We start from the raw sequence: 288,358 nt of genomic DNA, 5'->3' as shown, positions 1-288,358 counted from the left end.
GTCCAACAAGAATCCTCTTGACAGCACTCATTCTGAATGATGCCAATATTTCCATTGAACAAGCAGCCAGAATTGTTGTGCCAGCATCAGGGTGAGTCTAGAGAGAAGCAGCTGAAGGGATAAAAATGGGAGCTGAAGAAACGTCAAAAAAAAAGAAGTGAAGTAAATCCACAGAGATAGGATTTCTAGGTCTGAAAATGAAACCAAACACAATAACAACCCTGCCACATCAAGGCTGTTCTGCGGAGATGCCATCGAAGAGCAACAGCCCAGATGAAAAAGTGTCAAAGGCAACTCTGTGGAGAGGCTGTGTCACTGCTACGGCAGCCATGTCAAAGCTGAGGGAAATCAGGCAAGATACAATGTGCTCCCTGTGGAAGCTTCAAGTGCTTATGTGTGAATTGGGGTGGGGTGGGGGGAATCTATCAAGCCTGGTGAAGCTTAATCAGTCATTGATGAGCAGAAAATAACATTAACCCAGCTGTAAGTAAAAATGAATTCCCTTTTTAAACTTCACTTACAAAAAGCTTTTGGGGACGGAACAGGGGTTTTTGATAGAAGATGTTTTGTTTTTCAAAACTCTTTTAGAGGGCTACCACCTGTGGCATATGATGCAAAACCACAGAGCCTAGGGCTTGCCGTTCAGAAGGTCAGTGGTTCAAATCCCTGCGACGGGGTGAGCTCCCATTGCTTGGTCCCTGCTCCTGCCAACCTAGCAGTTCGAAAGCACGTCAAAGTGCAAGTAGATAAATAGGTACCGCTCCGGCGGGAAGGTGAATGGCGTTTCCGTGCACTGCTCTGGTTCACCAGAAGCGGCTTAGTCATGCTGGCCACATGACCCAGAAGCTGTCTGCGGAGAAATGTCTGCTCCCTCAGCCTATAGAACAAGAGGAGTGCCGCAACCCCAGAGTTGTCCGCAACTGGACTTAATGGTCAGGGGTCCCTTTACCTTTTACCTTTTATAGACAGATTGGACAAAGGGTTCCCATTTTGATACTTGTTTTAAATAGAGAAAGAGAAGTGGTATCCTCTAAGTTTCCCACTGCTTTATGTTTCAGATTGGACAGCTTTTGTAGCCACATTTATGCACTGATATCATGCCAGGGGAACAGCACAGATGGGTCCATTTGGGTCCTATCCCTCCTGCATATCCCTTTTGTTGTTCTTGTGGCCACACACACACACACACACACACACTAAAGGCTGATCTATGTCTGCCATTGAGTGCCTGCTGTATTCAAATAGGCCTTTCCTGTGATTTAGAGCCCTAACAATTGCATGGGGTTTAGACAAGTGAATAGGGTTCCTGGGTTATCTCTTTCAGAGCCCTCCAAGTTCCTCCCCTCCCTACAGATGGATGTAACTATCTGTATCAGTCTGCAAAGCAATGCAAGGTCTTTTGTATGGATGGACAAATGGTCAGTTTAAGTTTTGCTCCTTCTCTTATCTTTTTCAGTCCTAAATTCAGTTCTCTACATTGCCATAGCTACATGTGAGAGCATTTTGTGAAATTATTTTTGTGAGAATTTCTCCTAAGGCACACATTTTTGCAGGCAGCTTGACTAAGATACACACCTGTGTAAGCAATTTTCCCCAATGTATTTTTGCATGTTATTTTTACCAATCTTTACATTTTCATGCACATCTTCATGGGTGCTAGTGTGTGTGTTCACACACACACACATATACACATTGTCGGAGAATTGCATCACAAAATTTGTGAAGGACAAATTTCAAATGATAATTTTGCAGGTGTTTTCTTATTAAAATGCGGACAAAATGGATTTTCTCTTCCATCAGTGTCTTGTCAGCATCAGGAATTCTTCTTCGAGAAATGAAATAGAAGGATGCTCCTTTCTCCCATCAATTTCTGTAGTTTCATACATTCCTCAAAGAAAGAAATCAGAAAAATGAATGGAGGCAGGCATTTACTTTGCTTTTCATTCATTTTAGAAAAGAATGCACACACCTTCTGTTGTCCCCAGAGTTTTCAATGAAGAAGCATAAAAATATTTCCAGGTATTTGTTTATTTATTTCCATCGATAGATTGCTTCCTATAAAACATCTTGAAGCTATTTAGCTATAAAAACATAAACAATTAAAACAACATTTAGAAACAATTCCAAACTCAATGCAGATACAAGCTGATATAAACGAGCTCTCTCAAAATTTATGGCCAATCAGACCAACTCATGTTACTGTCCTTTGGGTTTTGATTGCAAAGCATCCTCTCAGGCCAATCCACATTTAGTCTGACCTGGGGGTAAGATTCTATTGTTTCCTCCTTATGGACCAGATATGTCTTTAGGCCAGAACAAGCCAGAATTGTCAATCGAGTCGCCAAGATTTAATTATTTTTTAAGTAGAGCATTCAATGTCCCATTTTTAGTCATGATCATCTGAGCCTTCAAGGAAAATACAAAAGCCACACCCAAATTATTTATTATTTTGGAGCTGTTTTCCCACCTTTCAACAGCTTTTAGTTGTACAGTGGTACCTCGTGTTAAGTACTTAATTCATTCTGGAGGTCCGTTCTTAACCTGAAACTGTTCTTAACCTGAAGCACCACTTTAGCTAATGGGGCCTCCTGCTGCTGCCGCATCGCTGGAGCACGATTTCTGTTCTCATCCTAAAGCAAAGTTCTTAACCCGAGGTAATATTTCTGGGTTAGCGGAGTCTGTAACCTGAAGTGTATGTAACCTGAAGTGTATGTAACCCGAGGTACCACTGTATGTGGTATTTAATTGAGGCAAGCCTGGAGAGAAAGTAAGAGAGATTAACCAGATTGTAAAAATTGTCAGAAACAATAGGATTTAGGTTGATTTGACTACATATGCAATGGACCAAGCACATGCAGCCACAGGGGACTTTGATGTGGCCACCGAGGCGCAGAAGTGAAGAAAGAAATATGGGGATAGGGAATTGAATAAAGCTATGTAAAGAAGGGGATAATGACATCTGCTAAATATGCAACATTTTGATAATTTAGCATTTGGCATTTCAATTGTAACTCCCCTATTTGTGACGTGAGAAGAATCAACCAATGAATGATGTATGGAGCTTCAAACAGAACCATTGTCAGCAAACAAACAAAGCACAAAGTGAATGAGGAATGAAGTAAACAAATGTTTCATTGCTAAATTCAGAACATCTGCTTCTGGAAACTTCAAAACATTTCCAGCCCAATTTCAGTATGAAACGGATATAATACGTTCGAGCGGTGGACGTCATACTGCTTAATCCATTAAGAGTTCTTTGATAAACTAAATCCAGTTTGCTTCTAGGAAACTTTCTGCTTTAGTCACAGTATCAGATAGAATCGAGAATAATGGAATAGAAAGAACTCAAAAGTGCATCACACCTTTAATTTCTTTGTTTTGACAAACAAAGATCATGACTAATTTAGCATAAAATAAATACAGTGAGATTATCTCTCTTATGATGAGTTTACACATAGAAATCAGGCATCTAAAGAAAAAAGAAAAGAAAAAGAACTCACCCCTTTGTCCAATTCAACACAATAGAAATGAGAATAAATTCCTCTTCCAACAAGCTCAAAACTGTCCCAAAACATCTGATGCTTGAGGCAAAGGAAAGGATGGTACCCTCCCCTCCCCCAGTTCCATGTACAGAAAAATTGATTGGCATGGCAATTCAATCACTGAGAATGGAAGGGCATGAGGGGTGCATGACACAGCTTTTATCTCCAATGGAGGGCAATAACCAGGATATTCAGGAGAAATAGCCAGAAGGTTTGCTGCTGCTGCCCCCCAGCATCTGCCATTGGAGGTAGTTGCTTCACTCCAGGACTGCTGCTGCTCCAACACTGAGCTACACAATGGGAACTGGGGAAGTGCCTCTTTTTGCCTCTCTAACACAGCTGGACGCAGGTAGCGCTGTGGGTTAAACCACAGAGCCTAGGACTTGCCTTGCCGATCTGAAGGTCAGCGGTTCAAATCCCCTCGAAAGGGTGAGCTCCCGTTGCTCGGTCCCAGCTCCTGCCAACCTAGCAGCTTGAAAGCACGTCAAGGTGCAAGTAGATAAACAGGTACCAGCGGGAAGGTAAACGGCGTTTCCGTGCGCTGCTCTGGTTCGCCAGAAGTGACTTAGTCATGCTGGCCACATGACCCAGAAGCTGTACGCCGGCTCCCTCGGCCAATAAAGTGAGATGAACACCACAACCCCAGAGTCGGTCACGACTGGACCTAATGGTCAGGGTTCCATTTACTTTTTAACACAGCTAGAGGTGGAGCGATACTTTGTATACCATGGGGAAAGAACAGTGCAGAGCGCAGCAGTTTTGCAACTGCTCTCTCTCTTTCCCGCTCCATTGCAATGGTAGCTAATCTTCCAGTTGGAAAGTGGCAAATTTTATAAACATGTATCTTTATGGAAGGATTAGGTCATGCATGAAGACAATGACCATTTGTTTCTCCCTAACACCTAAAGGTTTCCCCACCCGTCATTAAGATCTGTTCCAAAAATGTTCAGTGAAAAAGCATCATGGAAGTCATTTTTGTAGGCAGTGTTTCTGTGGGGTGGGGGATTAACGTGGAAACTCAAGAATTCCCTAATGTGGAAACTCAGGAATTTAGATACCCCTCCTCACAAATCTACATACATAAAATTATTGTTCTACCACTGAGCACATTACAGCAGAAATTTTATTAGCCAGGAAACTCCAGCAGAATTCACCTTTGATTTTGCCTGCTTCTTGACAGTCTCCTTCCAAACGCTCCAGCTTTCGTGGGCCTCCTTGGTCTGTGTGAAGATGAGGCAAGGCATCAAAGCTCCTGCCACAGTTTAATTACATTTGCAAAGCATTTAGACCCATGCTGGCAACAAAGCTTTGAAGACTGGCATTTTAATTTTACCCCTAAACTTCCTATGAAACTTGGCATTTAGCATGAATATTTTGGCAGGATTCAAAGCCGATCATCTCACCAGGAGGTTCATGAGACATAATCTCTTAATTTACCCTCCTATCATGTTCTCTGGTATTAAAAAGTCTTTGCTTGGGACACAGCAGAGCATTTAAGCATGTGCTCAAGTTCCACTTGTGTCACTAAAAAAGATGCTTTGACTTTACAAATAATTTTGTCAGCGCGCTTGGTGCAAAACAATGTATTTTGCTTTCTCATTTTGAAAAGATGTCCTTTTTCTAGCATCCATCTCCAGGAACAAAGTCAGGCTGGGGACTTCTTTCGGATGTGGAAAGTGCTATGATGCAGCCATCATTGCTCCTGGTGTATACATTCATTTTCCTGCCCACTCTCATCTGACCAAAGGTGCTATGTAGATCATATGAGCGGTATTTCAAAGGGGTAGCCATTATAATATGCTGCAACAAAGCAAACTTGTGGCACCTCAGAAACAGGTTTATTGTGTCATAAGCTAGAGTGGAGGAGAGTCCATTTCATCAATGATTTGAAACAGTATCATCATCTAGATCACTCCTCCTTACAGTGCTGTTGTGAGGATTACTGAAAAGGGCTTATAAAACTTTCTGCTCTCTGAAAACTGTTGTCAGTCTCCAGTTTTATAGCAAGGCTATTGTTTAACATTGCTCTGAGCTGTTTAACAACAACATTATGTATTTTTTTTACAGATGATCCAGTTTATTAATCTGAAGGGTTCTTTCCAGGAGGAAATGGTACCGCAAGATGCATTAGGCCAGGCATCCCCCAGCTGTTTTGGGACTACAACTCCTATCATCCCTAACTAACAGGACCAGTGGCCAGGGATGGTGGGAATTGTAGTCCCAAAACAGCTGGAGAGCCAAGTTTGGCCATCACTGCATTCGGCTATTGCCACTGTGGGTAGAAGAAGGCAGTAGCACCATGGTGACCTGCTGAACTAGGATATCGGATAGCATCCTAAAGCAAGAGACTCATTGAGACTTCTTACGAATGTGTTCTCGTTTATTTTGCAGCCCAAGGAAGGCGAAGCCACAAATTTCACTGTTTCTATTTCCGGAATGCCAAGCAAGTACAGTCACATTGACAAATGCAACCTCTTTCTTATTGGCACCAATGGAACAGAATCTATCATTGTATTTGTGCTTCATGCCCTTTCACCCTAAGCAACATCAGCAAATGTGATTTTCTGCTCACCAGTTTAATAAGCGTGGCCTGCCTTGGCAATGTTGTTTCTCCCCTGCTGTGTTTCAAGTCGCATTGTTACATTGCAGTATAGACCAGACAGGGTGGGCATATCTTCATTCAATGTTCATTAGTGGATTTGTTATCCCACACCAAACCCCAGTTCACTGAAGCTGTTGTCTGTGCATGTGCTATTATCTGTGGATGTGCAAATGGCTGTCTGAAATGTGCTCACTATGGATTAAGTTTTCAATTCAGATGGAAGCTAGTTTGAGGGGAAGCACATCAGACTGGAATATTTCTCAAGAAACTGCAGGATACAGATGAAGTGTGGCATATGTGGTTTAAAACACTGGTGGTGGGAGTGTGCTAGAGCTGGAGTCAGTGGTAATGCATACACAGCCTGCTTTAAGCAGTCACCTATGGACATGAGGGCAGGCCTCAGCCTTTAAGTCTTGCTGCTACATTAAAAGGATTTTAAAGTGGTTTTATTACAGCAGCTCCAACGCTGAGCCTGCTTCTTTTCAGGCTGGCAAGAAATAAATGCCATTTCCTGGATGGCTTTTTCCCCTCCGGCAATTTATGAAACTGCAAAACTAGAGATTTTAATAAAAACACCCCAAGTGCTAAAGAAAACTCCGGGTGGCTCATATTTTTCCCCCTTGGAAATGTAGCTGCATCTGACACAGCCCCTTCGGGAGCAACTCAAATTGCAACCTCCATGCTATATTGCATTTACGCCTCTAATGGATCCTAAATGAGTATTTGCCAGCAAGCCTATTATGTGTCCATCATTCTCCAGCTTTGCCTCCTAGCATACATGCTGCTCCTCTCTTTCTTGTGACTTTCTGCCTCCCCCTGTAACTCTTCTTCCCGCCCCCCATTTCATTCACCTGGCAATCTCACACTGCATGGGAAAACAGCAGTTCTGCATGCTGATTGGGTGACTCATCCAACTTCTCTCTCAGAATGGGAAACCCTGGAGAATCAACTTCATGGGTTCTTAGTGGTTGTAGCCATAAGAGATTTCCCCACCCAGACCCAATGTGTTATTCATGGGGCTGTAGAATTGGGAGGGGGGGAGGTTTAGTATGCATGCATGGAAATAATGAATGTTGACATCAGAACAAAACTCCACACCATGATTAATCACTGGAGAGGTAGATGCAGAATAGAATATCATGAAAGCCCTGTGTAGGCATTTATCTGAGAGCATGCAGGTAAGAATGGGGAGGGGACAAGGCAGGCATGCAAGCCCCACCACACTTATCCCTTTGCACAATGCATGGAGAGGGAAGGTCTGAATGTCTGAAGGGGGGTTCTGAGCATATTCAGTGGCGTTATCAGGGTTGTGAGGAGGATTCTAACTGCACTCCCCAAACCTGATTAGATTCTCCCTTCCGGAAGGTGTGAAGTGGAACAAGCCCACACAGGGACATTGGTGGTGGGGCTTGCATGTGCCCCACTGCCCTCTCCCTACTTTTATCCCACATGCTTTCAGACAAACAACTCATGATAGGGTAGTGGACTCCCTCCTACAAAACTACTCAGGTTCTCCCTAGAGTAGCAGCTTATTTTCATCCCTGTGGGCAAATCATTTTTTACCAATATGTAGAGTTATAATGCTAATAGGATAAAAGGTTAGGTGAAAGTTAACCGTGACAGTTATGCTCTGCCTCCACGGTCAGAGGCAGAAATGATTCTGAAGACCAGTTATGGCTGTGCTCAAGTCTTGCTTATGGGTTTCCCACCAACTTCTTGTTGGCCACTGAGAACCTGATGCTGGACTAGATGGGACCAGCAGGCTCTTCTTATGCTTTTATGATAGCAATATGTCATCTAATATAGAGCTGCCTTTGAAGATGATCTAGAAACCTCAGCTGGTGCAAAATATGGCAGTGAGGATGTTAACTGGAGCACATCATGCTGATCCTTTCTTATCTGCATCAGCTTCTGATGTTTCCAGGCTCCATTCAAGAGACTAGCTTTGACCTAATAGAGAGCCTTATTCAGTTTGAAACCTTGATACTTAATGGAGCACCTCCTCCTGCGCTTGGTAAGCAAACCATAAGGTCATCTACAAAGGCCCTTCTCCATAAGCTGTCTCAATGTGAAATTCAGAGAGACATCACAGGAGAAAGCTGCTTTTTTATCGGTTGTCACCCCACTCCTCAGCTACGGAATGCTCTCCTGGGAAAATTTTCCTGGTGCCCACATTACTGTCTTTTTCAAGACCAGGTTAAGAGCTTTTCAAAACTGATTTTAGATCCCTAGAGCTTTAACATATGTATCCGATGGCAGTTTTGATTCTGTGCTGGTTGTGTTTTTATGCTGGATGTCTCTTGTTTCTTGCAGTTTTATAGTACAGGGGTGTTTTCGTTCCATTTCTATTGTCTTTTTATTTGCACAATGCCTAGAGAAATTTATTTTATAAGGCATCTCTCATAAATATGATAAATAAATAAACACATATCCCAACAACACTGATATTCTCTTTTTCCACATGTAAGAAGCCATCTTTTGTTTGATTCAGATTGCCTATATTCATGTTTGTATAGGTAAAAAAAACCAGCTGCTTTTGTTCCTCCAAAATTCAATCATGGTTTCACAAATCTGTGCCAAGATTCAAACTTGGGGAGAAATGCCCAGCTCCCTTGTTCTTGTGCCTTTTAAATGCCTACATGGAAATTTCACAGAAATAGTTTGTAATGCTGCTCTGAATAGAGCCCTGAACGATTATTAAAGTAATCCATCTTAATTAGACTGAATAACCATGACTGGCCTAACATAATAATGCTTCATTTACAATTTCCATTCCTTGAGTAAAGGCTGCATACCTCCCTTTTGCAAACCAGTCATTCTACAAAATGTGTATTCCCCCCTCCTTTCCTATCTTTCTCAACACTTTTGTGACTGTGCAGCAGTTTTCAAAATGAAAAGATGCCTTCCTGTCCTGTTTAAGGCAGTTCTAAAGGCTGTGGTTGGTCTCCTTCCCATCATGCCTCAAACTTCGTAGAAGATGGGTGAACAGAATGGGGTCAGGCAGAGAACAAGGCCCAAGCTGCAGCCATCAAACAAGAGCTAGTATGGTGTGATGTCGGACTGCAACCTAGGAGACCAATGTTCAAAACCCCACTCAGCCACAATGCCCCCTGGGTGACCTTGGACCAATCATCTCAGCCTAATATACTTCACAGGGTGGTTGTGAGACTAAAATGGAGAGGGAGGAAGAAACACGTCTGCTTTCATGTACTCCTTTGAGGAAAGGTGGAATGGCAGATGAAGAACCGATCCCCCAGCCCAGGCTGGAAAACTATTTGGAAACTCTGGTGCAGCCATAGGAAGTTTTTCAAGTCACAGATTTAATTCGTAACACTGGAATCTGTCAGGAACCATGTGCACCGTGTGTGTGTGTGTGTGTGTGTGTGTGTGTCCTAGGCAAGGAGTTGGGGCCAAGTAGGAGATTATTAACCACTTTCAGACTGACATCTACAGCTGGTTCCCAGTTTAAATATTTAAAAAATCTGCCCCCCCCCTGAAAAAAGTGTAGTCAACAGCTGCCACCACCCAAACAATTAATTCATAATTCATCCAATCCTTTCTACCCTTTAGGCATTTGAGGAAGTTTCAGTTCCCATCACATAAAACCAAACCATCAATTTACCAGCAACATTTAGTGCAGCAGAGCACTTAAGCTCACAGTTTTCAACCATAGGCACATTAATGCAATTGATAAAGATAAGCTTATTATTAGGAAATAATATCACTTGGAACTAAATGTACAAGGATAGAAGACACACAAAGTTGTTTTGTTCCATGATTTCACCCATAGTACACTTAGGTGGCTTTCAAACATTCATATTCAGAGCTGAGGCTAAATTAACTCCAACTCACCTATGTGTCTTCCTTTTACAAAAAAGCCTAACCCATCAGTTCCATTTCTCCTGGGGACATGAATCCATCAACATCATACAATATGACAAAGGCAGGGTCTGATTGGCGAAAAGCCAATCACAGAGTGTATACTAACAAGAGGTTCCATTCTTCATGCTAATAATTTGAATCTAAATGTTTAATTCTTGGGTAGAACATGAAGGAGAGAATTTATATTTCACACCTTTGACCAGGAATTTAGGAAATCACCTAGAGCAATTCAGAGTACTTAATTGGGATTAGGTGGCAGATGAAAGGGGGAAAGTGAATAGATTTTTCCATATAAGCAATGATCTTTAAAAAAGAGAGAGAACAGTCTGTCACAACTGAATTCCCAAAATGTGGGACTCATTGAAAATAGAAGTTAAGCAGGTTCATGAGATGTTCTTAAAGGATGCTTTTACAGTTATTTCTGTGGGGTCCAAGATTGGTATGTCATGGAATATGTGGGTTTAAGTGACTAGAATTCGTTCCAAAAGGGGCCATGTGTCCATCTCTGTGCACATGGAGATTTGACACTTTCGTTTTTGCTAGTAGCCCCTCACATCTAATGGAGTGTGGAGTCAGAAGATCATCCCAGTTTCACAAGCAGCTTTTCAAAAGGCAGAAAGTGTAGCTATTTGAAATCTGGCTGGGGGGAGAATACTGCATGTACAGCTATTTGAAGAGCAGGAAAGAGTCAGGGTGGATTAGCTAGGGATGAGGAAGGTGCTACAAACCAAAAGCATAACCAGTGTGGTGGTTAGAGCCACAGATGATGGCTACTCTTCACTCTACTCTTCTATGGCAGCACACACTCCCAGTCAGAATACATTCTGTATTTGTGACCTCTGATATTCTGTTAAACTCCTCTCTGTATATTGTTCTACATATTCACAAATAATTCTTAGTCTGCTATGGTTGGCATTTATTGACTTCCAAGAGGCAATCCCAAATAACAGCCATCTTGACATGTATTGCAAAACTCATATCTGGTCAATATTACACCATTGTCAATACTGATGTGAGCTGGGGGAAGGTGATTAGGCTGTATGATTCTTGAGTCCTTTCTAATTCCTGGATCCAGCAAGGGTTGAAATCTGATGAAGGATTCCATTCTTGAACTAGGCAGGCCAGAGCCATAATGACCCCTAAGCATAGTATAAGAAAGAAAATGGCATTGTACCAGAGGGCAAATGGATGTGTCCACTGCCGCACCTGGCTAGTAGTGAGAAGGTCAATAGCAGAGAGTTGTGCGAGAGCTGGGCTAGAAATAGGAAGAAGCCTGAGAGTGAGAGCCATGCTTAATTTCTGCTTGAACCCAAGGGTGTGGCTATGAAAGAAGCAATATCTTCTGGGGTGCTGATGCTGTGAGCCCCTCCATCATAGACTCAGGCTGTATATATGTGTAAATAAACCATATATCATAAGGACACCACTGTCTCCACTCTCACTCATTCCAAGGAAACGGAACCCTGGGTAGGTGCCTAGAATCCTTGGAATCTTGCACTGCTCAGAGAGAGGGATGGTGTACAAAAAATACTCTTTGAAGGCACAGATTTTTGCACTTCTGTGCTCTCATCAAGTTCCCCCTTCCCTCTGCCTTGGATTGTTCCATTAACTAACTCCGTTTGCAGGTCAACACTACTGGGTTTATGGATGGAGAGATATGCAACAATTGAAATAATTATGCCTCAATCTACGTACATTCAGAGCCTGACACAAAATCCATTGAAACTTTTGAGGATGTCCCATAGTAATAACATGCTTCATTAGAAATGGGAAAACTTTCCCTAACAAATTGTTTCGGGAAATTATTGTGAGCCAAGGAACACAATCTGACCTGAAAGTGGAATGGCTCTTACTGAATAATGAACTGGACCACTTGTGCTAATGTGGATATTCTGATTAATAGGCAATCAATTTTAATACCCTATTGAGTCTTAGTTTTTGAATTCTTGCCTCATTTATGTTCAAAAAGGCTGTGGTGAAGCCTAAACGTAGAGCAACATTTCCCAAGATTAAAGCTTAATTAAGTCAATTACTCTTCTCCTGCAGTCCCACAGAAGAAAAGGTTAAGGTAAATTTAAATAGGCCACCTTGATCTCCACATTATTCACTGAGTCATTGACATATGGAAGTTGTGGCAATCTGTGGTCTTAAATACAGCCTGGGTATTATCCTCATCTTGGCCTGACTTTTCTGAAATCAGATGAATTACTTCAGCATCAGCAAGCCTGTAATTATAGCTACCCATGTGTTTTGATCTGTAATTCAACCGGGCATGGATTTACAATAGAAATCTCAAGAACTGTACTAGTCGAGGCACAAATCAGGAGACATTTTTAATTATTAACAGAATCTATAGCACTTTTCAAGGACAAAAGCCTTTTGAGGAGGTCATAGCGCATTGGTGGAGCACATGTCTTTTTCACAGGAGGTTCCAGCATCTCCACTGAGGGGGAGCAGGCTAGTGAAGCAGTAGTAAGAGGACTGGAAAAGACCTCCACTTGAGCCATCTCCAAACAGAGAATACCGTAATGAGCTAGGCGGACCAATGGCCAGACTCAATATGAGGCAGGGAGAGAGAGAGAGGGGGGGGAGGGAGGGAGGGAGGGAGGGAGGGAGAGAGAGAGAGAGAATGAATTTTGGAGAGGGACCATAGCTCAATGGCAGAGCACATACGGAACATAAAAAGAACCCTGCTGGATTAGGCCAGTGGCCCAATGTAGCCCAGCATCCTGTTCTCACAGTGGCCAATCACTTGCCTTTTGAAAACCAGCAAACAGGACCTGAACTCAATAGCACTATTCCCACTTGTCATTCCCAGCAACTGGAAATCAGACAAATGCTGCCTCTAGCAGTGGAGGCAGAACATAGACAGCATGGCTAGCTGATAACCTTATCCTCCATGAATTTGTCTTATCCTCTTTTAAAGCCATCCCAGTTGGTGGCCACCACTGCCTTCTGTGTGAGTGACTTCCATAATTTAACTATGTGCTGTGTGGAGAAGTACTTTGCCTGTCCTGAATCTTCCAACTTCCAACTTTTTGCAAGAAGGAGAAAAATATTGTCGACCCCCATGTATTGCCTCAGGAAGCACTCCTGTCCCATTGTTCCCATTAAAGGCATGCTTTGACTTTGCTGCATACTGCCAATATATGTACACATACCCATCTTTTGAAATGTGGCCTCTGACCTCCTGAAATCTGAAGGAATGTAAACTCAGCAGAGGAAGTAGATCTGACAAACATTCTGCACCACAGCACAGAAACTACTAATGGTCCACTTGAAGGCCAAGGCTTTTGGTAGAAAAACTGACTTCTCTTCTCCCTTCCCTCAAACTTCTACTTCTAGCTTACTGTATATATAAAAAAATTGAGCTGAGAAGCAGAGTCACAGGATACTGATCATGTCTACTTTGACTTTTAGTTCATCAAAATAATCAGCATAATGATGTCTTTGGTCATAACTCATTGGTGCCCTAAGAATACAAAATCTCTTTTTCAGTTCATTTTTAGCTTAACCTTTGGTAGCTAACATTAAAACATCTGTTTCAGGATAGACTGTTTCACCCACAGCTTCTGCTTTAAGTTCAGTTGTGTGGCTGCTCCACCACAAGGGAAACAATTTGCGCACTATGCAAAGAATCCCGTATTTCAGCATTCCATTGCAAACCCATGTTTAGATCCTACCTGCTTAACAGAATGTCTTGTAATGTGGAGAACCTCAAAGCTACTTTACACAAATATGTGTGATTTGCTCCTAAGCAGTAAGAGGAATTGAGAGTGGGGGCTGGGTTAGTAAGCCAGGGATTTTTCTCTGGCTCAGATTTTAATTCATGACCTCATAGTGCTCACTTCTTTGAGGTGAGCATTATGAGCCCCTGAAGCTCATATCTGCTCCTGAGATCAGTATAATCTTTGTTGCCATTTCTCTTCATAACTAGACTGATAACATCAACGGATGACTTGCATGTATAAATGAATTACCACGTAAACTTACTGCACTGAAGTGTTGCACTTCTGATGAAGTGAGCTGAAAGGAAACTTGCCAGTGGAGTCCATGTACACATTCAGCTACCAATCATAAGGTTTAAAGATATAGTATAGGCTATTCACGTGTTCACAGACATTTTCACAGTCACGAAGACTTCTTGTGTTTGAGGAAGTAGGATTACGCCACCATAAATGTGCTGGTCTTTACACTGTCATACGATTTAATAAATCCGTTTTCAGATAATTTGTTTACTATTGAGATATTGCAAAAAAATAGTGAGTAAAACACTCCAAGTACAGGGAGATACATGAACCTCTACATGCAAATGAATGCTGTGGAAAAACAGCCTCCCGCCCCCTTCAGACTGCAGCTCCCATTGGCCATGCTGGCTGAGGCTGATGGGAGACACTGTCACCATATCCTCATTCATTCCACACACACACACCCTAACAGCCCTTGAATATCCAGGCTATGGAAGATCCACCAAAATGAGGTGGCCATAAAAATGTATCTCTCTCGTCACAAATCCCACAGTTTAAGCAGCCATTAAAACCAATGATCCATGATTTGACTACTCAGCTCTACTTCTAGAAGAATTATAGGGTGGGTGTGGAAAGGAGGGGGGAGAAATAAAAAGATATACTTTGAGAAAGCAACAAAAACCGATTTCCTGTAGCATTCTTAATGACAGGTCAAGATCTCCCAGCAATCTCCCTATCTGCCCTGCAGGGGTTGTCAGCCATCAAAGTAGTAATGAAGGCAAAAGCTTGTTTTGGAGAGAGAAATGGGAGGAGAAAGAATGAGCACATGCATTAGCAACAGCTCAGTGGCCATGTGGAAATGTGTCAGTCATTGTCAGGAGCGGGAGAGATTAAAAAGGAGTGAAAGGAATAGTTGCAAATAGGGAAGTAGGAAAACAACAATTTTTTTTTCCAAAATATTTTTATTGCATTTTCAGTTTACAGAAGAAAAAGAAGGAAAAAAAACAATACTCCAACTTCCAAAATACATTTTTAAATTATTATCTGGACTTCCCCACACCTCCCTCCCCCTGCGTTCTTTACAATAAAACATATCAGCAAATTATTACCTTGTTTCGTATCTTATTTATATCTTTCAAAGTATTTTACTTCTGAATTTAAAGTACCTTTTATCCAGTGTTTATGCCTTGAAATAAAAAATATAATAACCTTAAATTTCGACTTTTTCTTAATTATAAATTATCTTCCAATTTTCCCAATCTAGTTGCAGGAGCTACATTCCAAAACATGCAGATTCTTAACATTCATACAACTTATATTGTTTTTGCAAATAGTCCTTAAATTTTTTCCAATCTTCTTCCGTTGTCTCTTCACCCAAATCTCGGATTCTGCCAGTCATTTCAGCCAGTTCCATATAGTCCATCAACTGCGTCTGCCACTCTTCCAGCGTGGGAAGATCTTGTGTCTTCCAATATTTTGCTATAAGTATTTTTGCTGCTGTAGATGCATACATAAAAAATGTTTTATCCTTCTTTATCACCCTTTGGTCCACAATGCCCAGGAGGAAGGCCTCTGGTTTCTTGGGAAAGGTGTACCTGAACACCTTTTTTAATTCATTATAGATCATTTCCCAGAAGGCCTTCACCTTTGGACAAGTCCACCAAAGGTGAAAAAATGTCCCTTCAGCCTCCTTACATTTCCAACATTTATTATCAGACCGATGGTAAATTTTTGCAAGTTTGACTGGGGTCATGTACCACCTATATATCATTTTCATAATATTCTCTTTCAAGGCATTACATGCCGTAAATCTCATTCCGGTGGTCCATAACCTTTCCCAGTCTTCGAACATAATGTTGTACCCAATATCCTGAGCCCATTTTATCATGGCTGATTTAACTATCTCATCCTGGGTATTCCATTTAAGCAGCAAGTTATACATTCTCGAAAGTACCTTGGTCTTAGATTCTAACAGTTCTGTCTCTAGTTTCGATTTTTCCACCTGGAATCCTATTTTTTTGTCCGACTTAAAAACTTCTTGAATTTGAGCATAGTGAAACCAATCTTGCACCCTATTCTTTAATTTTTCAAAGCTCAGGAAAACAACAATTGGAGCATCATGGTAGGTGGCAAATTGCTGGACCTGAAACTTAAGATCATTCTAGGCAGATCTACATCAGGGTCACCAACATGGTCCCCTGGATTCACATATCCCTACAAAGGCCTTCCTTAGTGCCCAAAGGAATGTTACTGTTTATTTATATGCTACCTTTCAGTCAAAGGACATTGCAATAAACCCTTGCAATAAAATTATTCCTTGCAATAAACCATTCATTCATTCATTCATTCTCCCTTTTCTATCAATCTATCCTTACCATGGATTTAAAAATATATATTTATTTTAACAATTGGATGATGAATACACATTGTGTTCCTTGTAGATGCTTCACACTGGTAGAACAAATGGGAATTGTTCTCTTTGTCATAACAGCCTTACTGCTTAAAAAGTCTCTCATTTTTCCAGATATTTTCCTCCTGCAAATCCCATTACATTGTCATTTATTGATACCAGAACAGGACTGTTGATAAACTTACTAAGCTTACAGCAGCTAAAAACTGGATTTAGGCAACAGTGGCTCCCACAGTGGGGGAAATATACAACAATAGCCTCTTGGTAGTAGTGTTGTGGGGGGACGCAGGTGGCGCTGTGGGTTAAAGCCTCAGCGCCTAGGACTTGCCGATCAAAAGGTCGGCGGTTCGAATCCCTGCGGCGGGGTGCGCTCCCGCTGCTCGGTCCCAGCGCCTGCCAACCTAGCAGTTCGAAAGCACCTCCGGGTGCAAGTAGATAAATAGGGACCGCTTACCAGCGGGAAGGTAAACGGCGTTTCCGTGTGCGGCTCTGGCTCGCCAGAGCAGCGATGTCACGCTGGCCACGTGACCCGGAAGTGTCTCCGGACAGCGCTGGCCCCTGGCCTCTTAAGTGAGATGGGCGCACAACCCCAGAGTCTGTCAAGACTGGCCCGTACGGGCAGGGGTACCTTTACCTTTACCTTTAGTAGTGTTGTGGCTGCTTACCAGGAGGGGGAGGGACAAAGTGGCGGCCAGGTCGGAGCTGCTCAGGTGCTTGGGGGGGGGGTGCCAGATTGGCTTGCCAGTATTAAATTGCTGGTACTCTTTAAAAAATTCAGCAGATATTAGGGAACTCTGAAGAGATGGGATCCTGTGATCAAAACTATAAGGTCAAATTTAGGATTCAGAGAAGTGAAGCACAACATGCTATTGTGAAATGAAATCTATGCGAGTTTAGGTTTTAAATGATAAAGGTTAAGCAATCTAGAACTAAATTACATCACATTTATATCATATGCAAATTATATTCAAATTGTATTCAAGGTTATTTATGGTAGCAGAAATATGCATGCCAATTTTGTATTAGCGTTACTGGGGTGTTTTGCTTTTTTTAAAAAAAAAACTTTTTATAAAAATATGTCAAACTAAAGGCTCATACCCGTTTCCATATTTACATATTTTTTTCAAACTAGAATATCAAAGCCTGTTAAATTATTTGACTGAAAATTTCTTCAGTGTATTTTTCATTTCAAGAATTTGAACTTCATAACGTTGCTCCTACAGCATTAGCTAGGGACATATTTGCCCCTCCTTTGTGTGTTCCTTGGGGGTCAGAATAAGGGCACATCCTTTTGGGGTACATGACGGCATAGGAGGTGGAGAGTGCCTAATTTAAGATTGGGTCACCTTACTCTCACCCTCTTTGCAGTGTGATGCAAATGCACCAGCAGAGCCAATCTGGTGCTCCCACTGGTGCATTTGCACTAAGCCAACCTCTCTCCATCACAGTATGTAGCAGTGATGCAGTCAGGTGAGCACTGCTGCCCCACCCACCCTGTCATCCACTACTGCAGGTAGGGATGGGCTGCAGTGAGAATGGAACCTTTGGCTATGTTTATGCCAAGTAGATAATGAAGGGTGCAGACTGACTTTTTGCGGGGCTGTGCCTTAGGACAAGGTGGTATCCAAATCAAGACAAGAGGACTCTCTCGCTCTCCATGTCTCTTCTATGTCTTTGAATGCAGGTTCCTGCCCACATTAGTTGGATGCACGTTTAACTTGCTGCAAATTACTGTTTGCTAATAAATAAACTTGTCTGATGTCATCGCCCTGATGGTGTCAGCTCCCTGCTGACTTTACTGACTTTACTCTGCTAAGAGATTGTGTTCAGTGAGCCTTAAGTCCACTAAGGGTGCCAACCTCGGGTGGAATAGCTGGCAAGCAATTACCAATTAGAAATATACAACTAAACATAAATTGACTTTGCATATTTGATAAGAAGTCAATTGAAACAAATCTATAAGAAATATTTTTTAGGTCTACCTAAAAATCAGACTTCACATTTTTATTTTGATCCACAGCATTTTGGGTTTTCTTGCATCAATATAATTCCCTGCAACAACCTGTGAAATCTTCAGGACAATTGCTTAATCTTTGCACCCAAAAAGAGAGTGGCCACTTCTCTTCAACCAGTATCTTCATTCCTGCTTACAAGTTTTAATTTCATCCTTTTGCCTGACAAGTCAGGAATGGATTATAAGTGATGGATGGGGATGAGGGAGAGCAATGACCCCAGCAGATAGACAGCGTGAGAAATAAAAACAAGATAGCAGAGTCTGGGTGTATTGGCACGTTTTTGCTTCAAAAGCAAATAAAAGACATTTGAGCTGGACTACAGTCAGAAACTCCAACAGCTAACAGTGATTAAAAAGACAACAGGAAAGAATTTGGGGTGATCAAACTTTCTAACAAGCAGGTTACATCTTAGTTATATTCTCATTGGGTTTTGGGTGGAAACAGGAATTGCTGTCATAGGAAACACAGTCAGTCTGCCATCAAGCTCATTGGATGGCTTAAAGATTGCAGGCTCCTTTCTGTTCTTGTATTCAGTGAGCATGCATTTTATTCTAACTGCTTGCATGTGATAACAAACACAGAATTAGTCCCAGTTCATGCATTTGCCAGGGACTTGGCTAAAACAGTATAGTCAGTGATAAGTAAGCAGTACCGGTACTTCCCCGTACAGATGTATGAAGTGGTCCACAGGGGTTTGTCACACAGAAGTCTGGTCCACACTATTTCTCTCCATCAGAAAAAGAAGAGGAGGGAAGCAAATAAGAGTTATACAAACTGGGCTTCTGTATTATCAGAGTATCATGTGGAGTGGCCTCATTCACACAAAACAATATCTGTATTTAAGGAACATTCAGGTTACATTACTGTGATGCTACTGTAAACCTACTCTGAAACTTTCAGAATGCAGTACTGGGAACTGCTGCTCTGAGTAGCAAGTCTTTGACTAGTTCCTGCCCCCCCCCCCGGGCAATTAAAAGTGCTTGTTCTGACCTATGAAGTTTTAAATGGCTTGAGTCTGCTCTTATATGAACTTGCCCTTACTTTATGATAGTTTTCTGAGGTTCAGATCTGAGTGCCTCCACATTCAGACATTTGGCAGGTGGGGTGTAGAGACAGGGTCTTTTCTGTGGTGTTGCCCCTGTTATGCAGCATCCCCAACTCTCAGAGGCTGTTTTATTTTCTAAGCTTCTCGTGGAAAAGTTCTTTTGATTGCTCTAGTGCTTTTAGAATGGACTTATAAATGATCAAATGGGCCAGTAGGAATGCCAATATGGTGGCTCTTTGGCTTGTCTCAATGACTTGGTTATTAACCAACAGCATCATCTTAATGATGTCCACTCAGAAGTAAGTACTCACACTGAATTCAATGTGGGGCTTACTTCCAGGTAGGTGAAGTTAGGATTGCATGCCTCATGACAAATGCTCTGAAAATACACTGCTGCTTCCCCACCCCAGTCTTGCTGGAAATATTGACCTCCCCACACATGAAATCCTCTTGCCTCCACCTACGTTCATCTTAAATAGTACCTCTGGGCATCCATCCATATATCTCATCTCATCTAGTCCACAGGGACAGTACTTTATGCTTTTACCAAGCAACCCAATAAACTCTCTTTCCTTCCAAGTCAAAACCATCAGAGGAGAACAAAACAAAGAATCCAACCTTCTCATCAGGCTGCATGACCAGGCCACTTGAGGGTGATGATAAATAATTGACATTTGAGCACATAACAAGGAATGTCACCAGTGCCCGTCAAACCATAGACATTCCAGAAACATTTCCAAGCTGCCCTAAAGCTATAAAAATAAAACAAGGTCCTGTCTCAGCAGCTCAGAATGACAGACACACGACAGACACACACAAAGGGCTGCCTTAAAGAGTCTGGTTGCCAGGTAAGGAGTTCACCTTGGCTCACTCCTTCACAATGGGCAAAATATTTCTAGTTAAGATGTCCAAGAATGGATTCTCATGACCACCAACACTTTTAGCCCATTACACTTTGAAGATCTCAAAAGGTTTAAAATGTCAGTGTCACATGTCATTGAACACACACCAGCTTACCATATAGATTCCCACAGAAAGAATAGCAAAATATGAGTAGAGTATGAAAGAGGTATGGGTGGGTGTTATAACCAACTGACCAGAAAGGAAGTGAGAAGAAAAGGAAGTAGAATAGATTAAGGTGGCCAGATGCAAGGTGACAGGATGCCTACACATTTACTGGTTGAGCAAAATTTACTGGTTGAATTTCAGCCACTGTAGCCTGCGTTACAGGTGCTAAAGTCCTGTCATCTTTTGTATCAGGCCACCCTGAAAGAGTTTGACTTGCTGTTGCATCTTTAAGAAGCAGATTGATCTGCAAAAATCAGCAAATGAAACCTTCACAATATATGGATAACTAATGTCTGCAAATAGTGCTACTGTTCAAAGCACAGCAGCTAAGATGAAATGAAAAGCTGGCAACTCTAACTCTAAAATGCTCTCTTGCTTATCCTTTTAAGGAAATGTGACTTCTATAAACTGTTTATACCCAAGCCTCACAACCACTGTATATGGGAAACTGCTGCAGCACAACACTGAGTGCCTTTGGCCATTCTACACAACGTTTGAGGTAGGAGGGAAAGATGAGGAAGCAGTAGTGTGGCCAGATGCAAAAAAAGGGAAAGTCTCCTGCACCTTTAAGAGTTGCAGAAGAGAGGGAAATTCAGAGGTGCAGCTTATGTGACTACACCTGATAGATTTCCCTGCCCTAGACAAATGTTAAAGGTGCAGGAGCACTTTTTCACCAGGCCACAAGTGGTGTTTCATTTTCTATCACTTGTTTAAAATATCTAAACCTCCATGTGCCCTCCCATGGGAAAAAGATGTGGAGACAGCAAGCATCACATCTACATGTAGACAGGAACATGCCCTGAACTCCTGGCCTACCAGTCAGTCAGTCAGTGTGTGAAGTCCCCAGTCCAGGGTCAATCCACATGTTGAAAGTCCAAAGTCCCACAGAGATCCTGGAGTATCTAAGTTATGTCCATCAACATAAACAGCAGAGCAGACACAGCCCTTCAGCTCTGCTTCACTTTTGTACTCTGCCTGCTGATTACAGCATCTGGGCTTGAGGAGGCATGTGACCATCACCTGTTCCAATCCTACTTCAGCTGATGAACCACAGCCCTCCTCCCAGAGCTAGTGAGTCCCACCTGGCCAGCTAGGGAGCTGGGCTGTTGAACCTTGCCTGCCTCAACCTCCTGGAGTGTCCCGTCCACTCCAGGAGAGCCTCAGAGTCCGCTTTGTTCATGGAGACATGGGCCCCTGGGTGACTGGCCCTGGTGATGGGTTCTGATGCTCTGGTTCCTGTACACTGAGCCCCATCCCCTTGTCACCATCACTCTGTGAGTATTTCCTACACCAACCTCTCCTCCATCCCCAACTTGCCCCAGTGTGTCCCCTCGCCAGGATCCTCTTCCTCCTCCCTGTTGTCCTGCCAGTTCATGTCAGCACAGCTTTGAGTGTTTGACATAAGCCAGGGACATAAGGCACCATTATGGTGCTTCCTGGAGGTTGTCAGTCCACAGTTCCCATCATCCCTTCACCATTGACCATGCAGGCAGGGGCTGATGGGAGTTGTAGTCCAACATCTGCAGGGTACAATATTGTCTAGCCCTAGCATGGGCAATAGAAGAAACAGGACCCGCAGACATGCTTCCTCTGTCTCTTCTTGTTTGGAACATTCAAAAGGGATCCCCTCATGAGGAACGAATGCGCAGAGGAGGGTTTCAAGGCTGTGTGTTATAGTCACACACTGCTGTCCCAGCTCACTGATGCCACACTCCTCCAATGAATGTCCATTTGGTGTTCATCAGAAAATGTATTCTGTGCATAAAGATGTAGGTGTCCAGAGTTCCTGAAAGGAACCCTGATTATTAATGCTAATTATTATTATGGCCCTTTAGATTTTTTTATCTGGCCCAGTGGTGTTTGTCCTTGTCTACCTTAGAGGAGAGGCACAGTGCATTGGCCAGCAGTGCCCCCAATGCCACCTTGATGAGTCTCAGCAAAAACTAGCGTAGCAGGTAGTAAGCTAGGACAAAAGTCACAGCTCTGTAGTGTTTCTGTGCTCCTTGCTCTCAAGAAAAAATATTTTTGAGAGAACCTTTTAGGAGACTGAAGCATCTCTTTCCAAACACTGCACTGCCCTCTGCGGGACATTTGGTCACCATGCAGGCCACATTAGAAACTGCAAACAGATCTGGCTCCTAGAAACATAAATACTCGGCAGTGGCCTTTAACTCTTCAATGCTTAGCTGGAAACGTTTTTGTTTCAGATTTACAACAGAGCCATTCTTAATACAAAGGCTATCTCCAAGGCACTTCTTCAGATGACAGCTACCTACCCCCGCTTCTTGTTTTCCTCTCTTCTGATTTAAAGCTGTCCTCACCAGTCAAATTCAGGATCACCCTTTCCTAAGATGAGATAGAATAAGACAAGGAAGAGGGGAGAACAACAAGGCTGAGTTACGGTGTACAGGCTGCCTCCCTGCGACCCTGTGCCAAGGACACTGGATAATTACTCTGGATGGTTTTTTGGCTATGGCTGCTTGCTAGGAACATTTCGTTCACTCAAAATTGTTTGTAGTTTATCTTGTTAATTAATTTCTGGGCCAAGCAGGATCCCCTGCATTTATGCACATGTACAGGAGCTACTCTCTATATGTATTTGAGAGTCCTGGAAGTCCTACTCCCTACCTTGAAGGCCTTTGCCCACCTGTCCTGGAAGGGAGGGTTCTGACTGACTCTGACTACAAAAGCTGAGGATTTTTTCTGGGGCTGCCATGTTGTTTGAGGGGCTGTTGCTGTTGGTTTATGTATCTTTATTTTAGATTTTGTTGTGATTTATGTGGAAATTGTTCAGTTTGACTTTGTATTTTTTAATGTTTAATTTATGGTGTATGACTACTTTGGTTATGTTGTAGTTATGTATTTTTTCATGCTGTAAGCCACTCCTGCCAACCTAGCAGTTCGAAAGCACATCAAAGTGCAAGTAGATAAATAGGTACCGCTCCAGCGTGAAGGTAAACGGCATTTCCATGAGCTGCTTTGGTTTGCCAGAAGTGGCTTATTCATGCTGGCCACATGACCCGGAAGCTGTACGCCGGCTCCCTTGGCCAATAAAGCGAGATGAGCGCCGCAACCCCAGAGTCGGTCACAACTGGACCTAATGGTCAGGGGTCCCTTTACCTTTACCTTTAAGCCACCTTGAGCGTGATTTGAACTGTGGAAAGGCAGCATACAAATAAAATTATGGATGTATTTAGGTATGTCTCGGTCTTCAGTTTTATTTTCCCTATATAATCCTTGGATATACCAATACATCATCAGATCTCATTCTCAAAATATTGATCATAGTCTACATTCTACATTTAGCTGCATACAAAATCAGGATGCATAAATTAATGAATTTAGAAACCTGTCTGTCCTTGATTTCAGAAGGTTGAGTTTGGAAGGCACACGGTTACTGAGAAAATCTAATGTTTGGTACCATATACATGAAAGCTTGCTTAGTAGTTGTTGTAGTAGCAGCAGTAATAATTATTAGCTCCAGTAGTTCTTAAATACACATCCAGTTAAAGTATATGAATAGCAGACTTTGATCATTTTTGGAAGCTGGATCACTCATGGGTTTGACAAAGACAGCATGAGGCACATCAGATGGAAGCTGAAAATGCAATTCATTCTTATACCAGGTGTGGAACCTATATATGTTGTTGGACTCCAAACTCTTGTAAGCCAAGGCCATTGACCACGCTGACTGGGGCTGAGTAGGGAGCACAGTGCTACTGAAAAGTAATCTGGAAAAGATACAGGAGTTCAGACTAAATATCCTCCCCATAGTAGCTGCTGTCCAGAGAATGAGAACTTCCTCACAATAAAAAACATGAATAATGAGCCTCTGGATAACCTAAGGGGACATTTTTTTAATACTCCCCAGATCTTTCAACACACCTAATGCAAGTAAACACCCTTGTTCAGTTATGAATTAATTTTAGGAAAGTAACAATAAGGCATACTCCAGCAATTATCTTTCGCCAGTCATTGGATTAAGTTTGAATTTACATTTCCTGAAAACCATTTCACCTTTCCCCAGGTAGGATGCCTTACTTAACTGGTTGTGAGTTCTGATTGGCCAAAAGTTCCTCATGACTTCTCTGCATTTCTACAGGAGGATAACTGAATTGTGATTCCTGTTGACACCTCACTACTTTTGCCTTTTGTCACTGAATGTAATTGCCGTCAGAAAGCTCCTTTCCTCTCAACTCCCACTTTGTTCAGTCCTGTGGGTGTTGTACTTTCTGGGCAGCTCCACGCCACTCTTCTTCAAGCCTGCTCCAAGCCCACAGGTGCCTATGAGAGAAAGACAATTTCTTCACAGCTAGCTAGGTTCCTGATCTAGGTTTCCTCACTCCCTGCTGCTTAGCTCAGAATTAGTCAGGGTCCTTGTGGGAAGCACAAGCCAGTGCAATCAGAAATGGAAACATTTTCTATTTTTGTGACTTTATTAGGAAGATGCCAAGAAACCATGGATGGTGAGCAGACGTAGCTCAAGACAAGCCTACGTTCAGTTACAGCTTCATTGCTTAAGCCCAAAAAGCTGTTTTCTGGATGTTCACATGTTCAGTGTCAATGATAGCTAAGAGGCTTTCCTCACCATAGAATTCATACCCAAGCTCTGCTAGAAATTCCAGATCCTAACTTTGCTGTCTCTGAACCCTCACAGTAGACCAAAACCCAGGCATTTGGATCCAAGCTTTTCTCCCCAGTGGAAGGCAACCTCTCCACCTATCTCTGTCTCTAATAAGAACTCCTTAAGCTTGCATTCCAGGCAATATTGTTTTGGGCATAATTTGTATAATTTGCATAATTTGTAATCCCTAACCAACTTGCTATTTTATCTTTTTGTTATTGGCCCTTCAAGTAGCTAACTGGAGAGCTGATTGTACCTTTCTGCAGGGAGCTCCTGATTTCTGCTTGCTGTAGGTTGGGAAGCTGATTTTTGATCTCATGTTTATCTCATCTGGATGGCCTTGCAGTCTCTTTCAGCTATATGAATCCATAAGTGCAAGTTATTAGAAATCTTGATCCTCCCAATTCATCATATATCTCCCTCGGTGGTCATGTGAACAGAACCCTCCATAACAGCACTTATCCAAACTTTTGATTGTTTTAGCTGGCCCCTAGGCTATTTGGATAAATTTTGTTATGCTGCATATGATATTGCTCGACAATATACAATTTCTCTGTCTTCCTCCATGCATACAGATTTTGATTTATAAGGCAATCTTGTGAATGGGAGAGGCAGGGGTGGGGGATTTGAGAGGTGTTGATGTAGCAGCGGAATGTGAAATCCAGAGCACAATCACATTTTCTTTCCCTCCTTTCTTTCATTCATCTCTGCTCAAGCTCCCACAGCACAAGATATCCACTGCTCATGGGGGAGCCAGAAGGCTGGGTGTTTTGGTCCCAGCAAATCTCAGCAAAGCAGATGAGAGAATAACACTTTGCTTTGCTGCTTTATAGTCTCCATAAGGAAACACATAATTCAGCCTTCCTACCCAGTGGAGTGCTGATGAGATTTATTGGAAATGCAAGCCATCTTTATGAACACACTGGGAGCCAAATGTATGGCTGTGAATTCATTTGCTGGGGGATACTCAAAGAAGAAGAAGAAAAAGGAGATAAATATCAAACATGTTGCGAGGGGGGGGATCAGATGTCTGAAGCCACAAAATGTACATAAATAAAGCATACAGCAAAATTATTATGTCCTTCAGGTCCCTTCCAATGCTTGTCTGTGCTACAGAATCCCTACTGATAGCTTAGGATTTCAGGCATATTAGCAGCTAATCTTCGTGAAGATCAGTCATAAGGATATTTCAGAACACGCACATGCCAACAAGGTTTCCCACTGGGCACTGTGGCATCCAGCAGAGGCAAAACTCACAGTTAAATGGCAGTTTCAAAAACAAAGGAAATTTTAGGCCAGTGGTTTGTAGCTCTCCATGACTGTACCACAGACTAGGCAAATAAAAATGGGTGTTTTAATGCTGTGTAACACAGGAGTAAGTGGCCTATTCTAAATCCCCATTTACAGCAGAACTCACTTACGACATCTCTGCTTAATTTGAGCACCCTAGAAATACAGGAACAGAGAAAGCTACCTTAAACAGAGTCAAGCCATTGGTCTGTCTATCCAGCTAAGTACTGCCTATACTGACCAGTAACAGTTCTCCAGTTTCAGACAGGCATCTCTCCCAGATCTACCTAGAAATGTCATGGAAAGCAGATGCTCTACCATCGAACAATGGACCTTCTTCATACATTCTTAAACTTTTACACACAACTTCCACACACAACCAAGGTCAGTATCACTTATGTCTTCTTGTATTGAGGGGCAGCCACTCAGTAGGGATGCCTACGCATCTCTATATTGACGCTTGATGGTTCTGCAGTGTGAGATGATGCACTGAATGTTGCCCATTTAAAGAGAGGAAGAAGGAACAATATGAGGGCAGAGATGTTCCATGCCAATATGAAGACTGCCATTTGAAGGCTGCATCTTGCAAAAGAGTGCCTTGGAATGGGTGGTAACTGCTTAACAGTGTACATCCTCACCTTTGCTCCTGAAAGTCACATGGATGCAGTTTACAACAAACCCAGTGAACTCATGGATTTACCCATACTGTCAACCCAGAAGCACTGTTGCATGGCAGTCTTCTTGTGGCAATTGTACTGGTTCAAAACTGTGCAAGGAATAGATATTTCTGTTGCCTACAATAGCATACCAGTTAAAATCAGTCCATTCTGTTCTTAACAGTGATTTATTGCTGTCAGGAGGCATGGCTAAGCAATCACCTATTCTCTAACTGCTTTATTTATGTTATTAAGTAGTTGTCTCTTTTCTGCACTTCTAGGAATATTGTCTTCTTCCATGGCACCAGTAGACAAACTACTGTATCTAGGAGAAAATAACATTCTTTAAATAGTCATACATACAAACAATTACTATCCATTTAGCCATTTGCTTCTTACAGTGGGCCAATTTGTTGCATGTTAAAGGAGTGGGTTCCATTCTCTTTCCCAACTGTGTAGCTCTTTTATGAGATTTAAAGCAGTGCTTTTCTTTACGTTGCAGCAGAAATGATGCAAGTATCATGTGCCTGCTGTAAAACATCCATGCAAGAAAGCAAGCTGCCTCCAGTGTCAGGTTTATCTATTTTATGCATAGACTAATCAAAGCTGGATGACTAGCTTTGCCCTTGATGATACAGCAATGGGAACCAAAGAAATTAGGTCCTCTTCTTTGCAGCTATTTGAGAACAGAGCACATGGGGAATTGAGAATATAGTGGCTGCTCTGTTACATTTTACATACTTCCTTCAAGTGCCTGATGGTGGAAACACATAAAGTTATTTGAGTGGTGAGAAGGAGATGAATGCAAGCCCATTGGCCTTACTTCCACCACCACATCCCCATGCAGTTTAGAAACTTGGAAGATCAGGGTTTTAAATCACGTAGCAAGTCACCATGAGCGCAAGAGATTTCACACTGCAGATGTTTCCTTTCTGCTTGCTGTAGAAAGTGATAAAGCTGGCAATGGTGGCAAGAAGGAGGGGCTGGGGTCAACAGTATTATCCCTACTCTCTCCTCAAGTGGTGGTAATCGCGTCAAGGGACAAAATGACTGAAGGGGACTTACTGAAGATGGTTTGACAGAACTGACTTCACCCACAGTATATATCAGGGGTAGTCATCATGATTATCTCCCAGCTCTTATAAGCCCAAGCCAGCATGGCAAAGGTCAGGGCCAAGATGATGGGAGTTATAGTCCAACAATATCTGGAGGGTACGACATGGAATACTCCTGGTCTTATGTCCTGTTTTCATCTCTGTTCAAGTACTATAAGGAGCACTTACAAGAACAACATAGTGATGAACATGTGCACACCATGATCCAAAACAACTCTGCTTCAGTTCTCAAGAAAGTAAATTATTAATATAATATTCCCCACCCATCTGGCTGGGTTTCCCCAGCTACTCTGGATGGCTTACAGCACATATAAAAACATTAAAATGCAGTAGTCTGGATTCAGCACAGAGTAAACCCAATGAATTGTATTCTACCAATAAGTTCCACCAGTGCAAGAATTTCCACTTGCATGACAGAACTCCCCCAGCCTTTTCTCCCCCTGTTCATCCCCCAATCTGTTACATATGGTTGGGGAAAACCCTAGAACAGATTTAGGGGGTATAGGGCAGAGGAGAGGGAAAGAACAAGCAGAAATCTTAGCACTACATTGGATTCTACCTACTGACATTAATAGACATGACGGATGTAGGTCCATTAATTTCAATCAAGGAAGACTAGCATTTGATTCAATCCATTGTCTGCTTACAGCCTTAAGTCACAAAGATTACATAGCAAGGCTGTGAACATAAATGAAATATTTGGGCAGCTAGGAAAAGAACCCAGTTCCTTTTATTCTACAATGGTCAGGTATCTGTAATACCAAAGCCACCCTTCCTTATTTTTCTTGAAAATTTGAAATGCTGTAACATTTCTCAACATGTGCAGTTCCAAAGTAATTGTAGCCCTCTCGCAGGATCCTGAATACCATTAATGGAACCCTTTCCCTCCCCTCCCCTTCACCCTCCCTGTATTTTCTCCCTTACAGAAGCCAGACAATTGTCTAGCCTTGCAAACTTCTGCATTAAAACTTGTTTCCACCCCTCCTAGAAAATTTCCATTTCCATTGAAGTTCAGGATCTATTGAGGACCAATTTAGGAAGCAGCCTCATTTTGACAGTGTCAACATGTGAAGAAAAATCTCTACTTTTCCTGGAAGGGAAAAAAACCCAAACCGTTACAAGCAAAATTCATTTATCCGAGCTCTTGTTGTTTGGCTTGTCAAAAGCTGGAAATAAACATCACACTGGTGTAAAGACCATTATGCTGCTGTTTCAATAGTGCAATTTGCAGTGGTAAGGTGATACTGAAACATTGCTTAATGGATTGCTTGATGGACTGATTGATTGAAAGCTTACCTTTCCGGGTTGTCATTGGTTGGTTGGTTGGTTGGTTGGTTGGTTGGTTGGTTTGTTTGTTTGTTTGTTTGTTTGTTTGTTTTTATATTTATTTATTTATAGTGTTTTACCCTGCTCTTCAGCCAAGAAAGGCTCTCAGAGTGGCTTACATAAATTAAAACAAAGCAGTCCAGGTCCACAGGGCTGCAATCTAAAATTATATGACACACAAGGGAAAGGGGACAGGGACGGAAGAGGAATAAAGCAAACTCGGGTGCCAGTTCTGAAATAGGAGTTCTCATAATGACCAGCTGGCATAGAAACAGCTCAGTGGCCAGAGCACTTGGTGGAGTCTCTGGTCAAAGAATGGAATGTCCTTGCCTCCCATCTCTCCCACTGAGGTAACCTGATGGAATGGATTGCTCTTTCCATGGTGTGTCACATCATATTAAAAACACAAAATACCACAAATTATAGAATTATAATGTAAAATGCAACACATCTAAAAATATGATGGGTTATATCCAACTAAATCATACTCAGGGTGCCTTCAGACATGAGGGTTGTTATCGTAGTTTGTCTGCTATAGCTTCTGCCCCAATTTCTAATGTTCCATTTTTACACTGTGTTAACTGTTGTGTTATGGAATTGCGGCTTTCTGATCGATATATGACTGTGCTGCACTAAATTCAAGTCACACCAGTGGTCTTGGAGTGACATGGCAGTGAACACCATTGGATCCTTTATGCCGAAGCATGCTTCTGTTCTCTTATGATTCACCCACGAAAATGACAGCAAATAACACCAAAATTTCAACACATGGAAAGAGCCATGAAAACCAAGGGGAAATTACAACACAAAATTCCCATGATATTTGAGCTTAAATGGGATGCTTTTTGTGTGTGGAAGAAATTAGCACAGAACATCCATTAAATTCCACTAGATTTCTAGAAATAGCTTTTACGTGATGTGAAAGATCACATAAAATGCAGAAATCGTTTGGTAAGGAAACATCTGGAACATGGGGTGAAATCTGTCTGAATGCAGTCATTAGTCCTTTGAAAATAATGGACACGAGTAAGTTAACTCCATTGGTTTCAGTTGGTCTACTCTGAGTATGACTTGGGTGGACACAATCCAATAGCAACAGCTGAAAAGAATAGCAGTAGTAATAGACTTACAGAGTAACAAACCAGATAGCAGCACGCAGAGTAAAATGCACTATATCAGAATAGAAGAATGGTGATGAGTCAAACCTTTGGAAAGTGTTGAATATTTCAGGGCCAGCTGTACCACTAGTCAGAGTAAGGTGGGTGCCTCAGGCAGCTGATTGGGGTGACATGAAAGGGCAACAAACTTGAATTTATTTATAATTATTTTATTTTTACCACTGAGGGAGGGTTTTCTGCTTCAGATGCCAAAATAACTTGATATATCTTGAGTACTGTATACCTTGTCTTGGGAAGGAATACCATTTGCCGTTCTGCCTCAGGGAGAAAAATGTATTGGACTGGTGCCAAAATGTTAGGACAAAGACTTTGGGCAGGATTTGCCTAACCCGCCCCGACAGCAAAGCCTTGTGCTGCAACTTCCACTTGTGCAATGGGGATTTTTCCCCTCCCCCTGCACCCCCCCCAAAAAAAATGGCTTGCGGGATCAACAGAACCTCCAGAACAACATGGGGGGCAGAGGGGGGGGATTGTTCTATCTGGCAAGCTGCAATACTTGCACAGACAGAAGGACTGGAAGAGTGTGATGTTGAATTCCAACCTTTGAGCTAGATGCAAAAGGGAGGAAAAAATCACCCAAACACTGTAATTTCCAAAACTGACACTGCAAATGCAAATTTTAAGTCCTATGCTTCAACACATTAATACAATTCTGAAAAACAATATTTCCCGCTACATATTGCCACATACAAAAAAAAATGTTCCATTTGGAGAAATAGCAAGCTAGCTGTTAATTTCCCCAAAGAAAATAAGTTATTATGAATGTTTCAGTCTTCCTGCAGTTCCTCGCACTTGAGTTTAGAGCTGTCAAATCAGCAGACACATTCCAGAGAAGGGAGATTTAGAGAAAGAAAAGCAGGGATTTAATATCACATTAAGGAGCTATTTACCCAAACAGTGAGATGGCTTCTTAAAATTGACAGGAAGCACTCGTCACTATAAATACACAACCTGTTATGTTTGCCTGCCCTCTAAGCCTATGTGACTTTTGAGTAGGGATGGGGGAGAAATCTGGTTCAGTTTGTATTAAAGGTGATCCTGCCACTTCTGTCTAAACAATATATGAAACGAAATGCAGCCCTGCTTTGAAATCCACACACTTCCCCACATTTTGCAATATCATTCTCCAATTAATGAAATGCTACACTAGTGTATGGATATGTTTATGCACAGGTGAGCATGAAGGTGCATACATTCATGAAAATCATGCTAGTCATTTGGAGAAATGGCTGTGCAAAAGTGGATATATCTTGCAAAATTGCATACAAATATGTGTGTGTTAAGAGAAATTGTCACTATAATGTTGGTGAATTTTCACAAAGAAGTTCTTTTATGCATTTTATGTTTTTAAAATTGCAAACCAATGTGGAGAACTGAACTTAAGGCTGGGAAAAATGGGAAACGGACAGAAACAAAAATGGGTGTATTCAACCTCCTTACAGTGGTACCTCAGGTTAAGTACTTAATTCATTCTGGAGGTCCGTTCTTAACCTGACACTGTTCTTAACCTGAAGCATCACTTTAGCTAATGGGGCCTCCCACTGCTGCCGCGCTGCCAGAGCACAATTTCTGTTCTCATCCTGAAGCAAAGTTCTTAATCTGAAGCACTATTTCTGGGTTAGCGGAGTCTGTAACCTGAAGCGTATGTAACCTGAGGTACCACTGTACTTCTAAGAGCCAGAACAGAAGCGTCTGAGTTTCTCAATTATTCTTATTGTAAAGAGTCCCTGAAATGCTTCCTAAACCCAGGGAGCACAGTACTGTCAACAGTGTAAGGGAGACTGGAGTATTACTATTTGTAAGTCTGTGGCTTGGCTGAGACTGTGAACAAATGCTGCTTGGTGTTTACAAACTGATGATTACAGTCTAATTGGAAATAGATTTCTCTCTCTCAGATGCATCTTATGTTTCTTCTTTACAGCACCTGCAATAAACATGTTGTTGGCAGGTTCAGCCGATATGTCTCTTTCACCGACTCTGCAACACTTTGCTTTTTGCATGGTTTACCTTTCTCTCTTTTTTCTGTGGGGACAAACAGGATGCTGTTGTGTGCCTGCGATGCCAAATGGAATGTCTGGCAAAGGTATTCCTTTTGGAAGTGGTACTTGAGGGAAAGTCCCTTTCCCTTCCCTTCCCCGTCCCTGTTATTGGAAGTTCAGATGATCCATTACCTTCTACTGAGCAGGTAAAAGGAGTTGATAGAAGTACTATAACAGGTAAGCCAATAAATAATGTGTACATTCCTTTAGGGCACTATGAAAGCTTCACCGCTTAGAACTTCCAAATCCATCTTGTATATCTCATGCAATCTTTCAGATGAGGTGCCTCTTAAACCAAGAGCTAAGGGGCTTAGAATCCCTTAAAATAACTTCCCAGATGCCAGCTGCAGGATGCTGGCTAAAGTCCAGTTCAGCCTTCAGGTGCAAACATCTTCCTGCATCACCTTTGCTGTCGTATGTCATCCTCACCTTAACTCTGTTTAAGAGCTTGAGGCTTAGTCATGCTGGATCTCCTGGAAACACTTTAAAATCACCAAGTATATTGCAGAATAGGTCTTTTATTACACTTTGAAATGTGAAATCACTTTAAGAAAGAAAGAAAAAGACTATAAGGGCCAAAAGCAACCTTGCCTCATAAGGCAGGAGTCCAGTCTCTTGATCATTTTGGTCATTTATTTACTTACAAGTTCTACAGTGTATTTTTTGAGGTGTGGCAACCAGAATTTCACACAGTATTTCAGTAATATCAATGTTTCTTGGTATGCCTGCAAAAGCCTTTCAAAAGGCAATCTGTGTCATTAAGAACCCCCCCATAATTTGAGCACAGTATAACACAATACACATTCAATAGCATATGTTACTTCTGTTATTAGGAAGAGAGCACACCCAACTGAATCTGTGTATAGTTCTTCAGCTAAAGTGTTAAACCATGTATATATTACTTTGGGTTTGCAGCTAGAAAAAACATTCTGTCACTGCCAGCTTTTTTTCTGAGTCTAATTTATCAAATCTGGTGTTTCTTCAGCTTCTCATGTTCTGTACCTCTGTTCCTGATCCTCCACCTCCACCTCAGCACTCTCTTCCGCATCCCAGCATGTGTTTCTGTTACTACTAAACTAGTTGATTTTCAAAAGGTCCCATGATGCCGGGCTTCTTTCTCAAATGGCCATGCCAGAGCGAGGTGTATGTCCTAGCAAATCAGCAGGCGGTAAAGGAAACAGGGTAAAAATAAATATCTATTTCTGTATTTCTGATCAGCAGTCACTGTGTTGACTGCTTTCATATATATAAAGCAGGCATGCATGTGTGACAAGACTCATTATCCATAAATCACTGGTTTGACTATCATTAATTTTCCCTGGTTACAAAGCTACAACAGGCTTCTGCACCCTCATTAGCTCAGCGCTGACACAAGCTGGAAGAAATACCACCTGCTGCGCTTCAAGGGACCTGCAGCATCTTTGAATCAGAGACTTTCTTTCTTAAAGTCATGTAGAGCAATGATGCTTGTTTATATTGTGTTCTTACTCAAAAGATCAAGCTGTCATGTGTCTCACTGGGATGTATTGATTTTGCACTTTTGTAAAAAGCACAGCACCTCCTTCCTTCTAACTTTTATTTTAAGCTTTAGAATTAGGCAAATGCCAGCAATTCATGAAGAAAGTATAAGACTCTTTCATTCAAATCATACTCTTTCATTCAAATCATAAGCAACCTGCCCCATTCGCATAATCTCTAAAAGAAGTGATTTCATGTTGTCTATGTTCTCCATTTGACTTGTCTACCAGAAAACCCATGCTCATCTGCTATGGATGAGTGGTAGTGGCATGGAGAAGGGGATTGTGGATGTGTTTTAAGCAAGGGCTCATGCGGGACACCAGCCAAGAGTTGGGTCTCACCATTCTTCCTAGAAGAAACACAGAACCTCCCTGCATCTTCAAAGTGCAGAATGGAATTAATAGCATTGGGGCATCTTTTCAGGTGAATTTGTGTCATGAGCCTGTCCCATAACACAACGATAGTAAGAAATACATCTTTATTTAGGCTAATAATGGTAGAGGCTCAGCAGCAAGGTCCAGAAGTTGAGCAAAGCAAGAGAGGAAGAACTGAATAGAAGTGATAAAGATGTCCCAATGGTTGCCAAGATGAGACAGGGCAAGCTAACTTGCAATATAGTCTTACCTTATGAGATTGCCACATGTGCAAATGTGCGTTCCATCAGGCCTGATGCATCCAATTCCACCTAAGGAGGCAGTGCCTACTCCTCAGTGGCACCACAGTGTCTTTTCTCTCTGACCCCAGCTCCTCCACCAGCTCTTGCTGCTCAGCTCTTCCCATTGTCTTCCCTGCTCCCCAATAAGGCTCTGCAGAGGACTAGGAAGGGAGAGAGTTGTGTGTGCCACAGAGCCAATCCTGCACCTCCTAAACTAGTCCTCTGCCCTCAGGCATGGTGGAGAATGTTGTCCTGTTGCCAAAGGCAGATTCAACTCTCTCTCTTTTATGTAAGGTAAAGGGTAAAGGGACCCCTGACCATTAGATCCAGTCGTGACTGACTCTGGGGTTGCGGCGCTCGCTTTATGGGCCGAGGGAGCCGGTGTACAGCTTCCGGGTCATGTGGCCAGCATGACTAAGCCACTTCTGGCAAACCAGAGCAGCACACAGAAACACTGTTTACCTTCCTGCCCAAGCGGTACCTATTTATCTACTTGCACTTGGCATGCTTTCGAACTGCTAGGTGGGCAGGAACAGGGACCGAGCAACGGGAGCTCACCCCGTCGCGGGGATTCGAACCACCAACCTTCTGATTGGCAAGTCCTAGGCTCTATGGTTTAACCCACAGCACCACCCGCATCCCAATGTACTGATGTACCGATGAATTATTCTGATTATCAATGGGAGCTGACTTTTTCTTCCCCCTTCTTTTTGCAATAATAAATCAATAACACCATTGCAACACATGCACACACATGATTAAAAAGAAAATGTGGTTAACCACCCTATCATTTACAATCCAATTCATATGAAATACATCTGACTTTAAAACAGACAATTAGTTCGCAGCAACGGCTATAGCGCTGAAGGGAAATCCACTTCCCTCCTATCTTCTGCTCTTGTTCCTCCAGAAGCAGTTGCCAGATGGCGCTGTGGCACACATTTCCTAGTATTGATGATAAAATGATGGATGCTCCCTCTGCTACCTACGGAGTACATGAAGACTTATATTAGCCCAAAATGAATAGCACCATGTCAGCTGAGGGCAAGTATTTATTTCTAGTAAGTTGCCGTTACTTTCTGCCATGTTGTCATATTATCTGCAGGGCCAGCAGCTACCTGTCTAATAGGTGAATCACTGTGTCTACTGCACTCTGTGAGTTGAGTTATACCTCTTGGGCTTGGGCTCACTCCTCCTACTGTTCTTACTGATCACACTTCACATCAAATATTTCTAACACCTGGGCCTGGAGCTTTCTGTCACTTTTCATTTCACATCATCATTTGCATCTGTGAAGCACAAACGGCAGCAAAGCCCACTATGCTTTGTGGCAAAGCTGCTGGGGGCAGTGGAGAAACCTGGTATAGACAGAGATTCACCACAGCTGCCATCTTTCTGAACACTGCCAGCAGGGCTGAAAGGGGTCCCTCACACAGTCCAGTTCCTTGCCCTAACCCTGTAAGCTGCTTTCACTGCTAATACAATACAGCACATTGGAAAGCTCATACGTGAATCATGTTCCTGGGCTTGAAACAATATCCCAATGATGTACTGAATTTCTTGAAGATTTAGTTTGGTCTGTCTTTTTAAGCAAACCAGCCTGGTTCACACTTCCTAGACTAATACAGGGATCGGAATGCAGTCATCATTCAGTTTTTGTACTTCTTTGAATTTTGCAACCAAGTTCTGAGCTTAAAAATCCCTACCAAAATGCATATTAAAATGTATAATCTTCTTTGAAAGCCATCCAAGTTGGTGGTCATTACTATGGGAGCGAATTCCATAGGTTAACTGTGCACTATGTGAAGAAGTGGGGCGCAGGTGGCGCTGTGGGTTAAAGCCTCAGCGCCTAGGACTTGCCGATTGAAAGGTCGGCTGTTCGAATCCCTGCGTCGGGGTGCGGTCCCGCTGCTCGGTCCCAGCGCCTGCCAACCTAGCAGTTCGAAAGGACCTCCGGGTGCAAGTAGATAAATAGGGACCGCTTACCAGCGGGAAGGTAAACGGCGTTTCCATGTGCAGCTCTGGCTCGCCAGATGCAGCTTTGTCACGCTGGCCACGTGACCCGGAAGTGTCTCCGGACAGCACTGGCCCCTGGCCTCTTAAGTGAGATGGGCGCACAACCCCAGAGTCTGTCAAGACTGGCCTGTACGGGCAGGAGTACCTTTACCTTTACCTATGTGAAGAAGTATTAATATCCCAGCATTCAGCTTCCCTGGATGAACCTTTCCACTGATCTGGAATGGCCTTTCTTACAGTCTTAAAAGCAGAGTGTTGTTGTTTTTTTCTTTCAGAGAGGCACACATCTGAAGCAGAGAACTATTGAAGCCTTTCCCTTGCAATTCCAATTTACATTGCGGTTCCTCTCCCCCAGAACTTGCTTTGGCCCCCGCAGCATTCCAAAGTCTCTGGGTTTTCCTTTCCACTGAAGGGAAAGTTCAGTGAGCAATTTGAAGGGAGGTCCCCATACAAAATCAAATGAAGTTGAAAAGTGTCCCCGGATTCATTGAAAAAGATCTGGTAACCTTAATAAAGCAGCCCTCCCCCCACCCCACTTCTGACTCAAAATTTCCCCCTCCCAGAGTTGTTTTGCTATACAAAAAGCAGATTCAGGAAACATATTCACATGCAAAGTGCACAAGCAGCTAGCTAACATGTCGCCTTAGATAGAATAAACACTGCTGTCTGTCTGACCTTGAAACTTGAGAAATTCCCAATCTCCTCTATAGCTGACAGGAAATACAAGAAAGAAGAAGCAGGTTTCTACTTCCCTTGTCATCTTTAAAGTGACAATCCATTTGATGGGTGTCACGTTTTCGTCTCCCTAGCTAAATCTCGGTGTTTGCGGGGAGTGAACTCGGTGAGCAAAACTAGTTTGCCTAGTGTAAATAAGAAGAAAGGGGGCATCACACGAAGTGTGTGTTTTCGAACGGGAGAATACAGGATGAGGATATAAAGGAAGAAGGAGCTGAAAGCGAATTGCAATACTGGGGGAAATGGATCAGAGATTACTTCTTTCAAGGGACTCATCTAGGTAAGTGTAAAGCATGCTCCTGCACAGCGGCTTCCTGTTGTAGCAGCTCTCCTAAATAAGAGTCCTTTACAAGTGGCTGTGGGAGAATATATACACGTGACATATATGAACATAAGAACATAAGACGGGCCTTGCTGGATCACACCCAAAGTCCCAGTGGTTTAAAACTCAACAGCGGCCAAGCAAATGTCACAAACAAGCAAAGTCACAAACAAGATAGGAAGTCAGCAGTCCTCTGTTGTTTCCTCAAGCCATCGCATAGGTATACTGGTCCTAACCAAGGAGGTTCAACCTAGTTATTGTGGCAGATAAATAGAGGTTATCCTTCATCAACTTTATTGAATCGTTTTTCAAGCTGTCAAAGCTTGGTGATTCTCCCTAACCCTGGTGGTTGTGCGACACAAGAACCCATCATTAATTTCAAAAGGTCAGGGAAGATGGCCCAGGAGATGTCATTTTCTGTGGCAGATCCCCACCCATGAACCCAGAGGTGCACCTGTCATCTTCTTTATGTCATATGCTGTCTTCCATCATATGCTGGAAACACACCTCTTTGCCCTGGCCTTTGACATCATGTGGATCTACCATACCCTTATGACTGTAATTTATCTTAAACTGTTTTTACTACCATGTTTTAAATTGTTGTCACCTATCCTGATACCTTGGGACGCAGGTGGCGCTGTGGGTTAAAGCCTCAGCGCCTAGGACTTGCCGATCGAAAGGTCGGCGGTTCGAATCCCTGCGGCGGGGTGCGCTCCCGCTGCTCGGTCCCAGCGCCTGCCAACCTAGCAGTTCGAAAGCACCTCCGGGTGCAAGTAGATAAATAGGGACCGCTTACCAGCGGGAAGGTAAACGGCGTTTCCGTGTGCGGCTCTGGCTCGCCAGATGCAGCTTTGTCACGCTGGCCACGTGACCCGGAAGTGTCTCCGGACAGCGCTGGCCCCTGGCCTCTTGAGTGAGATGGGCGCACAACCCCAGAGTCTGTCAAGACTGGCCCGTACGGGCAGGGGTACCTTTACCTTTACCTTTACTATCCTGATACCTTATGGTGATAAATTGAAATCTCAGGATGTTGATTGCATGAACCATACCCTACTTAATTGTGGGAAGTATGAGCAAGCAAGGGATCAACTGATCAAAACCCTACTAGCAAATTTACCAGGAAAATCTGAAGCCTCCCATATTAAATACCTTCTGGAGGATAGGTCACGTGATATTACACTGACAACGGCAAAGTTTCTTTCAAAGGTCACAAGAAACAAGGACCATCATGCTCTAGACATAACAAAATGACTACCTCGGTCTCTTTCGCCTGCTGTTTGTTTGTCTTAACTGTATCTTGTTTTGAAAGTGTTTTGTGGGTCTATGGACCGCAATAAAGATATATACTACTTCCTGAAATTGAAATCATTGCCATCCTCTCATTAGCTCCTTGTGATGGGATAATGAGCTGCTTGTGCGTAAAAGCTTGATCCCGCTGGGGTTTGGCCGGTCATCCAAACCCAGGCACTAACGGAGCCCCCAAAAGCATGACTCCGTCAGTCGCTGGTAGAATCTGACAGTGGGCGTCTACGGAACTTACGCCAACATAAAAGCTGTTTGACGGACATGCGCTTTCGTGACTCTCTGCGTGACAGTTTCCGGCGAAGGGAGGGAATTCCTAAAGGGGGTCTAGTTACCTCTTCACTATTCTCACTAGAAGCGTCTGAGAGCCTCCCCTCCGCTGTAACTCCTGCACTCCCCCTGCTGGTTCCTGCTTCTGCTGCAGAGTCTCTCCTACTCTGCTGGAGCCTGTCCAGCACCTCTAACTCCGATGGCAGTTCCCTGACATCCACCTCCCCCCCAGGCCCCCCTTCACCCCCTCCCGCCTCCTCTCCCACTGGCGGTGAGGGCGGAAAGCCCCTGAAAGAGCAATCCTCGTCATCAGAGGATTCAAACACTTCTAGCCACGGCGTCCCGTCTCTCTCCCCGTCTTCTTCTTCTTCGTCGGAGGCAGCTTCCTCACCCACCCCTGACTCTGGGAACCCTTCAAACTCTCCCTCCTCATCGGTGGTCCCAAAGTGTTCCCTTCTAAATCGTGCCACGGGTTGCGGTTTTCTTGGGAAACGCTGATGAAATGTTTCTATTAAGATCTCGTCATTCACTACCTCTGCTGGCACCCAAGTGTTTTCCGACTCTACTTCCCCCTCCCATTCTACCAGATATTCCACCTGATTCCCCTTCCACCTGGAATCAATGATTCCTGCCACGTTCATGTCGCGCTCTCTCTCTTCTATCACGAGCGTTTGGGTGGCCTCTCTCTCACGCTCCCCCCACTCACGTCCCTCTCGGTACGGCGACAGTAATGACCTGTGAAATACTGGGTGTAATTTCATGTGACTGGGCAGTCTGAGTTTGAATGCTACTGGGTTGACCTGCTGTATGACCTCAAAGGGTCCCAATTTCTTGGGTCTCAATTTCTTACTCCCACCCTTGAACGGTAGTCCTTGGGTGGACAACCACACTCGGTCTCCCACCCTTATGATTTCACCTTCCCTCCTATTTCTGTCTGCTTGCTTCTTATATTCTTCCTTGGCTCTCTCTAAGTTAAGTTGAAGCTGACGGTGGATCGCTTCCATCTCTTCAAAAAAATGTTCCGCTGCCGGCACGCTCCACCTCTCCCCCCCCCCTCTCCTGGGAATGCCCGGGGATGGCACCCATAGTTTGCCAGGAAAGGACTCATCCCTGTGGACACATTCTCCGCGTTGTTGTAGGCAAATTCGGCCAGCGGTAGCTTATCTACCCAATCATTTTCTCTGTCCTTTACATAACACCTCAGGTATTGTTGCAAAATGCCGTTTGCCCTTTCCGCTTGCCCATTAGTTTCTGGGTGTCGGGCAGTGGAGAAATTGAGTTCTACTTGCAGTAAGCTCATAAGTTTCCTCCAGAACCTGGAAGTAAATTGTTTGCCTCTGTCACTGACCACCCTCAAGGGGGCGCCATGCAACCTGAAAATATGCTCTACAAACAACTTGGCGGTCTCCTCCGCTGTAACCGCATGTGAACAGGCTATAAAATGACACATTTTGGTTAATAGATCTACCACCACCATGACAGCTGTTTTGCCTTTGGATTTTGGCAGGTCCGTCATAAAATCTATGGATACTGCCTCCCAAGGCCTTTCTGGCGTGGGTAAGGGTTGTAATAGCCCCGCTGGCGCCACCCTCTCTCCTTTTGCTCGCTGACACCTGTCGCAACCCCTAACATATTCCCGCACGTCCTCCCTCACCTTGGGCCACCAAAACTCCCTGGTAACCAACCACATGGTTTTGTGCTGTCCAAAATGTCCCGCTGTGGGGCTGTCATGCAACTGCTTGAGTACTCTGCCCCTCAGTTCCCCATCTGGTATGTACAGTGCCCCTTTGTAATACAACGCCCCGTTCTTTTCTTCAAATCCCCCTGTGTTCTCTTCTGTCCTCCTGAGTTCTCTGAGTTTCTCTTGGGCGTATTCATCGTTCTCCGTACCTTCCATCAGTTCCCTTTGCCCCACCAATGCCGCCCCACACACCCAGCGGTCTTCGGAGATTACATGCCTTGCCTCAGGCGCTCCCTCCCCCTCTAAGTACTCAGGTTTCCTGGAAAGGGCATCCGCTCTCACGTTCTCTGAACCTGGCACGTAACGAATCTCAAAGTGGAATTTGGAGAACTCCTGGGCCCATCGCACTTGTCTCTGGTTCAGGACACGGGCTGTTCTCCAATATTCCAGATTTTTGTGGTCAGTTCGGACTTGAACCTTGTGTTGCGCCCCAATCAGCAAGTGCCGCCATTTCCGGAATGCTTCATGAATGGCGAGCAGTTCTCTGTCGTACACTGTGTAGTTCCTCTCGGATTTGTTCAATTTCCGCGAAAAGAATGCACACGGTCTCCATTCCGACGTATCCTTTCCCGGCTGGAGAAGCACGGCCCCCACTGCTCGGTCTGACGCGTCAGTCTCCACTCTCATTGGTTGTTGTAGATCCACGTGCAGAAGCTGTTCTTCCGACGCAAACGCCTGCTTTAGGCGTTCGAACGCCCGCTGCGCTTCTTCCGTCCAAACAAATTTCTTTTTGCTACTAAGACAATCTGTGATGGGCGCGGTCAAATGGGCAAAGTTTTTGATGAACTTCCTATAGAAGTTTCCGAACCCCAGGAACCTTTGCACGTCCTTCTTGGTCTTTGGTGTTTTCCATTCCAGTACCGCTTGAACCTTGCTGGGATCCATGGCCAATCCCTTGTCAGACAACCGGTACCCCAGGAATTCCACCTCCCTAGTATGAAACTGACACTTCTCCAGTTTCACCCACAGCCGGTTTTCTCGCAGTTTGCTCAGTACCTCTCTTACATCTCGCACATGCTGCTCCTCATTCTCTGAGTACACCAGGACGTCATCTAAGAACGCTACGCAGTTCTTGTAGAGCAATGGCCCCAGGACGTGATTCATGAATGATTGAAAACAGGCGGAGCCTCCTTGTAATCCGAAAGGCATAACGAGGTACTCAAACGCCCCCAAGGGGGTGAACATAGTGGTCTTCCACTCATCCCCCTTCCTCACACGTATCAAGTTATATGCCCCCCTAAGGTCCAGCTTGGTAAAAATCTTCCCTTTTCTCACCTGTGTCAGAATGTCATCAATTCTAGGCATAGGGAAAGTCACTGGTTCTGACACTGCATTCAGGGACCTGAAATCACACACAAGTCTGGGCTTGCCCGTGTTTTTTTTGTCCACAAAGAACACTGGACTGCCCCCCACCGCTCGTGACTCTCTGATGAAACCTCTCTTGAGATTCTTGTCAATGAACTCCCTTAACTCCTGCATCTCACTGTCTGACATTGCATACAGCTTCCCCACTGGCAATTGTGCTCCTGGGAGTAAGGTAATTTGACAGTCAAAGGGTCTGTGCGGGGGCAATTTATCCGCTTCCTTTTCGCTGAATACGTCAATCAAGTCAGCGTATTGTGGTGGCACCTTCCCCTTGTCCATCACTTCCACCCCTGCTAGAGTGGCCCTGCTGCCTGCCTGGGCCTCTCCCTCCTTGCAGTGTTCTAGGCAATGTGCTGATCCAAAGGAAACCACGCGCTGATGCCAGCCTACTAGCGGATCATGTAGTGCCAGCCAGCTCATTCCCAAGATAATAGGGGCTCCTCCCAGGGTGGCTACGTTAAACGCTATCAGTTCTGTGTGCCGTGCCACCCTCATTATCATTGGTACAGTCTGTTGGCTCACTTCTCCTCCCAACAGCTCCCTCCCATCAATCGTGGTAACCTGCAAAGGCTTACTTAATGGCATAGTCTGTATCTGGTGCTCAGCTGCAAACTCCTTACTCATGAAATTACATGAGCTACCTGAGTCCAATAGCGCTCTTATCTTTAGTGGGTGTCCGTTTGCCAGTTCCAGCAACACCTCTATCACAAGTGCTGGTCTTGGGGGTTCCGGCGTGGGCACGTTCACTACTCCCTGGCCTGGCTGCTGTGCCCCGATGTTGGCAACCAGGCGTTGGCTTTTACTTGCTCCTTCATTTCATCCTCCTCCTTCCCCCCAACAGTTCCTGCCATCCCTTGCCATTCCTTCCTTTGCGGACAGACTCTGGCAAAGTGACCTGGCTGTTGGCAGAGATAGCATCTCTTGCCGCTCTTTCCCTCCTTCTTCCGCCCTTCACTGGTGTTTGAAACTGTGCGCGCGCGCGCTGCTCCAAGTTCCATCGGCTCTGCTGGCGGGAAAGGCTGCTCCGGAATCTCTGGAATGCGGAAGTCCTTCCAACGTTCCCCCTTTCCTTCCCGCTTTTCCAAAGCTCTAGCCTCCTGGCGTGCTCCTATGGACAGCGCTGATTTAGTCAGCTGGTCCATAGACTCCGCCCTAGGCGCCCGGGAAAGTTCATCTTTCACTGCCGGAGAGAGACCTTCTTCAAATAGCATTTGAATAGGTTCACTAGCAAGGTTCCACCCCAGTCTATGAATCAGCATGGTGAACTCAGTCCAGTACTCACGTACAGATCGGCTCCCCTGTTTACAAGCCATCAACTCCCTGCGCACCATCCCCTGCTCAATCTCGCTGGAAAACATCAAGTCCATGGCGCGAAAAAACTTCATTGTGTCCTTTAAGATTTCATTATTGGCTGCCATCAGGGGGCGAACCCAGTCCCTCGCCCCTCCCTCTAGATGGCCAATCACGTACGCCACTCTAGAGTTCTCATCGGGGAAGTCATCAAACAGTAGATTGAGAGCATATTGCATCTCTGTTCTAAAGGCTTGATAGTTCCTGGGATTCCCCCCAAATTTCTGCACCAATCCAGGCACCCTTCTGGCAAGTGGGGTGGTTTTCCCCTTATCTGCATCTTGAGCCCTCCTCTCCTCCAGCCTCGCCGTTTGCAGTGCGAGCTGGACCTCCAACGCCCTGTACCTTTCTTCCAGGCTTGGATCTGCTCCAGCTCCAGCTGCCCCGGTTCCTGCTGGTTCACTCATGATGCCCTCTGCTTGCACAAACAGCTTTCGGAGACTGTCAGATTGCTGTGATGGGATAATGAGCTGCTTGTGCGTAAAAGCTTGATCCCGCTGGGGTTTGGCCGGTCATCCAAACCCAGGCACTAACGGAGCCCCCAAAAGCATGACTCCGTCAGTCGCTGGTAGAATCTGACAGTGGGCGTCTACGGAACTTACGCCAACATAAAAGCTGTTTGACGGACATGCGCTTTCGTGACTCTCTGCGTGACAGTTTCCGGCGAAGGGAGGGAATTCCTAAAGGGGGTCTAGTTACCTCTTCACTATTCTCACTAGAAGCGTCTGAGAGCCTCCCCTCCGCTGTAACTCCTGCACTCCCCCTGCTGGTTCCTGCTTCTGCTGCAGAGTCTCTCCTACTCTGCTGGAGCCTGTCCAGCACCTCTAACTCCGATGGCAGTTCCCTGACACTCCTATTGGACTAACAAAAATGGAGTTCAAACATTAAGTATCAATCAATTTCCTTGCCATTCGGACCTACTTTAACCTGGTGCAGGGGGAGTTTTTATCTGTTTTGCTTGTTGAAGAATGCATCCTTTCTTTAATGACATTAAGTCAAAACTATGGTAACCTTGCCAAATGTACCTTGTGTACTGCTCGTTCCACCTTGCTTGTGTCTGTTCAAAACATGTGGGATCAAGGACAACGTTCAGTTTCTCAGAAATAAACAGCTACCAACTCTTCAGATCCCTTGACCTTCAGCTTCCTTCAGTGTTCTCTTTGAGTTTTCCTCATCCTGTGAGAGAGTTTTTTATTGACAAAAAAGAAGGCAGTGCTGCCGAGTTTATCTTCTCCATTCCACAAATGGCACCTTCCGTCTCGGGCAGAGTTTCGTTGTTGGCTTAATTTCCTTCACTTGGGTTCTCATGTTTAGCATACAAAGAGGCATTATAGATTCCCTGTCAAACAACGGAACCCACTCCAGATTTGCTTTACCGTTGTGTCAATCACTTTTAAGGAGGTGGGAGGAAATCGGGAAACAAATACTCAATGTATTTGGGCCCAATAGAAATGAATGCCCCAGCCGCATTTATTTAGCAGCAGTTATTCCATGACTGCCACTGATGACTTTGAAAGTACAAAACACAATGTGCCATATCTTGTATTGATTTTGACTGCTAAATGTTTTATGACGAGAAGTTGCCCAGCATGAATTCTGAATAGGAGATCAATAGGATGCTTAAGATATCGTGCAATGTCTGCCTAATTAACATGCTTCCTGTTCCTTTTTCTCGGACTGCTAGCCAGTTTTCATGTGTATCTGATGAGTACCATCACTTGCTGACCTTCTATTATTATCTTCTAGATTATAGGTTCAAATTCTTATTTTTTCTTATTTTATAACTCTTATTATATCAGGTAAGCGGTTCCCGAAAACTTTCTGCAACTTTATTATATGGGTCTCTTTTAAAATTTGATCTGGTAGAATATGAAACTCTCAAGCGGAGAGGGGAAATGTGTTGAATATTTAGTGAAAGTATGGCCTACAACACAAAATTGTAGTGTGAAATGTTCAGTGTTCCAGCCCGCCCGCCATACTTTCACCCAGGAGAGTTCATCAGTCATCTCCCTGCAGGCACTGTTTTTGGTTTCTCCATTACATTTGTTTCTAAAGATTTCTTGCATTTCTGCAAGCCCTTGTGTTCTCCCAAACGTGATGATACTCTCTAGTTAAGGATACTCTCAAGTTAATATTTGAATGTGCAGATAGCCCATGAAACTGCAATGTGGCACCATTAAGGCAAGGCACATAATTGATTTTTTGACTGTTTGGTCTGGGGTAATTTAATGGCAGAGAGAATAATTGTATCTAGAAAAGGTCTAAACTACAGATTTTCAATCTAGCTTGAATCCTGAAAATAGGTAGAGTTTTATTTGGTGGGGGTGGGGTGGCTTCATGGCCAGGAGGACAAATGAGAATTGATCTCACTGACATAATCAAACCAACAAACACTATTACATTGAAATGTCACTTTATACTACTGGTGAGCACGGACTAATTCATCTGCTGAGCATGTGCAGAAAGGCTTTCCCTTACCATTGAGCAACTGCAACCTGTCTCAAGATGTGTAGAGCTGGTTACTGTTCTTTTTTAGAAATTTACATTGTAATCCTATGCATACTTATCCATTTAACTTAATGGGGCTTTTCTCTGAAGGTACATAAGCCAGGGTGGCTATCTAAAGAACTTTTAACTGAGTTAAGATTAAAAAAAGGATGTGTACAAAAAATGGAAAAGGGGGGAAACCACCAAAGAGGAATTCAAACAAATAGCCAGCAAGTGTAGACACAAAGTCAGAAAAGCTAAAGCACAGAATGAACTCAGGCTTGCTAGAGAGGTTAAAAGCAACAAAAAAGGCTTTTATGGGTATGTTCGTAGCAAAAGGAAGAACAAAGAAACAGTGGGGTCACTCAGAGGAGAAGATGGTGAAATGCAAACAGGGGACACAGAAAGGGCTGAACTCCTCAATGCCTTCTTTGCCTCAGTCTTCTCCAATAAAGAAACAATGCCCGACCTGAAGAATTTGGAGCAAATGATTCAGCAGAGGAAACACAGCCCAGAATAACTAAGGAGATAGTACAAGAATACTTGGCTAGTCTAGATGTATTCAAGTCTCCAGGGCCAGATGAACTGCATCCAAGAGTATTAAAAGAACTGGCAGATGTGATCTCAGAACCTCTGGCAGTCATCTTTGAGAATTCCTGGAGAACAGGCGAAGTCCCGGCAGACTGGAGGAGGGCAAATGTTGTCCCTATTTTCAAAAAGGGGGAAGGAGAGGACCCAAATAATTACCGCCCAGTCAGTCTGACATCAATACCAGGGAAGATTCTGGAGCAGATCATTAAGCAAACAGTCTGTGAGCACCTAGAAAGGAATGCTGTGATCACCAATAGTCAGCATGGATTTCTGAAAAATAAGTCATGTCAGACGAACCTGATCTCATTTTTTGACAGAATTACAAGCCTGGTAGATGAAGGGAATGCAGTGGATGTAGTCTACCTTGATTTCAGCAAGGCATTTGACAAGGTGCCCCATGATATTCTTGTAAAGAAGCTGGTAAAATGCGGTCTTGACTATGCTACCACTCAGTGGATTTGTAACTGGCTGACTGACCGAACCCAAAGGGTGCTCATCAATGGTTCCTCTTCATCCTGGAGAAGAGTGACTAGTGGGGTGCCACAGGGTTCTGTCTTGGGCCCAGTCTTATTCAATATCTTTATCAATGACTTGGATGATGGACTCAAGGGCATCCTGATCAAATTTGCAGATGACACCAAACTGGGAGGGGTGGCTAACACCCCAGAGGACAGGATCACACTTCAAAACGACCTTGACAGATTAGAGAACTGGGCCAAAACAAACAAGATGAATTTTAACAGGGAGAAATGTAAAGTATTGCACTTGGGCAAAAAAAATGAGAGGCACAAATACAAGATGGGTGACACCTGGCTTGAGAGCAGTACATGTGAAAAGGATCTAGGAGTCTTGGTTGACCACAAACTTGACATGAGCCAACAGTGTGACGCGGCAGCTAAAAAAGCCAATGCAATTCTGGGCTGCATCAATAGGAGTATAGCATCTAGATCAAGGGAAGTAATAGTGCCACTGTATTCTGCTCTGGTCAGACCTCACCTGGAGTACTGTGTCCAGCTCTGGACACCACAGTTCAAGAAGGACACTGACAAACTGGAACGTGTCAAGAGGAGGGCAACCAAAATGGTTAAAGGCCTGGAAATGATGCCTCATGAGGAACGGCTAAGGGAGCTGGGCATGTTTAGCCTGGAGAAGAGGAGGTTAAGGGGTGATATGATAGCCATGTTCAAATATATAAAAGGATGTCACATAGAGGAGGGAGAAAGGCTGTTTTCTGCTGCTCCAGAGAAGCGGACACGGAGCAATGGATCCAAACTACAAGAAAGAAGATTCCACCTAAACATTAGGAAGAACTTCCTCACAGTAAGAGCTGTTCGACAGTGGAATTTGCTGCCAAGGAGTGTGGTGGAGTCTCCTTCTTTGGAGGTCTTTAAGCAGAGGCTTGACAACCATATGTCAGGAGTGCTCTGATGGTGTTTCCTGCTTGGCAGGGGGTTGGACTCGATGGCCCTTGTGGTCTCTTACAACTCTATGATTCTATGATTCTATGATTCTATGACATCCATAGAATTGTGCTGTTAAGCAACCTACACAATTGTTGGCAGCAATTGTTGGGGTTCGGGTAGGTGTATCTCACCTTTATTTCAGCAACTCTGTTACACTGAAAGAATATATGATTCAGTGTTATTATACAGAGAGAGAACACACACACAAAAGCACACACACACACACTGCCATGCTGTGCTGAAACCCCCATGGAACACAAACAACAGAATTAAGCCTTTCTTGAGTCATCTCTCCAACTCTCCAAACAAATAAGGGTTTATGCAAAATGAAATGATACTTTTTCAACAGCAGGGAGATCTCTTGTAGCAAAAAGGCAGGAAACAACTGACTAGAGATTTAGATAATTTAATTCTCTTTCCTCTATCACTGTCTCCATGGAATCACTTCTGTCTCTCTTTTGAAACTTGAGTCTGAACATAAAAATGAAAGGTGTCTGCATGAGATATTTCCCTTCACAGCAGCTCCAAAGATCTCTGATTAGTCCTTATTAGGTTGACCACAGCAGAGGAAAGTCCCTGTGTTCAGGGCTGGCCTCCAGTTTCATAATTTTATCATGATTCTGATTATTTCAGACATTTTGCTCAGCTGCTGAAATAATGAAAATCTTGCCTGTTGAGCTGCTAGCTGTCGGAAAAAAAGGGGGGAGGGACATGCCAGCAGGACTACCTTGGTCTACTCTTTCACTGACCCAGAAACAAGATATTAATTTTAAAATCAACAACCATCACCTTTTGTGCAATTGTGAACCAATCTCATCATTAAGTCAGGAAGAGAAGTTTTTCATTTTTAATACCTAGGTTTCGAATTAGATAACATTACAAAACAGAATGACAGTATAAATTATTCTGATCATAATTCCTATGTGTAACTGTTTGTGCAGTTCAGATATAAACTCAGGGTGGATTCTCGGATAACCTTCTCTCACACACACTCTCTCAACCCCAACCAATTATTTTTTCCAGTGACTGAATGCAGATTAGGATGATCTGCTAACTTCAGGATTTTGCACAGTTTATCCAAATAATATGTCCAAGACGCTCACCTTATATTAGACTCTTCAGATGAGTCCTTTGGGTTCTTTCCCATTACTCCAGGATAGTGTCCAAGCATAATTTCTCCATGTCTGGTACCAACATTTAATAAGCACATACATACAAACACACACAAACACTATGTTTTGAAAAACTGGAGGATTTGTTATTTTCTTTTAATTCTCTTGGTTTACACTGCTTTCATTTCCAGTTGCCTAATTTGTATTTATAGCCAGACATGGCATATCAAATGCCCTTTAGCTACTTTTCTGTGTCCCCAAGAGTCTAGAGTCAGCTCTTCAATTTACTTTCATAAACAGAGGCTGAACTCTTTTGCTCACACATGTTTAGGGCCTCATAAAAACCTATCAGTATCGCTGGATCCCACTATCCCTGGAATCTGCTTCTGCCAATCAGCTACCACAACCTGTTGGCTCCTTGTGCCTATTTATTGGAAAAGCAAGATGGAACTATGGAATTCTGGGACTTGTAAATTTATTTCACATAAGGAGGCACACATCTGACACCATACTATGGACCCTACAGCTTCCTATATGTGTTTCCTTTCTCTGTGGTCTAAAAGAGAATCTGAGTCAGCACAACTTTTGACTAGGTTGGTTCAATCAATCCCCATTACATGCAGAGAGGGCAGGAAGACCATAACTCCTACTTCCAATGTCACACATCTCTACTAGTCCTGTCCCAATACTGATCTACATTGGGATCATGCCCACAGTCACTCTGAAACTTTCCCTTGGCAATGTAGGGCTCACTCAGTTCTACACTGAGTTCATCTATGTTGTAAGGACCTATTAGCTAATGCCTGTGCCATCAGTAGGAATCAGTGACAAACTTCCACACTCCATGCTCATGTACTTATGAAATCATATTTTTTTAAAAAAAAATAAAAATATCTGATTGAAAAGCTGAACACTCACTGTTGTATTACTGCTTTGGAAAGCTGCTTCTCAATTATAAATAATAATTTCTAAAACCTAGTGAGCACCCATAAAGCTACATGCCCCCTAATCTCAATATCAGTGATGTGACACTCTTTTTTCTATATGGTTTGAAGCTATGCACTTCCTTTCAGTAAAACTGGTGTTCACTTATGCTACTGTTGTTTTTAAACCCTTTGTGCCCCTTCAAATATGTCCCCTGATTTAAGCCTACATACACTCCAACATTTCTCTGATGAAAATTGAGCCTTCCCATTCCATAATGATATTTTTAGTATTTATACTCCACACATCTTACTGGTTTGCCCCAGCCACCCTGGGCAGCTTCCAGCATATGCATAAAACATAATACAGTCGTACTTTGGAAGCCGAACACCTTGCGAGTCGAACCTGGAAGTGAGTGTTCTGGTTTGCAAACATTCTTTGGAAGCCGAATGTCTGACGTGGCTTCTGTGGCTTCTGATGGCGTGCAGGAAGCTCCTGCAGCCAATCGGAAGCTGTGCCTTGGTTGTCGAACATTTTGGAAGTCGTTAGAAATGAATCCGGGTGGAGAATCAGACCATATGAAGAAATAAAAAATAAGTTGACTGGCTGGATTCAATATCACCAAATTAACTCCATGTGGATGGAAGATAAAAAGATTGGGATAAATGAGAAGAAATCTAGATTTCAGATTGAAATAATAGAAGGAAGAACAAAATTACTATCAAAAATGTATAACCAGTTACTTGAGTGGGACACCAAAGATGAGGAAGTGAAGGAGGTGATGGTGAAGTGGGCAGTGGACTTGGGTTATAATATAGAATTTGACAAATGGAAGGCTTTATGGTGTAAAGGTATGAACTTCACGGCATGTACAACACTCAAGGAGAACATGTATAAGATGATGTATAGATGGTACATGACGCCAGTAAAATTGGATAAAATTTATAATACAGGTGATAAAATGTGTTGGAAATGCAAGAGTAAGGAGGGCGACTTTATACATATGTGGTGGTCATGTGAGACACTTAAAAATTTTTGGGAATCTATCTATAATGAATTTAAAAAAGTCCTCAAATACACCTTTAGCAAAAAACCTGAAGCTTTCCTCCTGGGGATAATTGGCAAAGAAATCAAAAAGGAAGATAAAACATTTTTTCAATACGCAACAGTGGCTGCCAGAACCCTCATAGCACAGTATTGGAAAACGTCTAAAATCCCAACGATAATAGAGTGGCAATCTAAACTATTTGACTATTTAGAACTGGCAAAATTGACACAGAAAATAAGAAATCAAAAAAGTACAAAATTTAATAATGAATGGGATAAATTTAAGTTATATATGGAAATAGAAATAAAAGGAAAATAAAAATGTTGATAAAAAACAAATATATATTTGAAAAATCACAGTAGGTATGAGATAACGCTTACTACGTAAAAATTGCTTGAAAAATGAGACACTGCAGATAAAAAATATGATAACTTTATTCCGAAATCGAGATAAAGGGAAGTCAATGAGTGTTTGTCAATGTAAGTTGAGTTGTCTATGTTTTTATGTATTACATGTTTCGTTTTTCTTTTTTTCTTTTTTCTTGGCTGTGTATGTTTGTGATATGTATGATATGTATGTATGTTAAAAAGCAATAATATATATATATATATATTTTTAAAAAGAACATTTTGGAAGTCGAACAGACTTCCGGAATGGATTCCATTTGGCTTCTAAGGTGTGACTGTAAAACATTACACATTTTTTAAAAAACCTTTCCTATACAGGATTGCCTTCAGATGGCTCATGGGTCGGATAACTCCATACCCTTCAACAATTCTTCAATGAAAATAGGGACATCCTAAGGAAAAGTGGGACATTCCAGGATCAAATCAGAAACTGGGACGGCTTCTCTATATCAGAGACGATTCTGGAAAATAGGGACACTTGGAGGGTATGAGGTCCTGCACCACCACCACCACCACCCACATCAAGAAGACTCTTACATCATTGTCCTAACTCTCATTCATCTAGTTATGTTTCCTGCCAAGAGTTTCCCCATTATCTAGAAGCACCCTGAGGGTGAAAAAGTGGTGGGCGGGGGCGTACAGCAAGTGACCAGTAACTGAATCAATTCCTAGCACTATCCACTGGTGTAAATGAAAAGGAAAAATAGCTGTCAGCACAGAGAAGCGGAAGGAAGATAAGGTAGCAAAATTCAACAATCTTCCAAGGCTTTTTAGAGCAGCAGAGCACTGCAATGACATCCTGTATATTTGCGCTGCAGGAGGCTTATTTGTGATTAAAGCACCCCAGTTCCTTTGTAACAACTGCAGAATATAGTGCATGTGTCAGAGAGACAGGGAGAGGAAGCCAGCCTGCTACTATCGCCTTTCCACTGTAGGGTTCTTCCCTCAAACAACATTTGTCACCATATGGGTGTCTTCAGTTCAGCATAATTTCAGCATGATGGAGACTGGCAAGAAGACTGGAGAAAGGGATGCCGTTGCATACTGTGAGCCTAAATTCCCGCTCTTTCCTCTCTTGTATGTTAATCATCCTCAAGTGTAAGACAGAATTCCTTGCTGCTCAACGAATCGCAGGAGAAAGCTTGTAAATGCTCTCCTCTTCTTAGAAAGAAGCTCAGCTGCCACCCGCTGTGCATAATCCCAAATGGCCCACACGTCTACACTACAAAGAGCTTTGGCCATCGGTTAAATAAAATAATAAAAAACAAAAAACATGGTCTGTCTTCCCTTTCAGGAAGGGATAATGCTGCAGTCCAACATGGATCTCTCACTGTTGCTTCAAGTCCTGCTCAGTCACTGTGTTGTAAGCCTTAATATGTGCCTTAATCTCTCCTCAGGGGGCTTTCTTCAGAGCTGGCAAATGTCAAGAGGCAATGGTGCATTTGGGCTGGATTTCTAATCCTCTAGTGTACACTTAATGACACCGCATTGGGTTTGTCCAGTCCCCGTTCATTTTTGTATGGGTTGGTTCCAAATTATACAGGAGGATTCCAGAGCTGTTGCTCAACAGATTGCTCTCCCATTTATTGTTGGTGTGTCAGAAAGACAAACAGACGTTACATCATTTCAAAGCTGCTTTACTTTGCCGTGCTGAACTACATTGTATTCTTAATTGTGTAAAATCTCGTCTTAATCAGTAACTGGAAAAGCCAAATAAATGGTTTGCGGTTTCAGAATATAAAAGATGTCAAATGAATCCAGCTGAATGTGAAGTTAAAGCAGTGGTGGGGACCATGAATTTGCTTTTTAAAACACTTTAATAACATTTCCTATCTAATTTACTGCTGGTTTCATTGAGTTTAATAAGTATTACAATGTAGCAGATATCACTATGGTGCCCTGGCTTATTTAAGATTGAATAAAATAACATGAAGTCAACTTCAAAGTTATTTTTACAGGAATTGTTAATTAGTCTTATTTTGTCTGCAAAGAAAAATAAATGTCAACTAAAGCTGATTAAAACCTGCCACTCACATCTGCTGAAGTTTTTTGTTTTGTTTTTTAATAGATGAGAATTGCTTTAGTGAGCCACTGTGATATAGTGGTTAAGGGCAGTGGACTTGTAATCCGGTGAACCAGGTTCGCTTCCCTGCTCCTCCACATGCAGCTGCTGGGTGACCTTGGGCTAGTTACACTTCTCTGAAGGCTCTCAGCCTCACTCACCTCACAGAGTGTTTGTTGTGGGGGAGGAAGGGAAAGGAGATTGTTAGCCACTTTGAGACTCCTTAAAGGGAGTGACAGGCAGATCTCAAGTCCAAACTCCTCCTCCTCCTCCTCCTCCTTCTTCTTCTTCGTCTTCTTCTTCTTTATTGAATTTCTTCATCTTTTATTGCCTCACTAATGTTAATAAACTTTAGGTATGCCCAGGCAATATATAAACTTTGTGATCTAAACATGTAAAATAAAAAAGAATGGGTGGGAAATGGACACAGCATGCTATATCCTGTGGGTTGTAAAATGATGGAACCATTCTTGTGAATGCTTCGATGCACATCAACATGATGACTCAAAACATCATGAAAAGCCTTCTGAATAAAGTGTTGCACCAGGATGTGGAGAAATGCTAACTGGGCATCTGCAGACATACTAAAACCCACTGTAACTGATAATCTGGATTGATATCAATAAATAAAGGTTATGTAAATCTCCCTTCAGAATCTGATGAAACAGGCAAAACCTCTCCTCTGGGGAAAATCCCATTGATGTGTTAGCATCAATCCAATGCTCTATCTCCATGGGAACTTGGCAGTCCGTCTGTACCCATCCGTTTCAAGGCTCCCATGGAACTTGAGCTCAAACACTTCCATGAGAGTTATGACTTTGGCTTGGAAAACAGCAGCAATGCTAATTAGGCACTGATACTGATAACACACATTCCCTGACTGACAAGCTCAGTACAAGGGAACAGCACCACACACACATCTCATTAACATTCCCCTCACCCAAGAGCCATGTCATTCTCAGCTAGTAATTATTTAGGTAAAGCGCCCTCAGAAAAGTTTAGCTTGAGCACCATGTCATCATTTATGAAAGAACCAAACTTTTCCTCCCTGGAAGTCAGACATAATTTATCAGACAAGCTATTTATCTTTTAATCTAAATTCTAACCAGCCTTTCCTTTAGTTCATTTACTCCTTTTATCATTTCTTATCTGTGCTCCAAACTGAAAATTCATAAAGCCCAGGAATTCTGTTTCAACTTGCACATTGTGCCTCACTGACAAGCAGAGCTGATCAGATATTCTGCAAATTTCAAGTTTTAAATTTTGATGAGTCTTCTACAGCACTAAACCTAAGAAGGAAATTTCATGGCATCACTTTTTGTTTGTTTGTTTTATATCTTCTTTTGTGTTTATATTCCTTTTTAACCAAAACTCATCCCCCCCAAAAAACCCCTTTATATGCAAACAAAGTTTGATCATCATTATAAAGACTAACTTATATTGCAAAAAAGAAAAAGGAACGTTAAAAAGAAAGCTAGAGACAAATGGTTTGCAGCACAATGTTTTATCTTTGCCACTCAACTGCACCTCATAGATAATTCAAACTTAGGTCTAGAATAACAAGAAAGCCATCACTACCACCATTAATTGCAATCCTGTACACCAGCAAAGGGAGGGATGACCTGTGGCTATCCAGTTGTTGTACTGAAGCTCTGATCCATCCCAGCCAATGTGGTAAATGGTCAGGCAATGCTGGTCCTACCATTAGGGAGAGGGAAACAGCAGATTTTTATACTCATAAAAAGCAGCAAGTTGTGTTGTTGTTGATGTTGTTGTTGTATTTTAAGAGCCCAAGAGGGAAAGTCAGTGCTGGTGGATTTTTCTGTCCTTAATATCCATAAATAACTTGGCTGGACTTATGTATCATGACTTGATGGGGTGGGAGCACTATTTGCTGCACCATCACAGGCAGCAAAATAACTTGGGCCTCCCCTGTGATCAGGGATGATGGGAGTTGTAGCCAGTAACATATAGGGGACACAGACTCCCCACCCCTGCTATATAACCTCCTGGGAGTAGATCCCACTGAATTCAGTGGGGCTTACTTGAATGCAAGGACTGCACTGTAAAAGTCAGACACAAAATTTTGCACTTCACCTGAATTTGAAATGTCGGATTACCTTGGGAGAGGTGATTAATTCTATCTGACGGGCTCTGGCTTCCTATAACACTCTTGGTGCCTGGCTGTCAAAGAATAAAGCAGGAGGACTATAGGTCTGGAAATCCTGTTTTCCTTATCTTCAATATCCTCAAACCAATGTGGATACAAATGTCAACTTGCATTTGCAAAGCATGCAGTTTAAGATAAATGTGGTGGTTTAAAAAATAAAATAAAACACTCTTTGTCAAACTCTCCAGGTTGCTGTTCACTAGAGTAAAATGTTATTTTGTCATCTCTTGAAATAACCTTACAGAGGATAAGGAAGGAGGAGGGGGCAAGGAGATCATTTCCTTTCTTTTGCCTGATAATTTTTATTTATTTCATTTCAAAAAAAGAGTTACAAACAAAACCCCGACACCCTGAGGGTCCAGGGAAGGATATTTACATTAGATCACCACTGAGGGTGGAAATGAAAACAAGGAATCCAACTGAGAAAGCAGTTGAAAGAAAACCTATTTTAGAAAACAGGGAGATGGAAGACTATCAGGAAGGCAGTATCAGGAGGGGAGAAAGGAATAGGCCACTTGTAGCTGATTGAGAAAGCTTGAGTGGGCCAGTGGTGAAACACAAGTTGGATAGGGGAATACTTTCTTTTCCTTTTTCAAAATCATACCTGTTTTTCTGCTTCCCAACCCCAAGAACATTGCACAAGATAGGAGCCCCTCAGCTTTCATCTAGAAAGCAATGTAGGCTTTTCCCTTGGTGTTTTTAAAATCAATTCACAAAGGATAATATCTCAGCCAGGGCAATTTGTCCTACCATAATGTTGTGGAATTCTGGGTGAATGGGTGGCAAGAGCCCTTCTTCTCCAGTGGAGTTTTTTGATGCTGTTGCACAAAAACTGTACAGACCTCTAGGATCATAGCATAAGATAATCTCTTAAAATAAGAAACTGCTGGTGCCAATTACAGGATAAGTAGTTAAAGTGCAAAGATCTTAGGGATACTTAAATGTATGGGATGCTGGGATTTGGGAATGAATTTGAGACTTCTGGAAAGAAAATGGTATCCAAAGTGCAGTATGAATACCTTCCTGTATCCCAAAGCTATTGGTGATATCTGCCATAATTTTCATTCACTGCGGATATTTAAAAATGAGATTTGTTTGGGATTCATTCTAGAAGAAGAACACAATTGGATGGTAGTGAAATAAGTAGTCATGTAACTGGAGCAGGGTGTTAAACTGGAGTGGGTGTAACTTGGATGGGGACCTTGCTCTGAGTTTTAGTAGGGATAGCTAGGCAGATATATTTTTTGTGGTTTCTCACTGGTTGTGTCCTGGAAGCCAAAGTGCATTCAGATTTACTGGATGTTGTTTGTTAAAGGTAAATGGACCCCTGACTATTAGGTTCAGTCACAGATGACTCTGGGGTTACGGCACTCATCTTGCTTTATTGACCAAGGGAGCCGGCATACAGCTTCTGGGTCATGTGGCCAGCATGACTAAGCTGTTTCTGGCGAACCAGAACAGTGCACAGAAACGCCATTTACCTTCCCATCGGAGCGCTAACTATTAATCTACTTGCACTTTCATGTGCTTTTGAACTACTAGGTTGGCAGGAGTAGGGACCAAGCAATGGGAGCTCACCCTGTCACGGGGATTCGAATCGCCGACCTTCTGATCGGCAAGCCCTAGGCTCTGTGGTTTAACCCACAGCACCACCCGCGTCCCTTACAGTGCCACAGGAAAGAGAAAATGGGTTGCATGGGGTGCTGACTGGACAGCAATAGCCAGCAAAGATTTGGCTGAAGAGATGCAGTCTGACTAGTAGGAACTAGGGCTTTGAGCAACAGTATCCATAAGGGTCCACAGTCATTCTTAAACTCACACTAAATGTTACCAAACACTTCCCAAAGGCAGAGTCATCTCTATCATTGGCAGGATGAGGCAGATACCATATTTTTCCGTGTATAAGACTAGGTTTTCCCCCCCAAAAAAATGTAAAAAATTAGGAGGTGTCTTATACACAGATACATCTCCCCCATTTTCTTAAATCTGAGTCCCCCAAAATAGGGGGCATCTTATACATGGGGGCATCTTATAGATGGAAAATTAGGGTACCTCAGACAGCAGATGCTGATGGAAGAGCAGCAGGAGACATCCCATGAGATATTCCTGAACCCCCAACCATTCTTGTCTTCTGGAGAACAGCTGAGGGTGCCATGCAGCCTGTTCTGCATCCCATAAACCTGCTGCCTTCAGGACTGGCGGTGGATGCTGTCCCATTGCCAGTGCTGAAGTGAGATCAGCTGCTAGTCCAGTCAATTTCTATATATGCAAGAAGGAAGGTAGCACTATCTTGTCCTTCACCTCAGACAGCAAAACTGCTTTGGCTAGCCCTGTCCAAAAGACAGGTAATTCAACATTTAACAACACCTGTTACTTATAACTGCTAGACTTGCTCAGGAATTCTAAAAAATACAAGTGCAGTTTTGAAATCAGGGGTTAAAATCAATGCCGTATTGAAAGGCCCTGCCCTCCGTCTTGATTCAAAATGCTGAATCCAAATGTAAACAAAAACCTGCTTCTTGATCTCATGCAAAATTTGGTGCAGTATCTTAAGAGGTGTCCAAATGCACAGCAAACAGACAACTCTCCAAAATATAAAGTATATACATTCTTCACTTTTGCCATGTACATTTGAGACTGTGATCCACCTATGATCCAACCAGAAATACAAGAGGAATGGAACAGGTCACCTCAGTTCAGCTTAGGCGGCAAGAGTACCTTTTCTACAAAGCACAAGGACAGTGGCAACCTTAGCTAGCATATCTAGGAAGAGGTGTTACAGACAACTGCATTGAGGCATCCACCTTTCCATCAGGCAAGCCGTTCATTTCATCTACAGGTTAAGAGTCTTGGCAACAGTTCCAAAGAGGCTCCTGCTGCTGGTCTCTCTGTAAATAAATGGGAGACTTGTGTTTCCATGGTGACGGGGCCTTTTTCTACCTCCATAAGCAGCAACACATGCTAACAAATTAAATGCTAAAAATACCAAAGAGAATAGGAGAGCAAAAGGTTCCATTTTCATTCCCCGTCTCGGGCTAATTTAAATGCATTGACGCTACCCAAGAGGGAAGCGGGTCTTTCAAGTTCAAAGATTTCTAACTGAACTAATAAAAGAAAACACAGGGACTTCATAGCAGAATGAGGCGTGCAGGGCTTGTTGATGCAAGGTTGTGTCTGAAAGAGCTAACGAAGTACCTGGATGCATAGTAATTGTCATTCTTATTTTAAGTGCATGGCTTGGTCCCTTTTTCTCCATCAAACAGGACCCAGCCAGGGGGATGGGATTTCCAAATATAGCTGCGGCCCTGGTTCACTTTCTTCAAGTGAAGCTGTGAGTAAGCATTAGATGAGGCAAAGTTTCACATGAAAGCCTAACTGGCTCCTTCTGAGGAGTGTTCTCAGCAAGCAAAGTGATTTACAGGCCAGAAGGCTGGCACCTGAATGTGATAGCAGGTTTCCCCACAACAAACTGGCTGAGATTATAAAGCCGCATCACATTGTAATATGTCAGCCGTTGAGACCATAATCCCCCAGTTATGTCCCCCAATTCCCACAGCAGCTGGCAGTTTCAGGGAAATCCATGTACAAGGTCATTTCCCTTGTGAGGAGACAGCTTGAGAAACTTAAGATGCCTTTTGTAATAAACTGTTTATTTACAAATGTTGAGTTTGAAGAGATGCAAGAACTCATAGGCCTACTGGAGGCAGTTTCTGAAGCAGTATCCATCCTCAAAAGCAACAGCAGCTCTCACAAGCAGGCCTAGACCAAGACATCTTGCTGCCTGAGGCAGAGTAAAATGGCATCCTCCGTTCCCCAACACTCATCATGCAAAGTACACAAGGTATTTAGGCACCTGAAGTACTAAATCCCCAAAGCACCACTCTCGTTCTCTTCCTGTCAGGAACAATGCAACAGTATTAAATGGAATAACTAACACTTTTGTTGCCCTTTCATAATATCCCAGTCTGCTGCCTAATATTCTCTTTGAGTTGGAGTACACATTTATGGCACTGCGTGGAAACTGTTCGGAATGACCTCCACAGGGCATCATATTCCCATCACAGCCACATTATATCTGTCATTGTGCAACCATCACAGATAATTTCTGTATCAGTGTTGCCCCCTCCATGCCACATTCCATAGCTGTAGCAGGGCTTTGTCATCTCATGGAAGCTTTTACCAGCAGCCTATGTGACTCCGTGTTCCATTTATTTTTACCATATAAAAGCTGCCTCTTCCTCCCACAACCGCTCTCTTGTGCTCCTCACACGCATACACATCACTGGCTTCAGCCCCCAATCTGGCAGGTTGGTCTGACCTGCACTCCTAGATCGTTCTGATTTCCCCTTCATCTATGGTTAATGACAAAGCTAGTCAAGAACCAAACTACACAGTCCATGCATTTATGTGTAACTTTTAATAATAAATAAATGAGAAGACAACACAGGCAGGCTTCAATCTTGAGTGGAAGGCTGATGAGGGAAAGGATTTATTACTCTTTTCCCTCAGGCTATTATTGGCCCCAAACCACAATCATTTTCCTCACCATCTGTCCTCGTGCCCCCCACACACACACACTACGAGGAGGGGAAAGGGTAGTTTTTAGCTGATGGCAATAGCCATTTTTGAACAAGAAATTCCCAGACTGGGTGATCTGGGGAGCCCCATTCTCTCAGTCACCTGTGCTAACAATCTAACTATGTAAACTGAAACCCTGTGATACCCATAGTGTTTGTGGGACACTACAGACTTCCTGAAGGAACAACTTTCCTTCTTTAAAAAATAAACCATTCTGGGATGACAGCCACGAATGTGGTCTCTAGGTACACAAATAAAAATTGTACAGAAACAAGAATCTTGTAGTGCCTTAAAAATGACTGTATTTGTTAAGACACAAGCTTGCATCAAATGCATGAAGTGTTCACCTGAGTTACAGGTAAATACACACACAGTGAGGTGGGGTTGTAAGCAGTGAGGTCCAGTGAGGTCAGAAAGAAATGATATGCAGAAAGTACAGTGATCATTACATTATTAATATTAATCCAAACGCTAGCCCTTCTCTTTTCTCAGAGGATAGAATTTTGCCTTCTTGATAAAGAGAATGTGTTTAAATACAGCTCCTAAGGAGCCAGAAAGTATAGTTTTTAATCAATGAGAGAGTTTATGAATGGGAATTATTGCTCAGTGTATGGGGGATTTATTCAATACAGACTTTACCGTTGTCATTTCAATTACACAAAGTAATTACATAATCCCCACCTGATAGCATAAAGAGAAAGGCTTCAAATGGAAACTGACATTTCATACTTACGATAACTAATAAGGGCCATGTTTCATGGAATGGTAATCATAGCAGCTCCTGTTGCTTCTTCATGAAATGTTGTTTACTCCAGATGAAGTGGCCTGGAGATGCCTCACAATATGTGGGATATTTATCATAAGTGAATCAGCAACTGCTATCACAAACCAGCATGCATGCATGCATGCAACAAACTATGAGGATTATATCACACAGACCATCATGTACAAAATAGCTCATGGGTTTAAATAAGGCCAATCTGTGATCATGTGAAATAGTACTAAGAATCATTTGAAGACTGGGTGACAGAGGCAGCTGGTCCACAAAGTGGACTGAAACAGCTGCCTCAGGTTGTGAAATCCCATAGGGTGGTGCCCCTATGGGCACCCTACCTGCCACCACCACTGGGGTTGCACAGCGGTGACTTCCAGCGAGATCTCGCAGGATCTAGCAGAACTCCTGTGAGTGCGCTGTGAAATCTCACGAGATCTGCAATAGTTTCTGCAAGTCAAAATGTTCATTAGTATAGGACAGGTAAGTGTGTGGAAACAATGTTTTAGGAGAGCATATGCTTGAACCATATTGGGAATGTCCTTCTTTTAAACCTCATTAAATTGCTTTTTAAAAAAATAATATTTATTAAATTTTCCAATAAGAACATACAAATACAAAACAACTACAATAAAAACAAACACAAACAAAAAACAACAAGTATAATTTCAAAACTTATTTTCTCAACCTTATTTCCCCGACTTCCTCATACCTCACCGTTTTGTATTCTAGTTTCATTATCCCATCAGCAACTCCATTCCCTTATTTCCCAAAAGTTTCTTACTAATTCCATTCCTTTTCTTACTCTAATGTCTCTGAAAACCAATATTTTTAAGTCCATGTCGATCTAGCATTCTTTAATCTTATAATATTTGTTAAGATAGTCCTTAAATTTCTTCCAATCTTCTTCCACTGTCTCTTTCTCCTGGTCTCGGATTCTGCCCGTCATCTCTGCAAGTCCCATGTAGTCTGTCATCTTCATCTGCCATTCTTCCAGAGTGGGTAGATCTGATGTCTTCCAATACTTTGCGATAAGGATCCTTGCTGCTGTTGTGGCATACAAAAACAAAGTTCTGTCCTTCTTTAACACCACATGGCTGACCATACCCAGGAGAAAAGCCTCTGGTTTCTTCAGGAAAGTGTATTTAAACATCTTTTTCATTTCATTATATATCATTTCCCAGAAAGCCTTAATCCTTGGGCATGTCCACCAGAGGTGAAAGAATAAGCCTTCATTTTCTTTACACTTCCAACATTTGTTATCTGACAAGTGGTAAATTTTTGCAAGCTTGACTGGGGTCATGTACCACCTATATATCATTTTCATAATATTTTCTCTCAAGGCGTTACACGCCGTAAATTTCATGCCGGTGGTCCACAACCTTTCCCAGTCAGCAAACATAATGTTATGACCAATATCTTGCGCCCACTTAATCATAGCTGATTTAACTGTTTCATCCTGCGTATTCCATTTCAGCAGCAAGTTATACATTTTTGATAAATTTTTAGTATTGGATTCTAACAATTCTGTTTCCAATTTCGATTTCTCCACCTGGAAGCCAATTTTCTTATCCATCTTATAAACCTCCATTATTTGGTAATAGTGGAGCCAATCTCTCACTTTATCCTTTAATTTCTCAAAACTCTGCAGTTTGAAGTTACTACCCTCCTGTTCTAAAATTTCCCAATATTTCGGCCATATACACTCCATATTGAGTTTTTTCACAGCTTTTGCCTCCATTGGTGAAAGCCACCTTGGAGTTTTGCTCTCCAGTAGGTCTTTATATCTGATCCAAACATTGTACAATGCTTTCCTGACAATATGATTTTTAAAACCTTTATGAACCTTAACTTTGTCATACCACAAGTATGCATGCCACCCAGAAAAATTACTGAAACCTTCCAAATCTAAAATGTCTGTGTTCTTAAGGAGCAGCCAATCCTTCAACCAGCAGAAAGCTGCTGATTCATAGTAAAGTTTCAAATCTGGCAGGGCAAATCCCCCCCTTTCCTTTGCATCAGTTAAGATCTTAAATTTTATTCTGGGCTTTTTGCCCTGCCAGATAAATTTAGAAATATCTCGCTGCCATCCCTTAAAACACTCCATCTTATCAACAATTTGCAAATCATTAAATTGCTTTTGCGGCCAGTATTTGAGCATTTAATTGTCCTACATTGCCACAGCAGATAGAAAGTTGAAACTGACACATACATAGTCCAAGGCACTCTAATTGCTAGAAAGTCAGGAAACAGGACATGGGTAGCTTTCTTTCTCACAAGCTGAGATGCAATACTTGTCTCATAACAATGGCAGGAGCCCTGCACAGAACAACCCATTTCGCCACAGAGGTGCCTACCATCACACACCAGAATCAGCCTCAACAGAAGGGGAATTGATTTGTAGTAGCAGCTAGGACTCCTCTTCTCCCCTTTCCATAGAGAAATACTGGCAGGAGGACCTTGTGCTTGCTGCAGCTGCAGCCATGGAGCTGCCACAGTAGAGTGGCCATCTATGCATCTCCAGAAGAAGAGGAAGAGGAAGAAATGCATCACCAAAAATGAGAACAGAAGAGGACAAGTTTTGCATAAAATTTGAACATACTTATGTATCTGCACATTAGAATTTAGAAATAATTGATCTAATGTAAATAGATCACCTCACCACAGTGGGGAATACTGTGACTTGTGTCTGCTGTCCAAGTGCTAACCGTTGATAGGCAAAGTCCCTGTTCTCCCTACTTGTGGTTCTCTTTCTCTAAACTAGACTTTGATTAGACAGCCATTCAAACGAACGACTGCCCTCTTCTGCCCACTATGGAACATAGTGTAACCCAGTTCCTTAACCCAGTATGTACTGGGACTAGTACATACTGAGTAGCCTTGGCTGCTGTGAGGCTCTTCTGGACACATAAGTACTCAGAATATAACATTTTAGGCATGGGGGTTTATTCCAACTCTACACATACACATACACATATTTTTATGGGGGTTGGGAGTTTATATGGATATTAATGGTTGACTAAGAGAAGGTCACATATTAGCATCTTCTTGCATTTTAAGCATTCCCCTTCCTGACATCATGCTGAAGACCTTACTACAGGGACTTACCGTACTTGAAAGAGAAGGTTTATTTCAATTACAGTTTAAGCTGAGCTCTAATAAACCTCTTTTACTAATCTTGTCCTCCCTTTTTGTTCAAGTTCAGTATCTTCAATTAGATTTAATGAGGCCTATTCCGTACAACTTTAAAATATACTAGGATTGTTAAAAGCACATTTATTTGAGCTCTAATAGGAGACAAATCCACTTTTTCTGTAAATGTCTTAAAGTAACCCAAGCGTTAACTGTATGAATGTATATTTAATGATATTGTAACTTATTTTTACTGACATTGAAAATGCCAACATCTCTCATTCAACAGTTTTTGCCCATGGTTATCATTAGGAGAGCTGTTTGCTTTAACCTAATTGAAATCAACAATTTAACATTTATCTTCATTTAAAAGCAAGTAGAACTGCTAAGATACTTAATGTTCAACCATAAATCTCCCTTTATGTCTTCTGTCATGATCCCTTCAGGTGGAACCTGAAAGTCTATTGGCTTTTATGTGATACTGGAGGATACCAGTAGATGGCAATGTGTAAAACAATATTAATCTCTTCTGTTGAATGCTTTGGATTCCCTAAAAATCCAGGGGCAGAAAGGGGTGTATTTATACGTTTCCAGTTGTTTGTGTAGAGAGAAAGTAATAAAAAGCTGCTGCAGTAGCTCCAACTTGCAATAAAAGGGATACACAGAACAGTGATCTACTCCCATCATAGGCTGTTTACACACATGAAATGATTACCCACCCACACCTCTCTTTATTTTTTAACCGGAATATCCTTCCCTTTTTTGCTTCCCTCTCTTTATCACCATTGTCCTCTACTTTCATGAAAGTTTGGAGTTGATCTATTTCAGGTTGTTTAAAACTGACTAGAGGGAAGGTTAAACTAGTGGCGGAGAGGAAGAGGGATGACTCACAAACACACTTTAAATGTTCTCCGAAGGGATTGATTTAACTATAAAAGCAAAAGATGGGGCAGCTATTGAACCAGCTAAAGGGGCTGGGGAAGGGACAGAAACCAAAAATGTTGAACTGATGTTTGACTCCTTCAGCACTGAGACAGAGCTCACCGCCTGTAAGAAAGTGCTTTTATTCTATTTATAAAGGTGCCTGCGGTATTATTTATAATATAGAGTCAGATTAAAAATGGCTGCTCAATTTATCATCCCTGCAAGTCATTGCAGAGCAGTGCAAGACACAGATTAGAGGGAATAGCTTGATGAACAGGACCCTCCTTAGATGAAAGTGATGAAGCAAATTTAGTCTGCAAAGTAAAATATGTAAATCTGACCACCAAGAATATCAATTGATTGTTTTGTTCATTCAGTGGAGGTTAGCTGCATTCACCTTTGTCACTGCACAGTGTCTGGCTTCACTCATCGTTCCTTTTTCAATTGTGTTTTCTTTTGAGGTGTCTTGCTCATTTTGCAGGTACATTAAACTCCATTCTCTGCACCAGGTGATGCTGTTTCACTATTCTGTGCTGTAAATCACATTCTTTGACATTTCAAAATTGTGTGTGTGTGTGTGTGTGTGTGTGTGTGTGTGTTAAAGACGCAATCTGTGGCAGGTTAAGAAAAAGAGAATTACAGTATATGTGAGACAGATGAGCAAACAAATTTTTATTCCTATGGGACGGTGGTTGCTCTCAAGCCCATCTTTTGCAGCCCAAATATATAGAAAATTCAGGTAGAGGCATACACAGAGGAAAATGCAGTCTCTGAAAATAGATATATAGAATGGAAAATTAACATACCCAGTTCTAACCCTTTGGATACTTTCCCCAGATTCCTGAAGCTGGTTGGGTTTTGCTTGAGGCATAGGCAGTGGTAGCCCTTGGGTTTGGGGTATCCCTGAGCAAGAGATTTGCCTGGGGCTTCTTAAATGTATGAAAGCAAGCATAACATTTCACTTAATTCTATATATGAAGTAAATGCAATCATTAACCTTTGAATAGAAAAACAACTTGCATTCACTCCATGGATTATACCAGCCATCCAACATTTGTTACTCGATACTTACCATTGTGTAGATTTTTGTCTCTTAATGTATCTGTTTGAATCAAACAATAGCTGTCTTCTTGAGATATGTGAACTGCCTATTTTGCATGGTCTGGAGTTAACAAGGTTCTAGTACAGAGGTCGGGAAACTACGATCCACGGACCAGATCCGGCTCAATTGCCCTTTGGATCCGGCCCGCGAGCGGTTCTGCAATCACTGCTTGGACCAGCGCAATCTCAACTTTTTTTCAATTTGGGGGGGCACCTCTTTTGTGATTTTTCCCCTCCCTCCTTCCCTCACTGTGGCGGCGCCTTCTCCCTCCTTCCTCCCTCTTCCTGGCTTCTCCCCGCCCTGTGGAGGAGAGGGGCTGGGCTTTGATAGGAAGCTTCACCACCCGCGCCCACCAGCCTCTCCCCATGGCGGCGCTGTGGGCTGGAGCTTGACGTGCCTGCTTGCCCTGTGCCTGGTGCCCGGGAAAGCTGGCCCAAAAAGGAGAGGCGCTGCCACTGCCGCTGGCTCCCAAATGCAGCCAGAGTGGTGGAAGAGGTAGGCAGGGGGAGGGGAGAGGCTGGAGGAGAGAGGGGGGAGAGAGAAGCCCCATTCACCTCATGTGCATGCGCTCCTGTGTGCGCAGTCCAGCCCGCCACTAGATCTGGGAGACCTCCCAAAAAAAATTGCTGACCCCTGGTCTACCAGAAATATTGTCATGTGTGCCATCCTGGGCCTAATGAATTTCTATTTTTTTCCTCTGTTGTCCAAATAACTATCACATTGTTCTTGATTCAACTAGTCGTGTCTCCTAAATTTCATCTTTGAGGCCACATTTCCATTGAACAATTTCAGGCAGCCAAACATCTGCATGTTGTCCTTGTGAATTGGGGGCTATGGTTTCCTTTTTTGTGTAACAAAAGTGCATTTCTCTAAAGCAGCTTGCTGCTTGCCAAGTCTGATTGTCTTGCTGTGTTGGTTTTTCTCTTTGTTTCCGCTATATTCACTAAACAAGGCTTTTTTCTTTGGGCAAGTCAATAAAGTACTGTCCCGAGTCCAGCAGATCTATAGGAATAATAATCTCAATGTGAAATAGAAGTGCAACTTTCAAATATTTTATCTCATTCCTATTGTTCTACTCTCAGTCATTGCCTTCCATTAACTACCAATCAGTTTCTTTACAAATGCACCAAAATCTTCCTTTTGTTATTCAAATGGTTTGAAGGAGCAACCAAAATAGTGCTGTTTATAGCTGAACTCATGTGTATTGTATATCTCTGTATTAATGGCTCCTCATGTTCCTGGCCATTTAATCTGTCTTGCAAGATAGCTGTCCCTTCACCAATATCCTTTCATGCAGCCATGGAGAACCTGTAATAGAAGACCTGTGGGGCTGAAAGCTTTGAGCTAATGTGATTTCCCTCTCTTTCTAGGAACGTAAAATAGCTTTTTGTTTTTACTTGATTCTACACAGTGAGAACAAGAAATTGATGTACAGAAAGTGAAGTATCTCTCATATTTAACCATGTGCTTTTATGTGCATGTATCTAAAACCTGATAACATTCATGCTTCCTTTGGTTAAGTCAACATTTATTGATTATTCAATGAAGTGTCTGCCCTTGATATTACTGGTCATAGAAAAACTGTGTAATAGGACACAACATCTACTTTGTCTAGCTTGTATATTTAATGTATTAACATCAATGTGTCTCTCTGCCAGTCGGCCATTCTTGCTCTCTTTCAGCATACTGTATTCCATTTCCCTCTGCGCCCCCCCCCCCCATTTTCCATTTCACCTTCAGCGTTCTGTGTCCAGTAAGCATGCCCAATCCTCATTGGGCTGTTGGGGGAAGCAGGGATTGCTCCCAAATTATGTTTGCCCAACTTTGACATTCCCCAAACATGCTAATACCTTCATCTTTTTTCTCAGTAGTCCCAGCGGCGGAAGAAGCCGCTCGGGTGCCTGGGGTGGCACGCCCAGGATTGGGGCGAGCAGCCCATAGGGGTGGGGTGACGGAGGGGCGATGGAGGGGCCTCTGGTGTCTGCCTGCCTCCTCCCACTCAGCTGCCTTACAGCTGGGGGGGGAGGCAGCATGTGGACCATTTGGGCAGCGCGGAGCTTGCGCGCACCAAAGCCACCGCGTCTCTCCCAGGAGAGATGTGTGCCTCGGGCACACTGCAGGCCCAGTGGTGAGTGCCGCCCGAGATTTTGTCATCCCCCTCAGTGGTGACACCCGGGGTGGTCTGCGCCCAATGCACCCCTCTTCCTCCGCCCCTGAGTAGTCCTGTTTGGCCTATGTAGCCATCACAACTCAGCTCTTGAGTTCACTATTAGCACATAGTATTATGTTTTTACACCTACAAATCACTGTTCTCAACTTGCACCCTTTGACCTTCATTACAAATGCTCTGCAAGGTCTCAGACCCAATTGTTCCAAAGCAACTTATGCAGCCCCTTTTTTTCCTAGAAAACTATTTTAGAAAGAAAAATGTCCTATTTTTACAGTTTAAGTACCGTATTTTTTGCACCATAACACTCACTTTTTTCCTCCTAGAAAGTAAGGGGAAATGTCTGTGCGTGTGTCAGTGCTGCCTCTAGGTCCCAGCTCACAGAGGACCAACGCTAAATTGTTGTAATGTACAAAAGTCTTTATTAAAGTCCAATTTCCATTTCAAAGCCACAGCGTGCAGCACTACGTCTTGGACTCTAGATCGGCGTCCCGTCTGAGTCTCCTCCCCTTTGACACCAGTTTAAGATCCTAGCCCTGCTCCACCTTTTCCGCTGCTCTCTCCTCCTCTGGGTCCTCCTGCCCGCTGGGGCATTGCCCTTTCTGGACTCTTCCGACGCTGAGTCGCTTAGCTCCTCCCCCTCCCTCCGGTGGGCTTTAGGACCCGGTTCCCAATCCTCATTCTCTGCTGTCCCACGCTCCTGTACATTTGAACTTGCCTCTCGCGCCAACCCAGTGACCTTTCTCCTAACCATTACACTACTTCTGTCACTGCTTCCCTCTTCCGGGATACTGCCCGGATCTGACCTCCCCTCCGTTGTCCGACTCTCCGATGGAGGCGTGGTCAGCTCTGCCTCGTCTTCTCTCCCTGGTGGGGAATGCACTGGCCCCGATACTTGGGACTCTTCCCCCCCACTATGCTCTGGTGGGGAAGCTGGTCCTGATCTCCAACTGCTGCTCTGGGTGTCCCCGCTGGCCCCTTGCTTCTGGAGTGTCCCCCTTGGGACCCCCCTTGCCCTGGCCACCGGTGCCCCCTTCTGTGAATCTTCCGATTCGCTGGAGAGGCTCATGGAATCCCTCGGACCACTGTCACCTCCTACGCTCCCCTCGGATTCCTCCCCCTCGCTCTCCATCTCCTCTCTTCCCTGTGCCTCTGCTCCTGAACCCCTGACAGCGTGTTATGGAGCGAATGCCTGCGGGTGGCGGGGGATCTGCTGCAGTCATGAGCAGAGGATCCATGGTTCCCCTTCCTTCCCTCCTCCATGGTTACAAAGCATGGATCCACATGGATCCTCAGGATTTTTGCATTGGGCTACTCCAAACTCACTGTCAGATCACATGTCTGTGGCCACAGCATGAACCACAAAAATCATATATCCACTATTTCGTTTAGATTTTTTTTTTCTTGTTTTCCTCCTCTAAAAACTACATGCGTGTTATGGTCTGGTGCGTGTTATAGAGCGAAAAATACGGTAGTTACTTGTAAGTGCAAATAAGGATTAAACAGAGATAAATTAATCCAGATATGCGTATTCAAGACTGCCCCCCTAACCAAGACAATATTAAATATGGTTGATATCAATATCAAATTATATCAGCCATTGGTGTTGTTGTTCTGGCTATCTTTTCTGACCCTACTATACTCCATGTGACATACAATTTGCCACTGTGCCTTGGACCAGTTGATGGACCTCTCAGCAACATCCTTTATTAACAGATGGATGAAGTCATTTAGTGCTTCCCTTCACTCCCTGTTTTTGGAACTTATTAAAGAGGAAGAGAAAGCAAGTGAGTAAGGCGGGAGGAAAGAGATCACTGTCTCCCTGCAAAGAGGCCAGCAAGCCTGCAATGAAGAGTGTTAGTCACATTGTTAAGAACACTCCAGGAAACACTTTGACACTGAGTGATGCTGACAGCTGCTCAAAAGAAATTTAGACCATACATCAACTGGTGCCTTGTATGATAGGTAGGTATTGGCAAAGTCCATTTGTGAATTAATTGCAAAGCAATTGTTGAATGCAGGACATTTCTAATTTACAATGTTTTTCTTCCAGCTTGTTACATTGTAAAAAACAACAACTTTAAATTCAAGAAGGGGAACCCTGTACCTCACGGCTTTTTCCTCCCTTTCTCCAGGCCCAAGTCACACAACGATCTTTACCCCTTTTTCTGAGCATATGTAATTAACCCTTGGAGGGAGTGGGAAAAGAAAACTGGACTGATTTTAAAATAATGACATTGTGGTTACAGTGTTCTCTCCCCCAGCAATGTTGCCTCTATCAAACGCTGCCACAGAGGGCGTTGAGATGCATAACTAGGCCTCCCAATGTTTTCATTTTTATTCTAAAGCATGTGTAGCAAGTCAGCACTGGTCCATCCATGAGGCAAGGTGAGGTAACTGCCTCAGGCAGCAGGATCCATAGAGGCAGCAGATCCCGATGTAGAATTTATTCCCCCCCCCCCTTGTACCTGCTCACTGCCATGGCTCCCACCATTTTGCCTCGCCAGAATTCCCCATATGATGTATCTTGTGCCATTGAACCAATCACGCAACATTCATTCCCTACTAATAAATCTACAACACTTAAAATATAAATCTGGAGACATTAAATGAAATCTGGGGACATTCTGGGGAAGGATTTTGTCCAGGGACAAATTTGTAAATCCTGGGACTGTCCCCGGGAATTGGGGATGTCTGGTAACCATAATTTACACCCCTCCCATCTGACTGGGTTGCCCCAGTCACTCTGGGTGGCTTCCAACCTATATAAAAGCATAATAAAATATTAAACATTTAAAAACTTCCCCATACAGGGCTGCCTTCAGATGTATTCTAAAGGTTCCATAGTTACTTAGCTCACTGATTCAGGGGGAAAGCAGGACATTCCAGAATCAGATCAGAAATCGGGATGGCTTCTGTAAATCTGGGACTGTCACTGGAAAATAAGGACACTTGGAGTGTCTGTGATTCACCTCAGGTGCCAAAATGTCTTGAGTTGGCCCTGTGGCTAGTCCCAAATTTGAGCAGGGCAGCAGCTAAACAGCAGCTTTGGGGAGGGGGTTAAAACACTCTCTCCCTAAACTCTTCCACTCTGACTAGGTTCAGAGCCCTTTGTCACTGCTTTGAAATAACTCGTTTGAATTACAACTACAGGACAGCCAGTCACAGTCACAGATCTCCCACAGATGTGCTGTTTGGCCCTGAGCGATGCTTTTGCTACCATGCTGCTTCTATGAAATCCTTGGTCTTTGGGTTGGCTGTTAAATAACTGAGTGGCAGGCTGGTACTGCAGAACTGATTGAATATAAAAGTCAATGCAGAGTGACACAGGAGAAGCCTGTATATTTACTACTTGCTGATGGAGGCATTTTAATCAGTGGAACATTGTGAATAGAGGATGCTGGTACTTAAAGAAAGAGTTTCGTGCAGCCTTGAAGGACTTCCCAAAGCATAAAAGCTAAAGACTTTTTAAAAAATGGAACAAGGCTCGGTGTTAGCAAAGGAGAACATCTGGTTCTGTGCACTGATGTGATGCTCCTTTACTGTGATACGCTGGCTTATTGCTTGTTTTATTATTTATTAGATGGAAGCAGATCCTTCTGATTCTTCATCCACAACTGAAACAAAGCCAAAGGGCTTAGCTACATATTGCTTTGCTTGCTCTTCCTTCCAAATTTGAGCACAAGACTTGACATAACATACTGGACTGACCATCATTCAACCCCAATGGCCAACAGCCAATGATATCAAGTGGATATCATTCAAAATTCAGTAGAATGTTACATCATATGTGTCCTATATCGACATGTTTCAAGGAAAAGAGCAGTGGGAGCACTTTGCCTCTTACAACATCTGCTTAAGTACTAATTACATGAAAACGCACCTGTTCACTTTAGTCTTCAGTGGTGAAGCGAGGAGATTTTAGACCCTGGGTTGTATTCAACATGACACCAAGCAGATAGTTCTGTCAGTGAAAGGATTTCCCCTCAATCTATTCTAGGGGTTCCCCCAACCCTCCGGAGCATGTTTGGAAAGAGCATACAAAGTGCACATGATAAATCCTGTTGTTCAAGTGGAAATCTTTGTGCTGACAGAAGGTATTAGCTGAAGACCACTCCCTGGACTTAGTGGCCTTACAGGGGTGGGGCAGTTTAGATGGCCAAGTGTATTACTTCAGTTGTGAATAACCCAACTGAGAATAAGTTATTTTTCTAGCCATGTTTGAAAACTAGATTGCAAGTTGCCAAGAGAGAGTCCTGGATTTGGCAGTTATTATTAATAAAGCAGTTATTATTTTAGGTAATGGTTTTTATTTTGTTACTTTGTTGCTTTTGTCATTTTAAAAACATTTGTGTAGGAGTCACCAGTGCTGATTTTGTCTAGAGAAAGGTGACCCCCCAGATGCAAATTCTAACAAAATGATAACTATCAGCACACTGCTTTTCTGAGCTAGCATTAATAGTAGGAACTGAAACAAAATGTTGCAGTGTATCTTCAAGGTTTCAGCCAACTGGCCATGTCCTCTTCCAGGCTACTCCCCTACCAGTTTTCTGGTTTTCATTTTCACACCTCAACTCATCATTCTGTGACTGCTTGCCATGCTCAGTTCTCTGTATGATGTTGCCTCCTTCACTTTTCTTAAATGTACTTTTGCAAAACATGAGATTCCTCCACAAATGCTAATCCTGCCCTCTAGTTTCTCAGTGGCTTAGTTTTTGAGCTCACTATTGGAAGGAGTGATGGGTTCTATGTTTTGAGAAAATAAACCTTCTTGCTGTGGTTGTTTCTCCTGGTGGCCTACTTCTCAAGTGGAAAAGCCCTCTATGGGCATATCCTAAGGCTACCCACTTTTGCACTCCCTTGAATTGTCTCCCTCTCTATAGAAACCTATTTCACAGTTAATTTGAGAATTGTGATATAGGTGTTGTTACAGTTAATATCAATAGTTGGCACTAGTGATAATAGAGCTATATAAGATGCAGCGAGAGAGAGTAAAGTATCCTGTTAGTCAGCAATCTCAGTGTGTCTCTTCCTTCTTCCACAGCATTCACAACAGAACATTACAAGAATAATTTTTGTGTAGAGTTTAGTTCTAGAGTCCTAGCCATCTCTGCCATAGGGACCCCAATCTATTTTTCTCAAAGAAATTCAGCTCTTGAGGAGACAGAGAGAGAGAGAGAGAGGCACCTTCACTATAGATTATGAAGGTTTTATGACTTTATAAGAAGTCTTTGTTGGTTTATTTGAGTTTTCTGTATGTAATGACTCATTTCTGATTATTAATGGATCAAAGAAAAGCAAGATGTCACTTCACAAAGGAGATGGTGCTACATTGCTTGTTCGTTCAATCCAAAATGTGATCTTTTTCATTAAAAAAGAGTTTCCAATTCTACTCAAGATAGATGATGTGGTTTAAAGTAAGGTAAATCAGAGGAACAAGATCTTGTGTCACTGGCCTGTTTTAGGGCATTTAGTTCTGCTTTGATAAGAAAAGTGAATTTAAATTAGTGGCCTTCTCCAGCCCCAGTACCACCCACTATGCATTTAAATGTTATTGAAGCAAACTGTGTGCTTAGAGTTACAGTACCTAAGATGCCTCCTATGGTATAACCTCATAAGCATGTGCCTATTAATCCTATACCCTCCAAATGTCCTGATTTTCCAGGGACTGCCCCAGAATTATGAAAGCCACCCTGGCTTAAGATTTGATCCCGGAATGTCCCTATTTCCCCAGCCGGTGCTTCCACCACCAAGCTCAGGGAGGAGGATGAGCTGGCACTTATCCTGAATGGCAGCAGCAGCAGCAAGGGAGCATCCTGTTGCCTCTTCATGGCCTCTCCATGGCCGATGTTGCTGGTCTCCTCCCTTGGGCAGCTCTTAGCAGCTGCTGGAGAGCAGACAAGAAAGAGGAGGCCTAGTCCCATGTGACGTGCCAGTTCTAAGGGGCAAGCAGAGGGCAGGGCTGCCCTGGGTGGGGGGAAAGGGGGTGTGGAGCACAAGGAGTCTTGATTTTAAAAAGCTTTCATCTATGCTTGCCGCTGTCTAACATTTATTTATTGGTATGTTTTTTCTTTCTGAAAATCTACCAAAGAATAAAATAAATAAAATAAAATCAGGATTAAGGGGTCTTCTTGGGATGCTGGAGGGCATGTGTGCTGTGCCCCATTGGTGAAGTGATGGGGGCACGTGCCCTTCTTCTGATTGGAAATGTTCTGCAGAAGGGTGGGGACAAAAATGAGGTATCAAGGAGTTGGGGGGAGTTAGAAATATCCCTATTTTCATCTGAGGAATGTTGGAGGATATGTAATCCACCTACCTTAAAGAATTGTTCAGAAGGTTATTTATGTATGCCACTACTGTGGCTCGTATTTTGTTAGCCCAAAAATGGAAATTGAGCGAAGTCCCACCTAAAGAGGAATGGCAATTTAAACTGATGGAATATGCACAGCTTGCGTGCCAAACATACAGAATAAGAGATCAAGAAGAACATATGTTTAAAGAAGACTGGAAAATGTTTACTGAATATATGGAAAATTGTGTTTATTTGAAAACGTGGGCAGCATTAAGATAAATTCAACAGTGTAATAAGTTTTGATAGATGTAATAATGGGATACTGAATGGTTTAGTTTATATAAAATATGCAGGGATTTGTGTTTTGTAAAATAAACCAGGGAAAGAGAAGAATGGAAGTCTTCTAAAGAAGGGGTTATTCTAAAATGTAAAACAGAAAATTTTATTAGAAATATAGAATAATAATAAAAAAAATAATTATTCAGAGCTGGCCTAAAACAAGAGTTGCCGACATGACTGCCAAAGTTGATATAGATTTCATCCCAGAATCCTTGACAACTATGTGATAGCAGCCACCCAGACACTGTGTGCAACTGAAAGCCAAATGGGACATGACACTTGTCATGCGGTATCCTCTTGTATGCCTCTAAATGCCAGTTGTTGAAAAGCACCAGTGGGAAGAGTGTTGTTGCATTTGTGTCCTGCTTGTGAGTTTCCTACAAGGCATCTTGTTGGCTACTGTGAGAACAGGATGCTGGACTAAATGGACCACTGGGCTGATCCAGCAGGGCTCTTCTTACATTCACAGCTCCACCCCAGAACCAACGTCTTGAAGGCCCTCATCCCTGAGAAAGGGTCACTGTCTCCATCATTCCCCCACCCACCTTGCTATTCCTTTTTGAAGAGCAAGGCATTCTACAAATATGGGCCAGAACCAACAGTTTAGCTGCTTCTTCAAGATGTTAGACTTCCAATGTCAATTCCAGACAACTGGCTTTATATTTTGCTTTAAATCAGAAAATATATGGAGAATGGAGAATAATTAAGGAATATATAAAATTATATTGTACAAACGATACCATCTTAGCAGAACTGGAATGATACCTGTAAACAAAAATGAATGAAACGAATACTTTAGTGGAATACATGAAAAAGGATATAACGTAAAGCTTTGCGATAAAATCATGATTATATAAACAGTATAATGAGAACAATTGGAAGTTTTATGCATAAATTTTTATTTGATGGATATGATTCTATATAAATATTTGGTTCTTTTTCTTTTCTTTTTTATCTTCTTTTTTCTTATTCTTATGTCTTGATGGGGTTTTTTCTGTATTCAGTTCTTTTATATTTACCTTCATTGTAAACAATCTTTTGTGTCTGTATTTTAAACCAATAAAGATTTACCATGAATATATATATATATATATATATATATATGCAGGTTTTGGTGTCCTCGGGTGTCTTCCCGTGTAAAAGTTGGGGTGTCTAGGCGACGTTTCGACGAGGTCTCACTCGTCATCTTCAGGCTGGTGCTTTCGGCTTCTTGTTACTGGAACAGAGCGGGATCTCAATGTTTGAGTTCCTATAAATACTGTAGAGGGGGTGTGGTGTCTAGCCTCCAATGTTCTGGGCAGAGAGGAAGTTCCCAGGCTAGTGTGCCTTTTCTTCTTTTGTTCCTTAATATATATTGTAGCCTGCATAATGAATCGATTGGTTGGTCTCTGCTGAATTTGCAAGAGTAACAAATCTGCTTCTATACACTAGAAATAGCAGATTCATTAAGGATTAAAATAGACGATGAAAAGCATATCAGGCATTATGCAGTCTGAGCGGGATCATAATATTCAAGTCGCATTGTAAGCAAAAGATTATGCCACCGTCATACTTAAAACAATACAATACTTACAAAGGCAAGATATCACACACACACATGCCCACATGTATTGTATTGCGCCTTCTTAGGGCTGATTCACACACTCCTGAACAAGCGCCTGTGAACTTAAACAGGCGTCGGCTTGAGCTGAAAGGCTGCTTAGAAATAAGCCTCTCATTCAGTGGCGCTTGCTGCCAAGAACACATGCCTAGGATTATGCCCTTTGCGAAGGAGGAAAGAGAGCGCTTCAAGGTACAGCAGCTGTGTAAAAGGCAAATTCCACATTAGGGATCATTAGGAAAGGGATTGAAAATAAAGCTGCCAGCGCCATAATGCCATTATAGAAAACTGTGATGGCTGCACTTGGAATATGGTTCTGGTTGCCTCACCTTAAAAAAGATAATGTGGAGCTGGAATAGGGCAAACGAAATGATCACATGCCTGGCTCAACTCCCCTATGGAGAAAGGTTACATCTGAGGCCTTTTTTAGCTTACAAAGATGAGCAAGGGGAGACATGCTGGAGTGTGTAAGATTGTGCTTAGTGTGGAGAATGTGGATAGAGACACTCTTTTTCCCCTCCCTTTCTCAAAGCACTAGAAGCCAGCGAAGCTGAATTTTGGGGTACTCAGGCCAGGTAACATTAAGTTCTTCTTCACACAATCCATAAAACTATGGAGCTCACATCCATAAGTTGTACTAATGATTGGATGACTTCCAAAGCAGTTTAGACAAATTTATGGAGAATAAGTCTATGCCTACATGGCATGATGGCTAGATACTACCTGTCCTGCCAGAAACAGCGTGCCTCTGAACACTAGCTGCTAGGAATTATGAGAGGGGAGAGTGCTGTCGTGCTCATTTTCTCTGCTTGTAGGTTTTCTACGGGCATCTGATTGGCCACTATGAGAGCAGAATGCTGAACCGGATGAGCCTTTGAACTGATACAGCAGGACTCTTCTTAACATTATGGTTTGATCAAAGATTGTCTGCAGTCTTGGATCCAAAATTGCTCTTACGGTCCAGCATATGTCGATCTCTGGCTGAAATTCATCTCCACCCATACACACAGCCACAAATCATTTTTGACACTTCTTCCGTTTAGGGGACTGGCAAATTCACACAATCTAGGATTTCTGTCCACCTCCTTCCCTTCCCTTCCCTTCCCTTCCCTTCCCTTCTCATCTCTGCAACCACCTACAGAGAGGTAGAAAAATTGTAAGAGTAAAGGTCCCGAGAAGCCAGATTGAGAGTGTCAGGGCATCCAAGTCATCAGGCTTTGTCTGAACAAATGATGCCTGGACACTAAGGAACCTAGCCAGACACCCACTGACTGGCTTTCACCTGCCAGATATGTGCAAACTGACTCAGGATGGCTTCCTGCTGTGTGAAGCTCAGCAGGTAGCTCTGAGAAGTGGAAATTTGTTTATAACATGAGTAACAGAAGGTCAAATTCCAGCATTTCTTGGTTCAGCGGTTTACAGCATTTTCCAGAGGACTGCTGAGCAACTGGCTCCTGCGTTGCATGTACAGCGTGGGGGGAGGGGAGGACATTAAAAAATGTATAATTTCCCCCCCAACCTAACCCAAAACTCTTAACTGTCTGATGCTCAACATGCCTTGCTGAGAAAATCAGTAGTGCACCAAGCACAGAAATAAATCCCATTGTAGGAACGCAAAGATTGGTGTATATTTGAATGCAAGGTGCTGAAGAAGAAGAAGCAGACCTGGAGAAGGAAGGCAGTGTGTGAAAAAGAGCGTGAAAAGTGGAAGGCAAGTTTTTCATATTGCTTTTCACACAATCTCAGAAGCAGAGTTCAGCCTCAAAAATGAGCGGGGAGGGAATTCAGCACAGATCTATTTACCATAACCAGCTAGAGAAACAACTGCTACTAAATGGGACACAGCATTTTTTATACATATAGGTTTGTTATTTTTAAAAAAAGTAAGTAGTTTGAACATTAAATCACGCATTCCTTCTCCGCTCTTGTAAAATGGATGGATGCACCGACAAGTCTCCTTCCTCACCCTCTCAAATAGTTTTATCCTGCATTATGACCATTCCAATGCCCTTGAGAAATAGCATTGCTGTAACGTGCGATAATCCATTATAAACCCTGTATGTAACCACCAGAGCCCAAAGGAGATAGATTGCTCTTATTAACACAACCAAGGGTTCCATTACGCAGAAAGGACTGTAGAAAATGGGGCTTTCGGCATGTCCAGTGAGTGGAACAATTATAATGATTGTGATAAAGCAACAGGGGTAAAAAGAAAAGAAAAAGAACACGATTTCAAGACTACAGTGCTGGCTTAGCAGTAGCGCCAGGAATTTGTTTAATAGTTCCACTCATCACTGAAAGTTTCAATGAAGTTTTGAGAGCAACATTCAGTTGATAAAATTCTCTGGACAGGGTTACCCGTCAGTCAATGTTATTGGTTCAAGCACTGGCCTAAACATTGATTGAAAAAATTCCTGGCAAGTTACATTCCCATAGCAATAGTCTATTCACTGACACAGTCCATCAAGACGCTCTCCTGCCTATACATTTCCCGGGACAAGGTCCCTGAGGGTACTTGATTCAATCACTTTTGCTGAAGAAGCTATGCAAGTCTGGGTCTAGTCCATGCCTGGATGGGAGACTGCATGTGTTACACCATTTCAATTGCCAGGAATGAAAAGAGGCAGGATATATATTGTATCAACAAAACACCCTCTACTGAAGTGAATGAGTGCTGTACAAGATTGAACTGTACCCAAAGTGAGTAGCAACTTAGTTGCTGGTTGTCACTACAGCTGAAAAGCTCAACAGACATAACTTCATTCTCCCTTGATCCTAATTTTCAGGGAGCAACAGTATAAATCAGTGATGTGACAATACGTTGATGTGCTTGGTAGAAAAAAATTGCTTGTCCCCAACTTAAGTGTTTTTGCTTCCTTACTATATTTCTGTGTTACAGGTAGGAAGACGTGTAGGAAGCGGACACGGAGCAATGGATCCAAACTACAAGAAAGAAGATTCCACCTAAACATTAGGAAGAACTTCCTGACAGTAAGAGCTGTTCGACAGTGGAATTTGCTGCCAAGGAGTGTGGTGGAGTCTCCTTCTTTGGAGGTCTTTAAGCAGAGGCTTGACAACCATATGTCAGGAGTGCTCTGATGGTGTTTCCTGCTTGGCAGGGGGTTGGACTCGATGACCCTTGTGGTCTCTTCCAACTCTATGATTCTATGATTCTATGGTCTGCCATAGTCAAAACAAAATTAAAAAATTCCTTCCAGGAGCACCTTGTGTGCAAGGTATCTGAAGAAGTGTCCATGCACACGAAAGCCCATACCAATAACAAAGTTAGTTGGTCTCTAAGGTGCTACTGGAAGGAATTTTTTTATATATTTCTATGGACACTTTTCAGGTTTTGAAACCAGAAGATGCAGACAGGCTTCTTGGAGAGGGAAGGCCTGTCACATACACACCCATCGCCTGTCCCTCCTGGCTGCACAGAGCAGAAAGTGCAAGCCTAGCCCCTTGGACAGCAGTGAGTCCTAGCTTAATTAACTACCAACCCCCAAATCTGGGATGCCCTCAAAACAGGTGCCAAAGTTTTGCAATCAATTTGCAGCAAAAACTCCACATTTTGCAGCACCCCAGAAATGGAGTAATTGAGACATCAAAATGGGGTTCGTAGTTAATGCCAAAAAGCCCCAACATTGTCCGAGCAAATTGGACAATGTTTGGCTTTCGGGTGACCCCATTACCCCAGGTTTGAGTGCCTATTGCTCTGTTTGTGGAGCCCTGCAAAATACGGGGGTTTTGCTGCAAGACACTGCAATACTTATGCCAAATTTGGAGTGAATCAGACAATGTTGCATTTGGGGGCATTAACTACGAACCCGGGGTTGCTGTATCCATTACTCTCTTTGTGGGGTGCTGCAAAACACAGGTTTTTCTCTTCAAACGCTGCAAAAAACCTGCAAAACCTGGCACTGGTTTCAAGGGGATCCTAGATTTTGGGGTTCATAGTCAATGAAACCCTGATACCTAATGCCTCTCTGAGAGAGAATTCATCCCAGCCCTTATAGCTTTCTCTTTGACTTAAAAACAGCCATTCTGCCTGTCTGAAACATTCAGTTTCTGAGCAAAGTGTTTTGAATGTATCATGTGGACACTTCAGGTTTCTTGACTTTCCGCACTCGCTGCCTCTCAGAATGTTTCTTTGTGTATTATTACAAGGTGTCTGTTTGCAGAGCCCTGTCATGCACTGCCAGAAAACTGTTCACAGTCCACTCACTTATTGATTACAAGTAGGAACCCACAATGGCATGTTGCTCAGATTAATTACTTTGGTGCCCTTACACAACCTCTTTTCTCTCACACACTTTCCTGTCACTGTTGCTGGCTCCTTCACTTCCCACTGTGCCTCCTGTTTCATGTTTCTCTCCTTTCTTCCTCCTCTGTACTGTTGCTCTGCTATTTGTTGTGGTCGGTAACCCTACTGACACTCCAAAAAGTCAGCAGAGGCTTTACAGAAGGGACGGGGAAACATTTTCTGCTCAAGGGCCACATTCTCTTCTGGGCAGCCTGACAGGGGCCGCATGTCAGCGGTAGGTGGGGCTAGAGGCCCAAGTGGCCAATGAGTGTGAAGGTTATTTTTGCACAGGAGACTAGTTTCTGCACATACTTGCACACCTCCTTTTATCCTCAATTCAGGAAAGTGAGAAATGTTATCAGAATTTGAGGACACTTTCCAGCCAGGCAAAAACATCCAAGGAGCAAAGCATGATCAATAAAACGCGTGGTGCAGATAGAGGATGTGTGTCTTGGAAGGATGTGTGGCCTGGGGTGGGTTCCAAGGGCCTGATAGAGAAGGCTAGAGCAGACATAGACAAACTCTGGACCTCCAGATGTTTGGGACTACAGTTCCCATCATCCCTGACCACTGGTCCTGTTAGCTAGGGGTGATGGGATTTGAAGGACACTGACAAACTGGAACGTGTCCAGAGGAGGTTAAGGGGTGATATGATAGCCATGTTCAAATATATAAAAGGATGTCACATAGAGGAGGGAGAAAGGTTGTTTTCTGCTGCTCCAGAGAAGCGGACACAGAGCAATGGATCCAAACTACAAGAACTCTGGAGGGCCAGAGTTTGCCTGTGTTTGGGCTAGAGGGCTGCATTTGGCCCCTGGGCCTGAGGCTCCCCACCCCTGCTTTACAAAGTGGAGTTGGATGAAATCATGGACAGTATTTTCCAGATTGAGGACCTGGGATAGCTCAGTCGGTAGAGCATGAGACTCTTAATCTCAGGGTTGTGGGTTCAAGCCCCACATTGGGCAAAATATTCCTGCATTGCAGGGGGTTGGACTGGATGACCCTTGTGCCCCTTCCAACTCTACAATTCTATGGTTCTATTACGATAATTTTTAAAATTACCAGTAGGAGGCCATTTAAATGAATGCTCACTTCCTGCAAGAAGTCAGAGCCATGCACTGTGAGTACTAATAATTAAGAAGGAGAAAAATAGAACATTGTTTCCCCAGATTCATAGGGAAGCTTTATAATGCCAAACTGAGGAGGGGATGGAGGGGATGGTATCAACTGTTTGGTGTTAACTAACAAAGGACTTGATTTTCTAATAAGAAAAGGAAAGCTTCATTGAGAACGAAACAATTTTAAAATGACATTTACTCACAACCCTGCTGTATCCTGTACTGTTTGCGCTGGGTAACGTGTGTGTGTTTTCATAGTTTGCTTTTGAAAGCCTCTGCAGATCACTCCTTCCATCGTTCTTCATTACCTCACAACAAACCTGGCAGCGTGGGAACCGCTTCAGAAGTACAGAGAGGGTGATTCATATGCCGCTGCCTCTGACTGTGAGAGGAAAGGAGTTTCAGTCTGCCAGCTTCTCCAAACAAGATTGGGGGTGGGGGGAAGGTAAAAGTAGCCAGAGAAGTTTGTTTCCTTACAAGTGAACATCAAGACGCTGAGACAGATGAGAAGATGGACAGCTCAGAGACACTGGTCACATCCACACCACACATTTAAAGCACATAGGAACTTAAGGGGGGTGGGAACTGTAGCTCTGTGGAGGGTGAACTACAGTTCCCACGATTCTTTAGGGGTAGCCATGCGCTTTAAATGTACAGAGTGGCTATGACACATGAGGATGTGCCACTGCTGGCCAAACGGTCCCTCATATGTGCTACCCTGCTTTCCTCCATGCACCTTCCCTGTCACCGTTAGCGAGGATTGCGAGAGATGCTTTAGTACATTTAACAGAAAGCAGCAAGTTGATTTAAGCTGATCTCGTTGGTTTCCAGATTCATACCAGTGGGTCCTGCTGTGGCTTTTTTTCAATTAACTGCACTGAAGGAACCGTTCCAGCTAATTTGTTTTTTTTATATATATATAAATATTTATTAAGATTTTTGTAAAAGAAAAGCATAAGTAACAAACAACATTGCTTATATCATAACAAAATTTCATAACTTGCTTAGACTTCCTCACGTCTCCTGCTCCCACTTACATTGTTAAAAAGTTTTTTCAAGCAAATTATCATCTTGTTTGCAATCTTATATCCACTCGTTTAAATATAATCTAATAGTTCTCCCAAAGAGTTTGTCTTTTCCTTAATCTCACTTATCATCAAATTCCAATCTAGTTTAGTGGTGGCCAACAGTTAAAATTAGAACTGGGATGTCAGGCAACTATACTGACCCTCTGCCACTGGGGAAAGGGGTTAAACAGGGCTGTTTGTTAGCACCGTTCCTTTTTAATTTTTATATAAATGACATTGTTCAACATATGGCAAAGTATAAGTCATCAGCTCCTGCCCTGGAAGGCAAACACCTGAACATACTGCTATATGCTGATGACATGGCGGTCATGGCACTCACTCGAAGGGGCCTACTCAGCATGCTGGAGGGGCTCGCAGCTTATTGTTCTCAAAACTCTCTAAAGATAAACTATGATAAAACAAAAATTGTGGTGTTTACTAGAGCTCGACATACATTTAGATGGTCTCTAGATGAACACAAAATTGAACAATGTCTCCTCTTTAAATATCTTGGTATCACCTTCCAAGCCACATCTAGCTGGCTTGCCCACTTCAAGACTATAGCCCTTCTAACACGTAGGACAACTGGTGCTCTGCTCAGCTTTTTTTATTCGAGGGGAGGGCAACTGGTGATCCCGGCACTAAAAATTTTTGTTGGAAAAGTGATTCCACAGATGTTATACGGAGTAGAACTCTGGGGTTGGAATCAGAAGCTGTTAGAACGGCTTGAAATCTTCCAAAATTTTTATCTCAGAAGAATTCTAGGCCTCCCTCAGAGTACTCCGGCAGCTCTCCTAAGAGTGGAAGTAGGATTACCTTCTGTGTCTGCCAGGGCACACTTAAGATTCCTGCGTTTTTTTACCAACCTCATAGATGCCCCGAACACCTTATTGGCTAAACAAGCCTTTGTATCATTACAAAATAACACTACTTGGCATAAAAGTCTATCAGACATTCTATCCAGATACAACCTACCTGAGTTAAATACTCTCAAATTGTGGAGCGCTGATAAAGTTCGGGAATGGATCTTTGAAAAAGACGCCTTTATGGACTCCACCAAGATAAAGAACTCTGGGTTTTCCTACTGGCTCCCCCAAGTAAAAGCAGTCAAAATCTGTGCCAACTACTTGGTCGAGATCACTGACCCCACCCTTCGGAGAGCTTTTACTATGGCACGGTTTCAAACATTGCCAACTGCCTATCTGACCGGTAGATACACAAAAACCCCAGTAGAACATCGTCTATGTCCTTGCCTTATGAGAATTAAAGAGGACCTTACACATTATTTCCTCTATTGCCCCATTTATTCGGGCTTTAGAGATGCATTGCTGCAAATTATACCCAACTGTATAACCAGTCCTGAAGATAGAGTAAAATTTTTGTTAGTTGATGCAAACCCACGCATTACCCATGTGGTAGCAGTCTTTGTGATGAAGGCCATGAAAGCCAGGGAAAGATTTATGAACGACAATGTAAAGACCCCTCCATCGTCTGTTTGACTCGCTGCTCGTTTTCCCTCCTTTTCTATTTTGTGGGAAGAAAGTTTTGACGGCATAGTATGTAATGAATTTTAACAATTTTTAACTACTGTAGTGTTGATTTTTGTGCACAGGCATGGTCCTCACAATAAACGAATTTGTTGTTGTTGTTAGTGGTGGCCAATTATTTATGATCAAGCATCCTTCTTAACATTCAATCAAGTTACAATATTTTTGTAAATAAATTTTAAATTTCTTCCAATCTTCTTCAATCCTTTCTTCTCCCAGGTCTCGGATTCTGCCGGTCATCTCTGCCAGTTGCATATAGTCTATCAGCTGCATCTGCCATTCTTCCAGTGTGGGTAGATCTTGAGTCTTCCAGTTCTTAGCAATGAGTATCCTTGCTGCTGTTGTTGCATACATAAAAAATGTTCAGTCCTTCTTTAACACCTTCTGGCCGACAATACCCAGGAGGAAGGCCTCTGGTTTCTTAGTGAAGGTATACTTAAATACCTTTTTCAACTCATTATATATCATTTCCCAGAAGGCCTTCACTTTAGGGCAAGTCCACCAGAGGTGAAAGAATGTTCCTTCATTTTCTTTACATTTCCAGCATTTATTATCAGACGAATGGTATATTTTGGCGAGTTTAACTGGGGTCATGTACCATCTATATATCATTTTCATTACATTTTCCTTCAAAGCATTACTTGCAGTGAAGTTCATCCCAGTGGTCCACAACCTTTCCCAGTCCTCAAACATAATTTTATGCCCAATATCCTGTGCCCACTTTATCATAGCAGATTTAACCATTTCGTCTTGTGTGTTCCATTTTAACAGCAAGTTATACATTCTTGATAATACCTTAGTCTTTGGTTCTAACAATTCTGTCTCCAACTTCGATTTCTCCACCTGGAACCGTTCCAGCTAATTTGGTACCTTCTGTCACAGTGCTTGAATGGAAGGAGAGGCAGCGAGGGCTGATATTCTTCTATACAGCCATTAGGCACAGGGCTAGTGCCTGTGCCCCAGTATCCACATTGAATTGGACAGTCCTAATGGTCTCCATCATTAAGTGTGCAGCATGTTCAGTGTCTGAAGCTCTTCATCTCCTCCTGAGTTCCTCCTTCTTTGCAGGGTCAATCCCACTCCCCTTTCATTTAAGCAGGGAGGAAGCTATTCAAATACCTTTCCTCTATGTATGGTACCCATTCATTGATCAACCGCAGTGAACAGTGGTGTAATTAAACCAAAGCAACTGCAGCTATCTAATGTTTGGTGAGCTTTCTTCTCAAGTCAACAGTGGCACCACAAAGTCAAATATGGCAGAGACTGCCTTTGGCTACATTTTATTCCATTTCATTTCATTTCATTATTTCATTTCACTTTATTTTATTTTTTATTTGGATTAGGTAATTGGGTTTAGGGAATTCTAGATCCTTTCATGAGCAGGTTTTCCTGTTCTTTCGTTCTTTTGTTCTTTCTTTCTTTCCTTCCTTCTTTCCTTCCTTCCTTCCTTCCTTCTATCACTTTTGGCTATGCCCCAGTTAATCTTAATTGCCCCATTATAATCCCCAACTGACCTTCAAAGTAAACTGTGATCTGCAATTGGCTGGCACCCTCTCCTAATCCTTCTACTAACATAAACCATTTGCAAAGAATTGGATGGCTTCAAGTGCACACAGTAAGTGCAATTGGCTTCATGAGCAATTTTATTTACATCTACAGCAGTAGAACTAAATTGAAAGGGCCATTCCTTCATTGACTGGAGCTGCTTCTCGGCTAAGGCCAATAGTCCATTCAGTTCCAAGAAATCAATTCACCGTGGATTTAGCCCTCTCTGTTATTAACACCACAGTAATAGCGGATTTAGATTTACCACCGGACTGAAATGTTGATGTCTCTTTTAGTGTCAAGGTAAAAGCCATCCAAATATTATTATTATTTTTAAAAATATCATTTTGATTGAGGATATGCATGTGTCTTTGAAGGAAACTTACTGAGTCTAAAGGTGAACAGATCTTAGTCTGGCCTGGGAAGGAATCATGTGTTTGCCACCTTGGGTTCATGGTGAATGAAAGACAAGACAACCTTCTCCCTAGCCAGAGACAGAAGACCAATCCATTCCGCTCTTTGCTTTATAGCAGTCATGGCTGATGGTGGGGTAGTAGCAGTAATGGCACCCTCCCAACACTGGTGGCGCTGCAGCTTACCTAGATGGGGTGCAGCAAAGCTACACTAGCAGAGCCAATCCAGAGCTCTTACTGGTGTGACCACACAGCCCTGACCTTGCTGCCTGGTCCCATTCAAGCCCCTCCCAGGTTACACAGCATCTGTTGTGGCTCCACCACAGCACAACATATGCTATTGTCTTGTAAGCCCTTCTGGTTGTCAGTTCAGGGCAAAACTAGATGTCAATTAAATACTAGACTAAGAGGGCTCTCAGTTTTCACAGCAACTGCAGCATACTTATAGCAAAGTTTTAACACCAATGGGCAACCAATAGTCCTCCAGATGTTGCTGCATGAGACCTTTCAGCTCTGGCTGATGGGAAATGTGGAGTCCAGCAACACCAAGCAGTACAGAGGCTCCGCAGCCCTGGTTTAACCTCTATGGCAAGCCCAAAAATAATTGGTCCTGATTAAAATCAGCCTCCCCAGGGTCTATTATTTATTTAACCTGATGTAGATGCCAACTAGACACTAGACTCTCAGTCGCCCTGGCCAGTCATCAGTTTTGTTTTGTCTTAAAACTGTATTGCCGGTTACAAGCTATTTCTGTGGCAGCATCTCCACGACGCTGTTGATAATTTCCACTCCAGTTGCAAGCAGAAGCAGGTGACGGCTGGAAACAAAAAAGTGCAACTAGTTCTGACAGGAAGGAGGAAAGGAATGATGATAGGGGGAGAGAAAGTCACCGTGAGAGCAGTCTGAATGCACAGTTGGAGAAACAGGCTGCGTACACACTAACCCATTTGTAGCACAAAAATGTAGTTTTTCTCAGTCTGAAGTCGTTTGTGCTCATCATCCTCAATATGCTGCTTTCCGTCTAGATTGAATCTAAATCCTGATGTCCGCAGTGGTGGATTTGGTTACGTGATAAGCATGTGAAAACCCTCCCCTTGATATGGTTTCCTGTGCCTTTTTGCTTCCTGAACTTGCAGTAAGTGAAGGAAGTGGTGATTGCAATATTGGTATATGGCCACCAACAACATTGGACAGTTGTAGCCAGAAGCCCATTGCCGGGATTACCTCCATCTCTTGTCACCTGTTTTCAAATGGACACACTGCACAGTAATGCAGAATCAATCTTCAATAAGCTTCTATTTTTGGAACGAAACCAAACATAGGGGCAAAAAATAATAATGCAATAGATCTAGATTGTGCATCGACTATGTGGGGGGGGGGGGACATATACACATTCTCCATTGATTCTAGAATTAAAATGCCACATTTATGCAGCCACAAACAGCTCAGAAAGCTAAAAGGTGTGGCTGAGCTCAGTCTTTTGTCAGGATTCTAGCCTTTCAGTAATGATTTCCTTCCCAAACCTGCTCTCTGATTTCGGAGAATCAAAAATCATATGAAAAATATATGGGTGACTGCATGCAATCCCGAGCACCAGAGGAATCTCTGTGGCACAAAAATTAAACAGTTGGTGCTTGGAAAAGTGCTCTGCTTTGAACCTTACCTGCGCAACTACTTGCTTGAGCCACCTGAGTAGAGTCACCTTGAAGAAGACCATCACAGTACATACCTTCCTGAGTTGAAGATGGTGACTTTGTTTTATTTGGGGACAGTCAGAACTCAAACTCCAGGACTGGCAGGTGCAAATTGACAGCAGCAGATAAAAGGGCTTGATGGCAATTGGCAAAGTCCCCGTTGCCAAATGCTAGCCAGAAAATCTGGAGTACCAGTGAAACGCAAAGGGGGAGGAAGTAAAAGCCTATGACAAAGTCAAATGTGAAGAAACATCAGTTCTTGTTTTCTCAGACCATTCTGCAATCAGTTCTATGCTCAAGTGGTATGAGTTGGGAAAGGATGCCATCTCACTTCTTTTAAGGTAATTTGTAACAATTCTTTTTCTTTCTTTTTTCAGATAGCTAAAACCAAGCCTGGCCTAACCCTCTGACTTCCTTTTCACTTCCACTTGGAAACTCTCCCACTTCCTTTAAAATCATCTTTTCTCCCACTCCCATTTCTCATTGATCCAGCTTTTAATATTTTAGACAATGCTGTATATAATATGTCCTAAACACAGTCATAACGAGAGGTTATTTGTGGTATTTACTGAACAATTGAGCATTTTGTATCCAGTACAGTAATGTTAAAGTGAACAATGCAATGCAATGTGACCATACTCTATTTTGGAATGGATCTGAAAGTGCTGGCTATAGAATTGCAAACAGAAAAGAAAGGAGTAATCAAAAGTACAGATATTTGGCACAGATCCCCCTCCATATATAGCTCATTTACTTAGAGAGTGGAATGCCATGACATTGGAGGAAACAATACAGCACAAAGTGATATTACACTATTATGAGATGTTTTCTCCATCCTTTTTTTCACCCTGAACACTGTCCACATTCTCAAGTCCCCAATGAAATTGGAATGTTAGCAAACATCTTGCTAATTTCACAAGCTTGGGCTTTTCTCCTCTTCGGGAATTTAAAAGAAAAAAAGAGAGGTTCATATGCTCTCCATCAAAACACAGATGAAAAGTCTTTGTCTGCTTCAGCAGCACTGATATTTTTTCACTTTCAAGAGATCATGTATTTAAACACCAGTGCAAATGAGGCATCCATGAAATTCATAATTTTTCCTGGTCAGTGTCAGTTCTGGAGTGGGTGAAGAGAGTTGATTGGCGAAAGAGGGGAACCTATTTTGAGTTCAACAAAGATTCAGCCTACACACACACATACACACACACCATATGTGCTCTTCGGAGCTTTTTTTCACCCAGAACTCTGTTTCGACACCATTGCCATTCTAAGACAATGAGGGAGGTGTTCAAGGTGAGTTCCGGCACCTCATTTTCTAGAAAAATAGCACTGGTGTTATTCCATATTCCATTCCCTCCTATTCTTTGGTCATAGCAAAAGCAGCAAGCACAGTGATTGGGGAAAAAAACAAGAGAAAGGAAAGAATGGCTAAATTATGGACAATGAAGAATAAAGGATTGCTGGGGACAGCTCAAACAAGCTCTAGTATTGTTGATTTTAACAGGCCAATTAAAGTCCCTGCAGCATCAAGTACCATTCATTGGGATATAGGAAGAAGGGGGGTATCTTTAATTCTTTATCCCTTAAAGAAGCATCAACAATGAACTCCTTTCTCTGCTGTCCAATTATGCTATAATTAAACTGAAGCAGCTAGTTGGAGCATCAGCATGAGAGAAAAATGGGCACTGGCAGCAAACAATTGAGCTCAACACAGAATGTCTTTCTTTAGTCTGTAAACTAACACAGACAGACCAGAGTGTTTGGGGAGTCAAGGAACATAATAGATGAAATTCACCAGCTTCCAAAATGAAAACACTATTCCTTCCGCCACCCCTATTTCATCCTTACTTTTTTTAAAAAAAAAAAACCAACCACATTGTCCACCTATCTGTCTGAACTAGATGACAGAGAATCGAGAGGACAAAGAAGCTGTAATTCTGCCATCTAGAATCTGAAAGCTTGGCTGAATCAGAAAATTTGTAGAACCTCTAATCCAGAGAGAGGGACAGGTGGACTGTGATCTAGAGAAGTGATAGCGAACTGATAATCCATGAGCTGGATCTGGCCCTAAGGGCAAATGTTAATCAAGGCGCAATAAAATTTTGCACAGAGCTTTGCTTGTAAGGCTGTGAAGCTTGTGGGCCACACTTTGTAGACTATAACAGTCCTGAGAAATTGAAAACACCATTGTTGACCATCTCTAATCTGGATAAAGTAAAGTTTACATTGATTTATATGCAATGCAGCCTTCCCTCAACCTGGGACCCTACAGCTCCCATTAGTTCTAGCCAGTATGGTTCATGTTTGGGAATGATGGGAGTTGTAGTCCAATCATCTGGAGAACATTGAGGAAGACCATAATAGAAAAATTTGGGGTCAATGGACTCTGGCAGCTGTGGAAAGGAAGGTGAAGCCCATGACTCTCATCACAGCAACCAGCAGGGTGAAAAAGCAGGTCAAAGGAAATCTTGCACACATTTGGATCCACTCCAGGATCCTCAGCATCACTCCCTGGAGTCAAATAAACATAGAATTGTAGAGTTGGAAGGAACCTTGAGGGTCATCAAGTCCAACTGCCTGCAATGCAGGAAACTCAACTAAATCATGCATGATAGGTGGCCATCCAACCTCTACTTAAAAACATCCAAGGAAGGAAGGCGTCCACTACCTCTCATGGAAGTCTTACTGTCTTCTGCAAACCAGCCTCAGCAGCATCCTGACTCAGCCAATCCATGACAGGTAGAAGCCATTTTAAGAGGAAAGTGGGCTGAGTGGTCAGGTACCAATATGCAGAGTTTTGGTTTTAATCAGTGCTTTTTTCTATTAAAAATGTTTAGGGGTACTCTCATTTTGACTCAAGAAAATCATTATTTTATAGTTCAAATTGGGGGAAATAAATACAGTAAATGGACAAAAGTACAAAGATTCACAAAATTTTTAGGGATATGCGTACCCCCAGAAAAAGCACTGGTTTTAATACAAAATGCAGGAATCCTGTGATTTAAGGTACTAATAAAGATCCTGCTTCCTTCTAAGCAAGGAGCCATCTTCAAGTTACCATGATGTATGAATAGCAAGCCCTTACCAGGCTACAGATGAGCAGTGATAAATATTTCCCTTATGCAGCTGACGTTTAAGAAGGCATTCTATTTGAAGTGCAAAGAGCAAAGCAAAAGTCCCACATATGGTAGTCATGCATCCTCTTTCATAAGGGACAGTTTGAAGGGCTCTCAGAGGCCAGTCGTGTATCTGAAAGACTGCCCAGTCCAGTTCTTAGGAACCCTAAGAAGGGAGAGCTGGAAAGGGTCTTAAAGTTGCCCATCTACTGTTACCACCTACATGTTAATTAGTGTATGTATATGTATATATTTTCTTTTCTTTTTCTTTCTTTCTTTGGTGATGTGGGTTTCCCCCCTTTTTTTGGCAGGGCATAAGTGACTACTCGAGCTGCAGGTGTGAATTGGCCCTCCCCCCCAGCACATCTTCTTAAATAATAGACTTTTCTGGGAAGATTCACTTTTCTCCATGCTTTCAGTTTTTTGAACTCTGCACTTTGCTCCAAGTCTTTCCACTCAACCCATCAGCAATCCCTAAACAATGCACAGTGAGGACTCTGGCCCTGGCATTCAGTTAAAACAGCAGAGGCAAGAAAATTGCCCCTTATTTGCTCCCCCAGGAGAATCTCCTTTGTTGATTGACAGTTTCCCCCATCCTTTCACACTGGAGAGTCCTCAAGGGGTTGGATAATAATGCTGCTGAGAAGCAGCTGTGTGGAAAGTGTGAGAGGCTACACGTTTGCCTTTGCTCCTGTCACACTGTGCATCTTCCAATCAGAAACGTACCCATCTTCTTCAGGGCTAGAAAGACTTAAGAGTTTTCCATAAATCTGCTGTTTCTCTCAGTCTGCAATGATTATTTTGGTTTTCAGCTGCCTGAAGTGGAGGCAGGTAATGCAAAGATGACTGAGTTTTCAGACTAGTGTAAGAAAACTTTCACTGGTGACAATCAGCACAGTCACAGTTTCAGACCTATGTGAGATGTCTCTCCACCATCTCTGAACCTGCAGATTTAAAATGTTTAAAATGAATTTGCATAAACCAATCTCACCCATCCATCAGCTCTTTGTGCTGTAGTTTTTGCACATGCTTCTGGTGTTCTTCTTCAGCTAACTGGCACATGATGCAGTCACATTACCAGTTCCAGCTTTGCCATGCAACAAGGTAAGGTAACCCTACCACAGGCAGTGCCATGAGGGCGGAATGGGTGGAGATAGGAATGGTTGTCTGTGCAGCAACACTTCAGCCTGGGTCCTATCAAAGAGGGTGTTGCCATTTGGGCTTCACTTCACACAGCAAAATTTCATGGTGTGTCCAGCACTGCCCCTTCCTGAATTTAAGCAGGTCAGGGTCTGGTTGTTACCTGGAATGGAGATCATCTGAGAACCCCCAAGCTTGTACCCTTGAGCTTCATGAAAGAAAAATGGCATCTAAATCCAGTAAGTAAGTAACTATTTCTTATAAGATAGAAATAGTGCACTTAAATTGTTCAAAGCACCTCACCAGCATAATGCAATATTTCATTATTTTCTAATCCTCATGAGTGGAGGGATCTTTCTAATGTGACTGTAACTTATCCTAAAATGTTTGCAAAAGAGAAATAACATTTTAAGACATGGAGTTGTGTGCAACAAAGTCATTCTGTTTGTGCAAGGGCTTCTGCTTGCACAATGGAGGTTCCCCCATACCCCTATCCGTTTCCCTGTTTGGTGGGTATAAATCCTTTTTTCAAGGGGGTGCACAAGGAGAGGAGGGGGGAGGGAATTCCTGTTGCACAAGCATAAACCCTTGCATGAATGAGACAACTTCACTGGGTACCACCAGATATTATATAGGCACACAAAAGTATGAAGCAGTCTTGTACCTGGCATTCCTCAGGAACACTAAGAAACAAAACAAAAAAACACTATAGTTCTTACACTGGTGGTTAAAATCAATGCAGCTTTGAAAGGTTAAGTCAGTAGACTGAATCAAGGTGGTAGATTCAAAATGGCACCCAGTCATATCTGAACGTAGATGAAAACCTGCTCCTTGATCTCAGGAACCGTCATGCAAAGTTTGGATGTTGTATTTAAGAGATGCCCAAATATAGATCTCCCTTCCTACCACTGCTCTCAAACATTTGGCAGCCATGCATAACACTGTAAGTTGTGAATGAGACCCGATAATGCATCAAGAGGTTTTCCAGATGGTCCTGAGAGGTAGGAAAAGATTTAGATGTGTTTCACAGGAGCCCTCATGACATCAGGCTCAGAGTCTCAATACATCAATGTCTCACAGCAGGTGCTGGCTTTGCACAGAGCTGCTGGGATGTATGGGTCTTCTTCAGGCTGCAAATCCAGTTATTTCGCTCCCTTTTGCCACAGTACATATGCAGGGTTTGTGTTTTGTTTTTGCAAACTCAGCCAGCACAGAATAAATGAGAAATCCCCGAGGGCAGTCACCATCAGGATGTGCAGCTGTGGTTTCATTTCTGAAAGCCTCTTCCCCATCTACTTCCATCTGCCAAAATGTTGCGGAGCAGGGGGCGAGCAACACTGCAGATCTCCTGCTGGCTCTTGTCCAAGCTGACATCCCCTAGTGCTAAGTCAAGAAACACACGCTACCATACCAGAGCCTTCAGGGCAATAGGCTGTAGATTGTTTGCAAAGAAACTTGAGGTATTGTCAAGTTGTGTGGTGCTACACAAGTCACAGTGGGTGAGCACACACAGGTGGAAACTATGATCAAGCATCAAAAACATGTATGAAGCAGTCTTGTGCCAAGTTAGATTATTTGTCCATGGAGCACGGCATTCTCTGAGTGGCAACGGATCTCCAGAGTCCCAGGGTAAAATCCTTTCCATCACCTGCTATCCTTTTAACTGGAGATGCCATGAGCTTTGCCACTAAGCTATGGTTAGTCTATGAAGTCATAATAAGCAACCATATTTGCAGGGGGGTGTCGTATTCTTTGGAATGTATGAGGATCCTTCATTGTTATTTCTCACATGGGTATTTCATGGGCATACATATTTTATTCTCATCACAAGCTGGGATAAGTTGAGTCAATGCCCCACATTGAGTTTCATGGACAGGGACTGAAGCAGATGTTACGAGCAACACAAAAGGAGTTTTCCAAACTAATAAAACTTCCTGAAAAGCCTTAATGACAAGGCGGGGGACATTTAAAGCACAGATTTTATGGGCTTAGTCATTCCCCCAGCAATTCCCACTGGAATTGCAGTGACAGACTTTGGGCTTTAAAATTTTAAGTGGCACACTTTGTGATGCCAACATTCAGTGTCCTCCCCGCCTCTTGCCTTCCGTTGTTCGGTGTTGTTGCAGTGCCCTCTGTGGCACCCTCTCAGCTCAGCACCCAGTGTGAACCAGTCCCAAATCCACCTCTGGCAAATGCCTACACCTGATCTCTCTTACCAGGTTGGATCCCAAATCAAAAGACTGGTTTGAGGAAGATGGGGGATGGAGCTTGCCAGGGGGAGGGCGGGACAGCAGGTAGTAAATGGATCAAGCATTCTTCTCTTCCACCTGTTGATTATCCCATGTTGGTCTCTTTGCCCCCAAATTCTCAGTGAATGTGGAGTTGAAATCCTAACAATGATGAAGAGGCAAAAGACTCTCCCCTTGATCTCCACTGCTGCCACTACCACCAAAAAAAGAAGCCTGCAGGTTAATGTCCCGTCTCCACCCCCACTGCTGGCGCTTCTTGGCTTCCCCTTCCTGGGGTGGGGATTGGAGACAGGCCTTCCTATGTCACCCACCTCCTCTAATAAGGAGAACTCGGCATGGTGTGGGGTTGCTTATTAGAAGAGGTGATTAGGCCATTGCCAGCCATAGTGATCAAACAGCAGGAATGTAAAGGAGGAGGAGCCAGACCCTGACAGCAATGAGGTATGGGAAACTGGCTGGGTTCATCTTCTTAAAAGAGGTGCAGTATTTGCCCTATATGTGTTGCCACAAAATTCTAAAATCCTGCCTCATCATATAGCACACACTGTAGTACCACAACTTTTTTCCTTTACCTTACTCTGAGGCTCCAATCCTAACCCAACTTTCATAGGTGTAAGCCACACCAAAGTCAATAAAACTTACTTCTGAGTAGACATGTTTAGGATGGCACTGTGAGTCCAACTTGTCATTTGCCATTGCCATTCAAGATTTCCCTCTATTGGCTTCACACAGAAAATCCATTATCATCTCTGGGTTGCTTAATTTATGAAATTTGGAATGTCAATTGTTTCCTGCATCGCTGATCTCTCAATGAATAGCTTCAGATCTTTCATAATGCTACAATGTCTGTCTTCAAGTGATGGATAACCCACTATACGCTGAGTAAACTGTGGTCATGATGAAGCGATGGCACTGCTTATTAATGATGTAGCCATCATTCCAGGGATATCAGCTATTGCCATTTGCAAGGAAGGAGGTTTAAAAAATCTGTTCCCTCTTACTTGAAGGAAATTTTGTAAAGAGAGAGAGAGAGAGAGAGAGAGAGAGAGAGAGAGAGAGAACGAACTAATCCTCTTTCTCTGCAGCTGATCTGCCCCTTACAAACCCAGGAGGGGGCTTCTTCCTCACACCTAATTGCCATCAATCTCTTCTTTTTTAATTATGTTCTGGCAGTGCACTGTTCGGTGCCATCTGATATTGGAACAAAGATTTGGATTTTCTCCCAGCACACTCTGGCAAAATTAAAACTCTCTGTTTTGTATAGCACTAATTTCAAAACACACACACCCAAACTCACTTGCAACTTTGGGGTTGTCAAACTGCAGCCTGACACGGTGTTCAGTGATACCGAATGGCACGGCATGTGTGCATAACATAAGCAGTTATGTGTCACTGATATGTGTCCGGTTGCTTTGCAGTATGCAACAGTGTTGACTGACTAAGCAAAAGAAGCTTGGGAATGGATACAGCTTTAATTATCATTGCAACCAAACAGGAAGGGGGGAACTGCCATGGCAAATAATAGAACTGTATTTGGGGATGGATTAACTTGTAATCTTATTATTCTGTATCAAAGAGATAGAACAGGCAACCAATATTCACTGTCTCAGGATTCCAGTCAAGCAGTCTACCAGCTATTCACTTATTCTATCTGTCTGCAGTAGTTTCCCAGCTTCCCTATGGTTATGACCCTCTGCAACAGAGATAGTATAGCAGGAAACAGGTGTGAAGGAAGCAAAGGCTCCACCCAAATTGACCTAGCAGACCAAAGATGGGGGAGTGAAAGAAGTGAACCAGGAATTGTGTGTATCGTACTATATACATAGAAGTGTAACATTGTTATCACATAGCCCTCACCTGCTTGGATGACCCTAAGTTAGACATGTGCATTAACTTCAGCAGGTCCACTCTGCATAGAACTAACATTGAATACCACCTTTAATCTTCATGCCAATGGAGATCAGGGCTTTTTTTCGGTGGGAACTCACTGGAACTGAGTCCTGGCACCTCTCAGGTGGGCACCATTGCCATCATAAGAGAACAAGAGAGATGTTCATGGTGAGTTCCAACACCTCTTTTTTCTAGAAGAATAGCACTGATGGATATATATTTCAGAGGGGTTAAAGTTAGTTGGGAGAAAATGTTAGGCTCTTCTCTTTTTGCATTCTGAGTATTTCATGCCTATCAAAGAGGAAATAAATCACCTCATTTCATGCACTTTTGTGAAAACCAGCATTAAAATACATTTCTGCCAACAACCTTCATCAAACAATTCCTCCACAGAAGTTGAAATAATCTTCCTGACCTGTGGAAGGACATACAGATGATGATGTAATTAATGACGGAATCTCAGTATGACAAGAAAGGGATAGATGGAAACCAATGTTTAATACTGATATTTTTTATATATAATTTTAATTAAATTTTCTGTTTTACAATTTAAAATACTCATTTTACATCCTTAAGATATCAAAGACTTCCCTTCTTCTCTTTCCATGGTTCATTTTACATATCATAAATCCCTGCATATTTTACGAAAAGTATACCAATCAGTATTCCATTATTGCAGCCATCAAAACTTATTTACACAGTTGAATTTATCTTAATGCTGCCAGTGTTTTCAGCTGTACACAATTATCTCCCATGTATTCAATAAACGTTTTCCAATCTTCTTTAAACATATGTTCTTCTTGTTCTCTTATTCTATATGTTAAGTCTGCAAGTGGTGCAAATTCCATCAAACTTAAGTTGACATTCTTCTTTGGTTGGGACCTCGCTCATTTTCCATTTTGGGGCTAACAAAACACGGGCCACAGTAGTAACATACATAAATAAACTTTTTTAACAACTGGGAATTTCAGTCTGAATTATCCCCAACAGAAAAGACTCTGGGTTTTTTGGGAAAGTACTTTAAAACATTTTTTTCAATTCATTATGGATCATTTCCCAATACTCTTTTAACCTTTTACACGTCCAGATGTTTAATATTGATATTTAGTGTGGCATCGCTACACTTTGGAACTTCCTGCCTATTGATATCAGGAAGACCCCTTCACTGTGCTCTTTCCTGTGCCTGCTAAAAACATTTTTGTTTAGACAAGCAAATCCAGATATCTAGAATATTGGTGCGTCTTCAGTTAATAGCTTTTTTCTACTGTTTTAACTCCTTTTACTAATAATTTTATTGCTTTATTGCTTTTATAAACCCACTTGAGGGTTTTTTATTATGAATCTAGTGGTATGAAATAAATAACCATGTGTCTCCAATCAAAAATGCAAGAAGACATTCCACTGATGCTTCAGCATTTATTTGGCTTGAATATTAGATTGTGGAGCAGTGTTCCACATAAAACCAATACAATAAAACACAAAAACAAGGATAAAAGTAGCAGATGAACTATAAAATGGGCTACAAATTGCTAAATAATTTCCATTTAAACCTGGATATTTAGATCCTGATGCTACCACCTTGCTAAAGCTAAGCAGGTCTGATGTAGCCCAGCTTGGGTGGGAGAGGCAGATGGGAGCATCATATGTCATACTGAGTCCCCTCGAGGGAGAAATGTTGGGTATAAATGTACCAAATGAATAATAAATAAATGTTTTTGCCTGGTGCTGAAATGACAGTGTGTTAGCACCAAGGACAGCAACATTTCATAAGTGGTGCACCTCTACTGAGAAGGTCCTCCCTTCTCTCTTAGATATGATCATCAACAGAGAGACCACTGGTAATTATCTTAGAGCCTGGGCTGATTGATATGGGATGTGAGCATCAGCACTAGTTGCCGGCTGTATTTGGAGAAGGATTCAAGGTGCTAATTTTATCCTAACTGTATTAGGGCTAGGGATGAGGGAGAAACCTAGTTTGGTTTGAATTTTACTTCAAACCTACCTAATTTGCATTCACCAAAACAATGAAGACAAAATACAGCTGTCCTCCAAAGATAACACTCCCCCCTCAATTTTGTGATACACTTCTCCAACAGCAGCAAAAAGTGTGTATTAGGGAACAGGGTGCAAAAAAATGCATATATTATTTTTTAAAAAATGCATTTGATTAGGGAAATTTACCTCCAAAACTGTGTATACTAAACGCAACACACACTACTGCTGATAAAATTTCATAAGTATGTTTCTTTTAAAGTTGGAAACTGATAAGGAAATGTGGGGAAACAAAGAAAACTTTAAACTGACAGATTTGTCCATCCGTAATGTTAAGGAGTAACCAAAATGCCACAAAAAAATGAGTTCACAATTCTGTGACATTTTGACTGGCTCTAATAAAAGTATTGCCCTCCTATGGATTTTGGATTTTTCTTTTCCTGTCTTTCTATAAAAGACAATGGATTACTGTACTTTGTGGATGATAGGGCATTTATAAAGTATGTTGTACATCATGGAGATGTGGGGTGGCGAGATTGTGACATATGAAGGATTGTGCTAAAAAAGGGCAATGTTTGTGAGGTGGGAAGGGAAGAGGTTAACAAAAAAAAATGGAGTGTGAGAAATGTCCTTATGAAAGGTCCCTGAGCATGCCTTCTTGGCCCAGAGATACGGAAGTCATTTTGAATTGTAGCACCACAGATTTCTTTGCATCCATCGGAGTCAGGTCCGAGAAAAGGCGAGAGGGGAATCTAGGCAATTGAGAGCTTCTTCTGTAGGTTTTTTTCTCATTTTTCTTTTCTTTCTATTCTATATAGAATGGAGGGGGGTTATTTTAGAAAATCTGTCCTCCACCTGGCTCATTTGGAATTCAGTCTTTTGGGCGTCCTTCTCCTTCTGATTCTTCCATCATGGTTAAAGGGTGGCTTACAATGGAACACTGGAAGGTTTGCAAAGATTCAACAGCAGGATCATCTCCCTGAAGCCAATGACAAAACAACATTTAATCCCCAATGTCAGGGCACTGGCTGGGCTGCTCAGGTAACAGTGCCTTTTCCATCCTTCTGTCAAGGAAGGCTCCACATGCCATCCTTACCACTAGGACAGCATCGTCTTTATCACACGCCAGCATAAGGTTTCATTTTCTCATATACTGTCTTCTTGTCTCCGTGAAGCATTCCTTCAAGGTCTTTTCTTCTTTCTTCTATACTGTTAGCATGGAGATCCTCCACTGAATAGTTCTTTGAAAGCAATCTCAATTTAAAAGCGCACTCACATTTGCGCGTAGCCAGTTATGCAACCTTCTTAGATATTGTTAACTTTGGTATCAGGCTCATGGGCATACCTGATGTAACCTGCTTCAGGAAGCAACATTGAGGGGGCAGAGGGTACAGGTGATGGCAAGAACAGGTGACTTTTTGTAGTGCTAGTGGGGCATTCTTTGGATTTCAGGCAAAGAAACAACTTAGATAGGTATTGACTGACACTCTTGGGTGTCTCTTCCATTGGCTGCTGTCAGGGAATGGTCAGAACAGGAAGACTGGTAAGTGTGCACCAGGTCTAATCAGCTTCTCTCTGAAGGGGGGGGGAGTTTCGCCTTACTTGTCTCCAGCAGTTTCAGGAGGAGAGGGAGGGAGAGATGCTATACCGTTCGATGAGGAATTGCCTAGTTATGAGATAGTGGAGGAGGAAGGTGTGAGAGCATAGACGGCAGAGACCTCCCTGGCCTGGAAAGTATGGGGGATCCTCCATCTCCACAGGCCCGTCAGTCCCTCCGCATCCTAGAACAGAGGAGGCAGAGGGGTGGAACTCCTGGGACTTCCCATTCGCACTCAGGATGTTGTTGGGAGTTGAAGAGGCAGGGCTCAGAGTAGCCAGTGTCGTTCTTTGTGTGGAGACATGGATTCTTGTCTTGCAACCAGATGACTGAATAAAAAGGACTATATAATACAAACTGCTTGTTATTATTGCCCAGAGGGGGAAAAGACTCTCCACGTTTGACAGCCACTTCCTTCTGAAGCAGAGCTGGTGGCAAAGAGTGAGTGAGAGTTCTTTGTGATGGTGACATTTATGTGGAACTTTCTGCCCCAAGAGGTTATGTCATCTCTGTTTGTGTTTCAATGGCACAAGATATGGGGCTTCAGAAGGACCTTAGATGAATTAATGGAGGACAGGTCTATCAACAGCTATTGGAAATTATAGCCACATGGAACCTCTATGTTCAAAGTCAATATATCTGTGAATGGCCACCACTGGAGGGCATGAGCATAATACAGCTGTTGCATACACTGGCTAGCCACTGAGAGAAATTGCATGCCACACAAGATGGATCCTTGGCCTAATCTATCAGGACTCTTCTTTCTGTCTTATGGTGGGGTGGGCAAAAGTAATCCCATCTCCCCAATTGCAATGGAAGCTGTGCATACACCACCACCTTTCACACATCTAGATCATTCTTGTTCTCAATTTGGATCAAAGCTGGATTGGGAGGAAGCACCTCAGAACGCAGTATCTCATAATAAACTACAGGATAGATTCGTGATATGGACTGTGGTTAGCAATGCTTGCTCACCACTTCCCAAACCAGTGGAACAAATGCACTGGATGTAGAGTAGATGGGATTGTGTACACAGATGGAGAAGCTTCCATTATACCCACATCAAACTGATGACCAAATCAGCCCAACATCCACCACTCCTCCCATTAGTGTGCTGTACTTGCCTTTGTGGAATCACGGTATTTAATCAATGGACAGTCCACCCACCCAACGAATTTCAATCATTGGTACCAACAGAGGCTTCTACTGAAATATAACTGGCCACACCAGAGAGGCATTTTTTTTTTGTCTTGGCAAGGGGAGAAATAATTAAATTCACCATCTGTCCACCCCCATATGTTCTTAAGCCTGTTCAGCATTCCCCATTGTTATTTGTGTAACCAAAAAAGCACATTAATCACATGAATTATTGTTGCACATTTAATTAATAACACATTAAGTTTGGCCCTCAGTCCATCCTGCCCAGAAAGTTCATCTTCAAAGAAGCACATTTGACCCTCTGTTTATCATTAAATCTTTCCAAGTATATAGCTAACATTCTGCTGTTTTGGGTGCTTGGGGGGGGGCAGCCAACAGCTTAATTCCTCTGTCTGGTGGTGTGTGTACTTGTGATAACACATATCTTTCTATGATTCCATCTTATCATGCTTCTGCAGAAATTAGCTACCATGCTTGACCTCTGCAAGGCCTCCTTTCCCTAGTATTTTATAGGATAAATGGCATTCATTGTGCATTCTGTGGATTTGTTTTCCACAAGAGGCCTAATGAACATTAAGGAAATTGGTGGCAGTGGAGAGGGGAGTGAACAAGAGGTGGGAAGAAACATTTTAAGTGGTGGAGTTAATTAGATTACATTGGTGTTCTAGCAAAGCAGGAAGATTCTACAAAAGCCTATAATAGAGGCTAATGAGAATTTTATCATGCTTGTTAAACGGGACATTTAATTGTGCAAAGGGGCTGTTGAACGTAATGTAAAAACTGGTTAATAAAAAGAAATCTTAATTGCATACTCAGTCCCGTAATGTCTAAGCTGTCCAGTAGAATGGAATAGCCTCAGGACATAGCAGTCAATGCTTTCTTCATTTTGCACTGGCAAATGTGCAATGCGATTAGGGCAGTTAATTTTCTCTGACGGGCATGAAAATTAATGAAGCCTGGATGATTTACACGGAGGGGGGGGTGTTGTCATTATTCCAATTGATCCTGGTAGAAGTTAATGGTTGTTATTGCTTATTGGGAAGGTAGCAGACTTTGGTGTGGCTTACCCCCTTCTCTCCCGGGTCATTGACACAGCTGCAGAATAAAGCTCTGTTAGAAAGCTACAGAGGCAGAGGCAGTGGTTAAAAAATGAGCCAGGAAGGCTCATTACCAAAAAAAAAAAAAAGAGGATTTCTGAAATCCTTAAGAACACTAGTGCAAGGCATTTTTTAACAGATAAAGTTAAAAAGGGGAAGGGAAATCCCACTCAAGTTCTCACGAATTCCTACCAGTGAACTCAAAATTTCATCCCCTGCTCATACCCTTTTAATTCTACTTGCTAAGGGTTGTTGCTGTTGTTTAGTCATTTAGTTGTGTCCAACTCTTCATGACCCCATGGACCAGAGCACGCCAGGCACTCCTGTCTTCCACTGCCTCCCGCAGTTTGGTCAAAAGTGTTGTTAGGAAATCCCTACCCCCCCCCCCCAAGAGCTACAACTCCCGAAGTGGCTTAGCAGTCAATCCCTCTTCCTAAGGAACTCTAAGAATTGTAGCTCTGTGAGGGGAATGAGATTGCCTAATAACTCTCGGCACCCTTAATTAATGCACTACACTTCCCATGATTCTATGGGGGGAGCCATAACTGTTTAAAGTGGCATGACACTGTATAGTCAAGTCCTACTCAGAGTAAACCCATTAAAATGAATGGGAGGAATTGAATGGGAAATGAATGGGAGGAATTCAACATCTTGCTCTTCATTCCATCAATGCAAGCATTTTTGCTTCAGAAAGAATGACACCCCTCTCTCCACCCCCGGTGTGCTCTTCCGGGGATTTTCACAACTCCCACCAAGCTAATTTGTGGGGGAAGGATAAGGAGATAAAGGAAACCTGTTGCACAAGCAGAAGTCCAGTGAAGGACTCATTAGTTAAATCCCAAGAACCTAAATGAAGCAAATGATCCATTTACATCAGTAGGGCTACTCTGAGTAGGATTAGCATTGACTACCACCCCATAGGGCAGATGGGGCTTTAATTGGCTACAACCCAACACATTTTCATTTTCAAGCTTTCTTTCAGGATGACAGAAATAGTGGTTCCTTAAAATGAGCATAATGATTTTTCAACATATGCAGAAACAAATAATGGGATTCATTTCAGCAACTTCGCCAAAGAATGTTGCTGGCAGTAATTGCAGGCATTTGGGGGTTTCAGAATCTCCCCCACCCTCCAGACAGAAAGAGAAAGCAGGCTTCCTTCATTTGGATCCCAGACATCCTTCATTACCAATGCAAATACTTTGAAGTCACTTGAAGTAAGTACCTCCTTAATTGAAGCCCCAATGTATTTGAAACAGTTGTTATAAACAATAACTTAAGCAGCAGGGGTAATCACAGGATGTTAAAACTAGAGAGATATCAATCCCTCCCCTGGGGCTTGCATGGTGATTTTCATCTCATGAACCCTTTCCTCAAGTTCAAAAAAAGGAAAAGCCATAAAATTTAAATATGGAAGCTTGCAATCCTGAGGATGGAGCTCTCATTCCCCTCTATACAAATTATATAGAAATCTATGGACCTTTACGGCAAAGGTATAATGGGAAGTGGTTCTTCTGCTTATTGGTGCCTGGATCACAGAAAAATATTTCTGTCCTGTGCTAGATCAGCTCCAGTTCACGCAACCATTTGCAGAAGATTTGCATGAAGGTTTGAACTGTGCAAACACTCATAGCATCTGTGGTTTTAATGGCCAAAGAAACACCAAGATGGCCTTCTGCATCACTCCAATGTTTGGGTAAGGACCATTAGTACAGCATCTGTCTTGCATGAAGAAGGTTCCAAGTTCAATCCTTGGTGTCTGCAGGTAAATTTGGGGAAGGCTCCTGCCTGAAAACCTAGAAAGCCACTGCCAGTCAGTGTAAACAACACTGAGCTAAGAGTTTGTTATGTACAGTGGTACCTGTTGGAATCAAGCCTTGTCAGAGGAATGTGCCACTCTGCTAGGCACCGGCTGATTTCCTTGTTGACCTCCCCGCTTCAACTCCCGGCAGGAAAACAGGCAAGGTCTCTTATCGGCGATCCTTCTCAAACGTGGGAAGAACACACCACTCCTTTCCCCCTCCTCCCTGCTATCCCCAGGGAGGGGAAAGAGACAGACAGAAATATGTTTACATGCTTTTATTTCTGTCTTTTGCAGCAGTACAGAGAAAACATGTCTGCACTCAACAGCAGAGAGAATATACTCCTCCCATGTACTTCCAGTACAGGTCATATGACACACACTGAGCTAACATCCGGTGCTCAGTACAGTGAATGGACTGCCCCCTTGTTCCCATGGTAACAGTCACAAACATCCTGTTTGGCTTTCCAGCCAGCTGCTCGCTGCTGCATTGCTCCTTTTTGGTAACATCACCTCAGTTTACGAGCTTAATCCATTCAGGAAATCCGTTCTTAAACCAAAACCAAAACCGAGGTGCGCTTTCCCTAATGAGGCCTCCCACCACTGGTGCCCTTCCACCATTCGGATTCCGTTCTTAGACTGAGGTAAAGTTCGCTAACCAGGACACTACTTCCGGTTTTGCGGAGTTTGTAAACCGAATCATTCGTAAGCAGGATGTTCTTAAACCGAGGTACCACTGTATTCACTGATCTGTGTTTGCCTGAGCTTGAGTCTGGACTAAGGATTCTGAGCCCCTGTGTTCTGATTCGATACATGATAGCCAACCACAGAGCATTTCAGGATTTGGGCATCTGCCACTGACCCTTAAACTCTGAGTTATGATTCACAGCTTGGGAGTTTAGACAGCCAATCATGTTAAGAGTGGGAGTGGCCCAGGCCTTCAGAAATGCATATAAGCAGTTGCTTTGCCCATTGTCCAGTTCTGTTCATTCAATAAAGGTTATTGATGTTATCACTGTGTCTTGCCTCATGGGAACTCATCTACACTTCAGAGTTGTTGCTAGACTGGTGTTAGTAGTCATTAGGCAGCTTCCTCATGACCTCATGGGCTTCAAATTGTTGCCATATTTCCTGTTGCGAGCAGTTGAGGAAGATCCTTTTGCAAAATAGACACCTTGTAAAAACTCCACTTAGCAATGAAGAATCAAAGGTAATGGGTGTTTAACAAAACTTCGCACCCCTTTTGGGTGTTACAGTACCCAAAGCCAGCCAAGTTGTTGTTGTTGTTTTACACCTGAGATGGGAAATCCTACAAGCACTGAGAGCATGGAAGCAATGCCTACAAATGAGCTGGTCCCAGTTCAAATGATCTGATGATCATGCCTTTTTCTGTTCCTGTGAACAGACTCTGACTAAAAAAAGACAGCACTGGGTTCCATCCAACACTGGTGCTCTGCTCACACAACAGATGTTTGCTTACCCAATGGAACTTCCATCTTCTCTCCCCTGCAGTGCTCCCCACACTCTCCAAATTTGCTCCATAGAGTTGGGAAAACCTCCAGAGCTGATTTTGGGAGTGCACAGGAAAGGAAGTCCAGTTCTACAAGCAAAACTCTGTGTGTGCAGTGTTGGATACAGCCGACTGGTCCCTGATCATCACTCCTACTATCAAGGTTGTCTTATGGGCAGGAGCGGTCATTTATAAGAAAAGAAAGCTAAATCTCTCTATATATATCTTGAAGATTTTTCCAGTATCACTGTACAGGTGTGGAAAATCCAACACCAGTCTAAAAAATTGTTGAAAATTATCCATTTAAATAGTTACTGTGTGAGCATTTTTGTCTCCAGTGATGTTGTGGAATGGAATGTAGCCACTGACACATCAAACACACACACCCAAAAAAGAGGATACAGATTTGCATTAAATGTTCACATGTTAATTTATATAGAGAGATGCAAATTCATAAAAATATATGTTATTAAAATAGAAATGCAATGCATCACATCATAGTGGAGAAGACTGTGACCAGGTGGCCTCTGGGCCCTACCAGTAGGCAGAGTGAGCATCTCAGATGGCACATGCTGTGGAGCAGCAGCAGCGAGATAAAGGAGGTCAGAGTTCTGCATACTTTGTGGTGCCCCCTGCATCCTCTAAGCTAGTTTGCTATCCTTAGGTGTGGTGGAGGATACTATTCAGCTGAAATAGCCATAAGTCTGCCAGGGGAGTTTTTTTGCTCAGATACAGTTAAAATAAAAGTGTAACAGAGGGTTTTTCTACACTTCCATTTGCCCCACCACTTTTCCCTGGGGAAACCTGATCTTTAGTGCTGAATCAGAACAAAGGACAATTGAGTTTTCCACAGATTACGGTTTGTTCCAATGTAGCACTAAAGAGTGGGTTTTCTGGGGCAAAGGCAAAACCAGTAGGATTCATGTCTACAAAGAGTAGGAAAAGTAGAAAACCTCTCTGACCCATGCTTTCTAGGCATGGGACAAGCAGAAGTGTGGATGAGACCATAGCATGTCTGTCTTACGTGTGATTTAGCATTCTCCATACCAAAATGCTGTCTACATTGACTTAGAAAAGTAAAAAAAAAATTAATGCAGCAGTCTACATAATCTATAAACTCAACACTGTAATTTAGGATTATTGTTCAAACCCTTTATGGGAAACAGCATGTGTCTCACAGGGATTTAAATGACTCGACTGAGCTTTCCATTGTTGCTTAACCAGCAATATGCAGCAATATGTGTTGAAAGAGACGAGCAAATAGAGGCAATCTTGTTTTGCTTTTTAAATTAAGGCAGGGGAGTGCTGGTGTGGTTTGTCCATGGCTTTATTGATTAATTCATCATGCCTTTGTTCGCATTTGATTTGCGGTGATTTCCACCTCTTTGTGGATTAATAAACAGACATGATTGCAAAGAGCCAGGCTCTGACATCCAGTCATTACAGTGCCTCGCCCCTGTGTCATTTTTTAAAATATATTCTTGGCCGCTGTTATTTCCTTGGGCAATTTATCAACTGTCAGTTAACAAAGGTTGCTGTTCAGCTATTTAAGCCAAACACCGCATAACAACAGATTTTTTCCCCTAATGCTAATGAATGTGCCACCTATGATGAGATCTAATGGGCTGGATCAAATATAAGACAACGGAGGGAGAAGGAATTCATATGCTTTTATTTCCTACAGATGCTGGAAGACCATCCAGGAAGTTCAGGTTAGTAGTTTCCCACAATAGGAGGAATAAAACAGCACGTGTGTCTGTGTGTTCATTGTGGTACAACCTCAAAGCAATTTACAAAAAGAATAAAACAATAAAACTGTCAGTAAAAAAAAAGGTCAGAAACAACTGTTTAAAGCATTCAAAAATAATTAAGATCAACAATAAAGCTGAAAAACAGATTAAAACATATGACAACATTCTACATATCTGGATAGGCTTAACTAAACAAATATGTTTTTAGCAGGCTCCAAACAGACTACAGTGAAGGCACATGCCTGTTGTTAATAGGCAGGGAGTTCCAAAGCCTGAGTGCTGCCACAATAAAATATTGATTTCTCACAAATGTGGAATGAATATTGTATGGCACCTGTAATGGTGCCAGTTCCTCAGATCAAAGGAGTTGCGTGGCCATATATGGAGTAAAGTGATCTGGCAGGCAAACTGGCCCCAAGCTTCATACACACATACATTTCCAAGCACAATTGGTTGGTGCTGACCTTTAAAGCCCTAGATGGCCTTGGCCCACTGTACCTGAAGGAGTGTCTCCACCCCCATCGTTCAACCCGGACACTGAGGTCCAGCGCCGAGGGCCTTCTGGCAGTTTCCTCACTGCGAGAAGCCAAGTTACAGGGAACCAGGCAAAGGGTCTTCTTGGTAGTGGCGACTGCCATGTGGAACACCCTCCCATCAGATGTCAAGGAAATAAACAACTACCTGACTTTTGAAGACACCTGAAGGCAGCCCTGTTGAGGAAAGTATTTAATGTTTGATGCTTTGTTGCTTCAATAATAATAATAATAATAATAATAATAATATTCTATTGGGAGTCGCCCAGAGTGGCTGGGGAAACCTAGCCAGATGGGTGGGGTATAAATTACTACTACTACTGAGGCATCTAATCATAAGCCTGCATTTTTTTATCAAAGCTTATATGTTTGATCAGGGCTTGTATTTTAAAATGAGCTTAAAGATTTTCAAATGTTTCATGCCAGGCAGAAGACCAGCTGCCTAGAGAACCTTGGCAATGTTTATTCTCCTGGACAAGGGGGCCCCCTGATTTATAGCAGAAAACAATTCTCAAAGTCGTAAAAAGGGAATTACAGGCTGAGAGCCAAGGTTACACTGACCCTACAAATTAAGGGTTGGTAAATAGTAAAATGAGCCATATCTTCTTCCTAAGGTTAAAAAGGCCAAGAGCAAATGGAAAAGAAAGCAACTGGCTGGAAGGGGAGTGTAAACAGAAGAAGAGGCTTTTTTTCCCCCTCTTTTATTTTGAGGCTGTAAACTGTTCCTTTTCACTTTGAGAAGGTTTATTCTTTTAAAAGGCTACCTATGATAATGTATGAAATATATTAGCTTAAATGTAATTATGCAAAGGATCTAGAAAGAAAGAAATGTTAAATTCTTATTTCATAGAGTCATATTGCAATAGGAGACCAGAGGGGCAAATGAACCCAGCCTCCTGCCAGACAGGAGACGCCATCGAGCACTCCTGATATATGGTTGTCAGGCCTTTTGTTTAGAGACCTCCAAATGAAGGAGATCTTTCAATGATGATGTGAACTCAAGATCCTTGAAGATAAAAAGTTAAGATTAACCATCTGTTTTGGAAGGCAATAGGGCAAGGAGGGCAAGAGGTGAGCTGGTAATTAAGATTCCTTGTTGAGACACATGTAAGATATATTACTACTTATTTGTCATTTATAGATATAAGAATATATAGCTCTTTGTGTCCCATAAAAGGACAAAAGGAAATGGGTGTATCTTTTGTGATTGGTTCTAGCAAACAGCCAATAGGAATTTCAACCAGGCTGATTGGATAGAGGCAGCCACAGGAGGAGCAAGGGGGCTGGATTAAGGAAATATAAGTGCTGGCCAGAATGGCAGGAGGCCAGGCCAGAGCTTGGTAACCATATACCACTGTGCCTCTCATTTATTTGTCTGACAAATAAATTACTATTTTAATTTCTCTATTGCTGCGTTGAATATTTCATTCCAGCTAAGCATTAACCACAAGCAGGGTGCTACACTACTACTACTACTACTACTACTACACATGCATACTAGAGATAAAAACACAGATGAGGCCTGTAAGATGTTATATATCTCTCTCTCCTTGTGTTCTCTCCTGTACTTTTAAGTAATGTCCAAATGACTCCTTTGACAAAAGACAGAGAACTCCAAGAGGCAGGGAGGAGAAATGGCCATTGGATCTGGTGGAATGGTGCTCAGATCAGAAAAATGGAAGACACATGCTGCTCCAAATGTATTATTACTTTACCATTTTAAAATCACAAGATTATGAGTGAGAAGCAGGGGTGTGTTTGGGAAATTGACTTTGGCAGGCATGGCATGAGTCTGGACAAGCTACTTATCTATAGCATGTAGAAGAAATAATGGAAGAAGGGTAAGAAGCTTTTGTGATTGTCAGTCTCACTACAGGGTTTTTGCCCTTTCTCTCAGTATGACAGTGATGGATCACAGCTGAAAATGTGAGCATTCTGGAACCTCTTCTTTGGAAGGACACACACGCCAAGATTTAAAAAGGAGAAGATGTGACATATTTTTTCTCTACTTGTAGGAATTATCTGTTTTGGTTGAGGGATTTACATATGAATATGACATTGTATTTTTCAGAATTCATGATTTAATTCCCTGCTATACAACTGCTCAGATACCATTAACTACTTGAATATAACTTTATTTAACCAACCACGTAGCCATCTTCCCTTAGTGTGCAACTCCATTGTCTTTCTCTTCTAGCTTTCCTGTATAGACATTTACTGCTCTCAAAGTGACAGTCACACTTTCTAGAACACACACATCTATGGCATTATACCACATGACTACTGCTCTTTTGGAGAGCCGCTTACAGAGCAATCCAAAATAACGAAACCCATCAACTGGTGTGGCTATTGGCAATCTGGCAAAACAAGAACGCTGTATCCAAGCTGCTCAGCTGCGGCTGGGAGGGGGAAAACTTACTAGCTCAGTGAAAGCCGGAGACATCTGTGGCATCCATGACAACTCCATTTTTGCCAATCTGGGCACACTACCCAGCAGACATACACACCCTACCCAACACATGCCTGGCCAATCACCAACACACAAGCACAACTCAGATGTTCATGGGTAACACCATAAACAAATGAGCATGGCCCCACCTGTCCTCCAAGCTCCCCATCATGCAGTCATGCCCCACCACATGTTCTCCCCAGCACAAAGGATGTATTCCACCACTCTCTCAGTGGAGGAGAGGAAGACCTTTATTGCAAGCCCAGAAATGGTACAAACCCCTGTGGGCACAGCAGCATAGAGCAAGGAAATACAGTTCATTAATACAGTTGCCTCTCCACCCCTTACACACTCTAGTAGGTAGACCCTAAAATGCAGCAATGTTACAATGGCCAGGAGGTTCCTGTTAAGGAATCATTCTGCCGGAAACAAGTAGAAAGTTTCTGAAAGGTTCTAGAGTTTTCCTCTGAGATTAATTAGCATCACCTGGAAATGTCAATAAAAAAGAAGACCACTCGGCTTCGTTTTTGCAGACGCCTGATAGCAAATGTCTGTCCAAAGAGTCTTGCCTGTAAATTCTGCTGAAGGACTGTTGCTGTAATTTACTACGTGTTGAGAGATAAGACTTTTTAAAAAAAGTATGCTGTTAATTGCTGTTTATGGTAACAGCTGGAAAATACCTTTGCTACCGTCATGCTTGTACCTGGTATGGGAATAAAATCTCTTGACCGAGACTTCACAGAGTTTGTGAGTCATCTTTAGAACAACTTCGTCATTGTTCACCACTTCCGTGAGAGAAAGAAGATAAACTCTGCTAAAACAGTTTAAAAATCTAAAACCACCAGTATTTGCACAGCAAATGTGTGTGGATGGTAACCTCTAATAGTTCCTTCACCTGTTCGATATTGACAGTCTCAGCCCAGCCCAGCCCACAACCTCAGAAATACCCCTTGATTTATTTATGCATACTACTGTTGCATAAAATTATGCCAAGTTCTTTCCCTGGGGGAAAGCCCAAAAATCCAAAAGAAAAGGGAAACAGACGTGAAGAGTATAGGCTCATTAATCCAGTACTGGATGGGCAGACCTTAGCTCAAGTTACTCAAAAAGAGGGTCTGACCATCACCACGTTAAGAAATCATGACACCTTTCCTTGAAAACAATTGCTTGAAAATGTCCTAAATACAATCTGAACTGAAGTTGGGTGGACTCTTTCCTTGTTGGCTTAGAACAGGCCTGCGCCACCTCTGACCACCACCACCCCATGCCAGAAGTAGCCCATCAGCTATATAGTGTGGCCCAGCAGAGGCTCAATATACCTCTTACAGTGCAATCCTATGTATATCTGCTCAGAAGTTATCTCAGTGAGTCCACTGGAGCTTATTCCCAAGAAAGTGTGTATTGGATGAGCCTTAGTTTTGCAGCCTGCCTTTGACTGAGAAGGCAGAAACTGTGCTGGCAGTAACCTGGTAGGCAGTCACCTGGCCAGTCAGCTGCTTGGTAGGTCACACATAGCAACTTGTGCACACCTCATGTAGAGACACACTCATATATCTGCCTTGATTTAAAGACAGGGGTGAGAAATCTGTAGCCCTCCAGGTGTTGTGGACTCCAACTCAAATCACTCCCAGATGATAATGATGATGATGATTTATATACCACTTATCCGACTGGGTTGCCCCAGCCAGAGGCATAGGAAGGTCGGGTGGTAATTGGTGGGGAAAATTTATTGTCACACACACACACACACACCCCCACACACACATACACACATTGATTTATTTATATATATATATTGCCTGCAAAATTATTTCCTATTTTCTTACAAAGGAATGCGGATTCTGAGCCTCTGATAACAAGTAGGCGACTATGGACAGATACTTAAATCTACAGGATGGATTGTGTTTTGGTTTGTGTTATTTTATTTATTTTTATTGTTTATTTATTTAATAAAATTTATTTTAAAAAAACCTGCAAAGTGCTTTACCAAAACAAAAAACCACAGCAGTAAAATCAAGAAAAATTAACAATCCTACTTTAAAACATACAAAAGCTAAAATAGTAAGATTAAAATTACTTCAACTTCCTAAGCATCTAGGTATGCTTGCCTAAAGAAGAATGCTTTTAGCAGGTGCCCGAAAAGAGTCTAGCAAAGGCACGTGCTTTGTTGAAATTTCAGCCTTCACAAAATAGGAAAACGGCCAAGTTAACAGCTATTTTTGCGGAGGAGGGTCAAGATATTAACTGATATGCATGAAATTTAGCTATATAATCCCTAGTGTGGTAAGATAAGACCTTTGGAGCAGGCATTTTCAAAAAAGAAAAAAAAATTATGAACCTCCCTAGTAGGGCAGTAATTGTTCCTTGATAATTTGTCACCCCTCTCCATGATGACACCTGGGGCAAACTGCCCCCCCACCCCCACCCTTTCCTTCACCCCTGGCCCCAGCCACTCTGAGCAGCTCCCCCCAAAATATTAAGAACACAATAAAACACCCAACCATTAAAAAACGTCCCTGATGGTCATATTATGGGAGTTGTAGTCCAGCAACAACTCTAGGGCTAAAGGTTTTCCAACCCTGATTTAAGCATAATTCAGCTCTCCTGCAAAGCTAGCATTTTCACCAAGTGAGCCAGGCCAAAGGGAGTACATTCTGTCTCCTCTTCCTACACCACAGGAATTTGCACTCTGTGGCAATAAACAGTGGAACGAATAACCTTTTGTTGAAGGCTAATATTTATTGGTCCAGTGAAGCATTTTACATTGCCTGCCAGTAATGAGCTACCCTGTCATCAATAGTCAATTAACTCTCCACAACTGTAAATCCACTGCAGTAACCTAGGGACTGCAGCATGTGTTTCCCAAGCACACACTTCAGGCAAAAGTTCGAAATGGAAACTAACTAGACGTACACTAAATGCAAATTACTAAGGTTTTCCCCCTTCCATGTTTTTCTTTCTTTCTTTTAAGAAACATGCATTCTATCCCCATGGAATGCACCATTTATAGAGTTTAAAGTTCAATTACTCTTTTTTGCCTTTGGAGCACTGGATAATCAGTCACCTATAAAGAACAGTGTTTAAGAAGGCTTTTTATTCATTTACAACACTCTGAAGCAAAGACTGCTGAAGCACACAAGAAGGGGTGTTTTGATGAGCTCCGGAACTGTTGGTCGGAATTATTTCTTTATTCGCCAACAAGTTTATGATATGCATAATGTATGCTGACAAAGGCATCAATAAAGGAAGGGGAAGGGAAGCTGAGGTGAACTGAGAGACACTCCCAAGTGAGGCACTGCATGTCCAGAATAATTTCTGAAGCCAATTTAAGGTGCAGAACCTAGCATATGGTATCCAAGGACTAGTGTCAGGCTCCTGGGGCCTAGGCATTTGTTGTTTAGTTGTTTAGTCGTGTCCGACTCTTCATGACCCCATGGACCAGAGCACGCCAGGCACTCCTGTCTTCCATTGCTTCCCGCAGTTTGGTCAAACTCATGCTGGTAGCTTCGAGAACACTGTCCAACCATCTCGCCCTCTGTTGTCCCTTCTCCTTGTGCCCTCACTCTTTCCCAACATCAGGGTCTTTTCCAGGGAGTCTTCTCTTCTCATGAGGTGGCGAAAGTATTGGAATCTCAGCTTCAGGATCTGTCCTTCCAGTGAGCACTCAGGGCTGATTTCCTTCAGAATGGATAGGTTTGATCTTCTTGCAGTCTCAAGATTCTCCTCCTGCACCATAATTCAAAAGCATAGCCATTGTCAGACTGTTGCCAAGGCAACACACTTCCGTGGGATTAAAGGCCCTTTGCCATGGGCATAGCCAGGATTTTTTGGGGGGGCAGACATTTGGTAGGAACAGCAGAACCTCAGATTTGTATTGACTTTGTCGCGAAGTAGTGATCCTTTGAGCAAGTACTGCTGGGTGGGACCCCTCAGGAAGGTGGTAACATTTAGTCTCCCAAAGTGGGATCATGTGATGGGGCTGGCTAGTTGCCAGCACCCCCCAACCACTATAAATCTATGAGTTAACCAGTGGGGGGAAAGAGAGAAACCATGCCGTGTTTTAGACACACTGTTTGATGTTCTGTAGCTGGTGCCAGAGAAGAAACCAATAAAGCCTGGTAACCTGTTTGGTGCTTGCAGGTGATTGATTAGCAGCTTGGAAGGTGAACTCAGGAAAGCGACTCTCTCCCTGACAGACGTGTATTGATTTTTATTGATTTGGGGGGCAGGTGTCCCCCCTGCCCTCCCCATACCCATGCCCCTTGCATAGCATTAAGCTTCCTTCTGAGTAAAAATGTTTAGGGCTGCACCATGAGCATCTCTGGACACAGGAAGGCTAGCCACATAGCCTGGCCCATGGAACACCATACTAGAATCCATTGTGTGCTTGCTGCAAAGGAGGGTCTTTTTCCATTTATGGTGGCAGGACGAAGGGAGAAACATGCTAAGAGGAAGGCATGTTTGGCAAACCCTCACCGTGATCAACCAGAAACCTATGTCCCAACGGTGGAAGGATGTGCGGCTCCAGAACTGGTCTCCACAGTCACCTACGGACTCACTGTTACTATGAGTGATTGCCAAATAAGAAGAAGGCTTTCCACTTCAGCCTTGAGGGAAGGGGCAGTGGGTGAAATCTGAAGCAGAAAACCAAGGCTCCTTCAAAAGAAAAAGACTTTTTTAAAAAAAAATCCCTCCACTGCAGGCACTAGTAGGTAAAACTGAAGCATGTACTGCTTAATTATCCCATTGAAATCAGTAGGAAAAGCATTTGTCTTTGGCTAGATTATACCCCTATTTATTTCTTTTAATGGGCATCAGAAAACGCTCTCCTTTCTGTAGCACAGAATTGACCTCCTGAGGTCAATTATAGTAATCACTAGTTTGCTTAGATTCTAATTGAACAGAGACAAAGCTGCACAACACAAGGTCAAGAGTTCATTAATTAATTGGTTTACTTAAGCACATCCACATGACACTTTCAGAAGCAATCAGCTAATAAAAGCACTCTCCTATGGAGATCATATATAACCCTCTGGCGTTATGCAGGTGGTCAGTCTTTTTAACTCGGTTGCAGAGAACAAAGATGGATTGGGTCCCCTCAGAAATGCAAGTTTGGGTCTGCTCCTCAGTTTCGCAGGAATAGGGAGTGGGGAAATTCACTTCTATTTGCATTTTAATATGAATCTACCTAATTCTTACTTCCCAGAACAATATGTGAACTGAAACAGTTATCCTTTCAAATGCACACCTTTCCAAATTTCATGATGCATTTCTCCAGGAAAAGAATCTACACCCCAAAAAAAGTAAACTAGGGGGAAATGGGCATAAGAATGAACATGTTAATGAAAAATTCAAAATTGTGCCTATTAAACAACAATGTATACAAACATGTGTATGTTAGGAGAAATGCACACTAAAATCTTGACAAATTTCCTTGAGCACTTTTTATTTTGAGGGGCGGGGAATGCAAACTGATGTGAAAATGTGGTAAACTAAACTTAAGATTGGAAACATGGGGAAATGAGTATGTAGAGAGTGGTGCTCCATGCCAGTTATGGCACTTAACCATTTTTGGATGTTGATTTCTCTCTGAATCTGTCCACTTCCTTCGCTGCCTAAACAGGCTTCAGCCCAGGTTGGTTCTTGTTGGAGGCAGTACAGCCTCTGAATACCAGTTGCTGGGAATCACAAGCAGGAAGAGTGCTGATGCACTCAGTTCCTTCTTGCAGGCTTCTCATAGGCATATAGCTGGCCACTTTGAAAACAGTGCTTTTATTATTTTTATTGTTGTTGTTGTTGAAGAGTTTGGATTTGATATCCCGCTTTATCACTACCCGAAGGAGTCTCAAAGCAGCTAACAATGTCCTTTCCCTTCCTCCCCCACAACAAACACTCTGTGAGGTGAGTGGGGCTGAGACACTTCAGAGAAGTGTGACCGGCCCAAGGTCACCCAGCAGCTGCATGTGGAGGAGCGGAGACGTGAACCCGGTTCACCAGATTACAAGTCTACCGCTCCTAACCACTACACCACACTGTTGTTGTTAAATTTATATACTACTTACATGCCAAAATCTACTATATATTTTGGTAACTGGTTTGTCTATTTGTCTGTCTCTCTTTTCTCTATAAATTCAGCTGTCAAGTGAGATATTGTCACCAATCTCAGCCTGAGAGTTCCCAAGGGTGAGCTGGTGGTCTTCATCAATGTTTGGACTTGGGGTGCCATTTTGAATCAAGACAGTGGTCCAAAATGTGACTTTGGTGTGACTGCCCAATTTGGGGCATGATGTGTCCAAACTCTGCAAATTTGGACAGCGGTGGAGATATCATCGCCCAGTTTGGTGTGATGGATTCCAACTGTGCCAATTTGGATGCATGTTGAGATATTGTCACCCAACTTGGCATAAGGGTTCCCTAAAGGGAGGTGGCGGGCTTCATTTGTGTTTTGTGGCTTAGTCAAACCAACCAAATTGCACTTAGTTTTTACTTCCCAACGTATTTCATGCAAAATATCCTCCCAAGAACAATGGGAATTTATTATTTTTTACTGAATTTATTATTGTTTATTTATTAAATGTACAGTATATGCATTCAGCCCAGCATGTAGACCAACTAACCATACAGATTGTTAGAAATCCTCCATCCCCATGTCCCCTATGAAATACCCCCACCCACCCAGTCTCTGGAGTTCCCAAGCTCTATGGAAGACCTGGAATGCAAATGCTCCAGACTCTGGTGAACTGGAACACATAAATCAGAGACTGAATTCCTTCAACATTTCAGGAACTCATTCTCAACTCAAGGTTTTGTGGTTCCTTCATTGTTTCATCACAAATTCTGAAAGGCATGTATGTGTTCTGTAATATTTTATAGGTTGCGGAAGTGTTTGAGCTCTAGTCCTCTGTTTTATTATGCTGTGAACTTGACATCAAAAATAGCTGTGATGGCTTCACTACTGAGAGGTCTTTTATATAAGTATGAGAGTTAGGAAGGAAGGAGATCAGTGTTCTTATACCGTCGACAAAACTTTATGTGGTCCATTTCCTTCTGATTAAGGAGAGAAGATACTGACAGTAACACATTCAGCTATGATTACTTAAGTATATGTTTTATCTTCTGTCTGTATCATTTTGCTTCTTCAACTGTTTCATATTGAATCTGATCTTTGGTCTTCTGCCTAAAGAAGCAAGCCATTCACTTTTCATTTAACCCAATCACCATTTTTTTTTTTTTTTTGATTATCCAGAGTCAGGGCAAGGAAACTCCTATGGCTAGACATATATCATTTTTTAAAATTATTTTTCTGGGTTCATGATAGAAACACGGTTGTTCTAACTGGTGGGAAAGATTGAAATCATACACAGCAAAGAGCTAACAAAAACCTATGAGAACCACAGGGTCTGATCAAAGAGGTGCTGTTAAAGCAATACTCAAGGAGTTCTTTTTGCTTTTAAAAATCAAGCGTGGGGTGACCTTTAAATCCTTATTTCCTGCAATGTGCTCTTTCTGATAGAAGTTATTACATCTGTCACCCAATAGGAAACAAATAGGACTCTTTCAAAAAGAGTGAGCAACACCTTGATTCCTAGTCTGGAAAATGTACTGCCTTGCACCAGTGCCACAGGGCAAAATGCCCATGTGTGAAACAGGTTTGTTTTTGCGCTTGGATCAAATGCAATAATTGCTGGCCTTTTTTGGCCAGAGGGCCACATTGGCAGGCAGCTTGCAAGGGTCATACAACAGTGGTGTTTTTGGCAAATGTATTTATTCACTTGTGCATGCTGCACATACAGGACACACACATAAACTCACAACACAGCACACTCACCAGACATGCAATCTCACATACATGCAGTCAAACATTCATACATGAACCCTCCCACAGACATGTAGAGGCAGGGCCGTCTTTAGCATATGCACTACTGAGATGCAAAGATCCGCCCAGCACCCCCAAATTTAGTTTAGCCCCCAAATTAACTTTTATTATGCTTATGTCATTATTATCATTTGATAAATAGCGCTCGTGCCTTCGCAGCTCCAAAAGGAGTTTTTGTGTGTGTGTGTTTTGTTTAATACCAGCTTTTCTAAAGAAGTCATTGGGAATCAGTGTAAAGACTCCATGCATGTGCTAACGGTCATAGGAAGGTGTCTGAAAGATGAAACAGGTGGGCATTGTCCACATGCATGAAAGCAACCTTATTTCTAGAGGAGCTGGGAGGGCCCTTGCAAGCGTGCATATACGAGTTCTTCTTGGGAACGTTCTGGAGCCTGTACGCGCTCCCATTGCTAGATAGCTGCATTTTCTTTCTGTCTGTCTCTCCCTCTTTCCTGTCAATTTCCCTCCTCCTGGCTTTGGTGAGCAAGACTTTCCAGAGAGCTCTCCCTGCAGCAGCCTTAGCTTAAATGGTGACTTCAGTGGTGGGCGCCTGGAGCCCCCCAGAATTCAGCACCTGGGTGCCCCACACCCCTTGCACCCCCGGGTAAACACGGCCCTGTTGAGAGGAATAGGAGGACATTCTAGCATTGGCAGTGGGAACCCCCAGCCCAAAGGCCTAATGAAAGGCCCTGCAGAAATCCATTTTCACCAAGCCTAACATCATATACTTGTAGGGCAAGTAAAATCACACTTGCAAAGAAATTATTGGAAGCCTTGAAATGCACTCCTGATTGTTCCTTAGCAAGTCTGGCTTGCATTTTGCATCTTTGGCATTGGGTGCCAAAAACAAGCGCTGCTGGAATTGGTGGCTGGAGCTAATCCCTGTTGAAAGAGGGATTCCCTTTCATCAGTTCCATAGTTTATGATCAGAAACTTCAGATTGTAAGCATATCTCTGCCCAAAATGTAGCTTGAAGACAGCGCCAATCAGCTGACCTCAAGCCCTGCTGAAATTAGCTGTGCTGCAAAGGAAAAGGAGTCACCTGATGTCATGCTGTCAGGTGATTGTCACATGAGCTGTCAAAGTGGCCTTCTGGGGTAAGACAGATACTGCTTCCCACCCCTGCTTTAGTATAAATGTTTTAAATGATTTGTTAACTATGGATTCAAGGCAATGGCTGTGTTTGCTATACCATGTTTATCAATATGAAAATGAGCCAAGACTCCCCCCAGGCTCACACAGTCCTCCTCTCCTTCCCAGTGTGGCTGGCACAAAGACATTGGAAGCATCTGCTTGAGTTTTGGATTAACCACAGTTTAGCATATCACCCAAACCCTAAAATGAGGCTAATTTTACTTGATAAAAACAAGTCTGCTTCATCAGCTGTGTTTTAAAGTTGACCTATTTCAACAAACCATAATTAATTAGCCACAGCTTTTATGAATTCAGATTATACGGCAAGCTGCAGTTTAAAAAAGCTAAAGCTTCCAAATTCTTCTTTGTGGCTGCACCAGCAGAGGACAGTGAGTACAGAGGACTAGGCTTATTCTCATAACACTAAACTATGGTTACATCCAAACCAGCCCACAGAGAACATGAAAGCATTATGAAAGCATAAATAAAATGAATTCTTTCTTCTTCTTTTAATGTGTTGAGCTGTTGATACAGATTGTAAAGATAAATTTAAGGCAGTATCATTATCGATGTACAAATAAAGAATGTTATTGGAAAGTGTCACAATTGTGCCATGCTGTGAGAGAAAATTGTGAGGTTGTCAGACACCCCCGATTTGAATTTCTATGTGCTGCCATATAAATCGTAATAACCCCCTGAAATCGGTGGTATTAAACTCCAAAAAATGTTGAGCAAGCTGCATTCTAATTCGAATAAATAACAGAGAAGATGAAAGTAATACAACCGAATTCTGAACTGTGTCATTGTGAAGGAAGACAATAGAAGTCCATTTCAAATAATTATGATCACATTGGTTCCTGTCAGGGTCTCTAATACTGGTTGAGACAGAGTGCTCTCATATACAAGTAAAGTGGTTACTACTAGCAATAATTTATTTTGCACTTTAAAAATTTAGCAAAATGCTTTGTAAGTCTTTATTACCTTTTCCTTCATAGCTGCCTTGGGAGGTAAGAATGTAAGAGGGGCCCTCTTGGATTAAGCCATAGAGCAAGACTTAAAATCAGCATCCCTCGCCCCACTTGGGATTCACCGAAAATGGCATTCAGAGGCACACTGCCTCTGACAGGTGAGAGAGAACATAGCCAGCATGGCTAGTAGCCAATAATAGCCTTATATCCTTTATGAGGGACGCGGGTGGCGCTGTGGGTTAAACCACAGAGCCTAGGACTTGCCGATCAGAAGGTTGGTGGTTTGAATCCCCGCAACGGGGTGATCTCCCGTTGCTCGGTCCCTGCTCCTGCCACCCTAGCAGTTCGAAAGCCTGTCAAAGTGCAAGTAGATCAATAGGTACCGCTCCAATGGGAAGGTAAACGGCATTTCCGTGTGCTGCTCTGGTTCGCCAGAAGCGGCTTAGTCATGCTGGCCACATGACCCAGAAACTGTACGCCGGCTCCCTCAGCCAATAAAGCAAGATGAGCACCGCAACCCCAGAGTCGGTCACGACTGGACCTAATGGTCAGGGGTCCCTTTACCTTTTTTATCCTTTATGAAATTGTCAAATATAATAAAATAAAATCTAAGAACAAGGTAGGTTGTTATGATTTCACAGCTATGAACATGAAAGGAAAAGATTTGCCCTTAAGTGCCCACGGGCGTTTAAAGGGGAGGGGTAGTGTGAAACCAGTATTTTAACCTTCTCCTCTGTTTAGCCATTTTAGTGCCTTTTTATACTGTTGTTTTTAATAATTGGTATAATATCCAAACTGGAGTAATGTCCAAATAGGGTCTCCAAAGCCCTAGTCCAGCACTCTAACCCAGTGGTTCCCAATCTTTTTTTGACCATGCCCCACCTAAGCATCTCTAAAATCCTGATTCCCCCCCCCCCCGGTGACATATAATTCTTATTATTCAGAAGGTGAATTCCTATTCACGTGGAAGAAGCCTAAAAGGCCATTCACTGTTAATAACTCATTCTCAAATTGCTCCCCTTAAAAATCGAATTGCCCCCTGTGGGGCATGTGCCCCACATTGGGAACCAGGACTCTAACCTCTACACCTACCTGGCTTTTTATTAGGCTCTAAGATGGGTAGGCAACCTAAGGCCCAATGGCCTTCTAAATCCGACCTGCGGACGGTCCAGGAATCAGCGTGTTTTTACATGAGTAGAATGTGTCCTTTTATTTAAAATACATCTCTGGGTTATTTGTGGGGCATAGGAATTCATTCATATATTTTTTTCAAAATATAGTCTGGCCCACCACATGGTCTGAGGGACAGTGAACCGGTTCATGGCTGAAAAAGGTTGCTGACCCCAGTGGCAGAGCGTCATGCACTAAGGGGTGGAAAGCAGATGGGGGCACGCTGCCCTCAGGGGCATGGCGCACGTCCTGGAGGTGTGGCACACCGTCCGCAGGGTGTGGCGCTCATCCTGGGGGCAGGACGTGCCGCCTGTGGGGGCAGGGCGCCCAGTGCAGGGGGGCAGCCGCGATGGCGCCCTGCCAGGATTGCGCTGCCGGGGGCGGTGCGCTCCCCCCACACTCCTCTTCCTCTGCCAGTGGCTGACCCCTGCGCTAAGTGGAGTGGTTTTAGGGTTGCACTGAGCTATAGAGACACGACAAAACAGTAAAAATATCTCACTGATTTGCAAAGTTCTTTGAGGCCCAGTGCAAGTGATGGGGAATGCCCCCTTCTGCTCTTTAACTCATGTGTTCCTGTGGAGTTTAGCAAGCAGCAGAAGAAAACTCTCTGTGTTTGTACAACCTCATCCTTCTGGAAATCTACCCCCGTACTACCAGACATCCCTTTTCACACTGGCTTTTGTTATTCATTGACAGTTTAGATTCATATCTTCTTAATTTGTTTCTCAAATTGCCATCATTAGACACTTACTCCAGACGCTGAATCAAGTTGTTGACATTATATAGCCTTTTTCCTGCCCTCCTTTAATCTCTGTTTCGCTGCTTTTGTATTCTAATAAGGTTGGGTTATTACCCAGAATTTGTGCCCATCATGAATTCCGGCAGATCAGAATGTGTCAAAACAGTTCGTGGTGTTAGGTGCCATCTAATGCTTTTCAGCTGACAGAACATAAATATACAGTTTTCTCATTTCAGTGAGTCCTTTCTAATACCAAAGTTCAGCTTTATGATGGCATTTAACATGCCCTTTTCGCATATGAAGCCATCGTGTTGCGTCTCATCAATCATTGTTTGATTTTGGAACAAGCTGCAAAAACAGGCAGTGCTCTGCACTTCTTTGCAAACTTTAGCAATTATAGTCTTTGTTTTGCTCCATGTCTAAGTGCAAGGCATTACTGAGGGGCAGCTAACCTTTTGCAAAATTTATACTCGCAGAGCAAAAGAGATTGTGAAAGGAGGCCTGCTTCAACCAAACTTCTTACAAGCCTTCTAAAGTCAAAATATGACAAAGATAAATTAAGATTTTTTAAAAAAATGAAAAGGGGCTAATGGCTGCCATCAAAGCTGAAGGAGTAGTATTAGCAACACTCTCTGACAATCCGTGATAAGAATGGCTGGGGAATAAGAAAAATAGCTTTAAATCCAATGGAAATCTTAGCAGAAACAAATGTGCACAAAAGGTAGGTGCACATATGAATAGAATAATATAATAGTATTTAAGCACAATATGGTTATTATAGAGTGAACTAAGTTTGTTATTTTATAAGTCAGACTTGACTTTGAAAGGGCTTTGATGTGAAGGTTTCAGCATGTTGCCTTTGTATTTCTGATTTCATGAAGTCTAATGAATATGATACATGATATATTAATTCAAAGCACAGTGGTTCCCAAACCAGACTTTCACATGAACACAAAGCCTAAATGATGGCTACAGTTGAAGGTAATTTTTTCCCTGGGTGTGCACACACACATATCATCACTAAGCATCGCCAACATCAAAGCTTTCCTCATTGTAGATCCATCCCCATCAAACATTTCTTGTGGCCTTATCTGGGAGATGTGATTTTACACCGTGATTATTATTTTAAATCTTTTTTGCTTTTTCTGCTTTGCAATCTGCTGTTCAGTCTATTGGAATAAGATTTCTTTGTTTCCCCAGCATACCTCTAACTTCCTTACCACATTACACGGTGCATTTAACATGAACCTTTTGAAAGAGAAGGTTGGAGATGCAGCCAATGACCTTCCAGGATGATTGAAATATGCTTCTGCTGAGATTCAGAATATTTTCCCCCCTTCTGCCTCTTTCATCACATGGCTCTCCTTTGAGGTTCATCATCCACACTGGGCCTTGGGCAAGCAGCAGCTTAGCAAGGTCAGGAGAAAAGTGATGAAGAACACAGCCAGAACATTACCCCATAGAGGGGAAAGGACCAAAAGAGCAAGTGAGGGGAGCCTGGCCTTAGACTTGGTCTTCATTAGGTTTGTGAGCTCAGATGCTTCTTGCACAAATAGAAGCAGAGATGGAGGGGAGGGGAGAGAAAATTTAACCAACAGCCAGGATTTAAGTAATCTTTCCGATTGTGAAAGGTTTTTAACTCATGCATGAGAACACTGACTTTGTATGTCAATGACAGATTTGGGGACAAAGTTGCTCCCTCTTACAGATACCTGAGAAACGTTGGTTTTGCTGATTCTGATACAAGCTGATCTGATCTGCACTTCTCAGACTAATGCACACACATATAAACCATATATCATAAAGACATCATAGTCTCATTCCAAAAGAAAATGTGAACCCTGGCTTAAGTGCTTGAAACTCCTGGAATCTCACACTGCTCAGAGATTGGGGTGAAATGCAACTCTCTCTCTCTCTCTCTCTCTCTCTCTCTGTGTGTGTGTGTGTGTGTGTAATAAGCACCAAAGCCTTGAAGAAAGACAGGTATTTTATTAAGCTGTGACTTTTACTACCGTACCCATTGACTGAGAGAATGCCTAGATCGGTTTTTTACTTTTAACACCCAAACAGTCAAACACACAAACAAATAAGAGCATATATTCCCAGACCAATAACCTGTGAATGCAAAATGTCAAGGTAGTCTCTAAATTTCAACACAACATATAACTTTCAATCAGTTGCTTTATAAAATAAATATCATAGGTAACAATGGCCCAGGGTTTCATCTCCATTCACAATGTACATTGACCAAATAATTCATGTAGATATATCATTTGTAGTGTACATAAAACATTCTAGATAATTTTTAGACCAATTATCCATATTTCCTGAGTATGAAACAACATATACAATGTGCCCTGGCAGATATCTTCTACAGGCAATATTCCATAGCCAGACACAATTCCACTGAATATCATAAATATATTTGTACAGGAACAAAGGTGGCCACCACAACTGTAACAACAACTGTGGAATCTCCCTGCTGAGTGCTGTGGGGAAAGCTTTCGCCTGTGTAGTTCTCAACAGATTACAGACACTCACTGACAGAGTCTATCCTGAGCCACAATATGGTTTTAGAGCTCAGGGGGTCAACAGTTGACATGATTTTCTCACTGTGCCAGCTACAGGAGAAATGCTGAGAGCAGAGATGCCCCTTAAACATGCCCCTAAATAGAACTGACAAAGGCCTTTGACCTCATCAGCTGAAAAGTACTCTTCACACTGCAAAACAAGATAGGATGCCCATCTAAGCATCAAAAGATGGTTGTGTGCTTCCATGAGAATATGTGCGGCACTGTCCAGTATGATGGCTCATCCTCAGACACCTTCCCTATAAAGAGTGATGTGTAATAGGGCTGTGTTTTTGCCCCAACTCCCTTTGGCATATTTTTCTCCCTGTTGCTCTCATATGCCTTCAGCTCATTGGAAGACAGTGTGTATTTTCATTTGAAGAGTGCTGGGTATCTGCTCAACCTGGCACATCTCCACACCAAGACAAAAGTGTGGTAGGTCCTCATCTGAGAGATGTTGTTTGCAGATGATGCAGTATTGGCACTCCAAGGAAGCTCCACAGAGACACATCAACTGTTTTGCCCAGGCCTGCAGGAAGTTTGGCCTTACCATAAGCTTGACAACGGCCAACATTCTGGGTCAGGACACTGCCAGCACCCACACATCAGCATTGGTGACCACATGCTTCAGGTGGTAGACAATTTTGTCTACCTGGGTCCCAGCATAACCAGCAACCTCTATGTTGATGCTGAGCTGCACAAGTGTACAGTGGTACCTCTGGTTACGGATTTAATTCATTTCGGGGTGCCGTGCGCACCCTGAAAAATCCATAACTAGAGGCGCCGCTTCTGCACACGCACATGGTACTATAGAGTGCTTCTGCACACATCTGAAACCCGGAAGTATACACTTGTGGGTTCGCCGTGGCTGTAACCCGAAGATTCTGTAACCTGGAGGTTACACAACACGAGGTACCACTGTATTGGCAAGGCAGCAATGGCAATGGCTCACCTCTCCAAAAGGGTATGAGAGAACATGATGCTAGCATCCAATAACAAGATGAAGGTCTACCAGGCTTGTGTGTTGATCACACTGCTGTATGGAAGTGAGTCATGGGCAACTTACAACCACCAAGAGCCCTCCAGGTGGCGCTGTGTCAGGAAGATTTTGAGCATCACATGGCATACCAGAGTCTCAAACAAATACGCGCTCTCTCAAGCCCACATTTCCAGTATGTTTGCACACCTCAGCAACAAACTTTGTGTTACAAAGATGTCTGCTAACATGACATAAAGGCTGGCAACATCAATGTGGAAATCCCTCGCAAATGACTGCAGTGCCTGGAGAAAGCCAGGTCATGCATTCATAGCTGTGAGCAGAGGATGAATGACTGCTGGGAGGAGCACAGAGAGAAGAAATGACATGGTGTATCTGCATCAGCACAACCAGACACCTTCATCTGCCCCAACTGCAACATAGCATGTATCTCCCTTATCAGTCTCTACAGCCACAGCAGACACTGCAACATCCCAACAGTTTGACCACCCCCAAAGGTACATAACTCCATTGTCTTCTGAGACAGATGGATGCTAACAACACATCTGAACTTTGTGGTGCCTTAACATACCTTTTTTTTCTCCTTCCATTTCCTTTTAAGTCAAAATTCTAAAATCTCTCACTTATTCTACAGCTGTTTGCAGCCATTCTGGGAGAACTGCACATTATCTCAGCAAATGTTAGTGAAAATGGCATACAGAAATGTGTTGAAAATGCTTTTCAGAAGGAGAAGATATTGGAGAAAATAAGAGAAGGAGAGAAAAAATTAAGATCTAGGCCTAAGTCGAAGGATGTGCTAAGAGAAGTGAAATTTTTCCAGGCGCAATATTCAAAATTGATAAATCAGGAGGTGGAATGGAAAATTAAACAAATGAAACAAAGATCCTTCGAATCGGCGAATAAGTGTGGGAAACTGCTAGCCTGGCAGTTGAAAAAGAGACAAAAGCTTAATACAGTTACAAATCTAGAGATTGAAGGGAGAATGGTTCAGAAACCCGAGGAAATTAGAAAGTGCTTCCAGAGGTACTTCAAAGAACTCTATTCACAAGGGCCGCAAAAAGCTTCCGAGGTGGATCAATTTCTTAAAACTAATGGATTACAAAAAATACCCCTGGAAATGAGAACAAACCTGAACTGTAACATTACACAGCAAGAAATTGAAAGTGCCATTCAAAATCTTCAATTTGGCAAGTCCCCAGGCCCTGATGGCCTAACCTCCAAATATTATAAAGTTTTAAAGGACTATTTGATACAACCTTTGATGGAGGTTTGTAACCAGATTATGGAGGGAAGGAAGGCACCGGAAACGTGGAAAGAAGCTTTCATCACATTGATACCTAAATTAGAAACTGAAAAGACTCAACTTAAGAATTACCGCCCCATCTCACTCCTAAATGTGGATTATAAAATTTTTGCAGATATTTTGGCAAGTAGACTTAAAAAAGTATTAAATGAAGTGATTCATAAGGACCAGGCTGGCTTTCTCCCTGGTAGGCATTTGTTTGATAACACAAGAAACATTATTGACATTTTGGAACTTCTACAAACAAATCTTAATACTAGAGCGGCTTTAATTTTTATTGATGCAGAGAAGGCCTTTGATAATATTTCTTGGATGTTTATGAAGAAAAATTTGGAAGGGATGGGAGTGGGGCGGGGGTTCGAAAATGGTATAGAAGCAATTTACACAGAACAAAAAGCTAAATTGATAGTAAACAATGTGGTGACAGAGGAGTTTAAAATTGAAAAAGGGACACGTCAGGGGTGCCCCCTATCCCCCCTATTGTTCATCTCAGTTCTGGAGGTGTTGCTGAACATGATTAGAAAGGACCGGTTGGTTCAGGGAATTGAGGTCGGAGTGAAACAATATAAATTGAAAGCATTTGCAGATGACTTGGTATTAACACTTCAGGAACCAGTCTCCAGTACTAAAAGAGTGTTAGAATTAATTTCTGACTTTGGTCGGGTGGCGGGGTTTAAGTTAAATAAGCAAAAAACCAAGGTTTTAGCAAAAAATTTGACAGTTACAGAAACAGATGAGTTCTCTAAAGAAACGGAGTTGAATGTGGTTAAAAAAGTAAAATACCTAGGGGTGTACCTGACCTCCAAAAATTTGAATTTGTTTAAAGATAACTATGAGAAATGTTGGTCAGAAATCAAAAGAGATTTGGAAACATGGTCAAGATTGAAACTTTCCTTGTTAGGCCGAATAGCTGCTGTAAAGATGAATGTACTGCCGAAAATGTTATTTTTGTTTCAGGCCCTACAGATCGTGGACAAGGTGGAATGTTTTGGAAAGTGGCAGAAGGATATTTCTAAGTTTGTTTGGCAGGGCAAAAAGCCCCGAATAAAGTTTAAAATATTAACTGATGCGAAAGAAAGAGGGGGATTTGCCCTGCCAGACTTGAGGTTATATTATGAATCTGCAGCCTTCTGCTGGTTGAAAGATTGGATTTTATTGGAGAACACTGACGTCCTAGATCTGGAAGGGTTTGACAATGCGTTTGGGTGGCATGCATATTTGTGGTATGACAAGGACAAAGTGCACAAATTGTTTAAAAACCATATTGTCAGAAGAGCAATTTTGAGGGTCTGGACAAAATATAAAGACTTATTGGAGAGTAAGACTCCGAGGTGGCTCTCACCGGTGGAGGCCAAGGCACGTAAGAGACTTAACATGGAGGCCCATTGGCCTAAATATTGGGAAATAATTGAAAAAATTGGAGACAATTGGAGGTTGCTAAGCTTGGAGAAATTGAAAACTAAGGTACGAGACTGGCTGCACTATGCGCAAATTCAAGAGGTATTTAAAATAGATAAAAAGGTTGGATTCCAGGTGGAAAAATCGAAACTAGAGACTGAATTGTTAGAGCCAAAAAGTAAAATACTTTCGAGAATGTATAACTTGCTGCTTAAGTGGAATACACAGGACGAGACAGTCAAATCCGCTATGATAAAATGGGCTCAGGATGTGGGGCATAACATTATGTTTGTAGACTGGGAAAGGTTATGGAACACCGGTTTGAAATTTACGGCATGCACTGCCTTGAAGGAAAATATTATGAAAATGGTATACCGGTGGTACATGACCCCAGTCAAGCTAGCTAAGATATACCATCTGTCTGACAATAAATGTTGGAAATGTGGAGAGGCGGAAGGGACATTCTTTCATCTCTGGTGGACCTGCCCGAAAGTGAAGGCCTTCTGGGAAATGATCCATAATGAACTAAAAAAGGTACTGAGATTTACCTTACCTAAGAAACCAGAGGCCTTCCTCCTGGGTATGGTGGACCAGAGAGTGTTTAAGAAGGACAGAACCTTTTTCATGTATGCTACCACAGCAGCAAGGATCCTGATTGCAAAACACTGGAAGACACAAGATTTACCCACGCTGGAGGAATGGCAATCACAGTTGATGGACTACATGGAATTGGCTGAAATGACTGGCAGAATCCGAGACGTGGGAGAAGAAACAATTGAGGAGGACTGGGAAAAGTTTAAGGACTATTTGAAAAAACACTATAAGCTGTATGAATGTTAAAAAAATGCACCTTCCAGGAAACTCTAGCTTCAGCAAATGTAAGTTAATGAAATGAAAATTAAGACACAAGAATTTAGAGGTAAAATAATGAAACAACTTTATTGTGTTTAATACAAAGCATATAAGAATTGGGTTACAGTAAAATTGAAATTAGGGAACATGATAAAATGGAAGATACAATAAGTTTTGAAATAAGTTAACAAATTGCTGATGCTTTATAAGACAGGGAACGTAGGGTTTGGAGGATGTGGGGAAGTCCTTTAGATTGGATGGAAAAAGAACATGGAAATTTGTTATTCTTCTATTCTATTTTCTTATAACTATTCTTTATTCTTTTTTCTGTATTTCTCAAAAGTAATAAAAATATTTTTTTTTTAAAAAAGAAAATGCTTTTCAGAAATGTATAAGACAAAATTGCTAGAAACTAGCAGGTTTAGGAGAAAGTCACACTAAAATGCTGATGAATTTTCACAAGGACTTTTTTATTTTTAAAGCAAACTGATGTGGAAATGAAGAGGGCTGAACTTATTAAGACATGGGAAAATGAGTGAAACCAAAAGTGGCAGACTGCCAGCCATGACTAGTCATCACTACAACACTTCACAGAGTGGCTCTGCCCTCTCATGTGTACCATATTGCAGAAGCTCCTGCCAAATCTAAGCTACCGTATTTTTCGCTCTATAAGACGCACCAGACCATAAGACACACCTAGTTTTTGGAAGAGGAAAACAAGAAAAAAATATTCTGAATCCTAGAAGCCAGGACAGCAAGCGGGATCACTGCGCAGTGATCCCGCTAGCTGTCCTGGCTTATGGGATAGCCGCGTGCAGCCTCTCTTGGCCTGGGAAGCTGCGCACAGCTAAGCAAGAACTTGTCGGGGCTGGAGGGGGAAGCCCTGGCTGCTCTGCTGGCACCCGGGTTTCCCCCACCAGCCCCAAAGAGCAGCTCAGGAGCGTGCCGAGCTCCGACAATTTAGCTCCAGGGACCACACGTTTGCTCCATAAGACGCACAGACATTTCCCCTTAGTTTTTAAGAGGAAAGAAGTGCGTCTTGTGGAGCAAAAAATACGGTAGTTCCTACATTACAGCGATTCTGTGCAGCTGCTTTGCTCTGAGCTTGCCCCCTCCCTCTTTTTGTGTGAGAGTGGAGGAAGCTATGCAGCTGCTCCTCAGACAATCTCATGTGTACCTCATGTGTGCAGCAGTGCCACAAGAGTACTGTGATCTGCACCGTAAATGAAACATAGGACTGCGGTAACTGAGGTGCACTTGCAGTTCATTTCTCAGGGTACTCAGCCCAATTAATAATGCTGCTAAATTCAATCTCCAGCTCTGTGTGTCTCCTTGAAGCACACAGACTCTCTTTTGATGTCACTTACTGCTCAGAAACGTTTGCACTATCACAAAGTGTTCCAAGATCTCTTGCTCTTCTTTGTTTACATTTCCTGAAAGAAGATTCCTTCTGGGTCAGAGAATGGGAGAGCCTGCTGTGCTGGTTGTATACTACATTGCATCCCATTAACTTTTGCTCCCCAAAATGAAATATTTCAGAGTCTTTGATCCAATCTGTTATGGGCGCATGAGTGGGATTTGTTCTCATATTCTTCCCAGCCAAGCAACATGAAGCCATTAACATTTCTTCCAATTAATGGGACTGCTGCTGAAAATAAACCAAGCACCTGCGAGTAAAGGAAGGAAGCAGCAATAGACATGTTTTAAGCAGCTCCCCCTCTGAAACTTTGGGGAACCCTTAATGAGCAAGGTCGCCCACAACTATACCCAGGATAGAATCACAACCAGGGAAGTCAAGGTATGAATATTTAATTTTGCAAATATTTAACATGTACTAAACCACAGTAATGAATATTTTAACATGTGAATTCCCCATCCAGGCAGCATTTCTGAACGTCCATGTTAAAAGCAAAACTATCAAGATATTTCCTTTTGAAGCGCTTTAACAGTAGATTCTATCTTTATTATTGTGCTGTTTGCATCTGGATATTTTCTACTTAGCCTGCTGACAGAAGCAGAGTCCAAGCAGGCTTTGACACTGTGCCCTCTGATGGGCTACCTCTGACACTAGTTTGCTTACCAAGCAGCAACAGCATACAGCCATACCTCGGGTTGAATGTGCTTTGGGATGAGCGTGTTCGAGTTGCACTCCACGGCAACCTGGAAGTAACAGAGTGTGTTACTTCCGGTTTTCGCCACTTGCACATGTGCAGACGCTCAAAATGATGTCACGCACATGCGCAGAAGTGGCTAAAAGCTACGCGCGTGTGCGCAGACGTGCCGTCGCTGGTTACATTTGTTTCTAGATGCAAACGGGGCTCCGGAACAGATGCTGTTCGCATCTAGAGGTACCACTGTAGCTGCAGACTCTCCAACATTTCTCTGATGAAAATAGGGACGTTCTATTCAACAACAACAACAACAACAACTTACCCTGCCCATCTCACTGGGTTGCCCCAGCCACTCTGGGTGGCTTCCTATATATAAAAAGCTATAATAAAACATGAAACATTTTTTTAAAAAACTTCTGTATACAGGGCTGCCTTCAGATGTCTTCTAAAGCAGTGTTTCCCAACCTTGTGCCTCCAGATGTTTTTGGCCTACAACTCCCATCATCCCTGACCACTGGTCTTGCTAGCTAGGGATGATGGGAGTTGTAGGCCAAAAACATCTGGAGGCACAAGGTTGGGAAACACTGTTCTAAAGGTTGTATAGTTACTTGTGTCCTTGGCTCAGGAGTCACAAAGCTTTATACCCTCCAACATTTCTCCAATGAAAATAGGGACATACATCCTAAGGAAAAGCAGGACATTACGGGAGCAAATCAGAAAGTGGGATGGCTTCTGTAAATCCAGGAATGTCCCTGGGAAATAGAGACATCTGGAGGGTCTGTAGCTGGGTTTTGGAGCTGCTATTTTAATCACCTAAAATACCATGGAGCAACAGTGTATCAGGACCAATGAGAGAAATTTAAACAACAGATCCCAGACCCAGCCAATTTTTAAAAGGTAGGCATGGATGGCAGGCTCTGCTGGGGCTTGTCATTTGAATTGCTCACTCCAGTATTTGGGTGTGTGATTCAAAAGCATCCTTCTTTTCTATTGCCTTTATGTCCCTTCAGGTGGTGTTGCTATTGCCTAAATGATCCTGTTTCATTTCTTCCTGGCGCTTTTCATCCTGCTCTCCCAGCATTGTTTCTTTAGCAAGGATGAATGAAATGCACAAGTGAAGTTTGTGTTCAAGGTTTCTGAATTAACAAGGTGATTGACTTCAGGCTAAAGTTTCGCAATTTCCCATCTGACTCCCATTACCTGTAAGAAGATAGCAAATCAACCTGAACTAAAAGTAATTACAGAAGCCTTGGAAAAAAGGGGGGGCATTTTCTTTTAAACACATAATTGTGAGGACAGGAGTGCAAAATTCAAATGCCTTATCTATGCAGTGATCAGCTGCTTAAGCCCCACTCTGAGGCTGGTGCTTATAAAAGAAACTGAGATGTGTAAGCTTACAGGCAAGTATCAGTTCAATAAATTATGTTATCTAGCATCCTCCAAAGAATCTTTCTGTTTGTCTAACATTGTCTAATTGGTAGAGCCTTACTCACAGTTACAACCTCAGCCAGAAGTAGGATAAGAAGTTTACTCTGGCGGTTTTGACTGTGCCTCATATCAAAAGGTGTCTCTTTGAACTGCTCCAAATGAATGATTGAGGTATCAAAGGGAACCATCAACACAGATTATAGCTCAAGCTGAAATATTTAAAACACTTGTGAGAAAAAAGGGGAGGCATAATTGACTGAGTTACCTCCCTACCTGTTCCACGCAGCTTTCCCACCCTACAGCTTCTCACAGCTCAGATCTGTTGCCTTTGGTTCTAGTTATTTATTTATTATTTCATTTAAAAAATCCTAGACTCTTAGAGTTGGGAGGGACCCCAATGGTCATCTAGTCCAACCCCCTGCAATGCAGTATTTCAGCTAAAGCATCCATGGCAGATGACCATCCAGCCTCTGCTTAAAATTTATATACCGCTAGATTGAAAGAAAAAACAAAACAAAACCTCAAAGTAGTTTATAAAACAAGAAACATCAAGAAAAATTTGCAACCATACTTTAAAACATGCAAAAGTTAAAATGCTAAATCAGATTAAAATTACCTGAAAATTGTAAGCATCTGGGTAGGCTTGTTTAAAGAAGAATGTTTTTAGTAGGTGCCAAAAAGAGTACAGTGGTACCTTGGTTCTCAGACTTAATCTGTTCCAGAAGTCCATTCCAAAACCAAAGCATTCCAAAACCAAGGCACGCTTTCCCATAGAAAGTAATGCATTCCAGACTTTTAAAAGCAACCACTAAAACAGCAATTTAACAACCAGACCATTGATCCATAAAATGAAAGCAATAAACAATGTACTGCAGCCACACAATCAATCAATCAGTAGTTGGACTGGGTTCCACACAGTCACAAAAAAACAAAACAAAAAAGGCGCAAAAGCAAAAACTCAAAATAAACAGCAAAAACAGACAGACCTCAGCGTAACACTCAAAATGGAAGAGTGCCACTCAAATTGGAAATGTAACACTCAAAACAGAGCATGTTTGGTTTCCGAAAAATGTTCACAAATCAGAACACTTACTTCCAGGTTTGCAGTGTTTGGGTTCCAAGTTGTTTGAGTACCAAGGTGTTTGAGAACCAAGGTACCACTGTACAGTGAAGGCCTGCTTGATCTCAATACGTAGCATGTGCCAAAGTGCAGGTGCTACCACACTAAACAATCAAGGATTTACCAATGCAGAATGAGAATTATGTGGCGCCTGTAGTAATACTAATTCCACTGATCGAAGCAGTCAAGTGGGCACATGACTAGGGTTTTAAGGGGCATCAAAATCTGCCAGAACCAGAGAGGATGCATGATGGAGTGGGCTTGTAATTTAGCAGATAGATGTTGCACATGCTCCCATTCTTGTGACTAATCTTTTTTTTTTTAACCGCCACAATCTATTTATTTCTTTTAAAATTAATTTTAGTATATACTTCATAAAACTGACATCCTCCGATTAGTAAAATAATATACGTTCTAGGATAATAATGGGTTGTTATAAGAATTACAACTGTATTATGCTTGAGAAGCACATGAAACGTTATGGAGTTGTGGATGATAATGAGGATTCATTTTGTGGTTATTCTTACACAATGCACAAGCTCTCTGATGGTGGAACACTGCGTGTTGGGAGCATTCGTTGATCTGCAGCCAGGGATTAGACAGCCCTTTTCAATTATTTTGATTTCCTGGCATTTTTGTCTCTTCAAACCTGCCCTCTAGAAACTGCTGCAAGCGCAGAAGTGAATTCTGCAGTAAGGTTATCCAGCATCTCCCCCCTCCCCCTCCAAAAAAGTTAGTTGAATTTTCTTCAAGTAATGGAAGCTGTGCCCAAGGACTCCAAATGACACAAAGAGGGGTTTTGACAAAAGAAATGCAAGCAGATAATACAGGATACAGAAAAAGGAAAGGAAAAATTGAGGTGCATATAACTAAAAGCAAGAGCCAACAATAAAGAATTATTAAAATAGATCAGAAGCAGGAAACCATCTAGTGAGATGGATGGATCCTTGGATGAAAGGGAGTTAAAAGAGGAAAAGTAGGTTGCAGAGAAGCTAAATGAACTCTTTGCATTTGTCTTCACTGTGGAAGATATAAGGGCTGTTGGTAGGAGTTATTCCATTCTAAAAGTTGGACTATTAAATAACTTTTGACAGTCAGTCGCCAAAGGGTCCTGGAAAAAAATGTGTCATTTGTGGGATAAAAAGAGAGGTCCTTTATATGGATTGGTGACCAGGACAAGAGCAGGAATCAGATGCTTATGTAAGAAGTGGATTTCCTCAATGATCTATTTTAGGACTGGTGTTTATAAACTTATTCATAAAAAATAAATAAATCTGGACTTGAAATGTGACACAAGGAGTTGCAAATACAGTCATACCTTGGAAGTCGAACGAAATCTGTTCTGGAAGTGTGTTTGACTTTGCAACTTCCGATTGGTTTTCAATTGCGCATGTGCGCCGAAAATAATAACAGAAGCCGTGCCGGACGTTTGGCTTCCAAAAAAAGTTTGAAAACCAGAACATTCACTTTTGGTTTTCGATCTTTCAAGAGCCGGAATGTTTGACTCCCAAGGCATTCAGGAGCTGAGGTATGACTGTACTGTAATTTGAAAAATATGATGCATGACTGAGCATGAGTCAGCACAGCAGTAGAATGGTGCAGCACAAATGGCCAATGCTAGGGTTGCCAAATGTCCTCTTTTTCCAGGACGCATCCTCTTTTTGATGAGTATGTAAATTGAGAGTTGTTATAGCAATCTGTAGTTAAGAGTAGAAGTCAGCAAATCTGCCTTGCTTTTTGCTCTTCAAAATATGGCGATCCTAGAATGCTCTAAATCAGGCATGTCCAAAGTCCATTTTGGGGGCCTAATCTGGCCCGCCGGTCAGTTCAATCCAGCCCCTGTGGCATGTTCACTTCATCAAATCTGGCCCTCTTTGAAAAAAAGTTTGGGCACCCCTGTTCTAAGTAGAGAATCATTTCCAAAATTCAGAAAGTAACAGTGCCACCACAGCTGAAAAAAAATATTAGATTTGGTGCTAAGAATCTATTAGTTAAGCCGTACACTGGTCTGGTACCATGAAAATTGATCTTGACTTCTAAAACATTGATCTTGGTGGCAAAGACTTTATTTTTCTAGCCTTGCACCCACTGCTTCATCTCTGTGAACCTGAATGTAAATATTTGGATTCGAAAAGCACAGGGAGGAGAAAGCACAGCCAGCTTCATCTAGAGTAGATTGGTGCTGTTGCTCCTTTAGCTTCCAAGGAGTTGTTGTTTTATCTTAGCACCCCAGCAGAAGAAGAATGGAGAAGCCATGTCAAATAAGAAATAAAAATGAGGGATGCCTATGAAAGAGAGATATCATGAGAATCTGCCATTTAGGAATAATGAAAGGTATGGGCAGCTCAAGACAATTATGCAGCCTTACTAGAGGCCTGTCAGCTTTGATAACAAAGGCAGCCATCAATTTCTGTAAAAATGGCAACAGTGTGAATTGGAAATTCTGAAGCACCATTTAAGGTGGAAATGAGATTTTCTTCTGAACACATTTGTCTGTGTGTTCCTGTTGCACTTGAAACAGATCAGAAAGGAAGTGAGATGGTGAAAGTGTTGGGTGGAGCTATGTTGTTGTTGTTGTTGTTCCTTCCTCTTCCCTACTTGAAATAAGTGCTTTTAAATGCCAAGGTTTTAAAGAAAACAAGCTACTTCCATCCACAAATGAGGCAATTTAAAACCAAAGGGGAGAATCTCACTGAATTTCCTCAGAGTGCATCACACACTGTGATCAACTTCTACTATTTAGCTGTCCAAAAAGAAGCATTCAGCCCAAGTATTAACATCTGATTAGTTAGGAAAAGAGTTGGAAGTAGCAATCTTTTTTCATTTATTTGTTGACCACGCTTAACTTTTCACATCTGCTTGGAGCATTTAAAGTTGCTCTTTTAAGGCAAAGCAGTGGATCGATTAAGTAGCTGCATGTCTGTACTTAACAAGCGTTTGAGACATTTCCATACTGAGAATGGTCAATGTTTGGGGCAATCTTCCATGCAGAGTGATGGAGGCCCCGCCAGCTGAGCAAAAATAATCCATAGAGTACATTTAATAGAATAATGGGAAATTGCAGAATTAGCTTAAATTAGTTTATATAACATGACTTGGGAAGCAAAGGCTGTTGGTATGCACAAGACTTGTTTATTTAACAGCATTCTGATTCAGATTTGAGAATGTTTCCACAAACTCTGTTTTCAAAAAATGCAGTTTGATTTAAAAAAAAAACAACAACAGAAATTGAGATCCTTTTTTTTTATGTGTGCATGACTGGCATACAGTGATCCACACACATGGAGTTTGAGTCTTCCACTTTTCGTAGCTATACCACTCTTTCCTATCCACAACAGTGAGCAGTCCTTGATGGAAGGTTTCCATCTCCCTTCAGAAACTACTGCCCTGCTTTCCACTACCTTATCCTAGGCATGCAATCAGATAGTTATGTACCTGTGCAAATGCGTTTACAGAAGTGTTCAATTACTAGCAATTCAGTATCTTATTTCAGTTTACTAGTTTCGAAACTGTAGCACCGGTTAGAGTCTTGTTACCTATAGGTGAGGTAGCCTTTATTCCCTAGACATGCAGCCTGCCAGGAAAAAGGTGTCTGGTCAAATAACAAAGTAAGAGGCATCAAACACACTGACACTTCCCTAGTTACTTCAAAGCCATGAGCAGCAGAAAAGAGACTCTCTCACAGTGGAAGCAGTAGCCACCTTTTTAATTATGAGAATGTGGATTGGGAAGTGTGTAGGAAGTGAGAAATGGCAGCACAAATTTGAATGCTTGCAGATTATGCTACATCAGTGTTGCTGCAGCAGTTTGGGGAAAAGTCTCAAGGGGTCTCTTTAAACCAAGCCTGCACATCCTGTGATCAGACCCACCAACTGAAAGTGAACACAGGACAGCAACCACATGCATGGCCTACCACATGCGTGATCATCTTCCAGTTGATCAAGCCCCTGGTGGGAGTGGGTGCTTTGTGGATGAGTTTAAGCAAATGAGTTTTAAACAGATGACATAACAAAGCATTGGTGGGACACACAATGCAGTGAGAGACCCTCCTGTGGATAGTGATGTTGGATGAAAATGTTTCCATTCCTATCATTCTTCCATGGGAAATTTTCCACTTCGAAAAATGAGTGGAGTGGGAGATCCGCAGGCAGAGAAGGAGGTCTCTTTGTGGCAGGTGCCGGAACTTCTGTGGCCATCCATCTTCCTCATTGGTGCTCTAACAGGCATAAAGATGAAGGGCTGTGTCAGGGGACTTCAGGAAGGTTTGAACACACAGGGTTCAAAGCCCTTCCATCACACCCTCTGACAAAGAAGGGAAAATATGCCAGCCTTGGAGTTGGCATCCTTTTCCTCAGCCCACCCTCTCCAACCATTCTTTCCCCACTGACTGGTAAGAAACTGGCAAAGCTGTGGATTTGGTGGTTCTTCTGCCATGTCAGGAGTCCAGTTTCCCAGCTTGATAACACAGTAAGCGTAGTTAATTAAAAAGGATGATTTATTGTCAAAACAAACAGAGAGCTCCAGATGGCTCTAACACAGCCTCTGACATCATCAAGATGACACTTCTGAAGACTCCTTCCATTTTCTTCTACAGAAGATGGAGAACTTTCGCATCTTACATCTCTTGTTTTGTTTCCGGTCTAACAGCCTACCCTTTAGCCAACTCTGAGGAGCGATTGGATCAGCTCCCCCCTCTTACCTTTCTGACAAATTACTTCTGTCTCTGTTCCCGCTGGTTTGAACTTCCCGAGAGCTTTGACTGAGTTCCAGCCCACTCTCAGCTGTTCCCTTATTGCTCGGCATTCCAAGAGGAGGGGGAGTTGGCACTAGCTGCTGTTCATCCTGCATGAAAGTTAACTCTCTCTGTTCCTGGCTGCTTTCTTCCATTGGCTGCAAACCTTCACTGGGAGCTGGCTCATTCCTGACATGCCATGAATTCTCCCTCTTCTAGCCCCACAACATAGTTCTGCCAAATAGTGGCACTTTAGCCCCACCCACTACAACCCATGGGATTTAGATTAGTCATGGCTGACATATTGCATGGATTTCAATAGTACCAGTGCATGGCTAACAGGACTCATCCACACTTCCACGTGTCCGATGTCCATAAAGCATGGGTTCAAGTGTTTTTCTGCTTACCCCATGCTTTCTAGGCATGGGTTCAAGTAGTTTTGCCTTTGATTTGCCGCTTTCCCCCAGAAAACCCAGACTGTAGTGCTAACTTGGAATAAAAATCAACCCATGGAAAACCCCATTGCCATTTGTTCCAATTCCATGCTAAACCACGGATTTTCCCAAAGAAAAGCAGTGGGGCAAAGAGAAGAGATGAGCCTTTAGTCTGGATCCAACCTAATAAACAGGTTTATTAACAAATAAGGTTTATTAACAAATAAATACAAGAAAGAAGATTCCACCTAAACATTAGGAAGAACTTCCTGACAGTAAGAGCTGTTCGACAGTGGAATTTGCTGCCAAGGAGTGTGGTGGAGTCTCCTTCTTTGGAGGTCTTTAAGCAGAGGCTTGACAACCATATGTCAGGAGTGCTCTGATGGTGTTTCCTGCTTGGCAGGGGGTTGGACTTGATGGCCCTTGTGGTCTCTTCCAACTCTATGATTCTATGATTCTAAGAAATAAAGATGAAATACAGTTGCTGATACAGGGCATGTCCCTTTAAGCCTCCACCTCCCACGGTTCCCGCTGCCCCCGCCCATTTTGCAGGTCATTGGCCCATTAAGTATTGTGTCTTTTTCCCTCATACACACTTAAAAATAAAATACTTTGCAACAGTGGCAGGTAGCATTAGAAACAATTGCAGCAGAGATTAAAACAATACTTGGGAATTTAAAATCCTGGGAAATCGTATTGAAAGGGTTTATATACAACGCTCTTTCAATATGATAAAATTATGGTTAACAGTTTTCAATGCCTTCAAATATTCCCTTAAATTTAAATAATGTAAGGGAAGTGTATTCTGTTGAACTGTAACATCTGCAAACATTTACAGGTATTTCCATAAAAATAATTTCCAAGTAAAGCTTTGGATTTGTTTGAATATAATGTTTAAGGCCACTAACATTTAAGTGTGCTTTATTAAGGCTCCCCCGCCTGTTGTTTCAAATATTTCCATGCAACCACATTTGTGTGCTATGGTGGACAGGAAACCTTTTGAAATATTATACAGCAAATGGAATTAGCCAACATACATGGGGAAAAAATGTTGCTTACCAGACATAAATCAAACACACCAAACCATTAGGTCCCAAACTATTTAGGGCAACCTTTGCCATCCTGGTGCCCTTCAGATGTTTAGGCTAAGGCTGAATTAGGGCATGGAAAAATTGCCAGGAACGTCCCATCGCTGCCTGGGTTGGCCCCTGTGAAATGAATAGAATCTGGGCAAGAGAATCATATTGCACAGGAAAACTTCCTCTGTTGGGTAGAGTTACCAACAGCATTCAGAAGAGTGGACTTTGACATCAAGGAAAATGGAAATAAAAGCTGCCATGGAGTCTCAGAGGACCGAAAATTCTGGGAACTACTCAAGTCCCAGTCCTCGCTCATCTCGAAGTATCAACTTCAATGATTAATTCGTAGTGCAACCATTTCACAGCTTCCATTAAGCTTTTATATTTAACAGGAAATCCTCAAGGAGGAAACAAACCTCTCAGCAAGAATTTAAAGCCAAAATCTACAAAATAAAGTCAGTTATAATATACCCCTTTATCCTGTCTCTCAGGAGTGCTTTCATTCGCTGCCTTTTCAGGCAAATTTGAAGCCCACAATCCCCCAGTCCCATCTGGACCAGTTCTGTCACTTAACTCCATTAACATTTCTCTTTTTCCAGGGCTTTTGCTTTGATGGGAAGAACCCCCCTAAAACCTTCAGTTTTCACAGAATCACAGAAATCTGAGGCAACTCTTTGACATGTCACTCTTTTGGTCCTAGAATGGTGCCTGTCCATATCTTTACTCTGCTCTCACTTTACTCTGCTTCCTCCCAAATTGTGCTGTTCTTCACACATTTAAAGCACATAACTCCCCCCAAAAAAATCCTGGGAACTGTAGTGTACCCCTCGCAGGGCTATAGTTCCCAACACGCTTAACAAACTACAGTACCCAGAATTCTTTGGGGTTGCCATATGCTTTAAAAGGTAAAGGGACCCCTGACCATTAGGTCCAGTTGTGACCGACTCTGGGGTTGCGGCGCTCATCTCGCTTTACTGGCCGAGGGAGCTGGCGTACAGCTTCCAGGTCATGTGGCCAGCATGACTAAGCTGTTTCTGGCGAACCAGAGCAGTGCACGGAAATGCTGTTTACCTTCCCGCCGGAGTGGTACCTATTTATCTACTTGCACTTTGACGTGCTTTTGAACTGCTAGGTTGGCAGGAGCAGGGACCGAGCAACGGGAGCTCACCCCGTCGCTGGGATTCAAACCGCCGACCTTCTGATCAGCAAGTCCTAGAGCTGGTCCAAAAAACATTTTGCCTCTTGCCCATCCCAACAGCAGACAGGACTGTCAGTTGAATCTTAGTTCTGCACAAGTGAAGAGACAGTATCCTGCACCACACCAGGAGGCAGCAAGCTAGCTTAGCATGCTGCATGGTGTACACACAGCGCTGTCTTTCAACAGAGTGGCATGGCCAGGGGGCTCAGGAGGAATGTCCACTACTGCTCCCACACAACATGTGTACCTCACATCCATTTCCTGAGACTGCTGAGTCCCCGTACCAGCCTTGACCCTAACCAGGAATGGACTATATGTCTTTTGTACCTGGCTCTTGTTGGTAGATCTTGAGGTTCTATTAACAAACCAGCAAAGCATGGAATCTGCCCACACCCTATGTATATGATCAGACCTTCAAATTAACAAAAGTGAACACTCATTCCTGCTTCCACAGCCTGCAACAGATTGCTGGTGTGTCTAGGGAGGCACCTTCCCTTAACAGCAGGTCATGAAGTCCATTTATAAACCAACTCTTCATGCAAGAGTTAGTCATAGCTTGCCAATGGACATAGCCTGGTGTTTTTTTGCATTGCCAGCTTCAGATCTCTCTAGAAGGTTTTGCTTCGATTAAACCCTCCATTGGACGGGAATGGACAGGAAAAGCTCCATTGAACAGCTTTCTCAGTGTGCATGAATAAAGATACATTATAAAGGCTCCCTTTCCTGACTTCTCCTAGCTTGCCATTTCTTCCTGCATTTTAGAAGGGCCAGGCTTCCTTAATAGCAATTTTGAAGGACTAACTAGACATGGTATTCGTTTTCATTTAATGGGAGCCACAAGGAGGTCACTGGGCCCACAGCACATGGAGAGGAAAACGGTTAAACCTCCCATCACATCTCCTATTAAAAACTTTTTGCGGTTTCTAATTACGCATTGAGCAAAGTTGTGGGGAATCTTTTTTTAGACCAAGGGCCATATTCTCAAATGGGAAATCTTTGGGTGGGGCACGTGAGCATGATGAGCATGGCCAGAGGCAAAAGTGCACAGAGCTATGGCTATGACTCTTACCTTTGTGCAGCCAGGCCAAAGTCAGAACTTTCTACACACCCCCAATGTACTCCCCACCATCTCTCCATTTGCCATCCAACAAGCAAGAAGCAATATCCCTGTTTAAGGACTCACTCCAAAGCAGAGCCAGCAAGGGATGAAGCCTAAAGAAAGACCAAAGAGTTGAACAGAGAGGCCTTGAGGGCTACCTTCCTGTCCTCCTTGCCCCAGGCCTGAGGTTCCCCAAGCATCACATCTACTTTGGCCCAAAGTGATCATCGTGGAGGAGAGGCCTATGGATGACTACTAGTCACAATGGCTATGCTCTGCCTACACAGTTGGAGGCAGCAATGCTTCTTAATACAATGGTACCTCGGGTTACAGACGCTTCAGGTTACAGATGCTTCAGGTTACAGACTCCGCTAACCAAGAAATAGTACCTTGGGTTAATAATAATAATAATAATAATAATAATAATAATAATAAATTTTATTTATACCCCGCCCTCCCCAGCCAAGACCTGGCTCAGGGCAGCTAACAACCAATAATAAAAACAAGTTGATTAAAATACAATTTAAAAAACAATAACTTTGCTTCAGGATGAGAACAGAAATCGCCCTATGGCGGCAGCAGGAGGCCCCATTAGCTAAAGTGGTACCTCAGATAAAGAACAGTTTCAGGTTAAGAACAGACCTCCGGAATGAATTAAGTTCTTAACCGGAGGTACCACTGTACCAGATGCTGGAAACTGCAGGAGCAGGGAAAGAGCTCTTTCACTCAGACCTGCTCACTGGTTTCCCACAGGCAATTGTTCAGCCACTATGAGAACAGGAAGCTAGACCAGATGGGGTCATTGGCCCAGTCCAGCAGGTGCTTCTTATGTTCCTTTGTTGTAATAACTGACTGCAGGGACCATAAACTGCACCAGGAAGCTGCAGGTGATCTTTTTTGTCATTCGCCTTTTGAAATATTGTCCGGGTGAGTCCACTCCATTCACAAAGACTAAGAAGTCACAGTTTGCTTGGTACTCAGTGATCTAAGATGTATAATTGAGATGTGAGTGACCACAGCGATGCTTGTGCCCAGTCACTTGTGATACGTCCTTCAATAAGCAAGCTTTCTTAAATGACCACTTCAGAAGTACACATCCTAGGAACATGACTAAAGTTCCAGATCCTGCTTAGAACAGAAGGATAACAGGTCTCACCCACATCATCAATTTAAAGCACACAGATTCCCTCAAAAGAATAGTTCTGGTAGTTTACCCCTCACGGAGCTAAATTTCTCAGTGCCTGGGATTCTTTGCGGAAAGCATAGTGGTTTAAATTAATGGATGTGGCCATGGAAGAACACATCTCCTTCAGCAGTAAGGAGACAATGCAGCACCATCTGCTGGCTGGAGGCGCTACATGCCTAATCACTGCCGCAATCATTGTGGCATGTTTCGCAGCCCTCAGCCTCTTTATAATGATCTGTTCTTCAAGTGACTTCAAATTAAGACCACCCGTTCAAGACCAATGCAACATAACCATGGAACCCATACCCCCTGAATTTAACCACAAGGCTATTAAGGTAATAGGCATTAGTGTAAGATCTTTCCCTGAGGAGCATTTATTTCATTTTGTGGTTAACAGTTTCATACTGTATTACAGCCTGCCCTTGTCATGCCAGCAGCCTGCCTCCTTCCAAGCTGACAAATTTAACTCTGCCTTCTATGGTTTCCTGCTCTTTTCTGCCATTAATAAGGAAATTCTGGACAGCTTTCTGTTCTTTTCCTCCCTATGTCCTGGGGGGGAAACTGATGTTTTTAAGTGAAGGGGCAATTTGATCTAGGGAGAAAAGGGCAGAGTAAACAGTTAGGCAAAATACCAGAGGACGAAGGAAATCGCATCCTCTTAATGACAAAATGCTGCACTTTAATTAGGAAAATGCCTCGCAAGTACCTCAGGATTGCTTATGGCTCTGGAGGTAGTTTAGCATTCTGTCTCCTGTTGCTTCCATTAGCCCTGCTGATTTGAGAGACAAGATGAGAGGAAGAGGGAGAACTCCTCCCTGCTCCACCAGAATTACAAAAAAGGAGCCACCGCCACTGGCAGAATGTGGCTGAGAATCATTGATAGAACTATTCTCCACGAAGCGGTCTAATCCTTTTTCAAATTGTGGAAGCGCTTCATTGAGGAGGCAGAGGGAAACTATCTGAACCTCCACTGCACAATACATGGGCAATAGATGCACTTCGTTCCTCTTCCATAACCCTTTTCTGGTATCATTCTCCTGTGTTTACAATCAGGCAGGAGCGAGAGGCCATTCTTCCAAGCTCCACCCTCTCTAACCTGCCTTTCCCATATCAGAGTGGGAAGAGTTGGTGGCCTGCTGTTCACAGGTGGGCTCCCCATATGGTTAAGAATCCTGATCGTGTGATAAATCACAGCACTCTCACTCTGTTCCTTTCAAATATACCCAAGGACTCCTGTACAGGGCTGAGTTCTGGAGTGGAGGGAATGATTCTGGAGTTTCAAGCAGAAGCTGGCTGCCCATGGCTCTTGCATTGTCACTACCCACTCACCCTGGAGAGGTTTAGCACTTAAAAATAATAATAATACAGCAAAGATGTATGGATAAACTCATTAAAGTTATATGGACATTTTTTCAAAAATGAAGGGGGACAGGTCACCTGCAGCAACACATGGGAAGTTGTGTCAAGTGCTTGCTTTGCTGGGCTGGATGAGGGTGGTCATGTGACCTACTTTACAAAGGACAATCCTCTAAGCCTCCCGGATCAGGCCAATGGCCCATCTAGTCAAGCATCCTGGTCTCACAATGGCCAACCAGATGCCTGAGGGAAACTCACAAGGAGCTGATTGCAACACCACTCTCTCCCCCTACCTGTGATTCCCAGCAACTGGTATTCAGAGCCATACTGCTTCCAACAATGGAAGTAAAACATAGCCCCCACCCCCCATAATTTTTTATAATTCTCTTTTAAAGCCATTTAAGCTGCTGACCAATTACTGCCTGTTGCACAGTGTGAAGAGTGCTTTCTTTTGGAATCTTCCAAAATTCAGCTTCATTGGATCTCTCCAAGTTCTATATAATGAGAAAGGGAGAGCAGGGTCTCCCTATGCACTTTCTCCAAACCATGAATAATTGTACAAATTGCTGTCATGTCACCACTCCCTTGGCTTTTCTCTAAACTAAAAAAGTTTCAAACTCTGCTAACCTTTCCTCATAGAAGAGACGCTCCATCCCCTTAATTGTTTTGGTTGCCCATTTCCAAACCGTTTCCAATTCCACGATATCCTTTTCGAAATGAGACAACCGGGACTGTACACAGTACTCAAAGTGCTCAAAGTGCAAGTGCAGTTGCACTATTAATTTGTACAATATCTGAAGGTGTCCTCTGTTTGAGGGCTGTCCAGTCCAAGTCTGATTTAAAGATAAGAAACCCTAAGAAAGGAGGGCGAGCAAGAGGCCTAAAGTTGTCTGTCAACAGCTAACAGCACCGGTCAACAGACTGAGGAGATATACAAGCTTTGGAGAGCTGTATTATATTTGTATTTAAATTATAGGAAATATATTTAAATTTGTGTCTATATCTATACATTGGTATATGCAAAATTGTGCCCTCTCTTTCTTTTGGCAATACACCCTATGCCTGTCATTTCAGTTGTGAAGTCAGAAGGAAGCCAGGGCCCACACCGCAGCTTGAGAACTTGCTTTGAGCTCTGTTTCCAACCTCCATCTGTCTTCAACCACAGTGTCCCATGGATCCATTACATTGTTAACCCAATGCTCAAAGCAAACTCTCAAGCTGTGGTGTGAGCCTGGCTTCCTCCCGACTCAGGGCAAAATCTCTGGCATTGAGCATTTGCAATAAATACAAAACAAGCAAAACTGAACTATTCTAACCATGAGGCAACAGTGCCACCTTAAGATGCTTCACCTCAAAGACAGCTGTATTTTTAACAGGACAAAAATAGCCAATTTTGCCATTTTCCTGGTTCGCTTGAACCAATGTGGATTTTATAGCAGCTCTGAGGGCTGTTTGACTACTAAAAGAAATGAATGCAGACAATCTCCTTATTGTTTTGCAAGAGAGTGAAGCCTAAGCAGAGGTTGTTTTGTTTCTCATGCCACAGCTGAAGATGGTTGGGACTGCTCAGAGAGACAAAAATTTTATGGCAAGAACCTGTCCATTGTAGGAGGGAGGAAGAGGATGGGCCTAGCTGTGTGTCCCAAAGTAAATAAAGGGATACCTGGCTGAAAGGGAACTGAAAATATACACTTTAAGCAAAGAATGTGGATTGCTCCAGACAGCACACAAGGACATTTAAGGTTGTGGGAGATGTGGTACCTCAATGGAGCAAGCAAGACTTTGGAGCAAGATAATGGAGCAAGTCAGTTGAGCAAGTAGGGGAGCCCCCAATGCAGCAGGGTTGGCTTCAAATGTTCTGAAAGAAGTGAAGTAATAACGGTAAAAGTACCCCTGACTGTTAGGTCCAGTCGCAGACGACTATGGGGTTGTGCGCTCATCTTGCTCTATAGGCCAAGGGAGCCGGTGTTTGTCTGCGGACAGCTTCCAGGTCATGTGGCCAACATGACTAAGCCGCTTCTGGTGAACCAGAGCAGCACATGGAAATGCCGTTTACCTAACCGCCAAAGTGGGACCTATTTATCTACTTGCACTTTGATGTGCTTTCAAACTGCTAGGTGGGCAGGAGCTGGGACCGAACAACGGGAGCTCACCCCATTGCAGGGATTCAAACCTCCGACCTTCTGACTGGCAAGCCCTAGGCTCTGTGGTTTTAGACCACAGTGCCACCCGTGTCCCCACCAAGTGAAGTAATACAATACCATTTAGAGGTCTTCCTCATCCCACCTAACCTCACCTCCATCCAGTTTAGACCAGTACCTCCTGAGTCTAAAATGCCCTGATTACATCACTAAGTAACAGGAGTCAAAATACAAACTTCTGAGAATCATTTGTGTGTGTTTTCCCCTGACTATGAGTTGGGAGCATTTCATTCTTTCAGTGATTGGTGCCAGTTTATTTTCCTTAACATCCTGCCCTCCCTCATAAAAAGTCCCCATCTGTAAAATTGTATTCTTTTCAGGAAAGGAGACCATTTTCTGCTCAGCTTGGGGGTCTTCTCTAATGTTCACCTGGAATTATCACCCATGGCATTTTAACATTTCAATTCAGCACATGCAATGTGCTGCTGTTCTGTGTGCGGGTCCGGTTACGACCCCCTCAGAAAGGATATTGTATGGCTAGAAAAAGTGCAAATAAACCACACCCAACAACAATCAGTTTGCAACCTCACTGACTTAGAAAATTGTGGGAGTTTCGTGCTATGATTTCCCACCATTTCCATGATCATACCATGTGACCAAATACACAGCGTTATTCTGACATACAGTTCCTGTCCTCCATTTTCATGGATGAATCATGGGAAGGGAAAATGCATGCACAGAAAGGGTAGCAAAATGTCCAATTAAATCCACTGTTGTTTCACACCATGCCTACTAGTGTGAATGAAATTAACACAACATTGTGGTATACTGATTTTAAAAGCCACTGTTCCATAATGCAACAGGCAGTGCAGCATAAAAAGAACATTAAAAACTAGGGCAGAAGTGTTCACGTTATAACCTGGAAAACTAATGCAATAATCCCATGTGAATGCACCCATTCTGTAGCCTTCTAGAGAAATCTCATTATTTATAAAAGCTCTAAAATGTTCTCCATTAAATACTTTTTGGCCACCCATAATATTCTCAATTAAGATAATCTCATGTTATTAAAGATTAAGATGTGCATGTTCGCTCATCTTTGAATGTTCAAAGAGCTGTACCCAGAAATAGTCTGAATTTTGTGAGGTGTCTCCTTTAACATTTCCAAGGTGGCTCTCAAATCTGATCTTACATTTTACACGAGTCATGAGATTTTAATATTTTATTTGGAAAGCACATATTGGCTTGTGTGTATGTGTGTGTGTGTCCCTTGGCAATGTTATCTGTGACATTTACCCACTCTCGGCAGTTAACATTACTGCGCTATTGTATTATCTCCCTTTTAAATGCAGGGAATACTAGAAATGCCACACCAAAAGTGCATACCAAAATGGGTAGTGAATGTCAAGCTAAGCATCACTCAAATAGCTTTCGGGTGAATTTTGCAGAGGGTGAGATTCAAGAAGCTTGCTTTTATAAAATGGCAGTAGCCATGAGATTTCTAAAATGAGAAAGGGTACTTGAGAGGGTGCATAATCTCACTCACGCAAGTCTGCTACCTTTCTCTTCCTTATCAAAGAAGCAAAAGAGAGAACTGTCTCTCACAGGGTTGGTTGTTTTTTTAACTAGCAAGCAGCTTAGAAATAGCTTTTAATGGGCAGAGAGAAGTTAAACACCCCCTCACTGCCACTTCTCCTTTTTTAAAAAAAAAAGACACCCCTCTTGAAACTGCTTTGAGGTGAGGGTTCCTTGCATTCATTTCATATGTAACATACAGTTCCGCTTCAAAGATATCCCCTAATCATTTATACGTGCCACACTTACATTCATGCTTTTCAAGTTTCCTTTACCAAAACCTTAACAACCACAACTACAACTCACCCTTCACCCTAAGGTCCCAGGTTGGGTTGCAAGCATTAAAAATTCGACATTAAAAACAGTTTAGAACAACTTACCATCACAAAAATAGGGTGGGTCCTAAAAATATACATCTCAGGTGTCAAAGGTCAAGGGGGAAAGAGATAGGATGTCAACTTCCCCTTACCCATGACCAGAAAGAGGAGTTATCTGATGGTTTATATAGCTTGATGTACAGAAGCCTGCCAAACTGCTGCATCTGTAGAGCATTTCATAGAATCGGATAGGAAGTGACAGTGCAAGACAGCAAGCTCCCTTGTGTTGGTGTTGGCACTAGATTCCAGATCCCATGCAAAGTAGGAAGCAACCAGCTGTGCTACTATGACAATGATTTTGTTTCCTCCTTCCTGCCCCAGCAGTGGTATGCATGAGTTGTACACAGAGTGGCAGAGGTTAATTAATGGAAAGGAGGTACATCATTTCCAAATCCCTTTATTATTCTTAACCGGGCTGGTGTGGACCCAATGCATTGAACCATTCCTGGATCAAAACAGCCATGTCTCCAGAAAATTAATGGTGATAAGGGATGGTGTGCTATCATGCACAAGACATGTGCCAATATGGCACATCATTCACACAAATCTCAATTTCTCCTTCTCCCTCCCTCTCTCCCTCCCTCTCTCATTCCACCTCCCCATCTATCTATAGCAACTGATTGCAGATTTAAAAAATGCTCATTTTTTCAGGCCCCAATCCTCACTGCAAATTTTATTCAGATAAAGATATAGGTGGCCTTTTCTCCCCATCCCTTGCAGGTAGATGATCAGCCTATTGAGGTTAGTGCCACTTATATGCAGAAGCATTAAGACAAAGAGTGATTCTCTTAATGAATATATGCTTCCTTGATAGGATTTAATTGGCACCTAGCAGGAGATCTGCACTTGCCAAGGAGGTAGAAAGTTCAAGCGAGAAGGAAAGCAGCAGAGAGTCATTACAAATTTAACCAGCTGTGTTAAAGCCTGAAAGCTTAGAATTAAAAGCTTTTAAAAAGCTTCAGTCTGTCAGACTCAAAGAGTCATCAAAATTTAAAGGCGGAATGACTCAAACATGGATGTTAACCAGGTCTTTAGCTAGAATAACAGTAAAAGAAAGTATACAGGTTGGGAAGAGAGAGATCGCACATAAGAAATCCTGATAGGGATGTGTTATTGATAATATTGTTTATCCATGCAACTATTTCAAGGGCCCCCTTAGAGCAGGAATCAATGTCTCCTGACTAAGGATGGAGGAGAAACTTGGTTCAGCACACATTTAAAACTGAATCTATCAAATTTGCACTGTCTGAAACAAAATGCACACCAAAGCACAGCTACCTATTGAAATTTGTGTTTATCCAAATTTTGCAATGCGAAATTTTCATGCACACTCCCCCTAATATGCACATTTTATGTGGAATTTTGCAAGCAATTTTCCTGTAACAAAATGCCTTTTTGTACATCCAAAATGCATTTTGGACATTATTTCACTAATAGGTGCATTAAGAGTAGCATTTTTATACACATTTTGGGAGTAGAGGATTGCATCGCAAAAGTTGGAGAAGTGCAAATTTCGAAGGAGATCTGTGTTTTTGGTTCGTGTATTGGTTTGGAAAGTGCCAATTTGGTAGTTTCTCATTAAATTGCAAACTGAACAAAGTTCTCCCCAACCCCACCCCTAGTAAAGATTCAGCAAGCTTTGCATCAACATAACTTGCAAATGCAGCCAAATAGACAAGAAATCTACCCTGTTACCACACTAGCCCAGGCACATTTTTCTTCTATTTCCCTGAAGCAATGGGAAGCTCTTAACTTTTACAGTACTATTATTTATGACAAGTGAAGTGTGCCATAAATGCAGGGATGGAATGAGGCTGTTCAGCTGGAGTAAGATGCTCTTCAGATGGCTTCTCGGGGGAGAGTGAAATGTTTTTGCACCGCTAATTGCCTCATAAATTGGTTTTATTCTCGTGGCTGAGGATAACCTCCCCATTTAAAGTTCATAAAAGGACTCAATGTGCTAGTTGTTTTGGTCTCAGCAGTAGTAGGAGCTGGCTGTTGGACGGGCGGGCTGGTGTAGCAGCTTCAAGGTTAGGGGACAATGAGCAGCATGAAGGTTGTGCTAACATTTGCTCTGATCCAGGTCTTGAAGAGGTGATAAAATCTAAACAGGGATCTCATAAGGACATCCATAGTTCAAATCCCATCTGAGCCACAAACCCATTAGATGGCCTATTCTCAACTCCCGATCTGTAAAATAGGGCTCTACTTTACAGAGCTGTTATAAGGATTAATGAAATAATGTACAAGAAGTGCTCTGAACACTTGAAATGTCCTATAATTTCCATTATTGTATTTTAGCCTTGTGAGCCACCTAGGGGCAATGTTGGCTGAAAGGCATAGAAATGAACCGTAGCATAATTTGTCTAACAACTGCATTTATGAAACAGAACAAATTGCAGTTCTGAAATGTAGAATCCGGAGCGTTTCACTATTTTATATTTCTAGGCTTGCTGTGGAACCTTGAAGTCAAAGTTCAAGACTCTTGATGGACACACCCACTGTACCGCATGCTATGCCAAGATGTGAACAAGAAAGGTCTTCTACTCCAGAGATTGAAATCTCAGTGTGGCCTGCTTCGCTTCATGCTGTTATCACTAGTATAATTGCTGCTGCTGTTTTACAGCTATGGCTAGTGAGGAAAATCTAGTAACTATCTCCTCATAGATTATGCTCACCAGCCTTTGGATTTAAAATAAATGTTCAGTTGCAATAGTGCAGAGATTTATTGCAAAATTAGACCTGAGCAGGCATGTAGAACAAGTGTGTTCCACTGGGCTGCATGTAAATTCCACCAGTACAGGCTCAGGACCACAATAGCTCAAGGACTGCCTCTTTCCATACAAACCTACCCAGACCCTGCCACCTTCCTTCATGTGCCTCCTCCTTGAGGGGTCCGGATGATGGCAACACAAGAACGGGCCTTCTCTGCAGTGGCTCCCCATCCGTGGAATGCTCTCCCCAGAGAAGTTCGCCTAGTGCCTTTGTTATACACCTTTAGGCATCAGGCAAAAACATTCCTTTTTAACTAGGCCTTTGGCTGCTCTAATCAATATCCTGTACCCTTTAAAGTGTGGCTCTTTTGGGGGGTGTTATTGGATTATTGTTTTTATTGTTTTTGATATATTGTGACCTTTTTGTTGAACCGCCCTGAGACCTCTGAGTATAGGGCGGCATATCAAATCAATAAATAAAGAATAAATACAGGGATGGGGACCTTTGACCCTCCAGATATTGCTGGACTATAGCTCCCATTGTCCCTGATGTTGGCTGGGGCTGATGGGAGTCGGAGTCTACAATATCTGGAGAGCAACAGGTTCCCTATCCTTGGACTAGTGTAATGACAGTTGAACTCACTGCCACGCATCAGAAGTCTACATTTGTGCAAACTGAAGTGGCTTCAAGATTACTTTTAAGACAGAGCACAATTAGTTGCTGCAACCTTGGGCTCATCTACACATCTCTGCCCATTTATATGCCATGAAATGATACCCATGTGATACATGGGTTATGAAGGTCTGCATTCAGGCAGCACCAACTCTTCTTCTCTTTAATTTGGGCAGGTATTTATTTATTTTTTATGATCCTGACTTAACATATATTGTCTCAAGCCTGTGACAATTCCAGCATTCTCTAGAACACATTTTGAAAACTACTGCTCTCTAGACAATAAAATTTGCATTTGCAATACAGACATAGTAAAAGCAAACGGCACTTCTTTTTTAAAAAAAAAAACTTTTTTAAAACCCACACCCTTAGCTGTATTTAATTTTATCTAAATTGCATCCCATATTTTCACTAGATTCTTGAAACTCTTTAGCGCTAACATCAAGCTTTTGAATGGGAAGGGAACTGTAACTACTTATTTTTTGCAGGGGAGGGGAGCTCAAATGCCTTGCCCATGGACTTTAGGGGGTACAATCATATCCTCTGATTGAATCCCAATTAATTTCATTCTGGTGGCTGGCTGGGCTTAATTAAATAAAAATGTGAAGCAAGTTTAAGTAAGGGCAATTAAATGGAAATGCAGTGTGGCTGGATATGAATGCTGATTAACCTAATAACAGACAGCAATGCAGTTTTATGGGAGCTAAATGGTTTGTTTAATGGATAGAATGGCTTATAGTATATAATATACAAAGTCCTTAACAATAAACATTTAATTAGCAACCCCTCTTCCGTTTTTCTTCAATGTGCAGAGCAAAGCGGTTAATAAAAAAGTCACTGGATTGGAGTTATTTATGTCTTGGTAAAAACTAATCTCCAAACTGCACTGGTAGTAGCAAATAGAAAATGCCTATTTATCTGAGACTCTGTGGAGGGCTTGAAAAGGCTTGTACTTTATCGCATCGTATTTCACATTCTCCTCGGGCAGCATGCATGGGAGTCCTCTCGTTTCCTACTCACAGCAACCCTTGTAGATAGGTAAGAATGAGACTTGCTCAAGTCTATCTAAGCATGTTGGAGCTCAAACAAGCTTGCCAAGGCAGAAAAAGCCATTGCCTTCAGCACTGAAGGTTTCCCCCTTGAACATTTAGCCAGAGGAAGCATGCTATTCAGGCCCAGATTAAAGCAAGTGGAGGCCCTGGACTAGGGGACCTGAGGAGGCCCAAACTTAATAGGCTCTGATCACGAGAAACAAAACCCCATTCTCTACTTTAGCTACTCAAGGAAAGTAGAGCATAGTTGAAATAGAATCATGGCAAGAAAAATTGATAGACTATGCAGAACTGGCAAAATTGACACATAAGCTACGGGACAAGGATAACTGTGACTTTAAAGACAAATGGGAGCCCGTTAGAAAGTATTTGAAGAGGCAACAAATTGAATTGGACTCCTTGGCAGGTTTTGAATAAATATTCACAAACTTTTTATTGACAGTAATCAGTTAAATAATTGAAGGATTTATACAACTTTGTAACATGCAAAGAATAGCATTCACAGAGAAACCAAAGACTGGAACTGACGGAAGTCGGGGGCGGAGGGAGAAAAAATGGGTGGGAATTAAGGATGATATGTTTTTGGATAATATGTTTTGTTTAAATCTTCAATAAAAATTATTTTTAAAAAAGAAGATTAAAAAATATTATTTATGAATGAAAACATTCATATACAACATTCATAGGGGAATCATAACAATGTTATGCCATTACGCTATATACAAAGTTAGAACGGTTTCTTTTGAGCTCTTTTGGATGCAAACTTTTCAATTATATCATTATAATCAGTAAGTCATAGTCTATCATTTTCTATGCAGAGAATGCTTATTGACTGTAAATCATTCTTTATCCTTTTCAGTCTAGAAAATGATATTTTGTCAACACAGTTTGCAACCATTAAAAACAGTAACAATCTGAAAATTGTTTCCACATTTGGAAAAGCTGTCTGAATTTTCTCCTGGAATATTACTTGATATATATCTTGATGGCTGAAATTTTCTGTTTCAGGGTAAGCTTGTTTGACATATAGATGAAGGAGTTCCTTGACTAGACCAGAGGTTCCAAACTTATTTGGCTTACCGCCCCCTTTTCAGGGGAAAAATATTACTTTATATATTTATCTGTATTTCTACCTACATCCTACAACATCGTAAAGAAACTTGTTGTAAATAACTCATTGAAGTTTAAAATTATAAAATATTTATTAAAAGCAACCATAGTAACATTCACATTACACACAGAAAATTAAGATAATGGAGGATAATATTAAAATAAAAATTGTGAATAACATTAAAAATAGCCCTAATGAGAAGGATGAACCTGGTGCACTGCTATCAATTTATTAATGTTTGGCTTTATTGTTGTCAGCAGCATTCTTAAATCACTGTGATTAGCTATTTGCGGTCAGTTTCTTTTTAATAGTTAACAGATTTGTGACCACACTGAACCCACATTCCATTAAATATGATGAAGGAATTGACTAAACAGGCAGACAAGTTGCAATCCATTTCTTTGGCCTGGGTGAAGCTGAACCAGGGAAGGCGTTGTCACTGTCCCACAACAATGCCAGACCTAGCAGTAAGTGTCATTACACAACAGGTGAAACATGTAGGAGTGGTTTTTGCAAAAAACTCTTCTCTTCTCTTCTCTTCTTTCTTTATGCTTCCACCACCCCCTTATTTTTATTCAATGTCCCCCAATTGCACCCAAGGCTACCATCGCCCCCTGGATCATTCCAGCAACCCCCAGGGGGCAATATTACCTGCTTTGGGAAACACTGGACTGGATTAAGGTCAACATTCTTTGGATACTCTTGTATCAACCTAGTGATGCCATTGTGAATCTCTTCCTTGGTTGCTCGCAGGTTCACCAAAAAACGAAAAATTGCAGTTATGTTACTCTTCTGTCTAAGTTGGCTTCAGGACCATCCATGACACGGATAAATGGATTTATCATAAAGTTACCTCGTGGAGAAAGTTCATGGAGGGAAGACATGAATATTAGCTGTGCTTTAGTGAGCAGTCCAACCACCTTACTAGCTTGGTGTATCACTTACTGGCTAATCACAAACCAGCTAGCTTCATAGCCTTGCCACAGAGATGGGTAGTCCTTTATTAGCAGAAGCAGTCCAAGGCAAAGAGCCTGATCTTTTAAGTGCCAGCAGCAAGTTAATGAATCATAGGTTCTTACTAAGCAGCTGCCCCAGTCTGATTTATTTATAGCCTTGCAAATTGAAGAGAACACAGGACAGACTGATTGCCAATCACACTTAGGAGTTCATTTGGGCTGCTAATGAAGAGGAAAGGGACATGGTGGCTCAGTAGATGCTGTGATCTATTTGGCTTCAGGCACAAGTCAAAAGCTGCCAACCCCAAATCTGCAGCATCATTAATTTATGGTCCTACTGTGTGTCTTGCTTTGGCTACTGCCAAGGACACTCTGTGCGGAGGAGGTATCAGCATCATAAGGAGGGTGCAGAGGTTGATTGATTGAGCAAACATTCAATATTACTTTGAGACTTTTATTGCATTTAAACATAAGTTAAACTTAGTTATAGCACACCCCAAGTTGCAGAGAGATGGAAGTTAGTTACACCCTGAGCTGGTGACGAAAGATAGAATTGTTTAGTGTTTAATGAAGAGCAGCATGTGGAGCTTCTCATTGGAAAATCCCAAAATTCATCATCCTAGACCACAAATCTCACAATGAGAGTCCATTGTAGGAGGTGGCAAGTAGATCACCTGTGTAATTCTTATTATAGATTTGCCGGAAGCTGGTTAATCCAAAATCAAGGCCAATTCACACGATGCCTGGTGTGCACTGAAATATGGATTGAATGTGGCACTTAAGGTCAAATGTCAGTCTCCAGATCAATTGCTTTGCCACCCTGGTTAGCTCGAGCACTGATGCACTCAATTCACATCTTGGCATGACTCCTCCTAACGTTTTGCTTTAGTTCTGTGCTTGCTTTATTCAAGGCTATAATTTGTAACAGGTCTGTGTTGCATAAACACACCAATTTCTGGCTTTTAGTCATAGCTTTTCTGAAAGGTTATGGGTGATGTGGTGCTTGGCAGCATGCCTTGAGAAAACATTCCTGATCGAGCCACCATGAAGTCATGTTAGCAGGTTGCAGGACCAGTCTAGCCAGTGTGCATTGAAATAATGGGAAGCTTAAAAAATATATATTCCAAGTGTAAGGCATCAGGATTTCGGAAGCAAGCAAACAGAAAGTGTACGTGCATTTGTGAATCTCAAAACAAAATCAGCAGATAATTTCAGTCTCAAATAAAAGTAAATGTCATTGTTTCTTAGCTCTGTGAACTGGAATAATCTTCTCGTACTAAAGGGAAGGAGGAGACTGGCCCACTTCATCAAGGGCTTTCTGTGTGAATCCAGAACTGCATACCTCACTCAGCTTCCATGACTATGTTCTCTCCAATCCACTCCACTGTTATTTCTTATTATACCCCAACCTAATACAATTTACATTAAAAAAGCACCAGTAACTAAATAACAGTAGCACAGAACAGCAATACAAGAGGGGAGAAGACGTCTTCTCGACCAAAGGCCTTAGTAAAGAGTTGTCTTGACCAATTGTCAAGAGCATATCATGATGGCACAAGACATAGCAGAGGGGCAATTGTTCTACAATCTTGTGGCCACCACACAAGTCTTTTCACACACTGCCACCCCTTGACCAACAGAACCTCCCCTGCTGACCTTAATACTCAGGCATGTTGATGTAGAAGAAAGCTTGCTTTCAGATATTTGAGGCCTAAGTTATTTGCATGTTTTATATGTGGGTGTTCATGCCTCAAACTGAGCTTGGTAGTAAATTGGAAACCACTGCAGATCTTTCAACCTTCTTATTCAGACAGGCCTTTGAATACTTGGTGCATTTGACTTGGGAGAAAACTTGAGAGAAAAGCAGGGCATACATATATTAAAGAAATAATTACCATTTCCAAACTATCCTAAAGGGCAACCCCACTTAGAGCAGTAGTCCACCCCAAAAGTTAATAGCTAGTGCGGCCAACTTTCTGACAGTAAGAGCTGTTCGACAGTGGAACCAACTCCCTCGAGAGGTTGTGGACTCTCCCCCCTCCCCCCCCGCCAGAGGCTTTTAAGCAGAGGCCATTTGTCATGGATGCTTTGGCCGAGATTCCTGCATTGCAAGGAGTTGGGCCAGATGATCATCAGGGTCCCTTCCAAGTCTACAATTCTATGATACTATGATACTTTGATTCTATGAAATCCATAGATCTGTGATCTTGCAAAGGTTGACAACAGTACTTTGTGCACAGGTATAAAGATATGTGTGTAAGAGACAATGCAAAAACAACAGTACACAAGGAAGCAGGATGACACAAAATTATATTTCTGAACATTCGGGATAAATAAATCCATAATTCCATTAAGTACATGTCACTAAAAGTAGGAGTCACAGTTCTCAGTACACCAGAATCTTTTTTTCTTTTCTTTTTGCAGAACAAAAGGAAACGCCACCCAAAATATCAGGTGTTCTGTGAGTTACAGGATCAAAGTGGCTGAAATAACAGAAGAATTTTTTTTTTTAAGAAAGCAAGTACAGAGAGTCAAACTCATTGAGTTAGAGGGGTGTTGGAAAGCAGGGATACGATCCAGAAAGCCTCAAATATGAATATTCTGTCTGGCTGCAGGTGACAGAATTACATAGGCAGAAGAGGTCAAAATATAATTGCAATTTCCCATGCATTTGTATTTTCTAACAATACAGAATCCCCAGCTTTATTGGGTGTCCCCACAGCAAAAATAAATAGGGGTGACATGGAGGATCGAAGTATGACATGTTAAAAGGCTATCAACTTTTAAAGGACAGAGTTTGTATACCTTATACCATAGCAAAGGGAAGAAGGAAGAGTTTGATTTACTGCTCAGGGAAACTCATTAAGCAGGGAGACATTCAGGCCAAGAAAGATTACCTAAACCTTATCACCTTGTCTCTGGTTTGACCAGCTCTAGCTAATATAGCATCACCCCATTCACTTCCACCCAAAATCCACTCTCTAAATGCCACATTTAATATATCATTCTCTCCCTAGGAAGCCACTCTGATTGTTGGTACCTCCACACATTCCAACCCCTGACAATGGGAGTTTTACTTTTTATCTTATTTTAACCATGTGTATATGGTTCAGAGTGGCCTGGCCATTCATATGCTACAAAGGCCATGAAGAAGCCATGTACCAGTTGGAATGCTCTTCTTCACAGCCTCCCTATATTATTGGGAAAGCTAGACTCCAGTTAGCAAAGATGCAGCCATGGCTTCCAACTGAGACCTATCACAAGTATTATGTTTTTCTTCCATGTGAGCAGAAGCAAATAACTCATGTCCCAACCCTAGGATGTAGCTTTCCAGAGGAAAAATCCTCCTTTTTCCAACCTGGTAGCTTCAAAACATTATTGAAAAGCTGGTGTTTACTAGAGCACCGAGGGGAACTGTGAGAATCCACTCTCTGATGCTCAACATTAAAGAGCTCTTGCAATCCTAAAACACTGAGGCTGTACTCTGCCCAGTCATTATTCCCTTAGCTGCTCACCTGCAGCAGATGGGGAGGACCTTATTTAAACATGGAAATTGGCTACGTTCGGTGTTCAACTCTTCTTGACCTATGAACAGCGCTCTTAAACCACAACTGAACTCTTGGGTTCATATAAAGGCTGGAATCCCTAATCCTACAGCAGTCATTTTTAGTTACCTTTTGCCAGTAGCACAATATGCTCACAAACTGTTGATCAGTGAAGGGTGGTTCTCAAAAAAAATCCTATATTGAAGTCACTAGGGAGTTTGCAGTGATATTTGACCAAGGAGCCAAACAAGAGTAATTTTCCAATTTGTTCCAAGACTAAAGTTGGTTCATATGCTCAGCAGAGAAGATTACATTTTCCTGGAGTCATTATGGGAAGCTATTTATCTTTAAATAGGCGGTTTTCACAAGCCACCATGCTTTTTTCTGAATACATAGTGCTTGTAATGCTCTTTCAGAATCTTTAGAGTTATACCACTGGCTAAATGACTCACCTTTTACCAAATTTTCCTATGGTATATCTACAACCTGGCCCTTGTTGTGAGAGTCTGAAGTCTGAATGATATGGAATCATGCCGTGCCAAGAGGGACTTGTTTCAGGGAGGTGTCAGGTGACTGTTGAGAACCTGAAGAACTTTCAGCTTCTTCAGGATGCAACAAGGCCCAAGCATAGATAGTGCTTTGTAGAAGGTGCTTAATGCTGCAATCCTATACATATTTTCCTGGAGAATAAGTCTAACTGAAATTAATGTAGCTTACTTCAGAGCAGGTGTGTATTGGATTGCACCAAGCTTTAAATATGCTTACCAAAATGATGCCACCATGCCCAAAATGCACAGTAATTTAATTGCAAGTGTGAAGATTGCAATGAACACATTTGAGCAAGGGATGCTGTCAATTCTCCTTTCCCCTGGAAGCACACTTTTTACCCTTCAGGCAATTATCACAATAATGGTCAAAAGAAATACACAACTACATCACTTATTTTCCTAACTTCACTTTCTCATCCATCAGGACATACTAAAAACCCACACAAGATACGGCAGCAACTCAGTTAAAGAAATTTTGAATCAGTGTACATTTCATTCAACAGGTGGAATTGGCATTCCTGCATCAAGAAGAGATGGTGCAGGAATGAGTGTCATTGCAGGCATCATCTCAGAGGAAACACCCTTCCTGTGTAGGAGAGGATGGAGAACGTCTCTTTTGGAACTTAATCCAGACAAAATGGACGTGCTGTGGACTGTGAAATCTGCAAATCTGGATGGTGGTACACACCTGGTAGTGGATGGCATTGCACTCTACCTAAAGGTCCAAGTACCAGAGTTTGGCCTATAGGTTAGCTGTTCACTTCTGGGGTGAATTTAAGGTTCTGCTATGCTATTAACCTTTTAAATGCCTAAACGGTTTGGGACCAGGCTATCTCAAGGACTACCTGCATCCGTGTGCCCTTGCCTGAGCTTTAAGATCAGCATGTGAAGTCCTGTTCTCCAATACATGGCAAAAGTTGTTAGGTTTCTGGGTACCCAGGACAGGAGAAACCCTTTTCTGTTGTGGTCCTGTATCCTTGGAATGGCCTCCTCATGGAAATACATGTGGCCTCATCTCTCTTGGCCTTTACAAAAGCAGGTCTACATTTAGGTGTTTCTATGGTTCCTTTACGTAAGAACTGTTTGTTTCATCTCTTGCTGCTATTTTTGTTCTGTCACTTATAGCTATATTTGAAATGTTAATGTTGTAGTGTCTTAATATTGTGTGTAATCCACCTTAGGAGAGTAGACACCCTAAAAGGTTTTTTTAAAAAAAAACCTATTTAAATAATAATAAAAAGAAACAGAATGCTTCTTTTGAGATGGTGCTTGCCATCTGCAATATATAATATAATCTGTTGCTTGATTGATTGAGGGCACAATTTTTAGTCAATTAAAAATATTTTAATTGATTACTCTAGCTGATCAATTAAGCACTGCATCCCTCATACATACACCCTCCATTCTAACACTAGGCTTGATATCCATCACTATGTGATATCAAATTTCCTTTGTACCATTATTTCTTCAGCGGGACATGAAAGCTCATCAATACTACAAGAGAGACTTAACAGGTCACAAACATTCAGTACAAAGGAGCCACAGTGAGTTGCTTGCAAATTTAGAATGAGTCCAGAGACTAGCAAACTGAAAGTATATTGCCTCTCTCATTTTTCTTTTCTCATTTCAGCACATCTGAATAGGGCATGCTGTGAACATAGCAGTCCATGCATTCTGAAAGCTAAATCCTGCCAATAATCACTTCTGGGATGTGAATGAATAGTGGAGTCTATAAGGGAGCTTCTCACCATCCTCTACCATAGGTAGTAACTGCTAAACTCTTCTCCTCATGCCCACCCCTTACTGATTTACAGTAAATAAATTATCCTGCTATGGAACAGGAAACAGTTCAATATTGCCCATCAGTGCTGTGTGCATCAGCTTTTGGTAGGTGGGGCAAGCAAGGATATATTTCATGCTGGGATGCTTAAAATAATGAAAACAAAATTCCTGCTTCTTTGCCCAAGCCCAGATAAAATTTCCACACTGCATTTTGTTTCTAAGACACCGTGCGTAGGAAGAAGCATCATTTACTGAGTGTATGCCTACCTCTAAGCATCTCAGACCAAAATAAAGCTAAACTTTTTTTAATTAAAAAAGCAGTTTTTTAGGGGGGGAAATGGCAATGCCTTCTGATGACACTTCCAAACTGAACAGACACACATGACCAAACATAACAAACCAAGCTTCTTATATTGGCATCATTTCTGTGTTAGAAACTACCCGTTCACACCATCATTTTTGAAGCAGATGTGTCTATTACTTCATGCTAATCGGATACAAATTGTGGCCTCCCAGAATGTACACAAATAGCCAAAAAGATGCATGTTTCCTCCATGTAATTTCATCCATCAAAAGGATATCATATCTAGGAAACATACAGTGTGTAAAGCAACCTTATAAGTAAGACCAAGCTGCACATCCAACTTTTAACCAAGGTGGGAGGAAAATGTTGATAGCAGGGGCAGGGAATGTTTGTAATTGATTCAAAGCATTGGGTTGTAGCCAATGGATTGGTACCATTCTTGCAATGACTTGCACCTGCACAACAAGACTTCATCTTCCTCCCCCCACCTGCTTTGGTGGAAGGCTGCTGATACCTTTAAGAATTCTTCTTAAAACAAATGCATGGTATATTTTTCCAGTGTGGTGCCCTCAACATGCTTTTGGACTCCACTTGACATCTTCTCTGGCTGCAACATCTGGAGGGCACCAGAGTGGCTACCCCCTCTTCTAGGGATTATGATAAGGCACATAAAACATTTTCTTTTCTGGAGTTGCATCACGTTTGGAAGTAGCCCATGAGCTGTCCTCTTCCTAGGGCATATTTACACTACAGAGTCCCTTAGACCAGTTTAATAGGAATTCCTTCTCTCTAGGGAATTGTAGGACCCATAGTTCTGGAGGGAGGGCACTGGGAATCAGAATTTGCAGCATCCTCAAGAAATTATGTATTTGGATGGTTTGGGCAGGCTGTAACAATTTAACTGATATGACACCTATGGGTTATCTCCAATGAAGTTGCCCAGTTAGTATAAAGAGTCTCAGAAAAACAATGGGACTTCCTTCCCCCTCTGCCAAAAAAAAACCCAACAAACCTGTTCTGGGGTTTCCCCTCAACCCTCTGGAGCAGATCTGAAGTTGTGCTGAAAGAGAGGGAGGAGATGTTCCACTGCTCAAGCAGCAACCCTTGCACCAATGGACAATTTTATTGGATGCAATCCAATATAAATTTTGGATATACCCTATCTGCAGATATTTTTGAACAGTCAGGATTTGTCTAGTTTTCCCCAATCTTTAAAACAAATGGGTCATTCACTAGTTGCCTGTTTACACTGGGCAAATCTATCTGCCTTTTCTTTCAGGGTACCTGCTTTCCACAACCATTTAGTAACATCGCTGAGCATTGTGTGTACAGTATATCTTGTAGAAGATCCAGGCCATATGTTTTTTATTTAGTTGAATAACTCCCCCTTTATTGAGCAGATTTCTTCAGGAGCAAATAGTGATCAGTGAGACAGACCCCTTTCCCTGTTGCAGCAACTGAAGAAAATTTAATAAGACCTGAAAACTACAAGCTTATCAACCGTTCTTTTAAAGGCTAAGAGCTATACCATTTTGTACAGCTTCAGAATAAAGCATCATTAAAGACATAATACAGTACTGGATGGCTGTTTTTCCACAACAAAATGAAAAGCTGATCAGAAACGTTTTTGCAATACTTGCCTGAAAAATAAAAACACAGAGACCAAACAAAAAGAGACAATGATTAGAAATCTACACAAATACCTATGCACTAGCAGCTACAGAAGCGGTTTAGCAGTATAATCCTACACGTTTACTTAAAAGTAGGTTCCATTGAATTCAATGAGGCGTACTTCCAGGTAAGTGAGTACAGGATCACAGCCTAAATGTTACACCATGAATCTGGCAATTATCTTTTTAAAATAAAATCCACAGGGTTGGGGTCCCCCCCCTTGTTTCTTCATAAAAATAGATTTTACAATGAGACCTTCCTTACAGGATAAACATATTTTTAAAATTGATATTCCTTTAGATATGCCTTCCAATATTGCCCTTCAAAGGAGGACAACTTGTTTTACAAATGCATAAAAATATAGAGTGTTTTTTTAGGAGAGGCTGTAAATGATGCAAGAATTGGGATATGCTACTGCAACCATCAACAACACAGCAACGTACAACCTTGTGGTGGGCTAGTTTTAACAGACAGCAGCTCTGGAATACAGAGGAATTTAAACAATGCAACTTTGGCTGAAGGAAGGGAGCATCACAAAATCTAGAATGTGTTGGGGTGGAGGGTTAAGACCCACTGAGCCATTAAAAAAAAAAATTCAAAACACTGTTATGAAGAATAATTCCATGAGACACAGATAAAGTGGTTGTAACTGCATATGCAGTTGTGACTAATCTACAACACACACACACACACACTCCCCATATCCTTGGGGTTTTTTGTGTGCACTCTTGGCTGTGCAGCAATTCTGGATAATGAATTATATCCACAATGCAAAATTGGACCATTCACTTTTTACTGGGTGAAAGAAAGCTTTGCACCTGAATTCTGTCACACACCCTCCGATTATATAAGCTAAGCTGGTCTGATTTTTTTACATATATATATATATATATATATGGTTTTGGTGTCCTCGGGTGTCTTCCCGTGTAAAAGTTGGGGTGTCTAGGCGACGTTTCGACGAGGTCTCACTCGTCATCTTCAGGCTGGTGCTTTCGGCTTCTTGTTACTGGAACAGAGCGGGATCTCAATGTTTGAGTTCCTATAAATACTGTAGAGGGGGTGTGGTGTCTAGCCTCCAATGTTCTGGGCAGAGAGGAAGTTCCCAGGCTAGTGTGCCTTTTCTTCTTTTGTTCCTTAATTACTTGAGAGATACCTTGAGTGATTTCTTGAGTGATATCCTGAGTACCACTTAGGTGGGTCATTAGGTGTGGATTAGTTGCTAAAGTCTTTGTGTCTTGACCTCTTGAACTTTGTGAAGAGTTTTCCTGAGAAGATGGCTGTATTGCACTTAGTTGTGCTTTGGCTTGGCTTCGTGTATAGGGGCGAGCTGTGGTTTTGTGGCTTGTGTCAGCCAGATCTGTGTAGGGATTGCAGGGGGGTGCAGCATCCGGAGGTGCCACCATGGATTGGCTACTGGATGGTGTCAGTAATTCATCTGTGGAGAGGGTCTGGGTTTGGGTCTGGTGTGGTTGATTGGTGTTGGCGTTCTGTGTGCCTCTGGATCTGGTGTCAGTTTTTGTGGGGAGGGCTAATTTCCAGATGTCTGGCAAGCGGGATGTGTCGTCACGCTTGTTCATGTTGTGAGGGTGTTTCTCTATCTCGATGGCTTCCATGATTATTCTCTTGTGGTGATGTTCCGTGTTAAAGAGCAATTTGGAATCTGCAAAATTAATTTCGTGTCCTGTTTCTTTCATGTGTTGGAAAAGAGAGGAAGTTTTTTCTTCTTTTTTGACGGCATTCTTGTGTTCTGCGATACGTGCATTTATTCGTCTGTTTGTTTGTCCAATGTACGTGGCTGGGCAGACTTTGCAGGGTATTTCATAGATCCCTTGGTTTTCCAACTGGATTTTATCCTTGGGGTTTCTGAGGATATTGGCTATTTTTTGGTTGGTGCAAAAAATAGATGAATTACTGACACCATCCAGTAGCCAATCCATGGTGGCACCTCCGGATGCTGCACCCCCCTGCAATCCCTACACAGATCTGGCTGACACAAGCCACAAAACCACAGCTCGCCCCTATACACGAAGCCAAGCCAAAGCACAACTAAGTGCAATACAGCCATCTTCTCAGGAAAACTCTTCACAAAGTTCAAGAGGTCAAGACACAAAGACTTTAGCAACTAATCCACACCTAATGACCCACCTAAGTGGTACTCAGGATATCACTCAAGAAATCACTCAAGGTATCTCTCAAGTAATTAAGGAACAAAAGAAGAAAAGGCACACTAGCCTGGGAACTTCCTCTCTGCCCAGAACATTGGAGGCTAGACACCACACCCCCTCTACAGTATTTATAGGAACTCAAACATTGAGATCCCGCTCTGTTCCAGTAACAAGAAGCCGAAAGCACCAGCCTGAAGATGACGAGTGAGACCTCGTCGAAACGTCGCCTAGACACCCCAACTTTTACACGGGAAGACACCCGAGGACACCAAAACCTGCATTCCTGCACCCGTGAAAATCTACGAAAGCATATATAAAATTAGCAAAATCCTCCATAAACACAATATCAAAACAGCCTTTTGCACCAACCAAAAAATAGCCAATATCCTCAGAAACCCCAAGGATAAAATCCAGTTGGAAAACCAAGGGATCTATGAAATACCCTGCAAAGTCTGCCCAGCCACGTACATTGGACAAACAAACAGACGAATAAATGCACGTATCGCAGAACACAAGAATGCCGTCAAAAAAGAAGAAAAAACTTCCTCTCTTTTCCAACACATGAAAGAAACAGGACACGAAATTAATTTTGCAGATTCCAAATTGCTCTTTAACACGGAACATCACCACAAGAGAATAATCATGGAAGCCATCGAGATAGAGAAACACCCTCACAACATGAACAAGCGTGACGACACATCCCGCTTGCCAGACATCTGGAAATTAGCCCTCCCCACAAAAACTGACACCAGATCCAGAGGCACACAGAACGCCAACACCAATCAACCACACCAGACCCAAACCCAGACCCTCTCCACAGATGAATTACTGACACCATCCAGTAGCCAATCCATGGTGGCACCTCCGGATGCTGCACCCCCCTGCAATCCCTACACAGATCTGGCTAGACACCCCAACTTTTACACGGGAAGACACCCGAGGACACCAAAACCTGCATATATATATATATATATATATTGGTGTAACTTAGCATACCATGCTTTGCTAAAAGCAAAACAAAATTTTTTGCTAAAAGCAGTTTATCTTTTATAAGATTAGTCAATACAACAGATTCCAATGTATTCCAGTGCAGGAGGAGGTAGCCTGTTCTAAAGCAATCCCTTCAAAGCAAATAAGAAATAAAATAGAAAAAAAATCCAAAGTGGAACTTGGAAGTAAATGAACCCAGCCATAAAAGGATGTGAAGAGCTCAGTAGCTGTGTCAGCTATTCAAGTAACACTGCAGGATTCAGTTGTGTCGGGAGAAAACCAACTTGTTGCCACTAATACTTAGAGCACTGTTAACAATAAAAACTGCCTAGCAACTTAGCAATACACATAACAAAACAAAACAGGAGCAATGGAGGCAATATGAGGTCAACTGTATAAATGGCAGGAGTGGTTTTCCAACTGTCTACCATGCAGAAACTTTTTCTACCTTTTATTCGGCTACCCCTGCATATATGCTCTGTAAGCCCGTGGCCTTGCAAAAAAAAGGGGGGTCCAGGGCACGTTCTAGGGTGCACATCCAATTCAACAGTGCACTTGGCCTGGCATGAACAGACAGTGCACCCTAGACAACACCCAGCTCCGCACTGTAATTGTGGGCAAGCTGACGTTGGCCCTCTTGTTATAGGCCTTCCCCCTAAAAAGCTCATGGCAGCCTTCTGAGGAAGAGGGTTTCCTAAAATAAAAGTTGAAAAAGTACCATGCTGGCAGGTTATGTTGCAAAGGTTTAAAAATAAGAAAGTTCAATCCACTGTGTTTGTTTGTTTGTTTGTTTGTTTGTTTGTTTGTTTGTTTGAAAAATCATGCATTAATATTTTCCCACCTTAATCCTATGAGCCATTGCACTGGGAAATAAATGTTTAGGATGGGTGGAGTGCAATAACTGCTGTGCCAGCAGTTTGCTTTCCACAAACAATGATCTTGCAAGAAGTGGTAGGAGGCTGCAACAGTAAAAGGGTGTGTTACTTGCCTCCAGTGTCAAGATTGCTAGTGCACAACACAGGATCAGAGACATGGCAGGTGTAGCACTGGATCTTCTTTATCTTTGTGGCTGCCCAGAAAGGCTCCCTTCTCCAGAGCCAGCCACACAGGTACAACTGAATGGGCTGGTATTAACTTCTTATCATGGAGCAGCAATTGATAGGTGACACAGCTGCTTGGATTTGCCAAGCGTAGGGCAGACATCAGTGCAAGTTACTACACACAGCTGCAGCCGCTCAAAACTTCTAAGTTCAAGCTGTTCAGGCTGTTCACAAACTGCAGGTGAGATAAAACAAATGAATGGGGGGGGCGAGGGACGTGCGGTTGCCTGCAGTTCTCCAAAATATGGAAGAAACAAAAACTGCAAATGTCTTTCCCCGTGTTAGTATTTTACAGCGCCTCTCTCTCCACCCTAGCCTTTCAAATGCAGTAAAATTATTTTAGATGCCCATTCCAAATTCAGTTTAACGAAACAGCAACAGAGTGGGTTTTTTTAATAATAATTTAAAAAATCAAATGAAGTCATGTTTATACTTTTACAGTATCTTTTTTCAAAGAAAAGGAAGTGCCAATATACTATATCAAAACACATATTTGAAGGAGCTTTGGATCAGGCGTCACTTCCTCCTTTTTCTTTCCGATGTGCATCTGCAGGTAATTTTGTTTGCACTATATGTAGAAAATCACAGTTCTTGTTGCATCCCCCCCAAGGATGAACAAACACGCACGCGCACACACACACACATATATATAATCATAATTTGTGAACACTGTACACTAAATATTTCTTTTCAACAGCATGACAGGCATTGGGCTTATGGCAGCAGGTGTGAATAATGTGCAGGGTCTGAAATCTAGGGGATGCCATATAAGCAGCCTCAGACACAAGACAGGTTGACTGCACCTTCCCACAAGGTAAACTTAAGAGTATGTCATTTCAGAGTAATGGGGCAGTTAGTATTTTGAGGCTTATGATGCTGGAGTTACCCTAAGTCCAACTCACACAAAACGATGCAGCCACTTTGGTGGCAAACCTCCTGAACACCAACACTGTTCAAATTAAAAAGGGGGAAAAGTTGTTGTTGTTTTTCAACCTGTCTTTCTTTATTACCTATATATTTGATAACAACACTTTGAATTCAATGTACTTCTAAAAGCTTGTTTTCTGTGAAGAATCCAACCTTTAGGCTTCTCTTCCCTTTAAAATTCTCTCTATTACTTTTAGACTTTCCCCAGGGCAAGAGGGAGAGAGGAAACACCTCTGCTTTCTCAATGCAGAGAAGCCACCTAGAAGCCTCAGGACCTCACTGCACCCGCTCCGTGAAATTCTCTGGGAAAACTCCTCGGCATTGGTCAAGTTCTTTGTGCTGAAGCCAATCAGATTCTTTCACACCCATCAGCCATCCTTCATCCTGCCAGGGAGAGAAAGGGAAAGGCAGACAAAAGGTTTGTACAGAGTGAAAAACAAGCAGGAGGGCAGCCTAGGATTCTTAGGTCACTGATCACAACCTTGTGCAAATAAGGCAATCAGTTATTTATTGGTGATAAGTTTGTTATCATCTATTATTGTGGTTTTGAAGCATCACTGTGCTGCTTTTGCATACACTTGAGCTTTCACTGAACTTTGCACATTTTCCTCCTCATGGGTATATATACCTGTCAGCTGAGGACAACACTCCATGCTTCTGAAGAAGTGAACTCTAGGTCATGAAAGGTAACAGCACAATACATTTGCTAGTCTTTAGGGTGCTATAAGATTCTGTTATTGTTTCTGGATACACTGGGTTGTATCCAATGCTGTGCAAGCAGAGTTCTGCTTATGCAGCAGGACTTCCTCTTCCCTCTAGGAGCACCCAAAATCTGCTCTGGAGGTTCCCACAATTCTCTGGAGTAGATTCAATGATGCACAAGGAGTGTTCAAGCAGAAGTCTGTTGTGCGAGCAGAACAGCAGAACTTAATATGACCCATTATGTTTCCTAAGCTCCATTGATTTTGGTTTTTTGCCTGTCTTGAAATTTTCATTTGACAAATTCAAGCCTTATCTGAAGATGAAGGTACTTAGCTGCACATGTAAGGTCCTGCCCACCTGTCAACGTTGACCCACAGAGGATGGGGGAATTAGGGATCCAGCCTGCTGCCTAAATCTAGTTCCCCACTTCTGCTCTAAAGTCACTTAGGAGCTAACTACAATGGAGAAGAGAAGACATTTTTAAAGGTGCTATTTGCTAAGAAGAGAAATTCCTAATATGTTATCACTTTAGGAAGAGAGCTTGTCTATGAACAAAATAAAACTCTCTCTCTCTCTCTCTCTCTCTCTCTCTCTCTCTCTCTCTCTCTCTCAACACTATGGCATCTCCTAGGAAGCTGTTATGGTGAAAAACATCTTGGTCATTTCCGCTCATGAGGTACAAAGTGGCTCTTGCATCAAGAGTATCTAAAGGCTATTGAGGCCTTGCATAAGAAAATGTCCATTGTTTGCATAAGGCACTCAGGAAACAGGACTGAATGCTTCCAGTTTCTAGAGTGCTCTGATCTGCTAGTGATGGTGACACACAAGAGGCACATAGGGTTGTGAGGGATTGAAGAGCCACTACTATTTCTGCGGCAGGGTCCCACTCTCCAGCACCCACCCAATCACAACATGATTTAGCCCCTGAGAAGAAGTCTTCTCACCCTTTGTGCTGATTGGAGCCAATCAGAGGAGAGGTTTGAAAAGTAAGGAAGAGGTGCCTTTGTAAGGAGCTAGCAGGGCCTCTCAGACAGCTTTGTAGGCTTCAGCTGGCTTGTGGGGGGCAGGTTGGCCACCCCTGCTCTATACTAATCATTTCAAAGAATCAAGCAGACAGTTACTTCAGAGATTCTGGTTTTGCAAGACATCATCTCCATTCATCTGCTGGCTGCTTGAAGGTGTCACACACACACAGGAAAACGGGGTTTTCAAACAAAGTCTTTCTGGTTCAGATCCAGTGTTCTACATACTATATGACACTGGTGTGTGAAGCAAAAAAAGATAATAAATCCCACATGCTCTCCTTACCTGCTCCTCTGGGTTGTCAAATGGAATCACCAGGACAACATCTCCAGCCTTCAGTTGTAGCTCATCACTGTCAGTGGCTGCATAGTCATGCATGGCTTGTGCCTGCAAAGAAATAATGACTCCAGTGAAGGGAGAGAGCTTGCTCCATTTCATGAAGAAAGGGTGATGCATACAGCTCCTGTCCACTTTTACCCAAACCAACAAGTGAAAACATGATTATCTATCCGCTATCCCACCTCCTCTTGTCCTGCAAAGTTATTGTTTTGTTTGCTAATATGTTTTGTATTTCTGTGTTTTTATATTGTAAGCCCCACTGTGATCCTTAAACAAATGACATTATAGACATTTAATAAATAAAAATAAAATAAATTTGAACCAGAGAAGCTCTGTGGTAGGATGAGTTTCTCCGAAGGGTGTAAAGGAGGGGAGACACAACTGGTTGTTTTCTTTTGTTATTTCACCAAATAAGTTAGAAAAAGAGATACCTGGGACAGTGCTTGAATTATAAGGGGGCAGAAATGGTCCAGCTCATGTATCTTTTGTGACAGTCCTCTATGCTACTATGAAGGCTATGTTTTTGGCTAACATTGAGGAAACAACAGATCCTAACTTGTTGGAAGCCACCCATACTATGAGTAGCAGCATGCACAAGGTTTCTCGATGCACTAAATGATGCTTGATCCTGTCTCTTCCCTTTGGCTTGCCCTTACTCTTCACTTAACTGACAAGGAAACACAAATTCATTTTAATGGACAACGGTGTGGAATGTGTGCTCGGCTGAGGTAAATGTAATTCCTCACACTCACCTTAAACAGGAAACCTGGTGGCATGTCAGCCCTTTCAGAAGCGGCTCCACTTTCAACTGTTCCATTGACTGTGGCTGGGAAGGTCTCCACAACTACAGCAGGCAGAGAGCTCTAAGCATAGCAGTGAAGGGAGGCAAAGAAAACACAAGAAGGAACACTTGAAACAAGACACTTGGCAAAATGAGACCCCACTGCACTAAACTGGTTCACCCCATTATTCAAAAATTCAACGCCAATGTATTGTGTGTTTTTCCTCCACCACGTGGATGTTACAATTTATGGCCCAGAGTAGCCATTAAGGTGAAGAGAATGACTCATGACAAGATGGGAATTTTAAAAAGGGAATCACAGACAGTGGCAAATATTAGAGGGAAAATCAGGGTGGTATAAAGATTATGGAACACACAGCAGGTGTCTGTCACAAGGGTGAGAGGAGATATAGGTTCATAGTAAGAGGCAAAAGTTCTTCTAAATCTTTTTTTCCCCTTTCCTTGATCTGAAATTGCTACCTGTCTTCTTCTTGGTGGCCTCTGACCTCTACGTCCTCAGCATCATTTTCATGCACAAGAACTAACAACTCAGTGACCTCGTAAGAGCAACAAATTTGATGCCTCTGGCCAAATTTCTTAGCAGAGCCAGACATGGTGAGAAAGTGGAATCAAAACTTAGGGAGGGGAAATGAGAAAGGGTTCTGTGCTTTTAGCCTTCATGGTTTGCCTGGAGGGATCTGTCAGAGCAACAAAGGCTGTTGGGTGACATGAAAGAGCCAGGGTGGTGATTAACTGGGACTGGGGAGAACAGTGGAGATATTCTTTCTGATTCAGACCACTTGCAACTGCTGCTGCTACATGCTTAGCTGTTTGCATCAAAGGGGACATTTTTCTTCTGGAAGACCACCTGCAGATAATTAAAGGGCTTTGTTCAACAGTCACAACCCAGCAAATTGGGCCCCTCCATCAAGGATTCTGTACTACTTAAAGAACAGAAGCTACAACAGTGTCGCTTTGACGGGCTCCCATCTGACTGAGTTAAGTGAAACAGTGATTATATATTGTGTGCCAGCAACATGGGAGAAAGAGATCCCACCGCCACCACCCCTCTCCCTTGCCTATGGTCTTACTGAGGCAGATCCTGAGTCAGTTTCGGTTTTAGCTGCTTCAGCTCCAGCTGCTACTGCTTCTTTGCCAGCTGCCTCAGCACCAGCAGGAGTGGCTTCTGTGGGCTGCAACACAAAAGCCAGTTAAACTCCTGGAACCCCAGCATGCCCAAGAGAGCATGACCTGCCACATCTTTAGGCCTTGCCAGAATTATGAGCATCTGCAGCTCAGTGCTGAGCGGAGTCTGAGTCCTGAGCTGGACTGCAGCACCCACACTCTTAAAACAGTCAGGTATCGGCACCAGTTGGGTATCCCAAGTCCATGTGTTGGCACAGATCCAAGCTGCACCACTTTGAGGAAGAGCAAATGACCCTGGGCTGGAATGTAATCTGGAGCTCATTGAGTTGGCTGCTTATTAAGTCCTTGTGGTTGCGCTATGTGGGTCAGTCTCACCCATCTCAGATATTTTTCATGAGTCAAGTTTAAAGGAGGCGCACCTTTGAAGGGTTTCCTGCACCATTTGCGTTAAATCGGATCCTCTTCATGGAGGGTACGCATTGCGATCGGGCCTCCGAGCATCTCCCATCTGCTGGGGTGGCAGGGCTATGGTCGTTTTGCATGTTTCCTGGACCCTAAAGCCAATGGCATGGCTTAGGGGGTGGCTGCAAAACTTTATTTATGCCCTGCGTGTTGTTCGCTGGTCCTCATTGCCTTCGCGCAGAGGAACGCCCACCCGCCCACCCTTTATCTTGGTGCACTTGGCCTTGCTGTGGACTTTGTTGGTCACCTTTTTTGCAACAGGGGCCTGGTAGGAATTTTTCCATTTGGCAGATTGGCATGGCCATTTGGTTTTTGCCTACCACGTAGCAATTGTCACAACTTTGTAAAGTCTGGCAGTTAGGCATTGGATCAGTGATATGTGGGGAGGGGGGTGGCCATCACCTGCCCCTCCAAGGTTAAGGGTATCCCATTAAAGGAATCAGTGGTTGGCCTGGATCTTGTTTGAAACCCCATGGTAGGAACTAGGGCCATACCAGGACCCCACGGAGACACCGGGGGAGCTCAAGTCGGTCCTCACCGGCAGGGCTCCCTCTGGCGGTGTTTCACCCTTTTATCAGATTCCCTGCGAAGCAGATGGGAGTCTGATATAGTCGGGTGAACCCAATGCCTAAGCCAATACCACTCACATTCTGTATTTAATAAAGTTGTGGCCTAAATTTTGCCAATAACTTAAACTAAAATCCTGTGTATCTTCATTTGGCGGGGTATGTTTGCGGGTTTCGAAGCACAGCTTGGGTTATGAAAATGATCCAGCTAATAAAGGTTTCGCATTTGCATTACGACGCAGCTTGAAGCAAGAGCTATTTAAAAACCTCACATTTGAAAACAACCTCATGTTCTCAAGTATTCCAGTGCTGACCCTGTCTTTTTCCACATAAGCCAACAGTGTGCCCAGAAGGTTCTATCTTCCGCATGATTGCATAGTTCCTACCGTTTCTTTTATGGCTGCGAAAAACTGCTGTATCTCATCATACAGTAACATAGCTTCAAAAACTGACGCACTTCACCTTGAGTAAAACATTTGAACGTGGCTGACAAAATTCTCGCTTGCAGGACTAGGAAAGGAAAGTCTGATGAAATCTGGCAGTGCGTTTCCTAATAACAGCAGACCCTTATAACAACAGAAGCTGTCTTTTGGACCAGGGTCAACTGGTCACCAAGTTCACTGTTCTAAGTCAGCAGCAGTTACAATAATAGACCATCAGATCAGATATGAAGATGGCATACACCCTGCCGATCAGTTATACCACATAAGGCTGTGCAGAGTTAGCAGCATATAGTGAGAATCAATGCTATCAAAGACTGCCACCACCTGGCCACTGAAGAAGAGACTAGAGAGAATCCAACCAATTTCCTACCTCTCAGCAGTTAATCAATAGGATTACATGCATCTCAATCTTACAGTAAGGCTGCATTCACGCAGCAGTTTATTATATTTTCCCTGTGTTTCCTTCTTGATTTCTGCCTTATATTTTAACTTTCAGGTTACATAAAAACCGTTTCCAGAAATAAAGCAGACTATAACACAAGTTTAGCACTCATTTCTAGAAGAAGAAAAAATCCATTTGCAAATAACGCAGAAATGAGCACTAAACTCAAGCTACATTCCGCTCTGTTTCTGGAAGTGTCTTTAACATTGTGTGAAAGCTGGAATATAAGGCAGAAATTTATGTTAGGGAAATGTCAGGAAAACAAAATAAACTGCCGTGTGAATGCAAGCTAAGAAACATTTATCAGAGATTAAAACCAAAAAAGATTGATAATGGAGCCTATGGAACAGAGGACCTGACGTGCTGAAAGGTTCACCTACTGAGGTGAACAGTTCCAAAATGCTATTTAAAGTGATTTTTTGCTTCTCTCCTACCATTTGCATTCATTTGTTAAAGATAGAAGTGCAGTTTTCAATGCATTTACATGAAGTTTCAAAAAACGATTGCCTTGAAGGATGGTGGATATACAGATCATATTTCTGTCTTCCTGCCTTTCCCCCCCTTTCATCTATGAACAGAAGCTTTGCAACTGAAGTACATTTTTTCCTTCCTCCTTTTTCCCATGGCTTTGGGCAGCCACACCATGGTTGCCCCTTCCCCACATCACTGGGGAAACTGATAAGATCAGGGAAATCTTTGTTGATGCTACCAACATTTCTTTTCTTCAGAAGAATAAAATATGCAATTCGATGGGGGTATAAACAATAATGATTATTCTTTTTTAGCAGAATAATAATAATAATAATAATACCACCACCCATTAATGAAATAGATAAGGCTTTCTTCTGGGCTTGTCATTTTCATGCTGACCCAAATGTATATTATTTATCTACAAAATGGAGTATGAGGGAAATGGCAGTGGCACAGGTGGGTAGGTAATGTAGAAAGGAATATTATGCACATCATTAAAGCTGCCCATTCTACCTCCCAGTTTATGAATGAACACACGTCACATTTCCTTTTAGTTTCCTTTTAGTCTACAAGGGCTTTAAGAGCATATGCCACTTGCCACCATTGATTGAAACTTACATATTGCCAATATAGGATAAGTAAAATCACATCCAAGTGTTGCTCTCAAAAGGTTTCCAGTACGGATCTCTGCACTAAACAGCTTGACTAGCCATTGTCCAAGATGGCACTATTCCTAATAGGCCTCTTCAAAGAAGTCATTATAGAGTCTTCTTGTTGAAACACTACAATGGAAGTGGCACAAAGCTAACTGAACTGGCTATATATTGAACTAGAATATATAGGAGCAAAGAAGATACAGGCACTGTGTAAGTGCTCTTACAAAGCCACATGCTACATAAAGGCAACATGATGCAGGATAGATATGCTCTGATGCACAAGACTGAGAGAGTCTATTAAAAGGGAATTCCAAAACCCTTTTAGTAATCACTATTATTTTACATTGAAACTGCAACTATTTCTGTTTAGCTTCCATATGAAGACCCTTGCTGGATCTGACCAGTAGTCCATCGTGTCAGGCATCCTGTTTCCCATTAGCCAATATGGGAAACCTACCAGTATATTCAGGTCCTAGCCCCCTCCCAATGTTGCTCCCCAGTAGCTAATATTCAGAGATATCCTATCTCTAAACCTGGAGGTTTCATATAACAATCAAGGACTAGTCTTTATTGGTTTCTCAAATTAATGGTGCATTGTATGAATAAGTATTTAATAATAATAATTTGTATTAATAATTCTCCACCTGTCCCAAGGCTTCTGCCCATTATCATTGTCAAGTGATCCCAAGTATGATGAGGGAGAGAAACACACAGTACTCTCTATCCTCCACACCTTGCAAAATGTTCCCCATTAATTTTCTTTTTTCTAGACTACCAAGCCCCAGAAAATGCAGTCTTTTTTCCTTGTAGGGGAGGAATGAAACTTGCTAAGCGATAAATGCTCCAATTTTGCAAAAACATTATTGTCAGTGTGCAGAAAACGAAATCTCACTAAAAGCACACCAGCTTATTCCAATGACAGGAGAATCATACCAAAGAATACACACATATTCCACACTTGGTATAAATAATTGTGGGCCACACTCCACTGAAACAAAGCCACACAGAAGGAACCAGTATGCATTCTGACAACAGGGAAACTCAGCAATGCAGGATAAACAATGCCTAGGTAAAATTCTCCCCCTCACTCCCATCCCACATGCAGCAGGACATAGCAACCCTTGCTTTATTTGACACTTCTAACAGCAAAATCTCTCTTGAACAAATTAGGAATTGATGAACTTAATAATAATTCTATTATTTATATGCTGCCCATCTGACTAGGCAGCTCCGAACAGACTATTAAAACACATCAAAGCATCAAATATTTTAAAAAAACTTCCCTACATTGAAAACACAAAGAAAAGACAATTATCAGAGTGGTAGGTAGGCAGTGGGTAAGCCTTTGTTTGTTTGGATGGAGGGGAGGTTGGAATCTCTGCCTGCCTGCCCCTTCTCATTAATAATAATAATAATAATAAATAAATAAATAAATAAATAAATAATTATTTATACCCTGCTTTACTATTGTGCCTAGGGAATGGGTAAATTCTAATTCCTTTGGAAGAGTGCTGGGTGCAAGAGGTCATAAATTTGCCCCGGACTAATGCATTCCAAAGAATAACAACTGAGTCAGGCTTGTGCTAGAGCACACCAGCCAGAACAAGACAATTTCAAATGTATGATCACTTCAAATACTTTCACTTACTTGGCTGATCTTAGTCTCAGTGGGCTGGTCAGGCCAGTCCACCTCGAACGCACTATTGCTAGGATTATCGGCCGGAAACTGATCCATAGATTGACCGCTGCTAGATGGAGTCTTTTCCGGCTGATGGGCGGAATTTGAAGGAGGGAGGAGAGAGAAACAGAGATGGGAGGAGATAGTCGTAGGCATGGTTACATGAAGATACAAAAATGAGAAGAGTGCAGTGAGAAGTAAGACAGAGTAGACAATGAAATAATCCCAGGGTAAATAGAACTGTTGAACAGGTAAGAGTCAAATGCGCCATAATTTTGGATGGATCCTGGGGGGAAGGTGGGGTCAACATTACCCTTGCAGCCAATGGTCTGACAAAAGTGCCTCCATTTATTGACCAGGGTAGTTCACCTTGGGATGGAGTGGATTGTTAGGGTGCAGATGGAGCTTCCATGGATACAGGCAGTGCAAGTAGAACTGCCCTGGAAGACTGCCAGTGTCAAGCATCAGGCAGCACCATTCTCCAGAGGATGCTGTCCTGGTTTAGCCTTGTCAAGGCATCCCTGGATATTTCTAAAAATCCCTCCTGCATCATTAAGTACCTCTTGTTTTCTCCCTCACTGCTTCTATGCACTGCCAAATCCATAAAGCCACTGCTGAGCTGTCTCAGTGACACCTTCTCTGCTGCAGAAGATGGGAATGGGGCCACATTTTGAATTTTGTCACTGAATTTAGCATCTCAGTAGATTTAATTCCATAACACAGAAGGAAGTGATTATGTCCTTTAAAAATATATATAAAAGGAATAACCATTGCTGGCAGAGGGTGGGAGCAAGGGTTTAAAGAAGGAAAGACCACTAAATGTATTTGTTTTTAAGCTGTGGTTTTCCAGTCACAGAATATGTATATCTATATCTATATCTGCTTTCGTAGATTTTCACGGGTACAGGAATGCAGGTTTTGGTGTCCTCGGGTGTCTTCCCGTGTAAAAGTTGGGGTGTCTAGGCGACGTTTCGACGAGGTCTCACTCGTCATCTTCAGGCTGGTGCTTTCGGCTTCTTGTTACTGGAACAGAGCGGGATCTCAATGTTTGAGTTCCTATAAATACTGTAGAGGGGGTGTGGTGTCTAGCCTCCAATGTTCTGGGCAGAGAGGAAGAAAAGGCACACTAGCCTGGGAACTTCCTCTCTGCCCAGAACATTGGAGGCTAGACACCACACCCCCTCTACAGTATTTATAGGAACTCAAACATTGAGATCCCGCTCTGTTCCAGTAACAAGAAGCCGAAAGCACCAGCCTGAAGATGACGAGTGAGACCTCGTCGAAACGTCGCCTAGACACCCCAACTTTTACACGGGAAGACACCCGAGGACACCAAAACCTGCATATCTATATCTATATCTATCTACCAGTGTGAGAGCCAGTGTGGTGTTGTGGTTAAGAGCGGTAGTCTTGTAATCTGGGGAACCGGGTTTGAGTCTCCGCTCCTCCACCTGCAGCTGCTGGGTGACCTTGGGCCAGTCACACTTCTCTGAAGTCTCTCAGCCCCACTCACCTCACAGAGTGTTTGTTGTGGGGGAGGAAGGGAAAGGAGAATGTTAGCCGCTTTGAGACTCCTGAAGGGGAGTGAAAGGCGGGATATCAAATCCAAACTCTTCTTCTTCTTCTTCTACCAGTATATATAAATATATACAGACAGATATGTAGATACTGTATATAGATATAGATATATGATCTATAGTGAGGTAAATTAAAGCCTGAAACTGTGAGGTGAATTTGAGTATGGACTTAACAAGCTTATCTGATATTTTGGTTTATCTTATTTTATAACATTTGGGGTAATTTATTTTATGTCATAAAATATTCATTTCCTTTTATTTAGACTCTAACTGTATAGCTTATTTTGTTGCAAAAGTTGTATTATAAAGATTAAAACCCCTATCTCTTCTTTGTGTCTTTGGATCAAACACCTTCTGGGGAAAATATCAGAATATAGGAAGCCATCTAGCTCACCATTGTCTACCCTGACTGGGTTTCAGACAGCAGTCTCTTCCTGCTCTAGCTGGAGATGCTGGGAATTGAAAACTGAGACCTGCTGCATGCAAAGCAGATTCTCTGAGTTATGGCAGCCCATATCTGCATCAGTTACATTTATATCAGGCTGTTTGATTCTAAAATAGCTTTCCCATCCCACCAGTATATGGGTCTTTGATGTCACAATATGTATCACAATTCACAACCCCTGGCTCTCTTCAGGAGGAAATAGCATGGGAAATCAACTTGTAGAGTAAACATCTGTGTGAACAACTGGTGCAGGTGTGCATTTGAATATTCATTCCCTATACACACCCTCGGCACCATGCTCATCGAGGTCTCATTGAATTGTCTTTTGGTGTGGGTGGGTTACACAATCCCATCCAAGGTAGCTTGTTTTGCTGTTGTACAAAACATAGAGCTGGATCTACAGAATACCCTCTCTCAATGGCTTTGAGAATATTTAATGAAGGCAAATGCTTAACTAACAACAAAACACTGCTAGAAAGACTTCCAGACTAGCATGCTCAGTGTCGGGTCATAGTTTATGCTGCCGCCATCTTGAGACAGACGAGCATCAAGACGAAAGAGAAAGGGATGCAACAGAAGGCGAAGTTGCCCCTAGACCTGGCTAGATTTATATGGCAGGGCAAAAAGCCAAGGATTATGTTTAAACTGTTAATGGAAGTAAAAGCAGAGGAGGGTTCGCACTGCCAGACCTTAAATTATATTAAGAGGCTGCATGTTCAGTATGGCTCAAAGAATGGATACTACTAAAAATGCCAATATATTAGACATTGAAGGCCGGGACAATAGGTTCGGCTGGCATGGTTATCTTGGATATGACAAAGTCAAAATGCACAGAGGAGTCCTTAACCATATAATAAGGAGATCACTTTTTACAGTATGGGGGAGAAATAAACTATTGGAACCCAAAAAACCACTGATGGTTGTCTCCAGTAGAGGCAATAGCGGTGAAAAAGAAAAACATGGAAATTAATTGGCTCACCTATAAAGAAATATTAGAAGAAGAAAATAACTAATTAAAACTTAAAGGATATGAAGAACTTAAACACACAGGGATGAACTGGCTACAATATTACCACCTAAATGAAATCTTTAAATTAGATTAAAAAACAAATGGATTTGATACAAAGATGTAAGACCTAGAAAAAGAATTAATATTAAAAAATAGGAAGACATTATGAAAAACATATAGATTATTATTATTTGTAAGATGGAAAAGTAAAGGAAGTGATGGTGAAGTGGGCTCATTTTGGCTACCCAATTGAAATGGAAAAATGGGAAGAATTATGAAAAAAAATATTTAAAATTTATAGTGTGCTATCTGATTAAAGAATACTTTATGAAAATGACCTACAGATGGTACCTGACCCCATCCAAAGTAGCTAAAATTAATAAAAACAATAGTAACAAGTGTTGGAGGTGTAAACAAACCGTAGGAACCTTTTTCCACAAGTGGCAGACTTGTCACCAAATTAAAAAAAAAAGGACATGATTTACGAGGAACTCAAAAAAATGCTAAAACATACATTTGTAAAGAAACTGGAAGCATTTTTATTAGGCAGTTTAGCAGTAAATATTTCAAAAATAAAATAAAAGAGTGTTTCTCTACAGCACTCTCTCACCACCTGATACCCATTCTGACATCTCCACAGTTAGTCCTTTTCCTTGGGAGAAAGGGAAACAGGCAGAGGTGGGCTGGCATCAAACCCTTCAAATATTAAGTTGAACACTCAGAGAACCCCCTCCAATGTTTTCTGAACATTCAGCTTTAAAAACTCAAGGGATGCAATGCATCTCTATTATGGGTACACGCTGCTCACCAATCCCTAAAACCAGTGATAAAACAATTCTAGAATTTCCGTGCCAAGCTATTACTTTTAGTCACTAGACCACATCAGTTTCCCCCCAGTCCAGATAAACGGTTAAGGAGATGTGCCTTACTATTGTGCCTAGGGAATGGGTAAATTCTAATTCCTTTGGAAGAGTGCTGGGTGCAAGAGGTCATAAATTTGCCCCGGACTAATGCATTCCAAAGAATAACAACTGAGTCAGGCTTGTGCTAGAGCACACCAGCCAGAACAAGACAATTTCAAATGTACGATCACTTCAAATACTTTCACTTACTTGGCTGATCTTAGTCTCAGTGGGCTGGTCAGGCCAGTCCACCTCGAACGCACTATTGCTAGGATTATCGGCCGGAAACTGATCCATAGATTGAACGCTGCTAGATGGAGTCTTTTCCGGCTGATGGGTGGAATTTGTAGGAGGGAGGAGAGAGAAACAGAGATGGGAGGAGATAGCAGTAGGCATGGTTACATGAAGATACAAAAATGAGAAGAGTGCAGTGAGAAGTAAGACAGAGTAGACAATGAAATACCGTATTTTTTGCTCTATAAGACTCACTTTTTCCCTCCTAAAAAGTAAGGGGAAATGTGTGTGCGTCTTACGGAGTGAATTCAGGCTGCGCAGCTATCACAGAAGCAAGAACAGCAAAAAGGATTGCTGCTTTCACTGCACAGAATTTTTTTTTCTTGTTTTCCCCCTCCAAAAACTAGGTGCGTTTTGTGGTCGGGTGCGTCTTATAGAGCAAAAAATACAGTAATCCCAGGGTAAATAGAACTGTTGAACAGGTAGGAGTCAAATGTGCCATAATTTTGGATGGATCCTGGGGGTAAGGTGATTAAGTCCTTAAAAAAATATATTAAAGAATAACCATTGCTGGCAGAGGGTGGGAGCAGGGGTTTAAAGAAGGAACGACCACTAAATGTATTTGTTTTTAGGTAAATGCTTAACTAGCAACAAAACACTGCTAGATAGACTTAAAGGTAGTTCCTGACAAGAAGCAAACTACATACAGTGATAATATCAGCATGGATTACATGACCTTTCATGGAAAACCGTTCCACTTAAAAACGTCTATATTTGGAATCTGAAATTAATGAATTGTTCAGCCAATAATGGTTTCAGCAATAACTACAGAAGCACGCCGTCAGCATGACATAAGGATATTACAAAAGCAAGCAGAGCAAATAACAGCAGATGTCTTAGGTTAAAGGTTGAAGTTCAGAGAGAAGCAAAACATTGGTGGTTCATAACAGTGGCGTAGCGTGGGTTGTCAGCACCCGGGGCAAGGCAAGTAATTTGCGCTCCCTAACCCGTGGATTTTAGTAGGGGCAAAGAGCTGCGAGTGCGAGCGCGCGCCCCCCCAGATGTTGCGCCCGGTGCGGCCGGGCCCCCCTGCACCCCCCACGCTACGCCACTGGTTCATAATCTGTATCTACTTTAAGGTAGGCATTTAACATCCTATACCACAACTAAAGCTAGGAAAATATAGATCACATTTGTTTGAAGAAATATGGTGCTTGTTTCCAAATTGCACCATTTTTCTGGAGTAGTTGTACATACACTATAACTGGGCAAGAGAGGCCACAGCACACTGGCTTTCCATTCAACAACCACAGTTGCTCAGGCACAGCTACATGGGTATTCCACTGCAACCTCTCATCTGATCGGGCTGCTCTCAACTGCACAGAAAGGTGCCAGGCCACAGTACCCCACACAAGTAGCTTACAATTCTTTTTCTCACTTCCTGCCTTTAATGGTTGGCTTTATTGACAATACATTTTGAACAACAATGCCTTCTGTCGGTCTTAATAAGCTTTTTAACTAGGGTGGCAAGCTACCGAATCAGCAGCCAGAACTTCTGTTGAGTAATTTTAACTAAGGTGAGACTTGTCATACTTCTTTATTTAGGGGGCTGTCTAGCTTCTCTGTGTTGCTTTTATACAGAATGAAATGAGTCAACTTGCACTTCCCTTGCCCTGAAGTTTTGGTAATACAGTACTCAATGATGTTTAGATTTAAATCAGATAATTTGGTGGTTGAGCTAGCAATTCTTTACTCACTGGTAAAACTCACTGTTTTGGTGCAGTTAAACCCTGCTGTGTGATAATATATATTTTCAATGAATATATATAATCATTGAAGGAAAATAATGGAAAATAATGGAAGGTGGGGAGATTCATACACATTTGTTTGAAGAAATATGGTGCTTGTTTCCCCAGCGCACCATTTTTCTGGGGTTGTTGATCTAAATCTAATGGCTACCTATCCTGAGGACACAATCTATTCACTGAACCTTTACATGAGGAGGAAAGGGAGGGAAAACAGCAGAGAAAATGCTTAGGAAGAAGTAATAGTGAAGGTTCTTAGGTCAGGAAAGACAAGGGAGTCAACTTCTTGAGACAATTTGATGAATTTACAATGGGAAACCAGTGTAGGCCAATTCTTTTTAAAGGCCAGTCACACCTCAAAAGACATCTGATGGCAGATAAAGTAAGCCAAATGAGTAAACTTAAATTTTAACTTAGAACGTAAGAAGTATCCTCCTGTGAAGATATAGAATTAATAAAGACATCAGGAAATGCACAAAAGCAAAGAATAAAGGTTACTTGCTAGCAGGTGGACTCAAGCAAAGCTATATATCTCAACATGCCCAAAATGTTATGAAGAAAGTCTGGAAACTACAAGCCATTGGCTTTTTAAACTGATTTATTACAGCGTAATATCTGGCAGCATAATAAGAAAAGAGGAAAGGTTCGTTTCTCCAGCAGTACTGGAGAGATCTCCAATCTCTGTTATTAGTGAACCACGGCAGCAAATCAGCAAGCACATCATTATACTAAATATATGTATAGAATAAAGAATTGTTTGGTGGTAGTTGAGAAGTATGCATACTACACAATCGAGAGGTAGGAAATGGCATGCAGGGGTTTGTTTGTTTTTTGACAAGGTAAAAAGTAGCAGCAAGATCTACAATTATTGCAGCAAGAAGGTTTGTGCTTCAGTCAATGCCATTAATAATAGGCAATATCAAAGCACAGGGGATGGAGACTTCTTCTCAGCGTGACAGACAAAGGGCAGAAGAGGTTGCAACTGTACCACACCACTTTAGTTCATAGCACTGAAGAGGATGAGAACAGAAGGTCAAGACAAGAATAATCATCTTTGCATGATAATGACAGAAGGAAGTACTCACACATGCCAAGCACCACATGGTAGAATTTATTGCACTGAAAGCTATATTAATAGAAATCTTACCTCCCATAAATCCCAAGGCAAAGACTAAGCATAGCAAAGAGCAACAGGAATAAAAACACATTGAGACATCATTAATTCAGCCAACACAGAAAGTGCAAACATACAAAGTCTCCTTGTACCACCCAGAGGATTCCTCCAACAAAGATATCCATCAGTGGAAGAGAGAGGGAGGCAATTTTCAATTACCCTTGCTCTCCCTGTAGGAGCCTCCTACACTATCAGTAACATACACACATGCTGAAACACACAAAAATCCCTACTCTGGAAGGGATTCGAAGAGGAGAGTAACACACCATAAACTGCCTCCTGCTCAGATCCAGCACTGGATACCACATTTAATAATATACCATTCATTGACATTAATGCAAGCTTATTGTGTGATATTTTGAATTATCCATTTCATCCCTCATGTTCTTTAATCTAGCTGCTACTAATTTACACTGCACGAGATGGCCAATTTTCATCTCACTACATCACAATTTCTGCATCTGCCAGATGAGGGTGGATTCCTGTGAAGCTAAACAGGCCCAGCAGCTAATGTGCTGTAGGAGAGCCATTGATTAAGTTAATTAATTACCTTTTGCATGCAACTCAAGGCAATTTACAAATATACCATAAAACAGCTAAAAATTAGTTTTAGAACACTACAAAACTCCAGGTGCAGATTGGTTTAAAAACAATACGAAAGGAGACCTTTTTACATCCAGCTGGAAAAATTCGTCAAAACAAAAAATGTATTCAGTTGTTTTTTTAGAAAGTAGAAGAGGAGCAGCCACACTGAAAGCTCTGTGGAGCAGACTTCTGATATGCTAGGTACCTGAAGGAGAAACTCAGCTGCAGAATGCAGTTACCTACTGGATATGTATTATGTGTACAGAATGTATAATATTATGTATTATGTGTACAGAATCCACAGATTACTTTCCCAGTCGAAATAATAATAGTAATGGCAACAAGGCAACGAGAAGCCTACCAAGGAAACTGATTGCAGGAAATCTGTGGTTCAAATCTCAACTCAGTCATGAACTCCTAGATGGTCTTAGGCAAGCTAATCTCTTCAAGTCTCAGCTCCCTGATCAGCAGTGTAGTATAAACAACACTGGGCTGCTCTACAAGATTACTCTAAGAATTACCAAGTTAGTGTACATGAAACACCTAAAAAGCATAAGCTACTGTTATTAATGCAAACCATCAGGAAGAGTCATGTGAGACTCTGTAGATACATTTTGTAAATCTCCACATGTACTTCTGTTGCTATGAATACATACATACACACCCATCCCCATCATGACTGATGAGGTCTATATTGTCTAACATTTCATGAAAGAATGGCAGCAGTAAACCAACCTGGGCAGCAGGCGTAGGCGACTTCCCTACAGGGCTGTTATCAGGTTTAATGGGATCAAAATCAAAATCCAACAGGCTGGCTCCCTCCTGGAAGGGCCCAGGGGCATCAAACTTGCAGCATTAAGGAAGAAAAGCAGTATTGCGTATTAGTCAGGTATAGGATGCAGGCTGGTATGCAGAAGGTGTTACCCAGGAGCTGAAGGTGCAAAAAGATGCATACAACTCTATGGTACAAGCAATGAATGCTCACATGTGTCCAGTGGCCACAATACGCTCAACACTTTTGCAGCCGTGAAAACAAAGCATCAGTATTCCACAGAGCCTGAGCAGTTTTCGTGTTACCATCCATCTTATTTATCAGGGATCTTCTTGAGGTCACCATCACCTGTGATCTTTCCAGACAGGGTCCCTAAATCCTACCCAAGATACTTGCACATGCAACTTTCAGCACAGCTAGGCCACTACTTTAGGCACTTCTTAAAAGAAGGAAACTATGTATGATGTGCAAAGCATTTTCAGTGGAAGCCTCTCTATGAGCCTCACAGCAGCAAATCTGTATCATCATAGTCAGAAACACAGTAGATTCCTTGTTTAAGATCTTAGCTTTTGCAATCTGTTTCCCCTGCCCATATTCTAATGCTTTCCATATTCAGACGTTATTTCCAATATTAATAAATTATTCCAGTTCTCTATTATATACATTTCAAGTTATATATCTAGCCAAAAGGTCCCTTTTTAGTCAGGAGGTTATCTTATTAACTAGAAGCAATTCTATTGGGGTTGCAAATTAGAACATCAGTGGCAGCATTCAAATTTTGACTAATGTCCATATTCCTAAAAAGATGATTTACAAGGCACCCCTTTTTTCCCAGCTTGCTGTTTCTGAAAGGAGCTCTGTCCCAATATTTCAGCAACTTCTTTGATAGTTCTTCTGGTCCTAAGGCAAAGTAATGCAATATAACCTTTCTGAACCAAACCAAGGGACAGCAGTAAAAATTTCTGAATTATTAGGATATCTGGTGAAAACTAACGTAAATGCACCAACTGAGGAAAACTAAATTGCTGCTGTTTCCAAGCAAAACCCTTTATCAGTTTGATATATCCACATACTTTCAAGAGAGAAACTTCTAGCACATTCTTTTCCACACAGTTTCCAAGCAGCAGCAGTTTATATTTCAACTTTAACTTTTTTGTGTCATTCACTAGTTCCTACCAATATCAGAACAAGCTTTCAATGAAGGCGGTTTTCTGCCTCATAATCTCAACTCCAATAGATTTAGATTTTAAAAGGTTACACAATACTCACAGCAGATCACCTAAGTATTTCTTATGTAGGTTACCACTGAAGCAAGACCTTCTAGGTATTCATTTTCTGTGCTTGACTAAAAAACAATTCAGGTCAAAAGGGTACAGCCATGCTAGAAGCTTACCTGACTCCCCAGAGTTACCTGCACCATGTGCCGAGGGTTCCTCTTTCTTGTTAGCTTGCCCTCCCTCTCCTCCCAAATAATTAGCCCAACACACACACACACAGAAAAAAATCACATATAGTACATGAAATACATTGATCATAGGTTTTTCCCTATGGTTTCTGATCTAGGACTCAAACCCATCCATTTGAAACCTGTACATGCCAGGTGTCCTCCACGCTGGATGCGTCCCAAGCTGAATGCTCTGTTTAGGCAAGTGTTTTTACACAGAAACGTATGATATAAAACATGGTGTAAGAGTTGTTGAGGCATGCTACAAGGAAAAGATAGGTGTGGACAAGGATGGGAGGTTGCTCAGTGGCCCACGGCTTTCTCAGATAACAAAATGAACGGGGGATATACAGGCAGAATTCCTACACTGAAGGCAGCCCCTTGGTTCCCTTGACCAAAAGACTCTACAAAGTGCAACTCTTCTCACTTTTAGTCTCTGCTTCCCCATTAATGCAAAGCCTCTGCTCTCCTTCCTAGCTCCCCATGGTATCCACTGCTATCTCTGAGCTCTTGTCTTTAGGAAGAAAAATCAAAAAGAAAAGGCAATGCTTGTTGGTACGTTTCATTGAAGCTATAAATTCGGCCTGTTGCATGTTACCAATGATTAAGCTCTTTAAAACCACACCGCCTACATATCAGGATTTTGAGAAAGAAAGAAAAGTGCCACTAACAGGTGGCGAGATCCTTTTTGCATGGCTAGCAGCGCATTTAAGAATTTTCTGCTTCAAATTCCATTCTCCCACCTCATTAAAATTATACTAAATTAAGAACAATTTGGATAGCCTCTAATGCTGTTCAGAACCTGCCACATGAAACAATAATCTCGCAGTACCTCATGGTGAGACTAATTCTACCTTGTGCTCATCATTGATTTTGCATTTTCACATAACATTTTTCTACAGGTGTTTTCCCACAGGCATTCTTCCAAAAGTCCCTTAGTCTAAGATATCCTAGACAGGCTCATTTACTTCTCTCTCTCAAATGTAAACAAATCACTGCTCCCACATACTACTCCCAACAACCTCTTTTATTTTGTACTACAAGCCTTTTATTCCCCCTGCAGGGTCCTCTTTTTTCCCTTGTAGTTCCTTTACTTCTGAACCTTCCCTTTGGTCATCTCTCAAGAGGTTTCCACACATAAACATCCCCCCTTACCTATTAAAATCAAGTCCTGATGGAGAGATATATTGTGATCTGTTGATTTTTGTTTCCACCCTTGCAGGGGTGAGGAACCAGAAGCCCTCCAGATGTTTTGGACTCCCATCATTTCCAAAGAGCTCCACACCCTGTTCTACTAGAACTGGCCCATATATGTATGGTTGCTACTAAATGGCCAGACAGAAATCCACACTTCGTGCTCATTTCTGTGTTAATTTGTTTCAGAACATTCCAATAAATGTTTCTGGCAATGACAAAGACCTACTTTTTATTTTTTTATTTATTTATTTTTAAAAATCAGGTTTATAAAGCTAGCTAAGTGGCATCTTAATATCTTCCTTTGCTCCCCACCCTCAATAAGGAATCCTAATCTGCTGTAGAACTATGACCTGTATCCCCACAACTGTGAGGTAATCCCACAACCCTTGTAACTTGTGGCCTACACTTGCCTTTTCTCCCAACTCCAGGCCCCTCACGCAATGTTTCGGCCGTCGAACAGGAGGAAGAGGTAAAAGCCGCAGGCCACCGCGCTGAGGTAGGGAAGGAAGAGCGGAATCAGGAAACAGAACTGCTAGAGGTGTCATTTTTTTATGAATAATGGAAAAAAATATACATCACAATGTTGTTGTTGATGATGATGATGCAAGTTGTGAAAATGTAGCCAGAAAACTGGTCAGGCTGTTGTTTCTTCCTTCTTCCATCACAAGGGCTAGAATTAAATCATCCCCGGGAAGGGACAATGTGGTGGATATCATCCATTTGCCTAGTCACTACCTCAGGCAATTAGCTACAATAGAATACTTTGTTTTCAATCAGTTTCTCAAGCTTTACAATAGTAGCTTGAGAGGCCATGAGACTCTGAAGAGGTGGCAGGTGCTAGTGACTTTAAAAAATATTAAGTGCAGGCCCAGGGCCAAGAATGACCTGTCTAGGGTTGATGCATGAAAGCATCCAAAGTCACTAACACAAAACCCATCTGTCTCTCAGACTCTTATCAATAAGAAAAGAAAGCACTTCTTTCTTGGAGGCAGCTAAAACCACACAGGTGTTTCAAGTTACCACCGTGAGGCATAGCCCACATTCATATATTTAAGAATCTCACAATTCTTAATCCCCCAACCATGTGAGGGGAAGTAAGCTACGAGCCAGGGTGACCATGCTAGACCCAGTTATGAAGGGGGCCCCATCCAGTCAATTCCTCCTCACTCTAAGAAAAATTATGTGGGCAGAGCTTCTAAACTTTACCCTAGATTCTGTGCTCCATCCACTTTTGCCCAGGCCCCCCAGAAAGCTCCCCAGAAAGGAATGTGAGCCTCAGGAGAAAAGCTTGTTCTAAAGAGTGGGGATGGATGCCCTTGATCCAAACCTCATTTCCTCCACTTGGATGCAGAACTGGGACCACTTCACATGAGGGTGTGTGGGTGTGGGTGTGGGTGTATGGGTACACAATGTCCTGAAACAATAATGCCTTCCTGCCTCACTCTCCTATTTAGCTGGGGAGAAATAGGTTTGATCTCCATGGCCTTGATGAAAAACATTGGAAAATAATGGAACCTCTCCACGTATTCTGCCTCCATCTACCTCAGACACAGTTTCTGAGCCAATAATATGTGGTGGGAAAACTCACTGGCCCTTTTGCCCAGTTCAAATCACATTGGGCCCCCCATACATTCATGCACTGAGCAGTTTTCATGGCCTGACACCTCTAATAAGGAAAGGACAAAAAAAAAATAGGTGAAGGTGAAGCGGATAGAGGAAGGGACAAGGGAGGGCAGGGAAGAAGGAGAAGCTAACCTGTGAGGGGGTTGTCACACTGATCTCTGGGACAAAATTGTCATCAAACAGGTTGATGATGTTCTCCTGCTTCATCTCCTTGGACGGAGTGAGTTTTGGAGGTGGCGGCACGGGAGGACCTTTCCGCAACTGCATGCAAGCGAACACATGGCGACGGCACAGACAGCAACACCCAAAAAACCAGAGACAGGAACCAGGTTAGCAAAAACTAAATACAAAACACACACACAACTAGAGGGGAAGGAGGTCTAGGGGGGTTGTCCACACATGGGAGGAAGGAGAAACAATCACACACTTCCAAAAGAAGGCTTCGCATCATTAGTTACACTTCAGTCGTGGGCAGGTCTCCCTTCTGCAGAGGAGAAGCGTAACACAATTAATATGCATAAGATAGGTCATGCATACATAATTAGAGTCTGTGCAACCTTCTGGAGGACAAGGAGGGAGTTTACATACTACAAAAAAAAAAGTGCTGAGGAGCCAGGAGAGACAGCAGCATTACTCGTGGCAGCAGTACCTGTCTGCCTACAGAGAAAGAAGATACCCAAGCCAGCTTTACTGATTCCTAAAAACAGGCTTCCCAGTATATTAAACCCATTCTTTATAAGTGACCTTGGTTCAGCGTCACAAAGGCATCCTAAATATGGCTGAGATACAAACCAAAAGAAATCAGGGTCCAATTCTTTTTGGAGTCACAGCATTCCTGTGAAATAACCACAAATGTCACAAGAGTAAAAAATATGCTGGTCTGGGAATCCATATTCTCCTACGACAAGTTACATTGCGGCTTTTATTTTTCTTTAACATCATAGGCCACACTTGGGGGTCGTACCATCTGAATTGGTTACGTCAAGGTTTTCTTCTCTTCCATCTCCTTTCTCAGATGCTCACTTGGTGTCATGCTTTCAACCAAACATACTAAGAAACCTAAATTAGCTGGAATGCGTCTCATTTCTAGGTGCAATATCAATAGATGGTTTTCAATTGTGTTGTGCTACTTGACCATTCAAAAAATGCTTCCCAGTCAAAATATTGTGTGAAACTCTTGTCATGCTGCCCCTGCCTAGCAGAAAAGATCTAGTTTTCCGAAGTGTTAAGACAATTTAGCATGAGCAAGCTAAGCTACATACTGGGGTCTTCAACAGTCAATCTGGCTACTTTCACAGGTCACAAAAGTGCCAAAAATAACAGTCACGTGATTCACACACTTTGCTTTTTAGTGCTTCTTGTAACACAGTGGCTTATCTCTGGGTGTAACTCTTTTAACTGCAGACCTACATTTATTGCACAAGATGGTGCTGCCATTTCATACATATGTTTATCAGCTGGCTGATAATCAAAAGCTGCAGAAATTCCAGCACGTGCAGAAGGTAATTTCAGATCAACTAGAAGATCTCCAAGCAAATGGCAGCAGAATGTCAAGACTAATGAAATGCTCCTAATTGCTTTAACAATAGCAACACACTAAATATAACTGGTGGAAGGGAATCTAAATTAGGCTTCTGAAATTGGGGGTTGGGGACATGGGAGAAAGATTTTAGTGGGTTTTTAGAAATGGACACATCCATTATTAACAACAACAGACACAACCTACATTTTGGCTTTCAGTATAGAAAGAACTGACATGCCCAGGGCCCAGCACTCTTGGGAAAGACCACTGCCTGATTTCATGAGGCGACATGGGTGTTTATCTGCACTGCAATCTTCCCTCTCACACACCCTACTCATGCTTTTTAAAACTCTGGAAAGTAGTGTTACTCCTTCCTCCGCACCACCTAACAAGCACTTTTTCAGCACCTACTGGGATCTAAAAATCAAATGGAAACCATGTCCTCTCAATAGGGCAGTCTTTTGGCTGCAGCTGAGCAATGTGTCTTCCACAGTTCTGGAGAAGGGGGCATGTCATCTAGAAGAAGACCAATAGGCTTAAGTTTCCTCACATGCCCTCTTCAAATGCTGCTACATTCATTTGGAGAACTTAAGAAAATATTTTTGCACTGTGTCCAGTGAAGTCATTCTAGATTTCCAACAAGAACACACCTTCAGCATGCAAGTGATCAATTCTTATTCATACACTATTGCAGTGACAGGCAGATTATCTAACTTTGAGACAGTGCTGTCAACTCGTTCCTTTAGAGTTCAAGAAGTTTCCCTTTACGGAAGTGGATTTTCCACCTTCCCCTACATTCTGCCACACCATCTGGACATAGCTTATTTCTTTCCCCCTGAGGTCTGTACTTTGGCTTGCACTTTAACTTTTAAAATTTGGGTTTTTTAGGCAATGGGTTGTATTTTTCATTTATTCGCATGCACCGTCTACTTTTATGTGCCTCTAAAAAAATATCTAATGTTGCTTTATGTTTTAATGGTGGATCCTTCCTATAACTTTCTATATAAACTTATTTCCACCTGCACAACTCAAGATTTCATGGGCAGGCGAGAGAGCTAGCAACAGACAAGAATGCTGATTTTAGGAGAAAAATATTGTATCTCTCATTACACAATAATGCACAAAAGAACTCTTAGGTATAGAGCAGGAAGCTGACTGCATTTTAAAAATATTTGGTGCTGTTTGCATGAGGAGGTGGGGTTAAGAGCAACTCATTGCTGAGCTGATTAGTGCTTAGCTAAACTCCAGTGTGTCAACATTGTCAAATCTTCTTTCAAAAACTCACATTAAAGTTCCAGATGTCACTTCTTCCTCAACACACCCAACTTAGTCATTTATCTGCAAGTATAAACCACTGAACTGTGGAAGAGGGTTTGTCAGGAATGCTTCTTAGTGAATTATAGATTTCCTGCTGAAATGCCTTTACTACTGCATGCTTATATTTCATTTTAAAAATATTCTGGGAAAATTAATGTGCCCATCTGCTGGTTTAAAAATACTGTTTCATGCCCATTAGGATCTGTCTCTGATGTATGAGCATAATAAATGAAACAACCAACCTGCAATGATTAGCTGAACTATGCACTGAAAAAGAACCACCAGCTGATGGCAGCATTCACCATGTGTATTTTCTGTTAATGCACTACCTTGGCAAGTTCCCTAGATCAGCCTTTCTCAACTTTGGCTCCCCAGGGACTACAACTCCCATCATCCCTAGCCAGCAAGGCCAGTGGTCAGAGATGATGCACACTGTAGTTCAAGAACATCTGGGGACCCAAGGCTGAGAAAGTCAGCTCTAGATACTATAGTAAACCATGTTTCTTTTGTATTTCTTTGGGGAGGGGTAGCGGGGATAGAGAGAAGTGGAGTTTTTTTCCCCAGAAACCTGAAGGCAATATTTTAATCCTTTGTGGGATGGAATGTTTTTAACCCTCCTTTTTAAAATATGAATGAGTTTTAAATTTTACTATGTCTTGGCTGGTTTTAATGCATGCTTTGTTTGTTGTTGTAAGTCGTTTTCAGCCACACAGGTGGCACTGAGAGGGTGAGGCTGTGGTTTGCCCCATGGAAGAAACAACTAGCAGCAATGAGGAAGAAGGGTTGCCTTTCCTGAGAGGCCCAACCCCATATCAGCTAGAGAAAGAGAGCAAGTAGCAGTGGTTGCTGGTGTGTCATAGTGAGTCAGGAGTTAGGACTGGGTTAGTGAAAAGCCCAGGAAGAGGTACCTGAAAGGAGAGGCACACCCTGTGAGGGGGCAGGGAGGGGGGCTTAGAATTTATTGTCTGAATTAGAAACAACTGGTATCCCAAACATAGATTGTGGGTCAGCAGTGCTTCAATTCCTTGCCCCCAAAATGCCTGAGATCACATACATACACCAGCAGAGTGTATACCTAACTGGATATGGAAATCACTCCATAAACCTAACTGGATATGGAAATCACTCACAGTAAGAAGGTGCTGCAAGTAAGAAGGTGCTGGAAGGAGAATCTCCCTGATGTAAAAGTTGAGGCTTTACTTACTTACCCCTTTAAAAAAAAACCTAAAACCCCACCTATCAGCTGTTTGGAGCAGATGTACATCAGGGAGCACCTCAAGAGGCCATCTGTTAATTCCTTTTTACAGCAGAACACCTACACTGAAACCTCAAGTTTCCATATATCCAAGTTTTAACTGTTTTCCAAACCACCTCCTTCTTGGACCTAACATATCTGAGATGAGATAGAGGTTACTCTCAGAACATATGATATTTCCAATTAGAATTTCCACCTCTTCTTTGGGGCATATTATTTAGGGCCCTATTCAAAAGACAGGATGTGGGTATTTAAAAATACTGCTATATACAAAGAACACTTTCAATGGTTCTGCTAGGTTCTGTTTGGACACTAAGGTTACCATCCAAGACACACTTACCTGGGACCAAGCCCCGCTGAATACAGTGAAAGTATGTAGAGGGTTATACTGTAATTTCTTCTCACAGGCAGCCCTTACATAAATCTACAGTTACAGTAAATATTATGAAACATGCCCTACATTTGATATACCACAGCCAGAATTCAGCACCCATGGGTTAACATTCTAACAAGCACAATATTCTCAACTTAGTGTTTGGTGCTTTAACTGCTAGGACAAACCTACCATTCTCTGGGGGGGGGGATGGGCACAGAAAAGGCCAAATAAAAGCCACTCACACTGTATGTACATCTGAGAAAAATCAAAATAACTCCAGCAATAGTAAAAAGTTAATGTTTGGAACATAATATAAATATTTTGACATTTGACATTTTCCTGCTGTAACTTTTTTGCTAGGAGAGAACCGCCATCTTTGCTGTTCAGCAATTCATGTACAGTAATCCTCAGCAGTTGCTTGGGCAACCATGGGACATACCAAAGACTTTTCAGGTAGTCTGTTTCGCATAAAGCCTACAACTGTCTAACTGCCAATGTGCAGGTTGTTCTCTTCACATGACTGTTGTGGGTTTCAGCTGGCCATTATGGCTGCAAAGCTGACAACCCAAAAATGCTCTCATTACACTTTAAAAGTCAAGATCAGGTTTTGTGCAATAGTGCATCTCATGCTGAAGAAGAAGAAAAAAATATCCAAAATGCCATTCTTAGTATCATTATCTTATATCTGGTCCAATTCACTTACCTGTTTCTTGTCCATTGAGTATGGAAGAGTTCATAATGCACCTTTCTTAACTAGCAAAACCATTTGCCTTTTAAAAAATTTCTAATTAACTTCCATATTCTACTTCTTGATTCAACTGATATCCTGTGCCACCAGTTGATCCAGAAGCTGTCCATGCCAATACAGGTTTTCTTAGTTTATCTATAGCCTCTGCTTGTCCTTAAGAACAGTTATGTACCATACCTGTTACACAGCAAGACCAGCTTGGCCTACATAGAATCCCTACCGAAGAGGAAGTACTGTCGTTTGTAGATAAAGAAACTGGATTAGGCAAGAACAACATTAGAGAGAAATGGAGAGACTAGTTGATACGCGTTGCCTAGAACTGTTGGTGAACATAAATGGAGAAAAGTCCATTACTCTCCATAGAGTAGCAGCCAAGGAAACCCAACCATGAATGACATTGTCATGTATGTCCTCAAGGAAAAAACAGCAGCAGCAGCAGCAGCAATCCTCACTACCTGAGATGGAGACTTAGGGATGCCTCCCCCAGGTGTTTCCAAAGTGGATGGCTCTGGCTCATGGTTGATAGCCTTGGTCTCAGGGCTGGTGATGGGAGTCCCATCAGGCGGAGATGAGGGGGTTTTGTTTGCTTTTGCTGGGGTACTGTCACTGCAGAGAGAGAGACAGAGAGAGAGAGAGAGAGAGAGAGAGAGAGAGAGAGAGAGAGAGAGAATATCAGCATTTGAATGAGCTTTTAAGGGATGAGGGAAAGTACCCTTTTAAATTATTATTTTGCAACAGATGCCTGGCCCCATTACTGTAATAGCACAAACTTTTAATGCAAGAAAATGTGTGACAATAATCATGTAGTCTGGTGCAGAAGTTATCTTCAAAAACAAACAGCAGCTGTGTTTTTGGGTGGGCACAGTACACATAGGGTATATTTATTTAACTCTTGCCTCCCACACCACAATTGCCAAGAAAAATTCACTCGCTCCATAAGCTGCTGCCTCTCACAGGAAGATGTCCATGGGAACTTTCTTCCTATGTCAAACAACAGCTGCATGAGGAATAGATTTCATCAGGTCTGTGATGTGGGAGGGGAAGAAGAGTTCATTCTCCTTGCATTCTGTGGTCTTGATCCTGATAATGTAATACCAAACTGTATGTTTAATGCCACGTGTAGTTTGGCCCTTGCATACAGTAAGCTGTTATCCCCTAAGAATTCAACAAGAAAGAATCTGACTTTTAGTAAATGTGATATTTACTAAATTAAACAGGGCCCCTAATAGATCAAGCATACAGCCTTTAACCCCACCAATGTCTTTCACCCTCCCACACCATGCTCTATATTACGCAATAATTATTTCAATCACCAAAGCCACTGGTTAGCTGTGATAGCTACAGGCACATAACAAGATAGGGGGCAACAGACCATATTGAAACAACATATGAGTATAAAGCTCAAGTTTGGAGCAGACAAGCTGTTTTGAAATACATTGTTCTTGGAAAGCAATCACAAGAGCTGGATTTTCACACCACATTGTGTCATCTCAGTATTTAGAAATCGTTGAGAATGTTTGAAAACTGTATCTAGCAACAGAACAGGAAACACATGCTCAGGGCCTGTCTATGGCTGAGCATTCATACTAGGAAGTAAATCCCACTGAATCCGGTAGGACTTACTTCTAAATAAACATATTTGAAACATGGTTTTAAGAGGGGACCCTAACCTGTTTGTTTATGGGAGCCTCATATGGGAATTGCAGAAAGCAAGTAATGAAAGGTGGGTCACCAACTCACACCTCAACCATTCTCCTGCCTTGCATGTATCCTCACAGGGACTCTTGTTTCAGCAAGGAGGTTGAAGGTTTTTAGCTCTCAGATCTTATCCAAGGACATACACAGCGGGAAGGAAGCAATTGAGAGTTCTCTCTGTAAACTCAGCCACCATGCAATTCAGCAAGCTAGTTAGTGTATAAACACAATACAACCAAGCACCATGTCCCCTAAGCATCCACCCAACTTACGTTATCATCCAACATCTACACTATTTTTAGGAAGTATAAGGGAACAGGTTAAAAGACTGACTGGCTCCTGTCCTGAAAAGGACAAATTTCAGTTGAAAGAGGAATAAAAACACAATTCTAAGCTGCCACAGAATATAGAAGAAAAAAAGGATATGAGATTATTTTTCTTTAGACTTTCAAGAAGGAAGAACAGGAGATCTAAAAACTCATCTTCAACAAGGTTTGAGGGAGAGAAGAAGACTACTCCTATTTTTTCCATCTCTCCTCCCACCCAACCTATGTCTGTCCTGATCCACTACAAGTTTTCCTGAAGTTCCCTGCACTTAAAAGGAAATCTGGCCTTGGCACACAGCTGCAATTTTCTCTCTTAAGCAACTTCCAGTAGTTAGGTCTGCAGTACATGAGTAGACCACAAGATACTCATTTATTCTTTGGGAAATACAAAGGTCCACATATCTTCTGTTGCCAACTTTCAAAGGAGGGTGGAAGTGGTTATAAACATTTATAAAACGCTATTAGGATTATTCAGAAACACCAATGCAATCCGTAATTCCAAAACAAAGCAATTTGGATCATGCAGAAACTCCATTTCAGTCACCAAGCTAACAATCCACTATATGCTGTTAGAATACAGCCTGGCTTTTGGCTTTTACATCCAAATCAGAGCGGGCAGGGAATGGAGCTTGCTGGTACCTGCTCATCTTTTTCCTCAGCCTGGAGAACAGTTTAGTTTTCTTTCTGTTGAGGACGGCACACGAAAGTGATGTCCATTACAACACGGCTCAACCAATGTGAAAGAAAGGTGAAGATTCCGTGCATGAGCTAATGTACATAGTTACCATGAAGAGACTTATTCAAAGAGGACCTATGGGGCCATCCCTCAGTGTGCATCTGATTAGCTTGGCAGAGAGGGAGTCCGCCGGACATTTTCAGTAGAAAAATATCCTTTTAAGTGCTGTGTGAATGTTCAGGAGATAGGAAGAGGAGAGATCAATGGCTCATTGCTTTTCATTTGGAAGCTACTTGCCACCATTGATCTACCAAGTTACCTCGAAGTTATATGGAGGACAAAGGTAGAGGTTGAAAACTAGAAAGCTAAGCAATCCAGCAGGTGGCTGAGTGAGCCAAGGACCACTGGCTATCAATCAACATATCAATAGTGTGAGCCTACAAAAGATAAGCTTGTGTCTTCTTTAAACCTTGCTTTAACTTCATAGGAGTTACCTCCTGCGGGCATCACCCTATGGCATATTGATCCTACCATGTGCACCCACCCACCATCCCGCCAAATGTGCAAGTCCTTTCCAAAGTATCTTCACCCATGGCCTTAACAATGCAGCAATATTTTCTTAAGGTCCGAAGCGATCATTCCACCAATGATGTTGTACCGTAAGATGGTGGAGAACTTACCCCCACAAACCAATAGGGGGCTGAACAACCACTGGGCGTGAGTTTTGGGGTGAAATCAGAAGCTCCTGAGAAGTATTTACTTTCATGTCCTTCATATCCCATCACAGGTTTCTTAGGGTGGACTTTCCTGCCTTTTGCACAGTCTACTGCAAGGATGGCTGACCTTCTTCAGGCTGAGGGCCCCATTGGCCCATGGCCAACGTTCCAAGGGCCACATGTCAAAGTGTATAAGTGAATGTGGCATTTTAAAATTAAATAAAAAGGATATTTGAGTGGTCCAGAAAGCATCACAAAAACCTTTTGATGTCATAAAATCACAGCCAGGAACCCTCAGGAGTGGGTTTGTTTTTTAAAAAATAATAATAATAAAGTAAAGTAAAATGTATGGGTGGAATTCAGAGGAATGCTAAGAAGGATATATGTGCACAAAATGACTCATGCAAGTGCCCACTAAACCTGTTCTGGGGGTTCCCCAACCCCTAAGGCAGATTTAGGGGGCAAAGGGGAGCCACAGAAGCAGTAAAAGAAAACTTCTATTATTATTTAAAAAATAAATTTTAGAGGCACAAAAAACAAACCTCTTGCAGTGTGGGGTGTGCATATACGCCCCATAGGCTAGCTGCCCCTAGTCTACTGGCTGCTCTGAGAATTTTTTCATCTCCTGTTATCTGCATATCTGGGGTGGGGGGTTTACACTATATATCAGGGTGTTTTAACTTTAAAAATAAATTCTTGTGCATATCACTGTGCATAGTGTTGGTACAATATTGTATAGGGACCGCCTGCTCTTTTTACCATCTCGCCATTTTCTCCCAAGCTTCAAACTTATTAAGTATAAACTGGTGTCATTCTGGCAGACCTCATGCAAAGAGCAACAGGACAAAATAAAAAGATTGTTTCAATTATGAGAGCACTCCTTCCAAAGTGTCCCCAGAGAGAAAACTGTAGTGTTGAAATGACTTCTGAGTTGAAGTCAAAATGAGCCTAAGGATGAGGAAGAAATGAACCTTAAAATGGAAGGCGTCCATCTAAATTACTCTCTCCAGGGTTCCTATACATTTAAATCAGGGCTGGCTAACCTGTGTCCCTCCAGATTTTAAAGGACTCCAACCAGAGGCAGATTTAGGGCAGCATGACCAGTTTGACTGCACTGGACGCTGAGCCTTGGGGATGCCACTGTGGATGCTGCAGCTATGATTTAGAATGGAACAAGGGGAGGCACCAAATTTTGGCATTGCACAGGGCGCCACTGAAATTTGAAACCCCGAGGTCCACCACTACTCCAACCTCCATCAGCCTCACCCAGCATGGCCAGCAGTCAGGCATGATGGGAGATGGAGTTCAACAACATCTGGAGACCAAAAGCTAGCCCTAGCATCTTCTCTCTTTTTCCTCATGGCACGATACATCTAGAGTGGTACTTGTTTGCATAAACAAAGCATACTGATAAAACTGTATCCTTGTTCAGCCTCTCCCTCTCATTCGTCTTATGCTTTGCTCTTACTTAGCATTGTGCAGAGTTGTGTTCATGCATGGTCGATACGAAAGCACTCTACATCTTGGGGGTTACACAAAGTGCTCAGCTCATTGCTGAGAGTATGAGAGCCGCGAGCTCCCTGGTGTCTGCTAAAAAAATTTCCTTAGCTTCTACATTTAATTTAATTCAATGCACCTACAAAAGAGTGAGCGTAAAGCAGTTGGGTTTAAAATATCATACTGACCTCCATTTGATTTTGCCAAAGCAGGGTGGAGTCAAGCCACAGTTCTCCTTCTGCCTAATGCAGTCTTGGCACATTCAACTCATTACTGCTAACACAGCATGTGGGACTCAAAGCAGCTTGGAGTCCAAGTTCCCAAACTGCTTCATCACTCATGCATTTGGGTGAGAGCCAGAGGCCATCTCATCCAAGGAGTGAGGCCTACCTTCTCCTTAAGAGCAGAGGGTGAGGAAAGAGAAGTGTGTGTATTTACACAATCCTAGCCAGTTCCTCCTTATTCCTATTTGTGCCCATAAGCTGTGCTGGGTTTATTCAAAACAAAACTCTAAGATACAATGGATTTCTTTTACAAATGAAAAGGGGAAGTGAGTCATTGAACGAGTCCTTAAAGTGTTAGGGCAAAAACAGAAACTGCTAGGTGGCCTTGATTGTTTTTCCTCCAGGAACCCAAAGGTTTTCCTACTTCTACAGCAATCCAGTGATGAGTTTATCAGTTCCTGGACCGCAGTGGATAAGCTATCTCAGTCCATGAGCAGCCTCTGCTGTCACATCAAAGTTGATAAAAGACTCTGCAAGTCACTGAGGCCATCTGAGCCTCAAGCAACAAAGATGGACCAAAGAGCATCCCTAGACTGCAACCTGATCCTTCAAAGAGAGCGCAACCCCATCCAGAACAGGCAACTGACCTATCTCTTGGAGCTGGGAGGCCACTCAGCCACAGAGTCTCCATCTTGCTAGGATTCAAGCTCAATTTGCTGAACTACATACAGCCTACTGCTGCATCCAGACACTACCCCAGGGCTCGCACAGTCACACCTGATACAGATGTTATGGAGAAATGAGGACACCATGCTCAAAATCTCCGTTTCCACTGGCTTTATATAGATGTTGAACATACAAAATTGTGCCCTGCAGCACTCCAAATGATGGTAAGTATAGTTTCTGCCCACCCCAAATGCTACTCCCTCTGAATGTGCACATAGGATTGGAACCACTGCAAAACAATGCCACTTATACCCAACATGCTGGGCTGGGTCAACAAGATACCATGTCAATGAGAGTAGTGACAAGATTGAGAAGAAGGGGCAAAGCTGAAAGTTGGTTTAATATCCTGCCTTGTTCCAAAGCTGGTAATCACAGTTTCCCATTTCAGACAACTTGCTGAAAATTGACTTCAAAGGGAGGTGTGAAGGGGATGGGTGTGCAAAAAGGCTCATAAATATTGTGGGCTTATTAAGATGAGATAGTGATTGTCTAAATGCAATCACTGTGTGGTTAGATGCCACAGCTGCATGCAGAATGGAAAAAGAGCAAAAAACCTGTGATTTGTATGTTTAGCTACGCAGCTCTCATCTTAATGACTGACAATTAGTTTAACTATATTAATCCCTCAAGGCTGTAGAACTCAATTTTTTTTCCTGAACCCCATCCATTTTTACTGAACATACAAGTGTGTTAACATGTGTTTCACAGTGACCCTCAGCTTTTAATAATATGGACTGCAAGGAACAGAGTCAAGGAGCCCAAAGGGCCAGCCTTTAGCCCCAGAGCTGAGAATAAGATTTATTATTATTAATTTTTATTATTATTATTATTTATATAGCACCATCAATGTGCAAGGCATTTTACAGAGTACAAGAGAACAAGTGTCTGCCCCCAAGGAGCTTACAATCTAAAATTTGACACAGGGAGGAAAAACATAGGAAGGGGAGGAAAGGGGGGGGAAGGCAGGGGTGAAACAGGGAAAGAATATGTGATTAGTTCAGGTACACATACTTAGGTTTAGCTACAGGCTGAGTATGAACAGGACACAAGGACAAGGGTATTGTGCCAAAGGTTGGCACCTTTTTAAGTGGACTTGCTCTGATGCCTTTAAAACAGCAGTCTGACACAGAGAAATTTCCTGTTCCTACCACTGTATGACATACCAGGAAAAGCTTCAATGGTTAATTTCTGTGTGTCAGTCAGCTGTTAAAAACACAGGAGCAGGGGCAGAGAAAAAGGAGGTTTCAACCATAACTGAGAACTCCATTCATAAAAAGCATGAGAGATGTTTGCTGCTTTTCACCACTCCTATCCTCCCCACCCCTCCCTGCCCTTCAATCACTACTGTTTTTCAAAATGTTGCTTCTGAACAAAACACACTATTTTTTTAAAAGTGCACAAAATCACCATAGTCAACAAATGTTAAGAACCATGTGATGTTTGGTGTGCAATGAGAGATGGCGCCCTCACAGTGGCTGCCGTATCTGCAACAGCACACAGAAAGAAAAGCATTCAGTGGGCCAATTCTTGGGCTGGCGGGATAGAAGATTAACAACCAGTGTATTACTGGAGACCATAGTCAAGAGAATAAGACAAACATAAACACCAACCTGCCGTGACCTTCCCACAATGCTAGATATAGTAATAACTAACCTTGGCTGAGCTTTAACAGGATAGGTGCTTGTTGCCTGTGCTTTGTCTAGATTCACAAGGACATCATTCAAGTTTTGGTTCAGCTGAAACAAAAAATTAAAAATGAATAAATAGAAGATCAACAAAGGAAAGAATTAAGCTCACAATTTTTATACAGTGGCACCTCTGGTTACGTACTTAATTTGTTCCGGAGGACCGTTCTTAACCTGAAACCGTTCTTAACCTGAGGTACCACTTTAGCTAATGGGGCCTCCTGCTGCCGCTGCGCGGCCGGCACGCAATTTCTATTCTCGTCCTGAGGTAAAGTTCTTAACCTGAGTTACTTCTTCCAGGTTAGCGGAGTCTGTAACCCGAAGTGTTTGTAACCCGAGGAGTTTGTAACCCGAGGTACCACTGTACAAGAGCTTATAAAAAATACATGAAAACCTAGAGGATGGGTTGGGAACAGGATCTGGCCAGTGGGTCAAATTCTACCCTCCTCCAACAAACAAACCCTAAAGGCCATTTTGACAGGTGGTGGGGCCTCCCACCTGTCAATCGGCTGGTGTCCTAATGATGTCAGGTGACCCAAAACAAAACAGAACCTATTTGCAGACACAGCTTAAACCAGCAGAGAGAAGTATTTTGCATCGCTGGCTTCAGTTCAAGCTGGCAATGCAACTTTCTCTTCTGACAAGTCCCACTTTGGTGCTTGCTATAAGTACAGGTGTCAGTGGGTTTCCTATAAGCACCAATCAGCTGTTTGGTGTTATAGGATGGGACCAGCTGTGCTACAGAAGTTTCCAGTAGACCTAATTAAGCCCACAGGTTGAAGGTTCCCCACCCATAACATTACCACCCAGAAACTAGGCTACGGGAAATGGTCTTCCATTCATTCCCACTGATTCATGGTCACAGAAACTGAAAGCACCAAGTCCTGTGAGCATCATTTGACTTCCAGAAACAGGTGCCGCATAAGCAAAGCCTGTGTCTCATTAGGGAAACAAATTCAGCTCGTGTTTCTACTGTTTCCTGCCTTTTCTCCCCCTTTGCCCCTTCTATCACATACTTCCACTACTATGGGCCCTTGTGTCAACACAGGGTCTTTGTTCCTCATTGCGACTTAATGCCTTCCTTCTGCTCTCTCTTCCCATCCGCAGCCAGGAGCCTTGCTTGGAACTGCAGCAGCCTTGGTTGCTATGCAACCACAGTTTGTCACTAAACAAGATGCTAGGCCAAACTTAGCGTTCATGCCGTGGGGCGGGAAGGGGGTGACGGCAGCCATGTGTTTGCCACAGCAGCAATTCAACCGACCTCCCCCAGGCTCTAATAAAACGTAGATAACTGCAAAGGAAAGAGACCTTTCACACACATAATCTTTTGCCAAAAGAGGGAAAATTGGGATACAAAATCTTGTTACCGAGTAGTAACAGGCTGTCCAAATGTGTTGGATGAATGCATCACTGCTAAGCAACATTTTACTAGTATGTCTGGCCCTGTCTTATTCTGCATTCGCTGCTTTGAACCTTAAACTTGTTGGTTCCCTATTTTGGGATTTGTGCAGAATTCAGGGGAAGAGAAGATATAAAGTCGTCATTCCACATGCAGGCATTTAAATTTTCTGAAGCAACTGCATGGCCTATGTAACTATATGCATCGGACATTAAACGAAAACCTTTTATGGATTGGTACCAATTCAACAGCTTGACAGAACAAACTATGCCATAATAGTATAAATCAAGGCTTCTTACTCACAGGTGGGCTCACACAAGTAAAATGGAAATAGCTTCATTCTTCCAAAGCAGAAAAATACAAGCTGGCTGAAAGAACTCACTAGGCATAGCTAAAGACAGATGCAGTGGGGACAGGATGAGGGACCAGGGCCAAATGAAATGATGATTTATTTAATTGCATTTTATGTCCCACTATTCTTCCCCAGGGAAACTCAATGAAATAGACATGGTGCTCCCATGCAGAGCTGCTACGTTTCAGCAAGGCTGCTGAACTGTGAGCTTCTGGTCATGCTCTGGAACTGAAGCAGCTGGTCAGGTAAGGGCAGAGCTGCCATGCTAGCTTGCCGGCAAGTGGGTTGTTGGTGTTTACTGGAAAGAGAAGGGATGGACAAAGCAGTGGGGAGGTTGGCACACTACCAGGATTGGCTCCAGAGGGACATTTCCACCATGCCAGCCTCCTCATTGCCCCACAGCCTCCCCTTCTGGTAAGAAATAGTGAGCCATGGAGCTGATGTTGTGGGGGCCCCCCCAGCATGTCACTTCTGTTCTATAACATTATGAAGGGATATGCCAGTGAGGAAAAATGCCCTAATAACAATGGGAGGTGGTACCATTATCCCTGAGCACCAACAGCTAACATAGCTACACCTCTCTTACAGTGGATGAGGAAAGGCATGGGGGAGAAGCCAGATTAGCATCAATGGTCCCCAAAGGGGGAAGAGGAAGAATGTCACCCATTGTTACCTTGCTCATTTCCTTATGGAAGTTCTCTTCTAAACCTGCGATACTCTGGAATGTGTTGACGTAGAAACCAACACGACTGGAAAATAAAACATAATATAAGTTACTGAAGACATGGGCAGCTGCTTTTCTTCCAATTATTCACTCGCAGAGCCATAATGCTCAGTGGAACTGAACCTTATGAGTTTCCACTTAGCAAAAGGAACCAAGTGGACCAAGACATCATGGGCGGAATCAGTCAAGATATCTTTACCCCTCCCCTCCAACCACATCCCCCATGAACACAATTTGTTAACTACTGCGTGTGCTTACCTATTCCATAGTGAAGGCAGTTCTTCCTGAAGATCAATGTTCATCTCCTCAAACACTTTCTGGGCTTTTACTAATTCTTCTTCAGCCTAGAGAGGAAGGATGGGGCAATGATATGCACAGCCTCTGGGGTACAATTCAGGGGAAGGCTTACATGAGCTTGCTGCTGCATGCTCCGTAAGTGGGTGAAGACTAGGGCATTCCAAGAACTGGGTTTCTATAGATCTTCTGCCCAGGAGCCTCTTCCCATCCACCCTACAATCCACCTCTGTAAAGAGTGTGTGTAGGAGTCTCATCTGCAGCCTGGAGCTGGCATAGGGAAGCCCTAATGATCAGAGTGGAAGAAGCTGCCAGTGACCTCTGAGACTGGCTTTAGATGTGATGTGGATGCTGAGGAAGCAGAGTTTCTGTCCCATGCACTTCCTGTTCCTCAATGTCTGCATCGTGTTACTTTGTGTTACTTCCAATGCCACTCTATGCCTTAGACTTATGGTACCCATCCATATAATCTAATAAGTGTGATCATAACAATTTGTGAGTTTTCACAAGCAATTCAATGGTAGCATTCCAAAATCCTGCTTCCCTGCATTGTAGAACTTCACACACACACAAATAGCTCCCAGGCTAAATATTCTAAGCTCAAGACCTGCTGCCCACAGAGAACAATTGTGTTATGAAGTAACATCAAAGATATTAGCAGGGTGCTAATTCAGACTGAAGGGTATTATTATAAATTTCCCAGTGTTTTCCAGGAGCCCTATGACACTTCCACTCCCCACCCCCTGCAAGTTCAGTTTATCTTTGCAGGAAATTGTGATTAATTTCCCTGACTCTTGATGACTTCCATTGTAGAGTCTTCGTCACCTTCTCCAATCATTTTCCAGTTAGGATCCTGAATCTAAATTAACTCCAATCTCACAGTCCGTTGTTTCTCTTTATTACTTTGATCACAATACTTATTAATTTTCTGCATGGCCTTTCACTCCTCCCCAGTAGTGATGAGAATGCCAATGTGTAGCTGCAGATTCTAGGAAAGTGGTACTCTAGGAAAGTGGTGGATACTGCAATAATTGTCCGAGTGTGAATCTGAAATTATTAGGCAATTGGCACCATCAGAGCTATCACTGGCACAGTTATAATGCATCTGTTTCATAAATGCAATTTGGTGCAGCAAAAAGCCTAGCACAGCTGGGATAAACAATGAATCTTGAGTCTTATCTATTCAGCAGCTTGTGTTAACAGGAAAAAAATGCAAGCAACTTACTCATACTCCACCACAAGAGCAAAAATGTCACAATGCCACAAGCCTCTATAGATCACTTATAGAAAGCATCATTGTCATGGACTGAACCTCTGGATATTTGTATTGTCAAAGGAGGCTTGTATTCTGGACTTCCTGTCCTTGTCAACAAATACAAGGGAGATTGCAGTGGTCTAGGATGCTAATATAAAAAATAAACTTTTAGTTGCTAAAACATAGATTATATTAGTAATAGTAGTAGTAGTATTTCTTACACAAGGTGTTTACTATAAAGCTAGCCTGAATCAATGATTTAATTAATTTACTCTTGCTCTGAGCAGACAGACAGAAGCAAAAAACAGATCTATCTTTATGTTGAGAAAACTAAATTAAATTCTGTTTAGGGGTTACTAAATTGATCATAGGCCAAAATTCAGAAGTAGGATTATGGTGTAAAAGTCTGCTAACTTTAGCAGTCTGCTAAATAGTTTTGTCTCTTAGTACTGTACTAAACTGCTTCTATACTCTTGCCAGGTAGAACCATTTGTGCTTGACAGCTCAGAGAATCAAAAAAAGCAATTGATACAAGTGTGCACTTATTATGACATCGCAATATGCACTAACAAAGAAGCACCCTAGGCAACATTCACTCTAGAAAGAAGCAAGAAGAGAGTTGGCGGTCCAGCCAAGATTCTAGGGTTTTCCCATGAGGAGGATCATGTGGGCATCACAGAAGCAGCCACATGACATTGCCCAACCAAATATTTATATTTGCAATAATTTGCCACTTTGGAAAGCTCAAAGCAAACTGATACATAATGGAATTTGAGGCACACCTATCCACAGGGAAGGACTTTGGCTCAGTGGGAGATCACCTGCTCTGCATACAAGAAGGTCCCAGGTTCAATCCCTGGCATTTCCAAGTAAGGCTGAAAGAGACCCCTGCCCGAAACACTTAAATGCCCAAATTATAATGTATACGACAGCACATAAAAGCAGTTGTGTCAGTCATCTGCTTTTCTTGGTTCTCCTGTGTCCAACTAATCTTTGGGAGATTAATTCTTCTAGTTGCTTTTTATTGTTGTGTTGCCTTTTTTAAAATACAGGCACAGCGCTTTGTGGTCAAGAAACAGCATCCTTTAAGGCCTGCTGCTAACTATCTGAGGTCCTTTCACCTTTCCAACCCAATAACTTGCTTGCAGATTCTTAACACTGGGCTTCAGAATTCAGTCAAATTTTAGACTCCAGTGTGATTTGATTAGATTTAGCCCCTATTAAGAGAGCCCCCAAATGGCAGCATATCCTATCCAGCAAGCGTCAGGAGTTTGCTTGCCATATCCACTTTGAGATGTGCTGTTTCTGGGCCTGTTTCATGAAGCAAGCTTCTGTGTTGCTTCTTAGTCAGCAGCATTTCAAGTGAGTTGTAGGAAGGCAGGAATTTGCTATCCTAAGCAGTCAGCATCAGTCTCTATCCATTGCCACCCGACCCATCACCCTCAAATCTGAACACATTCCAGAAGAGAACATGCTGCTTGAGAAGTAACTTTGGTTCTGGCGTAGCTCTCAAAAAGCTCATCTCCCACATTTATCTTTAAAGGGTCCACATTCCAAGTTTAACTGCTTGAGGAGCAAAGGGGCCTTGGTCTACACCAAAGAATTCACTTTAAGACTCTGATTTAAAAGACTGAAATGATAGCAGAAAGCATGAAAGATCTGTGGAATGTAGTCCAACCCATGGGTCAGTAGCTGACAGGCTTAAGATGTTGCACAAACTGAGGCAATTTGTACATGAAGAAGTAGGACTAAATCAGATCTTGAATCCTGTCAACAGCCTGCTAAGTATCACCTGATACAACAAAGTGGGCAGTTTTACACACACACACACACACACACACACACACACACACACACACCAGCCCAGATAGAAGGAAAGGGAATCCTTTTGATCATGGTTTTAAACTTTACATCAGAGGAAGATCTCTAGTAAACCAAGAAGCTGGTAACTCAATTAAAGATTTGGAAGTCTCTGTTTGGAGGTCTTAATAGTTCACTGAAGCCAGACTGTTCTGACTAGGCCAAGCCTAAAGATATATTTTGCAGCTTTTCACACACCTAGTAAAACATAAAATCCCCAATCTCCAAACCAACTAATGCATGGAGAGCTATTTCTAGAAGCTGCCCCCAAACACTTCAGCAGCCTCTTATAAAGTCCTGAGTAGCCAAATGCTAGCTTTTGTGGTAGGGGTTGCTAACCATTTAAAGACAGGGGGTTGCACTGACCCATGGTCAGCCCTCTGAAGGTGGACGGAATATCAAAACAGGCATTACCAAAGAGTGGGTGTGCCCCTTCTATTTTTAAGGACAAGTTGTGGGGGGCACAACAACCTTTTGTCACAACAGAATCACAGCAAGGGACCAGTCAGAGGGAAAATGGAGAAAGTGGGGGCTTGGAGGGCCACATAATTCCATTGATTTGCAAGCTTCTTGGTATCACAGTAGGGAACCTATGAGAGCTCTGTGTGTGTGTGTGTGTGTGTGTGTGTGTGTGTGTGTGTGTAAGAGAGATTGGGGAGGGGCAAAGAAAAAACTCCAAATTTGTAAGTAGCAATTAACTCAGTAGCCAGTTCCTTGTGAACATACAAGAAATGTGGTTCCTTCCAGCCAAGCTAATGAGCTATTGTCCTCCAGTCCTTTAAGACAGTATTTGTTTTCTTTCCTCTGTTGCTCAGTTCCGCATCTGCCAGTTGCATCATCTATCTTCCCCTCCTCACTCCCAGGAATGCCTTGTGCCAGAAGGGTTTCCAATAAGGAGGCTGAAGTTTCCCTCTCCTTTGACAAGTTGGTGTCCAGTGACTTTCATTAGTTTATTACAGAACTCCTTCCCAAACCAGTCCATGAATCTTAAGGATTATTGCCAGATTTTCATTTTAACTGGCAACTGCGCCCCCCCTTCTGATGATTTTGGAAAACTAGAAGCTAGAAAAAACTTCAGAGTTCAGTCCTGTTTCTAATCCACTGCAGAAGGAGTGGAAATATGTACAAGCCCTCTAGATATTGCTCCAGGTCCAGTTACAAAACCTCTGCACTTCAGAGAAAGGGGAATTATAAAATAAGACTTATGATAGCCATCTTCAAATATCTGAAAGCTTGTCATATAGATGAAGTAAATTTGTTGCTCCAGACAGTAGGAGCCAAAACACAAAGTAGAAAGGAGCCAAAACAAAAGACAAAGTAGAAAATTAATGACCTATCTGACAATAAAACAGATTCCCTTGGAAAGTGGTGAATTCTCCTTTATTAGAAGTTTTAATTGCCACCCATACAAGAGGCTGCAGGAGTAGAATTCCTAGAATGACAGGGGGTGAACTAGAAAATCTTGGAGGTGCCTTTGCAACTCTAAAATCTATAAAAGGGAAGCAGGAACTGACAAAGGATATTGCAGGCAATCTAAGAAAGGGAGACTCAGGAAAAGGGACTCTCTTCACCCCAACTTGTCACATGCTTAGACCAAATGAGCCAGAAGGGAGGCAAGAAGAGAGGTAGCAGAAGCATCAGTGCTATCATCCCTGGGATGCTCAAGCAGAGAGATTCTCATGAATTAATGGCCAGTTTATGGGGAAGGAGAATGGCTGTGGAATGGGAAGCATGGACAAAGCAACATGAAGGTTGATGTTTCAGTAAGACCAGGACGGTATTGCTGTGAAGATTTTTATGACAGGAAAAGCACCCAAGTGACAGGAGAAGGGAAAACTATATAAGCAGCAGAAATCTGCATTTCACCTAAACATCAACCTTATCTCCCATCCATCCATGTAATGTCTCAGAAACAAGAAGCACCATACCAAATATCATCAACTAGAAGCTCCACAACCAACTCATCATTCCTGATTAACAACCACTAGTTGGCATCCATGTGTGGAGGAAACGGTCCTTAGGGCATTGGGTCTTGAGGCCAAGAAAGGGGTGGAGCTAACCCAACACCTTTCAACTTATTCCCTAACTGGTTGTCCCATAAATCTGGCTGGTGTGCAAGGCATTGCACTACACTATTGGTGGCAAATTCGTTTAACAGCAGGAATAGCCGACAAAGAAAACAAGTTTGGAAAATCACATAGTCTTTTTTTAAAAAAAAAAAAACAACATTGCTCTAAGAATAAAATACAAGTTGGTTTGGTGTTGTCTCATTGTATTACATTTTTATTCCAATGTACTGAAACCTAAGTCACTTCTTTGGAGAAAAGGAGTGCCTTACAAGGATGCTTAGCAGAGTGAATGCTGCCTGAGGGTGAAGAGAACAGCAGAGGGGTTCAGCCAGGGAGAGGGCATGCAGGGTTAGAGAGCAAGGTGGGCTCGGCTGTCACCTGGTTCCGCAGCAGATTAGTCTGAGCTACGAGATGTGCTTGCAGCTTCCCTTGGCACCACTGAGGCGCAGCTTTCTCAAGCAACGAGACAGGCTGTGTGAGAGCGTTTTTCAAAACAAAGACAAGAAAACAAACGGGACAGATTTTGAGAACTTTGTTTTTTAAATATATATATATATAAATATAAATCTCAAACGGTAAGAGGGTTATCAGGCCAGGCTGAGACAACAAACCCTGGCAAACAGGAGAGAAAGGAAGCATTAAGAGATAAGTCAAAGGGTGACTCCTACGTGGCATGCCAAGCCTAGCAGTAATTAATGCTCCATGGTGTGGGTCAGAAAACACCAAGGCCAGCAGAGTTTATGAGCACTCCAGCTGCAAAGAGCAACAGAGAAGAAACTGTTAGTCATTTAGACAGCAACAAAACCCAGCTTGGAGGAAGATGGATCCCCCCCTCTGTGAGACACCAGCAACTTTTAAGAAAAGACAGGATTAGGAGACACCGTTATTACAGCCATGCGGATTATTCAGAATTTGCAGCATTTTTAATGTTACATTATAAAACACAGCTGGCGAAGTCTGCTCTTTAGAGTGATTCTTGTGCCTTTAAACATCAGGTTGGTACAGAGATGCCCCTCCTCTCTCTGTGAGTAGATCCTCACTGCCACCATGGGCACCAGATAGGAGGGCCAAGGGGCCTTGCTGCCAGCAAAATTTTCAAGGAGGGGGCTGGAGCCCCTCAATATCCCACAGTGACATACACTTGCCATGAGTGCACGCCACATGACGTGCTCACATCACTCATGCATGCCACGAGATGTGCTCACAAGACGTGAGCGCAGAAATGGTGGAACAGAGGTATAAGTCCCTGAGCTCTTGTTAATGGACCCCCTCTGAGGTGGGTGACCTTGGCAGGTGCATAACATTGTTAACCCTTGACACTACAAATCTGTTTCACCTTTTCTCTCCTGAAGGAAAAATGGCATCGATCAATATACTCTTCTCTACAGTCACTGCAATACAGTTATGCAAAAGTTTACATTTCACAGAATACAGTTGCACTTACATGTGAATATGCATAAGATTGTGTTCTGCATTGTTAAATTAAAAAAAAAGCTGATAGCAAGTATACAAGAAGGCCATGAGTATGAGAATAGCAGAATTATCCACCAGTAATTATATGTCTATCCCTTTCAGAGCAAAAAGAACATTTATGAAGAGAAGGTGAATCAAGAAGATACTGAAACCCAGTTTCTAAGCAGGTGTTGATGTCATACTCATAAATCACCCCACATAACACCCACGATTTGCTTCATCAATAACAGTTGAAGTGGCCTTTGATGGGGAAACAGAGCTGCTCCTTATTTCAAGGAGGACAATGTACCCTAGTCTCTCACCCAAGAGCATATCTAGGGCCTTTGAACAATCTGCTGCTAGCTGATGCTTCAGCGTGGTGCCAGGACATGATTTGTCCAATCAGAAGAGCATGGGCTCATCCAGAAGCCCTAGATGCTTTGACAATTGAGAAGAAAAGGAGACCACCAAGGAAGGAGCTCCTGGAGTCATTCTCCCTACTGAGGCTGCAATAGCCTCCATCCTCCGAAGACTTCCCTTTCTTCCTTTGCATAATTCCTTCATCTCAGTACAGCCACGGGCACCTGTTGACATACCATCTGTGCAGTAAAGTATCAGCTTCTGCACTGCTTTTCAATCACATTTTTCAGGAATTGTGTATGTTCTACCATTTGCTTTTTTGACTTGTAACAGGATACGTTCTCTGACGAAAGAAAGTTAGTTTATTTATTATGAAATGCTCTGAAGAAGGACATAGCTAGAGACATTAACATATTAATACTATACTTTCTTCTAAGGGAAAATAAATAGTAGTAGTTTCATATTCGAAAAAACAAAGCCACCAACAATATCCTAAATTACTTAGTTAAGTTACAGATAGGTAGCCGTGTTGGTCTGCCATAGTCAAAACAAAAAAAATTCCTTCCAGTAGCACCTTAAAGACCAACTAAGTTAGTTCTTGGTATGAGCTTTCGTGTGCATGCACACGAAAGCTCATACCAAGAACTAACTTAGTTGGTCTTTAAGGTGCTACTGGAAGGAATTTTTTTTTGTTTTTACTTAGTTAAGGAGAGAGAGAGAGAGAGAGAGAGAGAGAGAGAGAGAGAGAGAGAGAGATGATTTAGGATGTCATATCTGATCAAGGGCACTTTACCTTGGCAATTTTAGCTTCATCTTTTTTCTTTGCAGTCTGTAGAGATTCATAATGGTGCCTGGCACTGTCATAATCTACAAGTTTCCTTCCCCGCTTAGCAATGCGAGACTGGAAGGTGGAGAGGGGAAAGAAAGGGAGAAAAATATCATTTGAACACCAGAGCCATGATAATTAGTGGACTAATGACCTTTACAGTCGTCTACAGTTCACATACATACTGCTCAGGATGCCAACACTCTGCAGTTGTTGCAATTGTTTACACTGAAACATTCTAAAGTGGCAAGGTGGTCAGTAGAAATCAAAAGACATCCATTCAACCTTTCCCTACACAGAAGTTATTACAGAACTGGAGAGTTTTCAGAGAAGGAATTTCAGGAGGGTTTCACTGAAAAAAAAATTTATGTGTGTGCGTGTGTGTGAATACTTCAGGGTTACACAGAGTCTGATACAGTGGCGTAGTGTGGGTTGTCAGCACCCAGGGCAAGGCAAGTAATTTGCGCCCCCTAACCCGTGGATTTGCACCCCCTAACTCTACCCCCCAGATGTTGCGCCCGGCGCAGCCGGACCCCCTTGCACCCCCCACGCTACACCACTGGTCTGATAGTACTTCTCTTTTGTGGATCAGTGGAGTGATTTTGGCCACCAACTGCATAAATCTTGAGCATGGAAAGACTCCAATTAGCATTAGTATAGCAGCATCCTTAACAGGCAATAAGCAAGGAAATTCCACTATTTAGCAAGAATGTTGTGTAATTTTCTTAGTCTTTATTCATGCATTTTCAGTAGTAAATGTCAAGCGGATGCTGCGTTATGGGAATTCGGTGGCTGTGGAAACGTACCGGACCCGGTCGGATTATAAAATAGTAAATACAGATAAAGAACCCCCTATTCCCCTCTCCCTGACCCCACCTTTCATTGCATGTGTATATACCATTCACACAGAGGTAAGTTGTTCAACAAGACTGATTGTAAATATTGAGATCAATTACAGGCATTCGCCAATATCTTGCTAACATTGCTTTTAAGTATCCATTTTATTACACAATCGAGGATGATCTCCAATGGCAATTTCCCACATAAAAAATGTTCCTTGTCATTCTGCCAAGGAGAAACTCTTTTAAATCCACCCTTATATGGTCAAATGTCAAAAAAAGGTTTTTGTTTATTTTTCAGGATGGAATTAAATAAATCTGACCATTCAGTAATACTGAGCAAGTAATATTGAGTTGTGATTCTAAATTCATGTTAGCAATTGAAAGAGCACTAACAGGGGTCAGTAGTTTTTCCCACACGGAAAGTGTCTGGAAGTCAAGGAACAATCTTCAGAACACAAATTCACACCAAATGCAGCTGCTTGTCACCCAACAGACACTGAGGGAGGACATTGGCACATAGAGAGGGGGAATCAGCTGTTTGCACCAGAAGGAACTGTTGACTCCAGGGTCCAGTAACCACCATGGAGTGGTTACTCAGCCAGCCTAGCCCATATAGATTGGTTTTATTTTTTTGAAGCATTCGTACCTTGGCCTTTCCTTCTAAAAGGCTGGTGAAAATATTAACTATTTAAAATATCAATTACAAAAACATCAAACACTAAACACAATAAAACAACATTAAACCCCCATTAGCAGTTCATCACATTATATAAACTATAACCATCTTCCCACAGCAAAAGTAGTCCATGTTCATATTTTCAGTTTCCTATTACAGTCATACCTTGGAAATCAAATGGAATCTATTCCAGAACTTCCAAAATGTTCAAAAGCCAAATCGTGGCTTTTCGATTGCCTGCAGGAAGCTACTGCAGCCAATCAGAAGCCGCAGAAGCCCCGTCAGATGTCCGGGTTTCAAAAGAACGTCCACAAACCAGAACAATCACTTCCAGGTTTGCGGCATTCAGGAGCCAAAACGTCCCAAGTTCCAGGGCGTTCAGGATCCAAAGTGCAACTGTACACCACTTATGATCACAAGGTGGTTCCAAACACTAATAAACAATTTAAAACCAACATTAAAATAAGGTCCATAGTACAATAGAGCAAGCAGATGTCAATTCATAGTTAATCTCATCCAGATTAACTTCCTCCAAAAGGACATGATGAAGAGGTAATTCTTTAATGGGTGCTGAAAACATCAAATCAAGTGATTGTATCAGACAGCCACTGTCTATACTGCCTTTTCAGCATCTATTGAAGACCCTCTGTTTTCTACAAGCCTTTTGAAGTGGAGATTCTTATCCCAGACTCTATCTGCACTGGACTTGAACATATATATATATATATATATATATATATATATATATATATATATTAATTATTCATCAATTCAAGGTGTTTCATGGGAAGCAATACACAAATGAAATAAATAAAATAAATGTGGCAAAACCCAATGAAGGTAGATTGGACATCAGATTCCACAGTCAGAGGCCGCCCTCTTAAATAACTGCTACACTTCTTCAAATAGTAGGTGACAATTCAGGAACAACTGGCATGAAGTGTTATGTTTGCCAGGTCTAACAACAAACCATGTAAACACTTCAAGGAATTACGCAGTGTCTTCTTTTAAGAACATGTGGCTTTTGTTGCATCTATTTCTCAGTCTGTCCATTGTGCACTCTCTCACTCCTTTCCTGGGCTTGCCAGACCAGCTGCAGTTCATTCATGCTTCATCCATCTCTGGTTTAATTAAATTCCCAGTACAGCACTGAATGCAGCCACTGGGCATCTTTCAAGAACTCAGCGGAATTAAAAACACCAGAACAGATTCCAGATGCTCCTAACAAGGAAGCCACTTTAAATTAAGAAGGCCTTTAAAGCCACCAGAAAGATTCGCCTACTAATATTTCAGTGGTTATGGAAAAGATCCGTGTAAAATAGCTGGTTATTTCACCTCTACTGTCTGAAACATTCTCAACTAATAGTAAGAAAAGTGAGTGGGATGGAGTGGAGAAACTATTGTACATGGACAATAGAGACCTGGGTTCAGGACCCATATTAGATGAACTTGGGCAAAGTCTCAACCTGACCTATCTATAGGGTTGCTATGAGGATTAAAAATGGGATAACCCCATGTACACCCTCCTGAGCAAATGTGATAAATAAGATGAGGGTGGAGAGGGAGGGAGAGAAATATGAAATGCCATGAAATGAGGAGGCCCCTAACAGTGCAATATGATGTTTTCTCAAAACTAAGTTCCAATGTGTTCAATTGAGTTTAGTCTCAGGGAGTGTGTACAGAATTACGCTGTGCTGCTGCAAAGCTACAATCCTATGTGCACTGAACTATGGAACACCATGCAAAATTCAGTGGAACTTATTACTTCTAAGTAAACAACAATAACAGTGGAAGTCCTTCCCACTATTTAGAGGAGCTCAATGAAATCTCAAGATCCTTTGGAACACCAAAGAATTAATGTAGCTTCTGCATTTCCTTAATTGAAATACAGATGTTTTAATACCCTGCAACCACCCAAGGGTGATACATTCATAAAAACACTTTCCCATACCCAAGGCAGAAGGGGTCTTCTGGGTGCAAATCAACTAGAGTGTGAACTCTAAACTGAGGAGGGAGGAGCCCTCAATTTCTATATATATAGTCTGACAGCCACTGACTGTTGACAGAGTTATGAAAAGGAGGCTCTCCTGAGCTCTAAGCTGTTCCTGCTGAAGAGTTTCCAGCAAGTGGCCAACCAGGTCGGCAGAAACTTACATATGGCACTAACTAAAGAAAAACTACAGCCACAGGTTATCCGTGTAGCTGCCTGATACTAAATGGAGGAAAAAACACATAAACACAGTATCTTTTGCAGAATGGATTAATTGAAGGAGGAAGGGAGGGCAGCTTGTTTTTGTCTCCCTTTTGGGATTCAGCTAAGGGGGTTAAACGGGGTATCTGATTTCACTGGGAGAAAGCCAAGCTGACCTTTTCCATGTGGGAACGTAGTTACAAGTACTGCCATATGGCAAATACATCTCCTTTTTTCAACCTTCTCAAAGCCATTCAGGAATTGGGAGAGGAGCAGTCACAGGATAGAATCCAGCATTTGGGAAAGTTCTCAGGAGAGGACTGGAATTATCCCTAGCAAATCTATGCCTTTTAAAAAAAAAACTCCCCCCCCCCAAATAACTTTGCCAGATGCAAGCCATCCCTGAAAAGTACATAGCCAGCAATAATGGATTCCTTGTTATGATGTTTCCTTCGGGGGAGAGGGGGTATTAAAGGAAGGAGAGAAAGAATAAGAAGCCGGACCCTTCTGCTGAAAATAGATATATTTACAAAAGAGAATAATTCATCCACAAATGCATTATTTATTTATTTTAAATTTTTCGAATGAACTTTCTTTAATTCACATCTATATATATTGCAGAACTGCATAAATTAAATTAAGATTTACATAGTCTTTGTTTACATAATATATTCTACATGCACAGCTTCAGCTCTTGTGATGCAGAGCAAGTGATGTGCGGAATGTGCATTTTTGCACAAAATATGCACAGTCCGATGTTGGCTTTTAGGTCTTTTGATTTTTTAAAGAGCTTTAGGCAAAGTAAAGAAAAGGTACCACTTCATTATACACGTATTATTATTATTCTTATTATTATTATTAGTGTAGAAATTAAATGAACTGGATATGGAACAACTGATTGGTTCAAAATTGGGAAAGGAGTACGACAAGGCTGTATTTTGTCTCCCTGCTTATTTAACTTATATGCAGAATTCATCACGCGAAAGGCTGGGCTGGATGAATCCCTAGCCAGAATTAAGATTGCCGGAAGAAATATCAACAACCTCAGATTTGCAGATGACACAACCTTGATGGCAGAAAGTGAGGAGGAATTAAAGAACCTTTTAATGAGGGTGAAAGAGGAGAACGCAAAATATGGTCTGAAGCTCAACATCAAAAAAACGAAGATCATGGCCACTGGTCCCATCACCTCCTGGCAAATAGAAGGGGAAGAAATGGAGGTAGTGAGAGATTTTACTTTCTTGGGCTCAATGATCACTGCAGATGGTGACAGCAGCCACGAAATTAAAAGACGCCTGCTTCTTGGGAGAAGGGCAATGACAGGCCTAGACAGCATCTTGAGAAGTAGAGACATCACCTTGCCAACAAAGGTTCGTATAGTTAAAGCTATGGTTTTCCCAGTAGTGATGTAAGGAAGTGAGAGCTGGACCATAAAGAAGGCTGATCGCCGAAGAATTGATGCTTTTGAATTATGGTGCTGGAGGAGACTCTTGAGAGTCCCATGGACTGCAAGAAGATCAAACCTCTCCATACTGAAGGAAATCAACCCTGAGTGCTCACTGGAAGGACAGATTGTGAAGCTGAGGCTCCAGTACTTTGGCCACCTCATGAGAAGAGAAGACTCCCTGGAGAAGACCCTGATGTTGGGAAAGATGGAGGGCACAAGGAGAAGGGGACGGCAGAGGACGAGATGGTTGGATAGTGTTTTCGAGGTTACCAGCATGAGTTTGACCAAACTGCGGGAGGCAGTGGAGGACAGAGGTGCCTGGCGTTCTCTGGTCCATGGGGTCATGAAGAGTCGGACACGACTAAACGACTAAACAACAACAACAAAAAGAAATTAAATGAGACCAAAAAAACCCTGAACAGATCTTGTTCCCATGCTAATCTTATATATGCTTAAGGCCATCAGATAAATGGATCGGAGTTGGATGCAGGGGGAGAAAATTATGTATCTGAAAGAGGAAACTATAAAAGAAAGTATTTGTGCATGTTACATGGGGAGGGGCGGTGTAACACAGAAGTTAACATCTGCCAGGAAATTGAGCAAGGAATCTTTTTCATCATACTGAATAGTGCTTCCTGATGCAACACACATTCTATAATGTTGGCAAACCTCTTATTGCAAATGAGATTCATTTAGCCCCCTCCTCCCTGATTCTATCTCTGGTACTGTGCCGATGATTTCTCCAGTGTGTCTTTTTTAATCATCCTCTGTCAAATAATGAGGAAAGAAAATGAATTTGAAATTTATAAAAAAAAAAGGACAGAGAAAACTTTAGTGAAATGCTCATGGGTGGGGGGGGGCAAGGCTTTTGTTGTGCTTATCTTCCCTTTTGAGGTGGTCAATCGGTGTTTGTCATTCTACAAATCATCTCACCAGTGGTTGCACGCTGCAGCCTTCCCAGGTGCCCATGTCCAGAGGAAGACATCACAAGGACACTCCTCCCAACATGGGGGGCTTTATCAGATCAAGTAGGACAGGCAGCCAGGGGAGGCTGCAGAGTGCTAGAGAAATGTTTACTAGAAAGAAACTGCACAGGCACCCTCAGCCCCCGAACAACAATAAGGTAATATCAAAACCCCACCCACACTGAAAATTCTAAGGGAATTCTGCCCTGAGAATGAAGCAGGAAAAAAAGGAAATCTGCTTCTCAGGGAAGGAAATATTTTCAGAATTTGGAGGACACATCTCAGCACAGCACTAGTTTCATGAAAAACTACAATTGTTCTGGAGGGGCTTTTACTTTCAAACATCTAGCAGAAACACTGCTCCCAGATTCATGTGATTTTTATGTTTTTAGTCACACCAAGGCTAGCAGTATGTTAATTATTGGTTGTATGTTTTAAAATCGTATTGTATTTGTTTTCATGTGTTTATGAAGACAGGCAAGCTCTGAACTAATGATTTATTCATTACTACGAATGACTGTGTTTTTAGAGCAAGAAGCCCAAGTCCTCTCTAGGGCTCAAGGGAGAGAAACAAATTGTATTGAACTCGATTTCAATTGTTGCCATCCTGGCAAGTAAAGATTCATCTTCAAGTCTTGCGCAGTGGTCTACTTTATCACTAAGGTTTGAGGGTGAAACCTCTGCATCACTCTGAACGACTCAAAAAATAGATAAAATCTGCTAGTCGTTATTTCCACCATTGCCCAAAGTAGACAAGATAAGATCCCACAGAGTTCCTTACAAAACTCTTCCTTGATGCATAGTTCACACAAACTCCATTTTTTTAAAAAGGAACACAACAGAAAGTAAAGGAAACTGCATACTTTTATGTCTGGGAACTGGCCGAGGTAGGTGTCCATAGTTAGCAGTGCCTGATCCACCAGCTTCTGATGAAAGTCTGTCCACAGCAGGTCACTGTTCTAGAAGAATATAAGGAAACATGTAATCTATCAGCAGCAACAGTGCAAAACATGGCAACACTATGCTTTTTTGTGGATCATTTCACACATTTGTCTGGAGGGCAAACCCAGACTTAGAAACGAGCTGCCATTGTTTCTCAAAACACTGATAGGAGTACCTGTAAGATACATGTCTCATACATGTCTCAGATATGTTTGTTATGTTGATATCTACTTTCTAAAGAGATGTGCATGTTAAAAAAAAAAAACACTGGAAACTATGCCTAACTTCTTCTTTTTCTTTGCTTTTACAAAGCTCCTGTAACTTCAAATGATACAAAGACCTCCTGAAATTCAACAGGCAAAGAATTCATTGTCACTACATCTCCCATGCAGCAAAGGAAAGCTGGGTCTGCAGAATTTCTGTCTGCCATGCTGCAGGTGGGGGCCAGAAGCAGTCAGTGGAGAAGGGAGGCAATGCACACCAACAGTGGCATCACTATAGCTTAAGGTGAAGCATTATGCTTTTGTTGTTACAATGCAGAATATTTAAGATCACATGGCTGGTGTAGTGTGGCATAGAATACATTGGCCTGGTTCCAATGACATGACATTATATGAACAAGCCTGCTTAAGCCATGGGCTCATGTGTTCCTCCCACTCCACTCTCCCCCTACTTCCTCTGGTGAAGCCACAAGGAGGAAGCACCCACTTCCTACTTAAACCTAACAACAGTTTTTGGTTATAGCTGAAAGGGAAAAGTTGTGGTCAATTTCACTATACAGTGGAACCTTGGTTCTCAAATGGCTTAGTTGGCAAACAAATCAGCTCCTGGATGCCGAAAACCCAGAAGTAAGTATTCCAGTTTTCAAATGGTTTTCAGAAGCCTAATGTCCAATGCAGCTTCCACTTGAGTGCAGGAAGATCCTGCAGCCAATCAGAAGCCGTGCCTTGGTTTTTGAACGGTTTTGGGAGTCGAACGGACGTCCGGAACAGATTACATTCAAGAACCAAGGTTCCACTGTAGTTTACTAAAACATTTTCAGTCTTAATGATAAATCATGGACAAGCAAGATCGGGAGCAGTCAGTGGCGAGGGCTGCTACTGCACAGCTAGCTTCCCAGCAGCAGAGGTTCTGCTGCTTATCGGGAGGGAGATGTGGTGAAGAGGTTGATACTGTGTAGGCACAATGGCAGGAGTGCCTCCTCACTGATCGCTCCTGTACACAGAATGAATCATAGAATCATAGAGTTGGAAGAGACCACAAGGGCCATCGAGTCCAACCCCCTGCCAAGCAGGAAACACCATCAGAGCACTCCTGACATATGGTTGTCAAGCCTCTGCTTAAAGACCTCCAAAGAAGGAGACTCCACCACACTCCTTGGCAGCAAATTCCACTGTCGAACAGCTCTTACTGTCAGGAAGTTCTTCCTAATGTTTAGGTGGAATCTTCTTTCTTGTAGTTTGGAACCATTGCTCCGTGTCCAAACGGATGCCTCCAACAAGTTCCTTGGGACCACACTGGAGAAGGGGTAAGGGGCAGTGTGCCTGCCAGAGGCTTCAGCAGATTTATTCATAGAATCATAGAATTGTAGAGTTGGAAGGGACCACAAGGATCATCCAATCCAACCCCTTGCAATGCAAGAATCGTTTGCCCAATGTGGGGCTCAAACCCACAACCCTGAGATTATCACTTAGTCTACCGACTGAGCTATACACAGGTATCACATTTTGCTGCATTGGCTGGGATTCATGCATTGATAGATGCAGTGGTGTTGTCCAAACCAGGTCACTGTGCTATAACCCCAAAATCAGTTCAACAGCTATAGTCCCTATGAATGAATGAGGGACTGCAGATCATAATACATAAGTGATGCTAATGGAACAGAACCTCACCTCTGATATTTTGTTAGTATCATCTCTTCCCGGCCAATCTGGCTCATATACTTCTTGCAAACACTCTGTCAGTTTCTTGGAGGCTTCGTGCATTGCTTGGAGATAGAAAAAAAGAGACCCCAAATTTTGAACGACACAGTAGCGTCCCATCAAGTACCCAACCCAAAAAGTGAACAGGGGAAATGAATCTTCCTTACTGACCAAGGCCTTATCCCAAACCCATGGCAATTGTTTCCAAGGCAAGCAAAGCAGGGCGTATAACACAGAGGCGACACACACACAAACCAAGAGCTATTATATATATAACATATATTCCTCTAGTGCAGGCATCCAAGAGAGAAGTATAAATTTTTGTTTCAAAAATGTGTAAACCAATACTTTTGGAAGTGGCCAATTTTTAGATCTGAACATAAATAGATAGGGGGGATAGGGTTTGCATTTACATTTAAGTATTTACTTGGTCAATTTTTACAATGGACTGGATTTCTCTTTCTCTCCCTTCTCCCCTCTCTATAATCATAGAAAGCATATTGAGAGATCCTATATATAAACAAAAATATTAGAAAGAGAAAGGGGAGACAGGGACCAACTGAGAAGATAAGCTTCCCATTTTGATTGTTTGTCTAAACTCCATCCTGTATCAAAGGAATAAGTGCATCTTATAGAAGATGCCACTTACTGGTTACTGATCACATGAAATGCCACAGAGGGCAAATCCCTTGATAGCAAGTGATCCCAGCATTTATAAACACCACTGGAGTCTTGTCTGAACATTGTGTTTTTGTGGCATGCACCCAGGGGATGAGAACTTCCCATGCTACATTAGAACAAAGTAGCAGCTGCCCCTGACAGATATTTGCTGTCCTCCATTGAAAGTTCCTGAAACTGCTTAGTTCTGTATGTGTAGTTTTCTCTAGTTAATGCAGACAGTGCCTCTTTGCTAGTATACTGGAGTGGCCAGTGTGGTGGGGCAGAGCACTGCTGCTTACCTGAGCAGGGTAGGGAGGGGTCAATGCCACTGTGTGGTTGGGACCATGTGGCACAGTGGCATAGCCTAATCCAGTGCTCCCTCTGGTGCACCCATACAGCCCTGACCTCATTTCCACCTTCCCCCATCCCAGAACTGTCCAGGTAAGTAGCAGTGACTCCGCTGTTGTGGGAGCGCAGCTCTGTAGCATTGCCCCACCATGCTGGCCACTCTTGACACCAAGAATAAAACACACACAAGCCCTGAGAGCATTTTTAGAATTGTCTTCTGTGGGGAGAATGACATCACAGCAATTTTTCCAGGTGTTACCTTTTACTGAAGCCAGGTATGTCCGGAGATCCTTCTGCAGCTTGCTTCCCTCTGTCTGAAAAGACAGTAAATGGAATCAGTAAGTAGGCTACACAGCAGCAAAATAAAATAAAAGGCAACAGTTTGTTTCCAGGCACAAGTAATCAAAAGTGCTGGTGTTGATCTTTCAAGCTCTCAGGAAAGGGTGGGGAACCTGTGGTCCTCCAGATGTTATTGGACTCCAACTCCCGTCAGCCCCAAGCAGCATGGTCAACGGTCAGGGGTTGTGAGATTTGTAGTACAACAAGTGAAGGCCCACAGATTCACCAACCCTGCTGCAAAGATCAGGATGCTTAGAAGAACAGCCTTCTCCCCTGTGAACCTGCCTAATCTCTAGGATCAACCTTTCACTATGCTTTCACCATGGGAGGGGCAAACAGAGAGAGGGCCTTCTTAGTGGCGGTGCTCCATTTATGGAACACTATCCCCAAACAAAGCCTTCACTTACGTGCCAGGTTAAGGCCTTTTTATGATGTCATTTGATTAATCAGAGAGTGTTCCCTTATTTCAACAGTCCACTTCAGAGAAAGGCAAACAAGAACGACAACCTTAATTTCATCACCTACAAGCACCACCAAGTACTTGGCAGCCAAAGTAGGGCCCCCAGTTTGATGCGGAATTGCAACTCCTTCTTGGGAGGGATCCTTTTCCAGCTTTGATTCTCAGACTTGACCAGCATTTCCAGCACCTTTCAGATATGGCAGAACCTCTCCTCTCCAATGGTTCTGTCTTCACAACTTATTTCCAAAGAACACAAAGGATAGAGGATCGTCATGTGCTGGTTGCCCTTTCACAGCTATATTTAACAAATGGTTGAGCAGGATTTTCTGCTACCACAAAAGCAGCTGAAGATCTTCCAAAAGGAGGATGCAGGGAAAGGGTGGGGGATGCCATGGTCTGACAGTCATACATAATATTGCATTTCAATTTTTCTTTCATCTCAGTAAAGGGGGCTTTAAAGAGAGCAAACTCACAGAACATCTGCCTCAGGTGCTACTAAGCTTTGAGGAGGCGTTTCCTACTATTATTCTCCTCTTTCAAGTAGTGCAGTTAAGTAATCTTAAACTAAATTTAGACTCCAGACTTACCGGTTGTTTGGATGGCATTGTATGTTATTTCACTTATTTTGAAATAAGTGAGAAAGTCATGTACTGAGGGTCCCTCCTGCTCATTCTGTGGAATGGGGCCCTGCCTGGATGGCTGCCCCCATATCCTGCCCCATTTAATGGCACAACTGCCTGTCTCTTGCACAGTTACATCATTCACCTGTTCAGATTGCCAGCTGTCATTTCATAGCAAATCCCAACACATCCTCAAAGTCCTCACAGGGAATGAATAACGGCAGCATCATTCATTATTCACCCATCACAGACTGACATAGTGCTCCAACTTTTTACAGTAAAAGGAAAGGAGCAGGATGGAGAAGGTTGTTTAATCAATCCCAGCAGCTCACAGTTGATTCCAGAGAACAGATTTGCTATTTAGACAGTTGATATGAACATTTTCAGCTAGCAACTTTGCTGCTTTAAGGAACCCATTTTCACCCTTCAATCACAAGAGAGGCTCATTATTCCTGCACACCCAAATGTCTCTGTGGCTAAATGAGTACCACAAAATTAGAAAGTTAGAAGGGGGGGTGGAGAAAGAAACTGCCTTCCCCAACCTGGTACCTTCCAAACATTCTGGACTATGGCTCACATCAGCCCCATCCGGCATGGCCACTGGTTAGGAAAGATGAGAGTTGTCGTCCAAAACTCTGGAGATGCCAAGTTGGGAAAGGTTGACCTATGGAGAGCAGATGAGCTATTGCTTTGACCAAAGTAGGCTGTAACCATATTCTCACTTCTCTAACCAACAGAACAAGTCAATGCCCAACATCATTTCTAGCATTCCTCCCTCCCACAGAAGACCCTAACTGGTGTTCTGAACTCAACCACAACTCTCTCTGTAAGTCAAAAGAACATGCTGGGAATTATTTTTAGCATTGATGCTTTCCCTGCCAACCACTCCCACAAGCAGGGAATGTCTGCATATGCAGCCCACCTGTTCCCTGCCAGCAGATCAAGGCTGCCTCCCTGCACAAGCAGAGCCTTCGAGCAGCTCCAGGTGTAACAGAAAGAGGCATGAGAAAACTGCTTGTCACGTCAGCAGCCGCCATGCACGAAACCAGGATCAGTTCTTGATAAGCATCCATTTGCAAGCACTATAATACATAAACATTATGTGCCACTCTTAATAATATACACCCCCGAGAAGTCTGCAGTGAGAATTTAAAAAGGCAATGCAAACTTAACAATGCAAAACACATGCTCTCTTGAAAGGAAAGAGTAGGCTATGCAATAAAACTACCAGTATTTCTGAAGAAGATAATAGTTTCAAGTCTGGTCCCTAAGAGATAGCAAAGCTGACACCAAGCCAGTTTGTTGAAGGGAATTCTACAATCAGTGTGTCACAGATGAAAATTATTGCCCCTGGTCACCACCCACCCTTTGAGCTACATAGGAAGCTACCGTATTTTTTGCTCTATAAGACTCACTTTTTCCCTCCTAAAAAGTAAGGGGAAATGTATGTGCGTCTTATGGAGCGAATGCAGGCAGCGCAGCTATCCCAGAAGCCAGAACAGCAAAAGGGATCGCTGCTTTCACTGCGCAGCGATCCCTCTTGCTGTTCTGGCTTCTGGGGTTCAGAATTTTTTTTTTCTCTTGTTTTCCTCCTCCAAAAAATAGGTGTATCTTATGGTCTGGTGTGTCTTATAGAGCGAAAAATACCGTACTTTATTCAAAGTCAGACCATTGGTCCCTCTAGCTCAGCATTGTTTACACTAGGGTTTCCCAAACTTGCTAGCCAGGGATGATGGGAACTGTAGTCCAGAAACAGATGGAGACCCACGTTTGGGAAACCCTGGTCTACACTGACTGGAAGTGGCTCTCAAAGATTCAGACAAAGGTTCATCTCCCAGCCCTGCCTGGAGATGCTGGTATCTTACATTGAATATATCTTAAAATAGCTTTCTTGGATCCCAGAATGAAACCTGGGATCTTTTGCATACAAAGCTGAAGGAATGCAGTAGGTCAACATCTGGGGAGGCTGAAGAGCAAGCTTTCCTTAAGGTACATGCTTTTACCATAATGCTAATGGGACTGAGGTAGTAGCAGCTTTCATGTGACTACTAAGCTTGTGCCCAAGGTGAGCTTTGAACTGAAAGCTAATTTGGTGCCATAGCTGAATAAAATGAACTGTGAAGCAGAAGGTCCTTGGTTCAAAGCTTGCCTTTGAGCAATGAATTTATAAGCCACTCTCTCAGCCTCAAGATGCAGTGTCCCCATCTCCCTTCAATACAGGGATATCACTGTGAACCAGTAATACCGATCTATGTTCCTAATAGATGTGAGGAACTCTAGACATGTACACAAACAGTATTAATTGGCCGTCACAGCAGATATGTTTTGCCAGTATAATGCTATGTAAGCTATCAAGAGCCAATCACATCTGAGCAAGCAATTGCAAGTGGGTCAGTGCCACAGTTGCATAGAAAACTAGATCGCCCCACAATGCATAAGGAGAAGGCAATATTGCCCATGGATTGTCAACTTCAGTTTGGGAATATATTGTACTTGGAGCAGCTTGTTTTCTGCTCTTTTGGCTTAACTATTCATGTTTCATTGCATCAATTCTGATACAAGAGGTGAACATTAATCAAGAATTTTATAAAAGAGCAACAGGTAGATGCAAATAGCTACTGGCTATTATGTTTTCTAAGGGACGCGGGTGGCGCTGTGGGTTAAACTACAGAGCCTAGGACTTGCTGATCAGAAGGTCGGTGGTTCGAATCCCCGCGATGGGGTGAGCTCCCGTTGCTCGGTCCCTGCTCCTGCCAACCTACCAGTTCAAAAGCACCTCAAAGTGCAAGTAGATAAATAGGTACCACTCTGGCGGAAAGGTAAACGGCATTGCCATGTGCTGCTCTGGTTCACCAGAAGCGGCTTAGTCATGCTGGCCACATGACCCGGAAGCTGTATGCCGGCTCCCTCAGCCAATAAAGCGAGATAAGTGCTGCAACCCCAGAGTCGGTCACAACTGGACCTAATGGTCAGGGGTCCCTTTACCTTTACCTTTACCTTTACCTTTATTATGTTTTCTGAAAAACAGTTCTTGCTTCTTTTTCCCTGTAGCCCTTGGCACAACCCAAAATCTTCTCTGCACCTAGTCTTGATCTAGTCTTCTGAAGTCTATATTCTGTCTACTCTGTTTACACTGCTGACCGTGGGTCTTTTTTAAAAATCCTGCTCTGAAACATCTTTTCTCCTCCCGTGCCCCCATTTTGACCATTTTACTGAAAATAATTTCTCTGAAGACAAGTTCTGGGAGGCTCAGAAGCTTGCTCACTACTCTGTGACATTTCATCTGGATCTTAATAAAATGTATTTATACACCTTTTGCTTTGGGGGTGGGGGTTCTAGTGGCAAGAGGAAGCATGCAGCTATCTGCAGGATTTTGTACAGCAGCTTATTCTGATGGAAATAGCGCAAAGGACAGTAACTGAATGCAGATCATCCTAGGAGGAAGAATCCTCCTCCTCCTGACCATCCCCAGTTGTGCTGCTCGTCAAACTCCAGAGGGGCCTGAGACCACTGGAATGTTAGCACCGCTGCCAAAAAACAAGTCATGTTCGGCTTGTGTCTCACGTAGCAAAGTCAGCCTCTAAGCAAAGAGGGAGGGAGATCTCGTGCCATTCGCAGAGTAAAAAGGAAGCACGCTTGTCGTTCTCTGAATGGACATACAAGGTATTTAGAACAAGATCCCCCCCCTTCCCTCCCCATTCAGGAAAAAGAAAAAGATGACAGCGCTGTGCAATGAGAGAGACAGCTAAGTTTATATCTCTTCCACTTTCGCAGCAGACCATGTGCCTGCATGGACTGTAACAAAAAGAGACTCTCAGCCCAGGGCAAATCAAAGACAGCTGCCTGTCTTCACAGGAACACAGCAAACAATTGGTCCATTTTGCAGTGGATGCCCAGAAGCCATTTCCATCCTTCCTGGGATACCAGCTTGAATACAGAAGCCTCTTTAGCTGCACTGGATCAGCTTTCTTTGGTGCTCTAGTTGCCCCAACTATAATTCTACGGTTGTGGAAATAGACTGCTGCTTATACCAGCCTAAGTGTAAGCAACTGGCTTGATGAACAATGAACATATACTGGGCTATTTTATACTTATACTAGCAGAAGTAAATACAGAGACCTGGGCAATCAAGCAAAAGATTATCCACAAAGATCCATTTGTGGAGTGGGAATTGTGCCCCTTTTTACATGTAGAGGAGAGGGAGAGGGAGAAGAAGGACTGGGTAGCCACTTGTGGTCTGACCACAGTTGGGAATGTAGGGCAGTACCAGCATCAACAAAAGCTCATGTTGTTTGTTTGGTTGTTTGTTTTTTATACCCCAGCTTTTTTTCCCCTGATGGTACTCAATGCAGCTTACAAATAAAAACAAGAATCACTAAAACATAAATAATAATTAAAAAACAAGCAAACGCTAACAGAACTAAAACTATATATACATACATAAAATATGTTTAAAACATACAAATAATCACAGAAAAGCTGCTATTTGGCACCAGAGGGAAGCTGACATTTTTTCCCCTATTCATTCAAAACCTTGTCCACACCGTCAGTTTAGAACAATATATTTAGTGGTGTTCTTACTAATTTGCTGCACATCAAAATGGAAGTGCTCATGTTTCAGAATTCTTGCATCTTCCTACCCATCATGCAATAAATACAGTTCCTCTCCCAGCTAACACCTCCATGACTGTCCTGGCTCCCACTTGTGGACGTAATACTCAGACTCTCTGCTTGGTTATTACAAAATGTTTTATTCCAGAATTTGCTACATGACCTAAACATATATCAAGTTGGAAGGTACACACTTAGCAGATTATTGCAAAGCTCTAGGATACATGGTTAGGTGTAAGCAAAGACATTGTCTCAAGATTTGACGTGTCCCCTGAGCTACCCTTCAGAAGAGGAGGGCGGGCACAATCGTTCACAGAAATCCCATCCTGAGCCGTGAGAATGGGCAAGGAGGCATGCTTGTGGGTCTGCTCATGCCACCACAATCAGCATCACATCCTTGTAAGACAAAGTCAACAGTGCGAGTTCACTGTCGGACCTAGGGAGGAAGCATTTTGCTAGCAAGAGATTGGAGCACAGCCTGGTTCAAAAAACCTTTCTCTTGGCACTCAGGACATCCACTGTCACTGGACTTCCTCCTGGCAAGCTGCTGGGCCCCTCCCCAGAATTGGTTTCGCAACTCACATACTATTATTCCTTCCCATCTGACCAGCCCTGCCAAAAGGTCTCCATAGGGCTCATGAAAATATTACCCTCAAGACTGAATTACTAAAACATGCTCTTTATGGAAGTGGGCCCTTGGGTCTAGTCTGGAAGCTCAGCTAGACTGATGATGAGAAGAAGCTACTGCCAACATACTATATGTGTGTTAAAATACCTGCAGTGGCTTCCTATTTGCCACCAAGCTAAATTCTAGTACTAGTGTACAAAGCCCTGAATAACTTAGTCCAGAGGTTTTCAATCTTTTTGGGTCTGTGGCTCCCTTGACCAACTTCATTCTTTCTGTGGCACCCCTGTGGGGCTCAAGAGTCCAGTCATGCCACCCCTTGCCTGCAAAGCCAACAATCCCTCACCCCTTTTGATTGTGATTATATGCATTTACACTTCTGATTTTTTTTATTTCTGAGGATTTACATTTTTGGGGTTTAATGTTGATTTTAAAATTTTGTATATTTTTGTCATTGTATGCTGTTCAGTATGTAAATACTGAAAAGCAGGATTGTTTTTTTAATAAATACTATTGCAAGTACTGTATGAAACAGGTCTGGGATATATAACAGCAGGCACCTGCCAGATTCACATTACTTGTCTGCACTGCAATGTCCCTGCTGCTTTGTCAACATTTGTTCATAAGGTTTATAATAACCACAGTAGCTGCATATTCACACAGCATGTGGCACTTTAGTACTGAAGTCTTCATCTACTTGAAAAAGCCTTGCAAACAACAAGGTCAACCCCCCTCCCACAGTTGCCTGCCATTTCAGGACATTGTGAGGCAAATTAAACATTCCAAGCAAATGCACTGAATAAAGCCCCAACATTTAAATCATCATCATATCATATCCTCAATGAGTTAGACAATACAGGATAGCCTTGGGAGGCTGCTATTTTGAGCCAAGGGAGGCCATTGCTGAAGCCTTCCTCAGCACACGCACACAAATTGTTTCGCTCAAAATTTCCAAGCTGCCTTTCTACATGAACTTATAGGTTCTGAAAGAGGCTGGTTTTAGCTTTAGCTCTGGGGGTTTTTTAATCATTTTCAGGGCATTTTTACATTAACAAAAAAAAGCATAACAAAAAAAAACAAAAAAATCCCAATGGATTTGAGCAAAGGTCCATCTAGTACAGCAGCTTTTTCCTCACAGTGGCCAAACCACCTCAGACAAAGCCACAAGGACCTGTTTACTGTTGTTTCTTTGCTATTTGTGCTCTCTGCCATTGTGCAAAGCCAGCTCAGAAGTGCTTGTGCAACCCCACTGAAGGAGATTGCTAACAGCTTCATGGTGAAGGAGGGACAGAAGAGTCTGTTTCATCTTGGCCAATAGCCAGTCTGTTGCATTTCCATGCTGTTCATGGAGGAAGGCCCCTTTCTTCCACCAATTGTTAGCATGGAAGCCAAGTTAGTTGGTGAAGAAAAGACAGATCACACCATCTCTCCTTTGCCAGCCTGGATGAAATTCCACATATTTCCCTTCATGGTTAAATATGGAGGCTGTAAGATGGGGTCCCATTTCATTAAAAAGATTAGTAGTACTGGCTTAAAAGTATAATGTAAGAATATGGTGAAATTTGAAGTTATGTTAATATGTCTTCCTCCTACTGTTATCATTCTCACCCAGCCTCAGTTCCAACTATGAGTCTGCCCATAGTATGTGAAACCCTTTCAAGGATACACTCATCAAAGGTTAAGGAATGGTCAAGACTGACTGTTCGTATATTTAAAGTTGCTTACCAGTTGCTTGTTGAAGTTATGTACACATTGTTCAAATTGCTCGTCTTTTGTTTCATCAGCTTTGCCAAGTTTCTGAAGGACCTGCACATGCACAGAAAAAGAGAACAGAGAAGGGTATTGAAGTCACAAAATTTGAACATTTGCAACCAATAAAAGACAATTCAAGAGGAGAGGGGTCGCTGTTTCAGCTTTACTGAGTGGCAGAGAACAGGCGGCAGGTTCAAAACTGGGAATGCCGCTTTTAAAGATCTCAGGAAACACGGCAGGAAAACCCCTCTGCTTGGAGAATTTGGATGGCCACTGCCCATTGCAGAAGACAGAGTGAATAGAGTGACTGCATGTCTTTACTGTGAATAGTCCTCCAGTCTGAAGGGCTTTAAAGGAAAATGAACCATTAGAAGGGAGATTGGACCTTGGACAGCAGAAACCTTGCCTTTGCCCCTCAACAGCACTGAACAGCAAGCTGAGCTGTCACACAATCAGTCCCTCTCATTATGATGAAATGTATTGCATTTCTATATCAATTATAGGAACGTTTTCTAAATTTGCATATAAGCATATGCAAATTATATTCAAACAAGCACCCTCCTTTTTTGGTGATGCATAAATGGCCACCAGTGGTCAGTGTTGATATAAGGCAGCTTCCTAACAGCAGTAGTTTTCTCTGTGGTTTTCTCTCCTGCATCACAAAGTCAATGTTTAATAGTTAGAAAATTTCAGCTAATAAAGTGGTACTAAATACTAAACTACTTAATTTTGCACTGCAGACCAGTTTACCAACTCTTTGGAAATGCAACATAGAAATTGAAGGGGTTCGGATGACTCACAGACTATGTTTCTCATGCAAAACTTATTTGTCCAGCCCTTGGCTGGAGAAGAGTGGTACTGAAAAATCTGCTGAACAGACAATATAAACCACTGTGCAGGTCCCCAAGAGAAACTTCAGTTAACCTCCTCTCACAAATAAACTATTTTGTGAAAGAGGAAAATTCATATGCTGGAGGCATAAATGTTATCTTCAGAGAGAGAGAGAGAGAGAGAGAGAGAGAGAGAGAGAGAGAGAGTTTCAGCCAGAACTGGAACTAGCTTGGGAGAGAGTCCTGTTTTTATCATTCTGCCACCAGGAAGGCTTGGAATAACCATGGCAACCAGCCAGGCCTCTCTTAGTACCAAGAGTCCTTTTTAACAATCAAGTTCACCCACCATTCCAGGCGGAGTAAATCTTAATCAAGACACTTTATTTATCAGCCCTTCCCTTTTAACACTCTTGATTCAAGTGGGTCGCTGAAAGTGGAGTTGCCCACACAGCTAACCCAAGGCTGTTCAGCTTGAGTGACTGAAGGGGGGGGGGGGGAGCAGCAGCAAAGGACACGAACAGTAATGTATGTAGATAGCCCTAAGCGTGATTTGTGGCAGCTGAAGCTGTTTCAGATGTGCATGTAAAATATTTTACATGACCACCTAAAAATGTTACCAGCTGATGCAGCTCATGCATGTAATCATGAAGTTCCACTCATGAGGGAACTGGTATGGGCAATGGCTACTTAGCAAGCAGCAAACCCAATGACACTTATCCAGTGACACATAATGTATGACACATAATATTTGGAACTGACCTATAGAGAGAAGAAAGTTTGAAGAATCCGGCAATATCACACACAAGGCCCCTCTAGCCTGGTATTCTGTTTCCAACAGCTTGCCAACCAGATGCCTGTGGAAGGCCCATAAGCTGGACATACTGACAACAGTCCTCTCTTGCTGCTCTACAGCAATTGGCTATTCAGAGGCATGCTGCTTGTGATCCTGGAGGTAGTTTATTGCCATCATGACTAGTAGTCATTTAAAGCTACATGGATACGTTCAACTGATCCATCAAGGCTTCCTGGTTTGCAGGGGAAACTATAGTTTGCAACTTTCGGAAGTACCAACAAACTATGGCTTCCTGTTAACCAAACACAGAAGTTTCTAATCTCTTCCAATTACATGCAGAGGAAGGGGGGAGTCATTGCCAGTCCTCCCCACTACGTCTCAGACTTCAGAGTATCATCTGAGTGCAGCCATTCTCCTTAGGGTACATTAGTATTCCTGCTGTTTAGAAACTACCCGTGTGTGTGTGTGTGAAGCATTCCTGGAGGGGAAAGTGGAGTATCAGTATAAAAAGAACCTCCTCATTCACCCAACACTGATAACAAATACAGAAGATGGTGGCTACCTCCTTGTTTGTTGGCATGACAGAGCTCAAGACACAACCCACATATCAACTATTTAGGCCCTGCTTAGAGATACCTACTTCAAAATGTAAGAATCACTAGTATACAAGCACTGAATTTAGAAAGAGATCCAAGATTCCTGTTCATTTCACTCTGTCGTTTTGAGTTTAGTCATACATGCACACACATATAGACAGCTGATTCTCTGTAGCATTGCAACATGCTTCACAAAGCACTCAGGTTTCAGAGTATCATTCTGTCCAAGTGTGCAAAAACATCACTGAAGACCAGTATTTAATCACTGAGTGGGTGGCTAGCTAAGCAACATCCTCTGCAGAAATTGGAGCTCTCCGAACTCAACCAGTCTGGAAACACAGAAGGCTATGTTAGCAGGGAATTTGATATGCACTTGGCCACCAACTTGTGTTTCCACCACGCCTGTTATAAATCCACCTAGGCCTTTGGGGTTGGGGGAGGAAGTTCTCCTGCTCAAGGCCTTACAGACCCCTTTTTTTTCTTTCTTCATAGTGCCCTTTGGGGGCTAATCTAAGATGTCAGATGCCATTATTCCAAGCTAAATGGGTTATTTCGTTGGTATGCTAACTTGTTGGAATTTGTTGTTTCAACTGTTTTAGCTGGTTTTGCTGTTAGATTTTATGGATTTGTATTTGCACATGTCTGTAAACCACTTTGAGAAGCAAATTGGCTTTAAAAAGCAGTCTAATAAATAATAAACAGAATGCAAACTGCACATTTTGAAGACTATTCCTGAGACAGCATTTTCAAAGTTGCACTCTGCATGCATACCATGCATAAGAAATCAAAGGTACACAATTGTCTGCTACTCCTTTTTTAATATCCTGCTACCCATTGGAGGATAACAATTCATGCTGTGCGCTCTCTCTCTCTCTCTCTCTCTCTCTCACACACACACACACACACACACATCACTTCTATCCATCACAATTGCTTGCAACCTTCACCAAGGTTGCAAACAGCCAGGCAGGTGAACTCAGCACTATGCAGGATCAATCTGCCAAGTCAATTTTCATTTGCTCCACACATCCCCTGATTAGGCTGAGAAGATTAAGGTTTATCCGCACATATTTAAAGAGCCCTCAAATCAATTTTCTCATAACAATACAGCAATACTTGACAAAATTTACAGTTTGCAAAGAGGGAGCAGGGAAGAATTGGGATAGTTAAGTGTGTGTGTCTTCACCTCTTATTCCAGAATGCATTTGAAAAGCCAAATCAAAAATTTCAATCCTTTCTAGGAAATGTACAACTTTGGATAAGGGGTCTAGAGAGCTGCATGTTCCAATAGCTATCACAGTGAGAGACAGTAAAATCAAACTCCATGAGAAAATTCTGGTAGTTCTTTCAAAATATTGAGGTGGTCATATTTATAGTTTCACACTAAATACAGAAAGTGTAAGAGTAAATGGCAAAGCTGAAAGGAAATAGAATGTTTTTTTTTTAATCTTTTTAAGCTTTGCGCCATAGTCCTTCTAGGCAGCAGTTTGGAAAACCCTAATGCAGAGTCTTCTTTGAGAACACAGAAGGAGTTGCACACTTCTTTGGCTCCCAGCTACCATCCTCAATTAGAACAAGGGAATAGCTAATACAAAGAGCCATTTGAAAAAGCATAGGCTGACTAACAGGTAAAATGATCAATTCTAAACTGGGGAAAGGGTCATTTAACAAAGATAAGAACTCAGAATGTTACAAAAGCTCAAAGGTGATACAGGGCAAGCAACTAATGTAGAAAATTCAGCCATAAAAACAGGCATGGAACTGTCTGAAGGTCTGTCTAGGGCACATGTGTACGAGCTCAAAATTTATGTGAAGCTATAGTTCCCAAGAAGCCTGATTAATTAATTACTATGTATTTTTAATAGTTCGGCTTTGAGTTTGCAATGGTTCAACTCAGAGGGCCAAATGAGATAAAATATGAAATTGATCTTTCTATTTTTAAAAATGGACGGGTTTTTTAAAAAATAAAATAAATGAAAATTGGACTCACAGCAAGTGGGGGGAAAGGAAATTAACCTTTTCCTCCCCTGCCATGGTCCTAACTAAAATCATTTCTGCAAATCGTGCTCTTTGGCATTCCCATGGGAAACTTCCTCCTAATGCAAAATAGCATTTTCTGAGGAACAAGTGCAGAAAAAGAGGAAAGGGTTAAATTTCTCTGCCTGTTGCAAATTCATAATAGTTACCAACCTCCTGTCCCAAGAAACTATTATTTACAAAACTTCAGGACTGGGTTCAGCCAGCTTTAACCAAATACTGAGTGTAACTTCTCTACACTCCAAAACAACTAGGACCATGGTGATTTGGATTCAAATTCCAACTCAGCCATGAAGCTAAACAGATGACCTTGCTCTCTTACCTACCTCACAGGGTTGTTGAAACAGGCAGTGGAGGATGAGACAGAGGATAAAAAGAGGGTTGGGAGAACTACCATATTTACTTGAGTCTAATGCGCCATCGAATTTAATGCGCACCTCAATTTTCAGAACCTTGAAACCAAAAAAAGTATTTGCTGGGGAATGTAAATGTGCCATCAAATCTAATGTGCACCTTAATTTTCACAATGTAATTTTGTCCCCCAAAAATGGTGGGCATTAGACTTAGGTAAGTAAGGTGTCCTGAACTTCTTGGAGGAAGGGTGGGATAAATCTGAAATAAATATGTTAGTCATATTCGAAAACAGTGTTAGAAACTCCAATATATAAGCTAGGCACCAAATGGCTCCTTATACCAGAGTTAAGGTTACCAAAAAAGAATGCCTAGTTGCCATTTTTGGGCCAGGTGGCTTGAAATACTTATTTTTCAATACAACATTTTGGTTCCTTGAATTCATTCTCTTTGTGCAGATACAATATAATGGATAGAATTCTTCAGGTTGTGTTGCTAGTGGGGGGAAATAGTCAAGATCCAAGGATCCTTAGGCATTCACCTCCAGATGATGGAGACATCAGGCATCATCCTGGCACCTGGGCATCTTCACTTGGTTACAAAGTGGCTGATAGCCAGGTGCAAAATGCACCTGGTGAATTTTGAATGCTGTCTGAAACCACACAGGCTATACCACTTCTTGCAACTGTTGACTTTCTAAGAGACAGAATTCAGGCTTTATATGTTACCAGGTTCTTAAAAGGAGAGACCACTGTAAGAGTGTGCAGATCAGAATGTATAAAGTGCTGCTTATAGGATTCCATGATGTGCAAAAGCCCTGAAAAGCCTTGAATTATTGGGAGGGGGGCACAGTTAAATAGCTCTTAATCTCAGGGATTTCCAGCAACTGGAAGGTACTATTCCAAACCCTGTGCCTCTGTGATGATGGTCAACACCATATATCAGCTTCCCCCAATCTGGTGCCCTACAGTTATTTCTCACTAACCACAGCTAGCATGGCCAATGGTCAGGGGTAGTCAGAATTGGAATCACATAACATCTACAGGGCATCAGATTGGGGAGGGCTGCCTTATATTACAAACCATCCCACTTCAGGCCATTGCCATATTTTGCACGTGGAAGGGCTTTCTATGCAGGATCTGCTCCTAAAAAAATTCAGGCAGAATTCAAAATCTCTGCAAGGGGCTCCTCTTGGAGAGGCAGATGATGCAGCAGATATTTGGCTCCAGCATCAGGAGAAATCACCATTCAGAGGGAGGGAAGGGGTGTTTGCTGTGCACACACCACAGCAAACAGGGAGGTGGTGTTGGCTGTTGACAAGAGGCAGCACCCAACCCCTGGGAATTGGAACAGGACCAAACCCAAGATGAAGTGGAAGACTTCAACTGACCTTCCCACCCAAGTGTGTCCAAATCAGATCCAGACAGATCCTCCAGAGAAATGCTTTGGTACAAAACCTTTTGCTGAAGCAGCAGATGGCAAAGAACGCAAGCAACATCAGTCATGTGTGTCCGTTTTGGCCACTAATGAACTGTGAGCTCATAGGATGACATCCATCCCCTGGAGAAGTAAGTGCAAGTGGTGTCAGATTAGACCGTTCGCAGGCAGCTATTGGCGCTCCACTCTCCCCCATCCTCCCCCTGCGTAACGCCATCGCGCTTAATCTGTCGGATCATTGCAAAGCCAGATAAAGTTAGTTAGGATTGAAACTTCAGGCTCTTTGCAGCTATAAATGGAGCAGATTTGCCCAAAGACAGTTGATGGAAAGAACCTAGCAGAAGTCAATGTAGCACCCAGGATCAGCTCACAATGTCAATAATTAGTTGTATGGTTGGAGGAGGAGGAGGAGGAAAGGGAGGGGGAAACACGTGGGAGGCTGAACCAATGATCTGGTTGCATTTAAACTGTTGAATAACCAACAGCTCCTTGCTTCTGCCACATTCCTCCTGGAACCTACCATTTACTCAGAGAACTGCTGGCACTTTTAACACCCAGAGATCAGCAATACAACACAGAGCCTGCAACAGCCCCCATATCACAGATGCAGTGTGAAAAATAATGCTATACATATTTTGCAGATATGGAAGTCTATTAGCAGGATATGACTTTTCACCTCCAATATCCTGGAACATCCTGGAATTTTCGATATGGGTTTTGGCAGAGACTTCCATAGGTCAGTTTTTTGTAGTGTTTTGTTTTACCCAGGATGCTCATGGTCTAAAACCAACATCCATAGCATAAGAAGCTGAACAGAAATTCCACCAATGAAAATAATTAAGAGAGACCAAGACAACAAATTAATTAAGGGGCTCAAGACATGCAAGACACTGGCATCTTCACAGACATTCAAGAGAGACAAAGGGAATTCATATGGGAGAAGGGAATCACAGTATGGTGGCTTGCTCCACCCCCTGACCTAGAACATCAGAAGAGAGCCTACTGGGTACTCTGAAATATATCTAGGATCCTATCTATGCAAGCAAGATTCCCACATAAGCTTTATCCACATTTAGGTGAATGCACAGGGATCAGAATGTTCAGAAACTTCAGCTAGTGCAGAATTCAGTGTCCAGGTTGCTCACAGGGGTAAGATGATTTTAACATATTACACCAATCCTGGCCCAACTGCACTGCTCTAATTTGTTTCTGAGCCCAATTCAAAGTGATGGTTTTCACCTATGAAGCCTTAAATGGCTCAGGACTGCCATACAGTGGTGGAGTTTCATGCTCCAGCACCGGGGGGAGGAGAGCAGGTGGGGGGGGCAGCCGTGATGGCCGGTGGCAGTGCGCTCCCCCCACACTCCTCTTCCTTTGTCAGTGCTCCCATACCTCAAGAACCACCTCTCCCCATATGAACAGACCCGGACCCTGAAATCATCACCTGTTGCTCATCTTTGTGTGCCTCCTCCATGAGAGGTCTGAAGAGTGGCAGCGCAAGAATGGACCTTTTCTGCCATGGCTCCCTGCTTGTGGAATACTCTCCCCCTCCCCCCCAGGAGGCTCGCCTGGCGTCTTCATTATATATATTTAGGCAGCAGGTGAAAACATTATTTGCCCAGACCTATGGCCTTTTAAATGTGTTTGGTATGTTAGGGGGGTTGTTATTATGTTATGTATTTTTTATTTTTATACCGTAAACCACCCTGTGAACTTTGGATATAATATAGTTGTTGTTGTTGTTATGCTGTTACACACACACACACACATTTATTTCATCCAGATTGAACATCCATTCAGGCTATCAATATTGAGTTAGAGGGTTTGTGGACTAGAGTAACAGGATCTTCTGGCCTACTGCATCTACTTCCGGGATAAAAAAAATATCCTTAAGAAAATATGGCACAGAATTCTTCAAGTGAGGAAATACTTAATATGAGCACACCTCTTGAATAATTTTGCCCTTAAAAAGGTAAGAAGCTAGACTGAAGTTTTATTTTAATTTATTTTCCTGACTCAAAATAATAAACCATTGTGTCTTCTGAGAATATCTTCTGTTACAAAGATACAATGTGGGGATGGCAGCCATTTCCAACTGTATTGATGGTATAAATATTTTGCTTGTCTTATCTTACAAAGGAATGCTTGTTAGCTGTATTTTGAGCAAACAATAATTTTCTGGAATTGAAATTACCGCAGTAACATCAAGGCCCCAAGATCAAAATAAGTTGTTGTTGTTGTCATATTTATTTATACCCCGCCTTTTTTCCTGGTAGGGCCTCAGAGAGCCAGTGTGGTGCAGTGGTTAAGAGTGGTAGTCTCGTAATCTGGGGAACAGGGTTCGCGTCTCCGCTCCTCCACGTGCAGCTGCTGGGTGACCTTGGGCCAGTCACACTTCTCTGAAGTCTCTCAGCCCCACTCACCTCACAGAGTGTTTGTTGTGGGGAAAGGAGAATGTTAGCCGCTTTGAGACTCCTTAAAGGGAGTGAAAGGCTGGATATCAAATCCAAACTCTTCTTCTTCTTCAGAGAGATGATTATCTTAGGATGTTGCAAGGAGCATCTTGTGGACAGTAACACTAAAGACTAATGGATTTGTTGTGGTATAAGCTTTTGCAGTAACTATCTACCTACCCAGTGGTGGGACTTTCAGAACAGCTTCCTTTGCCACAAAGACTAAACCTACAGAAAGGAGAGGATCAATTGGCCTTTTGAAAGATGCCACAAGACTCAGGGTGCACTCAGACATGGAGATTATTGCATGCGTCTTCCTGGTTATGATGTTAGCACTTCTGTTCCAGTTTCTAATGTTCCTTGTACATTACATTGCCTGTTGTGCTGTGGGACAGTGGCTTTTTCATCAATGCATAGCCATGTAACACCAAATTTCATTCACACCTGCAGTGTGACACAATGGACATCATGGGACATGTTACCACCCTTTATGGGCATGTGTGTTTTTGTTCCCCAACTCATCCCCCATGCGCATGATGGAAAAGAACTGTATGCAAGAATACTACCCAACGGTCACATGCATGGTCCAAGAAAACAGTGGGGAAATTACACCGCAAAACCCCCACAAATTTTCCTGGTTAACAAGACTGCAAGCAAATTATTTCTGAAGACAATTAACACGGAAATGAGCAGTAAACATCTACTAGATTTCTGGAAGTGGCTTTTACGTTGCGTGAAAGATTACATAAAGCATGAAAAATATCAGGAAAGGCATTTTGGGAAGATGGAATAAAGTGCCATCTGAACACAGCCTCATTGTGATTTGTAACCCTGCCCTAGTTTTTCGAAGAGAAAGAAATACAGGGGAAAAAATCAATCTGAGCATGACAAATCTCTTCTGAACTACATTTTCAAACAGTATCTTTCACAGCTTTTGAACCAGCAGGTGTGTGTTTTAGATAGGAATAGCTGCCGTCTTTTTCTGCGCTGCTTCAGAACAAGCAGAGGGCTCTGTCATAAGATATGAAGCCAACCCTGTCCAACAGTGCACCTTTCACCTTCATAAAGGCCTCAATCCATCTTGTGTAGTTTTCTGGTAAAGCAAATTTTATCTGACAGTTGGAGAAAAGCTTCAAGTGGCCTTTAGGTCATGCCACAGCATCAAGCTAGCTCGGAAAGTGACATGGAAAGAACATTAGGTCAGACAGGCAATTAGTCCCTTCGTTTCATCTGCCTACCTTGCCCTTCCTTTACCTACAAAATACAGGGATTCCTTCGGAGGGTGACCACCACAATGTCTAGGGCTGCAGTTGCCCCCATCCCAGGAGACAGACGGTGAGATTCAACATTGTACTATGGCGAATGCCCCATTGGTGCAAAAACATTGCAACTTGCCAGTTGAAATAACACCCCCCTCGCCCATCCCACTATTTGGGGGGTGGGGTTTTTCTGATCCCCCCCAACCCAATTTCAGGGGGCATGAAGAGGAGGGGGAAAGGCCTGCTGTGCAAGTGGGAGCTCTCATGCCTTGTGCTGACTGAACTTGACAGGTGAAGCCCACTCAAAGCCACTCAAAGCAAAAGGATAATGCATCTTCTTGCATTGCAGCCTGCCGCCACTTAGTAAATGATACAGTCCAGCTATTTATTTTGAAAAGGTGCAATTTCCCCACCAATTCAGATGCCCAACCATATAATGACCATGTCTCTCTCGAAGTCCCTGTTGCTCAAACATATAATGGCCTGGGCTCACACATCACATTAAAGGATGGCTAATGTTGAATGAGCAAATATGCAGCTGCACAAAGAGAAACTATTAGGCTTAAGAGCCTTTTTATTAAAGCAGATTGTGTGCTTTCTCAGTCATCCAAGTACAGCTAACATCTCGTGTACTAGAGCTGAAGTTAAGCCACATGGTCACTATTCTTCTAAACCTACTCAATATAAATCCAGTTTCAAATTGGGACTGATCAACAGTACATGAGTGATTTCCTAGTCAGGTAAAAATGAAATCTGATCAGGCATTCACAGATTGATACAACTCAAACAATTTGTTCTAACTAAAATGCATCGTTGTTTCTACACTGTGGAAGCAGGAGCTACTCGTTATCAACAGTCAAGTGTTCTATAACCTGAATTTCCCAACTAAGTGCTGAAAAATTCTGGAAAAATTCAGAAGCAAGAACCATGTAAAAATATAAAACTTTTTGAAGGAGATAGAAACAACAAGCTGTAAACAGGGAAAGGAGAGAAAACCATGTTTCAATATTTAAGTGCCAAGAAGACAGAACATTGTGATTACCTACAGCCACAGGTTTACAAAAGTAGGAAAATGTTTTCTATCGAGGGCCACATTCTCACTGGGCAATGTGTTACAAGGAGCATACTGGCAGTGGGTGGAGGAGCTAAGCCAGTGGGAGGCACCCACTTCTTCACTTCTTTATCTGAAAAACGTTCTTTAAAAAGAGCAATTTTGCAAGCACTTTCATTGGGAAGTGGAGGGATTGAGACTGGCAGACATGCAGTAATGCACACATGAAATAACCAGAGGTCTCTTCTGTTTCTTAATGAATATTGAATACCAGATTTAGAATGTTAATGGAAGTTTCGACTTAAGTGAAGTTTCTTGGTAAGAAGAATTTCAGTTCCAGAATCCTTATCAGTTTTCTGTCTTATTAGGAACCCTGGTAAGTTTCTCCTTTTTTCCAGTGACCACTAAAATTGGCTTGTTCCTGATTACTGGAGAAAATGCCTTATTTTTCCAACACGGGCCATAAGAATGGTAAAGGCAGTAAGCAAAAAAGAAAAAGGCTGTTTTAAGCCTGTGATCTTGTGTCAAATTGGTTTTCTAAATTAGGCATTGACATTTCCCTGAACCAATGTCAGTCTCTCAGGGAAGCCTCAGTTACTAGGGCTGTTCACGTTGCATCTAATTATAGTTTTTAACTTTGGAGGGAATTGACAGAAGAGGATTACAGAGTGGTTTTCTGGTGCTTCCTATTCAGTTTTCTCACATGCTCAACATGCAGGTCCTCTTCTGGAGAATAATCTTGATTACCAGCTGCCAAGTATACTCCTGGTTGGGGGGGTATACAAAAAGCACATTTCCCCAATCAGCATTATTATTATTATTATTATTATTATTATTATTATTATTATTAGAATTTATAGACCACCCTCTACCCAGAGGTGTAGCAACATTGTTTTCAGGACCTAATTCATAAAGAGACAGATAGAAGGATTCAAGCTTACCTAGTGTCACCTGAAAAATATGTTTTTATATGTTGGTAGCCACCCAGAATGTCTCAGGCAACCCAGCCACATGGGCAGGGTATAAATATTATTATTGTTGATGATGATGATGATGATTTATTTCCATTGTTACAATTTTTCACTTTGGTACACATCTCCCACCTTAAACAAGCATTACACAAACAAGCATCTCAAACACCTGCCTGTAAACTACAACTTCATTTCTTTCATGAAACAAGTGTATTTTTATTGACACACATTGTGTTTGCCAGCAATTAAAGCAAAGCATCACTGCAATCTTCATCCATACAGGTACACATTAAACATTTAGCTATAGCTGCATCCTAATTTGATCTGCTATGTGAGGGCAGTTTACAATACAAAAACACAAAAGTACATAACATTGTAACTTATAGGGGCACCAACTATGGAGGGTCATGGGGGCCAGGGCCCTCCCAATACTTTTAAGAAGGGGGCCGTCCCCTTCCCATTTCCCCAGTGATTCTCAAAATAATGCACCAGTACAAAGATGCTTGGCCCTGCCACATCCTTATGAGGATTGCCAGGGACCAAGGCCAGGCAAACCATCTTCACCCCACACATCCCTTTGATGATCACCAGAGCTCCTTCCTGCAATAAGTTGAATGGATTTTGTGAAAGGCTGGACACACACATGCACACCCTTCCAAATCAGTGTTTTCAACATTTACAATTCTTGCTGAGAACCCTAAAGAAGCATGTTGCAAATCCAACATCTCTCCATTTCCTGCCTTCTTCCTACAGGCCCAGTTACAGATTCACTCACTTCTACTCTCCATAAATATTTTGTGCTCTCGGATAACAGAGATCTGATTTAAAGATCAGCAGGTTTTATTTTTGACAACACTGGGAAAGGGCTCGATTACCAAGCTTGGACATGAAGCCTTGTTTGCTCAGTTCTGGGTTCGAAGGGTGGCGACAGATGCTGAATATATTACATGGAAGTGGACAAGAGCTGTCATTGCCGGATGGACTGGAGCAAGACACAATGGAGAGCTTTTGCCGCTGCAACTCAATAGGAGCTCTGTTGAGAAATCCCCAGTATAGTTTCTCTTTATCTCTGCCACCGCATTGGACATATTCATTCGGGTTTGCTGCTGCTGCTGTTGTTGTTGTTTAAAAAGGGCATGTCAGAGAAACAACAGAGAAACGATTAATTTAATTCATACAACAAAAGAGGTAGACGAAAAAACTGAAGAGCTTCATGAACTTCTCATAATATGGATCTTCTAAAGAAACATGAACCTCAAAGGCATGGATTCAGAAGCATGTGTGAAAGTGGAGGGAAAGAGGTTGTCCAGATTTGTCTAACTTACTTGAGAGGGAGACAAGAATATTTCTTTCAAATATTAGAGATTAGCTGTGATCTATCCTCACCCACAAAGGAACAGTACAATGCTATCACTAAAAACCTCAGTGTGAATGTTCAGGAGGTATACAGCAAACATGAGCGGATGGCAGGATTAAAACAATTATGAAGATAAGCAGGCATAAGCCTCAGTCTTGCACACTCCTTCCTCTGCATAGGAGAGGAGCTTTAAAGCCCTCGCTTTGAGTTAGCCGCAAGTCATAGGTGGTCTTTACGTCAGAAAACAACAAACTACAGTTATAGTTTGAAACTAGTTTTGATATCCAGTTTTTTTCTTAAACTGTAGCTGATGATCCTAGTCTATAGGCAAACCATGGTTAGAAGAAACCATAGCTGACCACTGTGTCTGAATGCAGCAAATTACAATTTGCTTGAAGCATGGTTTGCCCACAAATCAGGATCTGAAGCTACAGTTTGAGCCTGGTTTGGGGACAAACCAGTTTGGGCAAACCACAGTTTGCTGTATTTGGAAGCAATTAAAAACTATGATTTGATACTAATTCAAAGTAAATGCTTCTAACCTTCTCTCCTCCATTCATAGGAAACTAAGAAAGAAGTGTGTTAGGCCAAAGATCATGCCTGATCGTCATCATGGCAACACATATTTTGACATGTCTGAATTCAGCCTCCTTGAACAAGGAAGCGTTTTTTGTTTTGTTTTGGTTTTTTTGGCAACTCATTGGTAACATGTCAAAATATGTTATGACCTCTATTCTGGATTTAGAGAGGTATCACGAATACATCCAGGTCTTATTTTGGATTAAGAGGGATGACAGCACTTCCTGATGTGGTTCTAGGAAATGCCCAGAACTACAGTAACAGCAAGCTAGGACAATCAAATCAATTCTTCAAGTTTTCACCTACATGAGACCATTACAAACTTATACATTTGTATTTTGGGGCACCATATAAATTGACATCAGAACTAAACAGCATAATCAAAAGCATGCTGGAAGAAGAATTCCGGCTCACAAATGTGCCAGGAAGACTAAAGAAACAGAGATGCTGAATTATGTTGCCCTCAAATGAGTTTAGACTCTTCCCCCCAAAAAAGTCTAACGTAATGTTATAAGCTGGAGATGCTGCATTATCTTGATGGACATCATCTGACAGCACAAAATGTTCTTAGCTGTGCTTCAGCTTCTTACATAAGGGGCAGGAAGAGCTCAACATAGCATTTTGAATGTTCACAATATAAAACTGTTTTTGTTTAGACTGTGAGGTTACACATGTCCATTAGACTATCTCTGTCCTCAAGGTACACGTATTGGGGCATTTACACCAAAGTAATTGCCATCTGCCCTGTGATTATGTGCAGAGAAGGATGCAGTCATCACATGAAAGTGTCCTGATGTAATCTAAAGAGCTGGCTCAGATTAAAATAGAGGTGAGTTTGTAAGGAAGGAAAGGAAGCAATTACTCTTCTTGACATAGCAACGAGGGGATAAAGCAAAATGCAAGGAACTAAGTTGGCTACAAGATATATTCCACATACTATTCACCACCTTTACTGTATTTCATTTACAGCAGAGGAAACAGCACAGATCTTAGAACTGACTGCAGAACACCATGCTGTTAAATTTCGCTTCCTTATTTATTTATATGTAGCTTACATGCCCAAAAAAATTATTTCTCAGTTCTAACATCAACACAGTGACAAAACTATGTAGGCTAGGGAAGGCAGATGGCAGCACAGGATCTACTGGGAAATCTTTGGGTGAATTGGGAGTTAGAAATCCTTGCACCAGCCTCAAGATTCTACAAAGTAGATCATGCAAAGCCAAAGTCTGCTAACTCCTGCTTTAGATTAATCCAAAAAGCCCTTGAAGAAATATTGCTGTCTTATATCAAGTTCGACCATTAGTCCCTCTAGTTCAATACTATCTTCTCTGAAAGGCATTTGCTCTACGAGGTCTCCAGCAAAAGTCGTTCCTGTTCTTGGTGCCAGAGATCCTTAAGATGCTGAAGATTGAACCTAGGATCTCCTGCAGGCAATGCATATCCTTGGACACTGCCTCTCATCCTTCCATCAAGGATCTATCCTTCTGACTTCAAAAATTAAGGTCTGGTTAATACCCCCTAAGAGAACTATAAACAGCAAACCGCATACAATTCTACTGTGCCTGGGATAGCTCAGTCAGTAGAGCATGAGACTTTTAATCTCAGGGTCATGAGTCTGAGCCCCATATTGGGCAAAATATTCCTGCATTGCAGGGGATTGGACTAGATGACCCTTGTGGTCCCTTCAAACTCTACAATTCTATGATTCTACCACTTAACACATAACACACAGCACATCTGCACACAATATTTGCCTCTTGAAAAATGAAGAAAGGTCATGCCTATATAAGACTGTATCATTTGTCACATCATTTTAAGCTCCTCCTCCACCACATGCAGAAAGCCAGCTGGAAGACAGATTCCATGAAGGCCTGGGGGGAGGAGAGGGGAGTTTTCTTTAATATCAGTTAGCAGAGAAGCCATTTCCTATAAGCCCCACTATCAGTTTGGAACAGGTGACATGCAATGGCCTCTCCAGTCACTGCTCCATCACCCTGTCCTTTCAAAGGCTCGGATCAAAAGTCATACAACCAAGTAAAATGCTGTGGATACACTAGACGCTGTTTGGCAGGCAGTCGGGTATATGGTCCCATCCAGCACCAGGTGTAAATCCTTTATGCCTCCAGATGAGGATATGCAATAGACATTCCTAAAGAGTTTGACGACACTCATGGCAAAGCCTGACAAAGAACATGTTACTATTTAAAATGCCATCCCCCATACAACTCTCAAATTTCTTCCATTAAATAGAACACCCCACAATTGCTCGCTTTCAGGCCTGGATTGGGGGGAGGGCATAAGCCCTAGAAGGCAAATTAGGAAGGCAACAAACAACATCCTCTATGTGTAAAAGATGAGATGGGCATGCTGCATTCACAGCACACACTCAGTGACTCCTTGTGTACTGGTTAGCAAAATGTGTCAGTCCAGCACTGAGCACTTTCACCCTTCCTCATTGGCTTTGTGGTGTTCACCTTCACTTTATCTTACTACTTGGCAGTATCTTATTGAATTCTAGATGCAGTCTATTGTAAGAGAAAGTGAATAATGGCTTTGTGTGTCCACAGGCAGACACTATGGAATGAAGGTTTAAGGGATGTTCTTGAGTGATTCCTTGGAGACCAGTAATGGTACAGGAAGCCTTCCATCTTTACGTCACCACTAAAAACCCAATCCATGTGACCAAAAAGTTACTGTCACAGGATGTTCACTCATTAGCCTAATATATGTGTAGACCACAACTCTAAAAGAAATGATTCACGCTAGAACATCCACATCATAGGAACAGAAGAATCTCACTTTTATGGGCATATGTAGTTTAGCCAATAGTACTTGGATGTCAGCAGGGAGATGGGAAGACCAAGCTGATGTCAGAGTTCTATTCCAAAATAGATCCTGAATATTAAAAATTGTTTCAGCTCTCCAATTGCAAGATCTTTGCCTTTCCTGCCAGGAATTTCTCTTTATTAAAGACCTATTCTTTTCTTCTCTCTTTTTTTACACACATACTACCAGCATCTAAAACTGAACTGTAAAAAATAGCTGTGATTGTAAATGTCATGGGGACTAAGCTACTGCTAGGAAGACAGTGGAGATGTGTTGCTGTCAGTCAAATGCCCAGTCGAGAGGGTGTTGCTGTATCGGACACCATTGTCAGCTGTCATCTTTAGAGCCAAGTGTCTATTCTCAGCCATCCTGGTTCCTGCCATCATCATTCATAAGCACAGGACAGTCACCATACATTACCATACCCACTCCCAGATGTCGTCCCTGCACACACAATACAACTCACATTACACATCTGGGGGTGGTTAAATACATTTAAGAGTGGAAGTCTGAGCTGGCTCACAACAGAAAGCAATTGTGTGGAGGACTGAGAAGGCATAACCCAACACACTAGCACTCTGACCCTAAGCACACTTTCTAAAGAATGCATCTATTGAAGTCTGTGGGACTTTCAGAGTAAACAGGAATAAAATCAGGAAGTAAGGGTGCTTATACAGGGCTACTGAATTTGGACTCTTGCACAGAATACGCCTGCTGAGCTTCTCAGGTTGCGGTTGTTGGTTTAAAAATAAATAAATGTTCTTGGTGCTTGTGGATTAAAAAATATTGAAAACATTTAAGCTATGTTGCCAAAGGGCTAGAAACTTAAAGGGATCCTGGGAAAGTTCAGAGAAAGTTCTGCTGGGTGATGACTTCATGAATAGGAATAATAGAAAATGGAAAGAATTTAGTAGTATGAGCCATAAGGTCATGTGCTTGGGGGATGCCATAGTTTGTGATTGGCTGGGGATTTGACAACTGAGATCTAAGTGGAGGAAAGGTCTGAGGATCATGGCCGATTGCCATGACAACGATGATGTTACGTGACTACAAAGAATGCAAGTGCAGGATTTTTGTGGGTGTGTGATTTTTGCTGTTTGCTTTGTTTGCGGTGTATTCAGCATGGAATTTCCAATGAGGGCTGAGAAGTAGGCAATACTGTTGAATTCCATTTCTCATCATTATTAAATGATACATTTAAAACACACAAGCAAAGATATACCAGTTCATAATTAAATGGCTGTGCTGTAATACAAGGCCATGCTGGATGAAGGTGCAGAGAGTTGGAATCCAAAACAAATACAATAATATACGCAGATGCAATAATTACAACATACGGACATAGGTTATATACCTTGCTTAAGAATTGTATATGGTGTACATCCTGGACTTGATTCATATGTTAGGAAGTAACCAGTAAAGAAATTTGTTACAAACATTACCATTCAGCTTGTTGTGCTCATTATGTTGTGAGAGTTCGAATCCAACAATTTTTGGAGGCCCACATGCTCCCCATGCCTGAACAAGTGACTAAATTTATGGATGCTATACAGTAGCCATCCCACATATGCACACTGACAATGATTCAACATTTCAGTGTAAATTCTATACTCTTCATGTTCTCAGCTTTGATTTGCCTGTATATGGCAATTACAGCTCATTCACCATTTTTAAAATAGTGGTGAAGCCATTGCAGATTGGCTTTAGCATGTGATCTCTAGATGATGAATTTCTGTTTGGGTTTTGCTCAAAAGAATAAAACTGAATGCCCCCAACCTATCAAAATCACAAGCCACCAACCTCTTGGCTCAGCCAACAGTTTGGGAAAGTCACAATCTCGGCACAAATCTGTTCTAGCATTTGCAACACCCACTGCCTTGCCAAAAAGCCAACGCAACTCACACATGATCTGTGAAAAAGATCACCACAAAAATGTGTGTGAGAGAGAGTGTGCATCTCCCTGAAAACTAGCCCATGATAAGGAATTGAGAGGCCTCTTATTAATGTTGTGTCCTCAGCACATTCAACAGCTTACTCATTTCTATTCCAGCTTTTGTTTCAAATCAGTGGGAATTTAGAAGGAGGAAGATAAATCACAAGTGCCCTTTTGAGGAGTTCAACCGTTTGCTTTGCTTATCATTCTGCAAGTTAGTTCCCCGGCAGAAGAAGCTCAAAGAAAGCCAAAAATAACATGTGCCTTTAAGCATAGCTTTAAATGGCTAAGATGCTGTTGTTAAGCAGGTAACTGGAGGATATAAACTGCATGGTCATTTACCATTTCAGTGCACTAGCAAGACCTGATCTATGAAAATGTATATTAGCTGCAAGAAGCCTTAAGACCTCCACACATGTCGTCTGTGGGTTGGTTGGTTGGTTTGTGTATGCGTGTGTGTGTGTGTGTGTGTGTGTGTGTGTCCTGCTTTAAACTACAGTTTCCCATCATTATAAATTTTGTCAAATAAATAAATACAGTAATCAGCTACCTGATGCGAGAGACTGTACCAGGGACCACTCAGTGCAGCCCCTCAATGAAATTGAGAGCATTGCAGAATATTTAGCCCTTTTATAATATTTCAAGTGTCCTCAATACGCTACATAAATTATCAGGAATTCTTACAATTACAACCTTGCAAGATAGGTGAGAATTTAAACCTCCATATTGCACATGGAGAAAGCAGCTTGTCTAAGATCACTCGGTTAATGGACTACTTACATAGCAACATTATTTGGAAGAAATATGTACAGTATAGCAACTTTAACCATTTGTATCCAACCAAGCTACAGTTCACTTACCCATAAAGTATACAAGAAGTATACAGTATTTAGTCACCACTGACTTTAATGATAGCAGCATAGACTCAAACTCTAGACGCTTTGGCTTAGCTACATTGTAGAATGCCAGCCTTAATGCATTAGTGTACAGAGTACAAAAACAAAACAGAAAGACTCTAAAATGTTGAAGCCAAGTTGTAGCATCAATCATCTTGGTGCTTTTCGCCACCCCACTGCCAATGTAAATGCTCAAGATGTCGGAAAGAAACAACTTGCCCATAGCACAAGGATTTAAGTAGAAAGAACAGCATAACCCACAACAATAGACAAGTGCAGACAAGCTTTGCAGAGCAAAACAGTCTTTATCTCAGAGCATTAAAACCCACTTGTGAATAAGGACAGCTGCACATATTTATAAGTAGAACATTTTATGGGTGAACCCCAAGAACAGAAAACTATCTTGAACCTTCTGCAAATGTTAACTTACTCCAGAGAGCCCTTAGCACTCTGCTATAATTTGTTATTGTAGTCTATACAGATTATGAGTGTCAACTTCTTCCCCACTGCCATATTGAAAACCAGAAAGTGGACATACCGTTAAGTTGTGCTTCTTTGTACTACCGAAGGTGCAAGTTTGAAGAATATGCATACGCAAAGCTTGCAGATCCTTCTCTTGTATTTATGTACTTTAAAACATTTTGGTGTTAACAAAGATGCACACATGCAGATATTGCTCTACAAACATATATACAAATAATTGTTGGCATTCAAAAAAGGAAGAAGAGTCATCATGGGAGAAAAAAACACCACTGAAATAAGGAAGGAAAAGTCATCAACAAGGCTAGAAAGAGAGCAGCACCACTGAGGTTGAACTTCACTCCACAGATGCCAATACATACTATAGGGCATGGGTAGGCAAACTAAGGCCCGGGGGACGGATCCGACCCAATCGCCTTCTAAATCCAGCCCACTGATGGTCCGGGAATCAGTGTGTTTTTACATGAGTAGAATGTGTCCTTTTATTTAAAATGCATCTCTGGATTATTTGTGGGGCCTGCCTGGTGTTTTTATATGAGTAGAATGTCTCCTTTTATTTAAAATGCATCTCTGGGTTATTTGTGGGGCCTGCCTGGTGTTTTTATATGAGTAGAATGTCTCCTTTTATTTAAAATGCACCTCTGGGTTATTTGTGGGGCCTGCCTGGTGTTTTTATATGAGTAGAATGTCTCCTTTTATTTAAAATGCACCTCTGGGTTATTTGTGGGGCCTGCCTGATGTTTTTATATGAGTAGAATGTCTCCTTTTATTTAAAATGCATCTCTGGGTTATTTGTGGGGCATAGGAATTTGTTCATATTTTTTTTCAAAATATAGTCCGGCCCCCCACAAGGTCTGAGGGACAGTGGGCCAGCCTCCTGCTAAAAACATTTGCTGACCCCTGCCATAGGGTAACCCTATGCTGTGTGCTTCAGAGAAGCCAGGCAATATTCAAATCATAAATTAAGCAGGAATTGAGTTATGGCCCCTACCAAACCCCAGATACATTTATCACAAGACCATTTGCTATCCTAGAGAAGAAAGTGAAAATGAGACACACTAAGGGTTTTTGTGGGCAAAACTAGGGTTGGCAATTGAGTCAGAACAAGACCAGTTGACATAGAGCAGGTATCTCGTACAAGCACCTCAGAAGCATACAGGCACATGAGAGAACAAAAAAGAAAGAAGCAAGCCACAATATCATGCTTGATAGAAAATAACTCTATTCTGTCAGAGCAAAATCACATAGGGCTCTGATCACATGTAGGTACTGTTTGTATGAGCAAAAAAGTACATCTACTTGGAAGCAAAATATATAGGCCAAGTTATATCCAGTATACCTGAGGGAGTGTCTCCACCCCATCGTTCAACCCGGACACTGAGGTCCAACACCGAGGGCCTTCTGGCGGTTCCCTCATTGCGAGAAGCAAAGTTACAGGCAACCAGGCAGAGAGCCTTTTTGGTAGTGGTGCCCACCCTATGGAATGCCCTCCCGTCAGATGTCAAAAAAATAAACAACTATCTGATGTTTAGAAGACATCTGACAGCAGCCCTGTTTAGGGAAGTTTTTACTGACTGATGTTTTAATGTATTTTTTATCTTTTGTTGGAAGCAGCCCAGATGGGCAGCGTAGAAATTATTATTATTATTATTTCTGTGGCCATGGAGGTTTGGATTATTAAACATTTTTCAATGCAAGCAGAGAACTGGTACATAAACAAACCCCTCTGGCTTTCCTGGTTCAGTCTTCTTTTGAGTCTTCCCTTTGCATATCCATCTCAGTCTGTGATCAATGCTGGTACATGCACACAACTCCCTTTCTTTTCTGCAATGTACAGAATAGTAAGGAAATGCTTCAAGAAGCAATGGAGAATGACTCAAGGTTAAAGCCACCAGCGAGTAATCAAAGCAGCAGAAAATGGATGCTTGAATTAACAAAATAGAGTTGCAATGGCATGTTGAACAAACCCTTGTGTGCTGCTTAACATGCTGTTCAAAATTAACTGAAATCAGTTCCAAAAGCATTTGCCAATTCAGGTCCATCCTTTCCCCAGATAGCCCAAGCCAGCCATGTAAGTATGCAGATTTGTGCTGCATTAAGCAACTGCAGCTATTCCTTCCTCTTCCTACTTCTCCCCTACAATGCTGGCGCAAACCACACATGCTTAAAGCTCACAGCTGCCTTTTCCAGCAGCATTACATTAGCCTCCCAAGGCAGCTCCCATAAATACTAATTTTTGGCCCAGTAGGGTTTTATGAAAGTGAGTTATGGCGGGTGACCAGCAAATGTCCTTCCACTGCCTGCCTGCGTACTAGTAACACAAAGAACTGATGAGCAATACACATGCACACGTCATCACATATGTCATATAACCTACACACAAACATGCACGCACATGTCTTTCTGTTAACAACAAGAGGGGGAGGGAGTGAAGGGAGTATGAGACCCTGCATCTGGAAAGCAGAAGAAAGCACATCTCTATAAGAAACTGCTGTTACCCAGAGCAAAAGGCTACTTTTTTCTCAGAGAGAGAGAGAGAGAGAGAGAGAGAGAGAGAGAGAGAGAGAGAGGCTGGTTTCCTACAAGCAGCTGAAGCTAGACTATCTTCTCACTTAGGAGTGTGTGTGTGTGTGTGTGTGTGTGTGTGTGTGTGTGTGTGTGTGTTGATTTTGGCACCTCGAAATTTGGAATCCCTTCCCGTACTCACTGCATTCTGTTTCACTGCAGTTACTACAGGAGGAAATATTCACTCATAGCAATGTTGTAAAGATTTGCTTACTTTAGACTCCCCCAACCACTACTTCGTTTAACATCCAAGCCCCTTGCAGCTAATGCTGTTGTATTCTGGCCAAGACATCTGGGAATTAACTGGACACATTTCTAATATTTTATTAACCATCTCCTGCCCTTTCTCTCACAAGAAATAACAGAGCTGCCTGAAATATTCGTAACAGTTTACCAAGGGCTGTAAAGAGAAGGGCAGTAGTTTGGTGAAGCCCATGCTTTGAATATATCATGACTCAGGTTAAATTCCGGGCATCTCTGAGTAAGGCTCCAAAAGACCCCTGTCTGAAATCTGGTGCCCTATTGCCAGTCAGTGTAGGCCATAATACTGAGCTAGGTGGAGCAAAGGTCTGACTCTGTATAAAGCAACTTCCTATTCCTTTCCAAGTATTTCTGAAATTTTGTATTACTAGAAACAGCAATATTCAGCACACAACACAAACTGGCGTTCAAAGGAAGAGCAGTACAGTACAATTGCATCTTGCACACAATTAACTTGCACAATTTCAACCATGTGTGGCTGAAAGGCGGCCAGTTGAAATCCCACAAATTGCACACAAGGCAGAGAATGTAAATGTTTCTTTTGCTCTGGGTTTCCCTGGTGCAAAAAGAAACTTTTAAGCTCTTCACCTTGCTTACCAGGCTCTGTGATGTTCTCATGAGATTTTGCAGGATGCTCCCACAAGATATAACAAGGGCATTCCAGAGTCTGGTAAGCAAGGCATCCTCATGCAAGACATGATCATACCGTTATTTGTATGTGTGTGTGTGTGTGTGTTTGTTTGTTTGTTTGTTTGTTTGTTTGTTTGTTTGTTTGTTGAATGAATGAATTGGGCCGGGAAACTATTTGGCAGACAGTGCAGTCAGGCCAGGATCTGCTCCATCTTGCCCCCATGAGCAACCTGGCCACTGAATTTTGCACTAGTTTAAGTTCAGGCATGGCCAAACATGGCCCTCCAGCTGTTTTAGGACTACAATTCCCATCATCCCTGACCACTGGCTCCGTTAGCTAAGGATGATAGGAGTTGTAGTCCCAAAACAGCTGGGGGGCCAAGCTTGGCCATGCCTGCTTAAGTTTCCAAAGCATCTTCAGAGGCAGCCCCACATACTTCACTTTGCAGTAATATAACCTATAGATTACCAGAGCATAGACAACAATAGTTAGGCTATCCCTGTCCAAATAGGGGTGCAGCTCGGCCACCAGCCAAATCTGATTAAAGGCACCTCACGCTCCTGAGCGTCAAGTGACAGCAAAGGACCCAGAAGTAGCCCCAAGCTGCGTACCCCAAGCTTCTTCAGAGGGAGTGTAACCATGGTCAGAAAACACGGTCAGAAGATCTACACAGATTCCTCCTACTAAGAGCTGTGGGGAAAGCAGCCATTTCCCCATAGTAAATCTGCATGCCAGCCAATCTGTAATGTGTCATCACACAGTCACCGTATATATAAAAAACAAGTAAGAATCCTGTGATCCACACAGGACCCTAATCTCTAATTAAACTTTGAGAGAGGAGCAGAGTTGCATGCGGCATGCAGTTCGCCCTTCAAAGTAACCAAATCCCTATTATTAGCTACCAGCCTGACATTTGAGACACCATCAAGCTGCAGCTCTCCACGTATTCTCTTACTGCAGTGCTTCATAGGGTGCCCACTTGCACATTGCCTAAGAGGAAATGCATCACACGCCAAAAAAAGGGCAAGAGTAATGAGGAGAAAGAGCCAGGGACAGAATTTCTACTTAGCATTACTTAGCAACACTATGCACTTCCAGCTGAACAGTACAGGTGTGCCATCTTGCAACAGGGGAAGAAATGGTGCTTAGAGCTAAAATGCAGAGCCTGTTCTGATACAATATTTGCCCATACCAATTTGCCTATATTTGCCCCTACCAATACCATGTGTGGTAGCATACTCTGCAGTTCTGCAGTTAGAAATGATGTGGTCCAAGGCAACCCAACACCACACCACACCACACCACACCATCTTCCTGTGTAAATTTGCAATGCAGTGTAATGTAAGCAACCTACAGATTTGTGCTGATGTGAGACAAACAGAGCCTACAGTCCTGAACCTTAGTGTCCATGAACCAAACACATGGTATTAGCAATTTCTCATAGAGAAGGATAAAGAGAACGCTTGGACGATGAAATAGATGGCTGTTGGAAAGTAGAACTGCACTTTTGCAGCCCGCCTTTGATTGGCAAATCTGCATTCCCTTCCATCATTGGTCTTGCAAAAAAAAAAAATCGTTTTGCCATTCTCCCTTCTCCATTTTCTCAATATTTTAACAACCGCCAAGATTTCTCCAGCTTTCTACTTTTAATAGATGTCTTTGCCATCATCATAATTTGGGTTTAACTTAACACCCTCCACCACCACTCAGTTGTGGTGTTCATACATGCATCAAGTTGCATGGCAAATCATGCATTCCTTCATCGCCTGAGACTCATCTCATCCTTTTGCCACTTCCATCATTCAGAACTTCAGCATCCTTAGAGCAGAGAGCATTCTCTACAATGCAGATCTTTAATTACTAAAAAAAATAGCCACTTCAGACTATAGTTTGTTTCAGGGGAATATGAGCACCTATTTTGCTGAAAGAATAGCAGGGACTACAATGCAGCATCATATGCTACAGGCAATAGAAGAAATCAGTAATTCTAATCAAGAACCTCCACATCAGGATGATAAAGATGATATTACACTGGCACACATCCTCTCTTGCAAGAAAATGAAGGACCACATTCTACAGTGTCCTAGAGGAGTGCATGCAGGAGTCCAGGCCCTCATTCATGGTTTGCTCTTGTTTGGACTATGCAAAGGGTTCAATTGGAGCAAAGGGCTGAAACAGGGGGAGGAGGAAGAAATCTCTCCACACCAACTGGATGTATCAACTGCCTTAACTTGGCCACTGTGCATCTTGGAATGCAGTGGTTTTCCATGGCATAAGTCTTCTACCTACAGCTTACTACAGTTTCTGAAATGGTATCTCTAGGCTTCACAAAGCATACCTTCAAATATTATTGTCTAGAACAATTTTATAGAAAAAACTTCACCGGAGCACAGCAACCACCCAACAAGGAAATGGCTCAGGTCCAGGGGTACCTAAAAGACCACCTTCTCCCTTATAATTCTGTGCACATCCACACATGTGATGGGAGAGACCTTTCTCTGCATCTGAGAACTGGAAGCAAGTTTGTTCATGAGTGCTAATGAGAAAATAATTTGGCCGAAATCTAGGAGGGATTGCTTTAATGTCCTCCAACTCATCACCTCTTGGTGTTTTCCTTCTGCAAATGCCTAACAAGTTACAAAAGTACATACAGTATTACCAAAAACAGAAAATGAAAGCAGAACTGATAACGTTTGGGCAAAGTGCAGGAAAAGCATCCTAATAATAGCTGAGGAAGAGGACCAGAAGTGTTGCAATACTCAGCACTACCGACAACAGCATTATAATTTCAATCCCACCTCAAGTATTAGCCTGGTTCGCACACCACAGTAAACCAAACATGATTTACTGTAAATATGCAAGTGCATGGGCTCCCAGAGAGGAAACTGACAGCTTTGCTGCTCCCAAGTAATTGGCATGATGTGTGAACTAAGCCAAAGTTTAAAGTAGGAGAGGAATGGTAACATTAGCTTATAAGCACTTTTTGTACCTGTTGGTGGGTTTGTCTTAGCATTATGCACATACCCCTCAACTGTCCTGGGAAAACCAGGACATCCTTGTTGTTTGGGGCCATTTTTGATGCTGCGATTTATCCCGAAAAAGCATATTTTTCGGGGGCTTGATCTCTCCCAGGTCACATGACTCCAGGTCACATGACTCCAGAAGACTTATGGCCTGGATATATTGGAGGCTATGGATGTGCAAACCAGGTCACACTTTTACAAAGGGCATTCTCAGCTGTGGCCCCTAAACTGTGACATGAGATTCCCTTTGCACATAATTAACCTATGGAACTCACTGCCACAAGATGTAGTTTTGATCACTACATTAAGAGGCTTTTTGTTTTAAAAGTTGGACAAATTAATGGAAGATGTCTGTCAGCAGTTATTAGTTAAGATAGCTAAATTAAACAAGGTCCAAAGGTGGGGGCGGGGGAATCTTACCAGGTGTATTTATCTAGCCATACTTGACAATTCAGTTCTTTCATTCATACAGCCAACATTCATTCATACAGCCAACAATCCACTAAGCCATTTCAGCATTCAAACAAGATCTTAAGGATATATGTGATTTTCTTGAACCTCTGTAGGCAGATCAGAAGGAGTGTGACCCAAGATCACCCAGTAGGGATAAGTAAGCGTAAGAATTTTAATCCTATCTTGCTAGACCAAGTCATCCTTTGCCTATCCCCTTCAACAGGCTGGCTTTTCAGTAAAATACCCAATTCCATTGGAAGACAACACCATGCAAAAGGCCCATTTGGACAGGAAAGTACTAGAACCCTATGTTGGAAGCGTATGTTGAAAGTAAGGGGGCTTTAAAAAAACAGAAAAGCCTAAATGGAATTAACTGAAAAGACAACCTGAAGAAAAGATAAAGATAAGTGTGCTTATCATGTTACAGTAGTTTGAGACAGCAAGGTATCCGTAACAGCTAAACAGCCTACAGCGATGGAAATTCAGGAAAGAGAGCAATAAGAACAACTGTGAATCAGAAGCAGTGAGGGGCCTTAAGGCAAATGAATGTACACAGATTGATGGGAATGATTTAAGATATCTGCTTATTTTCAGAAAGATGTTATATAGTGGCTTGTAGAGATGTTTTGTTGTTGTTCATATATATATATTCTTCACCCTTTGAACTGTAGATGTATTTATTGCCAGAAAATAAAGCATGAGAAAGACATGGAAAAAGTCTTTCTACTGCACAAATTCTTAAGTCAGTTATCTAAGCATGAATACAGATTCTCAGAAGGAAAAGAAAATTATTAGCATAATATCAAATTAGCATAATATCAAATTACCTCTGGTTAACTACCCAAACCCAAATATGTAGCTAGGGTGCAGCCAATCCACATATTACCCTCTTGAATATGGAAAATGCTATGCAAGTAACACATTACTTGGGGAAAATAAGATATGTTGATCAGTCAATATAGTTTTCTCTTCAAAGCTGGTCTATGGAGGCATAATTAACTATTATTCTAGATCAGGTGTCAGCAAACTTTTTCTGCAGGGGACTGGTTCACTGTCCCTCAGACCCTGTGGGGGGCCAGACTATTTTTTTTTGAGGGGGACGACGAATTCCTATGACCGCACAAATAACCCAGAGATGCATTTTAAATAAAAGCACACATTCTGCTCATGTAAAAACACGCTGATTCCCAGACCGTCTGCGATTTAGAAGGCAATTGAGCCGGATCTGGCCCCCGGGCCTTAGTTTGCCCACCCATGTTCTAGATATCTTGCCAAGAAGGCTAGTAGTATTCCATGTGCCATTAATTGCACAATACAATAATTTGGGTATGTAGTGTGGAATTCAGGACCCTGAGAACAGTGATGATGGTGGTAATTAAAATAATAATAATAATAATAATAATAATAATAATAATAATAATATGCAACAGCGGCCACACCCCGATAAATGGCTTCAGCTGACTGGCTAAACCAGGTGACAGAAAATTCCACAAGCACCTCTCCATCCCCGAAGTAAAAGTACAATGATAATAATTGAAAAACAGTTTTCTGCCTTCAATAGCCAGGACTGACATAACTTGCAGAGTGTTCATATATGCCTAGATGCAACCTTGTTTCAGCAAAGAGGGAGAAAGCTGGAGGGAAGCAGCATGCAAGATTATTGACAGTTACCAGGCCTGAAAGCCTCCGGAGGAAAGCTGGAATGGTTGCTAGGCAACTACCATCATGTACTTTCCAGCCTTCTTCCTGAAGCTGAAGCACAGCTGATCTAGGGCCTTGCAAGCTTTCAGAAAGGAGGGGGGCAGAGAAGAACAGCAACAGGTGGCAGCACGCCTTTGGTTATGCAAGATAACCAAGCTCCTGTTCTTTTATCAGTTATACAAAACGAAGAAAGAATTTTGGCCAGCACAGCTGGTCCTGCATGGGTGAGAAAGGTTATACTTACTGAACTAGCTCTTCCTTGCAGCTATTAAAACACCCACCTTCCTATTACTCTGCTATGAATCTCCCAGAGGAGTGACAGGTAAATGCCTGGGGAAAATGAATTCTGAATTCCATTTTTTCAAAGTAAGTGGCAGTGAGCTTTTTCCAAGTAGTACCTCTATAACATTGCAATGTGGGTCTGAGACAGCAATAAGAGACCATTTGATGTGCACTCCCAGAAAAAAGCTCAGCATTATAAACTGCAATGAGGCCCAAAAGTAGTAAATATTAGGCACATCAATCTTCTTTCTTTCTTTTTCAAAGCAAAAAAAGGCTTATCTCACACTCATTGTCCTAGGAAGAGAGAAGCAACCTTTTTTCGTGTTCTTTTTTTGCTGGTGACAGGACTGGATTAACAATTAAGCAAAATAAGCTTGTGCTTCATGCATCAAGGGGAAAGGGCACCACAGAAATTATGTAAGATTAGTTTTGAGGATCTGATCAGAGACTTTGCAATTAGAAAAAGTAGGAATTTTTTTCAAATATAAATAAAGGGGAAGAATACAAAAATAAACATTTTCCATCTTACTGTAAGTTTTGTTTCACTTTGAAAAATATATATTTTTTTATTTTACCATTTATTATTCTTTATATTTTGATTTAGATATATATAGGGGAGCACCAAAAGCTTTTATCTGCCTAGGGCCTCTAAAGATTTTAATCGGACCCTGACTGGTGTGCATTTGACAGTACAGTGGTACCTCAGGTTACATACGCTTCAGGTTACAGACTCCACTAACCCAGAAATAGTGCTTCAGGTTAAGAACTTTGCTTCAGGATGAGAACAGAAATCGTGCTCCGGCGGTGCGGCAGCAGCAGGAGGCCCCATTAGCTAAAGTGGTGCTTCAGGTTAAGAACAGTTTCAGGTTAAGAACGGACCTCAGGAACAAATTAAGTACTTAACCTGAGGTACCACTGTAGTTTGAATGTGCAAATTTATCTAATGAGGCTTTTCTTACCATGTATTTCCTTCGCAGGAAAAGCTGCTCTTGCTCATTTTATCGGTGTCAGGCTGCTGTTAAGTGCACAGCACCAGGGCCAGTAAATAATCCTCCTGAGAACCTGATCCTATGGTTATATATTGACTTCAGAATTAAATTGCACTTGGTCAAATGGAGCCTTAGAAATGCAAAAAAGTTCAGAGCTAGGACCGGTCTGATGATCCTCATTTTTTATTAAGATCCTACAGCAAATAGAAGATAAAATTATTCTGATCTACATCCTGCTCAGACTAGAAGGCCTTTGCGCTGTTGTAGGCAAGCTCTGCAGATATTCAGGAAACTGGAATATTAACTGCACAACTAATAGGGCCAGAATAGCATCACTTAATTCAGCTTGCATCAATGTCACATTCCATGCCCTGTAACTTCACAACATCATAAGTCTCCGGTATTTGGGTAGGCATTTAATATGGCTTAGTTAAACCCTATCTATAGCTCGCTGTAACCCTAGCAAGAGGCACCGTGAGCAAAAAATAGTGCAGCCTGCACAAGCTCCACATCCCTTGACTATCTCTTCTCCTTCCATTCCACTCTAAAGCAGTCATCTTAAATTGCTGGTTTATCTGCACAGGGTTAAGGTTCTATGGACACAAGTGCAATATTAAACTAAAAGATGAGGCAGAAAATGATAGAAACAGAGACCAGGAAGAAGACTTGGGGGAGTAGTGGATAGCTCAATGAAGATGTTGACCCAGCATGCAACAGCTGTTTAAAAAAAAGGCTCATTCAATGTTAGGGATTATTAGCTTCCCATATCACAATGCCATTGTACAAATCTACGATCTGAGCACACTTCAAATACCAGGGACAGTTCTGGTCGCCTCATGTCAAAATGGGTACTGTAGAGCGAGAAAAGATACAACAAGGAGCAACCAAAAATCACCAAGGGGCTGGAGGTATTCCTCTAAGAGGAAAGGTTACATCATTTGGGGCTTTTGTTTTAGAAAAGTGTGAGTAACAGGGAACACATATAGAGGTATATATAATTATTTATGGTGCAGAGAAAGTAGATAGAGGGCCTAGAGACCTCTCCTCACCACCAGTAGCCCTATGATTGCTTTATTATTTGAAACAGGGACATTCTTGTAATGTGCTCTCTTCATGGGTCTCTGTCTCAGCAGTCTCCCCATCCCAACGTTATTCAGTGCTGGAGGCTCCATTTGGTTTATCTGCTATTACTCTGTGCAATGGCCTGTCCTGCTCTAAATCTGAATGCACTGAGGCTGTTATAGTGTCTTCAGCTTAGCAATTCAAAATGAATCTCACCAGTTGCAAGGTGTGCAATGGCAGACCACAGTGTGTTGTGCACCAGTGCTCGATCATACAGTGGTACCTCGCATTACAAACACTTCAGGTTACAAACACTTCAGGTTACACACACTTCTAACCCGGAAGTAGTACCTTGGGTTAAGAACTTTACCTCAGGATGAGAACAGGAATTGTGCGCCAGTGGCGCAGTGGCAACAGAAGGCCCCATTAGCTAAAGTGGCACCTCAGGTTAAGAACGGTTTCAGGTTAAGAACAGACCTCCAGAACCAATTAAGTACATAACCAGAGGTACCACTGTACTTCTAAGCACCTGTCAGGGATTAAGCTTTAAAGAATCAGGTAAAACTGAACAACAACAGCTCCAATAACCAACACTGAAAACGTTGTCTTTAAAAATGGGACAGTAGTATGCCAGCGACAACATATCAGAAAAACAACACTGTTTGTCCTCTGCCTCACTGGATACTAGAGGACATGGCAGAGTAAACATTCCACTGCATTCTGGAGCTGCAGTATTCTGAACAATTAATACCATTATGATACATTGGGCAGTGGTGTTAAGAAAGAATAAACAATTATTTAAAACAAAGGAACTGTGGAGTAAGAGACTTTGCCACTATTCTACAGTAACTCTTCAGGCAATGAAGAAAATGCTTGAGAAGTGTTAACTGTGGTTAATAAGTCAGCTATTTCCTTGAACCTCAAAACATTTGCAGATAGCATCTGTGTTTAATGTGTTGCTCACAAATCAAAAGCTAATATTAGTAACCTTAAATAACCCAATTGTTACATCAAAATAGTATGCTGCTTTGAAATGTTGAAAGTGCCTTTCTGGCACTTTTTAGACAAGCCTTTTAAAAAGAAAAAAAATCACAAAACTAACACCATTGTCATAACTAGAAACATAGCTAGAATACAGTCTGTTTACATGCAACATGCTTATCAGCTGCGAAGCATGCAGTTTCACACCATCTCTACAAGCCTGGTCATCGTTCTTCTTATTTTATATAGATATTGTGATTTGCCTGTAGCCACTACGTGAGAACATTGCTAATAATTATTTGAGCCCATGTCTTCCAAAACCAACATATTCTGTCCACCATACTACTTGTTCTCTTTTGAATCTCTCCATGATAACAGAGACAAGACACCACAATCAGATTATTGTTGCCACAGGCACAGCTAAGCTGCATAGTTTTGAGGCTGAGATTCACTTATGTGCAACAAGGGCACTCTAGAAGATGTTGAACTGATTTAGATGAGGAGTGGGCAGAATCAGAATCTCCTGATAGATCTCTGGATGATTTGCAGAGCTCTGGATTTTTGAGCCCCAATCATCTAACAATAGCAGTAACAAAATGACCATGATGATGATGGTCGTGATGATAATGATGATGATATGCAGAAAGCTTGGAGTAATCCAGGGTGGCTTTTTTAAGTGGAGAGACTGAGCTCTGTTCACTTCTGGTACTCAGAACAAACTTCTGGGTCCAGAAGGCAAATTCAACTGAATAGTATCACTAGTGGGAACCAACCCAACCAACATAACGCAAATCCTGCTTGAGCAATGTGGGCTTCTCTACCCTCCTCTCTGCACCTCTCCAAGTTAGCTGGAGGTATTAGGACAGGGGTAGGCAACCTAAGGCCCAATTGCCTTCTAAATCTGGCCCACAGGCAGTCCGGGAATCAGCATGTTTTTACATGAGTAGAATGTGTCCTTTTATTTAAAATGCATCCCTGAGTTATTTGTGGAGCATAGCAATTCGTTCTTTTTTTTTCAAAATATAGTCTGGCCCCCCACATGGTCTGAGGGATGGTAGACCGGCCCATGGCTGAAAAAGGTTGCTGACCCCTGTGTTAGGAGAACCTCCAGAACAATGGGGGGGTGAAAATGTTCAGTCTAGCAAGCAGAAATGTTTGCACTGATGGAACAATTGTTAATACTGCAGTGCTTAATTCCTCCCAGAATTTTTAAGTATATGTGTGAGTCTTTTGTACCACTCAGGATTTTAATAAAAACCAAAGTAGCTCCCACAAAACTGAAGCCTGCATTAAAAACATATACAGCTTTCAAGAAAAAAAAATTGTTACCATATTAAAAACCACACTGAATCAAAACAACTTTAAACCATTTAAAAATGCAAGAGAAAAAAATATGCAATGCCCACCCTTAAAAGACCCTGCTAGAACAGCCAGTTCATACAAAAATGGTTTTGCTTGCTGGCAACAGGAAAGCAGAAAGGCCATGGAAGGGAGTTCCACAGTTGGGAGCAGCCACCGAGAAGGCCCTGTCAAATGCCCTCACCAAACATGCCTGTGAGGGTGGCAGGTCTGTGAGAAAGTTCTCCCCTTAAGTTATCAAAACTAAGGCAGGCTCATATAGAAATAAATGATCCTTCAGATAGCCTGGACCCAAGACATGAAGGGCTTTGTTGGTCATAACCAGCACTTTGAATTGTGCCTAGAAACAGACCGGTAGCCTGTTATAACAAGGGGTTTCTGTTCTCCCTGTACCTTGTGTTCCAGGCAGCAATTTGGCCGCAGCATCTTGTTTCCACTGAAGTTTCTGAACACTTTCTCATAGCAGCCCCAGACAGAGCACCTCACAGCAATGTTAGTGTTCTCTGGTCTTCAGAACAATTCTGTCTGCATTTGGAGGGTAGGAAGTGGTGGCCAGAGAGGCAACTCTGCAATCTCAGTCATTACTAGTCTACTCAATCCATAGGCAAAATATATCTAGTTCTGCAAGTGGAATTTTTCTTTTCTCTCCCTAACTGTATGTCAAGAAGTCACTGGCATATACACACACAAAATTCACATATTGTTCCCCTATTATGGTCATGCCAATTCATTTTTTCCTACAAACTCTGCTTCTGGCTTTTGTGTGTAATGCAGTGGGAGCCAAACAGATAAAAGTTGGCACATAAAACAATTGGCTGCTTCCTAAGCAAAGCTCCTTTTTCTGCAGATTAAAACAAAGATTAAGTATTTCTTGCCATGTGAATAAGTTTTCTTCTCGCTTCACTGTGTTGAATGCACAATAAGCAGCCCCTAGTCCTCAGTTTCCTCTGCTCCACTGACATAAGCACAGGATATTTTAACATACCTACTTCATGTGGATGACAAATCACAATCCAAAGCTGACAATTCGATTCTTGATTTTGTGGTGCAGAGGGGCATCTTGTAGCAGAGAAGTGGCTTCTACTCTGCCCTCACACATCTCTGAACTTTTCAAAATGCATTATGCTGAGCGACAACAGGAACATCCAAAGTTGGTTGTCTTCCTCCAACACCTCCTTTGAAACTTATACTGGGAAAATTATGGTCCACAAAGTTTTCTACTTATTTAAAATATTTCTTACCCATCCTTTATTGCAAAGCAATGGCAGAATAGGGTACACGAAAATTTAAAGCCATATATAATAAAATACAAACATATATATCCCTTAATCTACACAAAATAAAACATAATTCAGACTCAGACATTAATAATCAATCCTCAGCTTTTGGGGCGCACACACACACACACACACAAAGTAGTTCTCATATAGAATCATTAAGACAACAGAAGTATAAAATATAATTAGCTAGAACAGCAACAAGCATGATCCAGGCATTACTTCCAAAATCTCTTATCAGTAGATTGGCCACAAAAGGTTCCTCTGTAACACTTTTGCAGGAGAAATTCAAGCACATAGCACAACTTTGCATTTGTGCCATTAAACATTAAGCACTCTGTCACCTTAGCACAACAATTTGGAAAGTGATGAGGGAAATAAATTGAAAAATGGGGGGTGGGGATGGTTGAATGTAAATTAATAATATAAAAGAAGAAGAAGAAGAAGAAGAAGAAGAAGAAGAAGAAGAAGAAGAAGAAGAAGAAGAAGAAGAAGAAGAAGAAGAAGAAGAAGAAGAAAATCCAGATGAAGGCTCATCATCACATATTTGACCTGTAAACAAATCAGACCGCACAATAAAACAGGATATAGTCTAAATACTATGTAAGCTTTAAGCAAGCAAATCAGGATGAATGCTGAATAAACCGATCATTTGGGGGAGCCCTAAGTCTCAATCAAAAGCAGAGTTCACATTCTTTAGGAGTACAGTATTTGTTACCTAATTTGGCAATTTGCACCTCATTGACGGCGTACAAATAAATTCACTGCCCATCTTCCCATAATCACACAGACAGATGCAGGTGACACTTTTCTGCTTCTAGTCCTCATCATAAAATGAGATCTAAAATCCAGGCCCCTCCATTATAAATTTGTCCAATGAACTCTATGAAGTAAAGAAACGCTTTATGGATCTGACACAAGATTGTTTGCAAAGATACCCCACAATAGAGGGGAAATTGCAGAAGCTATGGCAAATATGAGGACCGTGAGGTCAGAAGCACAAACATTAGAGGGCGGGGAAAGCACATGTCTGTGGCAAGATCATTGTAAACAACCCCTGGTTCATTGCCTAAGTGAAACAGTTGCCCATTTGTAATCCATTATAAGTACAAAGGACACAATGCAAAAAATAAAAATCTGTTGTTGTTAAGAAAAATGAAATCATAAACAAATAAAAGAGGAGATAATGAAGGGATCTCAAAAGCTTGTTGAGCTTGGTCTTATTCCCTCAACCGGAACTTGTCCACATGATCCTACCTTACTTAACATTAAGATTTACTTTGTGCAGGCAGAGGGGATGCTGTTGCTTCCAGAATACTGGTTGTGACTGCCCCCACACACTAGCATGAACAAACATACTCAGAGCTTGAAAACACATAAAGGTAAAGGGACCCCTGACCATTAGGTTCAGTCGTGACCGACTCTGGGGTTGTGGCGCTCATCTTGCTTTATTGGCCAAGGGAGCTGGCATACAGCTTCCAGGTCATGTGGCCAGCATGACTAAGCCGCTTCTGGTGAACCAGAGCAGCACACGGAAATGCCGTTTACCTTCCTGCCGGAGCGGTACCTATTTATCTACTTGAACTTTGATGTGCTTTTGAACTGCTAGGTTGGCAAGAGCAGGGACCGAGCAACGGGAGCTCACCCCGTCGCGGGGATTTGAACCGCCAACCTTCTGATCGGCATGTCCTAGGCTCTGTGGTTTAACCCACAGCGCCACCTGCGTCCCTTGAAAACACATAATGATACCTAAACCTAGGATTTCTTCCTCTCTTCTGGATCTGGAAGAAACCATGACAAAACACTGAACATGGCCCAGCCACAATCCTACTGACTTCCATGGAAAAGCCAGCATGCCTGCTCATCTTGTCTACTGAAATGAACGAATCTTTTTTTTACAAAATACTTAACTTTGAGCCAGATCATTCCATATTATCTCTTGCTATGCATTTTCCTTCATAGGTTAAGCAGCATGATTGAAAACCAAAATGTTTGGTAAAAAAAAAAAATCAAATAAAAAGAGCCAAAGGATCCATGTGTTACTTCTAGTGCCAACCAGGTGATGCAGTTTTGTTTGTAAATGATCTATGCTGGTACCAAGGTCTATACCTAAGCAGGGCTATATATATGCTATATTATTTTAGAAACTCCGCATCAAAAAAAGCTGAATGTCTTTATGAACACGTTGCATGTACACGCGCATTTTCATACCTAAATGAAATCAATAATAGAAGTGGTAACCCAGGACAGAGGATGCCCTCCATGAGCCTTTCTTCAATGAAATTGGGCCAGGTCCACTCTCGCTCCCTTCACAATTCCTTCTATGCTCCAGGGAGCAATGTGTGTGCACTTTCTCTGCTACAAACAGGGATGCTCTCTAGTGGCATGAGAGTACCACACAGATGCATCTCTCACCTGCAGTGGCCTCTGAACTTTTATTAGTGGCTGGGAGAGGGGATGTTCTGAGCCCCTATTTTTCTACAGAGGCTGGGTATGGAACCCCCTTCCCCCCACTCTTCCTCTGCTCCATGTTTTCCACTACTTCCTCTCCAAGATTTCCTCATATGGGCTCAGGATTTGGAATGAGGTTTACACAAAATTGATTTAGCAGGTTTTATTTGGATTTATGGAGAAAGGTACAGATCTAGTCACTCTCACCCAACTCCTTCCACAAGGAACAGTTCTGAACAGGCACAATCTGGGCATGACTTGCAAGCTGATTTTAAAATCTGTCAATTTCATGTATAGTTTGGCATTTTTATTTTGTCTTGTCTTACTTTTTCAAAGTCTACTTTTCAATGAATATTTTATACAATTTTACGTGAACCACACAAACATATTTTTTTTATTTCAGTGGCAACGTGCGTAGCAAGCATATGCTTTGAGCCCTGCCCTGACACCATGTCCTCTTTCAACAATTGCACAGTTGTCTGTGAAGAAAGACCATCCTGCTCACAAGTCGGGACTCTGCAGCTGTCACTTGCGCTGGGAAGAAGCCATGGGAGAAACAGCAACAGAAAAGCAGCTGATGAGGACACATCAGCAGAGCCAACCCTACCATTAGACAGAGTGAAGCCTCCTCCTTAGGCAGCTGATTTTGGTTGTCCTGAAAGGACAGCAAAATGCCATTTTTTTATTATTCTATTTTTATGGGCAGGGAGGAGGAGAAGCACTTGTGGGATGTTCTATCCCAGGTATCAAAATAACTTGGGCCAGGCCTGCGTGGCATTATTATCAGGGCTTTGGGTGGAAATTATGACATTTTGCACTCCAAGTCTGACGCAGTAGCATTCTAGAACTTTACATCTGGACATAATACTCTAACATTCTGGAACATTACAAGAAGGACGCAATGTAATACCCTAGCATTCTAGAGTATTAAAAACAAGGAAAGCAGGCCAGGGATTTACAAAGGGTTTATTTCAGGATACAAATAGTCACCCTGAACAAACACGCATTAAGCTTACTGTCTCATTATTTATAACGTTTGTGGAATGAATCACAGACAAGTCATAGTGAATCTAGAAGTTCACTGGGAAGTGCTAAACAGTTTTAAAGACCTAAAGATCTGTGGATTTTCAGATAACTGGATGAACACTGGCAATGAGCAAGTTTTCTAAACATGCCACATGTTTAGTCGGTGGGCAGGGGAGAAACAGCTCTGTGGCACTGAGGCACAAATCAGTTGTGGCAAGTGGGGAGGCCCAAAGCCTGTCCTAGTCAGGCAATCCTCTCAGGATTAACTGGAGGCATCCCAGAGGGAGGCGTAGGCATGGGTGGTCCTCCCCCCAGCTTACCAGAAACTCTGGGTGTACTGAAGCTGCTGGATCAGGCCTCTGTGGGTCCCCCAAAACCTCCTCTGCCTGGGCTGCTGCTAAATTCAAGGAAATTCCAGGCCCCCTTGCACAGGTGGCTTGGGTAATAATAATAATAATAATAATAATAATAATAATAATAATAATAATTTATTTATACCCCGCCCATCTGGCTGGGTTTCCCCAGCCATTCTGGATGGCTTCCAGCATAATATTAAAATACAATGATTCATCCAGTATTAAAAGCTTCCCTAAACAGGGCTGCCTTCAGATGTCTTCTACAAGTCCAATAGTTGTTTATTTCTTTGACATCTGGTGGGAGGGTGTTCCACTGGGCAGGCGCCACTACCGAGAAGGCCCTCTGCCTGGTTCCCTGTAACCTCACTTCTTGCAGTGAGGGAACCGCCAAAAGGCCCTTGGCGCAGGATCTCAGTGTCTGGGCAGAACACTGGTTCCCCACAGATCCCTCTGATGAGTTAGCAGAAAGCTCCATCTCCCAGAAAAGGTTCTCCTCCTGAAAAGTGGGCCCATTCCGCCATGTTTCAGCCTTTTCCTAGGCTTTCCTCCCAAGCACTGAACTCCAAGACTTCCAAAGAGCTGTAGGCCCAGGCGAGGGAAAGGGTCTAGAAAGAAAAATGGATCTGAGAGGGAGAGGGAGAGAGAGACAGAGAGACAGAGAGACAGAGAGAGAGAGAGAGAGAGAGAGAGAGAGAGAGAGAGAACGAAAACCTTCTACGGAAAGCAGAAGGGAGCTGAAAGAGGATCTAGGAAGCAAAGACAAAGCAAGAGAACAGAAGGGGGAATCCCTTCCAATATGGCGTTTCTGCCTTTTTCTTTTCCCATGCCTAGAGCTGGCGAGAAATCTCCTACCAATGATGAAGGCAGGAAATAGAACTGGAGTTGGGGGGTTGTCTTGCCCCCAATGTATTCCTCAAAATCTTAACTTCCTGCCAGTGGTGAGAGGGGCAGAGACAGCCCACATCATGGATCCCAATCTCCCCTACAGGAGAACAGATGTACACAGATCAGTGAAGACTGATCGTGGTGCTGCATTTCCCAAGGGTGCTTATCTTCTATTAATTATCTTCTGACTGAGGAATGAGGAATCTCCTCACTGGGAGAAAGACCATAGCCCACTGGAGGATGTCCTGCATGCAAAAGGTTCCAGGGTGAATCCTTGATATTTCTCAGTAGGACTAGGAAAGACTCCAGGTTCAAACCCAGGAAAGTTCCTAATGATCTGGCTCAGTGTAATCATCTTGGTGTGTAACAATATCTGCAAGATTGCTCTGCAACTAAATTGACACAAATTTCAAGTCTGCTTTTGTCAAGGAGATCAATGATACCCATGGGATCCAGCATTGCCTTTCAGGGAGTGGACTGAGATCCAAGAGAGGAGCCCACAGCAGGAAGAGGAGAAGTGATTTTAACAAATTTATCCTCCCACAGCAACACTTCTGGCACTATTCTGGTGGTCCTTCCAGCCCTCCAGAGTAGCTTTCCAGGAAGCACTGACACCAACAGCAGCAGATTTCCATTTTGTGCCATGCATGCTTTTTTCACGATTTCGTTTCCCGTAATTCACATTTCCCTTGTGTCACATTGCCTGCAAAATGCAGGCATCCATTGCAGGCAGCCTTGGGTTCCCACAAGGTTCTTGACTAACCATCTGTGAATTACTGATAGTGGACACCTGTCTACAGGATAAATATAGCAGAGACATCTAACATATGTTACACAGATCACTTTAATAATGGGAAAAAAACCACCCTACCACCTGTCCGAAATCTTTACTCACAGTTACCCTGAGCCTGCACCCAGAGGCTTTATTGTCTTACTCCCAAAACACACAACAAAGTTATTTGTTTCATATCTCTAGCCATTAAAGAGAGAGTGATAGAGAGAGCACCAGAAATAAGTCCATGACTTTGTTTGGGAAAGTCCAGTGGCATAGCGTGGGTTGTCAGCACCCGGGGCAAGGCAAGTAATTTGTGCCCCCTAACCCTAACCCCCAGATGTTGCGCCCAGTGCGGCCGGCCCCCCCTGCTACGCCACTGGGAAAGTCCATACAGGGCATCCACTCCAAAAGCACTGTTGCCACAGTATATGAAGGCTGATCCCAGAATCCTGTTTCCAGTACCAGAGTTCACAGCTTCCAAGGATCCCCGCCCCCACCTCGGTACTGCAGTTACCTGGTAATGGTCATGTTCATTCAGTAGTATGCGCATGTCCTTGCATCCACACCACTGAATAAGTAGGGACAGCAAGTTAAGATTGATTTTTAAATGATGAATTAAGCACAAACCCACCCACACTGCTTTTCAACCATAAACAGCACTATGGACTCCCATACTTGGCACTTTGCTGGGAGGATTTGCTCTCTGGTAACGTCAACCTTAGGAAAACTGTTGTCGGGTTTGTCACATGGCCACCTGACTGTATCAGCCACAGATTCCAGTGAAGCAGCTATTTAGTCAATAGGAAGAAGACAAGTTGCAAGGCAGGGCAAGTTTGTGTTCTAGTTACAAAATGAAGCAGTGCCTGCTCCTCCCATCTTTTCCACCCAGGGGTTGGTCAGGTTGGTACCCACCAAGGGGGCAGGCCCAGGGGGGCACAAAATCATGCCTCTCCACTCTGCCTCAGGGTGGCTAGAAGCCCACCAGCCCATCCATACACTCCTTGGGCCATTCCTCTGCTGCTCTGGGTGGCCGGGCAAGGCACTCAGTCTCCTCTGGGCAGACAAATCCGGTGACTGGCATGGGCTGTTGCAGAAGCCCTGTGGAGGCTCCTCCCGTCAGCTGGCACAAAGGACAGAGGGGCACTGATAATGGGGTGCCAATACAGCTCCTTGTCAAGGGAGTTTAGGTAGGTATGCCTCTGTTTCCATCTCCATGTCGTTTTCCTGGTAAAGTTTTCTTTTTTTGAATCCATCCCCTTCAGTCATACTAATATTGGTTCTGAAAGGCTAACAGGATGCATGCACGATTTCTTTATTTGTGGCAGGCTAATTGAGACCACAGGCTACATACTTCTAAAATATGGGGTATCATTTGGGAGATATGGAGAATCCAGCCTTGTTGCAAAGCACAGGGTGAAGTTCCTTCTCCCTATCCAAATATTATTTGTTTAAAGTAAATTAAAAAAGATAGCTTTTCTTTCCAATTTGTGTCTAATACTAGTAATTTTGTTAAGAAAGAGAAACTTCTGGTAATTTGAATTTTTAAAAGATATTTTGGCTTTGATATGATACTGTAACAGAAAATGCTACATATTCTCCATTTCAGAAGTCAAAGTTGTGTTTCTAACAACAACAAAGTTACATTTTGTGTGTTAAACTGTAAATTATATTACCCTTGAAATAAGCCACTCACAGGAAGAATTCACTTAAGTGTGACACTATGTAATGTGTTACAACTATAAAAGCCAGAATAAAAAATAATAATAACAGCTTGCTTGAATAAAGATTTTAGAAAAGCTCTTCTTCAGGCTATGCAGGCTATGGACTTAAACTGTGGTGATCATTGTCCCTAAGAAAGAAAGGGAATTGTGTATTTGAACTGGAGAAAGGGGACAAGTAAAATAAGACAGAATGCTATTTCCTTGCTTGATCTAGATAAAATTGCTCCAAGGCAAATCAAGAACTATTTGCTCCAAACTGCTCTGGAGCAGTGCAGCAGCCATATCTTCCTTTCTGAGCGTAAGGTGACACTTTGCGCTGCATAGCAACTTGCCACACAGGCAAAAGGGCTCTGCTGTAAATAGACCTACCTCATTTAGAAACTTTACCCCAACCATCATCAGCTAGGCGAGGCTGAAATAGAACCTCTCCTCCTACGCCTGGATTCTCGCACATTGGGCCAAGCCCCCTTGCAGAGGGGCAGGTGTGCAAGACACCTCCAAAGGAAGGTGACAAGATTGCTGGAGGTCTTGCAACCACAGGGGTCAAAAGTCAAGCACCAGCTGATGGAGGCCCCTCTCTAGGTTTTGAGTATGTGCTTCCTTCCCCTCTGGTCCTCTTCTAGAAAACGAAGTCCTGATCCCAATCACGGCAGAGTTAGTGACTGGAAGAGAGATGGAACCTGGAGTGGGAACTCAGCAAGCAATTGGCCTAGCCCTTGAGAGTTTCCCTCCTGCCTTTCTGCCAGGACTGGCTCCTTTAACCACCCTAACCTGGAGTTCCTCTAAGAAACAGGACACTTTCAACACTGGACCACCCCCAGGGGCACATGGAGAATCCCTGCACAGTCGGGTACTGAAAAGGTAACTGGTGCTTGATGTGATGGTGAAGGCACAGGAGGCCCCAAAGCAGAGCAGGCCTAGAAGAAGAAGAAGAAGAAGAAGAAGAAGAAGAAGAAGAAGAAGAAGAAGAAGAAGAAGAAGAGTTTGGATTTGATATCCCGCCTTTCACTCCCCTTCAGGAGTCTCAAAGCGGCTAACATTCTCCTTTCCCTTCCTCCCCCACAACACTCTGTGAGGTGAGTGGGGCTGAGAGACTTCACAGAAGTGTGACTGGCCCAAGGTCACCCAGCAACTGCATGTGGAGGAGCGGAGACGCGAACCCGGTTCCCCAGATTAGGAGACTACCGCTCTTAACCACTACACCACACCACACAGAAGGCTGGCAAGCAACAAAATGCCGGGGGCAAAGAGAGAGAAACATTGTCCCAGTGGTCAGGCAGAAAGCACAATCATAAGAGAAATTGTTCTAGATGCTTACTTCACCCTCCAGCGACTTAACCCTAAAGTGTGTGGAATGAGGCTACTATGGTGAAAAAATGCCATCCAGCAGGTACAAGGGATCACTTTGGGAATTATGCTTTCCATGGGCTTGCACGGATAGCTCAGTGGGTAGAGCCTGAAATGCTTAATCTCAGGATCGCTGGGCAAAAGATTCCTGCATTGCTGGGGGTCGGAACAGATCTCAGGGTCCCTTCCAGCTCTACAGTTCTATGATACTATGTTGGAATTGGCCCACAGGTGCGAAGCAGCAACCCCACAGAAAAGCAAGAACAATAATGAGCTTCGGGGGTTGCTGTTGCTGTGGGGAAGGCAGTCTGGCAGCAGGCCAGTCAGACCCTGAGCAAGAAGGCAAGCGTAAACCAATCTGTGTCTCCAAACCCAGCGAGTAATCCGGTGAAGAAGCGTGGCGCGCAGCAGCACTTCCTCCGCCTCTCCACGCCTTATGCAGCACGCCTGCGGTCTCTTCCACACGACGGGGGGGGGGGGGGGGGAGAGAGAGAGAGAGAGAGAGAGAGAGAGAGAGAGAGAGAGAGAGAGAGAGAGAGAGAGGCAGAGGCAGCGGTTTTCATCTCCCCCAATCGCCTCTGATGGCACCTGACCCACGCAGAGCCCTCTGTCTCTCTCTCTCTCGGCTGGAACTGCAGGCAGGCAGTCCTAATCTCCCGCCGAGCCGCTCTAGAAAGCAGCTTTTGAGAAAAGCCCCGCTCTCGCAGCAGCCCGACCTATGCGCGCCTGTCAATCGGGAAAAGTGGCCACAGCAAAGCCCGGGGGGGGGGATGGAGAGACAAGAGTGGATTAGGGGAGAAGAGCCAGCCAGATCCAAGGCCAGCCACAGCGCCCGCCTGCCTTGCTTTCCCCCCGCATGCGCTCAAGAGAGAGGGAGATGGAGAGACTGCGAGAGCTGCCCACGGGGACAGCAGGGAGATTTCCAAGCACGGGGGGGCGGGGGGCTGGGGAATCCGGGCTGAGCTCTCCGTGTTCTGTTAGGCAGGAAGAAGAGGAAACGACTAACTGCTGTCCTTGCCCTTTGCAGGTGAAGGAGCTGCAATTGAAGCATCTTAACCTGGGGGAGGCGGGGTGGGGAGGGAGGCGGACATCTCACGCGTGCGTAAAGGGAGGAATCTCGTCCACATCTCCTCTGACGTTGCAGAGCGGATTTCCAACTCCCCGGGACCCCCCCCTTTCCTTTCCCTATTCGAGGTGGGTTTTAACCCTGTGCGGTCTTTGGGGCGCGAAGCCTCTCCCCCCCCCCCAAACACAAATGCATCTTTATTGCAGGCGTAAAGTGGGCGCCGTGGACCCCCGCCAGGGGGCAACCGCAAAGCGCGCCCTTCCCTATCGAGAGCCAGTCGATCCGTCCGCCCAGAATCCCATCCCAAGGCCTCGCCATCTCGTCCGGGCTTCGGGCCAAACCCCCGGTAGTGGCGGTGGGTTTTCTCGCGCTGACCTTCGCCGCTAAAAATAGCCGCGGTGTGTCCGCACGCACAGCGCGCGTCGCTTTCGCCCTACAGCAGACCTGTCCCGCTTGCAGCGCTGGAAGGGAAACGGATCGAGGCTGAGGGACACCTTACAAACACGCCAATATAGGAGAGATTACGGGGTTGGGAGAGAACAGAGGGATATCATCCCCAGGAGAGGTCGAGTTTCGCTTCCATCCCATACGCCATAATGCCTTTGCCCCTAATAACCTTCCCCTCGGCTTCACCAACTGGGCAGGAGTCTCCAAAATAAGCCGAGCCACCATCCTACAACCTTTGCCGATCTCTCTCTCTCCACCCTCTTCCCACCACCCAGGCCAGGGGTGCCAACTTGAATAAAATATTGGGGGGGGGGAGGTAAGCAGCGCCCCACATAATCGATTACAAGACACGTCACACGCACACCATTTGAATGGCAATGGCCATCAACTTGGGGGGCAGCCCCCTCAAATATTTCAGTAGGGGCAGAAGGGTCCTCGGCTCGTTGGAGTTGTCTGCTATCCCAGGCCCCACGTTGCGCTTCTGAGGCTGTGATTTGAAGCCCTCGTGTTGAAGGCAGCCGGACTTCCACTTCCGAAGCAGCCTACAAGCCAGGAGCGAAGACTGCATTGCCCTGCTCCCAAGCCCACCCCGGGGAATCTCGCAGCGTGGGCACCCCAAAAAAGTAGCGCGGGAGGGACGGGCAAGGAGGAGACGTGGCCGAACTGTCAAGACGCACCAGGGATCCTCCGCAGGGACGGCACTTCTAGGAGAGCAGGGGAGAGAAGGACGCCCCACTGAATTGCATTGCGCCACTCTCGCCAAAGCGCACCCGCCCGCCCTGCTCCTTGTACTGGCGACCCTTTTCCCTCTCCCCGCACGCATGAAGCCCCATCAGCGCCCCGGGGAACCGCAGACGCGACGCCCGGCCCGCCGGCCCAGCCCCTTGCCTTTTCCGCCCCGCGCTCTCCCCATACCTTCTCCTGGGCCCGGGTGAGCTTCTTCTGCATATTGCTGGCGATTTTCCCTGCGGTGACTCCCTTGCCCATCTCAGCCATCTTGCTGTCCTTTTTAAAATATATGTAGATGTCTTAAAGCTGTGCGGTGGTGGTGGTTAAATTGATCAGACCCGGAGGAAGAGGGGAAAGAGCAGGAGCGAAACAATGGCCATAGCCCTCTTCAAGAGCCGGGGACCCGCAGGATACAGCCTTTTAAAGAGACAGTGCAGCCCAGGCGCGGCGGCCTCTTAAAGGGACAGCGCGCCCTGCTCGGGAGCAGGACGAGGACGCGAGCCTAGCGAGAGCAAACGAAGAAGCAATGAACTTAAGCTAAGGAGCCAATAAACGTAGGCTAAGCATGGAGGAGAAGCCTATGGGCATCGTGATTGGAAAAATCAATAGATGTACAATGATTATTGCCCCATTTGCTTTCTGAAAGGATGAGGGTTAAGTCACATGGTTTCAGCTGTGCATCCGACCACCTTTTTCGGCAACTTTTAAATTTTTGTTGTGTTCAAAGATAGAAACGCACGATGAGTGTCAAGTCATTGATTCATCTGGGCGCCGCAGTTTTACGATGAAATCGCAGTGGCCCTCATCATCTTTGAACTTTATCAAATATCCTGCGTTTTTATTATTCTCCTCTTCCCCTAGAGCAATGTGCATTTCTCTGGTTGAAATTAAATGCACCTGCCGCTTGGCAGACTTCTTAAAAGGAATCTGGAGATAATCTTAATAATAATACATGAATGTTGGATGGTGGTGATGCAATCACATAATACTTTGCCTGCAAGGCAGGGAAAAGGCAAATGGCTCTTTGCTCTAAGGATATTAAAATCCTAACATAGTGGGAATGACAACCATGGTTAAGGAGAGATGGCAGAGACAACTGGGGAAGGTTTTTTACTTAAGGTTTATTTGACAAGAATTGGCATCTGTGTTTGGCGCCACGGTCGCTGAACAGAGAACCTCTGATGATGTACAAAGTAACTTCCATTCATTCCTGAATAACCACAGGCATCTCACACACATCTGAGATGTAGGCAACGTAACTTCCAAGTTTCTGGATTCAGACCAGTGACCCAGTATCCTGTTCTCACAGTGGTCAACCAGATAAATGCAGCACACAAAACGTCATTATGATCATGGTTCAAAAATCACAAATACACATTAAAATGCAATAAAATAGGCAAAGTCCTTCCCCCTGTGTTCTGAAGACCTGCATGAATAAATGCACCTTTAGCTGATGCCTGAATGAAACCAACATAAGGAACACTATGACCAAGAAGGGCCTGCTCTGTGGTAGCCCCATAGTCTGCATTTACTAAAGACACCAGAAGCTGAGTCTCCCCCACTGAATTAAAAACCAGGTTGGTGATCAACTCCCGCCCAGAAACCAATGTCCCCACTGTGGAAGGACATGTAGACCCAGAATTGGCCTCCACAGTCACTTACGGACTCATTTTAATAATTTCAAGTACTTGCACCAGAAGTGGCTTAGTCATGCTGGTCACATGACCCCAAAACTGTCTGCGGACAAACACCGGCTCCTTCGGCCAGTAAAGTGAGATGAGCGCCGCAACCCCGGAGTCATCCGCGACTGGACTTAACGGTCAGGGGTCCCTTTATCTTTACACTAATATTAACAACTTGAATTGGAGTTAGAAATTGACCACCGCTCCACCATCCTTTTGTGATTATACAAACACACACCATTTTCTTGAAAAAAAATCACCTAAGGTACAAAAATCACACTCATTGTACTATTAGTGCTTTAATTGATAGATTGATCAAATAGAGATTTGGGCTCCAATACAACTTTATAGACACAGACCTGCCACAGTCATGGACACATAGCCCTGTCTAAATAAATAAATAAATCAGTATTTGTACCAATTAGCCCAGGCAGCTTTGTCAAAAAGGGAATTACATATCCAGCATCTGTTTGTTTGTTTGTTTGTTTGTTTTTGATGTATTTTTATTAACAATTTCTTGGTTTACAAAAGTATGTGCAATGTCTCTTTTTTCAAGTTACATTTTCTACAGATCAGTTTCATTTGTTGAGACATTAGTGTTACATTAGGAAGAAAGGGGGGAAATGGTGAGTGGGGGTGGGGTCGGGTGGCAATGCTTCTATTCTACTTAGTGCATGTGGGGGGGTTGTGTCAGCGTCGCTTGTGCAGGTTCCCTTTACTATTCGCTTGTGTTCCTTTGGTGGTGAGAGGGTTGGCCTAGGGTGTGGTTGTTCATTTGTGATTGGCTGTGGTGATCTTTGTTTTCATGTGTGAGTGGGGTGGGTGGATGTTTAGGATCAGGTTAGCCATATTGATTTGTATGCTGTTGGTGGATTCTTATCGTTGTCCTGTTGGGCTGTGTATGTGATAAAGGGGAGCCATACCAGAGTGAAGGCGTCTTCTTCTATTTGTCCCCATATCCAGCATCTCTTTGTGAGTGCAGTTTCTCATCCAACTCCAGATATACCCCTGACTAGATTGAGGTGCTTGGATATTATAATCAGTTTGGATTGCTAGTTTTATATGCCCAACAGGGCCAGCTCAAAACATCCTGCTGCCTGAGGTGGAACAGCAAATGTTCTCCAGCCCTGCCCAAGTCAGAGGCATTATACCCAAGACTGACCAAGTTATTTTGGCACCTGAGACAGATAATCTCATTGCTCTCTCTCCCTAGAAGTAAAAACACAATCCTAGTAAATAAAGTAACAAACAATTTGTCAACCAAAATCATCTGCCCAAGCCTACCACTTCCATTTGCCTAATAGAATCAGCCCCAATGCTCAATAAATAAGCAAAACTTATGTAAATACAGCCATTTCCTAATTTTTATTAGTCATGTGACAATGTGCAACTTTTTACATGTTATATCCATTCTAATGGTTTTGTTTGTGTATGCACTATGTATTGGATAAATACATTAAAAACTGACCCTTTGGTTGATAAATTTTGGTGGGGAGAAATTTTAATCGTTGGAGGCAAGAAAGTAGGGTACATTTGTTTCTATTTCAAGCCTTTTTGGTTCTGATGCAGTTCTGAAATGAACCTCCCCCCCCCCCAATAAAATATTAAAACTAGCCTTTCATTTTTTTTAATGAATATTTATTAGCATTTTCAATAACAAACATAACAAAAATAGACAGAAAAAAGTAACAAAAAATACAAAAAAGAACTTTAAAAACAATTAAAAACATATACAATTTCAATTGCTTATTTTCATATAACTTCTTTCTCAGACCTCCTCACACCTCCCCTTCTTGTATTCCAATTCAATTGTTATTCCAGCAAATTCTTATTACAAATTTCTCAACCTTCGCTTAATAATTTTTACATATTATGATTTTACCTTTTCTCTTTCTTCCATTTCCTTAAATTATTTTTGCAATTCTTATTTTCATTTTAATTTGACCATTCTAAAAACCAATTTTAACTTATCTAAACAACATCAATACTTATACGTCATTTCTTATTCTTAAGCATATTTCTTAAAGTCGGCCAATATTTCCCTTCCACGGCTTTCCCAACTTCCATGCAAATAATCAACACATTAAAACAAAGTAAATTTTAATTATATATCCTTTGGATTACCAAACTCCACCCCCCCTTTCCCGGTTTTGGTCCCCAACAATTGTTCATCATATACTGTTTAGCCTGGAGATCTCACGTCCGAGGCTCTCAAGTCACCCTCAGTTCCTCTCTGTCAGCCTCTTTGACAGTCCTTGATGTTAAGCCCCAGGGCTCGGAGGGGCTCCAACCCCACAGGATCCATGTTTTTTCCAACTAACCCTCCATATTTAAAATTAACGCTTATGGGGTGCTCCAAACCTGGTTTCATCTTCCTCTCAAATCCAAAAGCTCCCCAAGCTCCAACTTCCACCTTGGTCAGGTTTGTGATCCTTAGGTCTTCATTTTCCATCTCAGGCCAGACTTTCCACCTCAAATTTTTATTCTCCTTTGATACCTTCCTGTCAGGCCCCGTTAAAACTAGCCTTTCAAGGGGACATGAATAGCATTCCCTCCCCAAATTAAATTGTAGGTTAGCTCACAGTTGCTTACAGTGCAACCCTAGCACCATGCCTATTCAGAAGTAAGTCCTGTTGAATTGATTGATGCTTACGTCCATGTGAATTGGGTTAGAATTGCAGGCTGCCTGCCTCATTCAAACACAGCCTCCCTCGCACTTTATATCTGGTCCCCACTCCTTAACTCAGGGGTCAGCAAACTTTTTCAGCAGCGGGCTGGTCCACTGTCCCTCAGACCTGTGGGAGGTCAGACTATATTTTGGAGGGGGGGAAGTGAACGAATTCCTATGCCCCACAAATAACCCAGAGATGCATTTTAAACAAAAGGACACATTCTACTCATGTAAAAACATGCTGATTCCTAGACCATCCGCGGGCAGGATTTAAAAAGCAATTGGGCTGGCTTTAAAAGGCAATTGGGCTGGCTCTGGCCCCGGGGCCTTAGTTTGCCTACCCATGCCTTAACAGATGGAAGTGTCCTCTTCAAGCTCTGGCTGGAATGCTGAGATTCCACACCTATCAGGAGATAAGCTCTTAACCCACTGTGGAATCATCAGGCCTAACTTCCTAGACTATTCATAATCTACATAGCAGAAAAATGCTCTGCCAGCAATGATAATCAGCTAATACCAATTTATTTTTATTGATTGACTGTCCCAATTTTTGTTTTCGTTTCGAATTTGGTATGGCGGAACTAGGCCTCCCATTTTAAATATCCAATAGCAAAATTAAAATAACAGAGGATATAACTGAACTGTGAAATTCACTCCCACAAAAGGCAGTGATGACCATCAACTTGGACAGCTTTAAAAGAGGATTTCGAGGAGAAGCCTATCAATAGCTACTGTCCAGGATGACTATATCCATTGCTGGAAAGCACAGGAGGGGGAGAGCAATGTTGCAGTCAAGTCCTTCTTGTGGGTTTCCTATGGGCATTTGGTTGGCCCCAGTGCAAACAGGATGCTGGACTAGATGGGCGACTGGCCTGATCCATCAGGGCTATTCTTATGTTCTTATGCTAATGGAATAGAATCTGACTAGCAAAAGAAGAATGGTGATTCATCTATCTCAGTGACAAATCGTTCTAGAAGGGCAGGAACAGGAACAGAGATTAGATTAGGAATGGGAAGCAGCATCCATCAATCCCATGTTTCTCAATTACCTGGTTGTTCGCAGGACAGTTGCTGAGAATTTCTAGACTTGCCCTGAGCAAGCTAGGGTCCATATGCATGCAGAAAGAAATCTGTGCCTGCATATTCCTCACTAAATGGAGAAGTGCTTGTGGAAATGGCTGATGCATGTACAATTCCCCAGGCAGGTTTTGCAGATGTAGAGGGGCAACCTGTGTATATATGAGCACCTTAAAATGCAGGGATGTTGTCCGTCAGCCCCCCGCCCCCACACTTTGCAGACCAGAGAGACACCTGGGTTGTCTTCACCCAATGTGCAATCCCTGATTTGTTTCCCCACACCAAACTCCTATTCAGTAAAGCTGCCATCTGAGCATACACAACTGCTGCCTCAAATGCACACATCTCCGCAGCTGGTGTTTTTAAATCAGATAGAAGTTGTATTATTCCAGAAACTACAGGATGCATATAAATTGTGGCTACCAGCATGTATACAGTACTCTGCTTCAAACTGCCCTGGAGCCAGAGTGAAGGATAATGTGCTCACAGCCTTAGTTACAGTGAATAGCACCAATCAATGACTTGCAAATGTAGCTGTCCTCACCTCTCTGCTGAACAGGTGATTGGTGCTATTCAGAGCAACTAAGGGAGAGAGACAACAGTGTAAGATTCATTCCAGCAAGAGAGGCATGCAATCTTTAGCACACTGCCATATTTCAGGTCAGTTTCAAATACTGGTGCACCAAACATTTTATCACTGTCTTTGCATCTTCTCAGTATTCAGAATTTTGGTAAATCAGGATATATTAGTTCCTCTCAATTTTTATGCAGTTGGTAATATATACAGCAAGCGATGGCAACCAGTGACTATAATGATTATGTGTGGCAGTAACTTTTTCTTCATTTTTCAATCATTCATTGCCACCTGATTATATATATATATTTTAGACCGATATCACCAACTGCATGACTGTTTCTGTTCTTGAGTGCTCCACAAACTTTGAGGCTAAATATCTCAAGCTGCCCAAAGGTTATAGAATACAGTACCATCAACTGCTGCTGCTGTTGGCTTTTTTAAAAAAATGCACATGGAGTAGATATAAAAGCAATAATGAAATGTTTGGACCACCAAAATTTCAGCATTTTGAAAGTTCATCTGCACAAGCATATGGTTTCCAGAATTCTAGACTGGGGACCCCCAGTGGGCCTCAGTACTGCAGCCCACCCTCTGACCACACCAGTGTTTAACTGGATTGGTGTCTGCAGCAGCAATTCCTTGTGTGTGCAGGGCATAGGCATGCATGTTACAGAAGGAACAAAAAGAATTGGGATGAGGTGAGAGAGAGGAAAAGCAGAAGCTCTTGGAGACACTTCTGTGTTGTCTGGCAGCTCCTCTTCTTCACAATGAAACTCACACCCTCATTCCCATCTGGTCTTGCTGCTGAGCCAAGAAGCCTCATCTCCCTCCTTTGAGGGGAAAGGGCAAGAGGAGGCACAGAAGGCAATCAGGAGGAGATCAGAAATCAGAACCTGGAATCAGCACTGTTGCTAATTCACACCACTGATTCATGGCCAATTCCAGCAAGAGGCGGTTGCAGATAAGCCCAACCAATGGCATAACTGCTCCCAGGAAGTTTCTGCGATGAGTTTGGGGTGCATATATGGTCTTTATCTTCCAGGGCTGCCTAGCCAGCTGCATTCCTGAGATAATTATTGTATGGGGTCAATCAAGTGACACATTGATAAGGCAAAGCCTAGGTGATATCTGGTGTTTGTCTTTGGCCTACTAGCTTAGAGTTTTCATGCTTTAACAGCCTAAACAGGAGACTATCTGCTTCCAGAAATGATTACACATTGTTAGGAAAACATTAGCTACCGGTACCTAGCAAAGCAAACGTATGAATATTAGCCCTTTAGAGCTTCCTAAAGTGCAAAGGCACATTTGAGCAAGCCGGGAAGAATGACTGGGCAAAGAGATCACTGAAGTCTTTTTGCATCCTAGCCAACTCTTATATACATATAAGCTACTAGCGTTGTCTACTGCTACTAGGTTAGCAACTGGGAGCCTGGTCAGAAAAGCATGCTACAATGTGAGCTAATCTTGCAGCATTTCAAAATCAAGTGAAGAACTGATAACAAAGTTCTTAGAGAAGAGCTCTCTGACAAACAAACTGTTGCCATAAGGAAGCTTAACTTCAGGGCCTAATCAAACGAGACTTATAAGATTAAGATACCAAAAGGCAGTCAAAGAATGAGGCTGCATAAGATCATCGTCATCAGACTCTAGATTCTGCCAAAAGTTAATTAGCCTCCTCCAGGCGGTGATCACAGCTACAGATAATTTAACATTCCTTGTATACTAAAAGGAAAAAGTCCTTTAGTGCTGACAAGGATGAACTGGTAAATCCTTTCCCATATTTGCCACTGTAATTCTATTATCTAAACTTTGAAAAAATATAAAATGCGCTCTGCAAGAATATTGTTTACATAGGCTACAATGGTCATGGAAAGGTATTTTGTTTTCCTTGACCTCAAGAGGTGTCAGCTCTGCAAGGCTGTACAAATACATTGATCTGACCTGAAAAGCTTACCAGTCTACAGATTCTTATTTACACTAGCACATACTGTAGGTGCAACACAAATTTAAGTATGGCAATTCTCTACAGACCACATCATATCATGTCAGGTTTGAGGAGGTAGAGATGTGGCTGCCAATGCCTCAATGTGCATTCCCAGTTTTGCATTGGCAAGGGAAAGCAGGTTTTGACTGATGACTGGTAAGGCCCAAGCCTTGGGCAGTTTAAAGCACTACACAGGACTCTTGGAAAGCCCTACACAGTATATTAAATCTTGGCTTCAAGATACCAGTGTTACATCAGGTAACTTCTCTGCAGTGGCTCCCTGTCTGTGGAATGCTCTCGCCAGGGAAGTTTGTCTGGCACCTTCATTATACACCATTAGGATCCAGGCAAAAAAAAATCCTTTTTAACCAGGCCTTCGGGTGACCTGATTTACATCCTATGCCCTTTTAAAATGTCTTGGGAGGGGCTATTGGGTTGTTGTTTTCATTTTGATTATACATTTTGTGCTGTTATATTTTGATTTTGTTCTGTGAACCGCCCGGAGACCTCCAGGTATAGGGCGATATATAAATTAAACAAGAAGAAGAAGAAGAAGAAGAAGAAGAAGAAGAAGAAGAAGAAGAAGAAGAAGAAGAAGACATACTATTCATTTCATCAAATATATTTGCATTGACATTAACACAGTTGTCTGCACTGCAATTCACTTTTGTGACAGAAATATTTTTCATAACACTTATCTTGCATATGGACCAGTGAACCAGTTCATAGTAAGAATCCTGAACGTGTGAAACGTAATCCAATGTGGCTTCCATCTCATGTTACTCTGTTTCCAAGCTGGAAGTATCTGCTTCTTTGAAAAATATATCCTTGTGTATGATTTGAACAGCCCGGTGGATTTGAACAGCCTAGTGGGTGGTGCTTGTGAATACACACACATACCCCACACACAGCCCTCTTTTTGCATTCATTGGCATGTGTTCACTGTTGCAGCTGTACATTGTAGCATTCACTATTGCCTTTGTGATATATAATTTACACGGCTTCAGATTATTTTATGGATGGGACCGGTTCAGTATGTGTGAGGAAAAAACCAAGTCAGCACACTCCTGAAACATCTGAACAGTGTTGGGTGGGTATAGATATCAAAGCTTACTTCTTCAACATCAAAATGAGTGTTGTCTGTTCCTACAAAACCAAGAGTCACTTTATTATGACCAACTTCCCCCAGCCTTGAATTTTCTAAGTGTTTTGATAGATGGGAATCATACAGGTATTTATTTTTATTTTTCATCTCAAGGAGTACAGTGGTACCTCAGCTTACAGACACTTCAGGTTACAGACGCTTCAGGTTACAGACTCCGCTAACCCAGAAATAGTACCTCGGGTTAAGAACTTTGCTTCAGGATGAGAACAGAAATCGGGCAGCAGCGGCGCGGCGGCAGCGGGAAGCCCCATTAGCTAAAGTGGTCTTCAGGTTAAGAACAGTTTCAGCTTAAGAAAAGACCTCCAGAATGAATTAAGTTCTTAACCCGAGGTACCACTGTACTTGAGATGTCCTGTTTATGACTGGAAAGCAATGAACAATCTTGATAACAGATCCAAGTCACTGTACCCCCACTTCCATCACTCCCTATAGCAGGAAGCAGTAATTTGAGAAAATTTTGCTAGATTTCTTCAACCAGTCAATAAATCTAGTTTCTCTGGACTTTCTGAATGGAACTTTCTGAACCATCTGAGCCACGTTTTCAAGCTTTTATTTCAAAGTAAGCATTGCCCCACTGTCTCATCCACCACCCTGCTGGAATAGATAAGAAAGTCAATATAGACAGACTATTGCAAATAAAAAAATAGCACCATCTGGTGGTGTTTTGGTTCTATACAGCAAAATGTCCTTGATTTGATTCAGGCAATTGAATTGCTCACAGAATATTAGTGCTTCACTGCACACTGATACACATTTATTTGTCAACTGCACTCATAGCCTCAGGAGCAGGATTTTGTTAAATACACCTTTTTTCCAGTTGGGCAAATAAAAATTCATACTATACAAAAATAGGACTTGTGTCAAGTCCTGAAAATAACCGCAACAACCAGGCTGTGCAACTGTTGCCCAACAAGAAAGTAAGAGAAAAGGGAGGAAACCACAAATGAACTAGATGCTGGGAAATTCACCTGGGCACATGCTTCATCATTTTGTACATAGCAAATGACAAAAGTATCATGCCCGGAATGTAATCAAGGGCATAAACAGGCAGACCTAATGCAGCCACCATAATGGAGGATCCTAAAGTTGTTGCGAGATTTCAGTCCATTCAGTTTTCTATATGTACTTATGAACTACAGTGGTGCAATTTAATCAGTACTGTTTCAAATTAAAATCCA

General features: G+C 42.4%; 1 protein-coding gene and 1 long non-coding RNA gene across 25 annotated transcripts; both read right to left on the bottom strand.

Annotated features, from left to right (window-relative positions):
- Positions 1-164,142: 164,142 nt before the first annotated feature.
- Positions 164,143-278,537, bottom strand: BIN1 (bridging integrator 1). 24 transcript variants are annotated; one of them, XM_083740371.1, is made up of 22 exons: positions 278,211-278,494; positions 232,759-232,839; positions 224,638-224,692; positions 223,341-223,435; positions 221,370-221,465; positions 214,353-214,460; positions 212,126-212,218; positions 206,528-206,613; positions 206,219-206,294; positions 203,763-203,845; positions 198,910-198,954; positions 196,705-196,855; positions 191,164-191,292; positions 186,731-186,841; positions 185,384-185,407; positions 182,408-182,527; positions 178,235-178,354; positions 173,492-173,593; positions 172,372-172,482; positions 171,566-171,667; positions 167,526-169,939; positions 164,143-165,282 (listed from the first exon to the last, which is right to left on the bottom strand). In XM_083740371.1, the coding sequence occupies exons 1-21, from the start codon at positions 278,289-278,291 to the stop codon at positions 169,832-169,834; spliced, it is 1,977 nt and encodes a 658-aa protein (XP_083596497.1). In that variant the 5' UTR covers positions 278,292-278,494; the 3' UTR covers positions 164,143-165,282; positions 167,526-169,831. The 24 variants fall into 24 exon arrangements, with proteins under 24 accessions (XP_083596497.1, XP_083596514.1, XP_083596515.1 ...); XM_083740388.1 differs by lacking the exons at positions 185,384-185,407; positions 186,731-186,841; positions 212,126-212,218 and adding an exon at positions 189,819-189,899 and having other exon boundaries at positions 164,143-165,271; positions 167,517-169,939; XM_083740389.1 differs by lacking the exons at positions 185,384-185,407; positions 186,731-186,841; positions 212,126-212,218 and adding an exon at positions 189,819-189,899.
- On the bottom strand, positions 176,248-178,228 carry LOC310825316. The gene is made up of 2 exons (XR_014555213.1): positions 177,304-178,228; positions 176,248-177,039 (listed from the first exon to the last, which is right to left on the bottom strand). It is a non-coding gene; the product is annotated as an uncharacterized lncRNA (long non-coding RNA).
- Positions 278,538-288,358: the final 9,821 nt, after the last annotated feature.

Source organism: Podarcis gaigeae (genome assembly GCF_964106915.1).
Source record: "Podarcis gaigeae genome assembly, chromosome: 1".
NCBI lineage: Eukaryota > Metazoa > Chordata > Lepidosauria > Squamata > Lacertidae > Podarcis > Podarcis gaigeae.
The sequence above is the reverse complement of the archived record's forward strand: the minus strand, read 5'-3'. Positions and strand labels throughout refer to the sequence as shown.

What these genes read in the sequence shown, in the direction of transcription:
- BIN1 (XM_083740371.1), bottom strand. Translation starts at nt 278,291, where the DNA reads ATGGCTGAGATGGGCAAGGGAGTCACCGCAGGGAAAATCGCCAGCAAT. An exon ending in ATGAAGCTAAAATTGCCAAG is followed by an intron (nt 212,219 to 214,352) that starts GTAAAGTGCCCT and finishes GCTCTCACACAG; the next exon opens with CCTGTCTCGTTGCTTGAGAA. An exon ending in CGCCTACGCCTGCTGCCCAG is followed by an intron (nt 185,408 to 186,730) that starts GTTGGTTTACTG and finishes TGCTATGCTTAG; the next exon opens with TCTTTGCCTTGGGATTTATG.